The 288,358-nt window shown below is 42.3% G+C and overlaps 1 protein-coding gene across 1 annotated transcript; it reads right to left on the reverse strand.

The window, feature by feature from the left end:
• Window positions 1–438: 438 nt before the first annotated feature.
• On the reverse strand, window positions 439–110,621 carry RGMB (repulsive guidance molecule BMP co-receptor b). The gene is made up of 5 exons (XM_089679118.1): window positions 110,381–110,621; window positions 100,278–100,310; window positions 66,342–66,532; window positions 46,869–47,377; window positions 439–7,947 (listed from the first exon to the last, which is right to left on the reverse strand). Coding segments are annotated over exons 2-5 (1,374 nt in total). The 5' UTR covers window positions 100,280–100,310; window positions 110,381–110,621; the 3' UTR covers window positions 439–7,275.
• Between the last annotated feature and the right edge of the window lie 177,737 nt (window positions 110,622–288,358).

The raw sequence follows: 288,358 nt of genomic DNA on the forward strand, positions 1-288,358 counted from the left end.
TCTTGTGTAGCAACCATTTTGTTCAGTTACCGCTGTCCCCCCTATACCTTCCATCTCTTATGAAGAACCCATTCTGATCAGCTAACCCCTGTCCCTCACCTCCCTTCTCTTGCGTAGAACACATTCTGGTCAGCTAACCCTTGCTCCATACCTCCCATCTTTTATGTAGAACCCATTCCAGTCAGTTGACCCCTGCCCCATATCTCAAACCTCTTATGTAGAGCCCACGCTAATTAGTCAACCCATACCGCATGGTTATGCAGAATCCACCCCCCCCCCACCATACCTCTTACTCAAAACCCATTCTGGTCAGTTATTACCTTAAACCTTTTATGCAGAATCCATCTGGTTAACCCCATCAGCTATCTTTTTCTTCTTTGCTCACTTTTTAACAAAACACAGGAGGTTACTAGAACACCACACATGAGTCTTTATACCTTAGGGTAATCAACTTTATTCTTGTAGCATAATAAGTTAAACTATTTACACAATGCACAGTCACTTTTACACAAACAGATACTTATTGGCATAACTATGAACCACATCTAAAAGTTTCTGCAAAGACACATCATGGGGCTTATCCAAGCACGACAGGAGGAGGCCATTTTGTGCACATCCTCTCAAACGTTTTAGCTCTCCCCCGAGGGCACACGCCAAGTTTTAACTATCCTTATGTTTGGCTTCATCTAAAGCTCTCTTAGCCACAACAGCCTGCAAGAACATGTGCAAATAACATTTTCTCAATTCCCAGAGCTGGGCCAAGAGCGGAAAAACTAAGAAGTGCTAAACTACAAGAAAGATGTACGACTAATACTTAAAAGTTTTCTGGACACGTCCGTGCATTTACTCTCAGCTATAGTTAGAATACAAACTTACGTTTACAACTGCTCTTCTTAAAGGGTCAGTCTACATAAAACTGATATTTGAATTAAAACTGGGCAGTGGTGGGTTGAATTATTATTCAGTTAGTTGTATTACTTGGTTCCATCTTAGATGAGGTCTCTGAACTGGACTTGCCAGGTCGTACCATTTAATTTACCCTTTAACAACTACAAGGAGTAATCAGAGGAGAAGCAAGACTAAAACAGCAAAGAAATTATGGCAAAGCCAGGAACTCCAACAAGAAAACCTTGCTAAGAGAAGTTCACAACATAAATAAGTTAGGCCACATTTCTGTCCACCCAATTTCCTGCCCATAAGTCAAATATCAGTTTTGGGTGCCTTTTGCCTCTAGCTGAGCAGCAACAGCTTTTAGTGCTGTTTGAATAATGCACTAGGTGGTGTGGTCACTGGTTGTAAATACATATTATGCAATAAAAAGCACTGCAAAAGGTTTTCCTCAGATAACAAGGAAAATTATAGTCACTTCATTAAAAAGGGCTTTTGCCACTTATGCTTGTTTTCTGCTTACCTTTATTGAGAGGTTTGCCATATCATAGACAGATTAAATCCAGAAATGGTCTCCCAGCACATTGGAAGACCTGCTCTGAAATATGCACAAATGGCCAGCTTATTGGTTGATAAAATGACCAGTCTATGGTTAGCATGGGAGAAGGTCCACTGCAAATCCAAACCCTTGAAGCTTTAAAAATCAAAAGGTGATTTTTTTTTTTTTTCAGTAACAAAATGGATCTACTGTCAGTGGGCAGTACTCCCCCTCTCCAATTTCTTACTAAAGTAAACTGGAAGCGATGAAATAACATCCATTTAAAGCAATATTAAAAACCTATTATCCTAATAGAATGTATTACGCTTGAAAAAGAGGTTTATGTTTCATTCACAGTAACAAAATGTACAATAATTAGCATTCTTGATAGAGTTGTTTGGAAGGGTTTCTATTCTCTGTGTGCGTGCCTGTACACGATTGAGACGTTTGTGTTTTGAGACAATCATTTTTAAGAATGCACTATAATCAGCAAATTAACAATGATGTTAGATAGGCATGAGGTACACTGTGTTAATTGGCATGTGGGAGTTGTTGAATCTTGCCACGTTCATGATTGGTAGTTTGACTTGAGGGACGAAGGACCATTACCTTTTCAGGAAGAAGTTTCAAGCTGTCCATGGCAGAGACCACTCTTCAATCCCCAAGCCCATTAGTTCCATTATCCTTGAACTAGCACACACCATGGGAGTCAAGAGTGCTACTGCTATGGGAGGGTTGAAGCTGTTCATTTTACAAGTAAGTTTGTTTATAGTGAATCCCTAAAAATATTCTCCATTGTGTGTTTAAATGTGAGACCTGGATCAGTTTTGAGAAAATATATATATAAATGTAATGGTATGAGCCCCACTATCAGCAAACAAGAGAGAAACGATTAAGTGATTCCGCAAAGACAAGATTATGTATTTTGGCAACATGTTTAAAAGATAACATCTGGCTAGAAGGAAGGAAATAATAGGAGCATGTCTCCGGGAGCCAGGATCTGAGGGACAGCCAATATGACAAAATCAATGTACAAGTTCAAAATCATATCGCTGCATCAAATGTAACTGATTGGTGAGATAAGGTCAACAATGTGAATATTCAGGTGCAAAAGCATAAAGTATCAATTGGCTTTTTTTATCTTATCAAAGGAATGAGAAAAAGTTGAGCAGAATTTCAAGACAAATGAGTGACAGGAGAACTATGATTTGTTAGCTGATCAATGGCCATGGACAGTGGTAAACGGCTGCAAGTTTATTTTAAGATCTTCTCCCGCAACGTTACTGCATCTGTCAAGAAAACCTCAAACTCACTTGCAACTAATTGCAAGTAATACATAAATGTATAAATCGAGGATATACAAGATGTACAAATCATTATCTGCATTGTTATTGTAAGGACCGCAGTTTATTTGAATTCCTAGTTTAAGCAAACTTTCATGGTCACTTTAAAGACAAATTCTGGTATGACATTACCCCAAAGTATTATCTTTAACATCAAATAAACATGATTGGGAAGTCCCAAAGAGAGATTAAAGTTTTTTGTAGAGAGAGCAGACTGCAACAAAATTTCACTGCTGGAGCCCTTAAATAAGCAGCAGGGTTATTCAATCCATAGATACCCTATCCCAAAGGGCTACAGCATACTAAGTGGAAATTAGGCACACCCAATGAAAGTACCTTATGGACCAGGGCTGCTCCGAGTGACTTCTAGAACATGTTGCCATGGGGTTGTTTATATTGTTGTTTACATACACCTCCATGGGCTTGACAAAGCTAGACAATTCAGAATCCAGGCAGCAAAGGCTCCTTAAATAACTGTAGCACATGCATAGGTTTTCTGAGCCTTTTCTTTAGCTGCCAATAGAACTGGTTTCTTGGCTTTTGAAGTTTGCAATAGTTTTTCCACCACAAAGTTTAATACCTACTAGAAGGAAGACTGCAGCATGAAGTTTCAATAACTAAGTCATTTCCATTCGTTATTTAGTGCTACCAAATACCACCCAATCATAATACTTTTTTGTATATGTAAGCAAGTTGAATCACCCACCATCATCTTGTTGAGGAACTCCAGAATGCAGATCTATCAAACAGATTCTCCTTCTACTTTGGCACTAGGTCAGCAAAGATGGAAACTGGCTAAATCAACCTTCCAGTATCCACTGAAGACTAAAAGCTCCAGCAGTTCTGTGTTATTTGCATGAAGCAGTCTGCTGCTTTCACTTACATGGGATTGGCTGTATCAATTCAAATAGTAGTGGTGGGAGCCAGAAAACATGCTGAAAATAAGGAAATTGCAGGAAGTGGTGAGATTTACTACTGAGTATCCAGCAAAGGATACCACGGACATGTGAGAAGTGTAAATGACAGAAAACACATAACTTCCTAACAATGCTGTATCGTGCTTTGTGGAGTTCCCCGATTTGGTCTTGTATGTACAAGGTTCAGCTTGTATAAGAATAGTGTATAGCACAACAAAAGCATTGGCATTGCTTTAAAGCCCCATTTCAGCTTCAGTCTCAGGAAGTCAAATGTAGATCATAATGAAAGTGCTGTCAGTTTAAACAACATACAGTGTTTCCCCGAAAATAAGACACGGTCTTATTTTTTTGGGCTCAAAAAAACACACTGGGTCTCATTTTCGGGGTAGGTTTTATTTTTTAATGTCCAGGTGTGGACAGGGGGTGTAGAGGTGAGCTGCAGGCAGTTGTGGATGAAGGTTACTATAGAGAGGGCCGGTTGATGACAGTTGTGAGCTGCAGTCAGGTGTTGAAGAAGTGAATTGACAGGTGAGTTTCAGACAGGGTGAAGGGGTGAGTTGCGGACAGGGGATGCGGAGGTGAGCTGCGGCCAGGGGGTGCAAAGCTGAGCTGTGGCTGAGAGGTGGGTTGCAACTCAGCTAACCTCTGCACCCCCCCAGCTGCAGCTCACCTATGCACCGTCTGCAAATTCTCTGTCAATTTACCTCTGCAACACCTGACTGCAGCTCACCTTTGCACATCCCCCCTCCCCCTCCACTGCCCTCATATAGTTAGCTAGCTTTGCAAAAACACAGCTGTCAGCAGCCAGCCCCTCTCTATAGTAACTCCTGTTTTGGGTCCTATCTTCCCACAAAGTGCACCAAGCGCACTCACTCACAGCTACGCCTCTTCCCCACTGGCTGGCGATCACCCCTAGGTCATCGGCTTCCATGCATTAAGCCAGTGTTTCTCAAAATGTTTTCAGTCAAGGCACCCTTTAAAAATTATGGACAGTGCCGAGTCACCCTTTAAAATTATGGACAGCCTTGAGGCACCCCATTCTAAAATGGGGTGCCTCAAGGCTGTCCATAATTTTAAAAGTTCGCCCCATTCGAAAATGTGAAAAACTATTCTAATAGTTTTATATAATGCAGCAACATCCACACATGTAGAACACCCAACATTAGAGGTGATTTATTCTTCCAAAGCAAATACACTTCTGCACACTGGTACTGAGTAGTATTCCAGTGTTTCTCTTCTCCCTCAGTTTTTCTCCATGACTGAGCTATTGTGACCCCAGCACTGATGGAGAGGGGCAGGGAAGGGTCAAACTAGGATGCTGTGCAGGCAACTGACATCCTCCTTATCAACTGATGATGTCATTGGTTGTCAGGATGCTGGTGGCTAGAAAGTCATAATGGTGGACAACGAAAACCTATGGCTTTGTGTAACTAAAAGGCAGGCTTGTATATACGTTTTGGGCAATTTTTAGACATTTTGCCAGGGCAGCCCTGAAAAAACCTCAAGGCACCCTGGTTGAGAAAGGCTGCATTAGGCTGCAGGACGAGATGCCACGCTCTGCAACACACTGCCCACAGATATCAGTTCCTTCCCTGTCCCACAGTGAATACAGAGGTAGGAAGGTTCTGTGGGAAGACCTGGGGCTGTCACTTACAAGAGGGACTGTCACTTGCAAACACAAAAGCTGCACTTCTGTGTTTATAAGAGACAGTAGATATTGGTGTGCACAAGGCCAGTGCTGAAGGTGGCAAAACAGCGTTCTGCCACGTTCCGGATGAAAAGAAAAGCCCTGATCACAACTAGGTCTTATTTTTGGGGTAGGTCTTATACTTTAGCAATTCCCAAAAATAGTACTAGGTCTTTTTTTCGGGGTAGGTCTTATTTTCGGGGAAACAGGGTATTAGCAGACGTTGAGAACCATCCGTAAGCTTCAGCACTACTTCAAGCTTGCCGAGTGGCTGCAGAACCCTTTAAGCAGCATATTTAAAGGACATCATGCTCAGATCTACTTTGTGGACTGCAGTTTGCTTAAAAGGTTTCAATAAAGCTGGCTGAAAGCTCTGCAAATACTTTGTAAATGCTTGCTGAACACTCTGCTCTTTCACATACTGAAGCCCATATGCACAAGGCCTCAAATGGGAGCTCCAACAATCAAATAGTTAACTGCTCATCTTTTTATAACAAAAGTGTGAATAACGATTACCTCCTGTTTACCTTTATCAACGATGACTTAAAATTAGCAAAAGAGAAAATGTACACATGACTTCCTTCTATGGGGACGCTGGGACTGATCATGTGACTATAACAGGAAGACATTCCCACCCAGCACCTGGAAAGACAGATGTGGCTGCAAGAAGTATGAAGCTAAGTGAAATCAGGGGGGGAGCTGCAACTGAAAGGGCAGCAGATAGGAAACTGGCCACATTCCTTGCAATGTATATGATTGACTGGTGGGGGGAGGGGTTTTTTTTTTTTTTTTTTCCCTCAGCAAAAGTGGAGGTACACCTAAAACTCAATACCAGACAAACATTTTTGCGGTTTTGATATAGTTGGGAAGAGTCAGAATATCGTTCAGGTTTATTTTTCCATCTGTAACTCTATTGGGGAAATCTTCTCTCACTTCCTGTCTCTGTGACGTCAAGGAATGAAGGGTTGACTAGTCATACTGAAAAGAAAGCACAGACTTGCTTTTTGTTTGTATCCCGAGTGGAGAGATTTTTTTTTATCACGTATTGTCATGACAGGAAGCGAGGGAGGATCTTCCCAGCAGAGACGCAGACTGCAAAATTTGGAGGCTTTGACCCTTCCTGCCTCAACACAAAAAAGTCCATTTTGTCTGGAGTTGGCCTTTAAGCCTTAGTGTTCCAAATCCAGAAATACACACAATTTATAACACCATATCCCACATTTGTACTGTAAATACTTTTTTCTTTCGATGCTTTACAACCAATAACATGGGCTGAACGGCTGTCCCACATACAGATGTGAGAACAGAAGAACTGCACTTTGATGCAGTGGGCTGCATATTATAAATCTATGTTATGGGCATTGTAATACCTTTGTTTATTCCTCTCTATTGCTCTTAAGTGGTCCATTCAGAAGACATAAGAAAGTTGTTCACATTAATTCCTGTGAATAAGCCCTAAAAAAGTAAGCCTATTCCTTCATCTACCATGGCAAATCTATTGCCACCACACAACTATCCTGGCAACTGACACAATATGGAAAAAACCAAAACTTTCTTAGGTTTGAACACAATACATAAACAGAACTTGGTCTGTGTGCCTTCACACACATAATTTCTCACTGGTAGAGACACATAAATATATTATAAAAAAATAAAGTGCTTTCTAAAAGGTTCCAGCAATGGAACATACAAAACATTTCACAAGAAAAAAAAAAAAGACAAATTAAAACGTAATACTACATCCAAATGAAGTATAAACAATGACAATATTTACAATCTCATGGGCATCCCAAGACAAACATCCCTTCATATACACGGTATATACATATACGCTGTTATCCTTGATCAATATATTATAACAATATATATTTTACATGTTTTGTTTTTACACAAGAAACCCTCCTACAAAAAAGCAACAAGGACCAAGCATACAAGACCAAGAACAACAGCTGGCAAAGCTTGTGCCTCACAACTGTTTCCACTTCCACTGTTTGGGAAGATTTGCCAGAGCTCCTTCCTGGGGTGCAGACCTTCCACGTCCTCCCAAGCACTGTAAGCTGCAGCAGTAAAGTTTGCATCGCCTGTTGTCAACAGGTCAAAGACACAAGAGTGGAAGTAGATGTGTCGGACCTGGAACTTTTCAAGACATTTGTCAACTGCACTTTCCAGTGTGTATGCCGATCGAGCCTGACTAGGTGATGAGCTGGGTGGAGTATTAACAGTTGCTGGAAAACGCAGGTGTCCACCTTCATCAATGCGTTCACTTGATGGACAGCCGTTCATGCACAGCTGTAAGTCTTGGCTCTCCTCGTAAGCCATTGCCAATTCCTCCGGCATGCGAATGGCCAAAGTTAGGTAGTTTCCATGTTGCCGTACAATGACAGTTGTTCCGATGTACCTGGCATGCATCTCCACATGCTTTCCGCTGACTTTCTCTATAATCCGCAAGGTTTTAGAGTCTCCATCTCCTCCACTAGTTGTGCCATCAACAAAAGCTGCTGGCAGGTCATCAGTCACAGCCTGGTAAACCTTCTGGTCGGTGCAATCGGGATAGGATTTAAATATGATAGTTATCTAAAAGAAAAAAAAAAGGAAATGATACATTACAATATAAAAAAAAGCTGAAAATATGTCAACCCCCACCCAAAAAAAAAAAAAACATATACATTATCAAATCTCAGGGTCCAAGAAGTACATGTGCCTAAAGAGCTACATCTGCCAACCGAGTTTAATCAACATTTTCAACTGCTGTTACTTGAAAGATGTTTGTTGGCTTTTTGCCTAGATTGGCCTGGCTAAAGCAAGGTAAAACTCCTGATCCATATAATTGTTTTGGGTCAGAAACTCAGAATGCACCGGAGACACTGGACTTGCATGACAGTCAAAAATGGAGGCGGGAGGGACCTCAAGCACAGTGACAGCCTCAGCTCTATTCCTATGAAGCTCCTGTGTAAGGGGGTGTGTCCCTTCCTTCCAATCAGCTCTCCTCACTGATGTATTTTCATCTCTACGCCCCCTGCTTTTCACAGCTGAGAGATCTTATGTAATTTCTGCACTTTGAATGGATGTAGGGGAAAGACAGCTGTACATAAACAGGTACAACTTACATAGGATGATTTGTTTTATCTCTGTATAGCACCTGAATGGATGTAGGGGAAAGACAGCTGTACATAAACAGGTACAACTTACATAGGATGATTTGTTTTATCTCTGTATAGCACCTGAATGGATGTAGGGGAAAGACAGCTGTACATAAACAGGTACAACTTACATAGGATGATTTGTTTTATCTCTGTATAGCACCTGAATGGATGTAGGGGAAAGACAGCTGTACATAAACAGGTATAACTTACATTGGATGATTTGTTTTATCTCTGTATAGCACCTGAAGCCAGTCACTTTATTGGGTATATATGTGAGGGTTAACAATCACTTTAGGCTGAAATGGCAGATGCACAAGTTGTGATCGGTGGGCAGTATTGCCACCAAAACACGACCCATTCAAGTGGTGCATGAAATGTATGCGCTTGCAGCAAGAAGGGTTGACATATTGAGGGTTAAAGGATAAGTTCACCTTTTTGTTCAGCATCTGCCTGCTCTCTTCCTATCCCCCCTCCCTGTGAGAGTAGGCTGAGGATCTTCTCCCCAAACCTGCTGTCACAACTCAATAAAGAGCGCGGCCGTGCAGGGCTCCACCCACACAGCCATGGCTGACGGTTCTCAAACTACCAGGAAGCTGGTGAGCACTCTGTTAGTGAATGACTGGAAGATCAATGAACTAACTGCCTGCCCCTATTGGAGTTACAGACAGACAGCTACACAGATAGTCTGCAGGAGCCAGACAACACATCAACGATCTGCTGATCGTGGGTGCAATGCTTTACAGGTTTCAACTACAAAAAAATGTACATTTATTTTTTGTTTTTTTTAAAGGTGAGCTTATCCTTTAAAATAGATGGTGAGAAGGTGACATAAAGCCTCCTCCCTACCTGTCAAACAATCTGCTCTGCTGCTAGTAACCCAGCCTTAGACCTCAAACTTTGAGGCATTCAATGTTAACTGTGGGTGTATATATATCCACATCCAAGAGAGTCAGCAATGGTAATAAATGGCTGTAGGTGGGTAAATGTAGTGTTTGTGTAAACTTCCTAAAGTTTTTAAATCCTGCAATATGCTAAAGCAGCACTCCGGGATTTATGCCCTTGCACAAGTTTGGAAGTGCCAAGGACAGGTTTGGGAGACAATGCTATAGATATTGGTCACCAGTCCTTCCTGACAAGCAGATTTGAATCATTTCTCATTGGACACAATAGGGGATGTCTACAAAAAGCACAGGGGTTGACAGCTGGTAAAATTTTAAGGATCCATGAACACTGGCTTAAAAATACCAGAGCTCTTGGCAGGAAAAAAAATGCTAATTTTGATCGGTTTTTTTTTGTACTAGCGTTTAGGAGCATTTAGCATGAAACACTCTGAAAAATGGAAAACAGAAGGGTTTTTTTTTTCCCTGCCACTAATCCTTAGATATTTTAAAAATAGCAATTGTTTACTTTTAAATTACTTAAATTTAGTCCTCGCGCATACTGGATGTTTTTACAGCGGCTGTTTTTGGCTTCTGGCTGTTTTTTCTACAGCCAGTAAACTCCCCAGCATGTTACCCTATGTGTCCATGCACACACACAGACTGTAATCAGCGTTTTTTGGCAGGGGCGTTTTTTGGCTGGAAAAAAAAACCCAGTGGGTTTTTTGAGGATTTTTTTAGCTGTAGAAACGCTCTAATGCGGCAAACCGGTGTTTTTAGCAAAAAAAAAAAACCTGATAAAAACCGCAAACGTGGCAAAACGATAATACAAACAGTCGCTGAAATCTCAAGTTTTTACCATGTCTTTACACAGCTAACATTATCAGCATTGTTAAAACGCCAAGTGTGCATGGAGCCTAATTGACTACACATTCTAAATGTTACATGCTGAAAATGTGTAACTAATTTCTCAGAAATTTTTTTGTATATCGCTAGAACAAAACATGCCCCAATGGACACTTTGAAGGCTGAATGTTTCACAAAGGTATGAGGGCATATTTTATTCCTGATGATTTCAGAAACGGTAAAACATTTTCAATGTTGACGAATTCAGGGCAGGTAATAAATATTTTTGAGGCAGATGATTTCAGGGCAGGTAATAAATATATTCAGTGTTGATTTCAAATGGCTGCTTTGAATTGGTAAAGGTGATGTTAGGCTTTAATTATGAAAAGTACATGATCATATCCAAATGGACTCCGTCAATTTTCTTATGACTAGACAGCAGTTTACAAGACAAAAGAAAAAAAGAAAACAAGATCAGCAACATCTTCCTCAAGTTTACTCAACACCTGTGAGAGTGAAGAGAACTTGCAGAAGCAGTAATAATGAGAGACAAATGACAGGTCTCTTCATTTAATAGGTACCTTAGGCAAGCCACAATCATAACATTAGCACTGTAAATTACAGCATCAACTCTTCTCACAAAGCTAAGCAATTTGTCTACTTGACAGCCATGACTCATAAAAGTCTCTGACTTCTCCTACTGAAATCCACCTTGACGGAAAACTGCAGGACTCGTGTTTCAACTCAGGCTCTTAAGATTTTACACTTGAAAATAAAATTAGCAATCGCCTAATATTAAAGCTCTTCTCCTAACAGGAAGCAATCAGTGTGGATGAGCATACACTGCTGGCTGGTGGTTTCAATAAAAGTGTCATTTTGTTTAAAAAAAACACCTTACGTAAACAGGCAGCCATCTTAAAGGCTAAGTTCACCTTTTGCTAAAAATAAAAAAAAAAAAAAATTAAAAATGCACATTTTTTTGCATGTAAAAAATGTGCATTGATTAATTTTAGTTGCAGAAGCCTATAAACCATTGAATCAGCAATCAGAAGATCCCTGGTGCCATGCAGGTCTCCTGCAGATCTGTCAGTATATCTGCTTGCCTGTACGGGATGTACGGGCAAGCAGATATACTGACAGGAAGAATCAATCAACTACCCCGTGCTCCACAGTGCTGTGGTAGTTCATTGAGAACTAAAAGCAGACAGCTGCTAAGGCTGTCGGGGATTTGTAGTTTCTCATTCACAGAGGACTGAGTTGAATGAGTGACGCGGCTAGCGGGTGGAGCCCTGCATGGCTGCGTTTTTAAAAAAATGTTGACATAGTGGGAGGAGAAGATCCCTCGCTAGCTGTCAAAGCGGGGAAGCAGGGGCCGGTCTATTCCTAACACTTTACACCCTGAATATGGGTGTAACATGTAATGAAAGGTGAACTTATCCTTTAAAGAGAGCCCGGGACAACTGGGCTCATGCATTAAACACACGGGACCAATTATAGATTTTTTCACACAACTTTAACCCAGGAATTACACATTTTCCAAATGGAATCCAATTAGAAAGGATGTGTGAATCTTGGGTTAAACCATGATTTCATTTGAAATATCATGACTGGATTTGACAGGTACCTGCTCCCATTTCCGCTTGGATCGCTTAGGCCCACCCCTTTGCCCCTGTGACCCCTTGAAGCTTTACAGCCGGCTTCCCACTGCACATGCAGCTTACTACGCATTATGATTGAACCCACAACCTCCTGGGACCTGTGATGTGTCCCAGAAGGCTGCGGGACCAGTCACAAAGCACAGCAAGCCACAAGCATAGTGGGAAGCCAGCTGTGAACCTGCAAGGAGTCACAGACGGCTTCCTTTAGTAAACATACCGGTGCACCAAAAACTGGAGAAGAATTGGCTCAGGAGAGGACATCCCTGGATCCCTGCACAAAGTGTCCTTTTACTAAAAGTCAGCAGCTACAGTATTTGTAGCTACCAACTTAATTTTTTAGGGGGAGACTGAAGATCCTCTTTAAGCTGGCCATTCAAAGAACACTGCATCTGTTCAGCAGGCCAAACACTCTTCGACCTCATGTACACTGCTGCTCCTAAATGTGAGTTTAGGAGCTTTTGGTGTTTGCATGCCAAAGCCCCTGAACTCAACTCAACAAGAACCTACGTGCACATGTACACGTAGGCTTTTACCTGAGTTTAGGAGTAGCGGAGTTTAGGGGCAGTGAATCGTTCTTCGGAACACAGAAGAATCATGTTCAGTGCCAAAAACCACTAAACGTGGCAAAACCCGTGTAAATACGTCTAAACGCTAGCAGTGTTTAGGGCTTGCCTATTTATTCATTTCAATGGAAAATATTCTGGCCAATCAAATAAATAAATGTCCAAGCACTAAACACGGTACCACATTTACACGCGTATTTGCCACGTTTAGCGATCTACTGCCAGGAGAGGTAAACGTCTAGGGGAGTTCTTGCGTACACGAGGCCTTACGAAGCTCTTAATTTTAAAAACATTTGTTTGATTTTCCTAATCAAGGTTTGATTTAATTTGTAACTGTGAAAACATTCAAAGGAGCAGGCTGGAAAATTTCTCTTGAACGAACAAATTTCTAATAGTGTATGTGGTTTTTGTTCAGAAAATTCCATTTATTGAATAAAAAAACAAAACAAACAAAAACAAAGAAACGTGAAACACAAATGAAGTTATGAAGTACTTTTGAATGACATTCATTGAAGTTATTGAATTAACTGGGAATTTTTGTACAAATGTTCATTGATCGTTTCTTCGAAAAGCTACCAGTTTAGTATTTAGTTATTTTACAGAAGTACAGCCAAAGCTTTTGGCTGTACTTCTGTGACCTGTTTTCTGCTGATAGCTGATGCCCGCTGTCAGCTGACGCCACTCAGCCAGTCCAGGCCGGAGAAAGATCCCCAGAGTTTGAAGTGGCACCTGGCTCAGCCTCTCAGCGATCCCCTTCAAAGCCCAGCACTCCAGTGTGGGGGGGGGGGGAACCTGTGCAGAACAGACACCACTCTCTACTCAGAGCAACTGTGAGAACTCTGCAATCAGCAGTCAAGTGGACGCTGAGTTCTCACACTTGGAGCCTGCGGGGGACAGATGCAGCATCGGATGATGCATCCGCCTAAGCATGTATGATTTGAAAAAAGAAAAAAAAAAGTAATCCCACACTTCTTTCAAAGAGATTCTGTGACCAATTTACAAAATGTAGGTAAAATCACAGAAAGATCAAGTATTTTAAATGACTGCTTTCAATATTTTTCTTTCCATAAATCATTTTTAATTCTCTTGTGATGTGCCCTTAGGCTTTCTAGAGAATTCCATGACTGCTGGATGAATCGATTACCTAGCACGGGTGTCGGCAACCCGCGGCTCCAGAGCCGCATGCGGCTCTTTTTCATCTTTGCTGCGGCTCCGGAGCACACTGCCCACCAGGTGGTCGGCAAGCCGCAGATCGCGAGCCACATGCGGCTCTTCTGTGTGCCGGGCGCCCGCTCCCCTCCCTCCTCAAAAATCCGGCCCGCGGAGCGTGGAACATTGGCTGTCAGGATGTAGGTGGGGCAGCCAGGATGTAGGCGGGGCAGAGTGACGAACTCCTCTCTCAGTCCGCCCTGAAGACCAGAACGGCGCGGGAACACAGCGAGAGGAACGCGCGGAGCAAAGGTAAGTGAATTGAGACAATATGGGGTATGAATTACTATGTGGGGGATGAATTACTGTGTGGGGGATGAATTACTATGTGGGGGATGAATTACTATGTGGGGGATGAATTACTATGGGGATGAATTACTATGGGGAATGAATTACTATGTGGGGGAAGAATTACTATATGGGGGATGAATTACTATATGGGGGATGAATTACTATGGGGGAAGAATTACTATATGGGGGATGAATTACTATGGGGGATGAATTACTATGGGGGATGAATTACTATATGGGGGATGAATTACTATATGGGGGATGAATTACTATATGGGGGATGAATTACTATGGGGGAAGAATTACTATATGGGGGATGAATTACTATATGGGGGATGAATTACTATGGGGGAAGAATTACTATATGGGGGATGAATTACTATATGGGGGATGAATTACTATATGGGGGATGAATTACTATGAGGGATGAATTACTATGTGGGGGATGAATTACTATGGGGGATGAATTACTATATGGGGGATGAATTACTATATGGGGGATGAATTACTATGGGGGATGAATTACTATGGGGGATGAATTACTATATGGGGGATGTATTTTCAGTTTTAAAAATGTGGCTGTCAAAATAAATTTCAATCGTGGTTTTGGCGAGATTTGGCTCAGTTGAAAAAAAAGGTTGCCCACCACTGACCTAAGGCTATGATTGTGATTATGAAGATACACTGTGGCCCTGATTAACCCTTTGCTTACTGGGCCCTTAAACCCCCTTCATGACCAGAGTGCTTTTTGCAATATATGCAGTGTCGGATTTGTTATAAATGTTGCAATGGTTTTGCGGCTCCCAGTCTTTTTTTTCCCTTCGGAAACGGGTCCAAGTGGCTCTTTATGTCTTAAAGGTTGCAGACCCCTGACCTAGCACAACCACAGGTTCCCCTCTCTGCCATGTCCTAGTCCTCTCCTCTTCTTGTCTAATTATTCTCTGTGCTGACATCACATCCAAGATGGCAGAGCCCAGCAGTAGTCTCAGGGCTGTCAGATCTACACAAGGAAGGCTGTTATAGGTAAATATGCATAAATGCAATATACTCTTATGGTACGATTGTTGTTAAAGTGAATAGTCTGGCAACAGGGTCTCTTTAAATAAAGAAGACTTACAAATAAATTTGGTAAATTTTGTCATTGGGTTTGTCTTTCAAAAAATGTCGCCTGATATCTGCCCAGTAAAGACTGGTTCTCTTTAAAGCGGTTTTGACAACTCATTTGTATCAGAATTCTTAAAGAGTAACTCCTCCTAAACCTGATATTTTGAGCAGCATTTTGCATCATCGAAAATTAATTTCACAATATTCAACAGTGCCCACCAAATCATGGCTGTAGCAGGGTCTAGGCTTAAGCTGCAGAAATCTTACTTCTGGAGTCACCTAATGAACTAATAGGCCACTAGAAGACACAGCTCACCTGCAGGGATAACTAGGTCTGTACCGGGTGAATAAACCCATCGGATTTCTGGATTACAGTCTATACAGTTCTAGCTGGTAGTTGCTGCTATTGCTTTAGTGGAACATGCATGACATATATACAAGATTCTACAGGTTCTTAGCTCTGCATGGTCTATAGATTATAATATGTCCCTCATTGTGCTCACATTGATGAGCCAGGGGGAGACAATTATCTCATCTTCAGCTAAAACACCTAACTTGTCTTGTGTCCTTGTACATTAGACGTTCAGGAATTTGGCACGACCACCCCCACCACCAATATGTCATTTATTATTGATAAACAGAAATGCTGTGTATTTAAAACATCAATGCTTATGTTAAGCTTCTTTCCCGGATGAGCTGCTGCACTCATCCATTTTTAAACAATTTGCTCCTTGGCTTCTCACCAGCTGTGAAAACAATAACATCAAGGTAAGGATGAGCATTCCAGACCTCCCTACAATGTCAAATACTGCAACTAATGTGCATTAGAGCTCCACCAGTCATGTGACCCAAGTGGTACTAACAAGAATTATATACAGTGTACTGTATACCCAAACCTGCACCCTTATGGGGAGATCCAGCTGAAATAGAAATTCCCCATGTGTAACATGGAGGGCCCCTTCTACAAACCCTTGCAGGTCCAGTTTCTGTTTACTATGATTGAAGCAGCAAAGCCTGTCCCCACCTGATGTAATATTTCCATGGAATAGAAGTTTTATCTCACGGGACAAGCTACAAATTCCACGCAAAAAAAAATGGGTTTTGCATGGAATGTGTCAGATTGTGAAATGCAGGGGTGCCAATATTTTTGGCCATGACTATACACCTGATTCAGTTTACAAGTCATTTTTAGGAGGGGGGTGATCCTTTTTCCAACTCCGTGATTTTGTTTTTGAATTTATTAAATTTTTTTACTGACATGCTGGTGTTATATATCTTTCACTTGGATGTTGTAAGTTGCGTGTAAATACAGCTGGATAAAACAAAAACTGTATCTGTCTTCATTGATGAAATTAGGAAAACATGGATTTGTCTTTCATTTTATTGGATAATTGAAGTGAAGCTCAACTTCATTAGTAAATCAGTCTCAAGGTCTCAGAACCAGGGCATAGCACCCTTCCTAGCTCACATTGCTTTGTATGTCTAAGGCCCCATTCACATCTGAGCTGGGCATCTCTGGTCGATTTTTCGGGCGCATTCACAGGTGCTTTTGTGCATATTTCAGGTATAAGCTTGTAAGCTCGAAAGAGCAGGGCCCTCAATCCCCTCATGTTTTGCATTGTATTGGTATTGTTCTGTCACATGTTCTGTCCCCCTCTGTAATGTACAGCGCTGAGCGAACTACTGGTGCTTTATAAATACTGTAGAATAATAATAATAATAAGCGATTTGTTTTATTTAGGCAAGAAAATGCATGAAAATGCCTCAAACTGATGTACTCTGAGGCCCCTTTCACACAGGCTGGATCCAGTTTTGCTGATCTGAGTGGAGCTGCTGGATGACAGGTCTGAGTTCGCTCCACTTTTACAGAGCAGAGATGGACACAGCCCACTCTCCTCTATGAGCAGTCGGATACAAACAGACCAACTGTCCATTTACTCCCGCTGCCCTCTGATCCGCCTGGACATAGGGGAATGGATCTCCTTTCCATTTGTTTTTGCTGGATCGGAGGTAGCCGGATGGAAACAGACAGCCGGTCTGTTTACATCCGACTGACCACAGAGGAGAATGGAGGGTCTGGTCAGGTCCGCCTGAAAAACTGACAGACCTCGCCTGTGTGAAAAAGGCCTAAGTAAGCCTCTTAGATTGTAGGCTCCAAGGAGCAGGGCCCTCCTAACCCTCTTGTATTGAACTGTATTGTCTCCCATCATATTGTAAAGCGCTGAGCAAACTGTTGGCGCTATATAAATCCTGTATAATAATAATAATAAAAATCTGACACCATACTTGGGAATAAGTGGGCACCGCTGAGTATAATAGAAATCTTAGTGTCAAGCTTTAAAAGAGAAGTGTGGGATTGCTTTTTTTTTTTCTTTTTTTTTTATTAAATCATACTTACCTAGCCGGATGGTGCATCTGTCCTCTGCCAGCTCCAAGCCTGGGTTTACATATATGCGGTGCGGTATATCGCATGTGAATCACACAGGAACCGCACCACATTTCTGTGCAAATCACATGCGATTTGTGTGCGGTGCAATTGGAGGCATACATTTTGTATGGCTCTAATCACAACACACCCGCTCCAAAAAGGTGCAGGACCCTTTTTTGGGTCCGCACTAGAATCGGATCGCATGGGTATTCACGCCTATGAAATCTGATTCTTCACATCGCAGTGCATTTTGCGGACTGCTTTCGGGGTGTTGTCAACACCCGCAGTGGTTTGCATAAGCGGGGTGCGATTCTGATGCGGTGCGGAATTGGCACAGAAAACACTGTGAATTCCACACCGCATCAGTGTCAACCAGGGCATGACCACTGACTGCTGAGTTCTCACAGCTGCTCTGCTCTGCCCCCCCCCCCTCCTGCAATCACTGGAGTGCTGGGCTGTGAAGGGGGAGGGAGCAGCTCGCTCAGGCTTTCAGCGGATTGCTGAGAGGCTGAGCCAGCTACTGCTCCAGACTTTGGGGTGGATCCCAACTTTAAATTCAGGATTTTTCCCCAGCCTAGACAGGCTGAGTGACTTCAGTCTGCTGTCAGCTAAAAACGGATCACAGGAGTGCAGAATGAACTGCACTCCCATGATCCACAGACGTACAGCCAAAAGAGCTCTGTCTGTACTTCTCCTTTAAAGCTCTACTGATGAAACTTCAGACCACACTTCAAAATCGCTCAGGTGTGAACTGGGCCTTAAAAAGTAAGAAGCTACTAGTAAACGATATTATCTAAGCTCAGAAAACACAGATAACTTCCTGAAAACAAGTGTATTTTCTACATTGAAATTTTTACAAAATGAATATAAAAAATAAAAAGACCTGTGTTTAGAATTAAAATTTCTTTGGTAGGAAAACCAATGTACAATATATGCATTTCAACTGTGAATTTATTTGTTTGCTTGGAGTTTTACTTTAGGTAATAAAAAAAAAAAACCTTAAGAACAATAAATCTTGTGCAAATGTTTGCAACTTCTATGTGTGTAATTCCAGGCACAAACATATACAATATCACCGCTGATAAATGGGAAGCAGTCTGATCTCCTTTACCTATGTGGTTTCCAATAACACTGTTCTACTGGTGAGGGCGTATGACAGTGGAGTTGCTGTTAGGTGGCTATCTGGTTGTAGATAGAGAAGCTTCTGGTGGAGCACACCTTATCATGGCTGTCAGCCAAAGACTGAACCAAAGCAGGACTGAAATACTTGCCAACAACGAATACATTTATGATCCACTACTTGTTCTAAAGCAGGGGGTCTCTAAACTTTTCAAATAATGCGCCATTTTACAGTCCTTCAGACTGTATCTGGCCACATTGTGGCCAATGGGGGTAGAAACTGCCAAACGCAAAGCATCAGTGAGAATAACATGACAGCAGGGTTGGTGGTCAGGAGGAAGAGGGGTAGTGCCACATCATTGGTATTAGTGAAAAAATAGTGCTCCATAGTAGGTGTCAGTGGGAGAAATAGTGCCACAGGGGCTGGATAAAAGCTAGCGAAGTGCCACATCTGGCCCTCAGAACACAGTTTAGAGACCCCATTCTAAAAGGAGGAAAGGCCAAGATGTATGTATGTGAAGAGTACCATTCAGCAAATTCTACACTTTCTTCTGGAATTAGTACATTGTGGAAGCTGGACCAGAAGTCTTCTGTGCTCCACAAGTCTTGCCTTAACCAAAACATGGCAACTTCCATGTAGAATTAGGTGTACAATCAACTTGTTGGCAACAGTATTTCTCCTGCCTATAGGCACAGAACCATTATCCCTTTAATTCTACTCTTCAATCCTTGTGTTAATTTTCAAAACACTGGAAGACAAATACAGGCTCTTAGAACATGATACTGATAAATCCACCAGTTCCTTCTACAGCACGGCACCATAAAACACATGATGTAATTATGATCACTCAATAGCAAAGCCTTATTGGGAATCCAAAGAGTTACTGGCAATGGCTGGCCTACCTAGAACTGTTCCCTTTCCATAGGACAGTCAATATAATGCAGCATGAGCCAAGAGCAATCCCCATGGTGGTGCCAACCACAACATAGTCTGTTTAGAGGATCTTTGCCATCTTTCTAGAACTGTCAATCCTTGTTCAAGCTTAAAGCGTTGTTGCTGAAGCTACATTGCTTTCGTGTACATGGAACACAAGGAGTCACTTTCTCCCCTACCGCCATCAGTCAGTAAAATGTCTTGTATTTTTCAATGAATGCAAGCAGTTCTCCTATTGGACAAGAAGGAGAGGAGGGGAGGGGTGACATCACGATCACCACCTCATTCAATCTGAGAATGTCTTGCATTTAGCGGGGAAACAACTAATTGACAATCGATTATGAAAATAGTTGTCAACTATTTCCATAATTGATTAGTTGGTCAGCCAATTAGTTGGCCTGCATACAGAATGCATTATTTGATTACATATCAAAAACGTGCAGTACATATACAGCTCAGTACATCATTCATACATATCAGTATACACAGTGCAGCACACATACAGCTCAGTACACCGCTCACACGTCAGTATACACAGCTCAGTACACCGCTCACACATGTCAGTATACACAGTGCAGTATACCACTCACACATGTCAGTATACACAATGGAGCACACATATAGCGGAGTACGCTGTTCATACATGTCTGTGTGTGTCTCAGAACTTGTGAATGTGAGAGGAGCAATGCCTCATGGGACATGTAGTCCCTGAGTAGCAGAAGGACGTGATTTACTGTGATTCTAAAAGCAGGTTTTTTTTTTTTTTAACTTGCTATACAGGCAATCTATATCATACTTTGCGGCTTTCTATAGGGGCACTCTGAAGGCAGGAGAGGCTAGAAGCGCTTGAGGGACCCCAGAAGAGGAGAATCAGGGCTGCTCTGTGCAAAACCATTACACAGAACAGGTAAGTATGACAAGTTTGTGGTTTAAAAATCTAAGGTTTATAATCCCTTTAAGGGCTCTGTGCAGAGAAGATCAGCATCTGAACCTAGAGAAGCAGGAGGCTGATAAACTGGAGGCAATATAAGGCATCACAATTACATTTAAAGTAAATGTTTACCAGTATTGTGCATTGTATTTAAAATAATTATATCCATTATTATATCCATGCAAAAAAGTCTCAGCCTATAGTACTACTTTATTATAAAAGTTTTATATTCCCCACCCACCCTTCATGTAGTATCATGTCTGACTCCCTGTTAAAATACCCTGTATATATGACTTCTGGGCATATTTATTATTTAAAACCCCACCATGACAGGTAATTAAAAAAAAAAAAAGCATGCAAAGCATAAAATGTCTTATGCTGGCCATACACCGATTTTTGGCCGAGAATATTCGTACGTACATTCTTTGTATATACAATGAACAGACAAAAGTCATGCACAAAATTTCACTGGCTTTTCACTTTCAATTTTAAAATTTCTGAGCAAAAACCACATATACTGTCCGAATATTAGTTCAATCAAGAAAGTTTTTGTATTCTGCGCCTTCTAATTTTCCAGTCACTGTAGTCAAAAATGACCGTCAAGTTGACCCCACTAACAATTAGAAAATAGAGAGAACGTCCTTAAAACGAACATTTTTGAAGGTAAAATTTATTCGCGTATGGCCAGCATAAGTGACAGCAGGTACAGGTAGCTTGTATCTAGCAAAACTAATCGGTAAACTAATTGATTATAAAAATATTCGTTAGTTGCAGCCCTACTTGCATTCATTAAACGGAGAAGTATAGCCAAACTCCTGTTGGCTGACGTCACTTAGCTGGTCTATGTTGGGGAAAGATCCCGACTTTAAAGTCAGGATCCATCCCAGAATCTGGAGCCGCACCTGGTTTAGCCTCTCGGTGAGCCGCTGCCTCCCTCTCCGCAACCCAGCGCTCCAGTAACAGTCACTGCTCTCTGCTCAGAGACTGTGAGAACTCAGCGATCAGCGGTCATGTGATCACTGAGTTCTTACATTTAGAGCCAACGGAGGACAGATGCATCCACTTAGGTAAGTATTTGAGAATTAAAAACATGAAAGCAGGGTGGATAAAAATCAATGATTTTAAAAAAAATAAAATGATTTTTTAAACTTAAATCAGATTTTTTTGATTTTTATCATTTATTTTAATAAAAATGCTTTTGGAGTAAAAATCTATCCAAAGATAGTTTTCTATTTAAGATACATTAATGTTTATTCAGCATGAAATGGAGCTTAGTTATGTAGCATGAGGCGGTATATTCTGCAATATTTACATTTTTGGTAAACCTATTCAATGAATTCAAGCTCTGCAAGCGGAGATAACATGCACCGCATTGATGCATTCACACAATTTCACAGTAATCATGAGAAAAAACATGAAATAAAAGAAATTGAGTAGTTCTCCAGCCATGTGTGATTAACCCATCAAAATAAAATTGGTTCCGATATCCCCGTTTTACTAACCTGACAGCTTATTATTCTAAAAAGGAAACCTTCATTAAGGTTGCAAATATTAAAGATTCTAACTACCAGCAAGAATGAGTCAGATTCCTTACATTTAAAGAGCACCTGTCATTTTAAATTCATCCTGCCTGTTAGCGGACATCCACTCATCTGCTGCTGCCACATTCCTCACCTTGTTGTGTCACTGCCACATCACCAGCCGTCCCAGTAAAGTGAATGGGGCTCTCGGTGAGTCAACAGCGGGTCAGAGGAAGAGCCACTGTGGGACAGAGATGAGAGTTGCTCTTTAAAAATGATTTAAATCAAGCTTTTCACTAGTGATTTAAATCAAATCCACCTGGCACAAAAGCCACACTTAAAAAAACACAAAACTTTTCCTGAATGGCAGAGTTACGGGAGCGAGCGACTCTCTCAGTGTGCAGATGGCTAGTTGCTCCAGCAGCAGCTAGAACAGGGCAGTGGTGAAGCAAAGACTACTACAGTGAATTTCAGCATCCCTAGTGGCTCTGGATGTGACACATACATTACATGCAACCAAACTGGCCCAATGCAAGTTGAAAAAAACAAAACAAAAAACAAATAATAAAAAAAGAAATAAATACATTCCTAGAGTTCAGCTTTAATACGAAATCCAAATCAGATGAGAACAAAGCTATTTTTGCACAGCCTAGGTCAGGGGTGGGGCAACCTCTGTATTCCAGCTGTTGTAGAACTACAAGTCCCATGGGGCACTGCAAGGTTTTGACAGCCCCAGACATGACTCCCAAGTGCATGATAGGATTTGTAGTTTCAGTACAGCTGGAGTACCGAGGTTTTCTACCTTTGGTCTAGGTCAGTGGTCGGCAAGCCGCGGCTCGCGAGCCACATGCGGCTCTTTACATGCTTTAATGCAGCTCTTGTGTGCCGGGCGCCCGCTCCCCTCCCTCCTCTCGGGCGGCAGGGACTCTGCAGCGTGATCCAAAAAAAAAAAAAAAAACAGCTAGGGCAGCGCGCTCAAATGCAATGATTGGCCAGTCTCGCTGCCACTCACATCCTGATAGCCAGTGATTGGCTGTCAGGATGTGTGTAGGCGGGGCAGCGTGACGAACGTGAGAGGAGCTAGGCTCCTCTCACAGTCCGCCCTGAAGACCGGAACGGCGCGGGAACACGGCGAGAGGAACGCGCGGAGCAAAGGTAAATGAATTGACACAGGGGGGACTTGGCTTACTACTTGCTACTTACTTACTACTACTATATGGGGGATGAATTACTATATGGGGGATGAATTACTATATGGGGGATGAATTACTATGGGGGATGAATTACTATATGGGGGATGAATTACTATATGGGGGATGAATTACTATATGGGGGATGAATTACTATGGGGGATGAATTACTATATGGGGGATGAATTACTATATGGGGGATGAATTACTATATGGGGGATGAATTACTATGGGGGATGAATTACTATATGGGGGATGAATTACTATATGGGGGATGAATTACTATGGGGGATGAATTACTATAAAAACTTATTGAAACTAAAAACAGTGTACCATCCTATGTATTTTCAGTTTTAAAAATGTGGCTCTCAAAATAAATTTCAATCGTGGTTTTGGCGAGATTTGGCTCAGTTGAAAAAAAAGGTTGCCCACCACTGGTCTAGGTAATAGGTAATATATTCGCATTTATCCGCTGGAAATCCAAATGAAGATTATTATTTTTTTTTTGTAAACATGTTATTCCAATACATAATGTAAACATTTTGACAATCAGTTTAGTACAATTGTAATTGCCAGCTCTATGATAAATGATTTGTGCATTGCACACGGCTGTGAAACTAAATGACTGAAAGCCAAATACAGCGATTATGGGGAATGGAGTGGGAGAAAGTTTAATTTTAAACTTGGCACTAAGCAAGATGGAAAAGTTTATGTAAAGTTCTCGAGCACACATGAAAACGGGCTGCAATCACAGCGCTCAAGTGCGTGTAACCCAAACATACGGGCAAGCACATCTATGCATTACGATACATACAACTGATAAATATCACTACAGGCATTTAAAAAAAATAAATACAAGTAGCAGGCAGAAATCAAGCTAGAGTGGATCCTTCAAAGGGCTCATACAAGCTTTGCACAGCTTAGGAGCATACTCTGTACCACACAATGTCAAATTAAAGGAAAGGGTCAACTTTTGTAACATGTTACACCTGTATATAGAGTGTAACCTGTTACTTTGCTCCAGTCCACCCGCTTCTCAAGCCCCACCCACTATTGTGACAGACCACAAGGGATCTTCTCCCTGCACATGCTGCCACAATAAAAAAAAGATCGGATGTAAAGGGTTCCACCCACACAGCCGCATTATTCATTCACTGCCCCAAACTACATCACTGATCTGGTATCCAAATACCACCCAAAACGTACTCTCCACTCCTCACAAGACCTCCTGCTCTCTAGTTCCCTGGTCTCCTCTTCCCATACCTGTCTCCAGGACTTCCCCCATCCTCTGGAACTCCTTACCCCAATCCATCAGACTATCACCTACTCTCCTCACCTTTAGGCGCACTCTGAAAACCTACCTCCTCAGGGAAGCCTACCTCGCCCTCACCTAATTACCGATCTCCTCCACTCTTCCTACCACTCCATCCCCCACAGCTATTTCCTCCTGTACCACTATCCCCTCCCTCCTAGATTGTAAGCTCTAAGGAGCAGGGCCCTCGAACCCCTCGTGTATTGAATTGTATTGTTCCTGTACTGTCTTGTGTACGGTCTCTCATTATAATGTACAGCGCTGAGCAAACTGTTGGCGCTAAATACTGTATAATAATTCACACAGATCTGTGCATGAATGAACTACATTTCCCATCTGCCACCACAGCAGATGGCTTGTAGTTCTCAATGAACTGCGAGGGCTTTGGAGAGCGCTCAGGTAGAGAGCTAGGGGCAGACAGCTATACTGAGAGTCTGCAGGAGCTTGACATTGCACCAACCATCCACTGATTGTGAGTGCAATGCTTTACAGGCTGCAGTGTAAAAAAATATATTAAATGCACATTTTCTTTACCTGCAAAATCATTTATTTACAAAAGGTGAACGTATTCTTCAAAGTAAACAGAACATTTAACTGAATATTTAGTACTATGTATTAAACATTTGTCTGTTTGTTAGGATTTAGAATACCATTAGAACACCTTTGAGGCTGCATGTACACTAGCGGCTTTTATAGGCTCAAAAAACACTAGGGAAAAAAAAAAGCTGGATGAAAAAACGCTGACAATAGTGTTTTTGTGCTGGCTTGCAGTAGTGTTTAGGAGCGTTAGCTTTTTATTAGCATTTTTACTGTACATGGAGGAAGAAAAAAAAAAAAAAAAAAAAAGCTAGAAAAAAAGAAGCTGTTAGGTGCGTTTTAGTAGCGTTCAGCATTTTTTCTGCTGGAAAAATGCTTCCAAAGGCTCTACAAAAACATTTTTTTTCTTCTCATAAACATTGAGGCTTGATAAATGTTACTAGCCAAAAATGGTGTGTATGGACATACAGGATAACACTATTTTGCTTCTAAGAGAGAAAAAAAAAATGCTGATAGCTTCTGGGAGCTTAAAAAACACTAGTGTGCATGGAACCTAAACCTTTTTTTATTCATGTTATGCACATCAGTGCTCATGCGTCTCCTTTCTACATGAAGGTACTCCAGCAATGGCTACATGGCATTTCTCTGGATCTGCATAAAGATCAACAAAACGGCCACTTGTAACCTCCACTGAATGTCAACGTGACAAGGTGTCAACACACCACAAGTGGAAGAAAGGAGCAGAGTGTTGTCACCCTATAGCAGGAAGTGCCTTAACAAGGACCTTCTGGTAGTATTTTAATTATGGCTGCAGATTGAAGGCCCCTTCCACACGAGGCAAGCGCCACTGGCGTCCACTTGCTCAGTGGGAGATCTGCCTGCTGATCCTTGAAGAGCAAGCGGGTGGCTGGTCTGTGTCCACTCATGCAGAGCGGACACAGACACAGCCTGCTGTCCTCTATGGGAGGTCAGATGTATGTAAATGGCTAGCCTGTCCGTTTACACCCGACTGCCATCCAGTCCTATCCGTTAGACAGATGAGAAACTAATCCCCATCAGTCCATTTTTAGCGGACAGGATCGGATGTAGGCGGGTGTAAACAGACACATGTCCATTTACATTCGCCACACCTAAAAAGGAGACTGGAGGTTCCCGACTGGGTCTGCCTGAAAAACAGACAGGGCAAGCTTGTGTCCAAAGTCTAAGAATACACTGTGTCTCAGTCTCCTATTTGTATCGGAGGCTCAATGTGCAAAAACCTTTCTTTGGCAGGATACAAAACCTCAGTGTCTTATCCTACAGAGCTCAGTTAAAACAAAGCAACAAAAAGTTTGAAATGCTGGCCCTGGTCATTAAATGTCAGGAAATGTCTTCTCCATCTGGCCATGATTAGCACACTGGATAAGTGATCAACAAGTTCCAATGAATGTCTTTTCTTTCTGTAATTACTTACACATCACAATGGGGTTAGGAAGCCAGCTGTAAATCTAAGAACTGTTGTATGCCGGGCTGATTAGAAAAGCTCATTTTCTACAATTAGGATCATTAGCAAGACATCTGTTCATATGTTACCATTAGCATTCCATGTAATGTAATAAGCCCTTCCAGAAAAGACACACAGATATATTGTGAATAATGTGTATATATTACATATCTCAGTAAAATTCACTGCTGTCTTTAGGGTACAGAAATTAAATTTCTTTGTATATGACACAGTTTGTATTCTCATAAAAAAAGGACCGTCGCTTGCCTTAGCATTCTGCAGCCAATATTACTTGCAAATGAGCATCAGAGAGGGTCGTGCAATGTATATAAACCATTCAGCTTGATGTGAGTTTAATTGCTGTTGAAACGTGGTTACCATTAAATGATTTCTATGGGGTCCCCCCGGCTGGAAAATAATATTACATTAGTTACAGAATGAAAGTATCTGGCAAAAGCAAAAAAAGATAACTGTCTAAATTTATAGTAGGGATGGGAAGTACAATTATAAGGTCAGGAACAGACACCAAAACTATTAGAATTTTTCATCCATGTTATACAGCTCAGATGGATGAATCTGCAGTGCTGGCTATTGTATACGATATCTGACTGGACGCAGCCACTATGTGGTGACAATTTCCCACCCTGTTGGGCAGGAAGGTGCCAACAGGGCCACCCATGAAGCAAATTTCATCTTCTTCCTGAGAATAACTGGCACACCACAGCAACACTCCACTTGTCATCTTTCTTTTGATGTTGCTTCTACAGGCTGCATTACCCTACTGACCCCTGCACTGTGTGTTAAATACTAATGACCCCTGCACATTGTGCTACATACTACTAACCTATGCACTACTACTCACCTCTGAACCCTGTGTTACATATTACTTACACCTGATGCCTGCACTGTGTATGTTACATACTACTGACCCCTGCACACTGCATTACCTATTCCTAACCCTTACACTCTGCATTATATACTATTGACCGTGCACTCTGTATTACTTAAGCCTGAAACCTACTCTGTGCATCACGTACCCCCTGAACCCTGAAACACATACCCGTTAACACTGCACTCTGCATCACGTACCCCCTGACCCCTGCATTCTGCGTCACATACCCCCTGACCCCTGCATTCTGCGTCACATACCCCCTGACCACTGCTCTCCTTGTCTCGTGATCCCCTGACCCCTGCATTCTGCGTCACATACCTCCTGACCGCTGCATTCTGCGTCATGTACCCCCTGACCCCTGCATTCTGCGTCACATACCCCCTGACCCCTGCATTCTGCGTCACATACCCCCTGACCCCTGCATTCTGCGTCACATATCCCTCCCTGAATTTTGCGTCACATACCATCAGACTCCATCATGTACTCCTGAACCTTTCACTCTGTTACATACTCCTGACTCCTCTGCATTACTTATGACCCCTTCACTCTGCTCCAAACTACAGACTCCTGAACTTTTCAAACCTTCTTTACTATTTTAATGGCACCCTACCAAGTTATCCCTATTTAAAAAAAAATGTCAAAATCCAATTTAAATGCCTCCCTGTCCAACTATACAGAGCCAAAGTTTGGGGTGATTGTCATGCATCAGTGACTTTTCTTGTGACTCTCCGTTTGTGTGCTTCCTTTTCTATGCTCAGATAAGCCACACTGCTAGAAAGACAGGCAAGGTACAGCAGTCTCTAAAGCATACATGACCATCAGACTGATCAGGCCAGTCTAATATAAAGACATTGGTATTCCTACATACAGGGCATCTCATATAGAGAACGTAGTTCCCCATGTATGTGCTCTGGATGAAATGGCTTTGATTTTTGTGTTCAAACACAGCATGAAGGCAATGCTTGAATGCATCTTTAATTGCAGCTCGTCTATAAATTACTTTCAGACAAGAGATCAATATATTCAACTATTCTGCAATTCAATTTCCTCCATTTCAACAAAATGGATTGGCTTTTATCACAATCAACTAATTAAGAGCCTTCTTAGTCTTCTCTTCCACTATGCAAATAAAGGAAAATATACAAAAAGAACATAATGAAAACATCGCTATGCAATATAAAAAAAGGTACCTAATGCTGAACGCAGAACTCTGCAATTTTGGCATTTGTTCTGCTATATACCCAACGATCACTGGATATCTACATGAGCTATACATATAAAACATTCCCCATCTGTCTCATGAATAATCCACCTTTTCCAGGAAAGAGAAGAGATTTTATATTTACCTTACCCATTCTTCATCACCATTGTGCATAAAGACACCTTCTGTCGGGGGAAATTCTTTGAAAATCTTGCAAAAAAGACATTCAAGTCCACTGCCAAGGCTATCTTCTCACATATCTATCCCAAATATACATATAATATTCCCTGTTAAATATCAGCTACCAATAATCAGCCTATATCGGAAAGCCTTCAGGTGGACCTTGCAGCAAGGAGACTGATCCCCCTGATCCCTAATCCCTGTAAAACTTGCTATAAACAAGTGCAAAATGTACCTGCAAGAAGAAAAGATTTTAAATTTATCTTACCCATTCTTCAACACCGCCGGGCGTAAAGACACCTGCCTTCAGGGGAGATACTTTGAGAATCGTGCAAGAAGACATTCAAGTCCACTGCCAGAGCTATCTTCTCACAAGATCTGGACTGCTTTGTATTCCCCAGATTATTTCCAGAAGCAGTGTAATGTCACGCTGGGGGCGGAAGCCAATGAGAAGTATAAAATCTAATTTTTTTTTTCTTTCCTGGTGCATTTTGCTTTCAGCACGTGTTTTTTTTTTTACAGAAGAGAGCCTGGACATTATAGGCTGACTTTGCATTTTAATACAAGGTCAACTTTAAAGAGAACCGGGGAGGGTAGAACTGCATTTTTCACCTCCATCAAACATGCATACCCCAAGTATAAAAGCCGCTCCCAGGTTTCCATCCTTACAGGTCCACTTTGAGAAAAAAAAAAAATGTGAATACAAATAAAAGACATCGAAACAGCAACAAGTTTATGGTCCATGGCTGTAAAGTACAATATCCCCACACTCCCTTAAATCAACATGGTAATCATGGCATTTATTTTCAGTTGGGAATATGCACATTGTTTACATGTACGTGATAATATAGGATTAAGGTGAGCATAGCTATGGGCGGATATGAATTTGTACAAAAGTCTCAATTTTCACCGTGTTCCTAGCGGAAGCTTTCCTGCTCTGGTCTCCAGGGCATCTCAATTTTCACTTTGCTGCAAACAGTAGGCAGCTGGAATATCACGAATTAGCAGACAGCGTTATCTACAGTTTAGGGACACTGAGCTAGGCTGACCTAATGGAGCAAGAGAGTTGGGCGGCCTACTTAAAAAGATGAAGTCAAAACTGTGCTGCTTCTTCGAGGTCTTACCTCTTCCTTCAGGAAGCCCTCTATTCACCCAGTATTACCCCGTAAATTGGTGAATGTCTTCACTACCAAAATGGTGCCTTATTTCTCCATTCTTATCTAGGCCTAATCCTTTTCAATGAAGGGTCATTTTCCTTAAACCTCATCCCACCCACCTCTTTAACCACTTGCCCGCTTGAGGGTTTACCCCCCTTTCTGATAAGGCCATTTTTTGCATTACGGCGCTACGTCACTTTGACAATTGCGCGGTCAGGCAACGCTGCACCCAAATGAAAATTTACGTCTTTTTTCCCACGAATTGAGCTTTCTTTCCGTAGTATTTGATCACCTGTATGTTTTTAATATTTTGTCAATCACAGCCAGTGAGCCAATGAGGAGACAGAGGGGGTGGGGCCGAGCCACTGCTCTGTGTGAATGGATATGCGAAGCAGCAGCTTGGGAGTGAGCCTACTTGGGTCCTGCTTTCAGGAGGGAGGGGCCAGGGGTGCTGATCCTCGGGGGCAAGATGATTGGGGCTGCTCTGTGCAAAGCTACTGCACAGAGCAGGTAAGTATGACGTGTTTGTTATCTAAGAAAATAAATAATTGCCTTTATATCACTTTAAAGCTCACCCCTTCATCGCTGTACATAAGTGTTATGCGGGCAGCAAGAGGTTAAAGCATATCTAAGCCCAACACTAAACGTTATATATTGCAGCTGACCAGCCCTTACATGTGGTTACTGCATCTTCATTTTCACATGGCAATCCTGTCCCTTCATGTCTATGCTCTTTATGCACTGTATCTATGAAGCAGCCATGATTGTCACAAGGACTGGACAGTGAGTGTTAGGGACCATGCTACACAGAGGAGCCTTGACAAGGCAGTATGGCTTCCCCATACATTGGCGGGTTGATGTATGGAGGACGGGTCAAGGCACAGACTCCACTAGACGACTTATATGCTTTGGTATCTGGCATCAAGCCGCCAGTAGCAAATCCTTTAATTTGCAAGGTGGTGCCCCCCATGGATTGAACTTGTTTTTCCAGTACATGCCACAGATGCTCGATTGGATTGAGATCTGGAGAATTTTGAGGCCAAGTCAACACCTTAAATCTGATGTGTTCCTCAAACCATTCTTGAACTCACCAGACCACCTTCTTCCACTGCTCAGTGGTCCAGTTCTAATGCACCTGCGCCCATTGTAGGCGCTTTTGGCTGTGGACACGGATCAGCATGGGCACCCTAACTGGTCTGCAGCAACACAGCCCCAAACACAACAAACTGAGATGCACTGTGTGTTCTGACACCTTTCTATCGGAACCACCATTACCCTTTTCAGCAATGTGAGCTACAGTAGCTCTTCTACTGGATTGACTACCCAGGCCAGCATTAATGAGCCTTGGATGCCCATGTCACTGTCCTGATTTACCAGTTTTCCTTCCTTCGACCACTTTTGGTTGGACCTGACCACTGCAGACTGGGAACATCCCACTTTCAGGTGCCATTATAACGAGATGTTATTCACTTTACCTTTCAGTGGTCCTGATGTTATGCCTGTTTGGTGCATATTTGCAAATGTATCCAAACTTAAGATTTTTAACAAAAAAATGTTAAAGAGGCACAGACTATTTTTTAATCCTGGATTTGTACAGCGCCACTGTCGGCTGTGGGCTCTTTATATGGACAGGAGAGATTGATGAATGTGATTGAACTACAAACATCTCTATGACATGGTGGGTTGAAGGGCCTAGTAATTTACACAATACAAATAGGGTTCTTTGCGCTGCTGAAAATACTCAGCCTGAAAAGTGAGTCTATAACCCAGAGTCTATGAATACTTTGCCTCTGTCCTATGCCGTACAATTAAAATACAATACATTTTCATTTTTGGGCTTTAACCGCTTCCCCGCCGCCCTATAGCACATATACTGCTACAGGGCGGCAGGGGTGCGCAAAATCACGTATATATACACACGTGATTTTGCATTTCCGGGTAGGGGACACGTGCAGGCCGCGCACGCGCCCTACCCGCGCTGCCAATCACCGGGTCCCGACTGGTGATTGCTGAGGATCTCCGACAGGGAGGAGGGCTGCTTGGTTTACAAACAGTCCTCCTCCCTGTTGGCTCGGACACACTGCTCTGGATGGCTGTGCGCAACACAGCCATCCAGAGCAGTGTGCTTACAGTGAAGCAGCGACACACAGCACCCCAGTAAAACACTCCCAGCCCCTCATGTTAACCCCTTCCTGCCCAGCGCCATTAGTACAGTGTCCGTGCATTTTTTTTTTTTTTTAGCACTGATCACTGTATTGGTGTCACTGGGGATGTCAGCGACACCAAGTCAGTTCTCCCCAATGTCAGAATGTCCGCCGCAGTCCCGCTATAAGTCGCTGATTGCTGCCATTACTAGTAAAATACAAACAAAAAAAAAATTCCAGTATATCAGTATATATACCGCCATTTGTAAACGCTATAACTTTCACATAAACCAATTAATTTACAAGTATTGGAATTTTTCTTTAGCAAAGACATGTAGCAGAATAAATTGGATGAAATTTGTTTAAAAATTTTTTTTTACTGGACATGTTTAATAGCAAAAAGTCAAAACAATTTTTTTCTCAAAATTTTCATAGCACAAAAAATTAAAAAAAAAACCACGCACACGCAATCAAATACTACTGAAGGAAAGCTCAATTTGTTTGAAAGAAAAAAAAAAAAAAAAGATGTAAATTTCATTTGGGTACAGCGTTGCATGACCGTGCAATTGTCAGTTAGTAATGCAGCGCCGTCACGCAAAAAATGGCCTGGTCAGGAAGGGGAGTAAATCCTCAGGAGGGAAAGTGGTTAAAGTGCATATACACGTTGGCCATGTAATAATTAAGTTATTAGACAGAAAGCGGACAGCCAATCTGTGGGTAGGGCTAGAGGCAGGAATTGGCCGGAATCCGAGCCGTCTATGGGGGCCCTCAGAGGCCCAGGGAAATAAATGTCATATCTTTACAATGCGGGTTGTAGCCATTCTGGAATTTCAGTGTTGTGTCATGTGACCTTTCTGAACACAAAGACGGCTTAGTGCCCACTACATGTATACCACACTGCATGCTGGTGACAGCAGAAACTGCTTACACAGTCTATCTGGAAACCAGATAAAACTGAAACACTTGACACAAACCACACTAAAACACACAAAGGGCCACAGAATGAAACATGCTAGGAAGCACATTGTAGCAACATGCCTGTTTGCTAAACACAATGACCGAGTCAGCCAAAGCAGACAGATGCCGCAGTTTACACATAACACACACCTTGCGAAGGCTGGCTGCCCACTGACTATGAATGGCGCATTCACTTCTCACAAAGAGAGACTTGAAGAAAATGCACGTTATTAGCTGCTGCACAGTCTAACCCCTTCTCTGCCAGCTTCTTCCACGACTCCTGAGGTGAAACATCCAACTCAAACTTGTGGCATTCCTCTGCAGAAAACAGACCACTTTCCACACAGTTTTTGATGGCAACGACAGGCCTTTTAACCTTCTGGTTAGATATACTGTATATATAAAAGTTATAAAGTTGATGCAAATCTCATCTGTGAATACAACACCTACAAAGCCTCGCTGTGTACAGATTCAATGGACATGGGGGCAGCCATGCTTTCCTCTACGCAGGCTCAAATTCCTACATTTTCTTTTCTTAACCACTTGCCCACCGAGCACTTTTACCCCCTTCCTGCTCAGGCCAATTTTTAGCTTTCAGCACTTTCACACTTTAAATGACAATTGCGCGATCATGCAACACTGTACTTGTATATACAGTATATCTAACCAGAAGGTTAAAAAGCCTGTAGTTGCCCTTAAATTGTGTGGAAAGTGATCTGTATTCTGCAGAGGAACTCCACAAGTTTGAGTTGGATGTTTCACCTCAGGAGTTGTTCTGGAAGAAGGGTAACTGTGCAGCTAATAACATGCATTATTATTATACAGGATTTATATAGCGCCAACAGATTGCGTAGCGCTTTACAAAATGCGATTTTCTTCAAGTCTGTCTTTGTGAGAGCTGAATGCACCATATGAAATTTGTAGCATTTTTCTCACACAAATAGAGATTTCTTTTGGTGGTATTTAACCACCACTGGGTTTTTAATTTTTTGCACTATAAAATAAAAAATGACAGAAATTTTGAAAGAAAAAAAAAAAAAAAAAGTTTCTGTGTTTCTATTATAACATTTTGTAAACAAGTAATTTTTCTCCTTCACTGATGTGCGTTGATGAAGCTGCACTGGTGGGCATTGATGAGCAGGCACTGATGGGGCTGCACTGATATGCAGCACTGATGGGCATTTTTGGGGGCTGCACTGATAATCAGTGCCATGATTATCAGAGTAGAGGTCTCTTGACAGTTGTTGGTCCTCAGCAGTACTTTCCTCATGCGGTCACAGTCATAGTGTGGTAAAGAAGTGGTTAAAGCAAATAGTATAATTTAGGGCCTTGTTCACATGCACTGTGAAGAAAGCAGTGACAGTGTGCCAAACAGAGCTTTCTTTTGGTGGTATTTAATCACCACTGGGTTTTTAATTTTTTGCACTATAAAATAAAAAAAGGACAAAAAATAAAACAGAAAAGTTTTTCTGTGTTTCTATTATAACAATGTGTTGTAATTTGCCAATTACAACACATTATGCAATTTACTTTTTCTTTTTTTCTTTATAACTTTATTGAAATTACATTTCAGTCACCTTTATGCACCACAGCACCTTGCGATGTGGTAAAGTGTGTCGCAACATACCCAGGTGAAAAATGTTGTGCACATCCCGATTTTGTTTTTCGTTTTACACATTTTACCACTGCAGTGTGGTGGTGTGAATTGAATACAACACATGAGGCAATCGGCCTTGTCTTAACAGCAGCAAGCACCACATTATGGTGTGAAAGGGCCCTAATCTGTCCTGACTAAAGACAAGTTGTCTACCTCTAGATAACATATGTCAACAGTTCTGGAGAGGAACTCCAGGGAGAATGATTTATGTCCTAGTCCTCATGCACACTTGACGTTTTTACAGCTGCTGTTTTTGGCATTTTTTTCTACAGCTAGTAAACCCCCCAGCATGTTATCCTATGTGTTCAGGCACACATAGGCTGTAATCAACGTTTTTTGGCAGGGACGTTTTTTGTCTGGAAAAAAACCCCAGGACTAGTGGGCTTGTAGAGGAGTTTTTTAGCTGTAAAAACGCTCTAACGCGGAAAAACATGATAAAACACGGTAAACCGCCACTAACTGGCGTTCTTGGATTTTTTTTTTCTTTTTGGTAAAAAAAAACCTGCTAAAAACGCAAACGCATAAAAAGGCCGCTAAACGCTAATGCAAAAACACTAAAAGAAAAAAAGCAGAAAAACTCCCGTTTTTAATGTGACTTTACACAGGTAATGTTACCGGCGTTATCAAAACGTCAAGTGTGCATGAGGGCTTCAAGTGGAACTTTAGTCAGAAAATTAAATCCTGCTAGATCACTTCATGCTCATCCCTTTTGCAGGTACAGCTATATAAAACTGTTTACAGTCCAATAATACACTGTCTCAACCTGCTCTGCACATGCTCAGTTGCTCTCTATTTTTTGGCACTGTGCTGAATTTGTAGAGGCCGATCTGCTAACAGCCTAAAGATTAACCCCTAGACACTGAGCACACGCAAATATGCGGCCTTTCAGCGTCTGGGCCTTGACGCCGACCAGTTGCATATTTGCTTGCCATTAGAAAATACATATGTGCTGAGAGCGCACGCTCCCAGCACATATGTCCATGTCCTATCTCCCCTTACGATCGAGGCCTTTTCCGATCATGTGACTGCCATGACAGCGATTCACGGCAGTCACATGACCCTAAAACCCCGTCTGCCTCCCGGCTTCTGAAACTCTTAAAGGGCTGGAAGGTGCCAGCACAAAGGGGTTAAATTCTACGCAGGGGCTCTGGCCTTCAGCAAAATGGCAGCCTCTGGCAAACAGAGACAGGAACAATTCTGGAGGCAATTCACAGAACAGACCAATTTTGGTAGCATAAATAAATGTGGCATGTTAGGTTTCTTGCTACGGAACATTATTTTTTTATCAAGTTATGGGTAAAGATCCACTTTGATTTTATTGAAGGGACAGTTACTCTGATACTTCAGAGAATGATCCTCTCCCAAGCTGGGCTTTGTGAGCCCATAGCCACACATAGCACCAATATGCCACACCCCCGCTCTAATGAATGTAACATGCATTACTAATTAATATATCCGTCCTATCAGTGACCATATTATATATATACACACACATATATACAGTCATGGCCGAAATTGTTGGCACCCTTGATATTTTTCCTGAAAATCAAGTATTTCACACAAAAAAGGTATTGCATTAACACATGTTTTGCTATACACATGTTTATTCCCTTTGTATGTATTGGAACAAATATAAAACAGAGGCAGAAAAGCAAATATGACATAATGTCACACAAAACCCCAAAAATGGGCTGGACAAAAGTATTGGCACCCTTAACTTAATATTTGGTTGCACACCCTTTGGAAAACATAACTGAAATCAGTCGCTTCCTATAACCATCAATAAGCTTCTGACACCTCTCACCCGGAATTTTGGACCACTCTTCCTTTGCAAACAGCTCCAGGTCTCTCTTATTGGAAGGACACCTTTTCCCAACAGCAATTTTAAGATCTCTCCACAGGTGTTCAATGGGATTTAGATCTGGGCTCATTGCTGGCCACTTCAGAACTCTCCAGCGCTTCTTTGCCATCCATTTCTGAGTGCTTTTTGACGTATGTTTGGGGTCATTGTCCTGCTGGAAGACCCAGGATCTTGGACGCAAACCCAGCTTTCTGACACTGGGCCCTACAGTGCGACCCAAAATCCTTTGGTAATCCTCAGATTTCATGATGCCTTGCACACAGTCAAGGCACCCAGTGCCAGAGGCAGCAAAACAACCCCAAAACATCATTGAACCTCCACCATATTTTACCGTAGGTACTGTGTTTTGTTCTTTGTAGGCCTCATTCCGTTTTCGGTAAACAGTAGAATGATGTGCTTTACCGAAAAGCTCTATCTTGGTCTCATCTGTCCACAAGACGTTTTCCCAGAAGGCTTTTGGCTTACTCAAGTACATTTTGGCAAACTGTAGTCTTGCTTTTTTATGTCTCTGTGTCAGCAGTGGGGTCCTCCTGGGTCTCCTGCCATAGCGTTTCATTTCATTTAAATGTCGACGGATAGTTCGCGCTGACACTGATGCTCCCTGAGCCTGCAGGACAGCTTGAATGTCTTTGGAACATGTTTGGGGCTGCTTATCCACCATCCGGACTATTCTGCGTTGCAATCTTTCATCAATTTTCCTCATCCGTCCACGACCAGGGAGATTAGCTACAGTGCCATGGGTTGCAAACTTCTTGATAATGTTGCGCACTGTGGACAAAGGCAAATCTAGTTCTCTGGAGATGGACTTGTAACCTTGAGATTGTTGATATTTTGCCACAATTTTGGTTCTCAGGTCCTCAGACAGTTCTCGTCTCCTCTTTCTGTTGTCCATGCTTAGTGTGGCACAGACAGACACACAATGCAAAGGTTAAGTGAACGTCTCTCCTTTTTATCTGCTTTCAGGTGTGATTTCTATATTGCCCACACCTGTTACTTGCCCCAGGTGAGTTTACAGGAGCATCACATGCTTGTAACATTCTTATTTATCCGCAGTTGTGAAAGGGTGCCAATACTTTTGTCCAGCCCATTTTTGGAGGTTTGTGTGACATTATGTCGAATTTGCTTTCTTTCCTCCCTTTTTTTGTTTTGTCCCAATACACACAAAGGGAATAAACATGTGTATAGCAAAACATGTGTTAATGCAATACGTTTCGTGAGAAATACATGATTTCCTGGAGAAATATCAAGGGTGCCAACAATTTCGGCCATGACTGTATATATACACACACACACACACACACACACACACACATATATACATACACACACACAATATATTATGCAACCAATAAAATCACAGTAAACCTGAATGAGTACATTCATATTCCATATTTTGTTTAGAGTGCAATGTGAACCCAATCAAAAATCTATTTCCTCTTTATATTGACTATAAAGATCTAATCCTTGACTAGGCTGTAGCCTCTTATAACTGTGGCATAGTCAATATAAAATGGAAAGGTGCAATATGTAAATGTATATGCAGTTTTAATGATTTTATTGGTGGTATAATAAAGTTCATAAGGCCCCTTTTACATGGGGCAGACTCCGTTTAGATCAGCAGGGAATCTGTCCACTTATCTCCTGCTGATCAGAGCAGAGCGGGTGGATAATGTGTTCAGTTTATGTAGAGCGGACACAGACCAAGCCAGCTCTGCTCTGTGGGAGGCCAGGTATACATGGACCAGCTGTCCGTTTACACCCAACTACCTCCGATCTGATCTGCCTACAAAGAGAAGAACATATTACCTTCCATTTGTCTATAGTGAAATGGACAGGATCAGGATCAGAGGTAGGTGGGTGTAAATGGACCATCCAATCTGAGAACTGATAGGAAGACCTGATTGGAATTGTCCTGTGAAAGGGGCCTAAATATATAATCTCTGATGGGGTGTTCACAAAAACACATGTGGGCTAGGAAGCCTGTACAAAGCAATGAGACTGACAAGGGCTTTGGTTGTCCACCGCTCGTCATTGCTTTGTACAGGCTTCCCGGCTATATTAGTTCGCAATCACCTGTGATTCCCACCACAGGAATCAGCTATTCGCCAGCATGAATGAGTCCTTAGACAAGTTGATGGCATGTAGCACCAAATAGAGAAGACCTTGTCATAATTTCTGGGGTTGTCAAATTCTACACAACTCTCTTCCCATCTCTCCTCTAGGACTGCTGTAACATTCTCACACCAAGAACTCGTTTCTAGAGCAGTTGAGAAATGATGGGAAACCTCTCCAATGAGACAGACCGCACCAAGAACATTTTAATAAAGGAAAGGCCAGCATCTTGAGCTTTTTATCACTGTAAGTGCCTAGTATCAGTGACACTGTCAACCCCCCCCCCCCCCATGGAATCACATATGCCAATAAACTGGCAAAAGTAATAATCCCACTATTCAGAACTCAAATAGAAAAAATAAGTTGCCTGTTGAGCCTGGGTTCACACATGTAGTATGATTTTCAGGTCCATTTTTCAGTGCAAATTTCCAAAATTAGTTGTTCAGTGGTTCAGGTGCGATTCAGATGCAAATTGGCAAGGATCAAATCGTGATGATTGATGGGTGATTTTAGAAGCATTCCCATTTATGTCAATGAGCCTGTAATTTGCACCTAACCCACATTGCACGTACAGGTGCACTGCATATACATTCACCGACCACTTTATTGGGTACACCTTGCTAGTGCCAAGAAAATATCCCCCACACCATTACACCACCACCACCAGCCTGAACCGTTGATACAAAGCTAAATGGATCCATGCTTTCATGTTGTTTACAGCAAATTCTGACCCTACCATCTGAATATCGTAGCAACCAGTCTGCCCATTCTCCTCTGGCATCAAAAAGGCATTTTCGTCCACACAACTGCTACGCACTGGATATTTTCTCTTTTTCGGACCATTCTCTGTAAACCTTAGAGATGGTAGGGTGTGAAAATCCCAGTAGATCAGCAGTTTTTTTAAATACTCAGACCAGCCTGTCTGGCACCAACAACCATCCCCTTTCTTCACCACTGATGCTCAGTTTGAACTTCAGCAAGTCGTATTCACCACATCTAGATGCCTAAATGCATTGAGTTGCTGCCATGTGATTGGCCAATCTCTTCGCTTGTAAGCTTTAACAAGCAGGGCCCTTTGAATCCTCATGTATTAAATTGTATTGGAATTGTACTGTCTGCCCTTATGTTGTAAAGCGCTGTGTAAACGGTTGGCACTATATAAATGTATAATAATAATAAAAATAATAATTGAACAGGTGTACCTAATAAAGTGGCCGGTGAGTGTATGTGAATGGCCACAATAGAACCCAATGTTATTTTACATATCATGTGAATTAATGCATTTTAAAAACGCATCTGAATTCGTACATGTGTGAATCAGGGTAGGATAATTTTACTTTAAGCTACACTGCCTTTGCCTGTAAAAAGTCCTGGCCAGGCCATACATCCGCTGCACAGTTGTGCTGCTAAGCCCATTCTTTCCTATGGCTATGCATGGCCGTGTCCTCCAGGTATATAGCCCTATCCATAAGAATGAGCGGTACGAGTTGCATGGATGCACAGTGAATGCAGGGCCTGGCTGGGACTATTTACAAGGCTGTGTGGCTTGGGGCTGGCTCACAGTGAACATCAGAATGGGGCTGAAGGCAAGTACTTTTTCTACACTGGAGTAGAATGGGGAGTAGGTGGAGCTTTCAAGCACAACTGTCACATCTATAAGATCTACTAGTAATGGCAGTTGCTAGACTGACCGTAGGATTAAACTGTACTCATTCTATAATGTTTAGGGCTCATTCGCACTAAAGTGAACTGCTGCAGTGTGTTATGGCATACAATAATGTGCACTGGGTTATGACAGCCCTTTCACTTTAAACAGCCTGCCAATGCACCAAAATGGATGTAAAAAAAACTTGCATTACCCTTTATTCAAAACACAATGCACTGCAACGTCACTACACTATATTATACTGTGTGCTGGGGTGGCATTCACAATGAATGGCACTACCATGCAACACAAATAGAGCAGGTGTAAAGGCATGTGCTGTGGGGACTCTCATTAATGCATGTATTATAGCATGCATTGCTGCAACCTATAACTGTGAGTGAGCCCTTGAAGTCTTCTCAATGGTCCTAGCAGCCCCAATTCCTATGTTGGGACAAATGGACACTTCCTAGCAGTGCTGAAAGCCGAACTGTCCCCTTTGGCCCAGCATTCTCATGGGTGGCCCTTTCTGGCTAATACGAGGGGTAGGGACAGGCCAGCTGCTAGGGAAGTGTTGGAAACTGCATATTAGCGTGTCCTGGTGCTTTTGAACACAAAAGTATGTGCAAATGTTTTAAAACCGTATAAAACCCAAATCCAAAAAAGTTAATATATTACAGCTTACCAATCATTAGATATGGTGGTTGCATTAGTTTTCTTTTTTGCCTTTTTCCCCACTGTTTTTACCTGGTGATCTGGCCAGTAACACACCTCCTGTATTAGTGAGACACCACTCTAGAGGAATGAGCACAGGATGCGCAGCAGCATTGTCAGTCTGGGGGGAGGGTAGTATTAAATGTATTAGATTTAAATACACTAACTAATTGGAGCCAAACTCCAGCTCACACTTTACAATCAGTTACTGTAAACATTTTTTCACCCTTTTGGGATAAATATTTACATGAATAGACATTTTAGGCACCTCTGCCATGTTTAACCACTTGCCTACCAGGCACTTATACCCCCTTATTTACCAGGCCAATTTTCAGCTTTCAGCGCTGCCGCACTTTGATTGACAATTGCGCGGTCATGCAACATTGTACCCATATGAAATTTTGATCATTTTTTTCTTACAAATAGAGATTTCTTTTGGTGGTATTTAATCGCCACTGGGCGCTTTACTTTTTGCGCTATAAATAAAAAATTGCCAAAAATTTAAAAAAAAAAAAAAGTTTCTTTGTTTCTATTATAAAATTTTTCAAACAGGTAATTTTTCTCCTTCACTGATGTGCGTTGATGAGGCAGCACTGGACACTGATAGGCAGCACTAATGAGGTGGCATGGATAGGCGGCACTAATATGCAGCACTGATGATGGGTACTGATAGACGGCACTGACTGGCATCACTGCTGGGCACTGACTGGCACAACCGCTGGGCACTGACTGGTGGCACTGACTGGCAGCACTGCTGGGCTGCACTGGTGGCTGGGCACAGGTGGGTGGCACTGCTGGGCGGCACAGGTGGGTGACATTGCAGAGTGGCACAGGTGGGTGACATTGCAGAGTGGCACAGGTGGGTGCACTGCTGGGCACAGGTGGGTGCACTGCTGGGCGGAGCTTGTGGGCGCACTGCTGGGCACAGGTGGGCGGAACTTGCGGGTGGCACTGCTGGGCACCGATCATCAGGGCACTGATCATCAGTGCCCTGATGATCGGTGCCGATCCCCGCTCTGACAACTGCCGGTTCTCGGCAGTACTTTCCTCACGATCTGACAGCGTGAGGAAAGTGCAGCCGAGAACCGGCACTTGCATTTCCCTCTGATCAGCGTGTCCTTGGACACCGCTGATCAGGTGGTAAAAGGCCGCTGTGATTGGCCTTTTACCACATCACGTGATCAGCTGTGTCCGTAGGACACAGCGATCACGGAGATCGCCGGGTGCGAGAGCGCGTTCTGGGGGGACGTCATATGACGTCCACTCAGAACTGGCCGGCCGCAGTGCAGCCGTCATTCGGCTATCTGCGGTCGGCATCGAGTTAAACGGTTTGTCTCATCTATGTAAACTGATACATTCTGCTGGGGAGCTGGAGCTTCTGCTTTAAAAGAAAAAAAACCAACAGACTTGCTAGCCAGATCATCAGATGAAAACAAAAAAGCCTAAAAAAGAAAAAACGAATGCAGCCATCACATCTAAGGATTGGTAAACTGCAATATAATAAATGTTTGCTTTTGGGTTAATACTGCTGTAAGAACATCTGCACTGGAGAAATACAAACGCTGCTGTATTTTCTTGGCGGTCTCAGAATTCCATTAACTACATTTATTTTATTAAGGCCAGAACAGTGAACAACTAATTCTTGTTTTGGTTGCTGTGTGTTATCACCCACTGAGCTATCCCTTATTGAACATATTTGCTAAACTTCACAGTGCCTTAGAACATTAGGAGAAGAACACAAAAGAAATTACAAAGAAAGGTGTGTGAAATAACAAGCCATCAGTCCTCAGTGTAGCTGACAAGCCAATGCAGAGCTAATTCAAAAATAAATAGCACACCATTCTAAACCCTGCCAATGATCGGATCACTATTCAATTGGAATTCTTTTTTCTTTTAATGTGACAGAGCTCTTTCAAAGCCTGGTAACCCATTACATTTATACATACTAACAGTACAGGTTATGTATTAATGACTTCTTTCCTTCAACTCTGCCTCCAGCACAGCTTCTACAGGGGAGAACTTCCCAAATAAAAAGAACCTTCAGCGCTAAAAGAATTTAAAAATTAAAAATGATATAGCAGAGTTAAATTTCGTTTTAAAAAGCAAAGTTTTCTGGCTGTCATGCAAATGCTTCTACCTTTGATATTTTGAGTCACTGGTCTGGAATGCTTGCTGCACGGTTGTTCTAGATGTAGTATACAAAGTTATGGAAGTCAAAAAGTCAAGTATCTAGCATGTTCAGGTTAGCAACAGAATCATATTGCTCTAGTAAATGTCCTGGAATGCTAAAAACTCTCAGGCAGCTCATGGATGATTTGATTTTCTTTCCTTCTACCACACAGAGGGCAGCAAAAGGGAGCCTTCATGGCCGGCAGAAAACAATGATTACTGCCGGCGGCTAAAGCCACTGGCAGTAATCATATGTAAAAAATACAAGCTGGTTGTACCAAAAGTTGATCAATGGATCGACTTGGGTACAACCAGCCTGCCCATAGATGGAAGAAATCTTGTCATGTCCCTGCTGAACCAGCAGAATTTTGATCCATGTATGGCCGGCTTCAAGAAGTATGGATGCTACCACTGCTGGCAAGCTGATGCAATGCCTCCAGTATTTTTACTGAGGCTCTGTACACAGATTAGCAAACTTCACTTTAACTTTCCTGATTTTAATAAATTATTCCAGATTAGGGCAACAAAAAGCATTGAAGCCAGAGACAGCCATGCAATTGGCACTTCCTGTAAGGCTGGATTCACGCCTATGGCTTTTTGTTGATGTATTTCCACTGACATCAAGGGAAATGCAGCAAAAGTGCAAGTCAACGTATGCACCAAGACGCACAGCAACACATCATGACATGTGTTGACATGCGTTTCCATTGATTTCAAAAGGGAAAAGCATCAAGAGGAAAAATCCAGAGGTGTGACTAGGCTCTAAATGCCAATTGTCTGGCTGTCATTGCTGATCAAACTGCTTCAGTACTATTGAGCCAGATCATAGGTTTTGACTTCATTCTGACTTTCCAACCTACATTGATAATCCGGGTCAAAGCACTAAAGCCAGAGACAGCCAGGAAACTAGCATTTTTGCAAGGACAACAGCAATGGTGAACTATCTCCATCAATACAGGTCTACTTCAACATAGTTTTAAGAGGTGACAAAGTGACTAACATCTGCAGTTATACTGGTAGACTAATACACCCACAGAATGCTGCACGTGTTAGAAGATGAAAAAAAGAGATTTGGCATGCATTTAAAACAACTCCAGCCAAAACATTTTTCCAGTCCTGAATGTAGTAGGAAAGGACCTTTGTCAGGTTTTTATTGCTGTTTTTTACACCACTGAGCAGATGTCCTGTCATTTTTATCATTGCAAAAGCAGGACAGTAAATGAGTAGAATGAGGTCACTGGGACAAATGATAAAAAACCCCATAGATGTTCTAGTACTTTCCACATTCTACTAAAAAGCTGTATATTTGTTACAGTTTTCACCCGCACTGGGCCAAAACACAAAGAAGAAATCTGTAACAAAGACAGCATTTAAAACGTGACAGATTCCCCAACTAAAAAAAGAAAGGATTTTGGTTGGAGTGTGCCTTTAAAAACCAGCAGATACTGGACCAAATATCTGCCATCTTAACCAAACCTGCCATAATACATTTCAGAAACAAAAGACTGAAAACATGGTATTGTGTGGAAAAGTTGATTTTCCTGTTGCTGGCATAACATTTGAAGATGAAGACTTATCGTCATCAATACATTTAACTATACAAATAGCCCACATCATTTTACCTATAGGTTTACAGATGTGAACTCTATTCAAAATATGTTGCAATACTATGGTATTTGCTGTTTAGCTTTTCCAAGAATCCCATGGTTATAATTCAGTAATGTAGTGCAAAGTGCAGTGATTTGCTGCAACATATAAAGGGCAGCACAGTGGCTAAATGGTTAGCACTTCCATCTGGCAGTACTAGGGTCATTGGTTCCAATCCAAACCACGGCACCACCTGCCTGGAGTTTGCATGTTCTCCCTGTACCTGCGTGGGTTTCCTCTGGGTACTCCGGTTTCCTCCCACACTCCAAAGACATGCTGGCAGGTTAATTGGCTCCTGTTTAATTTGGTACTAGTATGTATGAATGTAAGTTAGGGACCTTAGATTGTAAGCTCCTTGAGGATAGGGACTAATGTGAATATACAAAAAAACAAAAACAAATATAATAATAAAATATACATATACATATATATATATATATATATATATATATATATATATATACACATACATATACATACATACACACACACACACATGTAAAGCACTGCGTAAATTTACGGCGCTATATAAGTATCTGTAATAAATAAAATAAACATACATCAAGCAATGAGACTCAGAGCGACTTCACACTGCTGGCTAAAGTGCAGCTAGCCCATGGTTTTCATGAAGGTTAGCTGTGCTTTGCCATAGACTATTATGTACCGCAATTCTAGGTGTGCTTTCTGAAAGCGCAACAAAACTGCTGGACATAATTAAAGTCTATGTTAAAGCCTTGCTAACCTGCAAGAAAGCCATGGGTTAGCTGCACTTTAGCCCAATAGCAGCTGGGCAGTGTGAAGCCACCCTTCTGCTAGCCACCATACGTTCAAAGGCTTCTCTTACTAAACAGAGTGGATGGCCCTGCTGTTCACTGTATACAGGCAGGCTGCTGTCTGATTACCTGAATATCTGATAGGCCAATGGTCGGTTGAGAAATTTCCACCTAGCTCCTTTGACTTTTCATTAAAAGTTTGTCATACAATCATCCATAATTCAAGCCATTTTTGGCACATTTAAAGGACAAATGCATATATAGTATAACAGGGCTCAACAAATCCCAGGCGCCAGGTGACAACAGCAACTAAAAATTGTGTCCTGGAACCTGGGCCTCTGTCAGTTTTTGCCGGGAGCTCGCACAGGGGACGGCTGCCAGGCAGAGGTGAGAGTGCAGCGGTAATGACGTCATTTTCTTGTGGTGCTTCTCTCTCGGTGTGTGAGGAGGAGGAGGTTGTGGGAGAGACAGTGGAGGAGCCGAGTTCTACTGTGTCCACCACTGCCAAATACCCATAGCAGGTGACTTCCTTAAATGACTCAGTGCTCACACATAACATTCAATCACTAGGCCCAAGCATGGCTGAGAGTGTCACATCACCACTCAGGATTTGATACTAGCAGACAGGGTATTTTGGTGGCTGCAATGGAGGAAGGAATGACAAAATAGCACCAGAGAGGAAACTATAGGTTGGTCTGGGGTGGAGGTTACATGGACAGTGTTATGGGCAAGGGTGACAGGGCCTCCTTAAGTTGAGGAAAAAGACACTGCTAAATCTCCTACCACATACACAAATATTCCCCTTCAAAACATGAAGACTTCAATTTAGATGGCATACATGATCCTACTGTTAGGAGCAACTACTAGCTTGAAAAGGCCATCAGTACTATGATAGTCAGAAATGTCTAGTGCTGAAAAGGAGACATTGCAGCCCAGAATCAGTGATTGGGGTCAACAAGTCCATAGGTTCTAAGGATGTCACCGAGCAGGTTGTGGATGTCTAACCTTTGGTATAGATGACAGGTACAGAAATATGCAATTTGTACTGAATTCTCTAAAATGGCTATAATTTTTGTATTCCAGTAGATAACAGCGTCTTAATGAAACTACAAACTTAATGAAACATACATTAATATATATTATAATAATAAAAACAGAAAGTTTCCTGCTTGCTTGGTTACATTTAAATATGTTATAGAAAGTACCTCCTATTTAATGAAAGCAGTGTGACAGTAATAGGTACCTTGTTTGTAGCAGTAGCACTGGATCCAGGGACCACGGGTACATTTGTCACTTGAACAGACAAATAATTGTTGTCTATCAGTGGCCATGCTCCCTCCACTTTACAAGTCTGAAAATGGTCTTTAAAAGTTCTTAAATGAGGGTCACCAAACAAGCCACAAAAGAGGTAATTGGGCTGCGTCTGCTCTCCTGCCCTTAGTTCTCGTGCTGCCACCCTACTATGAAAGTTACAAAGGTCATTGGAAAAGTCTGGATTGGTTGAAGAAGTGGGGCCATCCTTGGAGCAATTCCTCTGACTCATCAGATCACTTATACCCAACACGGCAGAATGGTAAACTAAGTTTCCACGGCATGCTTTTGAAGTTCTATGCGTACAGCCAGCATAGGCTCGCAAGGCCTTACAGAATTCAGAGTCAAAGCCATCACTCCCTGTGTTTAGGTGTGACGTTAATGACACAAAGTCGGTTGTACACTTCTGAATACGACACTGCGTCTGCTGATGACTGTAGCCTGCAAAAAAAAAAAAAAAGATGGTTAAAAACACTTATATCATCCAAAATCTATATAACATATGTGTTTGTAAAATGAAAGAGTAGATAGATGTAAAATATCTACTTGTTAACATAAATGGATCTTTAAAACCTTACTGTGGACCCTTTAAATAGCCCATGACGATGGTAGGCTGGGATCACTCTTACGCACTCACTGTGATGATGCAATCAGGAGCCCCTTCTACTGGCTCCCATTTATCGGCACTTGACAGTGAGGGGTGTGTGACAGTTCATCACTGGGGTCACAGAATGAGCACACCCACAAAACAACATAGCACCACATAAATGTGACAACTCTGAATTACGGCTCACCTCCGTTCTACCACATATGTGCAACACCGGGAAGAAGGTGTTTAGAACATTCACAGATAACTCTGGAAGCATTTGAGAAGCTGATCAAAATGTAAAATATTTGTGAAGGCTAGCTATTTTGTTAGGCTCACCCACTTAAATATATAAAGTTATACTACACTGCAAAGTTAAAGCCCAAATGATCGTATGGTTTATATCAGCTAAAATATATTCCAGGTGTTCAGCCACAGCCTGAACAGAGTAGCCTGTCACCTGTAAGCATGCTGCAGAGAAGGACCTTTACTAAGCAGTGTTATCCTTGTAGAGGTCCAAGACACCCTCTGTTGAGTCAGAGCTATAGCTCTCCAATCAGCAAAACTCATGCTGCCTGTTGATTAACTAGTTCTGACTCAGTCAGTGATCCATCAGACCTCTGCACAGAGGCCACTGCTTTTACACAGTCCTCTTTTGTAACAGCTGGCCGGGGACAGGCTTTTCTACTCAGGCTGTTGCTTCTTTCTAAAGGAAGCCAACTGTAAATCTCTGCACACCATTCAATGTGATGCACCTGGATGGTATTTAGGTGAACTAGGGTATTTTTCACTTGGTCCCTAAGGTGTAAAAAACGGGTATGTTTCGGAACCTTGGAGAAACAGATGGTGCGTAAAGCCCACTGCCAGCAGCCTTTCAAAATCAATGACAGGCTGAAATTCATGGCGGCTGTCGACATGTCTGAGAGGTGCTCTTGGTTTCAAGGCCATATGCATACAGGGAAGGTTAGGGTTCGGGGCACAGGTCCCTGTACAACAGGGGTAGACAACTGCACGCCTCCAGCTGTTGTGCAACTACATGTCCCATGAGGCACTGCAAGACTAAGTTACAAGCATGACTCCTAAAGGAAGAGACATGATGGGACTTGTAGTTCCACAAATGAAGGTCTGCAGTTGCCCACCCCTGCTGTACGCAAATACTGCTCAGCTGTTTTTGACAGGCTGCTAGCAGTGGGCAGTATGTACCTACCTGTGCCTCCTGGGCACTGAAATACTCCTGTTTTTTATGCTGTATGAGCCAAAGCACTCGTGTGCATGAGACTTAGCTGATTTTAAGCAAATGGAAATTCAGTTGAGCTTTAAATACTTTGCCAATGATCCCATTTACTGCAGAAGATTACTACAATAATTTCTGAATTATGATTATTATCATAATAAAGGATTTATATAGCACCAACAGTTTGCTCAGTGCTTTACAATATAACGTGAGACAATACAGCAACAATACAGTTCAATACAAGAGGGTTAGGAGGGCCTGATCCTGGAAGCTTACAATCTAAGAATGTTTCAGTAGAAATAAAACCTTCCTTTTCCAGCACATTTGCCATCCTCTGCCTACCTAGAAAATGTAAACTTTGTGAAATGGGTTGCAGATCTCACAATTACACAGCGAGACTTGCTAGGTGCAACAAGCATTCTACATTGGGGAAACCCTGCTGTGTCGGCACACAATGTCAGCGGCCTATTAAGATCGCTTCAACACTTTACAATCTTTTACCCAATAATGCTGTGTGACTCATTTTTCATCTCACAATTATGTCTCCGGAGGAATTTTAACTCTGCGTACTGACACCTCGGAACCCTGTCAGACTTTACTGTACATCCTATCCAATCCAGGAGAGCCTACAAATATAAAATTTCCCCCATCTGAATAGCTGGCACAGGCACACCCACATTCTGCCACATTTCAAATTTTAACTGGTGGTTGAAGGTGATGGGAATCTAATATAAAGAAGGATTACAGGTAATTACACTTGGCACAGATTTACAATAATATACGTGATTCACTGAATATACATACTGACTAAATATTTTTTACTTTTGCCTGGAGCTCTACAATCAACAGCACACAGAGCAAACAATTTGGAAAAAAAAAAAAAATATTCGAGCTTTACACTGGATTTTTGTGGCCATTAGGTTTGACCACCCTGATGTTTCTTTACAGCCTGGGAAAGACTGCCAGGAAAACACAGGTGGTAAGCTAATATTCCAATCCGTGTACATACAGTAAAGAGAAAAAAAATACAGCTCACATTTCAAGCTATGCAAAACAGAATTGTAGCTAAGCTCTTCCAGCAGAGAGAGAGGAACTTAGTTCAACGAGGCCTGGAGCAAATCAAATTTCAAGCTCGCTCTGCCTTTCCCAAGATGACTTGGAACAAAAACAATGCATGCTGCAATCAGACAAGATACATTTCCACAACTGTCATTTCTTCAAAGGTCAGAAAATCTAAACAAATCAAAGAGCCACACAACTGACCTCCACCGACTGAGACGAGGACTAGAACGTCTAGAAAACTGCACCTTTGGGAGATCTGTACATTCTGGTCGTGACAGGCCCTGAACTGCAAATAATCAAAGTGTGCGCTGTCATTTCTAAGCCACTGCCGCCATCGGGCATAAATCATCTTAAACTATGCATTAAAATAATGAAAGTTTTGAATGGAGTAAATGAGTTGAGTGAAAAGAGGTCAATGCCAAGGACCAGTTGACGCTACCACTGGGTCACACTGTCCTAACAGAGATGTGTGGATATATAAACTGACTCAATTCAAGTCCAGCCCATGTTACTGAGCAACAGGTTTCTAAGGGCACCTTCAGTGGTGGAGAAGGATCTGGGGGTTCTGGTAGATCACAAGCTTAATAATGGCATGCAATGCCAAGCTGCGAGGAAAATCCTCTCTTGTATTAAAAGAGGTATAGACTCCAGAGAGAGATATCATATTACCCCTGTACAAATCATTAGTAAGACCTCATCCGGAATATGCAGTTCAGTTTTGGGCACCAATTCACAAAAAGAACATTAGGGAACTGGAGAAAGTACAGAGAAGGGCAACCAAACTGATAAGAGGCATGGAGGAGATCAGCTATGAGGAGAGATTAGAGGAACTGAATTTATTCTCTCTTGAGAAGAGATTAAGGGGGGATATGATCAACATGTATAAATACATCAGTGGTTCATATAGTGAGCGCGGTGTATAGTTATTCACCCTGAGGTCATCTCAGAGGATAAGGGGGCACTCTTTATGTCTGGAGGAAAAGAAATTTAATCTCCAAACACGGAAAGGTTTATTCACAGCGAGAGCTGTGAAAATGTGGAATAGACTCCCTCAAGAGTTGGTTCTGGCCAGCTCAGTGGATTGCTTTAAAAAAGGCCTGGATTCTTTCTTAGATACACAGAATATAACTGGAAACTAACATTTATAACTGTTCCACAAGAGCCAGAAAATTGTACATAGTGCAGTATTTATTAAGTATTGTAAAGCAGAGTAACATATCCACGTAAAGTGATAAAGATAAAATCAGGTACCAAAATGGCTGCCTCTCCGTCCTTCGGCAGTGGTGGCGTGACGTCAGCAATGTGGCTCCACTCGACGTGTGGGCCATGGGCGTACCTGAGGAAGTGCATGCGCACAAAACGATTTTCTGGCTCTTGTGGTGAACTATCTTCCCTAGGACAAGGGTTTCTCTTCCACCTATGCCTATGACGGAGCAGTTTGTTTAACCCTCTGACTGCCTCTATGCCTCCAGATGTGATATACCTATATGCCTGTTATTATTAACCTTCTGGTGAGTGTACATCTGAACGAGGTGGTGGATTCCCCTGTATGATTAATTTCACATTCACGTCCTGCACTTTATGATCCTATGGACACTGATTGAATTGAGTTTCTTTTATGGACTTATAATTATGTTACAATAATTATCAATGTGCAACCACGAACATCAGTAATATTATTTGATTATTGTAGACGCACTTGCAGTGCACCTATTATCACATTTGCTCATGGACATTATTGCTTTATTGCTTGCTGATTTGCTGTTCATTTAATTCGCAAGTTTTATACACTTATGTGATGCACTTTACTGTTCCACTTGATACATTTAACCTTTTATTTTGATTTTAGCGCTGCACCTTTTCTATATAGATGAAAAATACCGCTTTTGGAGCGATTGTCTGATAATCTAATCCACGAGTGCTCAACCTGTGGCCCTCCAGCTGCTGTGGAACTACAAGTCCTGTCATGCCTCTGCCTTTAGGAATCATGCTTGTAACGGTCAGCCTTGCAATGCTGCATGAGACTTGTAGTTCTGCAACAGTTGGAGGGCTACAGGTTGAGCAGCCATGATCTAACCATCAGTACACAGCTTTCGAGCTGATAATGACAGTTCATGCAAAATTTTTCGAACGGACGGTCTCTCTATCTCTCGGAAACAAAAGAATACATTACAACACATCACATTGGGATGTTGTATTGTGTCTTACGAGAATTTTACTAAAGTGGAGTTCCAAACACAAGGGGATGCTCTGCTTGTCTGCCCCCCCCCCCTCCTCCTCCTCTGCTGCCACATTTGGCACCTTTTGGGAGGGAGGGGGAGCGGGTAATTGTTTTTGACAGATACCCACTCCCACTTCCAGCTCAATTTGCCGTGGCAAACTGACCCAGAATTTCCCCTCCCTGCAGCCTTCTGGTACATTTCACAGGTCCCAGAAGACTGCAGGAGCTTTGCGCATACACAGTAGGAAACCGGCTGTGAAGCTGCAAGGCTTCACTGCCGGTTGCCCTTAGTCAAGATGGTGGCACCAGCACCCGACAGCCGTTTGAAGAATCGTCTCGGGTGAGGACACCACTGGATGCCTGGATAGGCAAGTGCCCGAATATTAAAAGTCAGCAGCTTTTTTCTTGGGGGAGAGGGGCGGTTTAGGGGTAGGATGGATTCATTCTAGTAACCTATTCATTTTCAAGATGAAATTAGCAAGCAAAAAAAAAAAAAACATGGACGATCATTAGTCTAATATTCTCGTCATGTGTACCAGGCTTAAGTGGTTAGCACCCATCTGAGCCAGGGCTAAAGCTACTGAAATACTGTCTTCCACCCTCTTAATGAATTCTGCAATTAGCACTCACTCCAGCAGGATCATAAAGGACGGCAATACAAATGAATGAGGCAGGCAGTACTCCCAAGCACTAAAGTCTCTGCTTATCTTAAGTAAGCCTCAGCTCAATGCAATTTATTTGTTTAAAGCAACAGACAATGCAGGTTATTAGCACACACCAAACCCCCTTTTAATGCTGATCAGTACATGGCAAGGTCATTTCTTAAGATATAGGTGAAATTTTCAAAGTGGATCTGTGTCCTCATGACATTACTATGCAATTCTGCAATACAGCCTTGACATGGTTATTTTTTCTACCTAGTCAAAAGTGACATCAGAGACTCGAAAGACTAACATGGCTTTGTGTCCTCTCAGACGTGAGCTCAGCAATTTTAATTTGTGATGTCTAGTGACTCTCGCTGCAGAAGACAGGTCAGCTTTAATCCAATCCAGGTAGCCCTCAGCAGGATTCAAGCTTATTATTTATTATGGTCTTGCTGCATATAGATTTCTGATTTAGAAGCCTCATCAATTTAAGGTTTTATCTCTTTGAACATCCTGTACAGCCTACACCCAGAAATATCCATTATTCATAAATTTATAATGACAGTGCACACTTTGGTTAGACAGGGTGCCTAAAAGAAAAGAGAAAACACTACTGTCAGAATGCCAGAGCGATGCTTAGTAAAAAAACAAGCTTGGGGAGCCAGCCAAGAAAGGCCATGAAATGTATGAGTAAGCAGCCTCTGCCCCATTTCATCTTCATTCAGGAAATGCATGCATTGCTTTGTTGAAATCAGAAGCCTTTGCCTGGCATTTGGATAGGATTACAAATAGCTAATGCTTTGATTGATTTACATTTCCAATTTATTTTTTTAATATTTAGCATTAGATCTCTAGGTATCCGAAGCACAGCAATTTGATTGAATACTTATCTGCATCTTGGAGGAGAATTTAAAGTACACCTGTCATTTATGACTTACTGTTGTGAGAGCCATTTTGACATACATCAAAATTCATGAGAATGCAGCCTATCAATTATATGGAAAGAAGGAACATCATCGGCATTCATAGGACACTGCTGAAAAAGTAAAATAATTGGTTTAATCCAATGAATTTATCATCAATAAATGGCTTTCCACTTAAACAAAAAAAAAAGTGTCCCCTTATTAGTGCCCTCAATGCAGTTATCAGGGAGGGTCTAGCCCCCACGCTCAACTCTAAGGGCTCATGTACACTGCAGCTGATAAACTCACATTCAGGAGCTTCTCTGGAGGGTTTTCAGCAGCCCCTGAACGCTCCCCAACGTTTTCCTATGTGTCCATGTACACGGTCGTTTACAGGCAGTGGAGTTTACAGTCATTTTTTTTTTAAACACCAAACGTGCGTTCAGGAGTAGATTTTATCAGTGTTTCAAATGCGAAATGATTTTAAACGTGGCTAAATGGGTTTATAAGCGTTTGCATTTAGAAGCGTTTTTTTAACTGTTCCATATCCAAATGCTGTCCAGAGCCTTTTTTCATCATCAGAAATGCATGCACAGTATTTTTCATGTATTCAAATGGACCTAGTACACCAGCACAGTCAGTTCCAGGTTTTGCGTGAAGGAAAAAAAAACACTTTTAAACACAAACACTCATAAACGTGGTATGCGGCTAAACTGACTGTTTTTTAACCACTAGCCTACAGGGCACTTATACCCCGTTCCTGCCCAGGTCAATTTCCAGCGTTCAGCACTGTCACACTTTGACTGACAATTGCGCGGTCATGTTACACTGTACCCATATGAAATTTTTATAATTTTTTTGTGACAGATAGAGCTTTCTTTTGGTGGTATTTAATCACCTCTGGGGTTTTTTTTTTTTCTTAAACCAAAAACCACTGAAAATTTTGAAAAAAAAGTTTAGTCTCAGTTTTTGTTATAAAATTTTGTAAATAAGTGATTTTTCTCCTTCACTGATGTGCGCTAATGAGGCTGCAGTGATGGGCACTGATAGGCTGCACTGACGGACACTGATAGGTGGCACTGATGGGGAGGCACTGGTAGGTGGCACTGATGGGCATTGACAGGCATCACTGTTGGGCACTGAAAGGCAGCATTGATACATGGCACTGATATATGGCACTGTTAGGCAGCACCGATTGGCAGCACTGATAGGTGGCACTGACTGGCATTGATAGGTGGCACTGACTGGCACTGAAAGGCAGCTCAGATGGACACTGATATGTGGCATTGATGTGCACTGGTATGCACTGATATGTGGCATTGATAGGCACTGGCACGTGGCACTGATCGACACTGACAGCTGGCACTGATGGACTTTGACAGGTGGCACTGCTGGGGCTACACTGATCATCAGTGTACATGCCCCCTCCGCGGAAAGCCAATTACCGGCTCTCCTCTCGAGCTGTCAGCGTGACAGCTTGAGAGGAAAGAGATGCTGATAACCGGCATTTCCGTGTTTACATGTGATCAACTGTGATTGAATACAGCTGATCACATGACCGAGCCGACATCTTCGGCTCTTTCCATGATCGGTGATCCGCCGATCGCTCCCTGAGCCGCACATGCGCGGTGAGAATGGGTGGACGTCATATGACGTCCTCTCAGAACGAGAGAACCACCTTGTGCCCGTCATTGGACTATATGGCGGGCGGGAGGTGGTTAACCTACAGTGGTTTTCCAGCAGTCAGTTTCCATTGTTCAGAAGTGTTTTCCAAACTTCTCGTGTACATGGAGCCTAAAGCTGGCCATAGATGGTTTGTATCTTTACTGGTTCAGCAGGGACCAGCCGAAAGGCAGTCCATCTATGGGCAGGCTGACTGTACCCATGTCGATCCATCGATTAACTTGTGTACATCCAGCATGTCAGATTTTCAGCATGCTATTATTGCTAGTGGCTATAGCTGCTATCAGTAATCATTGTGTTCCCAGAAGGGACAGCCCTCATGCTTGTGGAAAGAGATGGTCAGCAAACAGGCAGAACTCAAAACATTAAAAGGAGATTTTTTGAGTACGTTTATATTGGATTGTTAAGAATAATATTGTTTGTATGGTTATTACAATGTTGATGATCTAAAACAAAAGTGTATGCTGTGACCACAGATTTCCTTTAAAGTGTTACTAAACCCAGGACCCTGCATTCACTATATCTGGTCTCCCACAGTACATAGAACATGGAAATGCAATTATTTTAGTAAATATAAACTGCTAAATACCTTTTCTCATCAGCAGTTAGAGCAGTCGACTTCTAGCAGTGTCCAGCAGAGCACTGGGTAAAGCTTGAAGGAGGAGCTTTCATTCTCCCCTGATTGTTTTATGAGGCTGTAGAACCCCTGACCCTCTGTCTGGACAGCACTGATTGGCCCTGTGCTGATCACATGCACCCTACCAGGATAAAAAAAAAAAAAAAAAACTCTCTAGCAACTGAGCATGTGTAGCTTTCCACAAGGCTCTGTTCTATCAGCAGATGGATTGGGGACAGTAGAAGAAGGGAAGGATCAGAGAAGACAGGATCAAACAGCCTTTTTACACAATGCAGAGGATTAACCCCTTAGGTTCCACAGTGAGTATAACAAGCATGCTTTACTGCATCTACAGACTGATTTTACTGTTGAGGGTTTAGTAACACTTTAAATAACCTATAACTGCACAACTCAGAAATTATGGAAAATGCAGTCATGTCTTTTAGATTGGCACACCTGCTCATAAGACATTGAAGATCTGCGGCAGTCTGAAGACACTTTACTGAGTCAGATCTTAAGCTCTGTAATCAGCAAAGTGTATTCAATCTATTAAATGCTCTAGCTCTGACTCAAGAAGGAGGATATTGGAACTCTGCAGAGAGACTACTGCTTCCATGCAACAGCAAGTCGTTTTCTGTAGAATGCTGGCAGGGGAAAAGCTTTTTGACACAGGGATGGCCTGCTTTTTGATTGAATAGAATGTGTCGCTTTATAAATGTTTTTCTGGTCACAAACCAGTATGCATGCTTAAATGGCACATCATTTCCAACACTTGACAGTCTCTAGGGATCTTGCTCCAAACACACAACACTTTCCTAATCTCATTCAGCGTATAGAACACATTACATTCTTATCACCTCTCTAAAAGAATAAACTCAGTAATGGCATACCCATCATAAACTGAGAACGCTTTTATAATTCACACTTTGGCCACATGAAGGAAGGTTAATGCTCTGTTTGCTAGGCATTTTCTGAGTGTCAACACAACGAATGTGAAATAAATACCACTCATTACCGACACAAAGAGCTTTTAGAGGGGTATGCGCTGACCAATAATTACATTATTTTCTCTATTTTTTCTAATCAGTATTGGGATAGTATAATTAGTTGAATCACTTCTGTGCTGGGTCTTAACCATATAGGCATTAATGAAATCTGTAAATCTTTTACTAAAAATGAAAATTAAATACTAGAAAATATCACAAATTCTGTGTGTTGAAAATTACATCATACTTGGTAAGAAATATACCATTCAGAGTTTGCCTTGCTCCAGAGTGTGGCTCAACTTGGGTTCAGAATCATTCTTTGATAAGGAAACAGTTTGACTTTTAGTTCAGTTGTCACCTATTGTGGCTGTAATCAATAGATGTTAGTCTTGGCTCCAAACATAGCAAAGTAGAAAGCCTGTCTCTTGCCAGCATGCTATAGACAGGGACCAATTGCTCTCTGTGTGGAAGTAGTGGTCTTGACCACCTTCCAGCTGAGTCAGAAATGTATCTCTGAAATCAGAAAGTAGTCACACCCCCCCCCCCTAATCAGACTTCTGCAGAAGGACCCTTGCTTGTAGAGAGGAAGGGTCCTTCTCTAAAATATCCTGGCAAGCGACATGCTTTAGACTCAGGCTGAGGCTGCATTTTGGGCAAAAACTAAAATTTTAAACCTTTTATTTTGATCCACATGAAATTTATTTAACTTTTTTTTTTCTAAACTGTTTGGACTTTTAGGCTTGGTTCACACCTGTGCAACTTTGGACAAAGTCGCAGCCCATTGTGTTGTGTTTGTTGGCACCTGTTCAGATCTATGCGACTTTGAAAATGTTCCTACTCTACTTTGATGCAACTTGAGTGCAAAGTTGCATAAAAAGTTTCACTCCACAGTCACATTGGCAATCATGTGACTTTGCAGTTGCACAAGTGTGAATGAAGCCTAATTACTGGTTAAAAACAATCAATGTTTTATCCCTGGTTCACATCTGTGGGGGTGGTGCCACTGCAGATCCACACAAAAATCCATGCAGCCGCACCACCCACACAGAGGAATGCGGACCCGCGGGCGGGTGCCATTGATTCTAATTTCACGCTGCCCGCACTGCAAATTGCAACCGTACTGGAAACCGAGGTTCCCGTGAAGGCTGCGTTTTCCGAAGAAGTGCAAGGACTTCTTCCCTGTATGTCCTGGGGCACGGGAGTCCATTCAAACAAATGGGCTCTCGTGCCCACACAAAACGAACGTGGCCCGCAGGAACGCGGAGATGTGAACCTAGCCTGAATCTTTGGGACCTTTATCAAGGTCATGTTGAGGCTCCAGTGCAGGCCAGGACATCACTTTGTTATGGATCCATTAGACCAACCATTCTTTACCAGGATTCCATGGAACCCTAGGGTTCTTCCAAAGGTTGCTAGGGGTTCCTTAAGCTGTGGATGGTTGACTTCCATTTGATGGTACCTGCATATTCCTACAGCCATTTCTACCTGAAAAAGCCAGTGGCATGACCCTAGAGACCTTTTTAGCTGTCTGGATGGGCAGCATTCTCATCACCACTTTGAAAGGGGGTATTCTTCCCACCGATCCCTGATGGACTTGTTTTGTCAGGGGTTCCCCTAGAACTGAAAATGATTTTAAGGGTTCCTTGGGGTAAAAAGGAGAAAGGCTTAATTAGACAATTAAAACAAAGCATGTAATGATGTGCTACCATCACCCAACTCCCTTCTCTATAGTATTTTATTTATTTATTTTATTTCAGGTACTTATATACCACCGTCAATTTACGCAGCGCTTTACATATATATTGTACATTCACATCAGTCCCTAACCCTCAAGGGCCATACAATCTAAGGTCCCTAACCCTCAAGGGGTGTACAATCTAAGGTCCCTAACTCCCATTCGTACATACACATACTAGGGACAATTTAGACAAGAGCCAATTAACCTACCAGCATGTCTTTGGAGTATAGTATAGCAAGGGTTCCACCATTACTTTTGTCCTTCTAGGACTCAAAAAGTAATTAACATATTTCCTACTTCTTGGTACTCTGGCTCTCTTGGAAATGTTTGATGATTTATTCTGTTACATGAATTTTTAGTCATTAACAAGGTTTGGTAAAACATGTGACAGCACCAACATAGGATGAAGCAATGAGCAGTAGTTTCAAGACTGAAGAGGAGGCTCAGAGCTGCTCATTTGCTTTATACTGTAACGGAGCTCTGGTCTTAGAAGATCAATAAAATCAATTTGCCTTAGGGGCCAGAGTTGTGCTGTGATGGAGGAAGCCCGGAGTCTGCTTCCAGCCTCTGTACTGCTCTAAGGCATCTGCTAGGCAGCCTATTCGTGAAGGTTTGAGGATGGCAACCCCTGTTGGCATAAATTCCAAGAACAAAGTGGTTGCCTTCTTCATGAAATTGGAAAAAAATGTAATACATACTTCATTTGAAGCATGTAAGTATTTTTTTTTTCAGAATTAGAATTAATGTAAATTAGCGTAAAGACTTAAACCAAGAATCTTTCAGTACTTATTGTGCACCTGGATTTTGGGAAAATCCATAAAATACATCTATGAACATGTGAAATTTTAAACACACCATGTAGGACTGCAAAATATATAAATCCTCATGAAGCCAAGTATTATTATTCGCAACAAAAATAATGAAGGTTTAAAAAAATGAGCTTCAAGATAAAATGTAAGCCCAAACTACATATAACATTCCGAAGAGAGTGTTGGACAATCTGAAACTGCCTGTGATCAGTCAATCCCAACGCCCTCCATGAACTGCTATTGTTGCTGCCAGATGAACCTGCATTGTCACCATGATCTGTGATTGATTTCCACTACAGTGCAAATCCATGAAACTGCAGCAACATACAATCATTTAATGATCACAGTAGAAATCAACGCAATGGAACTCAATCATTTGTAAGTATTCTACTCCTCGAGTAACCAAAAAAAAAAGAAGTTTTAGAAATTTACACATATAGCTTTGTTTTCAAGTGCACTAGGGTTTGTCAGACTGTAGTACACAAATTTGGGATTTATACTAAAGATAATTTATTTTTCAACGTATATATTTAAAAAAAAAAAAGAAAAATATTTTGCATTTTTGTGCATGAAAAGTCAAAAATATATTAAAGATGATCTTAAAAAAAACATATGAATGTAGATGCTGACAGTAACCTTGAACTACTGTGCTGTAAAGCCCTTGACCAGTAAATGTGGTTACTTAATAACTTGCTGATAGAAATCCAGATGTAAACATTTAATAGATAATCAGGCTTTGTTGATCAGATTTAGATTAGCCTGCCCCAACCTTTTCCCAGCTAATCGCTACAGGAATTATTCAAGGTAATGATCTTGAACAAAAGCACCTCTCAGCCATCCACCCCATACAAACTGTTCAAATTAGTCACAAGCCACAAATATTAGGACGTTATGCAAAGGTCAAATCACATATGTGGACCCTGAACGTCTCAGAAAGTCTAGCAGGCAATTCAAACCTCTGAACTTAACTGTTCCCAACCAGAGGGGAAGTACTGTAGATTCACAGATGTAATCCTATCTGCTTCTGCTGAATGGCTGCTGCAAACCACATATCGTTGCACACATCAGTTGTTACAATTACAACCATAATTAGCTTCAGAACTTTAGATATAAACAGAATGAGAAAACTCCACGTACAGGGGCCTGACTGTGCCGCTCTTCCTGCAGCATATGGAATTAAAAAATAGTAAGAGAAGAATTAGCTGTCACTTGATAAGGGAATGTCAAATTGGCTGTCAAAGGAAATCTCTAGCAGGGGTTAAATTCTTTCCGACTCCCATTCAGAGCAGAATCAGCACAAGGCTCCCCTTTCTCCTTGTAGAAGCTGGAAACCTGATCTCAGCCTGACTCTTAGCAAACACCAGGAAAGGAATTGAGGGAAAAAAAAAAAAAAAAAGACATCTGGATCATTACACACGTATACCTAAGAGGGGATACTTAACTCCTTCATGCCTGCAGTATAAAATGCAATCAGTTAAAAACCAAGGAAAAACAAATTGGTCTTCGAGCTTTAAATTCCATTAACTGATTACCCGACTCTGCAAATGACTACACAGTTACAGATCTTTGTGCAGCATCTAAACCAGCGATTCCCAAACAGGGCCCTCCAGAGGATGCTAGGGGTTCCTTTAACTGTGGCTGACTGACTCCCATTTAATGTTCTGGGGTCAATGAAACTTGGCATGGTCAGTTGCACGACACCAATGATCTTTTTGGCCGTCTGTAAAGGTGGCATTTTGACCACCACCATGAGGGGCCAATCTTCCCACCGGCCGCTAAGGCGAGGGGGCCGATCTTCGCGCCGGCCGCCGATGTGAGGGGACCAATGTTCACACTTGACACCGAATAAAATTAGTTAAGCATTCCCTAAAATCAGAATTTTTTTTTTTCTTAAGGATTCCTCTGGGGTAAAAAGTTTGCGAAAGGCTGATCTAGACCATGGATTTGTACACACAAATAAACTATATATACACTTTACAATGCCCACCGGCCGCCAAGGCGAGGGGGGCCGATCTTCCCACCGGACGCCAAGGCGAGGGGGGCCGATCTTCCCACCGGACGCCAAGGCGAGGGGGGCCGATCTTCCCACCGGACGCCAAGGCGAGGGGGGGCCGATCTTCCCACCGGACGCCAAGGCGAGGGGGGGCCGATCTTCCCACCGGACGCCAAGGCGAGGGGGGCCGATCTTCCCACCGGACGCCAAGGCGAGGGGGGCCGATCTTCCCACCGGACGCCAAGGCGAGGGGGGCCGATCTTCCCACCGGACGCCAAGGCGAGGGGGGCCGATCTTCCCACCGGACGCCAAGGCGAGGGGGGCCGATCTTCCCACCGGACGCCAAGGCGAGGGGGGCCGATCTTCCCACCGGACGCCAAGGCGAGGGGGGCCGATCTTCCCACCGGACGCCAAGGCGAGGGGGGCCGATCTTCCCACCGGACGCCAAGGCGAGGGGGGCCGATCTTCCCACCGGACGCCAAGGCGAGGGGGGCCGATCTTCCCACCGGACGCCAAGGCGAGGGGGGCCGATCTTCCCACCGGACGCCAAGGCGAGGGGGGCCGATCTTCCCACCGGACGCCAAGGCGAGGGGGGCCGATCTTCCCACCGGACGCCAAGGCGAGGGGGGCCGATCTTCCCACCGGACGCCAAGGCGAGGGGGGCCGATCTTCCCACCGGACGCCAAGGCGAGGGGGGCCGATCTTCCCACCGGACGCCAAGGCGAGGGGGGCCGATCTTCCCACCGGACGCCAAGGCGAGGGGGGCCGATCTTCCCACCGGACGCCAAGGCGAGGGGGGCCGATCTTCCCACCAGCCGCCAAGGCGAGGGGGCCGATCTTCCCACCAGCCGCCAAGGCGAGGGGGCCGATCTTCCCACTTGACAACCAATAAATTAGGGGTTCCCCAAAATCTGATTTTTTTTTTTTCCTTTGGGGTAAAAAATTTGAGAAAGGCTGATCTAGACCATGCATTTGTACACACAAACTATATATACACTTTGCAATGCCAACAAGGAATAGGAATGCAATGGTAAATGTAGGTTTTCAAAGATGAGTCTTGATGGTGGCTGCCAAGATAAGAATATTTTCATAACAAGGGTGCATCCTTTCATGACTGTGCTCATTATCCGCGCCTGCAGTGAATGCAGAGGTTGTAAGCAGTATCAATGAAAACTAGAACACACAGATACGGTAACACGATTTGATCTACATGTGAATAGGCTTTAATGCATTCAAATAAAAGCACTGGCAGGCTTCTTTGATAAATCCGTGCAGTGAGCAATATACACAAACCCATGATAATGGGATATCACTTTGTCTGAATCAAATCAGTAAATACAACATATGACTGGTTGATATGGGTTATCCAACTTTCTAAATTATTCTCTGAGCCTTCAAGAATCCTCCGGAGTATAGTCATGAAAGAGCATCCAACAGGAAAGGCAAAGCCTTGGCACCTCGGGGAAATGACAGAGCACATCCCATTAGAGAACATCCACCAGCTGCGCCAGCCAACACCCACACCTCTCCTGACATACAAAGGATATACAGGTGCTCAGACAGCACAGCCATCACTGGTGTCTTTATGTACAAAGCCCTTACCATCAAAAGGGTGATCACTGCATCTCCATACAAAGCAAGGTCTACATCCATCAACCACAAAAAAAACTACCAGTATGACAGGCAGCAGACACAGTGGAGGATGGGAACTTCTCTACACAAGGAGGATAATTCACACCTGAGCATTTTGCTGTGTGTTTTTGCACATTTCCCCATGCACGACAAACGATCAGCATCAAGAATCCAATTCTCTTCTATTGTGGTTATTTACAATCCCCACTCAGTCACTTGAAGCATAAAATGATGCATGAGATTTGTTTGGTGTTGTGCATTTTTGGTCCCAAAGACTTTGAGGCACAGCTAGACGTGCGACAGACGCGTTTATGGTGGTGGTCAGAATGCCACCTTTACAGGCGGCCATAAAGATCATTGGTTTCGTGCAACTGGCCGTGCCAAGTCTCATTGACCCCAAACGTTTTTTGCCTTCTCTCCAAATACAAAGATGCTTAAGCTTGGTTACATAGGCAAAAAAACTTCCAAAACATTTAAAAACACATCTACATGCAAAATATGCTTCCAAATCCCCTGAAAAAATGCTCACTTCTGGTGTTGGGAACTAAAACACCGCTTTGATGCCCTGCTTCTGTGGGTTCTGTGCCAATCAAATGCATTGTTAGGGTTGTACCAAGGCAGTTTTAGGACATTGTCTCCACTGGCAGTTCTTCCATCATTTGCAATCTCATAGGCCTCAGCTCATCGTACTGCAAAACTATCTGACTTCAAAAAGTAATAAAATACAGATCGTGTATAATAATAAATATAATAATACTCTTCTAAAACACAGGCAGCCTTGTAAATGGTCTTATGTAAGCCGTTCCCTGTAAAGTTGCATTAGGTGAAATTCCTCCTCGGTCACTCAGTCTACACAGCCCAGCATACTGTTCACAGCTGTGGAAGATGCTGGCGTTTTATCAATAAATAATTAGGATAAAAGGGGAAAATGTCAATAAAGGCCTGGAATAAGTGCTAGCATATGGACTCCTGGGTCCGGTATGTAACCACTGCTAAGCCCAGACGGGGTGCGGGTGAGCTGTCTCCATACTGCTGGCATGTCCTCAGCTCTGAGGGGCACAGAGAGGGCTCATGTCATCCAGGACTGAAAGTCCACAACCATACTACAGTCCTCAGAACAGATAGATAATCATAGAGCCAGCATCTGTCAGGAATTACACACACAGCTCTACACAGCTACACATATCTACTACAAAACACACAAGGGGTTAAAAACAGAAATCAGAGACACCCCATGTCAAAACCAGTGACATCTCATCACCAGAGACACCGCATCACCAAACACCCCACCACCAAACTAGTTGCATCCCATCACCAATCCAAAGACACCCCACCACCAAACCAGTTGCATCTCATCACCAAACCAAAGACACCCCACCACCAAACCAGTTGCATCCCATCACCAAACCAAAGACACCCCACCACCAAACCAAAGACACCCCACCACTCCAACCATCAAACCCAGGATGGTTTAAAATGAGCACAAATCATACAATCTAGGATCATATCTGCCATCCTTCTAAACACTTGTCACCAGTCACTTGTCACCCAAGACTCCAACCAAAAACTGTTTACACCATATAAAGCTGAGCACACACCATACAATCAGGGACTATAGCTGCCAAACCAGTGACATCTCAACGCTCCAACCAAACTAAGACAGTTATCAAACACTGACCATAGGATCGGGGAATATAGCCAGACAGCTGTCAATCTCAGGCCCCCTCAGTACAGTTTCTGGAGGGTCACCTAACTCTGATGTGACCACACACATATCAATACAATCATTTAATTGATCAATGGATGCAACTGAACTAAACAAATCGCCAACCAGAGATCACCAACGGTCTACAGAGATCTGCCATCCATATCCACTTTGCCATGTCACTGGGCTGGGGGAGGGGTGATATTGAAGAATAGATGAACAATCACAGTTTGATCATTATTTTCAATTGATCACAAAGAATGGAACATTCTCTAACATCAGCCAATCTTTCATTTGATGATGCAGCACTCTACTAGTGATCCCCTTTTATCAGTTTGGAGCTCATTTACTAGGCGTTTAGGTGATCCTGTTTATTGGGAATTCAGATCTCTGTTGCTTGGAGTTTGGGTGATCCCCTATATTTATTAGACATTTAAATGATCCCTATTAGTAGGAGTTTAGATGATCCCCTTTGTTTATTAGATATTTAGGTGATCCCTTTATTCATTTAGGTCTTTATTTGAAGTTTGGGTGATCCTCTACATTCATTAAGCATTAAAGTGATTCCCATTAAGGGGGGAGGAGGTGATCCCCTTTATTAGGCATTAAATTGACCCCCATTATTTAGAATTTATGTTCTCCCTTTATATTAGAGGTTTGGGGATCCCCTTTATGTATTAGGAGCTTGGGGGATACGCTTTAATAGTTTAGGTGATCCCTTTATCTACTAGGAATTTGGGGATCCCCTTTATTAGGCGTCTGAGGGGTCCCCTTTATGCATGAGTTTGGGGGTCCCCTTTATGTATTACAAGCTAGGGGTGTACACTTTATTAGTTTAGGTGATTCTTTATGTATCAGAAGTTTGGGGGATCCCCTTTATGTATCAGGAGTTTGGGGGATTCCCCTTTATGTATCAGGAGTTAGGGGGACCCACATTGGATATCAGGGGTTTGGGGGGACCCCTTTATGCATGAGTTTGGGGGGACCCTTTGGGCATCAGGAGTTGGTGGGTCCCCTTTATGCATGAGGGGTTTGGGGGACCCACTTTACGCATGAGGAGTTTGGGGGACCCACACTGGATATCAGGGGTTTGGGGGGTCCCCTTTGAGCATCAGGAGTTTGGGGGGTCCCCTTTGGGCATGAGGGGTTTGGGGGACCCACTTTACGCATGAGGAGTTTGGGGGACCCGCATTGGGTATCAGGGGTTTGGGGGGTCCCCTTTAGGCAGGAGTTTGGGGGGTCCCCTTTGGGCGGCAGGAGTTGGGGGGGTCCCCTTTGGGCGGCAGGAGTTGGGGGGGTCCCCTTTGGGCGGCAGGAGTTGGGGGGGTCCCCTTTGGGCGGCAGGAGTTGGGGGGTCCCCTTTGGGCGGCAGGAGTTGGGGGGTCCCCTTTGGGCGGCAGGAGTTGGGGGGTCCCCTTTGGGCAGCAGGAGTTGGGGGGTCCCCTTTGGGCGGCAGGAGTTTGGGGGGGATGTCCTAACTTCCAGAAGCCCCAGGTCGGTGGTGATAATGTCAGGCGGGGTGTATGGAGGTGATGAGAGGTGCAGGGGATGGACATGTCGGGGACACACACATACATATACGGGCTGCTCTCACCTGTGTGCCCCCAGAGGGCCAGCAGCAGCAGGAGAAGGAGGTGGAGGGGTCCCGGCGTACCGCGGCGATCAGCCCCGGGGTAGGAGAGTGCGGCCCTTCTCCCCATACCCGTCCATTCAGGTCTCGATGCCGGGTGGTGGGTCAGAGGAGCGGGAGCAGGCTGGCACGGCAAGGCTCGCTTCCTTCTCTTCCTGGCGGAGAAAGTTTTCAGGAGGCGGAAAGTCCGGGGCGGAGATCGGGGGAAGAGAGAACACAGAGACGGTTAGACGGAGCACACATCCCGGCCAGGAGCTCACATCACACTGTGTGCTGGAGGGGGACCGGGAGAGGAGGAGGGGCGGGAGGACTGCCGCTCATTGGGCGGATCCCGGAGACCCCGGACCGCTCCCTCCACCCCACTGACAGCCAGCGCCGCACAGGCCCTGCCCACTCCCCCGCCCCCCTCTACCACCCCTGTGACTGGCCGAAGCCTCGTCCGTGTGGGGTCCCGGGCTGAGCGGTGTGGAGGGGCCGGTCCCCGGACTGTGTAGTGCGGGGAGCTCGAGCAGTCTATGGAGAAATACACGAGCCGGACATTCCTGCCTCACTCCCGACATTTCTTTCACTTTTACACTCCACACTTCCAAATCACAATGCAACCTTCCCGTGATTGGCTGAGGGAGGCAGAGTGGGCGGGATATATTATGTTTAGGAAACGCCCACTACCCCGTCTAACATTCCTGGGCCTCTTGTCACTAATAATACAGAGAAGAGGGGAGCAGAGGGCGGGACTTCCACTCTGATTGGATACAAGTTGTCCTTGGCTGTCAGACTGTCTACTACACATATCACAGATCTCTACAATCTGATTGGACAATCTCCATCAGCTACGAGTGCAGCGCCCTCCTGATTGGATGCTCTATGAATGGACAGTTCAGGGTTGTGCACACTTTATACGGGTTTGGTAAGGCTGCTTTCACACTCATCCGTTTCTTTCACTTTTGCGCAAAAAAAAGCGGAAGGAAAACACGTGACCATGTAATCCTATGGAACTCTTCACACTGATCCGTTGCGTTTTTAAAAATCATGCTTGCTGCATTTTTGGAGCGGTAAAAAACGCACCTCCCCACTGAAATCAATGGAAAACAGCAAAAGCACATCAAAAATGTACTTGCTGTGCGTTTTTGGTGTGGTTTTTGAGTCGCATGTCATGTTAAAACCGCATCGCAAATGAGCTAAAACACAAGCGTTTTTTCCGCGGATCAGTGTGAAAGTAGTCTAAAACCTGTGAATCTGGTTCACACTTGTGCAAGTTGGTAACATACACAAAATTGCACGCGTTCCTGACCCGCAGGCAAAATACGCCACTCTTTAGCAGGCGTACATTCATTCTTAAAGCCACCCCAAGCACCAGAAAACATGGCGCGTTTTCATGCACAAGGGGCTGCAGAGCCATGCAACTTGGTGCAGCGCAATTAAAAAGACTCAGGGGCGTCATTCCACGCATTTCTGGGGGTACAGCAAATAAATAGACTGGTACCTGCGACATGTGCGCACAAACACACTGCACATATGTGAACCTAGGCTTAGGGCTCATTCAGATGTGTGCTGAAAAGCGATCTGTGGTGGATTGCTTTTTCAGATGCATTTGACAATATGTCGCCTCCACACCACCTGTTTTAACCATATGCATCACACCCCTATACACTTCAATGCGTCATGTTCAGCGGCGGTGCTTCCCACCGAATGCAACATGCTTTTTAATTCTTCCATTGCCCACAATGCACTGTAGCCGCAGAATGTGTACAGCCCTGAGAGGCTACATGTCCTTTAAGTGGGTGGTTAGGGGGCTATAAAACCGAGGCTCAGTTGCTTGCTTTTAACACCCCATAGTGGTACATGTGAACGAAACCTAAGGCCAGGTTCACTCCTATGCAGTTTGCGTTTGATCTGTTTCGGCAGTGCGTTTTGCATTGCGGTTTTTGCATCTGCATTTTGCTTTTTTTTTTGTTCTTGTTGCTAGGCAGATTTAAAATGCAAAACGCATCAAAAATGCACTACAATGCTTTTCTGCAGCGTTTCCATTGAAATATGTAGAACCAAAAACGGAACTTTTTACTTTCAAAAAAGTCCCTGAGCCTAGGTTCACACTGATGCAGTGCAGAATTCGCAGCGGTTTCTGTGCAAATTCCTCACCGCATCACAATCTCACCTCATTCATGCGAACCGCTGTGGGTGTGTAAGCTAAGTTAACATTCAAAATCGGTCTGCAAAACACGGTGCAATGTGCAAAATCGGATCGCATGACTGTTAGTACCCATGCGATACGATTCTAGTGTGGACCAAAGAAAGGGTCCTGCGCCTTTTTGGTGCGAATGTGGTGCGATTTGAGCCACACAAAATGTATGACTCAAATCGCACCACACAGAATTTGCATGTGATTTGCACAGGTATGCGGTGTGGTTCCTGTGCAAATCACATGCGTTATACCATACCGCACAAGTGTGAACCCAGGTTGACCCTTTCCGCACCGTGTGAAAACGTGGAGATGTGAACGTGCCCTATAGGCAATCATGTTAAATGGACTGTAGTGCGTTTATGCGGAACGCTGCAGAAAACGCTTAGGTGTGAACCTAGGGGAAAGGCGATTGTACAATCAGATTGCAGAGTGTATCTCCAGCTAATAATAGAACTAGCAGATCTCCTAGATATGCTGTGATGCTGGTCGCCCAGATCCATTGCAGTATTTACCTCATTCAGCATGCAGGCAGTGAAATACTCATTAGGGTTGCTTTACTAAAGGCAAATAGACTGTGCACTTTACAAGGGAAGTTGCCCATGAGCACAGTGAAGAGGTGGAGCTCTGCTGACTTCCTTCATCCAATCATGTGCAAGCAAAATGCTGTGTTTTGTTTCTTTGCATGTGATTGGGTATTCTTTGCAAACTGAAGCTTCACCTTATTTAATACGTTTTGATGTGCAAAGTGCACAATCTATTTGCCTTTAGTAAATCCACCCCATGTCTTTGCTATGGAGATAAGGGAACAGTTCTTTTTTTACACACGATTAAGAAACCCTGTTACCAAAAAAAAGCATGTAAAAGCACTGACAAGTCAATTATCATAAATGCTTACTAGCAGTGTTTTCTTCTCCATAGATTATCGTTCACTTACTGTTCCATTGAACGTGATAGATAATCTGAATGCTGCAGGAAGAGTCAATTCCTGGCACAGCCCCCACCGTCCATACACGTCATAGATCTCCCCTCTTCTGGGAGTGTATAGTTACTATCTGTGCTGGCCCAGCTCCTCTGCCTCTCCTTATATCATCTTTTATGTAGCTGCCAGGAGAAGGGGCATAGGGGAAAACTATACAGTGTCGCTTAAGCTGCTGGCTAAAGCTGCTATCAGTAATCATTGTGTTCTCCCAGAAGGGACAGCCCCCAACCCCCGCTTGTGGAAAGAGATGGTCAGCACATAGGCAGAACTCAAAACACGAAAGGAGATTTCTCAAGAACATTTATATTGGATTGTCAATAATAACTATTGTTTGTATGGTCATTACAATGTTGATGATCTAAAAGAAAAAAGTGTATGCTGTGACCACAGATTTCCTTCAAAGTGTTACTAAACCCAGAACTCTGCATTCACTATATCTGGTCTCCCACAGTACACAGAACATGGAAATGCAATTATTTTAGTAAATATAAACTGCTAAATACGTTTTCTCATCAGCAATTAGAGCATTCTTGTGGCTTCTATCAGTGTCCAGGCGAGCACTAGGTAAAGCTTGTAGGAGGAGTTTTCATTCTGCTCTAGGAGGATGCAGAACCCATGACCTCAGTGCTGATTGGCCCTGTGCTGATCACATGCACCCTCCAAAAAAAAAAACCTCTCTAGCAATACACACTAAACTGAGCATGTGCAGAGTGACTTCACATGAAATGTCTTATCAGGAGATAAGAGGGGGACACTGGAAGAAGGGGAGGATCAGAGAAATCAAACAGCATTTTTGCACAATGCAGAGGATTAACCCCTTAGGTTCCACAGTGAGTATAACAAGCATGCTTTACTGCATCTACCGACTGATGTTACTGTTGTGGGTTTAGTAACACTTTTAAGTGACAGTTCTGAGTCTGCTATGGTTGTTTTCATCACATCCAGGACTGTACAGGTAAATAACATGTATAAAATACACATACTGCATAATCACATGGGAAGAGTTTATTGCAATACATGGTCTGGAGATCTTCTGATGGGTCCCATGAAGTCCTCTTCTTGTCTGGCTTTGGCAGTCCTTAATGGTGTAGGAACCACATCTTGATGTAATCGCCGCTCTGTCTTGCGTGCTGTAAACCTTGGCTGGCATAAGGATGCCATAAAGCTGAACTCCAGGAAAATGAAATCTTCTCCTTTTCAGTGGATCTGCCCCTACACTACAAGGTTTAGGCAGCCCATACATTAAGCCGGTCATACATGAATCCAAATTCAGCAGGGACTCTTCCAAATTTCGATCCATGCATGGGCAGGCTGATTGTACCCAAGTCGATCCATTGATCGATTTGGGTACAACCAGCCTTTTGGATTTTTTAACATGCGATTACTGCCAGCGGCTATAGTGACTAGCAGTAATCATTGTTTTCTGAAGGGGAAGGCACCCCCTGCTGGCAGAACACAATAGTGCTGCAGGGGAGATTCCTCCATCAACACTGACATGCGATTTTTATGTTCTTTCCACCCATGGTGGAAGGAAAGAAGATCAAATCACCAATGGGCTGTATTTTTTGTTTTCATTTAACCAGAGAGTTAAAGGTAAAAAAGACCCGATTCCTCCATCCACACATTCAATGTGGACGGGGGAATCACTCCTGCTGAGCTATTGTGTTCTGACAGCAAGGTGACTTTCTGCTATTAGAAATCACTGATCAGCGTTGCAGGCTATAGCCGACGACTCTGATCATGCAGATGTTTTCCAGCAGGGTGGCTGTACAGAAATCAGCAGATTTATCTCTGTACAATCAGCCTGCCTATGCATGGATCAAAATTTGTGTGGTCCCTGCTGTACTGGCTGAATTTTGATTCATACATGGCCGGCTTTAACTGTACATTTCTGTGGGATTTCTAAGGGATTTGGAAAAGCACTTTTTACTTTCACAATCATTCATTCCTGCAGGCTCCTCTGTGCTGCTAGACTGGTTCCCATCTCCTGCACTCCGGTGACCATCAAGACCAGCGCCATAGCCCTGTGTTGGTTGTGAGGACACCTAGAGACAATCCACCAGCGGAGCATAGGGGAGCGCCGTCTGCCATAGGAGTGGAGGATCTGGTAAGTAAAGTGCTTTTACCACCCCCTAGACATAAATGATCAGTTAGTCTAGCAGTTCGGGCACAGCCTTACAGCATGGGAGTGTTTTTAGGTTTCCTGGGCTTTACACCAAGACAAAGCCTACATTACTTTCTGAATCACTGACATGGAACAAGGATGCAGATCATGAAGTCAAGGAAACATTGAAAGTCTTTATCTTTATCCATGTTCCAGGTCAATGAATCAAGGCATTGAAGAATAAGGCTCCATGCAGACTGGCTGCGCCATCCTATAGCAGAAATACTGCTACAGGGCGGCACGGGTGCGCAAAATCATGCATACTGTATATATATGATTTTGCAGTTCAGGGTAGGGGGCCGCCATTTGCAGCCTCGGCAGTCAATCACCAGGTCCTGGCCAATGATTCCCTGCTGGCACCCAGCAAACTGTGAATATTCTCAACAGGGGGGGGGAGACTCGTATGTAAACAGCACAGATCTCTCCCCTGTCAGCTCCTGCACACTGCTTTGTATGGCTCTGCATAGCAGAACCACACAAAGCAGTGTGCTTACAGTGGAAAGCACACACAGCCCACATAGTAAAACAGCACACAGTTGACCCTTTGATCACCCCAAATGTTAACCCCTTCCTGCCCAGTGCCATTACTACAGTGTCAGTGCTTTTTAATAGCACTGATCACTGTATTGGTGTCACTGGGGAGGTCAGTGACACCAAGTCAGTTCCCCCCAGTGTCAGAATGCCCACCACAGTCCCGCTATAAGTCGCTGATCACCACCATTACTAGTAAAAAAAAATAAAATAAAATTCCACTATATATACCGCCATTTGTAGACGCTATAACATTCACGTAACCCCATTAATTTACACGTATTGGGATTTTTTTTTAGCAAAGACATGTAGCAGAATACATTTTGGCCTAAATTTATGAGGAAATTAGGTTTTTTAATTTTTTTGCAGGACATGTTTAATAGAAAAATGTAAAAAATATTTTTTTTTTCAAAATTGTCAGTCTTTTTTTTTGTTTATAGTGCAAAAAATAAAAACGCACAGGTGATCAAATACCACCGAAAGAAAGTACCATTTGTGGGAAAAAAGGACGTAAATTTGGGTGCAGCGTTGCATGACCGTGCAATTGTCAGTTAAAGTAACGCAGCGCTGTAACGCAAAAAATGGCCTGGTCAGGAAGGGGGGTAAATCCTTTGGAGGGCAAGGGGTTAAAAAAAATGCTTCTCCTAGAGGAGTTTAGTGTTTTGCCTGTAGAAGCAACTAATGTTATCCCATGTGTCAATTCACATTAGGTATTCTAGAGGCGTTTTTTAAGCACAGCATTTAGAGGAAGAAAAAAAAGAGCATTTTTCTGGCAGGTCAAAAAACACTCAAAATTTGTGTTTTTTGTTTCTGCATGTTTTTTTAAGCTAGTGTGCACGGAGCCCATAGCCTAGTACATGCAATCAGAAAATCATACAAAAATACCGCTTTCAAAGCAATTGTACGATAATCTGATCGTTAATACACGGCTTCCGTCCGAAAGGGACAAGCACGAAAATGTTTCTTGTACGATAGCAGATCGTATGATTTTCATTTAATTGGTAGAATTTTCATCTGAAAATACAATACAAATACATTACAACACATGACATCACTTCCGAATTTTCTTTCTGTCGTACAAGAGTTTTCGTATCTTTAGTAATCTCTTCACTTTTCATATGAGACTAGCGTGCCAAACAAAAATGGATGATCATTCGTCCAATATTCTGATTGTATGTACCGGGCCTTAGGCTTAGCATGGCAGCCAGGCCACTAGCAGCGTAAACTTTTTCCTGTACAGTAGAAATCAGAAGTCTTTATCTGCATAGTTGTTCTGGGACAATGACTCCGAACATTGAAGCATGACAACCAAAACAACTAACATTTGCAGCAATAGCAGCCTCCATGTTGCTCTCAAGAAAGGTTTCTTTTATATTGCCCATGTTTTTTTTTGCCCATAACCTGACCATACATTATACAATCTGATTGTACAATCTCCTTTGGCTCTGCCATCAACTATGTAGTACTGCCTGATTCAATACTAATTTAATGGGTTATTTAGGTTTTTCTTCCTATTACAAAGTTTTGGTAAAGCAGAGATTGTACAATCATATTGTGTAGTGTATAGCCAGCTTTAGGATGTTGTCAGATGAATGCTTCTGCCATCAAAGACAGATCACCAGCAGCAGGATCACTAAAGACTACAGCCAGTCTGTCCTTATGAAATTGTTCACTCTGTAGCCACATGCAGCAAGGTGTCACTCCACTGCTGGTTCAAACGCTTGATTGCTAGCGATGGGTGTGACATCTTGCTGTCTCAGCTACAGAAGGAGCGATTCCATAGGGTGAGACAGGCAGCCTCTTAGAAACCTCACCACTAGCCATGTCAATCTTTAGAGACAGAGTCGCCTGTGTGACATCAGCCTAAGGGTGCTTTCACATGTTGTTTTTCCGTTTTTTTCATCAGTCCAGTCTTGTTTTTTCCAAGAAAAAAATTGATCCATTTTTCATCAGTTTACATCCATTTTTTACATTGTTTACCAATGCAAAAATGGACTGTATGTCCGTTTACATTCCAAGAAAAACAAATCAGTTTACATCCATTTTTCATCCATTTCTCATCAGTTTACATCCATTTTTCATCAGTTTACATCCATTTTTCATCTATGTTTCATCAGTTTACATCCATTTTTTACATCCTTTACCAATGCAAAAACGGACTTTACGTCCGTTTACATTCCAAGAAAAGACTAATCAGTTTAGATCCATTTTTCATTCATTTCTCATCAGTTTACATCCATTTTTCATCCGTTTACATCCATTTTTCATCAGTTTAAATCAATTTTTCATCCGTTTACATCTATGTTTCATCAGTTTACATCCATTTTTACACCCATTACCAATGCAAAAACGGACCGTATGTCCATTTACATCCATTTTCATTTGTTTTGTTTTTTGTTCTACAGAAGTAAAATAGGATTTTCTTCCGTTCAAAAAAATGGATGTTAACAGATGCGAACATTAATGGACGTAAATAGATGAACATCCGTTTACATCCACTAGTCCATAGAAATACATGGGTGTCCATTTTGTATCCGCAAACGGACATATGAAAAACGGACATACGGAACACCCGTGTGAAAGGGGCCTTATGGTGTTCAGAGTGCGGTTGATCTCTCCTCCAGAATACCAGACAGTAAGAGGTTGGCTGAGAGTGTCTTGTGAGCAAAGCCATACTCTACACATGTGTTCAATCCTTCCAATTTAAAGGCCTTTAATGTCTGGCCTTGTGGTTTGTCAACCAAATAAAAGGACAGGAAACAAGACAAGGGACATGATAATGGTGTCCGCACATTCACATATTTTATCTGTGCCAGTGATCCATTTCACTAGAACATCCATTGTGACAACCAGGTAAGCAATAGGCAACATAAATAACATGTTAGACGAGCTTGTTATTTGCCAGCATGTTGGCAAATATCTGTCCAAAGAGATCTTCTCTATGTCAACAAGGGAATAAAATGTCAGGATGTATGTTTGTGTTGCATCCCTTTATCAGCAGCCCAGAGGAGATCGCACTGGGCTCCAGCTCTACGGAGATGTGTTCAGGGATATCTCACCACTTGTCCTTCATAAACTGGCCATACATGGAGAAAATTTCAGAAGGTTCCTGATGAACTGGCCGAATTTTTAGGCTTCTGAAAATTTCAGGAAAATTCTTATCTGAACAGCTACTTCATCCAATTAGATGCAGGCTTTGTTCAGGTATTCAGACAGCCACAGGTGCCTGCTGTCGGAATTCAATAGCCATCTGAATCAATCAATCATTTTCTTCGTTTATCCCCATTCACCCTGCTCGTTTACACTTGTGGTTGGAAGGCAGTAAACCCCAATGGCTGGGCCATGCTTTTATCACCCCTCAACTGGGAAGCACAGTGGCTAAATGGTTAGCACTTCCATCTGACAGTACTAGGGTTGTCGGTTCGAATCCCAACCATGGCACCACCTGCCTGGCGTTTGCATGTTCTCCCTGTGCCTGTGTGGGTTTCCTCCCAGACTCCAAAGACATGCTGATAGGTGAATTGGTTCCTGTCTAAATTGTCCCTAGTATGTGTATGTATGAAGGTGAGTTAGGGACCTTAGATTGTACACCCCTAGAGGGTTAGGGACTGATGTGAATGTACAATATATATGTAAAGCGCGGCGTAAATTGACAGCGCTATATAAGTAACTGAAATAAATAACTGCTCTACTTTTAGATGGGAAGGCAGCAGCCGGAGAATATACACGTGCTATGGCCGTGATGCATTGCAGGAATGATACCCCTGTAGCACTCAGTGGGCCCTACATTGCACCAAATGCCACTCATTTAATTGAATAGGGCGGTGCTGCAACTGCGGTTGAAGCATTCATCACAGGGTTGCCAACCGCCAGTAAATGTACATACAGCTTGTAAAAATCAGTGATTTTTACAACTGTCTGTAAATATCAGGGGCTGATAATTTATTGTGCTGTGTTGACTTTTGTAAACCAGGCAAATTACTTGTTATAGGTAATGTCAATGTTTCCAATTGTGTTTATAATGTAATTTTTCAGGCTGTCAGTAAAAAATGTGCTCCATCAGTAAATTTGACATGCTTTGTCAGTAAAAATGCTTGGGGAAGTTGGCAACACTGATTCATCACTGCCTATCAAATGCTCTCTGAAGAGTGATCTGAACACCGATTGCTCTTCAGACAGCAAAACAAGTGTAACCCTAGGTTCACACCTAAGTGTTTTCTGTACCGTTTTGCAGAAACGCAGTACAGTCCATTTAACATGATTTCCTATGGGACATGCTCACATCTACGCGTTTTCACCCAGTGCGTTTTTTGGAAATGGTCAGGTACTTTTTTGAATGCAAAAAGTTCAGTTTTTGTTCTATAGACTTCAATGGAAATGCTGTAGAAAAGCGGTATTGCGTTTTTGCTGCATTTTTTGCTGCATTTTGCATTTTAAATCTGCCTAGCAACAAGCAAAAAGAAAAAAACGCAAAACGCAGCTGCAAAACCACAAAACGCAATACAGAAACGGCTCAAACGCAACCTGCATAGGTGTGAACCTAGCCTCACTGAGGCCTGAAGCAGGCCATAGATGAATAAAACAAAAAAAATGAGCCATTTTCAGTGGTCAGCTTTAAAGTGGTTCAAAAGGCTCAAGGTTTGAGAATGCATAGAATTGCATGAAGGTAAAAAACCTTCTGTGTGTAACAGCCCCCCAACCCTCCTTACACTTGCCTGAGCCCCCTATCAATCCAGCAATGTCCATGAGAGCCTTCAGGAACTCTCACTCCTGATTGGCTGATGACTCTCGCTGCTGTCAATCACAGCCAGTGAGCCAACCAGGAGAGGGAGGAGGCGGGGCAGAGCAGCGGCTCTTTGTATGAATGGACACTCAGAGCCGCTGCTCAGGAGCATGCCTGGTCAGGTGCTCCTTAGTAAGCTGCTTGCTGTGGGGGCACCGGACAGGAGGGAGGGGCCAGGAGCGCCAACCAGAGAAAAGGAGGGGATGGGCTGCTCTGTGTAAAACCACTGCACAGTGCAGGTAGGTATGACATGTTTGTTATTTAAAAAAAGATGCAATACTTTAGTATCACTTTAATGAGATTTCTGCTTATCTATAGCTAGCCTAAAGCTGTCAATACACTGTGTGAATTTTGGCCCTCCATCCAATCAGATGCAGCCACTATTCAGGTATTCTGACACCCTGCAATGAGGACTGTCTGATTACAATAGCACGGAGGGGGACATTTGTCCATCTGTGCTGTTAACATGGACAGAGGATCTATTAGATTTTTTTTTTGGTAGGCTAAATGAAAATCTATTAGTATATGGCCAAATACCAGATTCCTCCATCCACACAAACAAAGTAGATGGTGGAATCCTACCCCCTTCCCCCCTGGGACATTGTATTCTGACAGCAGGACTCTCTGCTGTCAGAATACACCGATCAGCAGCTGCAGCTGATGATCGAGAAAAGATTTCCTGCATGTCACTTCCACAGAAATCGATCAAACCATGACCACCACAGTTTGATCGAAGTTTGTCCAGTCCATGCTGAAGCAGCTGAATTTGGATCAGTGTATGGCCAGCTTTAAGAAAGCCCCAAGACAAATGATGTCTGTGAGAGTGTGAATTCCAGTATTTATGGGTGGTCTTCCAGCTAATTCTATGACAAATTTCTGGCATTCTCTGCTATCTTAAAGCAATGCTTCTCCATTCTATGCAGCATCCAGGAGGAAGCCACTAGCAAACCATGTGAACTGAACTATGTACTTGTTTTTTTCTGGCTCGCCCTCTTATAATAGTGGCCATTCAAAGCATCCCCAGGAATGTGTTGACAACTGCCACCTACAATCCATCCTTTTCCTTCTAATACGCTGAAGTACAGACTAATATTCTTCTGCCAAATGCATGTTTACAAACCAGGGACAAGATTTTCTTTTTTAATGGAAAAATTACTGATTGATTTGTGTTCATTTCACCTGTGCTGTGATGGAAAACAGCTAGTATACTGGATGAAAAGACGCAATTCATATTCACTTGTTTTTAAAGTGGAACTACACTACATCTGAGCACCACAAACCAAAAACATTAATTATTTTTATTATTCAAAGCAAACTTCTCCATCCATCTATGTCTCCATGCTTTAATGAAAAAAAAAAGCTGAATAAAAAGCAAAACACGGTAGAAAACGCAAAAACGAACTGCGAAAAGCGCTGCAGAACAAGCACTAAGGCTAGGTTCACATCTGTGCGGGTGGTGCTGCTACGGATCCACATGAAAATACGTGCAACTGTACCACCCACATAGAGAAATGCGGACCCGTGGAAGGGTGCCATTAGTTCTAATGGCAAGCCACCCGCACTGGAAAACGCAACCATACTGGGAACCGAGGTTCCCGTGCGGGCTGTGTTTTCGGAAGAAGTGCAGGGACTTGTTCCCTGATAGTCACGGGGCACGGGAGTCCATTCAAATGAATGGGCTCTCGTGCCCGCGCAAAACGTGGCCCACACGGCTGCATATATGTGAACCAGGTTTAAATGTTTGTTTTTTGGGTTTAGATACATACTCATGCAGCACAATTGTAGGCACTAAGCCTAATACAGTCAACAATGATAGCATGGGAGAGCCATGTCTTGTTGTCTCCATGTGCTTTCTGGCACCTAGGGAGCTGCACATGCCACGTTCAGATGCCAATGCAAGTGAAAGGCTGTATGTTTTCCCACGCATGTGTGTAATGGTGCTTCTCCCTTTTCACATTTGGGGAGCCGCACATGCATGCGTGGGTGAGCAGTAATGCAGGAGTCGTCAGTATTTACCTGAGTACGACTGTTTACGGCCATTCAGTTGTATCGTTGGCTGTACATGGCAGGTGCAGCTTCCCAGGTGGCAAAAAGCACGGGGATTTCACATAGTTACATAGTTAGTCTGCCTGAAAAAAGACAAAAGTCCATCCAGTTCAACCATTATACCTTGGCACATAGGAGCTGGTAAGCATCTGTGTGCACGAGACCTAAATGCCTCTGTGTGCCATCAAGGACTTCTAGAAAATACAACAGGGATATATCTTGCCGTTTGTAAACTAAAACATCTTTCATGTATTGGACTTGGTATATCGGTTTTATGCTTTCATACAATATTTATATTTTACTGAGATGGAGATTTTAATAATGTGAACAAAGCACAACATGCTTTTCATGATTCCAAAAGCCCTTTGCTTCTCTGCAACAATGACTTGCTCTCAGGCACAGTTGCAGAATTACATACTGTGAAGGACCTGTCAATCACATCTACCTCTTTTATGTTTTCTGGTGAGACGAGGACAATGGTTATATATCCCTGCTAGTGGGGAAGATCTTTTTCTTCGGCTGGTCTCTTCCACCTGTGTTTTGAAAGCTCTCGGACTATCAGACGTATGGGGGCTCTTTTATGTTACTTCAGTTTAAAGACGCGCTGTTGGCCGACAATATCTTTGAGCTTTATTTTATGTATGATTTTTATTACTTGTTTTATTTGAAATGCGCTAAGCACTTTTGAACCTCATTTGGCTTGTCTGATGTTTGATAGAAGATCTGTCCATTCTCTGTGATTTCTGATTTATTAGATCCACCTTGGCATTTTCTCCATTCTCAATTTTATGTAACAGCACCTCACAAAAAACACTCATTATAAGTCATTTAACCACTGTGTAGGGAGGATAGTACCTTTTGCTGAAGTTCCTCTATTTTAATGAAACTTAAATAATTATTTTCAGATGAGATGGGGAATACAGTGTCCGTTCTTCCTGCATCCCGTCTTTCATAGAATCCTTCTCTGCTTATATAGGCCTTCTTATCAAACACAATCAGATCACCCTGGAAGGACCAAAGAGGACACTATTCCTTTCTTAGATCAACACATACACGCCTAATGGTACAATTCCAATCAAGAGATGTGTTTTGCATTAAACAACTTGAAATATATGAAGTTATAAAAACCTAGACAAAATGGAGTATACAGCCATCTTATAAGATTCTATATATGTGATTAAGTAAGATCATATTTATCCCTATACACCACCAGTAAATTAAAGCTGAACTCCAGGAATTATCGCTACTGCTTAGTTACAATGGTCCAGCTTGGCACAATGTAAGTACGCATATCTCATTATTGATGGACCACTAGGGAAGCTAAAAACCACTGTAAATTAAAGCTGAACTCCAGCAGTGTTGGGCATGATGATCGAACATAAGTACGACTCAAACATTGGCTGTTCAGAGAACACATGGACGGTAAGGGCAGTGCATTGTGATTGGCCACTGGTCAGGTGCAATGCTTTGGCTAATCACAGCACATGATGATGTCACAAGGGTTTAGGGGTGATCCTGCCCCCTTGTGACATCATCAAAATATTTAAAAACTGTCAGGCTGGCGCAGCTGTCAGATGGCGGGAGCCAGCCAGAGGCATATTTACCTCAAGGCAAACAAGGCATTTGCCTAGAACGGCACTTTTCAGGGAGGTGGCACCGCCCCCACCAGAAGTGACACACATGTGGCATCTGGTGACTGAGGATGGAGAGGCTGCTGGAGGGTGTCCAACTCTCCTTCCCGGATCAGAAGGAAGACATTGGGCTTTCCTGATCATGGCTCCTGGGGTGGCTGTTGGGTGTCATTGCAAAGGAATGCTGGAAAATCTCTGTCTCTCTCTCTTTTCTCCTCTCATTGGGGGGGGGGGCACCCAATTTTACTCTTGCCTAGGGCAGCACCCAACCAAAATATACCACTGGAGCCAGCGTCGAGTGTGGAGCGTTTTTTTTTATTCACTTTTTTCAGGTCGGCGAGCATCATGATTAACGTTGAATCTACCTCTGGGGACATTTTTTTATTTTTAATAAAGGACTTGTCAAAGACTGTCTTCTGTCATTTTTACACTACACTTTTTTTGTGAATGGGTAGTGGTATCATGTACCCTATACTCATTCACATGGGGAAGGGCGGGATCTGGGAGTCCCCCCTGCCCCAAAGCACCCCCACATGTTGAAGCATGTGGCCTGGCATGGTTCAGGGGGGGGCTTGCTTGTCTCCTCCCTTCCCTGACCTGCCAGGCTGCATGCTTCGATAAGGGTCTGGTATGGTTTGGGGGGGGGGGCGTGCCATTTTTTTTAAATTTTGGTGTGGGGGTTCCCCTCAAAATCCATACCAGACCCAAAGGACTTGGTATAGATGGGTGGACGTGACCCCACGCTGTTTTAAAAAACAAAAATTTAATAGCCTGCAATTCTTTTTACATTCAGCTGTCAGCGGGGGAAACCTGCTGACAGTGAGGTGGGAAACTTCTGCATCCATGATGCTTAGCATTATGATGTGGCAAACATTATCCCTGCACTACTATCTGCAAATGTGACCTATTGAAGTGAATGGGACCACGCTGCAAATGCCCCACAACTTCATGCACAATGGTACAAGCTTTTAGGGGTTAAAACAGGGGGAGGCAACAAAAACCTCCCTAACTGCCTGTCAAACACCCTCTGAAAAGTGATCCACTATGGATCGCTAGTTTGAAGAGGGTATAAACTCAGGTACTTATATCAGGTACTTATAGTTGACCGATTGGTTTTTGGAGCATAGTCATTCTTTCAAACTTTTTAAATCTAGGCATGCCCTGCTGTGTTTTTTTTTATTTGTTGTAATAGTTGTAATATAGAACTGAGCTAGGAGCACACTGTTACAATATGTAGACTACAACATATCTAATGATACAGAGCACATTAAAATGCAGACTGAGAGCGGCTTATACAGCGTTTTCAGAAATCCCTTCTTTAGCCTCTATTATCTATGACCTGTCTTCACCTAATTAGTTCATAGTTTTAGTTGAAGCTAAAGGGAGAGGAATGTAGTGACAATTTGTATGTAATAGAGGGGGATGGGCTGCCCAGGACTAACTTCTAAGTGGACCATTCCTTTAAATGACTTGGACTTATTATATAAATGTAGAACCAGTTTATACCTTTATATCCACAAATGAAATCTTCACAAAAAGAATCCCAGCACACATTGTTAAGTAGTGGTGAATACAGATTAGAGGGGCTTGTTATCAGCAAGTGTGAAGTACCATCTAATCTACATGAGTGGCCTCAACCACTTGAATGCACATTGCCAACTCCCCTCCCCCACAGCCATGTTCACACTGCCAGAGCTGTTAACTCTCTCAATGACCTTCCTAGACTGTGAGACATGTCCCTGGGGTCTGTCCTCCTCCCTCATCTTCATTTTAAGTCATTCTGTTAGTAAATTGTTTATTATATATAGAAGCCTCAGGGCCCAGCCAGTGCACAATTGCATGGCCACTTATTTATTTTCTCACTGTTTGTCACCTGTGTGGTTTTTTTTTTCTCACTTTGATGGAGGGTGTGGATCCTCGGGCCTGCCCTGAAGTCTATGGGGAGGATGTGTGGCCATTAGGTTCCTTCCTCCCCTGTTCTGGAACAGCTTCTTGACCTAGTACTTGGTGGTCGGCTTCAGCTTTTGGAGCATAGTCATTCTTTCAAACTTTTTAAATCTAGGCACCCAATCGAATGGAGGGTGTGGATCCTCGGGCCTGCCTTGAAGTCTATGGGGAGGATGTGTGGCCATTAGGTTCCTTCCTCCCCTGAGGCCATTTGCACCACAATGTCTTCATAGGACTCCCCAGGATGGGTATGAGTGGCATCCATCCTCTCTTTCAATATAATAATGTACCCACTAAAACCTATTCTTGATGTACACACCAGATAAAGCATAAAAAAACAGATAAACAATAATATAAAAGTTCAATGTGTCTATTCAGCTCAAAAGTGCCAGTGAGCAACCAGGTCCAATACTGTGAATCCTGTGTGTTCCACCACCTGTCTCCATATGTTCTCTGGAGCACTGGATTGAGATTGGACTCAGGTAAGTATAAGGGGGAGCTAGGAGGGGGATCTTGACTGAGTTTTTCTACCTTAAAGTGGTTCTAAATCCTTATGTTTTTTCACGTTAATGCATTAAAGGGAAAAACTTTCTGTGCTGCAGGATCCTCCCCAGCCCCCCCATTATACTTACCTGAGCCCAAACCGATCCAGCAATGTGCACGAGAGCAGCTCGCCGATGTCTCCCTTTTCCCTGGGCCATTGGGTCCCACTACTGTCAATCAAATACTGTGCCGAGTAAGCAGGGGGTAGGGCAGAGCCACCTGCTCTGTGTCAATGAACGCAGACAGGACAGCTCGCTTGGGAGTGAGCCTGCACAGGTGCCCCCGTGGAATGCAGTTTTCCATGGGGGCACCCGCATAAGAAGAGGATCCTAGAGCACCAGGGGGGAACCACAGAAGAGGAGGATCTAGGCTGCATGTGCGAAACTATTGCACAGAGCAGGTAAGTAAAACATGTTTGTTAATTTACTAAAAAAAAAAAAAACACGAAGGTTTAATGTCACTTTAATAGAGTGCAGTAAGATAAAAAAAATTTGTTTTACCTTTATAACCTTTATAACCATTTGCTGTATACTCATCTCACCTGTGCTGGGATCCAACACTACATGCACTGAAACTATTCCACTGCTTTGTGTATACATTACTCTTCAGAATAGTGTTTATGAGCTGAAGTGCATGTGATCTATTTCCTAGAAAGGGGTCTATTTAGAGAACATGTGCATAGCCATTCGTCCAGAGGATCAGTAGGTCCATTCATTCTGTGCGAATTGTGCAAAAATGAATGTTCTTTTGATCTTTGGCTATTTTTTTTCTCATTGATCTTTGGGCTATTTTTCTTCGGACTGGATTTTCTTTTATTATGGACAATAGTAAAATATTGTATTATAGCCACTAAATGGAAATGAGGAGTATAGGAAATACACACAATGTTATGACAAGAGAAGCAACGTAAGAATTCTAGAGAACAGCAGAAGGAATTAGCAGCTACATTTATCCAATGGTTACATTTATTTGCTAATTTCCTCTAGCATTCTCTAGAATTGTTACATTGTATGTCCTGTTACAAAGACAATGTATTTCCTATGCTCCTCAGCTCCATCTACTGGCAATAATACAGAATTTCACTACTGCCCAATAAATGATCATTCATTCAGAAGAGATAAAAGTCTGAAGAACATTTGTTTTGCCCCAAATTGCACAGAATGAATGCACTTGCAAATTTGCGGGAATAAATTGCCGTGCAAATGTTTTATAAGTAGATCACTAAAGTTGGCCATAGATGCATCAAAATTCAGCCAATTCAGCAGGAACCGGACAACGTTTTATCTATCTATGGCTGTTCCTATTCATGAGAAGTCAATCTAACGATCAACTTCCCAGCTTGTTGGAAAGTGTTATTTTGATCAGAGCTGCAGCCAATTGGCTGCAGTGTTGATCAGTGTATTCTGGTGGTGGGGGAGTCCAGCTGTCGGAATACAATGAAATATCGGGGAGGTTTTTTTCTGACTGTACATAGTCAATTGGGTAACTAATTCAAAGCGGAACTTCCCTCAAAAAGGGAAGTTCTGCTTGTTTGCATCCTCCACTGCCACATTTGGCACTTTCTGGGGGGGGGGGGTGGCGGGTAGGTATCTAGTTTTGAAAGGTAACCGCTCCCACTTCCAGTCATATTGGCATGGCAACATTTGGCCCCTCCTCCTCCCTCCACAGCCTTCTGGGACACATCATAAAGCGTGGCGTGGCTCACGCATGTGCAGTAGGAGACTGGCTGTGAGACCGGAAGGCTTCACTGTCAGTTTCCCTTACCTGAGATGTCAGCACCTGCAACCAAAGCCAACTGAAGAATCGGCTCAGGTGAGGACATCCCTGGATCCCTTGACAGGTAAGTGTCCTTATATTAAAAGTCAGCACCTACAGTATTTGTAGCTGCTGACTTTTAATTTTTTGGGGTGAGACTGGAGCTCCACTTTAATAATAGGTCAAACATTTGTGTTGTGCAAGTAAAATGTAATCATTCTTTACTCTCTCATGAATTAGCAGACTCCAGATTTATTTTAAATAATTTTTATTTATAATTTTCTAGAATATGTGCAACTGAAACACTATATGTTTTTGTCTGCTCACTGCCTCTGCAACCAGTGTAATTTTAGCTAACAAAAGATTTGCAGCATGAAGGAATATTTGCGCTCAGCTTTTTGTCATTCCTGCACTACCCTGTTATTATAAACATAAGGCGAGCAGGCAGGCTGTGTCCATAGGATTCCAAAACTGGTTTTCCGCTGAAGCAATCTCCTGACTATAGCTGCATTCCCAACACACAGACAACAGAGGGCAGTGTTGAGTTTTCAGATTTCAAATTAAAAAAAGCAGCAAATCAGCTTTAGCTCAACTGGAAAAGAAGGCCTGACAATAATTCAACGTTTACCCATATTTTAATATTTATGATTATTATGCATTTATAGCCATGTTACAAAATATTCATTTTCATAGCTGTACTTCAAGATGCACACTTTTTTTTTTTTTTTTTTTACAATGCAATTACATTATTAACTGTTGTGACACTCTGAGCACATCATTAAAAATGTATAATTTTACAGTCCTCAGACTAACTGACTGTATAGCACCGTGCATTCTTTTTAATGTAAAGCTTAATAATCAGGCAAACAGCCTCTGCTTTGCTGTTACATAACTGGCCAGATATCCCTGTACTGGTGCCACACATGTTTTCATACATGCACAGAACAGAGAGGACAGAAAAAGACCAAGAGGAACATCAATCAAGTATCAAGTCTCCTGATTTGGAATATGAGGTTTTGAATGAATATATATATATATATATACTGTTTGCGTGTATATATATATATATATATATATAAACTGTATATACACAGTATATATTCCCCATTAGATTTTAAGTGTTTTTGGGCAGGATGCTCTTAAAGCGGAGCTCCAGGACCCCCCCAAAAATACTGTAACTGCTGACTTTTGATATAAGGACACTTACCTGTCATGGGATCCAGCAATTCTCTCACCCAAGCCAATTCTTCAATCAACTTTGGGTGCAGGCGCCGGCATCTTCAATACGGGAAAACGCTGGTTCCCTGCTGAGAATGCGTGAAGTACACTGTGCTTTGAAAATGGTTCTGCAGTCTTCTGCTACCTGTGATGTGTCCCAGAAGGCTGCAGGGGAAGGAAGGGGGGGAGGGCTCAACTTCCAGCTCAGCTTGCTGTGGCGCATCTGCCCAAAAGTGGGAGCGGGTACCCAGGACTGCTGTTAGAAACCACAGGGCCCCATACAGCCGACCCGACAGGGCCCCCTCCAAAAGAAGAAAAAAAACACTGAGTTTATGATGCTTCAGTTATGAATGAATACAGTGAGTGATCAGTACCAATCACACATTGTGTTCATTTAGGAAAGAAAGGGGCTGGTGAATGTGACATATTTACCGGACTCATCCCCCACTCTCCACTCTGAAGGATCCTATTGTGTGCTGAGGGAAGCTGGCAGCACTGCAGGGGGTGGAGGCACACAGGGGTTGCCTGGGCAACAGAGGGAAACGTATGGTGCACAGGGAGGGTGATGGGGGCATTGGGAGGGGGGGGAGTGGGAGCAATTACTGGAACCAATCCCCTGTATGACTATCTCTACAGCAGCTGGGAGGGAGAGGGGAAGAATCCAGCTTTCAGCTGTTGCAGGAAGAGCCATTCAGGGGATCGGTTCTAGTAATTTGTGCTGATCACACTCCCTGCCCACATCCAACTAAGCATCAGGTAAAGTTGATCCAGGGAATATCCGATTGCCTCTCGGGGGATCAGGAAGACATTTTTTTTCCCAGCAGGTGCAAATTGGATCGTGCTTTGCTGGTTTTTTTTTTGCCTTCCTCTGGATCAACTGTGGGTATAGGATTATACCTTTTTTTTTCTATGGTTGAACTGGATGGACTTTTGTCTTTTTTCAGCCGGACTAACTATGTAAGTATCCCAGCTGCCCAGGCCCCCCTACTGGCCTGGGCCCCGTTCAGGAGGACTGGTGGTACCCCATTTTTTTTCTATGGTTGGACTGCATGGACTTTTGTCTTTTTTCAGCCGGACTAACTATGTAACTATCCCAGTTGCCCAGGCCCCCCTACTGGCCTGGGTCCCATTCATGAGGACTGGTGGTACCCCATTATCCACGGCCCTGCGGGTACCTGTCAAAACCAGGTACCTGCTACCCCCTCCCCCCAAAAAACTGCCAAATGTATTTTATTGTATTGTAACCATACTGTCTCTTTTATATTGTAAAGTGATATATATATATGTATATATATATATATATACAGTGGGGCAAAAAAGTATTTAGTCAGCCACCAATTGTGCAAGTTCTCCCATTTAAAAAGATGAGAGAGGCCTGTAATTGGCATCATAGGTAGACCTCAACTATGAGAGACAAAATGAGAAAACAAATCCAGACAATCACATTGGCTGATTTGGAAAGAATTTATTTGCAAATTATGCTGGAAAATAAGTATTTGGTCACCTACAAACAAGCAAGATTTCTGGCTCTCACAGACCTGTACCTTCTTCTTTAAGAGGCTCCTCTGTCCTGCACTCATTACCTGTATCAATGGCACCTGTTTGTACTTGTTATCAGTATAAAAGACACCTGTCCACAACCTCAAACAGTCACACTCCAAACTCCACTATCGTGAAGACCAAAGAGCTGTCGAAGGACACCAGAAACAAAATTGTAGACCTGCACCAGGCTGGGAAGACTGAATCTGCATAGGCAAGCAGCTTGGTGTGAACAAATCAACTGTGGGAGCAATAATTAGAAAATGGAAGACATACAAGACCACTGATAATCTCCCTCGATCTGGGGCTCCACGCAAGATCTCACCCCGTGGGGTCAAAATGATCACAAGAACGGTGAGCAAAAATCCCAGGACCACACGGGGGGGACCTAGTGAATGACCTGCAGAGAGCTGGGACCAACGTAACAAAAGCTACCATCAGTAACACACTACGCCGCCAGGGACTCAGATCCTGCAGTGCCAGACGTGTCCCCCTGCTTAAGCCAGTACATGTCCGGGCCCGTCTGAAGATTGCTAGAGAGCATTTGGATGATCCAGAAGAGGATTGGGAGAATGTCATAGGGTCAGATGAAACCAAAATAGAACTATGTGGTAGAAACACAACTCGTCGTGTTTGGAGGAAAGAGAATGCTGAGTTGCATCCAAAGAACACCATACCTACTGTGAAGCATGGGGGTGGCAACATCATGCTTTGGGGCTGTTTCTCCGCAAAGTGACCAGGACGACTGATCCATGTACAGGACAGAATGAATGGGGCCATGTATCGTGAGATTTTGAGTGCAAACCTCCTTCCATCAGCAAGGGCATTGAAGATGAAACGTGGCTGGGTCTTCCAACATGACAATGATCCCAAACATACCGCCCGGGCAAAAAACATCACTGCTCTAGAGGAGATCTGCATGGAGGAATGGGCCAACATACCAGCAACAGTGTGTGCCAACCTTGTGAAGACTTACAGGAAACATTTGACCTCTGTCATTGCCAACAAAGGATATATAACAAAGTATTGTGATGAACTTTTGATATTGACCAAATACTTATTTTCCACCATAATTTGCAAATAAATTCTTTCCAAATCAGCCAATGTGATTGTCTGGATTTTTTTTTCTCATTTTGTCTCTTATAGTTGAGGTCTACCTATGATGCCAATTACAGGCCTCTCTCATCTTTTTAAGTGGGAGAACTTGCACAATTGGTGACTGACTAAATACTTTTTTGCCCCACTGTATATATATATATATATATATTTATGTGTAAAACCCTTTGGTCTGACTGTAAACTGATGTACTGAATACCACAAAAGATCCCAATCATGTTTGTTTATTAACTTCTTGGTAATTGACTCACTATTACTGCTGGAAGTCTGTTTCATTCTGAGCATTTGTTTCTGTTTTGGTAACATAATACTTTCCAAAGTTAATTTGGAACTTTTCTGTCAATGTATTAAAACATTTAAGGGCCATTTACATTGTTGCATTCTAACACACACATTGAAATGCGCTAAAATGCATGTGTCCAACCTCCCCATAATTAATATAAGAGTGCCTGTTCCCATCTCACATCCAATATTGAAAAATATTATGTGTACATATTATCTGCATTTTAGTGCATTGGGAGACTAATAAAAGTCAATGACTGCACATCAAAACACATATAACAGGTGTTTCAAAGCTTTCACAACAGTATGGATATCCCTTGGTCAATGGCCCTTAATCCTTTCCACTCTTTATACATAATTCAAATACACATTGAAACTGTGTCACTGTGCACTAAGAAAATGCACGTTGATGCAAGACAGCATACCTGCCCAACACAACAAACAAAGCACCTCTGTGCACACACATATATGGGCCTTTAATTATGTCCTGAGACGGTTTGACAAAGATTGCTATGGTGAAGAGTTGGTGACAACAGCTTACTTTCTCTGTTCTGCCTCATGACGCTCAATAGTAGACAAGAATAAATATTGAGCTGGGCTGCATTCAAACACATGCAATACACATTAATGGATATTAAAGTGAGTGCATTCTTTTCTTGAAAGTGTGTGAAGCTCTATGCTGGAAAATAACATGGAAACTGTGAAACCTGGCCAAGGAAGTGTGCAGTGTGTTGTTTCTTTGTTGTGTTTATTTGGCATTATTGTGCAACAGATCATTTATGTCTTCTCTAACCAGCTTTAAGTATGTAGTGCCCCTCAGGGTTAGCTAGGGTCAGGTTTTTAGGCAGATGATGAGTAGCAGCCTGGCATGAGTCAACTTGGGTGTGAGTCAGCCAGGTTTCTTTGGGTCAGGGCTGAGGGCTCTGCAGGTCAGTTCCCTGATACTTCCCCTGCTGTAGAAGCTTGAGAAGTTTCTAGAAGGCAGTGGGTGGAGGTGAGGAGGGGCTGATCTGCATACTAGTGGGATCTTGGCCAATCCCCAAACAGGAGGCTTGGCATGGAGCCAGGACAACCCTTAAATATGAGACAGCCTGATCATCAAGGGCAGAGTGTCGGGTGGAAGATGGAATGAGTTTGGAGCCTGGGAGGGGGCTCCAAGGAGGAGGCCCCTCTCAGGCTCCAGTTATTGGAGAAGAGGATCTCCACTGTGCCACCATGTGCTAGGGAGGACATCCTGAGCAGCAGGAAAGGAGCCAGTCTAGCGAAAAAGGCCTGAAGGCAACCACCAACCCACCAAGTTGACAGGAAAAGATAGAGTGAGTACTCTTGCACCCCCTGGGCCAGATAAGGGAAGAGGACAGTCAGGTGGAAAATCCAACTAGCTTCTTATCTGGGACTGCTGCATTAAATTGGCAGCTTCTGGTCCCTTTTGCCCAGGAAATACCCTCAGACAGCTGAGTGAAATGGAGAATTTATCTGGGCTCTGAGGAGGTACACCAAAGAGCTTTAGATGGCTTTAGAGGAGAGACTATTTTTGTCCACAATTTTTTACATAGTTACTCTAAGTTGTTCTCACATTTACAGTTTCCCTGGGCATCCCATATACCCTTAGACCCTATCCAAGTTGTTAACTCCTTAATAGAACAACAAAACGAAGCTCAAGGACTGTTTACTGACTACAGTGTGCAAAGTGTGGAAGAAAATGTGTGTTGCCTGGCTGTGCAGAGATTTAGGGGGACCAAAAACTCAGCGACTCCTAAGGGGGTAGTGCCATACTTGTACTGAAATTCGTTCGCTTCAGCAGGTACCCACCAAATTTCAATTCATGTATGGACACTGTGGTTATACAGAAGTTGATCTACCAATCGACTTCTGTATAACTGCCCTGTCGGAATTTCCCAACTCGATCAGGGCCGCATGCTATAGACTGAAGTCGCCCCACTATCAGAAAACAGTAGCTCAGAAGCAAGATTCGAATATGTGGTATCGGATGCCTTTTTCATTCAAACTGCTGGCTGTATGAAAAAACTGCATAATGTATGGGCTGCCTATGGTGTCTTTTAGGTTCCAAAAAATGGTACTACCTTCCATCATGGTTACAGCAAATCATTTCACTTTGTTACCCCAATAACCTGTCTTTTCATTCCGTTACATTAGAGTAATTGATGCTATAGATTATAGATGGATGTATATTTTCATTGAATATTTTATGAGTTTACAGGATTTCAAATTTTAGATGAAATTATAAGTAAAAGCGATGATTTGGAATATATTGTCTGCTGCTCTGTATGTGACACAAAAATCCCTTATCCTTTCAATCTCCATTCTATTAAATGAACCAGTAAATGACATTGATTTAACAGCAAGTGATCATTTTTAACTGATGGCTATAGTTGTAGAATGCTTTGATGCTGGAGAAAGTAAGATAACCTTACTACCAAGGCAAGAATTTTATTACCAAGATGGAAAACTGAACAAGGAATGTGTCAGGCAAAAAATTAGGGAGCTCCCATTACTAACTTGGCTGAACGAAAATTAATAAGCAGATTGCTCCATCCCTCTGAGACATTGTATTCTGACAGTGGAGACTCTCCACTGTCAAAAAAGGTTGACCTGCGGCTGCAACCATTGATCGAGAAAATTTTTAAAACAAACCCATTTGAAAGAAGTTGATCAAACGATTGGCTTCTGTCCAGCGGAAGCAGGCACACATGGTTTGAAATTCAGCCAGTCCCTTCTGTACAGGCTGAATTTCGATTAATCTCTTGCCAGCTTTACTTTACTAGTCACCAATCTGGGACAAGTATGTTGGCTGTTGGCATTCCTGATATGTACACTAAACAGTGACTTACTGAAGAAGAATGACTAAAACTGGTGTACATAGAGCCTTACGCAGCTGTGCATAGTAACCAATCAGCTTCTAACTTCAGCTTCTTCAGTTAATCTTTGACAATAAGCCCAGGTTCACACTGGTTCTGACTTTGAAATCGTGCAACTTCGCTTGAAGTCTGTGCGACTTCATGCACAGATATCTATGCACCTGAAATTTCAAAAAGTAGTGCAGGAACTACTTTCAAAATTGGTGCACAGCTGAAGCAGATTTTGTGCACACCAGTTTTAGTAAATCACCCCCACTAATTGGTAAAGCAAGGATAAGGATGACAGCCATTAAACCAAAGATTCCAGCATATTATTCCCAATGCACACATTCCTGTAGAAATGGCTGTGTATGTAGGCGGGTGCTGCAGCAACTGTCGACTGGAACCAGAGACAATCAGAGTAAAAGAATGTCACCAGCACACCACGGGTCTCAAACATGGGTTCAGAGCTTTAATCAGTGATCACATCATTAAGCAGAAGCAACGTCTTGGATCCTTGTAGGACCCCTTCTTCAGGCATGTCTGATGAAGAGGTTCTACGAGGCTCCAAAAAGTTGCTTTTGCTGTAATAATGTGATCACTGATTAAAATTTTGGACCCATTTAGGAAAATGTGGTGTTGACATTCTTTCACTCTAGTCATCAAACCAAATAATCAAAAGGAGCTCACTTATGTTTGTCCTGACAAATCCTAGTAAGGATGAGTTCATCATTGCATTGCAGTAAGGCACATGTTACAATGCGCAATATGGCATTTTGCACTGCATTCTGAATGACTTCCCAATGTACTAATGCAATGCACATATATTGCACCATACTAAAATGCTGGGTAACATGCTACCATGTGCTGCCATATGTTGTGTTCCCCCAAAAGAATCAGGTGTCCTTTCCTGTGTACAATAAATGGGCTGCCTTAATGCAATGCACAATAATGTGCAACATAACAGGCTTTAAGTCTGGTGCACGTGTAAAGTATTTTTTGGTTTAACCCAGCAGACTGAAAGAAAAAAATACTGACAGATTGCTGCACTAACACAATGTTAGTGCAGTGATCTTCCCCGCTGTGCCTATGTGTTGTCCCCCCTTCCCAGCCAGAACACACTGATCAGTTCTCGCTGCAATTGACTGGTTTTCCAGCTTCTTCCTTCAACAAAAGCCGGTCGTTAGACCGGCTTTGGATGGAAAGACAGCTGTACACACTGACCGAATGCAGGCCGTTTTTTGTTAAATGGGCCAATACTAGATGATATTTGGCCCGTGTATACCCAGCACTAATGTGATTGCCTTAATGCACCATCCAGCTGTAAAACCAGCTTTAAGGATAATCAGGCAGTACAAGGGGTTATAATGTTATATACATCTTACAAATGTACTTACTCTCAATGAGTCCTTTTCTAATGCCTTTCAGATGATGTGGTGTAAATGGTGGTGTCATGCTACCCTATGTATAACTGAGTGATGATGCACTTTTGGTAAGGGTTCTACCCCTTGTGCCATGATATTGTTTTACTAAAAAATTGTGCTAGAACGTGCTATGGAAGGCAGCATGGGTCTGCTTTATATATGACGATACTTTCTAACAGTGCACACCACCATACACAAGAAAGGAGATCGTTTCATGTTTCCTGATGTATAAGAAACCTTTTGACTCTTCCATGTCCCCTGCACCCCCCTACAGTTCATGTTTCCTGATGTATAAGGAACCTTTTGACTCTTCCATGTCCCCTGCACCCTCCTACAGTTCTTTTGCTGAAGTTAGCCAGAAATGTTCACAGGTGGACATTAGAGGGTGACAAAATAATGAAAAAGTTATCGGAATTTATAGATTGTGAGCTTGGTGCTACTCCCTCTGGTCTTGCTTGCCATAAGCACTGGCCCATGAGTCCCATAGTAAATACGCTTGGGAAATACTATTATATACCTTGGTACCAGGGGCGGACTGACCATTTGTAAACTCGGGCACTGCCCGAGGGTCCAGGGTCAGTAGGAGGCCCCATGAGATGCCCCTGGTACCTTTTTCATAGGCTTTTTTGAGTTTGGGCAAAGACACAGGGGCCCCATGATCCCCTATTGCCCGGGGGCCCCATGAGTTGTCAGTCCGCCCCTGCTTGGTACCCAGTGAAATAAAAGTCACTTAAAAAGATTCACTGGTGGTCTGCCCCTTCTTCTGTACTCAATTACATTGCTGGAGACTTTTCCTTTCAACTCTCATACAACTGTATGAAGCAAACCAATCTGAAATGTTTGTAGAAAAACCTCTAGATAGAAAAAAAACACCATTTATTCCATTGATGTATTCATTGCATGGGAAACAGATATAAAAACAGATAAAATATAATGATTATAATGATTTACATTGTTGTCCATTTATTACTGAGATTTACCTATTGCTTCCAGACAGCACTGCAAACCCAGAGACCTGACTTTACTGCAATTAGGTAATATAGCTTGGTCTTGTCCCTATCGCCAGTCTGCGGTTGGACACAGAAGGAGTAGCAGCAGACTGATGATCACCTCTCTCTGCCAATCTGCTCTCTCCTCCCATCAGCCTGTTTCTTATTAACACATGAGCACAACACACCATCTGGTTGGCTCCTTGTGGTGCTTCTTCCCCTCCGAGTCTGAGTTTGAGGGCAAGAGGCCCTAGCTCAGCTTAACAAACAATACTTTGAGTGGTTTGAAAATTGTGTATATATGAACCCTAACAATGAACTTCTCTTATGTATTCCCCTTTGATCTGTTAAATATGCCATCAAAAGTGTTTTTGTTATATAAAAGTAATTTAAAAGTATAAAAATAACTTTTGGCCTTTTCAGATATTCAGAGCCGCCCTGTGTATACTCTCAAGGAGTCTGCTTATCCCTCCCAGTTCTTATCTTGGACTACAGAATTATTAGAGTCTTTTTACACTGATGCCTTTTTCCTGCGTTTTTAACTTGCAAGAAAAACATAAGAAATTTTTTTCCCTTTAAATACTATGGAACTCTTCACACAACTGCACTGCAGGTACAGTGCTTATTGAAAAATCCAGCTCGCTGCCTCTTTGGTGCAGTTTTAAAAACTGCACCAAAAAAACAGCTCCCTATTGAAATGAATGGAAAATGCAGAAAAAAGCACAACAAAAACAAACTAAAAATGCACAGTGTCTTGCAACTTTACTGCGTTTTTGAGTCACATGTCCATTTTTACAGGTGCAAGCAACCGAAAAACGCACCAGAAGCACACTGGAAACACATATGAAATACAGCAAAATTGCGGCAAAAAGGCATATATACGTGTTTACTACAATTTTGCTACAGAGCAGAGTGAAAGGGCCCTTAATTTCTATAACGTGGACATGAGAAGAAGTGGTGCAGATCAATAGTTTAGTAAAAGCTTAACATGGTAGGGCTGGGTGTTGTCAGTCCAAGAAATTAAGAGCTGAGTGAATTTATGACACATCAACACATATTTTTCTGTGGGGTCTTCAAAGGGATAAAGCATGGGGAAATGTGCATATATTGTGGAGATGTACTACATATGTTTTTTGTTTCACCCTGACATACACTTTAACACAGGCCTTGAAATTTCCACTCGCCTGCTTGCCAATGGCGAGTGGAAATTATGGTGGGGGCGAGTGTGTCCCCCAGGGCCGTCTTGCTGAGCAGGCTGGATCTGTCATTGGCACTGGAAGCCGTCAGACTGCTAAATAACTGAGCGCAGTGAAAGCAAGGAAGGAGTGTGTGCTGTACTCTCTGCCTCCCCCTAGAGTGCAGTATCTGGCTCTGTGAGTGAACAACGAAGTACTGCAACTTTTTATAGGTGTGTGTGTGTACATGTGTGTGTGTCTGTGTATGCATGTACATGTGTCTGTGTGTATACACACACGTGTGTATCTGTACATGTGTCTGCGTGTATGTACATGTATGTGTGTGTGTACATGTGTCTGTGTGTGTATGCATGTACATGTGTGTTTGTGTGTATGTACGTACATGTGTCTGTGTGTACATGTGTATGTATGTACATGTGTCTGTGTGTATGTACATGTGTCTGTGCGTGTGTGTTTCTGTGTATGTACATGTATCTGTGTGTATGCATGTCTGTATGTGCCTGTGTGTGTATACATGTGTCTGTATGTGTGTGTGTGTACATGTGTCTCTGTGCGTGTGTGTACATATTTCTGTGTGTGTATGTACATGTCTGTGTGTACAGGTGTCTCTGTGTGTGTTTGTTGGTGGTGAGTAACTCTTAAGGCCTGGCTAGTAGCTCAGGACTTGAAATTTTAAGCCCTGCTTTAATACTATATTCTATCATGTGAGAGATCTGCCTGTGTGTACTGTATATATTATTGGGGAGCTATCTGAAATGATCCTAGAAAAGATGCATGAGCACCTCGCATATGTTAGCTAAACTGACCATTCAAAATTGTATACCTCTCAAAATTCTAAATCAGCCGGTAGGTAATGGTCTGAAATAACCTTTGTGTACAGAAAATCAACATATTTATGGCACCTTTTAGTCCCTCTAGTAGCTCCCTCTATAAAATAAAAGTGGATATTAGAGGTAGTGAGAAGAGATGTATAAAAAGATGAGCAATGAAAGGGTTTGTCGACTCAAAGCTGATTTTCTAGTCCATGTGGGGTTTGAGTTTATATGCCTTTTGACTTAGAGATTATCCAGTTATGATCCTAGCTTTGAACTCCTCATGGGTGGAGTCCTACTCCTCCCCTTTGCTTCAGTGAGTCTCACTACTGCTGCTTCATTTTCTATACCAAATAAATGAAAATTCCAGAATGTGAACCACTAACATTGATTGCTACATCTTATGGGTGGACCTGGGAACTCAAATATAGAGTTGTAATAAGTACAAAAGAAAAAAAAGATGCATTTTGTGATTAACATTTTCAGCATCTAAATAAGACTGAAATCAGCTAGGAGGTGACTCCACATTTATAAAGAACACAAAAAAAATCAAAGTGATGTAAAAGAAATCATAAAGACACTTGACTGTGATGCTCTTTTCTTTTCTCACCTGCTCTAGAAAAGATGAAATCTGGGATTGTATTGGTTGATATGATACATACAGACTAAATAAACTATGAAGAAACATGGGTGCACAAAGCAGAGGAGGACAAAGAAAGGAGACATGCAAAAGCACAAGAAATGGATCACAGAGCCAAGAAAGCAGAAAGGGAAAGGACAGAGAGAAGCATATAAAGAATGACATCAGGTGGGTGTAAGGGGGGCATGAATAGAGAAGAGAAGCAGGAAATAAAAGACGCTAGGGATGGAAAAGAAAAGAGACAAGCAGCAGAATAGATTATGGGGGAGGGGAGGGAAAGACAGATGAAAGTAAAATGATAAATTACAAAAAGACAAAATGGCTTATTTAAGCCTAGGTTCACACTATTGTGGGCCATGCCCCGTGTTTGCTCAGACATTTGAATGGGCTGCTATGCCCATGTTTCCCGCAGGAAAAGGTGCATTCACTTTTTGAAAAATGCGGCTTCAGGGAAACCGCTTGGTCTGTTTGACTACGGACCAAGATGCGCGGGGGTGCCATTTAAAATGAATGGCAGCCCCATGCATTTCATAGGAGCAGCACAATTTAGCTGTGAGTGGTTGTGGGTGGTGATTGCCCGCAGACTGTGGGCAGGTGTGAACCTAGCCTTATCAGGTAACACAGAAACAAAAATAATGAGCAAAGTCTACTCCTAAAATATATCAGCAGGCTTTACTTAACCACTTCCAGTCCGGACACTTTCACCCCCTTCCTGTCCAGGCCAATATTCAGCTTTCAGTGCTATCACACTTTGAATGACAATTGCGCGGTCATGTAACACTGTACCCATATGAATTTTTTAGCATTTTTTTGAGACAGATAAAACTTTATTTTGATGGTATTTATTCACCATTGGGATTTTATTTTTTGCTATATAAATTAAAAATTCCAAAAATTTAAAAAAAGTATTTTTCTTATAATATTTTGCAAATAAATCATAAATCTTGGCCAAAATGTATTCAGTTATCTTTTTAGTAAAAAAAATAAATAACCCAAATTAGTTTATAACCAAAAATTATAATTTTTCTAAAAAAATTTTTTTATATTATTATTTATGTTTTTTTTTATATATACTGTCACACTAGCAGTACAGTGTCACCATAGTAACACTGTACTACTTGTGGGGGGTAATGAAGATTTTATTCCTTTTTTTACACTGATTGCTCTTACAGCCATAAAGGCTGTAAAAGCAATCATTTCTCCTTCTCTCTGGCTGCATTCTTGCAGCCATTAAGAAATACTGTGCGAGCTGTGATTGGTCACGGCTTGTCACATGGTACAAGGCTGTTGTGAATAGCCTTGGACCAGGTGACCTCTGTGATTATTCACAGATTTCACAAGTAGTAAGCAATGATGTCAGGAAGTGACATCTTGTTTACTACTACTCATGTGATCACTGATTAGCCAATCAGTGATCACATGAATTGGGACCTCACACAGAGGTCCCGTACAGCAATCGGTGTTCTGCTGTGTCCCAGGGAGCGCACACAGGCAATGGATGCAGGGGGATGTTTAGAAACATTCCCCCGCATCGGCAGCGCTCCTGCCCAGCCGTTTATTGATATGGGCCAGACAGGAAGAGGTTGCCAGACCATTCATTTCAACAACAATCTATTTATATTATTATATATTTATAATATTTATATGTTTGTAACATTTTTAGGCATGTTATTTATCTGTACAAGTCTTTCTTTTGTAGACATCCAAATCCTCAAGATTGCTGATGGATGCCACCATCTTCGATATGATGTCAGCAGCCCCAGCAGACACAAAGCTATCACTGAAGTGACACTCCATACCAGGAGTAGGCAACTTTGGCACTCCAGCTGTTGTGGAACTACAAGTAACATGAAGCATTGTAAGACTATAACAGCCACAGGCATGACCCCCAATGGCAGAGGCATGATAGGATAAGTAGATTCATCACAGCTGGAGTTCTGATGTTGCCTACCCCTGATCTATAGTATTCTCCTCCCTTCCTCCCCTGACAGCTACAAAAAAGTTTGTGTAGAGAGAGGAGGGGCAGAGGAGCTGGGCCAGCGCAGAGAGCATTTAGACATTCACAGAAGAGGTGAGAACTACGATTTGGAAGGAGGGAGAGGGTTGAGCTAGAGAATTGACTCTTCCTGGAGTCAGATTTTCTAGAAAGTTAATTTTGCTAGAAAGTTCAAACACACATCGCAAGGGAATACAAATAAATTATGGAAAGGAGAATGCTGCAATTAAGCAATTAAAATACTTTATTTTTCTGTGTTTTTTCAAGTTGTCTTGTAAGACCACCCACCAACCCAATTACTATATGAGTTCCATGTCAGATGGAGTCGAAGCTTAGACATGGTTGATGACATTGCACTCATCCTAGATTGTAAGCTCTAAAGTGCAGGGCCCTCTGTTTCCTCTTTTACCAAATTGTATTGTAACTCTAATGTCTACCTTCATTTTCTAAAGCGCTGTGCAAACTGTTGGCGCTATATAAATCCTGTATAATAATAATAATACTCAAGTGTCAATGTTTGGGTGTGGGAAGTTGCATGCTCTTCCATATCCCAAAGGACCAGATATCAGTGACAGCTCCAGAACATCAGCAGGGGAAGAGCATAGCTAAGGTAAGTATATGTGGGTCAGGGGATGGGCTACCAAGAAACTCTTTTACCTTACCCTGTCAGAGTCCAACAGCAATAGCCTCTAAAGGAAGGAGCTTTATTCTTTCTGATCAAGTGGGCAGTATGTTGAATTTTCGCTTTCTTTTGGTGCCACTATTATCCAAAGTTTCCAAGTGTTTCAGACAGCATGTCTCCCGCTGGCTGCTGTGGTTCCTCCCGCCAATACCTGCATCACCACTGTTTCCTGGAGGGATGTAGGGGTTGATGGAAAGATCAACATAATCCAGCGGGGGACACATTATTAGACACATCAGGAAGTGTCAGATAGTAGAGTCTCTCCTGGAGCTTTTCAAAAGTGCAAAGATTCAGCTCTAGGCCAGCCGAAAACATATGTAAAAAAACTTCTTCTTATACAAGGTATTACTATTGGAAGACTTTTGACCCCCCTGACAGGCAAGATTTATGTGTACTGAGATCAGTTGTATTCTGATTGCCTCCTGCAGATTATAGCATTCAGACATCATGATTGCTCTTTACTTTGCACTTCTGAAAAGGCAATCATATGTATAAAGAAATGACATGTGGGTGGATTAAGAACGGGAAAAGGTGGCTGCACTTAGAAATAGTATTTTTTATTATAATGCACAAATAGCACTACTTACATTTCCAGTCAGTGGGTCATGTCAGTCTTCTGGCTGTAAAACATTACAAGGAGTGTTGATACCGTGATGGTTTAATGCACATAATGCCCTAAAGATTGTAAGCTTGAAGGCAGCATCCACCTCATTATCTGATTCTACATGCACATTAGCACCAGAATTTTACTTAGAATCCTATTTTCTTACTGCGTACATCTAAGGAGAGCGTTGACAGGTTATAAATAAATAATCGCGATATTAGCAATCAAAGGACTGGAAAGTTGCATCTGCAGAACAGGTCCACAGTGTTCCATGCCTTTTATTGCTATAGGTAACTTGCTAAACTGCACACGGCCTCCAGCCCTAAACCACTTTCAGCCCCCCATTAGTCAAGCACTCAGGAAAGCTTTACAGTGAAAATACTTCGTCAATAATGTCTTTTCAAGGTGAAGTAATGTAAAGTCAATTACCAACAGGACCAGATGCTTTTTGGCCCCTGTGATCTTTACTTGTCCCAATAGTGGTTCAAACACAGATGTACTTTCCCTGTGAAGTCACGCACACCAGTTTTAGAAACACTTCTATGACTTCCAGGCTTATTAGAATGTACAGGGAGCTACATTTACACACTTAATTGAGTGTTATCTATAACCAGGGCACAAAAATAATATATTTTTATTCAAATATGAATAATATACAGAAAACATGGAACTTACCTTTATCGTTGTTAGAGGGTAACTAAACCTAATAGACAGGCAGCTTTATTTAATAAAAAGTTCTCATTTTCACTCTGAAAGTGAAGATTAGCTATCTTATAGGGATCATCTGGAAGGATTCAATGTGCCTAAGCAATACCCTGAAAGTGTACCTTTGGTCTGGAATTACTCCTGAAAAAAAAAAAGTGCACTTCCTGGTTTGTGAGTGTGCCTAGGCACTCCTAGTGCCTACAACTTTATAGCTGTAGTGTGAGATCTAAAACACTGCGCTTATGAGTGACAGTCCAATGACATACAGTTGTGTTCAAAATAATAGCAGTCAGACATCACTAACCTGATCAATCACTGTTTTTGGTAAAAATGATATTTCTACATGACAAATAATTTACTAGCAGGTGTAGTAGAGTAATAGAAATCCAGCAGACCCAACAGTCATGACATGCATGCTGCTGATTCTGTGTAATTGAATCACTAATTGAAAGGGGCGTGTTCAAAATAATAGCAGAGTGGAGTTCTATTAGTGAGGTCATTCATTCTTTAAAAAACAGGTAGCAATTATTACCCTTATTTAACCATTAGCCGCCCGGCCAATGGCCATTTGGCGGCTTCAGATGTGTCTCTCCATTCCGGGTGCACGCCATTTGGCGTGCTCCCGCACATGCGCCGTTTGCGCGAATGCAGAGCGGCGCAGCAGTGCGATCTGTCACCGGCCGTGCACCTCGGACACGGCCGATGACAGATCCGAGTACCGGCTCCCGTTGCTGGTACCATGTGACCTGCTGTGACCAATCACAGCAGGTCACATGACAGTTGTATACATGGATGGCTTCATTCATGATGCCATCCATTGTATACTAGTGCCTAGCTGTGAATGGTCACAGCTAATCACATGCACATGTCATGTGATTAGCTGTGACCAAATCACAGCTAAGCACAAAAAAAAAAAAAAAAAAAAAGGAGCTGAATGAATCGATTTCATTCAGGTAAATGCTTGCTTATAGCAAAGTAATTCTTTGCTATAAGCAAATTGTGTAAAAAAAAAAAAAAATACTGATCACTTCCCCAAAGTAGTACAATGTTACTATGGTAACATTGTACTACTTTGGTCATAGTAAAATATGAAAAAAAATCTTAAAAAAAAAAAAAAAAAAATGGAATAAAAAATTAAATATAATAAAAAAATGAAAAAAATAAAAAAAAAATGTATATATATATATTTTTTTTTCATACTGTCACCAGTCAGTGTCCCTGTTCACCACCATGCCAGTTATATGATGACGCTGTACTGCACTGGTGACAGTATGTGAAAAAAAAAATAGTGAAAATAATTTTTTTAATTTTTTCATTTTCCGAAAAATTATGACAAAAAAATACAACTTCAAAAAACTCGCCATGCCTCTTATGAAGTACGTCGGACTGTCTACTCTGCAAAAAGGGGTCATTTGGGGATATCTGTACTATTCTGACATTCTTGGACCTCAAGAAATTAGATTGGCCGTCAGTACTTCAGGATTGATTAATTTTCACATCTATACCATAGTTTGTGAACTCTATAACTTTCCTACAAACTAAAAAATACATCCTAATTTGGGTTATTTTCACCAAAGACATGTAGCAGAATACATCTCGGCCTAAATTTATGAAGAACAATTATTTATTTGTAAACTTTTATAACAGAAACAAAGAAAAATGTGTTTTTTTTTCAAAATTTTTGGTCTTTTTTTGTTAATTTAGCAAAAAATAAAAACCCCAGTGGTGATTAAATACCACCAAAAGAAAGCTCTAGTTGTGTGAAGAAAATGATAAAATTTTAGTTTGGGTACAGTGTTGTATGACCGCGCAATTGTCATTCAAAGTGTGAGAGCGCTGAAACCTGAAAAATGGCCTGGGCAGGAAGGTGTAAAATTGCACGGTATTGAAACGGTTAAGGAAGGAAGGCAGCAAATGTTGTACATGCTGGTTACAGTGCATTTCTCTCTGAAATTCTGAGGAAAATGGGTTGTTCCAGACATTGTTCAGAAGAACAGCGTACCTTGAATAAAAAGTTGATTGGAGAGGGGAAAACATATAAAGAAGTGCAGAAAATGATAGGCTGCTCAGCTAAAATGATCGCAAATGCTTTAAAATGGCAACCAAAACCTGAAAGACATGGAAGAAAGCGAAAAACTACCATTCAAATGGATAGAAGAATAGCCAAAATGGCGCGGACTCAGCCAACAATCAGCTCCGGGAAGATCAAAGGAGGTCTACAGTTACCTGTGAGTACTGTTACAATTAGAAGACGCCTATGTGAAGCCAAGCTATCTGCAAGAAGCCCCCGCAAAGTCCCACTGTTGAAAAAAAGACATGTGCTGAAGAGGTTACAATTTGCCAAAGAGCACATTGACTGGCCTAAAGAGAAATGGCGCAACATTTTGTGGACTAATGAAAGTAAGATTGTTCTTTTTGGGTCTAGTGGCCGGAGGCAGTTTGTCAGACGACCCCCAAACACTGAATTCAAGCCACAGTACACTGTGAAGACAGTGAAGCATGGTTGCTCAAGCATCATGATATGGGGATGTTTCTCATACTATGGTGTTGGGCCTATTTATAGCATACCAGGGATCATGGATCAGTTTGAATACATCAGAATACTTGAAGAGGTCATGCTGCCTCATGCTGAAGAGGAAATGCCCTTGAAATGGGTGTTCCAACAAGACAACGACCCCAAACACACCAGTAAACGTGCAACATCTTGGTTCCAGACCAACAAGATTGACGTTATGGAGCGGCCAGCCCAATCCCCGGATCTTAATCCAATAGAAAACTTGTGGGGGGACATCAAAAATGCAGTTTCTGAGGCAAAACCAAGAAATAGAGAAGAACTGTGGAATGTAGTCCAATCATCCTGGTCTGGAATACCTGTTCACAGGTGCCAGAAGTTTGTTGACTCCATGCAACACAGATGTACAGCAGTTCTCAGAAACAGTGCTTATACAACTAAATATTAAGTGATTCAAAGGAAAGCAAAATCTTCAAACATTTTTCAATTTATATAGTGAATGTTTGAGTTTGTAAAAAAGAATACAAACACTGCTATTTTTTTTGAACAATCTAATATTCACTTTTCTTCAATTTTTTTAGAGGAACAACACAAATTTGATATATTATTCTTCATGTTTTGATTTGGAATAGAATGTGTAGTGTTCCCAATGCATTTGTGTGTATGGAAATAAAAGCTATTAGAAGGAGTTTGAGCTTTATTCACTTTTTTCAACACACTGCTATTATTTTGAACACAACTGTATGTTGATGTCACTACTGTGCTTCTCATTGTTATCTTTGCTGGAATGTCTTATACTTTAGGAAGCATCGTGGCTAAGTGGTTAGTGCCTCTGCCTGGCAGTACTAGAGTTATTGCTTCAAACCAGGACACCAACTGCTTGGAGTTTGTATGTTTTCCCTGTGCCCATATGGGTTTTTTCCAGGTACTATGGTTTCCTACCACACTTCAAACACATGCTTGTAGGTAAATTGGCCCTATTATGTGTATGGATTTGAGTTAGGGACCTTAGATTCTAAGTTCATTGAGGGCAGGGGCTGATGTGAATGCACATTATACAGTTGTGCTCAAAAGTTTGCAAAGCCTGGCAGAAATTGTGAAATTTTGACATTGATATTGAAAATATGACTCATCATGCCAAAAAATGTTCTTTTATTGAAGGATGATGATCAAAAGAAATAACCTCTAATTGACATTTTAACCCGTGTGTGTCATCTGTGTCTGTACCAAGGCCAAACATTCCAGGGTATGTAAACTTTTCATCATGGCCATTTGGGTGATTTCTGTTATCATTATGATCCAAAAAGGAGCCAAACAACTATTTGATTATAAATGGCTTCATATGATCATCATCCTTTAATAAAAGAGCATTTTGTGGCATGATCAGTCATATTTTCAATATCAATGACAAAATTTCACAATTTCTGCCAGGGTATGCAAACTTTTGAACACAACTGTATATGTAAAGCACTGCATAAAATGTTGGTGCTGTGTAAGCACCTGTTATAAATAATTACATAAAACCCTGCCTCTATTAAGATGGCTGACTCCACACAGAGTGTAGAACAAGGCATGGTAAGTCAATATTGGCAGAAAAGATCAGTGGCAGGGAGAGCATAGACAACACAGATGACTAATCCTTTTCCATCTGCCTGGTGCAGCTTCCAGAGTTCTGTTCCAAATGGTATGTCTTAAGCGTAGTACAACCATAAACAATCAGAATTCATGCTGCTAAATTCAAACCCGTGTGGTGGATTTTGATTGTTCACTCTGGGTTACTCTGCTTAGCAATTACAGTTGTGGCCAAAATTATTCAACCCCCACTGAAATTGAGTGTTTTGGCCAGTTTGACATTGCTTTTGATCATTCAGTCATCTTGCTTACATTTACATTAAAGAGGCACTTGTAGGTCAGACAAATATAACATAACAGTTATAATGAAATAACCACAAATGTCTTTTCTGTGCTCACAGCATTATCAGTTTTATTCAACCCCCAAGTGACATTCAATCTTAGTACTTAGTACAGCATCCTTTTACAGTTATAACAGCTTTTAAACGTGAAGCATAGCTTGACACAAGTGTCTTGCAGCGATCTACGGGTATCTTCGCCCATTCTTCATGGGCAAAGGCCTCCAGTTCAGTCACATTCTTAGGCTTGCGCACTGCAACTGCTTTCTTTAAGTCCCACCAGAGGTTCTCAATCGGATTTAAGTCTGGTGACTGCGATGGCCACTCCAAAATGTTCCAGCCTTTCCTCTGCAACCATGCTCTAGTGGACTTGGAGGTATGCTTGGGATCATTGTCCTGTTGAAAGGTCCAACGTCTCCCAAGCCTCAGGTGTGTGACGGACTGCATCACGTTTCCATCCAATATCTCCTGGTACTGAAGAGAATTCATGGTACCTTGCACACGCTGAAGCTTCCCTGTACCTGCAGAAGCAAAACAGCCCCAAAGCATGATTGACCCTCCACCATGCTTCACAGTAGGCAAGGTGTTCTTTTCATCATAGGCCTTGTTCTTCCTCCTCCAAACATAGCGTTGATCCATGGGCCCAAACAGTTCTAATTTTGTTTCATCAGTCCACAGAACACTATCCCACAACTTTTGTGGTTTGTCCACATGGCTTTTGGCATACTGCAGTCGACTCTTCTTATTCTTTGGAGACAGCAAGGGGGTACGCCTGGGAGTTCTGGCACGGAGGCCTTCATTACGCAGTGTGCGTCTTATTGTCTGGGCTGAAACTTCTGTACCCACATCTGACAAATCTTTTCTCAGTTCCTCAGCAGTCACACGGGGACTTCTCTCCACTCTACGCTTCAGGTAGCGCACAGCAGTCGAAGTCAGCATCTTCTTTCTGCCACGACCAGGTAGCGTTTCAACAGTGCCCTTTGCCTTGAATTTGCGAATGATGCTTCCTAAGGTGTCTCTTGGTATGTTTAACATCTTTGCAATCTTCTTATAGCCATTGCCCTTCCTGTGAAGAGAAATCACCTCTTCTCTTGTCTTCCTGGACCATTCTCTTGCCTTCACCATGTTTGTAACCACACCAGTAAATGTCTAGAAGGAGCTGAGTATCACAGTCATTTTAAAGCTGCCTAATTGGTGCTTATTATGCTTGATTGCTGCTCGGTGACATCCACAGGTGTTTTCAATACCTGATGGAAAGCACCTGTATGAACCTCTGTTCTTCAGAGTGGTAGTCTTTAAGGGGTTGAATAATTGTGGCAATGAAGAAACCACATAAGAACCATTTACTACTGTATTACATAAACAATTGATGTCATTTTAGTTGCATTTGGGTAGTTACAACGTCCTTGTAGGATTTGATTCTGAATACAATTCCAAATGTACACTATAGTCCCTAAACCCCTTTACAGCATTGGGGGTTGAATAATTTTGGCCACAACTGTAGCTCTTAAAACAGTCTTTCACTCCAGAAAAAAAATAAATAAAGGTCAGCAGCTACAAATCCTGTAGTTGTTAACTTTTAATATAAGGACACTTACCTGTCCAGGGATCTAGTGCTGTCCTCAACCAGGCTAGTTCTTCACTAGTCTTCTGGTACCTGGCGCCGGCATCTTTAGTGTGGGAAGCCGACTGTGAGAGCTTGTGGCTTCGCAGCCAGGTTCCTACTGCGCATGTGAAAGTCACGCTGCACTTTATGAATGGTCCCACATCCTTCTGGGACCTGTGACGTGTCCCAGAAAGCTGCAGGTGAAGAGAGGGGAGCTGAACTTCCATTCAGTTCATCTGGGTGATCCGAGTGGAAGTGGAAATGGGTACCTGTCAAAACTAGGTACCCATTCCCCTCCCAAAAATTTTTTTCCAAATATGACAGAGGAGGGGGCGGGGGAGAGTGTTTGTAAAGGCTCAAGGTTTTTTACCTTCATGCATTCTATGCATGAAGGTAAAAAACTTTCTGTGTGCAGCAGCCCCTCAGCCCCCCTAATGCTTACCTGAGTCCGCTTGCTATCCAGCGAAGTGCACAGCAGCCTTGGCTCTCCAGGAACTCTCCCTCCTCATTGGTTGAGACAGCAGTGCGGGCTATTGGCTCCCACTGCTGTCAATCACTGACAGTGAGCCAGTGAGGAGAGAGAGGGGATAGGGCCAGTCCATTTCTAGCTGGCCATACAATAGTAGATTTTTGAATTAACATTTGTACAAAAATTTGTACGTTAGATAATATAGCTGGGTGCTGGACTACAGAAGCACGGGTAAGGAGACATTTCCTTTTTTTCAGTTTGGCTTCACTTTATGCTGTTACACTCTCCCCTCCAGTCAGGAGAGGGAGAACTATAGTCAGGAAAGCCTATGGACTTCTATGCAGAATGCTGAGGATCATGGGAATTGTAGTCTGAAACATCAGTCACAGAATGGGACCTTTACAATACAATTCCCATAACACATTGAGGAGGAAGGGGAGTGGTGGAACACTTTTTACCAGCTTGCACTAGAAATCTTTTCCTCTTTGCAGCTCTGGAGCCAAGGTGCGCACATCACTCCTGGTGCCTAGGGGCGAGTGACCAGAGCCAGAGACTGATACCTGTGGGCGGAGAGACCTGGGGAAGCATAGAACAGACCACAGCGATTACATATGCACCATTAATTCAAGGAGAACAGTGCATTCTCTCACCCTCTATTTCCCACTGCTGATCACCAGAGGCATTCTGTGGAGAGAATGAGGGTCCCCCCTTTCTACAGAGAGAGGTCACTGCAGCATCCTAGAGACTAGAGAGAGGGCTTTTACTCATTGCTGATACTGCTAGCAAAGACTGAGCCACTGAAAGCAGGACACCAAATATATCCAATCCATACCGCACCCATACTGAACTCTATACCGCACTTTTTCCAAACCTAGACTGCACCTATACCAACCATATACCAGATCATACCAAACCTTTTCAGCATCTGAACCACATCTACCTTACACCTGCGCTGATATTATACCATACCTATACTGTATGCAGGACTGTCGTTAAGTGCACCAATGCTCTTAAAGGGACCCAACGTTAGCCGGCAGAAGAACATCTCAAAGGACTGCCCCTCCTGTCATATTTATTCTACAAGTCCATTTTGTTAACTGCCCCCTCCTTCTAGCATTCTCCTTTTTGTTTGGACAGTATATACCCAGTCAGTCTAGGACTAGCAACGCCGCCATCAATGTGCTGTGGCAGTATAGTTCCAGCGTTTGGTAGAATAAACTTTACTACTGTTGACCGCTGCACTCAGGGTGGTCTTGCTACTTTTTATGCTGATTTGGATGCCAAATGTCATCTTATGCTTAGTCCTTACTGTTAATCACTTTCTATACTAAATTATATTGTTACTGTGGCTAATCCATTTTATGTTTGAGTTTGAGAAAAATTTTCCATCTGCTCTTTCAAATTTTCTTGTTGAAAACTATTGTTGTTTTGACTCCACTGATGATTAGAAAATCGGATATACATTCTTAAAACTTAAATCTTCGAACAAATGTCTGCTAGTGTATGGCCAGCTTTAGCTTTTTCCTAGCCTGAAATGGCTGATAACCAAAGACAATAGAATCCACATGGCTACATAGCGAACAATATGTAGTTTGATATATCCAAGCTCTATATGACCTGGGAGAAAGACTTTCTTGGATGTTATATTTTCTTTTTAAATAACTGTATGTTTCAGTCAATAAAATGCAGTTTGAAAATATGTATATATTTCAGGAGAGAAATATGAAGATTGAGGATGAAGACTACTTATATAAAATAATAAATAATACTGACCTCTGTACTTTCTGATTCAAATAGTTGGAATTATAAGGCAGATGATGAAAATCAGAAAAAAAAGTATAAAATAAATCTATGAAATGGCTATATACGCATAGATTTTTAAAAAAATTAACAATTTCCTCTATTGACGCTAAACAGCATAGATGAATCTCCTGCTGCTGATATTGTATTCTGACAACCAGTGCCGCCAACTGTCAAAATACCCCAACAATACCTGCATCTGATTGGATGCAAGAGCTGTTCAGCCAACAATCTTCCCCCTGGCTCCTTCGATTTTTCACTAGAAGGATATCAGGCGAGAGATTGCCAACAAGGCCACCCATAGAGTTAATTTTGGTCAATTTTGTCAAGTTTATCAGTTTGATGTATATTGTTGTTTTGGGGGCGTGACTCAAAGTGTTGAAGCAAGGAGGTTAGTATGCAAGCCAAGCAGCTAGCACATTCAGAAAGAAAGGTCAGCAATGGCAGCTTGCATTTATCTTTCATGACTGCTTTCCTTTAGGACAATAGACTTCACGCAGCTACACAGCAAAGTATTTGAACTTTTCAATGTTTGTGTATTAATGACTGTTTATAAAAGTCACTTTTTTAGGATTAACGTGTCGTTAAATGAAAAGTTACTTAAATTCTACGATGAGCGGAGTACTGTGTTTACTCAGTGACAGCTTGTATCGCATGGGCAAACATACAGTACATACAAAGAAAACAAAGAACTGTCTATGGAACTCTTCACTCTGCACAGAAATGCCAAGTAAGAGAAGTGCACTGGAAGTCAATGGAACGATTCCCTGTTCTATAATAACATGGAAATGCTATGCAGTGTGTATTTAGAATATTTGTATGTTCAATATTTGCACACAGCCTAGTATGTACAGGGACCAGGCTGTACAAATATATTCCGATGGCTTTTAGTAGACAGGGCAAGTCATTGTTGCATGAATGACACTTTTGCAATTTTGGCATTTATTTCTGTGCAATGACAGGTGTACAGATTCCAGAAGAATAAATACATTTAAGTACCTCAAGCTCTCCAGTCATCATAATGTTCTACATCTGGAATAACAAATAAAGAAAAAAAAAATAAAGAAAAATGTGTGCCACTTACCTAGAGAGGAGACAGAAGGGGACTTGATGCCTGGATGTTGAGCAGACACAGGTTAGAGAGTTGCTTGCCTTGACTGGAGACTTGGATGAGCCTGCACTGGCTCTGCCTGCTCTCCTCTCCTCTCCTCTCCCTTTCTTTGTGTGTGTTTTATTTCTCAGCTGTAAGAAGAAAATTAGGGTTTTCGTCACAGCAAACAGTGACACACTTACCAGCATGAAGTGAAGACATGCTGGTTAGGCATTTTGGCATGGGTAGCAAATGCAAGCTGTGACTGAGAGAACAGGACTGAATATATAAAATAGCACTCTACATTATTTACAGACAAAGGAGCTTTTCCATGCACTGTGCTCACAGCTACTGTTTAGAAATCATGATCTGTTCTGAGGATCTAAGTTTAACAAACCTGTAGACACAACCTCTCCAATGTGGAGTCCATTACCAGAAGCGTCAACCTCCTGCGTTATTTTCAACTTTTTATTTTTGTACCATCGATAGGTTATATCAGCAAAAATGTGACCTTACTTTATCAATACAAATACATCTGGTGGTGTTTGTTGATGGATTTGACCAAATGATGTAGTGTTTGGACAATGTTAATGATGAAAATGAATTTAAAACTCAATTTACAAAATGATTGTACAGGTATCAATCATCAATGAAATATGGCCAAAAATGTTTTCCATGAAAAATTGGTTTCCTCCAATGAAGTGTGCCTCATCTCTGGCTGCTGCGGCATTTGTTAGAACTTTTACTTACTTATTCAGCCTGCATTTCTGTGTTGGCACTAAGTGTTTGCCGCTGAAAACAATGGTTCTGGCAGCAGTACAGATAATTGCAGACAGTTGCTTGCTTGGCACCTCCTTCATTCACGAAATAGAATGTACTTAGAGTGTAGAGGTCAGGAGTATGAACAAAATAACATCTAATGTGCAGGGCTCAGGAGTGCATAATTCACAGAGTGGGAATTAGTGCAGTGTTGTAGAGCTGTCTAAATCTTTCTTGTTCAAACATTTTATTAGTTTACAAAGCCAAAAGAACAAACATAAGGCATCTCAAATACATGTATATAAACAAAACAAGACAATAAAAAACAGTAAAGAAAAAAAAAAAGAGGGGGGGGGGAAATAAGGGAGAACAGGTTGCCTTTCCACAGAAAGGGATTGCAATATGATACACAGTTAACGAGCAATCCTTGAGAACAGTTGAAAGCGTTGCATAACAAGGGAAGGTGACATGACAAGCTCTGGGAGGAGAGCAATATTTCCTTGAACTACAAGAGGGTTCCGCATAAGGCAACAGGAAAAGGGTTAAGGTAGGAGAGAGAGGAGGGGAGGAGAATAGGAATAAGAAGTAGGTACTGAGAAGGAGGCGGGGAGGCGTGTGACTTCCAGGGGAGAAAGGGTATTCCCGAGACCAAACCAATGTATAATTTAAATGAAAATGGTAGTGCCTTCACAAGGAGGGCCTAGATAGCACTAAGGGAGAAGCAGTGTATCATCAAAGTTTGGCGGAAGGAACCGGTCCACCCATGGGGTCCATATCGTCAGGAATTTTGGGACCCAATCTAGGACAGTGACTTCCACTTTGGCATGGATCATTGCTTGGGTAACTTTATTCTTAACTGCAAGAATACTAAGAGATGGGGACTTCCACGCTTTGGCCATGATCTGTTCGGCTGCTGTGATGAGAGCTGTGTAAATCTTAGTACTGAATGGACAGAAATACATTAAAAAAATCTTTGGCAGATAAGATACCTCTTATATCTGTATTTATTCTGTGTATTTTGCTCTTTGCCTGGAGTTTAGCTTTAGCTACTTGTCTACTAGTGCCATTTTATAAATAAGGAGGGGGCAGTCCCACTGTCAGAACACAATGGCTCAGCTGGAAGTTCGCTGTACTAACATTCGGATAGTTAGTACAGCGAGCTCCTCCCAAGCTCTTCAGTTTTTTTGTTCAGCCGCTGGATTGAATGAAAAAAAACTGATGGTGGGGACCCAGCATTAATGAAGACAGAAGCATTATGTATTACATCACTTCTAAGTTCGGCTATCACTTTCCCTGGTTTCTATGGCTGGGGAAGGAGCTAATGGAGCATGATCTTAATTTCAGTGAAGGGCAGGTGAGATATCAGAGGTCTAATATTCCCTTGATGTCTCAGTAAAGGAACCTATCATATAGGGGGCTATTGTCTTCCTATGTGATAGCAATAAAGTTAAGTGTAAAAAAAAAAGTAAAACAAAAACATACAATAAATAAAAAAGCACAAAAACAATTTCTAAAGTCTAAAGAACATAAATGAGGGCAGTGGGTGTGCCTATGTACGAAAATAGCAATCACATGTGAGGTATTGCCCCAAATGTCCGAGCAAGAGTAACAATTCTAGGGCCATCATTCTTGGGTAGACCAAAAATGATAACCAGCAAAGGCTTTTATAACCTATGGGTATTTTTGGGTACTGAAGTTTGTCGCCTTTTCACGTGTATGCACAATTTTTGGCTTGATACATTTGGTATTGATAAAGTCTCATTTATTCTATTTACTCATCACGACCTCATCTTTTATATTTTACAAAAAAAATGGGTGATACGTTGCATTTGTGTGCACTAGAATTAACTTTAGTGTATTTATTTACTGAGAAATAGCTTTTGTGTACTATTATCATGTGACATAAAATATTACTACTACTATTTTATTCTCTAGGGTCTTTGATTCCAGAAAATATGTGATTTTTTTTTGGGGGGGGGGGGGGTTAACTAATCTTCAGGCCAAAAATGTGCATTTTAAAAAGTGTGCAAAAAACTGAACAAATTGCCATGGTAGCAAAGTGGTTAAACTATGACTAAGCTATGTGACATCTAGGGGAAAAAAAGTATAATAATACCAAACACCAAGACAAGTATCCGAAATGCCGCTTTCCCATCCAACCTGCATTAGCCAGTGCTACACCGCTGACCACGCCCCCTAACATATTTCACGCCACCCTCCTTATGATTAAGCCCCAGTGGACAGGGTGAAATGTATCAAAGGGCATGGCCAGTGGAGTAGTGCTGGCTGAAGCCATATAACACACCTCATAGGGGTAGGATGGGAGAGTGGCGCCTTGGATACTTGTCATTGTTACTTCTGGATGTGTGAGTCTAAACACCGGCGCCCCTACACCTGATGACCAAGGGGTGAGAGGCTGTACTCTTGCTTAGCGCAGTGCTGCAAGATTTTTCTGCTTAATAACCAACACTAAGATTTATCAGAATATTACAAATTATTTTTTAGATATATTGTACATTACTTTATTATTACATACAACAGATTTGGCATCAGTGTATCTTTTGGAGTCGCTATATTTGAAATAATACACTACACATTTAAAAACACAATACAAAAAACATCCATTTCATAAGGTTTTACATTCCTGTTTCTAGTCAACATCATGAGATTATAGGACCAGTAAGCCAGTCTAAACTAAAGTTTTCCTATCTATAAAATTATGATCTTCCTGTTTCATCTTGTTTCTTGGTTAAGAGAATACTACAGCCTAATTCTTTTTGGTCTGTTCCAGGTCCTCCACCCATTAAGATTGAAGGAGATGGTTAAAATATGAGCCTCATGCGTAGCATCCATATAAGCTGTCATGACTACCTCAACCAAATATTAGAAGCAAAATGTGCTATTTGATCACTACAATTCTTCTTGAATAAATAAATCAGTTTCCAGACAAAACTAATTTTTGTACTCATAGCTTGTTGTACATAATTACATAGTTAGCCAGGTTGAAAAAAAGACATAAGCCCATCTCGTTCAACCATCTAGTTCCTCTTATCCATTGTCCATAACATAGGACAATAATTTAAGAAAAGTTCATAAACCAATGTCAAATGACAAACCTCATTAAGAAACATCTTGAATGCTTTCCTGCCATAGAGTGGTACTATAGGCATAATGGGGTTGATTTACCAAAGCTGGAGAGTGCAAAATCTGATACAGCTCTGCATAGCAACCAATCAACATCCAGGTTGTCAAAGCTTATTTGAACACGTTGACGTTAGAAGCTGAGAGGCTACCATGCACAGTTGCACCAGATTTTACCAGTTTTAGTAAATCAACCCCATTGTAACAAGTTTTTGTTGAGAACTGTCATTCTTCACCCACACATCAACAGTATTGTATATTCCAACTGTCATTTTGGGGGAAAAGGTTAACAATTGATAATTTTTAATACTGACATGCTGATACCAGTCATTCTCAGCACTGCAGACACTGACCCAGTCTGATTGCCCAGTTCATGTTTTTTATAGGCAGCTACGGGACTTAGTAGCTTCACCCTGGAGGTGCTGATATAAACACTCTAAAACACAGCATTTTTCTAAATTTCAAGTGTAAAAATAAGAATAGAAATATGTCTGCAGAAACCTATATGCAGTATTCATAGACTTATTTTCAATATATTATAGTATCAATTCTCCATGTCTGCAAGGCACCTAGTAGTTATCAAGCAATCATACTCGCTGGCATATGCTATGTAAATTTTATTTTTCATGATAAAAAGGTATAAGTATGCAATGTATGTTTTTTTTTTCTAATAAAACATACATCATGGACATATTTTTCTACCTCATTGTCATTCTTCATTTTCTTCAATTGCATGCAATATCATTTCTATGTTAATTTACTTATCTACAAATTGTATGCACCGTCTCAGTTATCCTCAAAGGACATTGTTTAACTTCATCTTTTAATCATACGGCTTTAATTTTTAGGCAGGCCCTCAACATCATGGCTTCACCTGTGTTTCCTTCTGGCTATGTTTGACTTTTAATTGTCTACTTCGCCATTTGTCTCACCCACAGAAACATCCTTGAGATCAGCACATTATTTAGATAGCGTTGGTTTACATAATACACTATGTATGCTAAAATCCATCTGATCCCCACTCTTCCAGGCAATGACAGAAGAGACGTAGATGGTTCCCTGAGAGACTTCCTATAATGTCCTCATCACAGCCCGGCAAAACAGCTGATGTCATGTCAATGGATTGAAAGGGAATAGCAGTCCCCTGAGTATGAAAAGGAGGATGTGTGAATTGTCAGCAGCATAATTATACTTTTAGTTTTTATTAGTACCAAACTGCATAGTGGCTTATGAGAAATGATGATATACAGAGGACATTGGTGGTCATTCATTAAGCTGTATGAGTTATTTTATATGTGCCCATTATATTATCTCCTGTGTCCATCATTTTCTTATCAAACTATTTATTTCACATACATAACTTTCACATTAGTGTGCATTTATTAATTTTTTATTTTAAATCGTTTATTTTGCAAGCCCTCATTTCTAATGAATCGTTATTTCATCTCTTTAAGTGTTATTTTATCACTACCTCTAATGGCTGCATTCTCTACTTCTCGCAGTACACACCTCATGGAAATCCATAGTAAACATCAGTCACAAGTTACTAATATCTAAAAAAGTGAAAATCTGTAATTATGTTAGTGAATTTTCTTTTACATACAAATTACTGCACATATTGGGCATGTAATGTATATGCTGTAAATTCAGTTGACCTGTTCAATAAAACATGTGAACTGACTTCAGAGACTCATTATTTCATTTGATTTCAGTCTACAGTCTGATTAAAATCAGAAAATGTTGGCTGGTTACAATTATATCACCTTGCTATAATAAATAGACTAGGTAGTATAACTCATGGGCACATTCTTAAGTATAGAAATGTAATGCTCCAAAACCGGAAGGAAAGTACACGTTTGGGCTTTCCACAGCAATCACGTGGATTTCAACCATCATTCTTCTTCTGAAGTTTTGAAAGTAAAAGGACATATTTGACATAAGCAACAGATTCTTTTTTTCAGTGTCAGCACTTTGTGCTTGATCCCTGAGGTCCTATTCACATCAGGATGTTGCGATATCCCACAGTAATACACCAAACATTCATCAGCACCTCAACTGCCTCCATTCTGCATTGCTGTCTACATTTGTATATGTTGAAGTGCATTGTAGCCCATTAATTTGAAATGGACTACCTAGTGCAGCATGCCACAATGATTCTCAAAACATACAATGCTTCAGCACACAACTTGTGTCAACCAGCCTTATAGTTAACCAGCCGTTTTATTTTAAAGCAGGTTCCCTTTAATACATTAGCAGCGCTTAATGTGAAATGTTTTATTTTATAATGTGGAATTATGGCATTAGTGGGTGGTTTAGAAAATAAATGCAGGTATTTAACTCAGCGGTCTACTCATCCAGCTGAAACAGTTAAAGGCACCCAAATATAGATTATGAAATCATAAAAGTTGACTTGCAAGCACCTATAAAGTAGGATGTTTATATGAGTTTATTGTTTTTAAGCTACTCTGTCAAAATTAAGCCATTAATTGTACAGATTTCTTTGTACTTCTGCAAATTATTGCTTAACTGCCTAACCTTTGGGCGGTGTCCTCATAGGTGCTAGATACAAGGTGCCTGTCTTATTTCTGCCAGTATTCAGGCAATCTACCTATGAGTGTCCCAAACAGGACCAGGCTCGGGAAAAGCCACTGCAGTAAACACCTTTCAGAACTGGAATCCCCTTTCTTCTATTTGGGGGTGGTGGGGGCTTTTTACACTTGTTTAATGTACAATGGGTTGCATGTTACACACCTCGGTACTACATTCATTAAAAATGATGGTGGTACACACTACTACCAGTTGGACTTCAATTATCATATTTTCTGTGCATATTACGAAATGAATGCAAACAGTTGACTGGCAGCAATGAACAGTATGCATGGCAGTATGTGATTATAGGAAACCACAAAAGCAAGCTAGAAGTAGACGCAAGTTAAATTACCCGCAGACACATCACATGGTCTTGCTTATTTTGGCTACGATGTGAGACATTCGCCTATCTGTTTATACTATGTGACCTGTACAGAAACCCCAGACTAATCAGGTTAGTAGAGAATCTATTGAACAGATTGAGTTTTCTTGGATGATTACTACTCTTTTCATGGGATTAGGTTTGTGTCAGCCAGGCATGTCTGGACAGTGCATAAAGATGCATGCTCAGCCAGTAGCATTGTGCATGTTTATGAAACAACTGTTATACCAGTACTACAATCTATTCTTTCCTAATGATGGAAAGGTTTTATGACAATGTTTTGTCGCATGATTTCATGACTAAATGCTGGAACTGCATGCTAAAATAAAGTAATCTGAAGCAGTGTGCCAGGCATCTGGGAGTATCCAGTTATTAGTAATTAGCATGCAAAACTGGGTACAGTGACTAGAGTATGATCCTGGAATTAGGATCTGCTCTTTTGTTTGCTAGTGTTACTGTGTGAAAGGCTTTCTGCATGAAATTTACTCTGTTATTGTAAATCAGCAGTATAACAATAATAATAATAGTAATAATAATCCATGACAATGTTAACCATCCATGTGGTTGTGGGTTGGGTGTAAGCCCTTCTTAACCTCTAGAACAGTGTTTCTCAACCTTTTTTTCAGTCAAGGTACCCTGTAAAAACTAAATGTACAAAAATGGTGTGGCGCTAAATCATAAATAACAATAATGTGATAAATAGAGTGCAAAATATAAATTGCTAAATATAAATGCAAAATAAAACACATACAACATTTATAAATACTGTTAGATCCTACAGGATCTATAAAGTGTCTAATACGTAATATTTTTATCAAACTGTGCAATAATAATAGGGTCCTATCCAGAGACCTAATAGGTGACAACAACCTGTCCCAAATGGGACCAACCCCAAAACAATACTATGTGATATATATAAAAGTGAATCCCTATACAGGGATATATAACAAGTAATGCAAGTGACCAGTGTATTAATTCACACAAACTATTATAGTATGTATATCAATAACCAAGTGTCCAAACAATGAAAGATAACCAATAACAATTGATGTGTAGTAGTGCCTTTTCTTTATTAAAGTGCTCCAGTGCTGGTGCAAACGGTGAGTATGAATCCTAGATGGCAGGCATGCCCTCTCACCTCCTTGATACGACCCCCAGGGGGTCAACACGCCTTTTTGATCTCCCCAGATCCTGTAACCAATCTCCAGGCCACTCAGGTTCCACTGCCCCTTACTGGTAATCTCCTTCAATGTAAATCACTCCTCCATACACAGGTGACCGTATGTGTGCCCACACGTTAGCACCATATGAGGACCATAAAATGATAAAAAACAGATCTCCCATAGTACAACACTGTATTTTATTGAAACAACCATGTAACACACCTGGATTAAAGTTACTGCATCCAGTTCTGGAGTTACTGTGTCTAGTTCTGGAGACCTCACTTACAAAAAGATACTGATAAGATAGAATGAGTCCAGAGACGGGTAACAAAAATGGTAAAAGGTCTTGGGGATAAAACATCAAGAGCGACTTCAGGAACTTAACATGTACAGTCTGGAGGAAAGATGGGAAAGGGGAGACATGACTGAAACCTTTAAATACATCCAGGGGGTGAATAAGGTTCAGGAGGGCAGTATTTTCAACATGAAACCAAAATCAAGAACACGGGGACGTTACCTTAAACTAACTGAAGGAAAGTTCAAAACTAATCTCAGAAAGTATTATTTTACTGAAAGAGTAGTTGATGCTTGGAATAAACTTCCATCAGAAGTAGTGAGCAAGTCAACAGTAAGTACGGGCAGACTCAATGGACCACTTGGTCTTTTTCTGCCGTCACTTTTCTATGTTTCTATGTTACTTATAAGAACATGAGTATAGATAACTCTAACTTGACTGTAAATTAATACCAGGAAATAGACACAAGACTGTTTAGTGAAAAAACAATTCTAAAGTATTGGTAAGGGTTAGAGTAAATGGTGGTTTAAGCATAAATGAGCACACAGAAGGTAGGTTCAGATGCAGTCATCTAAACAGTATAATAACTATGCCAAGTTAACTTAGAATAGAGTTCTGTATAACTAGACTGGGATTAACTCATGAATCAGCAAAGTCAGCAATAAACAGTGTATATATGCATTAACTGCAATGTGAATAATAATGCTATGGGGTTGATTTACTAAAGCTGTAGGGTGCTAAATCTGGTGCAGCTGTGCATGGTATCCAGTCAGCATCCAACTTCAGCTTGTTCAATTAGGTGTTGAGAAAAAAAATGGAAACTCGGTTTCTATGCAGAGCTGCACCAGATTTTGTAATCTCCAGTTTTAGTAAATCAACCCCTTTAACTAGTCTAGCATGCACTCTAGGAGAACAGTTAGGATATGGTGCAATGTCCCCTGACAGATACATCTTAGCATAAGCAATAGGCAAATGCTTCTGTGTAGCAACTGGAAAGGGGCAGTCTTTAGTCTTAACTTTTCAGCCAGCTAGCATTGGGGTCCAGTTGTACTATTGGTGCACATGAGAATAGATGAAGTGAAGCCTGCAAGCTGCAGTAAGGCTGCTAGATGGCTGTATGGTCAGTTCCCAAAGTGCTCAGTCTCTCTAGCAGCAGAGAGTAAATCCCCACAGCAGCAGCTCCCCAGTCACAGCGATATTGCAACTCACCATCTGGTTACACACTCTCTGCTCCGCACCCAGGTGACTCTGACTGTTGGCGCCCAGAAAATCGAATCCTGCTCAGCCAGTTAAAGTGAAGCAGTGGTGGTGCAGACTGGAACGAGATGGGCACTCCCTGGTTTCCCTCACGGCAAGAGGAAGGTATTCAATCTGCAGTCAGAGAAATACAGCTCTTTTCTCCACCTATCACTGTCTTCCTCTGGAAATTGTAGTCTAGTGGTTCATAAGAGTCCATAGCAGGTTTCCTTCCTGAACTTCAATTCCTACATTCCATTATGGCCAGCATAGAGGTCTCTTGAATTCCTTAGGATAGTTTGCTCCCCCTACTGACTGGGGGCAGGCAATGTTGCTAGGTCCAGCATGAACAGTTTAGCGAGCGCATACAGAGCAGCCACAGCACAGTGTTTCTCTCATTTTCATTCTAAGCCAAACACCTGGCTACACCCCATCCATAGTGCTGTTGAATACAAGGAACAAGACCACAGATCTTTATTTGCAAACTTTTCTGTACCTTAAGAAAAGGTATTTAAAGAGGGCAAAGGATGAGTCACTAGTATTGCCTAAGGTCTCCCTACAGCTGATCATGCCCTGTTACTGATTTCCCATGCCTTGTTCTGCACTGTGTGAAGGCAACCATATTGGTAGAGGCATATTGGTAGATACAGAGTTGTACTTCCTCATGACAGAGCCCCCAACAAGGAGAACAGTAAGCAGCACAGTAGTGACATCACCAAATCTCACTTCATATCTCCTGAGAGACAGTCAGAGGCAGTAGGGCCCTAAATCTCTCTACAGATATACTATAAGGCTGTAGGCACAGGAGTGCGTAGGAACCCTCACATACCAGAACATGCACTGCTATTTTTCACCATTCACAGAAGACAAGAAATTCTATAAATGGACACGAGAAAAGGAGCAGCATACAAATGAATCCACAGCTTCTCATAGCTGTGGTGCTGGTAGTACAGCACTAGCTGTACTTTCCAGCATTAATGAAAGTACACTGCTCAAAAAAATTAAAGGAACACTTTGAAAACACATCAGATCTCAATGGGGAAGAAAAATCATGCTGGATATCTATACTGATATGGGCTGGGTAATGTGTTAGGAAAGTAAGGATGCCCCATCATTTAATGGAAATGAAAATTATCAACCTACAGAGGACTGAATTCAAAGACACCCTGAAGATCAAAGTGAAAAAATGATGCAGCAGGCTAGTTCATTTTGATGAAATTTCATTGCAGTAACTCAAAATGGTAATCAATAGTTTGTATGGCCCCCACGTGCTTGTATGCATGCCTGACAATGTTGGGGCATGCTCCTAATGAGACGACAGATGGTGTCCTGGGGTATTTCCTCCCAGATCTGGACCAGGGCATAACTGAGCTCCAGGACAGTCTGAGGTGCAACATGGCTTTGTCAGATGGATCAAAACATGATAGCCCAGAGGTGTTATTTTGGAACAAGCGTGGGGGCCATTCAATGGTATCAATTCCTTCATTCCCCAGGAACTGCCTGAATACTCTCGCCACATGAGGCCGGGCATTGTCATGCACCAGGAGGAACCCAGGACCCACTGCACCAGCATAGGGTCTGACAATGGGTCCAAGGATTTCATCCCAATACCTAATGGCAGTCAGGGTTCCATTGTCTAGCCTGCAGAGGTCTGTGTGTCCCTCCATGGATATGCTTCTCCAGACCAAAGGGTCTGGCTTCTCCAGACCCTTTCACGTCTGTCACATGTGCTCAGGGTGAACCTGCCTCATCTGTGAAAAGCACAGGGCGCCAATGGCAGACCTGCCAATTCTGGTGTTCAATGGCAAATGCCAATTGATCTCAATGGTGCCAGGTAGTAAGCGCAGGGCCCACTAGAGGATGTGAGGTCGTCAGGCCACCCTCGTGAAGTCTGTTTTTGATTGTTTTGTCAGAGACATTCACACCAGCTGGTCTGCTGGAGGTCATTTTGTAGGGCTCTTGCAGTGCTCATACTGTTCATCCTTGCACAAAGGAGCAGATACTAGTCCTGTTGATGGGTTAAGGACCTTCTACAGCCCTGTCCAGGTCACTTAGAGTAACTTTCTGTCTCCTGGAATCTCCTCTATGCTCTTGAGACTGTGATGGGAGACACAGCAAACCTTCTGGCAACGGTATGTATTGATGTGCCACCCTGGAGGAGTTGAACTGCCTGTGCAACCTCTGTAGGGTCCAGGTATCGCCTCAGGCTACCAGCAGTGACACTGACCCTAGCCAGATGCGAAACTAGTGAAAAACAGTCAGAAAAGATGAGTAGGGGGAAAAAAATGTCAGTGGCCCCCTGGGGATTGTCTCTAATGCACTTGTTGTTAATTTCATTAACAACAAAGCAGATGAAACTGATTAACAACCCCCCCCCCGCTACTTAACTGATCAGATCAATATCCGAGGAGTTTAACTGACTTGATGCTATACTCTGATTAAAAAGTGTTCCTTTAATTTTTTTGAACAGTGTATGATTTATCCACTATACAGTGGCAATCCAGACATGGGATAAACATAATTAGAGGTCATTTTTGTTTTTGCCAGTTCAAGTCACAAAAACCTCTGTGCCTGGAGTTCCACTTCAAGTTCTGTGGAACCTAAAAATAAAATCTGGATAATTTCTGTTGAAAAATATTCACATATTACTAAGGAACATGTTTATAAAGCAGTTAATCTGACATTCACCAAACATTCGCTGCAGGTGAATCTTCCAGGTGATTGATTCACCAACAGTAAATAGTAATAAGGCCTCATTCACACGGGGTGATTACATCCATGCCCAGTGAAGGACAATGTTTTACCTGCACAGGAATGCACAGTTGTTCAGTGCATCCCTGTGTGGGCAGTCCGATTCATGTCTATTGGGACACAGCAGCTACTCTCAATGTGATATCCGTGTGGGTGCAGATGCACAGCTCTGAATGCACCCAGGGTGAGTTCATGCACATGCACCTACAAGCATCCAAAACCCACATGGATGTCATACTGGGATACAACATCTGTATTGGTGCAGCTGCCGTGTCTTAGTAGACATGAATGGGACTGTCTGCATGGGGATACATGGAACACCTGTGCATCACTAAAGATGGGTCAAATTCTGAAAACATCATTCGTTCTGTAATCCGATGGTGCCACCAATGATTTCGAAAACTGGTCGATTTTCACGAATTTTCCAGCATGCCCGATAAACAAAATGGGGAGGAACCACGAAAATCGGCCAGTGCCATTGCCCCACTAACAGAGTGAAAATCGGCTGATTATTCTTAGATCCGATTTTCAAATGAAAAATCATACGAAAATCAACCCATGTATGACCGACCCAACAGTCCAAAAACCAGGCTCCCCCTCCGAAGCCAGGCATGAGGTAGGTGTAGAGGTCGGTGCTGCAGCCCAGAGTGCTGTTTCCCAACAAGCGGTACTAATCCAAGATAGCAAGTCGAGTGTCCTCACTAAAACATAGCTTTTTATTGACACAACCAATAAAATTGCAGCAAGAGAAGCTTACATGTTTTGGAAAACAGTCTGAACCGTGGCATAGTTTTATAACACAGTCTGATCCAAACCTATAGGAGCACATGAAAAAAAAATAAGGAACAGGTGTTTCTAACAAGTAAAACTAAATGCAGACATGGAGCACAGAAACATTGGTGGATGTGGGATCACCTACAATAATAATAATTGTTATAAAATGTTATAAAAAAAACATTCCTGCGGCGGTAAAACACGACCCTGCACGGGGCACAGATGTCACCCGGTGTGAATGAGGCCCAACACTCGCTATTTTATAAATATTCCCCTTAGTGTGTCATTTTTCTATATTGTCTTTTTATTAAAAAGTGTTACATAGGAAAAAGACAGAGTAAAGAGAAAAGATTTACAAGAATACATTGTATTTTCTAAAAAATATAATGCTGTAAACAGAATGATAAATTAGATGAGTAATATTATTATTATTTAATATTTAGACCGAGAAATAAATAAAAACACAAGTAATAAAAGGAAATGGATTTGTTTATGAAGCTCAAACACTGTTTCTACTGAAATAAATATTTGAAGACATATATGCATTGCAATATAAAATCATAAGCAAAGTCCACAAATTTCAACACAATACAACATGTTGAGCTAATACTGGCAATTGACACTACTGAGTATGTCATTTTTAAGCTGTGTTGGCTTAATGCATGCATAATGTTGATTAAAAAAAAGGCAAAACTTAAAGTGATATTAAATGATACTCCACAGATCAGCCCTGATCCTCCTCTTCTCATGTCCAATGGCTCCTGCTGCTGTCTCAGCCAATGAAGAGGGAAAGTCTCTGGAGAGTCAAGGCTCTTGTGCACATTGCTGGATTGTAATGGGGCTTAGGTAAGTATTAGGGGGGCTGCTGCACACAGAGGGCTTTTTACCTTCATGCATAGAATGCCTGAAAGTAAAAAACCTTGACCCTTTACAACCGCTTTAAAACAATGCCATACTCATCATTCAGTGGGGTTGATTTACTAAAGGGATAGAGACTGTCCACTTTGCTACGATAAATGTTGATGAATAAGGTGGAACTCTGTCCACTTTGAAAGTCTAATCATGTGCTAGAGAAGGTAAAAACAGAAAAACAAAAAAACCCCAACAGGATCTTTCTAGAATGTAATTGGGTTTTCAAAGCTCCACCCCTTTTACTAACATTCACTTTGCAAGGTGACTGTCCACTTTACAAAATGAACATTCACTTTATTAAGTGAACAGTCTCTACTCCTTAAGGGAAATTTCACACATATTTCTAGGCACTTCGGTTTCCATTGAAATCAATATAAGCACATTAAAGTGCAGGTCAACACATATTGTGGGACTGTTAAAGCACACATTGACGCACATTAATGCACATATGATGAGGAATTCTATTCAAATGGAAAGTAGCACACCACAGGTAAACCTGCACTACAGCATTGGCTGTGGTTAAAAAAGATGCCCCCTTATTCTATGTAAAATAAACTATTTTTTTCATACTTGCCCTTTAATTCAATGCAAACAAGTCGTGTCTAAAAAAGTGAACTCCTATTCCTTACAAAGCAGGTTCATTACATCAATTTGTGTTGTTTTATGTTCTTGACATACTAATCTAATGTAAATTGTCAATGAAAATAATTGATGTTTTGTACAAGCACAGCTGCCATATAGCAGACAGTATGATAAATGCGAAATACAGATATGATACAGTATTGAATTCCACAGCTTTGGCACCTTCTAAATATCAATAAATTCCAAGAAACAAAAATGAACAGTGTTTTTCTTCCATTTAGCAAACAAGAAACAGCTTTTGTTATATATACAGTGGGTATAGAAAAGAATCACTCCCTTTTAAAATAATCACATTTTGTTGCTTTACAGCTTGAAATGAAGACAGACAGATTTTGTTTTATCTAGCTGTAGCTACTCAGTGCAGCTTATAACATCCAAGTGAAAGATATATTGTATGTCAGAAAAAAAATTCAAAAACAGAATCACTGAATAGGAAAAAGGATCCCCCTTGTGTCAGTATTTTGTTGAATCACCTTTTGCTTTAATTACAGCCAGGGCTGTTGTTAGAAACCACAGGGCCCCATACAGCCAGCCTGACAGCCCCCCCCCCCTAAAAAAAAACCCAAAACACAGTTTCAGTTATGAATGAACACGGTGAGTGATCAGTACGGATCACTCATTGTGTTCATTCGGGAAAGGAATGGGCTGGTAAATGTAACTCATTTACCAAACTGTTCCCCCACTCTCTATCCTGCAGGATCTTACTGTGCGCTTGCAGCTGCTGGTGGGAAGGAAAGGAGGGAAGACATCAGCACTGTTGGGTACGCAGGGGGTCCTGGGCAGCAGGAGGAAACATATGGTGCACAGGGAGGGTGATGGGTGCTGGGGGGGGACAATTACCTGAACTGATCTCCTGTATGACTCTTTCTGCACTACAGCAGCTGAAAGCCAGCTGAAGGGAGAGGAGAAGAAGCCAGTTTTCAACTGCTGCAGAGAGAGCCATACAGGGGATTGGTTCCAATACTTGCCCCCCCCACTGTGCAAATCACCCTCCCTAACCATATTCAATTCACCCAGCTGCCTGGGCCCCCCTGCTGGCCTGGGCCCCGCACAGGAGGACTTGTGGTGCCTCCTTATCCACAGCCCTGATTACAGCCTTTAGACTGTTGGGATATGTCTCCACCAGGGCTTTTTTTCAGCTGGAACTTGGTGGAATTCAGTTCTACCACCTATGGCACAGTGCACCCCTGAACTCTGTACTCTGTTTTACTGTACTCCTGAACTGTGCACCCTGTACATAGCACACGCCTGAACTCTGTATGTAGTGCACCTCTGAACTCTGCACTCTGTACGCAGCATACTCCTGAACTCTGCACTCTGTATGCAATGCATTCTTGAACTCTGCACTCTGTACGTAGCACACTCCTGAACTCTGCACTCTGTATGTAGTGCACTCCTGAACGCCATACTGAAGCAGCACACTCCTGAACTTGGCATACTGTAAGCAGCACACTCCTGAACTCAACACTCTGTGTGTAATTCACTCCTGAATTCTGCACTCTGGACGTAATGCACTCCTGGTATTTATTGCCCGCTATTAGTGAAATCTGGCTACACCTATTGTTTTATGGGTGTGCGTGTGGGTGGGAGGGGGATTGTTTTGTGGGAACATGGTTGAGTTCCTGTACCTATTCTCTGAGAAAAAAGCCCTGGTCTCTACTAACTTTCAAATCTAGACAAGTTAAGTTAAATTTGATGGGGACTGTTTGTGGACTGCAGTCTTCAAGTCATTCCACAGATTTTCAATGGGGTTTAAGTCTGGGCTCTGACTAGGCCATGCAAAGATATTCACCTTTTTCTCTTCTAACCACTGTGTGGTCATGTTTGATGTGTGCTTTGGGTCATTGTCATGTTGGAAGGTAAACTTTCTTTCCATTGATAACTTTCTGGTAGAGGGCAGCAGATTTTTCCTTCTATCCTGACAAGTTCTCTAGTCCCTGCTACAGAGAAACACACCCGTTACAGGATATTACCACCCCCATGCTTTACTGTAGGAATGGTGTTATCTGGATGGTGAGCTGTACTGGATTTTCGCCAGATATATCGTTTAGTGTTTTAGACTTATCTGACCATAACACCCTTTTTTCCTGTGACCTCAGAATCTCCAAGGTGTGTTTTGGCAAAGCTCAGTCATGACTTCATGTGGCCTTTCTTGAGGAGTGGCTTTTTTGCAACCCTCCTATACAAGCTACATTTGTGAAGAATTTGTGATATTGTTGTCATATGCACACAATGACCACTCTCTGTCATAAATTCCTACAACTGCTTCAGAGTTACAGTAGGTCTCTTGGTAGCCTCTCTGACTAGTCTCCTCCTGGCTCTTTCATCCAATTTAGAATGACGTCCTGATCCAGGGAGGGTCTGTGTTGTACCAAATACCTTCCACTTCTTAGTAATAGATTTCACTGTGCTTCTAGGAATTGACAAAGCCTTTGAATTTTTTTTGTATTAATTTCCTGACTTGTGCCTGTCCACAACTTTATCCCAGAGACCTTTTGACAGTGCCTTTCCACCCATAGTTCATTGTTTGCTTCAGCTGCACTACCAGGGACTGAAATGCTCCAGAAAAGCTCTTTTCATGCTGAGCTAATCAAAATGACCACAGCTGACCACAGTTAAAAGTCAAATGGCTTTGTGAGTCATTGAGAAGGTGATTAGCTACACCTGATTGAGATATTAAGTAATTTTTAGGGGGTGATCCTTTTTCCAACACATTGATTCTCTTTTTGAATTTTGTTCTGACATGTTGATATTATATCTTTTACTTCGATGTTTAAATACAGCCGGATAAAACAAAATCTGTGTCTATCTTAATTTCAGGCTGATTATTTTAAAGGGGGGTAATTCTTTTCTATACCCATTGTATGTATGTATATATATGTTTACTTATTTATTTTCCTACTGTGTTTACAACACACTGGTCAGATGTGTAAGAAGAATTCATGGGTACTGTCATGTGGATTTCATGGAGGTCTTGGGCATAGATGTGAGGTCATGGGATGGCATCATCCCAGCCAGTCTATAAAGCCAGAGCCCTGTGCCCTGTAAAGTATATGACCAGCATAAAAACAACATGTGGAAGACCCTAGATCTCACTTAGTAGTGCACCTCTAGTTGCCTTTCAGTTTTGCCATTATTATAATGTCATTGCCTATTAACCATTGTTTTTTATGGCCCATTAGCCACTTCTGGACACTTTCACCCCCTTCCAGTCCAGGCCAATTTTCAGCTTTCAGCACTATCGCACTTTGAGTGACAATTGCACAGTTGAGCAACACTGTACCCATATAAAATTTTAAAAACATTTTTAAGCAGATAGAACTTTCTTTTGGTGGTATTTGATCACCACTGGGTTTGTTCTTTTTTTGCTATATAAATGAAAAAATACCAAAATGTTTTGCTTAGTGTTTGTTATAAACCTTTGCAAATCAATAACCTTTCTTCATAAATTTGGCCGGCGGTCATCTTTGATTCTCTATTCACACTGTGAGTGCTTTATGTCTTACTGGATCTGCTTTTACATGGCAACTTTATTATAGGACACTAATATGGCATGTGGCAGTGATCAGGACGCTGGTACGGCATATGGTGGTGATCAGGACACTGGTTTGGCAGCGATTAGGACATTGGTATGGTGTATGGCTATGTTATTGTGTACACTGGGACAGGTGACGGGACTGGCTGTATTGTTTACTATAGACTACAATGGGCAGTGATCAGGGACACAGGGGTGGCTGGCACAGTAGCCTGTGAGTGTACATGCGGCCTGACAGGCTGCTGTACACTCAGAAACTGTAGCATCACTTCTCTCTGTTCTCACACTGAGAGCAGAGAGAAGCGAACCTTACTTTCACTTTTATTGTTTATTATGTGAGTGCTGTGATTGGCCACAGCAGTCATATGGTAACACACCATGTGATTGTCTGGACACAGCGGTAATGTGATCCACTGTGTCCGGACAACATTCAGATTGCTGGGCTCCCGGGTAGGCGCTCTGTGAGCAGCGCAGGAGCTATCAATGCGGACTGACGTACAGGTACGTTAGCCCACATAGGCAAAGCTTCCTGTCCGCTGTCTATGTGCAATGGGCAGACAGGAAGAGGTTAAAGAAAAGGGAAACAATTCTGTCAATGGTATCTTTGACACCATGAACCATAGATCTGTGTCTGGTTCAAGCAGCTTATTTGAAGTCCCTGACCTATAACATTTCTTGATAGGCATGTGGGCCCATGGGCTGTGTTAAGACTTAGGCTGTGTTTAAATGTGCTGTTGGGGGACAGTAAAAGTAAATATGTGTGTTTGAGCCTCATTTTTACGGTGTCCCAACTGCCCCCCCCTTAAGCTGCAATAGGCAGAAGTGTTTACATGCAAAGTTATGATGCTTTGCTCCTACCACTGATTGCAACACATTCAGGCAAACAGGAAAGTTCTGCAAAAATGGGGTTAAAATAGGCAGTGAGCAGTTGTCACATCGCCTCCTCATCACCTGTCAATTACCTCTGAAGAGTGTTCTGAAAGTGACATGCGATCTTGTACAGTGCGCTTGCAGTGTTGCATTGTGAATGGGACACATAGGAAACATTTTTTTTCTGGTTGCCCTTGCGTTGACTAGAATTTTCACATCGTCCCTTTAAAAGTGAACACATATTAATTACCCAGGTCCTGTGGCTGATTAAGGTGGTAATTAAACTCACTTAGTGCCTTATATGCATTATATTAGCCTTAGAACCTGTGTAATTAATATGGTTCCGTTTTAAAGGGATGAGGTGGCAACCCTAGTGGTGACCGGCATTTCGCAATGCAGTAAAACATATATCTCACTGCACAATGTGTGAATACAGCCCTAGTGAGTCCATATAAAAAAGCCCATTCTATAAAGTATGTGGGAAAGCAGAACATTTTAAAACTGAGGAGGGGTGCTTCAGTGATCAAGCAGTTGTGGTTTAATAACCTGTGATGAGTTAAGCTCAGGTTTACTTTGAAGTCATTCAATATCCTGGTGAACAATGTTCTTACCCGCTTGCACAGTGCTGATTAAAGCAGCAGAACATGACCTGCAATGGATTGTACTGTACATACCAATGTCTTTCCATAAATGACATACATATTAGTGCTCAGACATGGTTCCTAGATGAAAATACTGACTTGATATATGCAAATAGCACAGTGTTATTTTGCTGCAATAAACCCTGACAGTATGGCTGTGATTGGATACACTAATCTTCCCGTTGAACAAAACTATTTTCATTGCTTAACGAAAGCAGCCCTTGGTTTATTTATCCTCTTAACGATGCCACTGTTAAATTAGCAAGTGCATTGGATATAATAGGCTGGCTTCCTTGCTTAGGCAGACTTGGAATTGATGGGCTTGAGACACACAATTGAATATGTTCTTCTCATTAAGGAGGATTTAGAAATCCCTTCTTGCAGCTTGTATTAACATGGGGTGGTAATTTACTCAGAGCTTTCATTTATGAAATGCAGCTCTGCTGTAATCAGGAAAGCAAGACATTAGCTTTGATAATAAAACTCTGTGAGTTTATCCAGTCTCTCCCCCATCATATTCAAAGCACAACGAAGGGCTGTGCATGAACTAATGATTGGGAAATTGAAGGCTGTAGCAGGAGAAATCCATAGTAAAGGGTTTTTTGTAACAATGTTCTCGAACAAAGGCACTTGGCTAAGGTTCCGGAACCAAGATTTGTGAACCATAATAATACTAAATAGAATATTGGATATAGATGAACTGTTTGAATACCATGCATGGGGAGGCCTTAAAGCTACACATGGTGGTACAGAACAGTATGATGTAGTCCTTTAAAAGTGATGGGATAAAGGAGACATGGGGTTCCCCCCAAAAATTACACACAGACCCTTATCCAGACCAGGCCATGTGCCTTTCAGCATGGGGGTGTACCTTGCAAGGGGGACACCGCAAAGCCTCCCCCCTTGCATTGAAACTTGTCTAAATGTTGAAGGACAAGGGCCTTTTTCCCACATTTGGTCCTCCAAAAAGTATGTGGGGATTATTGCGAATGAATTTCTATGGATTCCGGAAACCCCAAATGTAATAAAGAGGCTCCCAGATATCTGGCCCCTCCCAAGGGCATGAGTACAGGGGTACTCCTTATTACTCATCCCCACAAAGAGTTACATTGAAATAAACACACCTACTTCATGAAAAAGTCCTTTAATGCCATTATATAAAAAAAAATATATTAAAGAAAAGGATAAATAAAGGCCCTTGACATGATCCAGCTTCATTTACGTCTTAAAAAAAAACAAATTTAGTGTAGCGCTTACCCCTTAGTAAGCCGCTGTAGTAATGTCTTCCCTAACTCTTCCCTGCTGCCAGTCACAAAGTAGTTTCACAGCAAGGTGCACACATACTTTCACTCGCCTTCAATAATCAGCCTAGGGGGTTGTTGTTTTTGTTGGTTTTTTTATTGGAGAACTTGGATGGGGAATTTAGTAGGATACTCCAGGAACAGAGCTGATTACAGTTGAGGACAGAACTTCCTTAAATATAGCCTTGAGCAAAGTCCCAATGTCAGAAAAGGGTTAAATGGACAGTGCTCTTCAGGACACCAGCCAGTGTCCTCTTGTTTCAGACACACATTGACTATAAAGCAACAGAGGGGTAGCAAAGCACACAGAGTTCCCAAGATCCTGTAGTGTCTGTGCTCACAAGGCCCAAGGACAGAATGATAACCTCCTTCTAATCTTCCAAACGATACCCTCCAGTGATACCAGACAAATCTTTAACAGACAGCTGCCCTCAGTCAGCTTACTAGAGAACCAGGGTCACCACATGGTAGCAGGTGCCTGGAGAGGCTACGTGCCTCCCCCCAGGCTGGTGTAATTCTCTCCAGGAAAGACCCAGGGCTCAGTGTGCCCAAAGAATAAATACATTGTCCCAGCATTCCTCAGGGCTGCACTCCCTGGAATTGGCTGGATCGGTATTAATAATCATACTGTGCTCTGCATAATGTCTACCTATACATCCGGAACCTTCCTAGGTTACTTAGATACAGAGGAAGCCAGGGGCAGAACTAGCAGCACATGAACATACTGAGCAGGCACTACTAAACAATTGCAGCTCTCTGTTAAGCAGAAAGCCTAATTAGATTTTCCTAACAGTTCTCCTGAGAGGAGACCAACTACAACCTACTTATCCTAGCACCTATCTAGGAGGGTGCTACAGTAGCAATAATAATGACCATAACATTATTTTTAATATGATACTATGGAGTAATTGTCAGTACTTCTGCCCATAATTCCTCTATCACCCCAATACAAGCTTCTATAAACCGTTACTTTTTTGCAGGGCTGCAAACAGATATTTAGTACATATTTACCTTAGGAGACACTCTAGGATTTTTTAACGCCTGAGGTAAACTGCATTAGGCATACAGAGGAAATTTCAGGGCTGACCAGATTGACCAGAAGCTCTGAGAGCAATAACTCTACACTGCTAAGACAGATAAACAATATCTCCCTACTACACAGCCTGCCAAGGGGATCTGTGACTAGCAACAATAGTACAATAGTATTTTTTCTCCTGTGCGTCTGACCAGGGGTGGACTGACCATTTGAAAACTCGGGCACTGCCCGAGGGCCCTGGGTCAGTAGGGGGCCCCGTGAGATGCCCCTGGTACCTTTTTCATAGGCTTTTTTGAGTTTGGGCAAGGACACAGGGGCCCCATAATCCCCTATTGCTCAGGGGGCCCTATGAGTTGTCAGTCCTCCCCGGTGTCTGACATTGGTTGTTTTTGATTGGTAATTTCATAGTGGGTACAGGTTCAGTGTCAACAGCAAAGCCTACAATCCTTAATAATACAGTGGTGGATATGTGCCATCTTCATATGTGCATGTAGGCAGGTGTAGGTTGACCTCCCTACACAGGTGGCACTGTTGCAACCACCATGCAGGGAGAATGGAGGACAAGGGAAATTTACATTCCTCTGGGCCTCTGTACATGTCATCAGGTGGGCTGCTGTCCCAGATGACCCCTTTGTGTATGAGTAAGTCAGGAACAGTAATCTGCTGGACAGGGAGAGTTCGCTTAGCGTGAGGAAGAAGTTCCAGAGGAGGAGGGACAGCATAGGGACTGCTTGCCAATGCTGTTGTGGGGAACTTTTCTGCTACTAGTTCTTCTCTGCTTACTGCCTACTAGCCTCCTCCTGTGCCAAGTGCTGTCGGTCTTCGTACATCACTTCCTGCAAGTGCTGTATAATCACCTTTGAGTGAGCTTTAAGTTGCTGCATAGACTCTGTTGCAGCATGTTGGAAAATTCTTAACAATACATGTTCTGCAACTTCAACCACTGTGTGTGCCATTCCTTCCACTTGAGGTGCTTACCACCTGGCCTCCTTCCCACCTACATGTACATTGGGTCCCCTTTCCATCCCTAGGCTCTATTGCAGCCTCATGGGATACTATGGATATTGTTACACCACCGGTCTACAGAATAGTAACTGAATGGAAATCTCTTGATTTGTAGACAGATGGCAAAATATCTCTATCCAAAATTTAAAAAAAAAGTTTGGGCCCTTTTCATTATATCTTCATCATTAAAAAGAAAACCTGCATCAACCTGATTGATAAATAAGATTTTTAGAAAGAATAGGTTTTTAGACTAAGGGCCGATTTTGGAAAAATGACACCATTTTTATTTGCATTAGATAACATTAAACATACAATCTAGAGATTGGTGGTATATTATAGTGAATGAAAAGAACAGAAGAAAATAGCACTAACCTGTACAGTTAGAACGAAGCCAGAAAGTTCTCATAAAACCCGTTCAATATTTCAAACTTTACTATTATAAATTCTTGACAAGCTTGTATAAAGAAATAACATTTCCTAAGCCAGTATTGATTTAATAAAGTTGCTAGACTTCACGGGTAGCATGATAAATGGTTTTCAGGTACAGTAGTACATTTGATTGGAGTCTTGCTTTTCATGTCAAACACAGACACAGACTATTGCCCATATGCACATTTACAAAAGCATTTTTGTTCAATGCTGTTTTCAAAACTGCTTGGCTACATTTCTAACACTTTCTTAATGTTCACAATATTGTGTTTTTGTCTGGAACTCGATAACATTTTTTTTATTAACAAATACATTTTTAGAAGCAATGTAGGATGAAATTATTGATAGCTAATATGCAAAATAACTGAACATGAACAACACTATACAAAAGCGAATATTAAAAGTAAGAGGATAGAGTGCGCATGTGCGCGGTGCCGGGAACGCACATGCTCTGACTGCGCTCCGCACGCCTCTACCTTCTCTGCTATAATTAGCATTTTGGGGTGCAGGATGAAGCCCATTGCACGCACGGACAGCTGGGGGAAGCCAAGATGAACCACAGGACGGCAGGAACAGCTAACAAGAAGCCTCCACACCCGCCACAGCAGCTCCTCTCAGCGTGCCAGTCTCCCTCACATATACAGAAATCTCTGGCGGCCAAGATGATGCCAGTACAGCAGCCTGTGCCAAGAGGCAGCCCGCCACCACAGCAAACTCCACTCCATCCGGAGCTAACAAATCCAGGGGAAGATGTTGTGCGGGACCCTTTTTCTTCCCAGTCCCAGAAGGAGCAATTACCATCATCCCCAGGTGAGATGCTGCAATTCTCTCCCTCCTCTGCTTCTCCGGGGGGGAGACATAGATGGGGATGTCCCTTCACCTGTCTCCTCTATGGGCAAGAACATGTCTGAGCTGGCCGAGAAAGCCTTAAGCCAAACTAACTCCGTGACTGACCACCTGCCTATACCTCCTGTGTCTTATTCTGGAGATTCTGTACCCACTGCGAGATTTTCTGCCCTTCTGAAATGAGAATTATCAAAGGCCTGCACAATCATTACAACAGATATCAAGAGTGACTTTCAGTTTATAGGTGAACGCCTTGATTCCATTGAGTCTAAGATGGATGGTACAGCGAAGAGGGTGAACCAAAACACCAGAATGATTTCTTCTATTCAGGAGCAGCTAGACCTGGCAAACTGCAAAATTGAGGACCCGGAGAACAGATCTCGTCGCTATAAATTTAGAATCAGAGGTCTACCTGAAACCATTATAGATCTTGAATCAGCTATACATACATTGATGCGAGATCTCGTCCCAGATCTTTCCCTGCATCAATTGGAATTGGATTGTTTTATTCGAACCCTGATGGCTCCCAGGCCTGACGGTTCGTTAAACTACACTTTTATAGGATCAAGGAGAAAATTATGATGGCTGCTTGATCAGAGAAGATATTGTCTTACTAGGACATGCCATCCAAATATTTGCTGACATATCCCAACTGACCATCCAAAAGAGACGTTCCCTAAAACCTCCACTCTCCTATCTGGCAAAACGTCAAATGAAATACCTCTGGGATTTCCTGTTTCGCCTATCCTTTATGTACAAAGGGAAGGAGCACTCCTTTACTAGGCTCCAGGATGGCAAAGAAGTGTTACTAGGACTTGGCCTACTTTCATGTGGATCCCCATACAGTTAGATCGTTGTGGTCTCGACCTCAATGACCAACATCGAGAAAGTCTCTATCGAACACTTGAAAATTTCCCAGGTTGCCATTTCTATGCCCCGTCTCCTGGTGACATGCCCAGCATGACAGCCTTTGGCTTCCTCACATCACCTTATTGGAAAACCCGTTAGTTACCTAGTTACTTAGTTCAGTCCATAGTTCATTGATGCAAATATTATTATAATAGTGGATTTTCCTGGTTTCATGGGACTGTCCTCCACACCCCAACCTCTTTTTTTTTTTTATCAATGGCGGGGTCGGGGCGGAACCACATGCCACTCTGGGTGACTTTGCCACACTCTCTAGGGAGGGTGTCAAATTCACATAGGATAATGGGGCACTGGCCCCCTCAACCAGTTACTGGTCTATTTGGATTATTATGTTTTGCATGAGTTATTTGTCTTGCGCTTAAGCATAAGCAGGCGTAGACTGTATTTTTTTTTTTTCTGTTTGTTACTCCTATTCCTTCTTTTTTTTTAGTTGCTTTTCTGTACAGGTACGCTCTCCTCTCTCTGACAACTGCATCCGGGAGGTGGTCGGATCCCTCAGTCAGAGTTCAGCGTAATCCTTCAACAGGCAAGTGCGATCAGCCGAACCATTATGCCTTCCACAACACCCTCTAAATTTAGAATTTTGACCCATAACGTGCAGGGCCTCAAGTCCCAGACGAAGCAAACCATTGCCTTTCAATATTACCACAAAGTGGGAATTGATTTCCTGTTACTTCAGGAGACACACTTTTCTTGAGCTTCCCACCCGAAGTATCTCCATGCTAGATATCCCCACTTCTATCTTTCAAACAGTCCGGACAAAAGAGAGGCATGGCCATATGCTTGGCTAAATGGGTGCCGTTTACTCCCCAGACGGTCATACAGGATAAGGAGGGGAGATACCTTATGGTGGGAGGGAAAATTAATTAACATGAAGTTACCTTTATATCCTATTATGCTCCTAACGTTGGTCAGATTGCATTCTTTAGAGATATGCTTGTGGTCCTGATGCCTCATGTGGTGGGTCATGTAATTTTGGGAGGAGACAGTAATGTTTCCCTAGACCAAATATTGGACAAATCCAATTCCCTTAAGATGATACTGAAACATACTCATAGACAAAGCACAAAATTGACTCACTTACTTCACATCTATGACTTAGTGGATGTCTGGAGAGATGCCCATCCCACAGCAAGGGACTACACTTTCTATTCTCATGTACACAAAACCTATTCTAGAATTGATCACCTGCTCACCTGGTCTCCGCTGCTCCCTTTTATCAAGTCCACACAAATTTTAACTACCCCATAGTCTGATCATTCCCTAGTCCAAATGACAGTAGATGAGTTGTGGACTAGACCTAGACCCTCCTCTTGGCACCTTAACGCCTCTTTGCTTAATGATCCCATCATATTTCATGAAGTCAAAACCCCCCATAAGGCTACCATTCAGGACAAGTTCATTCAAATTGCATCGTGAACCAAGTGGAATCGCAAACTACTCATTAGTGAACAAGAGACTGCTCTTAGGAATCTTTTACTGGAACAGAGATCTCCCCCCCACTTGGATCTTAGGTCTAGGATAGATGCAGCATGTAAAGCTTTGAATTTAAGCTTGACTACTAAGACAGAGATATCAACGCGCTGGTCTAGGAACCGCTATTATACGATGGGAGACAAACCCAATACATTTCTGGCCGGGAAATTGGTTCCACGCACATATGTTCCCACCTTGCTGAAATTGCGTCTATGCTCTGGACATTTGATCCAAAATCCTCAGTTGATCTTAGTTGAGTTTATTTTACTTGTGCTCGAAACTTTATGCGCCCTCGACACAACCTTCCGAATCCCAGACCGAAAGTTTTTTTTTCAGGGCCTTCCTCTTCCATGGGTCTCTTAAGAATGCATGGAACTCATGGAGGAGGAATTTACGGAGGCAGAGGTGGCTGGAGCGATAAAATCTATTAATCTCTTCAAGGCCCAGATGGTTTTACGGGCCATTACTATGGAAAATATATGGAGATCCTGACTCCTCACCTATGCTTGTTTTTCAATTATATCAGATGGGGTAAGCCCTTGCCTAACCATAAAAGCAACGCCTTTATTCATGTGATTCCCAAACTGAGAAAAGACTGTGGTGACTGTGCGAATTACCGCCCATTATCACTTATCAATGTAGACCTTAAAATATTGACTAAAATATTGGCGAACAAGTTGAACTCATTTCTCTCTACATACATCCACCCTGACCAGGTGGGATTTGTACCTGGTAGGCAGGCCCCCGACCAAACCAGATGCATTATAGATGTAATTTCAGCAGTGCGATCAAATTGGGACAACAACGGTATGACATTGTCCCTTGACCTGCACAAGGCCTTTGGCTCTCTGTCTTGGGATTATCTCTTTCAAGCTTTGCAATAGTATGGTTTTGGACAGAACTTTCTTAACACACTTCATGCTTTATACAGTTCACCAAGGGCTTGCTTGTCCGTTAAGGGCTATAGTTCAGACTTTATCACCATCTGCAGGGGCACCCTACAAGGATGTCCATTATCTTCCATTCTGTTTATATTGGCCCTTGAATTGTTAGCTATTAGGCTTTGAAATACTCTGGATATTCAGGGCATTCCTTGTGAGGATAGGATACATAAATGCGCTCTATTTGCAGATGACTTTTTGCTGCTACTCACATCGCCTATGACATCAATCCCCAATTTGTTCACGGACCTACGCACTTTCACCCTTATATCAGGTCTCAGAGTCAACCATACAAAATAGTTAGCACTTAACCTGACCCTAGACGACTGCACAGTTAATACCTTGCAACAGGCTTTTCCTTTTAAATGGCAATCTGATTCTTAACCCTACTTGGGTATTCTGCTGACCCCTACTATAGAGACCCTGTACAGGAAAAATTACTATCCATTGTACAAGAAATTGTCAGGAGACCTGGATAGATAGACATCCAGTCCCCCCTCTTGGTTCGGCAGGTTGCACTTTGTTAAAATGAACATTCTAGTCAAGGTGTTGTATTTGTTTAGAGCCTTACCGATAACGATAAACCTATCTGATTTGACCCTTTTCCAAAGGAAATTTTTAAAGCTTCTGTGGGAAGATAAAATGCCAAGAGTGAAAAGGCGCACATTATATACCCCCAAAATTAAAGGAGGTTTGGGACTGCCAGATCTGGCAAAATATTTTTACGCAGCCCAATTGGTGCAACTGATTAATTTCCACTCAAGGCTGCCCCTTCCCCAGTGGATGAGGTTGGAGTCCTCTTCCTTCCTTACAAAACAGATCAGTCATTTGATGTGGTTGTGAGCACGAGATAGACTGGCCATACTCTGCCCAATGCTATCATTTTCCCTTAGCCTCTGGGATAGATTAGCAGCCCAACACAGTTTAAAATCCCCATACACACCCTTGGCACTGATACTGGGCAATCCCACCTTCATCCCGTCTCTCAACCCACTCCGCATTGCGGATCTATGTGACCATAAGGCTGCTCTGTTAAAATAATCCTTAATGAATCAACAGCAGCTCCTGTCCACGGAAATGTACCGATACATTCAAATATTACACTATTTAGCAACCCTAACGTGTACAGGAGATCTGACCACCTCCACACCAATGAAATGCCTATGCAAGAACTATGATAAGCATAAGGTATGTATATCTAAAATCCATGTCTTATTAAATTCCAACTCCTCTAAACTTTCTTACATGGACAGATGGGAGCAAGATCTGGGTGAGTAGACGGATAAAGCAGATTTGGGTAAACTAGCTCAATATGCCTCTCAGTCTCCTGTCAACACATCATTGATAGAAGCAAATTCTAAGGTCCTCCTGAGATGGTACATGGTACCTGTGTAGGTGGAGTCTTGTGTTCCGGATGCCTCTCCCCTTTGCCTTAGAAGCTGTGGCCAAGCGGGGACAGTGTCTCATGTTTGGTGGACATGCCCGAAAGTCAGGCGGTTCTGGATACACACATATAACTTTGTCTATTGAGATGAGTCTCAGGAAAAGCCCTCAACAGGCCCTACTGGGAAACCCAGTGGATGGGGCGCCGAGACCAGTGCGACGGTTGATAACATTTATTTTCACGGCAGCTAGAATTTCCATTGCACAGTCTTGGAAGTCTCCTGTGAGTCTGTTCTATCTTTTGAGGGCCAAGTTGACATGGATCATGACAAATGAAAGGCTGTCAGCGGTCCTACAAGATAAGATGGCCCTCTTTGAAAGGACTTGGGATCAGTGGAATAGATACCTGTTGGACTACCTGTGAATCAGACAGTCTACCTGTCCAAGATGAGATGAGAGCATACTTCTATTACCCTCCCTTTTTTTTTCTCTTTCTAATCTTTGGTTGAGTTTATTGGCGGCATATCACTGTGTGGCGGGCCTTTTCTGCAATGTCAGGACTTTATTGATGTGCCTTTTCCTCTGCATGTTACACTGGTGTGTGCCCAGATGCCTCTGTTGTTGGAATTGTTATATGATTTTTTTTTCCTTTCTCCTCCCTTATGTTTTGGGGAGGTATTTGTACTTTACTGTATAATCAATAAAAACCTATTGAAGGTTAAAGTAATGAGCACATAGCTAATACAGCAACAGAAAAATGGAAAACGTAAGTGTCATAGTTTGGAAGAACTGTGTTCATCACAGCACTGTCTTAAAAGATTTACAAAGATTCTGGAACAGTTCACATGCATATGCATTCCAACTCTGTATATGATATCCTGGAGCTCATTATAATGAACATGCATAATGTTACACTGACCCATTGGTTACACACTTATTGGTAAATTTGGTAGATTGGCCAATCAAAATCTAAGGGCACCCATAGACATGACATGAGAGGACAGTGGCTCAATCCAACTGTTTATAGTCAAATCAGGAAACAATCTCATATTTGAGGGAAACACCTGAGCTGGCTGGCCAGCTGCTGCCTGGGAAACTGCGGATTGGGTTGGTAAGAAAATGTTTCTTGATCACTTGTTGCCTATACTGCCTTCCTGCTAACCTGTATATGCCTATACTCTTCATAAAAGTTACATGCCAACCATAGGAATGTATGTTGAAGCAATATACAGTACTAAGCAAAAGTTTTAGGCAGGTGTGAAAAAATGTTGTAAAGTAAGAATGCTTTAAAAATATATATATTTTATTGTTTATTTTTATCAATTTACAAAATGCGAAGTGAGCGAACAGAAGAAAAATCAAAATAAAATCAATTTTTGGTGTGACCACCCTTTGACTTCAAACCAGCATCAATTCTTCTAAGTACACTTGCAAACAGCTTTTGAAGGAACGCTGCAGATAGGTTGTTCCAAACATCTTCTGTGGATGCTGGCTGCCTCAAATCCTTCTCTCTCTTCATACAATCTTAGAAAGACTCTATGATGTTGAGATCAGAGCTCTGTGGGGGCCAAACTATCACTTCCAGGACTCCTTGTTCTTCTTTATGCTGAAGATAGTCTTTAATTACATTGGCTGTATGTTTAGGGTTATCCAGAGCACAGGGCTGGAAGATTCAAATGATCTGATGAATATTTATCATGCCCCAGTCAATCCCTGGAAGGAGACACCCACAAGGTGACTGGGAAGATGATACATGTGCAGGAGGCCTAAGCAGAATGTTCTTTCCTTGTCATAGAGGGTTCCAGTTCTCCTAGAGGGTTGTTGTCCCTAAGAGATAGCCAGAGAGATAAGAAGCTGCAGTCTGGGCTACAGCGGCTAAGAGCCTGGGGTAGATTACTTGATGATTACTCTTGTTGGAGGGCACTGCATTGAAGTTCTGGGTCTGGAGAAGGTTCTTATTATCTCCATCACTAAGGATCTACCTGTGGATGCTGGGTGGCAGACAGCTCCTGGGACACTGTGATTGTATGTGCTGCAAGGAAAACAAGCCATTTGCCTTGGGTGGCATTTTTCATGGGGGCAGTGCTGCCCCTGGAAGAAGGGATGCTGGTTGTCCTGAGCCTGTGTAGTGATGTCGCACTGAGGAGGTTCCGAGGGGCACAGGGGCTGGTCGATGATGAGTCTCTCTCCTTCTTTCCTGGGGAAGGGGGGTGGTGTGCAGCAGTGGGGGAGGGGGGGGGGGGCGATGATGGGGCACAAAAGCTAAGTACACCACTGATTGTGAGTGAAGAGCTCATTGGAACTAAAAGCTGTGCAAGTGCTATAAGGGAACTAAATGCCAGAAGTGACTTTGCGGACTGCTGCTGTAGGGTCCTAGACATACTGACCATTCCCTGCTACCACCAGAAAGCTACTGTTGAGAAAATAGATTTTTCATCCAATTGTCATCCAGTTGTTATTGCTGATTATATTGGAGCATCATGTGCCCCTAATACCCTGTCCTGGTTAAGTTCATCAGCAATAAATACTAAAAAGACATCCCCTAGACTGAGACTTGATTGTCGGTGTGCCTGGCAGTCTCTGTACTATTTGGCAGGACCAGGGTAAGTGCTACATACGCATGCCATAACAGAATACAAGCTAAGCATGCGGACATGGGTGAACAAAATGAGTAAGGTTTAAAAATAATTTCATTTTATTAAGAGTTGGCTTTAATCAACACTGTAGCCAGAAAACAAACTGCTGTTAGGTATAAAGATACCTACAGAAGCTTTACAAATCCTGCCACTACATCCAAATCCCAAGCCAAACTAACAGACAAAGCTCCAGCCTAATCATGCACAGTTTCCCATTGCTAATGTCTGTAGGTACCATTAAGAGGTTAAAAGTATTTCCCCTTTTTAATTTGTGAACTGCCTGTTCTACAATCACTATTTCAGATTGGATCACTATTTAATTAACTATTGCTGCTGAAGAACTAAAACTATTTAATTACAAATTAATTCATTATCTCACACATTGAATTTATGGTAAGCGATCATGAAAAGAAACCTATTAGACAATATTTATTGTCTAGAGGATCATAGAAATCTTACCTTGGAAAAAGAAAGACACTCTGTAGAACAATTTTGAGCTAACATATTACATTTTAGTAGTACAATAAATGCTATCAGGTATTTTTTTTAGGAGAGTATAAAGAGCTGTGATGGTGAGTAAAGCTTGTTGATGTGGGTAGACAAAATAACAGAAACAGCTAATGATATGTCAATGACCTTGTATGGAGTAGGGTCACCATTTGCTGTCAGAACAGCCTCAGTCTTTCTGGGAAGGCTGTCACATAAATCCTGAACTCTCTATATGGAAATATTGAATTTTGTCACTGAAGGCTCCTACTGCGTATTTTTTCCATCATATGCTTAGTTTAAATAGCCTAGATTTCAGGCAGGTTTACTGTTTCTGTAAAGTAGTGTTTTTTTTAAAGGATAAGTTCACCTTTGGAACATGTAACATGTTCCCATAGCTGAAACTGCGCCGACAGATAGTATGGGGAGAAGTTTCCCCGTACTATGTGTCAGATTTGAAAACAGCGCAGCCATACAGGGCTCCGCCCACACGGCTGCGTCACTCATTTACAGTGTTCTGTGAATTAGTGCCTTCAAGTCCCGGCAGCCTTAGTGGCTGTCGGCTTGTAATTTTCAGTGAACTACCAAGGCACTGTGGAGTGAAGGAATTAGCCTTTCAGCATTACCATACCGCCATATTGTCTCTTGACCTGAGATCTGCCATTTTAAGATAAGAATCCATTTTGAGATTTATGTCAGTACTTAAAGATGAATTTGTGTTTTAAGACTGTTTCTTACTTTCGATAAGAGTCTGAGGTTCCTCTTTTCCCTTCAGATGTAACTTCCTTTTTTTCCTCTACCGAGCACAAGACTGAAAGTCTGCGGTGGGCTTTTTCCTGTTGCAAGAGTATTAATAAACTATAGCCAGCGCTAAAAGGGAAGTTGTCTACTTTCTATATTAATGTTTGACGCATATAATAATAATTAACATAAATGCTAAATGATTGGGCATTACTGACGTATATAATATTCTGATTGGTCAATGCATACCTGTCAATTGATTGGTTCTTATATTTCTATGTATTGTTTTAAGTTTCATATATAAGTTTGAACACGGAAGAATAAATTCAGTTCCTTCTGAGATACCACCTTGTGTCTGTGTGCAATTTCCTGTATCTCAAAGGGGACTCCAGGCCTGTAGACAGACATTGATCAGGGCCAGGGGACTGACGGGAGTCGGTAGCTACAGGAAGGAACGAGAGGAGCCAATTCCTTTCAATTGGGGGCTCGTGTCCGGGATGAGATAATCATCCTTTTCGGTAGGTAAGATTTTTTGTCATTCTGTCAATTAGTCTGTCTTGCCGGAAGGGCTCTGATTAAAATCTCATGCCCTTAGGTAGCACTGGGCTTCGCGTCTAAAGACGCCAGTGGCCAGGCGCAAAGTGCTGTGGGAAGCACAAGGTCTTTTGGAAAAGACCAGGAGCAGTTTTGGGAACTGCACAGTCTCTTATGAGAAGGGGCTGAAAAGAGTTTCTCTGAGAAGAAACCAGGAAAAGTCCGGGGCTGATCAATTCTGTCTTGCAACTCTTTGCTTTTCTTCCTATCGCATAGAAGTATAAGATAATTTGTTTGTGTGACACAAGTGCCCAGTTGGTAAGTGTATGGGCCAGAGGTCACTGAAGGTATTGTCAACTTCCGTTGTAAGACGCACCACCCCTTTAGCTAGGCCTTATTGGCTGATGACCTAGAGAAGGTGATAGCATGGTGACACGGAGTTGGGTGCCTATGTAAATGTCTTGTTCAAATTGTGTTGTAGGCTTATTGTTAGAAAAGTGGGAGTTAGTCAGAGTCAGGATATTATTAGAAGTATTGTATATCCAGGTTATAATCTCCACTTTTGGTCAACCACTAGAGAAAGACCCAATAAATATCTTAAGTCCAGACATTTTTATAAAGTAAATTGTCATTTGGAAGTTGACCCCTGTTTTTTGGGACAGCCTATAGGACAGATTTGTAACACAGACCTTTGTAAGTGTAAAAATGGGAAGTGGTCAAAGTAAGGATAAACTCCCTCCCCCAAATGTTGGTGAGACATGTAAAGATTATGTAGCCCGTATCTGTGGGACAGATTACTATCTAGTTAACCCCTGGGTGGATAAATTAGCAGACTGGAGTGAATTCATGGGAAGTGTTGACCCGTTCCCCCGTGATGGGAGCAATAATATTTTTCATATGGATATGATTAGGGGTCTCTGTCTGGGGGATAAACAGGCTTTCCCATGGTATAAGGGAGATCCTGTGTGGGATCAGAAATACATGACCAAAGGTGGACAAAATTGGTTAGAATTTGCCCCTCTCTGGTTTCATAGACAAACTGGGAAACAAAATAAAGCCAAAGCTAGAAATGTAGATGCCACTAAAATACATGCATTAGAGTCAGAAATAGACAGACCCACACACCCTCTCATGCCATTCCCTCCCCCATATGTCCCATCTGTCCCACAGCCCACAAAACTTTATCCATCTCTTACTGAAGAAGATATTGATTTTTTAGCCGGACATTATGCAGTCCAACACCCCACTGCACCTCCAGCACCAACACTTCCACAGACCCCTCAAATACCTAGTGCTGTTCACATTTCTACCACACAGCCTAGTACAGTTCAAACTCCCGCGCCCTCCCAGGGTGTGGTTCAAAGTCCTACCACACAGGGAGCGACAGGGGGAATAGCTGTTTCTTCAACTACTGAAGCAGATGACTCACTTGTTGATGAATCCGCTAGTTCAGGCTCTCTGCTGTTCAGAGCAGCTAATAGTCTAGGTATAGTGGACATGCTAAGTCCATCACACACACGCCATAATACCCAATATGGTATTGATTCCAATACACAACAGATGCCCTTCATGACAATAGGAGACAATCTATTAAAGAAACCCATTGAGATAGAAGACATAAATAGGATTGTCAAACATTGTCCAAGACCCACTGTTTCTTCAACGGCTACTGTGAGCTATTTGAAGAAAGCATGTAAAGGTAGAAATTACACACAAGAGGATATGCGCCTTATCCTCGATGGAATATTGGGACAAACTTCCCCCTGGAATTGGGGTAATGTTGGGACCATATCCATCCTAGAAGCAGGCAACATTACTGCCACAAATTATAAATTAAACACAGAAGATGGTAGGGACAATATGTGGAGAGAGGTCTCAGAAGAAATGGAACGAGCTTTCCAATCTAGATCCTCCCTCCCTACCGCAGTAGCCTGCAAGCAAAAGTCAGGAGAAACTGTGTTAGATTTTTGGAAAAGATTTAATGAGACATGGACACAAGAGGCAGGACTGACATTGCAAGACACCATGCATAGTCTACTGATTCAGACTTTCCTGTCCAATCTAAAACCCAGTGTCATGTTAACTGTAAAACAGATGATTTCTGAATGGCCCACTTGTACCAGAGAACAATTTCAATTGAAATTGACTGAGAAAGATGCTGCCGGATGTCTAGAGATACCCAAGGCGGTGGCCACTCATTTTCAGGAAGATCCCTTTCCCCACACAAACCCACCGTACAAGAGAAGGGGGGGTTTCAATAACCGAGGCAGAGGCCGGTTTAGGGGAAGAGGGAGGAATAATAGGGGACGGGACACGGGTTGTTTTAACTGTGGGGCTGAGGATCATTGGAGAAATCAATGTCCATATGAAACTCAGGACCACGCCCAGCATAGCCCCTCCCCAGGCCAACCACAAAGGGACCTCCCACAGCAGAATGTGAGGTTTCCTATCTCTTGGCAGACACAATCACAAAATAAATGAAGGTGCCCAGAAGGTGGTATCCCAGCATTCCCGCTTGTCTCTCACTCTTATAAGGAACAACCCCTTGTATCCTTGCATATACAGGGCAAATTAACCCCATTCTTGTTGGACTCAGGCGCGACTCGTTCGAGTCTGAGTGAGGATTATTATAAGGGAGAGGTAATGAATGCTGAACCTTCCATGGGAATAAATGGGATACTGACCAAGACTTATAAAACACCGCCTCTTCCAATTTTTGACCCCATACAGGGAATCACTCTGCTAGATCACTCATTCAGAATCATACCCAATTGTCCAGTTAATTTGTTAGGGAGAGACCTCATGGGAGAGTTGAACATCAACTTGAAATCCACAAGGAGAGGTGGTATAGTGGCTCATTCTGCCAAAATGCCAATCATCCCTGCCATGACAATGATTACTAAAGAAGACCCCTCATTTCCTGCTGGAACAATTAATGACAAAGTTTGGGCAAAAAGTGCCTTGGATGTGGGATTCATTTCCTGCACTCCATATAAGGCCACACTGAAACCATGGGCTCAACCTGTGTTTCACAAACAATACCCTTTGTCAAAAGAAAAGGAGGAAGGAATAGCGCCCATGGTGGAACACTTTCTCAAGGAAGGAGTCCTTGAAGAGGTGATTTCACCATACAACAGCCCAATAAATCCAGTTAAGAAGCCGGACGGCTCTTACAGATTTGTGCAGGACCTGAGGGCCATTAATGATCTTGTGATTCCCATTGCCCCAATAGTGCCTGATGTACCAACACTCATTTCCTCCATCCCAGCTGATGCTGAGTTTTTCACAGTGATTGATCTGACAAATGCATTTTTTTCAATCCCTGTTGCCAAGGAGACACGCCCAATTTTTGCGTTTCATTACAGGAGGAAGACCCTTACTTGGTGTAAATTACCGCAAGGGTATGTAGATTCGCCTGTGGTCTACTCTGTTGTCCTCCAGGCTACCTTAAAGCCATGGACTCCTTGCCATGGTTCAGTATTGGTTCAATACGCAGATGATTTGCTTCTCTGTAGTGTTAATCGGGCAGCCAGCCAAGGGGATAGTGTAGATCTCATGAACTGGTTATGTGAATGTGGTCATAAAGTGTCTAAGAAAAAGCTACAATGGTGTCAGAAAACTGTTGAATACCTTGGTTTTGTTCTCACAAAAGGTGAAAGGAAAGTCAGCCACAAAAGAGCTGCGGCTCTTATGGGTCTGCCCCGCCCATTGACCAAGAAAGACATGCTCACCTTTCTTGGTATGATTGGTTACTGCCGCCAATGGATACCTGACTGTTCCTACTATGACAACATTTTGAGACAAGCCACAGGTTCAGAAATGTCAGATCTTGTGAAATGGTCAGATGATATGTGCAATGCTTTTGTGTATCTGAAAAATGCTATGGTAATAGCCCCTGGTCTTGGTCTGCCCGCATATAATCAAATGTTTCATCTGTATGCTAGGGAAAATTGTAAAACTATGGCAGGGGTCCTGGCCCAGGAGCATGGAGGAAAACTCCGCCCTGTTGCTTTTTTCTCAAAAATGGTTCCAGTACAGGTCCAAGGCATGCCTGCGTGTCTCAGAGCACTAGCATCAAGCGCTATGGTGGTCCAAATGGCTACGTCACTCACTCTGGGACATGAGACCACCTTACATACCACCCACAATGTGTCTATTCTACTCAAGAATATACATACCCAACACATGTCAGCCCAGAGACTTAGTGGATATGAGGTTATACTGTTGTCAAACCCTAAGTTGAGAATAAAATATACCTCTCCCACTTCAGGTCCAGCTCCAATTTTAAATGCCTTATTAGGCTTAAAGGGAGAGCAGGATGAAGTTGTTCCACAGCATGATTGCCTGGAATTGATTCATCAGGACACCTCCCCAAGACAGGATATGTCTTCTGTGGCTCTTCCAGAGGCACAGAATGTTTTTGTAGATGGCTCTTGCTCGAGACCCACTGACACTGTTTACCATGCAGGATATGCGGTGGTGCAGTTGCCAGATAAAGTACTTGAAGCAAAACCCATCCCATACCAGTCAGCTCAGGCCGCTGAACTGATAGCCCTTACAAGAGCATGTCAGCTTTTTGAGGGTCAGGATGTAAATATTTACACAGATTCCAGATATGCGTTTGGCGTGTGCCACGATTTTGGAATAATTTGGGAAAAGAGAGGATTTATTGCAGCAGATGGAAAATCCATCTCACATTCATCTCTGGTGAAGGCTTTACTCAAAGCCATACAACTGCCAAGATCCCTTGCTATCCTACACTGTAGGGCACACACAAATGAACAAACTGATATTGCAAAGGGAAATGCTTTAGCTGACAAAGTAGCAAAAGAGGCGGCCCTTACCCAGCCTGCCATGATCCAAATGCCAATGCTCACCCCTGAAATGCCACTGTTGGATCAAACATTGCAGGATTTACAGACATATGCTACCTCAGAAGATATTGAGCAGTGGAATGCAGCTGGTGTGACAAAGAGTCCACAAACTGGACTTTGTGTCACAGAGGGGAGACCATGCATTCCAAAGGCCAGTGCACCTCTGTTCATCTCACAGTATCATGGAGTAGGTCACAGGGGATGGCAGGTTACATGTGAACTGCTGGATAATGATTTTTTCATTCCTGGCCTTCCCTCTTTGGTAAAATCATATGTGTCTAGATGCATTACATGCATAAGGAATAACCCAAACAATCCTCACAAGGCAAGACATGAACACCTGACATACCCATCAACACCTTTTACTCACCTACAGGTAGACTTTACACACATGCCAAAGGAAGGAAAAAGACAAGAATATCTTTTGGTAATTGTGGACATGTTTAGCCGCTGGGTAGAAAGCTTTGTAACCACAAAAGAAGATGCCCAAACTGTAGTGAGGATCCTTACACGGGAAATTATTCCCAGGTGGGGATGTCCACTCCAGATTAATTCTGACAACGGTCCAGCATTTGTGGCCAAGGTATGTCAGGATTTGGTGAAAACACTCAAAATTGAGTGGAAGTTTCACATTCCTTACCACCCTCAGAGCTCAGGTATAGTGGAAAGGATGAATAGGACCCTCAAGGATAAAATTAGGAAGGCTACTGGAGGTACCTTTGCAAACTGGAAGAAAATACTGCCTGCAGTCTTGGCAGAGGTAAGGATGACTCCTTCTAAAAAGACAGGTTACTCCCCCTTTGAGGTTCTAATGGGTAGGCCCTTTCCCACTCCCTGGGCTAGACAGCCACTCATGGTAGAAAGAGGGGATTTGGAATTGATTCAGGAGGAATATGTGAGAAAACTTATTGAAACTTTGGACAAGGTTGAAAGAAATGTTGCTCGCACCTTTCCTCTTTCTTCACAGGAACCAACTCACTCTTTCCAAGTCGGGGACCGTGTGGTGATACAAGCCCTCCATAGGAATCGGAAGCAAGAGTATCCCTTTGGGCCCCCCACTTCTGTGATCGCTGTCACCAGGACCGCTGTCCTGACTGAGGATTCCAAGGCCTGGATCCATGCCAGCCGTGTAAAAAGGGTGAACCAAGCCCCTAAGAAGCAAGACAAAGGCAAAGACACAGATACAGAAGAAGAAAAAGGAAGTGAAGCCGGTGTAAAAGTCTTTGAAGAAGATGACCTTTCTGATGCTCTCACAGAACTCTGGGCAGACATTTTGCTTCCTCATACTAGCAGCCCTGACTGTGTTCCTCCCAGTATGGACAATAACTAACTGTATTTATCACCCAGATGATTATGGAGTGATTAAGAGTATATGTAATACCTCCATACAAGCTAGTGACCCAGATAATGCAGAACCAGTGCACACACAAAACCATAGTACACAACATTCTAGTGTCAGAAAGAAACGAAGTCTAACCCGCACTAAGAGAAGGATGAGAAGAATGTCCTTTGTACAAGATAAGGGATGGGGGTTACAGGAAACACCAGTCTTGACTACTGAGGATGTAAATCAGACCATAGTGTTTACTCTGACTAAAAACCAGGTGTTTGACCCGACTAAAGTTACTTATGATATTGGACCTTATAATGTGTACATGTGTGGGAGGAATAAGCCCTGTGGTTACTGGGAGAATATATGGTGGACAACAGACCCTCATAAATGGGAGACCCAATCAGCTAGAATTCCCCTAGAGGACATAGGCACCTATCAAAGAATCTCTATAGCAAAAGGCCAAGGGAATATCATTTTCACAATAAGGAACCCACAGGTCAGAGATAGTGGGGAATATAGGTTGGGAATAACTGTGTCAGGAACAGACCCCTGGGCCAACCTCATATTACAGGTAAAACCCTCCCCAAGAGTCCATGTCAATACCATAGACAATTCATTCCCCAAAGTTAGGAATCGACTGGATAATGAGGTGACAGGAGTAGTGATGCAATCAGAAGACAGATTAAGCATTGAAACTGGTTACTCTGACAAAAATGAATGGATTGAATGGGTGAGATGGACCACTAAAAGTAAGGGACAGGGAGACTGTGTTTCATGTGCCAATCCCCGCCCCCTACTTGCCACAGTTCCTTTGTTAGAAGAAGAAACTAATATGTCCTGCCTAATTAGAATGTATAAAGATAACATCACTGAGAAGGAATGTTCTGATTTTGTTAAGAAGTTCCCTGTTACCGGATTACGAAATTTACCTTTGGCCTCTAAACCGGTACCAGGAAATTTTACCTGCTTTGAACATGATGATGCTAAGGGTAAAGATTTAGGTACATTCCCACCTAATTACTGTGTTAAGACCATCCGCACCTCCGCAGAAGGCTACCGGAAGGAATGGTTTCAGGACCACCGGCAGCAACTGTCAGATGTGTGGTGGCTGTGTGGAGATATGAGACTCAGAGCCAGACTCCCCAGCAGATGGAAGGGAAGCTGCGCTCTGACCCATCTTCTCATGCCTTTCTTTATGATCAAGGTAGAAGATGGGATAAGAAGCTTGCCCATCTTGGAAAAATCCAGATCTAGAAGGTATAAAAGAAATGCACCCCGTGGTTCCTTTGATAATAGAGTTTACATAGATGCTATAGGTGTACCAAGAGGAGTCCCTGATGAGTTTAAAGCTCAGGACCAGATTGCTGCAGGGTTTGCCTCTATTGCTATATGGGTACAGCCTAACAAAAATGTGGATTGGATTAATTACATTTATTATAATCAACAAAGGTTTGTTAACTATACTAGAGATGCTCTAAAGGGGGTCTCTGCCCAACTTGATGCAACATCCCTTACTGCTTGGCAAAACCGCATTGCTCTTGATATGTTATTAGCTGAGAAAGGAGGAGTATGTAAAATGTTTGGTTCCTACTGCTGTACTTTTATCCCCAATAACACCGCTCCTGATGGAAGCATTACTAGAGCCCTTCAAGGCCTCCAAATGTTGTCTGAAGAATTGGCTGAAAACTCAGGAGTAGAAAATCCACTAGCTGGTTTTTTTGAAAATTGGTTTGGTAGATGGGGAACTCTGATGAAAACTATGCTGATTTCTATAGTAATGGCTGCTGCAGTATTAACTCTGTGTGGTTGCTGTTGTATCCCCTGCATCCGAGGTTTAATGCAGAAACTTATTGACGCCACCATTACTAGAACCATGTGGAATCAGTATCTTGATAAAGGACCTACTAAGGGCCCCAGGTACCAACCTGTAAAAAAGGTGTAAGGTCACGTGCGTGACCTAAGAGGGGGTTTGAAGGAATTAGCCTTTCAGCATTACCATACCGCCATATTGTCTCTTGACCTGAGATCTGCCATTTTAAGATAAGAATCCATTTTGAGATTTATGTCAGTACTTAAAGATGAATTTGTGTTTTAAGACTGTTTCTTACTTTCGATAAGAGTCTGAGGTTCCTCTTTTCCCTTCAGATGTAACTTCCTTTTTTTCCTCTACCGAGCACAAGACTGAAAGTCTGCGGTGGGCTTTTTCCTGTTGCAAGAGTATTAATAAACTATAGCCAGCGCTAAAAGGGAAGTTGTCTACTTTCTATATTAATGTTTGACGCATATAATAATAATTAACATAAATGCTAAATGATTGGGCATTACTGACGTATATAATATTCTGATTGGTCAATGCATACCTGTCAATTGATTGGTTCTTATATTTCTATGTATTGTTTTAAGTTTCATATATAAGTTTGAACACGGAAGAATAAATTCAGTTCCTTCTGAGATACCACCTTGTGTCTGTGTGCAATTTCCTGTATCTCAAAGGGGACTCCAGGCCTGTAGACAGACATTGATCAGGGCCAGGGGACTGACGGGAGTCGGTAGCTACAGGAAGGAACGAGAGGAGCCAATTCCTTTCATGGAGCGCTGTGGTAAATCATTGAAGCTTCTTGTCAGTATATCTGCTTGCTTGTACATCCCGTCGGCAAGAAGAAATCCTTACAGGTCTGCAGGTCGCTAGTGCAATGCTTTACAGGCTCCTTTGGACAAAAATAATAAATGCACATTTTCTTATCTGCAAAAAAAATGTGCATTTATTATTTTTGTCTAAAAAGGTGAACGTATCCTTTAACCACTTGCCTACCAGGCACTTATACCCCCTTATTTACCAGGCCAATTTTCAGCTTTCAGCGCTGCCGCACTTTGATTGACAATTGCACGGTCATGCAACATTGTATCCATATAAAATTTTGATCATTTTTTTCTCACAAGTAGAGCTTTCTTTTGTTGGCATTTAATCGCCACTGGGCACTTTACTTTTTGCGCTATAAATAAAAAAGTGCAAAAAATTTGAAAAAAAAAAAGTTTCTTTGTTTCTATTATAAAATTTTTCAAACAGGCATTTTTTCTCCTTCACTGATGTGCGTTGATGAGGCAGCACTGATGGGCACTGATAGGCGGCACTGATGGGCACTGATAGGCAGCACTAAAGGGCACTGATAGGCAGTACTAATGAGGTGGCACGGATAGGCGGCACTGATAGACAGCACTAATGAGGTGTCACGGATAGGCGGCACTAATATGCAGCACTGATAGGCGGCACTGATAGGTGACACTGATGATGGGTACTGATAGACGGCACTGACTGGCATCACTGCTGGGCACTGACTGGCGGCACTGACTGGCACAACCCCTGGGCACTGACTGGTGGCACTGACTGGCAGCACTGCTGGGCTGCACTGGTGGGTGGCACTGGTGGGCAGCACTGGTGGGTGGGCACAGGTGGGTGGCACAGGTGGGTGGCACTGGTGGGCACAGGTGGGTGGGCACAGGTGGGTGGCACTGCTGGGCACATGTAGGTGGCACTTCTGGGCACAGGTAGGTGGCACTGCAGAGTGGCACAGGTGGGTGCACTGCTGGGCACAGGTGGGTGCACTGCTGGGCACAGGTGGGTGATCTGCTGGGCACAGGTGGGCGGAGCTAGTGGGCGCACTGCTGGGCACAGGTGGGCGGAACTTGCAGGTGGCACTGCTGGGCACCGATCATCAGGGAACTGATCATCAGTGCCCTGATGATCGGTGCCGATCCCCGCTCTGACAACTGCCGGTTCTCGGCAGTACTTTCCTCACGATCTGACAGCGTGAGGAAAGTGCAGTCGAGAACCGGTACTTGCATTTCCCTCTGATCAGCGTGTCATTGGACACCGCTGATCAGGTGGTAAAAGGCCGCTGTGATTGGCCTTTTACCACATCACGTGATCAGCTGTGTCCGTAGGACACAGCGATCACGGAGATCGCCGGGTGCGCGCCCCCTGGGGCGCGCAGGAGAGCGCGTTCTGGGGGGACGTCATATGACGTCCACTCAGAACTGGCCGGCCGCAGTGAAGCCGTCATTCGGCTATCTGCGGTTGGCAGGTAGTTAAACTATGACTTGGGATCCAAATTGGGTTGTGAATGTGTTTTTGATGGGTCGCCATATTATTGTCTAGTAAATATAGCCGTGTTTACCTGTGTGCAAAATTAATTGTGAGGACTTTCAAAAATTATGATGAGCATCCCCAATGTTTGCCTTTGTTATTAGTCTTTGTATGGCATTGCTGACATTTTGGTATTCATTTTACTGTTATTTTATTGACATAGCCCCAAAAGAACCCCAATGGCTTAAGAATAATTTGTTCCAGAAACAAAATAAAGGGGAAGAGAAAACCTGGACCAAATGCCTTACATACATGTGTCCTCAAAGTGTTGAGCTCTGTTATTTCAAAGCCATTGGGGTTGATTTACTAAAACTGGAGAGTGCAAAATCTGGAACAGCTGTGTATGATGGCCAATCAGTTTCTAACTTCAGCTTGTTCAATTTAGCTTTGACAATTAAACCTGGAGGCTGATTGCTTTCTAATGCATATATTCACCACATTTTGCACGTTCCAGTTTTAGTAAATCAGCCCCATTGCTTCTAATTTTGGAGACTCTTTAATGACTGCCTAAGCACAGTAAATTGGTGCAAGGCCAATGTGGTTCCTTTATTTAAAAAAGAATCAAAGTCTTTACCAAGTATCTACAGACCAGTTAGTTTAACTTCTATAGTCTGGAAGATACTTGAGAGTTTGATAAAATACCGCATAGAAGAATTTTTGCTAGAAAACAATATTTTAAGCAATAGACAGCATGAATTCATGAAACACTGAAGTTGTCAAACAAATCTACTTTCTTTAAAAGTTCAAAGGAAGGCGACATTACGCCAAGCTCTGTATATGATTCTCAGGTCCATCACTGGACCAGATGCCGACTTCTGAGAACTTGTCCCACTCGTTATAAATTGCAAAGCGGAAAATGAAGCCACACTCTGTAAATGTGACTATGTTGGATTCATTCAATGTATCAGGCTTCCAACATGGTCCGCACCCTAAGCCACAGCTCCACTGATGCATTTCACTCTAACTGGACTTATTTGATCAGGTTTTCTGCCTTGTTAAATTTGCTTTCTTTGTATGAGAAAGAAAACAATAACTTAGACAAACGTGTGACTGTGGACGTAGTATACTTGTTTGACCCAGTTCCCCACATATGGCTAATGTGTTAAATGAGTCCGTGAGTAAGAGTCTAAAATACCATATTTAGAGAGTAGTAATTCATGATTCATACTTTGAATGACCTAATGTTAGTAGTTTACTCCAAGGTTCAGTGTCGGGATCCTTACTTTTTAACCTGTTTATAAATTATGAAAAGAGTTTAAAAGTACCATTTCTGTTTACTGATAACACCAATCTATGTAGTGGAGTAACATCATTACAGGGTGTCTCCAACTCAAATTCTGACCTTAATGCACTGTTTAATTGGGCAATATAGATGTTGCCCAAAATACTGTATTTTGAACAAAAAAATATCAGCAGTGTTGATACTTTTTTTAAAATAGTGCTTATAATCCATCTGTATGAAATCATTTAACTGCTTCCCGACCACCCTATAGCAGAAATACTGCTACAGGGCAGCACGGGTGCGCAAAATCACGTATATATATATATATATATATATATATACGTGATTTTGCATTTCCGGGTAGGCATTCGCAGTCGCGGCTGTTAATCACAGGGTCACAGCTGGTGATTACCCGCTGGTGCCTGGTGATTACCGATGATAACCAGCGGGGAGGAGGGCTGCTTTGTTTACTAACAGTCCTCCTCCCTGTCAGCTCGGGCACACTGCTCTGGATGGCTGTGCACAGCTATCCAAAGCAGTGTGCATACAGTGAAGCACATACCCCCCACCCCCTAATACAGCACACAGTTAACCCTTTGATCGCCCTCATGTTAACCCCTTCCTGCCCAGTGCCATTAGTACAGTGTCAGTGCCTTTTTTTTAGCACTGATCACTGTATTAGTGTCACTGGGAATGTTAGTGACACCAACTCAGTTCCCCCCATTTTCAGAATGCCTGCCGCAGTCCCGCAATCCCGCTATAAGTCGCTGATCACTGCCATTATTAGTAAGAAAAAAAAATTAAAATGACAGTATCTATACCGCTATTTGTAAACTCTATAACTTTCATGTAAACCAATTAATTTACACATATTGGGATTTTTTTTTAGCAAGGACATGTCGCAGAATATATTTTGGCCTAAATTTATGACAAAATTAGATTTTTAAAATGTTTTTTACTGTACATGTTTAACCGCTTCCGCGCCGCCCTATAGTAGAAATACTGCTACAGGGCCGCACGGGTGAGCAAAATCATGTATATATATGGGGTCCCGCAGTTTCCGCACCCCTCCCAGATAGCGTCAGATTGCCCATTAGTACACCAGTAATCACATTTAACCTCTTGATTGCCAGGAACATGCTCACATACACAATAAACCTCCATTGCTAGTATAGTGTCTGAACACATCAATATCTTTGATCAGATCAGCACTAGACCACATTAGTCTAGTGTCCCCAAAAATGCAGCGTTAGCGGGATCAGCCCACGGCACCTGCCAGCACCGGAGTTTAACCCCTGCGCTTAACCTCCCCCTTCTCCCCCAGCTAGTGCAGTGTCAGTAGGTCACCGTCACTTGATACACTGCACACAAAATCGCAGTGTTTGCAGAATCAAGACTTGCCGGTAAATTTTTTTGTAGTGGTTCAAGCAGTCCCTGACAGAAATGTGCTCTTTTTCCCATGAGTCGCACTAGGTACCTATAAATTTAGTGGCCAAAATGTCAATGGAAAGGTACTCTAGTGAAGAGGCCTACAGGATTCTGAGCATGTCAGATAAGAGCGAAGGGGAAGACTCACTGACAGAATCCAGCTCAGAATATGAACCTGTAGACAGCAGCGGCACCCTGACAGATAGCTCAGACAATAGAGAAGAGGTCCCTGCTAAGATCAGGCATACCCGACCCCATTCCCAGGTTGCTGAGATGTTACAATTGCATGATGACTCTCATATGCTGCAGAGTGCCAGTACTAGTGCCGCTCTACCTTTTGGTGAACTTGCGAGCCTACTACATCCTGGTCTTTCACATACCAGCACTGCAGTAGCACTTGGTGAGTTCCATAAGTGCAGTACAAGCTGGTGCAGTGGCGAGCACAAGTAGTGTCCTGCAGCCACCAAGATTTTGCACACAGGCCCATAGACCTTACATTTCATGTCTGCCCACTATTAGAAGTGGGTGGATGCACGGTGGTATATTCTAATGGTGGGCATACCACACACTTTTTCTAGCAGAAATTTCTTCTCTTTTTTTCATTCAGCCCACAGGCTGCATAAAAAAAAGAACATAGCATATACACCCAACAAGGACCAATGACGTACTTGTACATCACTGGACTTTGAGTGGTTATACCAGGATGATGCCTGCAGTTGCAGGCATCATAATGGTATCTTTTTTTTCAGCCGGCAATCGGCTTTCATGTAAAAGCAATCCTAGTGGCTAATTAGCTGCAGGATTGCTTTTACAAGCAGCAGGAGAAGATACCCCCTCCCCCGCTGCCTTCCACGGCCTTCTCGGGCAGTCCTGTGCCATCGGGGGAACCTGAGAATGCAGCTAGTGTTTCTGCCAGCTGACCATAGAGCTGATTGGAGACCAGAATGGTGCCAATCATCTCTATAGCCTAAGAAATCGGAAGCTACGAGCATTTCATCACTTCAGTTTTGCAAGATATAAACAGCGCCATTTGTAAATTGGGAAAGCATCTGATAACACCAATCTTAGTGAGATTAGATAATGTAAGGGCAGAGGAGATATCTAGATTCTGATAGACCCCAGATCTCTCAAAAAAGAATATATGAAAATGCCCATTGAAGTTATAGGGGATATTTGCATTTGAGCGTTGACCCTGTGCCAGTATGTAAACAGTGGTTGCACCATGTATGTGAGGTGTCGCCGTGAATGTCAGATCAAGAACAGTAATTCTAGCACTAGACCTCCTCTGTAAATCTAATATGGTATCCTGTAAAGGCTTTTAAAGCATTGCGTATAAATATTAAAAATGTATGCAGTTTGTCGCCATTGCATGGGGAATGCACAGTTTTAAAGCATGTCATGTTTTGTAACTATTTACTCGGTATACCATCATCTTTTATATATTATCAAATAATTGGTCAATATATTGTGTTTTTGTGCATTAAAAGTAAAAAAGTGCATTTTTTTTCAAACATTTTGCGTTCGAAAAATCGCTACACAAGTACATTTTAAAAATTACAGAACCCACCATTTTATTCAAAGTAATTTCCTAGCGAAAAATACTGATTTATTTCGTGTGAACAAAAAGTGTCAGAAAAGGCTTGGTCTTCAGGTGGTTAGAAGAGTAAGTGATGTGTGGCATAAACTTCTAATGCTGGGCATAAATTGCCCCCACCCCCCAAAATGACACCTTTTTGGAAAGCAGACACCCCAAACTATTTGCTGAGAGGCATGTTGAGTCAATAGAAGAATTACATTTTTTTACCACAAGTTTTTGGAAAATGACAAAAAAAATATTTTTTTTTACACAAAATTGTCACTTAAATTATTTATTGCTCACACATGCCATGGGTATATGTGAATTACTTCCCAAAATATATTCTGCTACTTCTCCCAAGTGTGGGGATACCACATGTGAGAGACTTTTTGGCAGTCTAGCAAAGTACAGGACCCCAGAATCCAATAAGCACCTTCAAGCTTTCTTTTAAAGGGCTTTATTTCCTCATTATACTTCCTGACTACCTATCACAGTTTCAGAGGCCATGAAATGCCAGGATAGCACCAACCCCCCCCCCCCCAAAAAAAATGACCCCTTTTTGGAAACTGGACACCCCAAGGAATTTGATAAGAAGCATGTTGAGTATTTTGCAGATCTCATTTGTTGCCACAAGTTTTTGGAAAATGAAGAAAGAAAACAAAAACATATTTTTTTCTTTTCTTTTTTTTATATTTCAAAACCTTGTGAGAAAAAATGAGATCTGAAAAATACTCACCATGCCTCTTTTTAAATTCCTTTGGGTGTCTACTTTCAAAAAAGGGGTCATTTGGGGGGGGGGTATGGTGCTATCCTGGCATTTCAGCGCCTCCGAAACTGTGATAGGTAGTGAGGAAGTGAAATGAGGAAGTTACGCACCTTTGGGCTTTCAAAGTGTTCATTGGATTTCAGGCTCCTGTATGTAGCCAAGCTCCCAAAAAGTATCACGCATATGGTATCTCCATACTTGGTAGAAGTAGCAGAATGTATTTTGAGGTGTAATTCCACATATACCCATGGCTTGTGTGAGCAATGTATCATTTAAGTGATAACTTTGTGTTAAAAAAAATGTTTTTGTCATTTTCCAAAAACTTGTGGAAAAAAATAAATCTTCCATGGACTCAAGATGCCTCTCAGCAGCTAGCTTAGGGTGTCTACTTTCCGAAAAAGAGTCATTTTGGGGTGTTTGTACTGTCCTGGTATTTTAGCACCTAAAGAAATGTGATAGGCAGTCAGAAAGTAAAAGCTGTGCAAATTCTATTTTCTATACCATAGTTTGTAGATGCTATAACTTTCACACAAAGCAATCAATGTACACTTATTGGGATTTTTTTTACCAAAATCATGCAGCAGAATACATTTTGGTCTAAATTTATGACAAAATTTTAGTTTTTTGGATATTTTTTATGACAGAAATGAGAAAATATATATTTTTTTCAAAATGTTCGGTATTTTTTTGTTTATAGTGTGAAAAATAAAAAGCGCATAAGTGATCAAATACCACCAAAAGAAAGCTATATTTGTGTGAAAAAAAGGAAGTAAATTTTGTTTGGGTACAGTCGACCACCCCCTCCTCCTCAAAAAACTACACTCCCTCGGCCTCAGAGATTCTGCTCTCTCCTGGCTCTCATCCTACCTGTCACAACGCTCTTTCAGCGTTACCTATAATGCTACCACCTCCCCCTCACTCCCCCTCTCTGTTGGGGACCCTCAAGGCTCCGTCCTCAGGCCCCTTCTCTTCTCCATCTACACCTCCTCCCTTGGCCAACTCATACACTCTCACGGCTTCAACTACCACCTATATGCCGATGACACACAAATCTATCTCTCAACCCCCCACCTCACCCCCTCAGTCTCTGCCCGAATCACACACCTACTGAGCGACATATCTGACTGGATGTCGCTCCACTTCCTTAAACTTAACCTCTCCAAGACCGAGTTTCTTGTCTTCCCCCCAGCCCAGACACCACCCCCCATTGACTTCTCCATCATGTCCAACAACGCCGCCATCAAACCCGCCGCGCAGGCCAGAGTACTTGGTGTCATTCTGGACTCCAACCTATCCTTCCAGCCCCAAGTCCAATCTTTAACAAGCTCGTGCATACTCCACCTCCGCAACATCGCCAAAATACGCACGTTCCTAACCCCAAAAACCACTAAACAGCTCATCCACTCCCTCATCATATCACGACTCGATTACTGCAACTCCCTCCTTACTGGCCTGCCTCGCCACAGGCTATCCCTGCTTCAGTCGATCCTGAATACAGCAGCCAGACTCATTCACCTTTCCAACCGCTCCATCTCCGCCACCCCCCTCTGCCAATCCCTCCACTGGCTTCCGATTGCGCAACGGATCAAATTCAAAATCCTAACACTGACGTACAAAGCCGTCCACCACACTTCTCTGAACTACATCACTGACCTAATATCCAAGTATCACCCAGCACACACACTCCGCTCCTCACAAGACCTCCTTCTCTCTAGTTCCCTGGTCTCCTCCTCCCATGCCCGCCCCCAGGACTTCTCCAGGGTGTCACCCATCCTCTGGAACTCCCTGCCCCAACCCATCAGATTATCACCTACTCTCCTCTCCTTTAGGCACACCATGAAAACCCATCTCTTCAGGGAAGCCTACCCCACCCCCTGCTAACTTGCCGACCTCCTCCACTCTTCCTACCACTCCATCCCCCACAGCTATCTCCTCCTGTGCCACCATCCCCTCCCTTCTAGATTGTAAGCTCGAAAGAGCAGGGCCATCAATCCCCTCATGTTTTGCATTGTATTTTTATTGTTCTGTCACATGTTCTGTCCCCCTTTGTAATGTACAGCGCTGAGCGAACTATCGGCACTTTATAAATACTGTATAATAATAATAATTATTGCATGACCGCGCTATTGTCAGTTAAACTAGTGCAGCGCTGTATAGCAAAAAATGGTGTAAATTGCAGTATCTATATCAAAGTTCGTAGATGCTATAACATTCACACAAAGCAATCAATATACACTTATTGGGATTTTTTTTTTTTTACCAAAGACATGTAGCACAATACATTTTGGCCTAAATTTATGACTAACTTTGAGTTTACCATATATTTTTTTTGTTTATAGCTCAAAAAATAAAAAGCAAACAGGTGATCAAATACCTCAGAAAGAAAGCTCTATATGTGTGAAAAAAAGATGTAAATTTTGTTTGGGAACAGCATTGCATGATCGCGCAATTACCAGTTGAAATAGTGCAGCGCCGAATAGTAAGGCCTGGTCATGAAGGGAGTAAATTCTCAGGAGGGCAAGTGGTGAAATTACACAAAAAGAAAATACACAAAAAATATACATGTAATAATCTTGTAGCATAGTATTTTGTGTAAGACTTTCTTGGCTCTCAGACAAAGCTTGTACTAGGATAACCAAGATTTCCAGTGACAATAATGCAACATGTTTCTGGCTTCGTAAGATACTTGTTAAAATCATCTAAACTTGTTTTATAGTCTCTCAGTAGAGAGGCATGGGACCAAGTGGCATGTAATATGATTAACATACTGACGTCTCCATATAGCTTCAGGGTCCCTGGGCTCCGTTTCAGTAGCGGCTCCTGATATACTTATTGCTGTCCCCCTTTTCCTGTGATTTTAAAGCTGTCGCCGTATCTTCAAAATTATGTGTAACAAATAATGTAAGTGTTCTCTTTTGGCCACTTAAAATTTCTCAGTGGAAAACATATGGGGATTTCAGTTTACATATTCATGATATTAGGTGCCTTTAATCCCTGTGCTTGCTCGGAATACACTCACCATACAAATCCCCTTCCTGAAAAAAAGCTGCTCTTCGGTCCAATCAACACAACTAATTGGCATCTAACCATCTTTATACTGCAACATTTCAGCTTTGGTTGGTTTGTTTTAATTCTCATGTCAACAGCGCAACATCAAGACAGACTACCAGCCCAGCACTGTTCAACAAGCTTTACAATGTGAATAAATTAAATTTAGGAGAGGCATCATGGAGCTATTGTTTGACAGTGGATGAAATATGGAATGAAACATTATGTGCCATTAAATGACTGTTCTGTTCTCATACTGTGTTTTCACAAAGACTAACTCTACTTTTCTGATCAATTAGATATTGCAAGGCAAAACAGAGAAATAATTCCAAATAGTGTGCTTATGTATCTTAGTACCTTATGCTTGTAAAAGTCTTAAATATTAGATTCCTTTAATACCCAGTTAAAAGCAAATGCCAGGAAAAATAATTAATGTGGTTATTAATGTATTGAAGACCTCCCCTATTAAACGTGACTACTCAAATATCTTCTATCAACTAAAACTAATAAAAATAGAGAAGGATCTGGGAGTTCTGGTAGATCACAAGCTTAATAATGGCATGCAATGCCAAGCTGTGGTTTCTAAAGCGAGCAAAATCCTCTCTTGTATTAAAAGAGATATAGACTCCAGAGAGAGAGAGATATCATATTACCCCTGTACAAATCATTAGTAAGACCTCATCTGGAATATGCAGTCCAGTTTTGGGCACCAATTCACAAAAAGAACATTGGGGAACTGGATAAAGTACAGAGAAGGGCAGCCAAACTGATACGAGGCATGGAGGAGATCAGCTATGAGGAAAGATTAGAGGAACTGAATTTATTCTCTTGAGAAGAGAAGATTAAGGGGGGATATGATCAACATGTATAAATACATCAGTGGTTCATATAGTGAACTCGGTGTAGAGCTATTCACCCTGAGGTCATCACAAAGGACAAGGGGGCACTCTTTACGTCTGGAGGAAAAGAAATTTATTCTCCAAACACAGAAAGGTTTCTTCACAGTGAAAATGTGGAATAGACTCCCGCAAGATTTGGTTCTGGCCAGCTCAGTGGATTGCTTTAAAAAAGGCCTGGATTCTTTCTTAGATACACAGAATATAATTGGATACTAACATTTATAGGTAAAGTTGATCCAGGGAATATCCAATTGACTCTCGGGGGATCAGGAAGGATTTTTTTTCCCTGCAGGAGCAAATTGGATCATGCTTTGCTGGATTTTTTTGCCTTCCTCTGGATCAACTGTGGGTATAGGATTATAACTTTTTTTTTATTTAATGGTTGAACTGGATAGACTTTTGTCTTTTTTCAGCAAGACTAACTATGTAATTTAGGAGTACTTGTCTGCTTCCTCCTTGCAGTTTGCTCAGTTTTAGCATTCTGTGTCTCCCACTGGTTCTACTGGCCGTTTTTTTTACCTCTCCTCTGCCAGTCCACCAATCATGTCATGACACTTAAGCCGGCCATACACGGGTCGAATTTCAAAAGAATTTTCTTTAGAAAATCTTTTCTAAGAATTTTCGTTTTCATTTCGCCCCATTAATGGGTCACACAAACCCCCCGATTTCCGTGTGACCATTAAATTTGAGTGATCAGGCATGTTGGAAATATTTTGAAAAATGAACGATTTTCTAAAAGATGATGGAAGAATCGGGAGAGAAATGTAATGGAAAAAAGAAATGAGCATGAGCTGTGACTTGAGAAGAAAAGAAAATTCTTGGCCATAAAAATTATTTTCTGTAGCAACACGAGGTGAGATTGAAGGCTTGGTTGGTTGAATTTCAAAATCAATGGTGGCACCATCGGATTACAAAATACAATATTTCCAATGTTCTAAAGAAAATTTGTTCAGAATTCAACCCATGCATGGCCTGCATGAGGGTGTGATTTACTGAAACTGAAGACTGCAAAATTAGGTGCAGCTGTGCATGATGACCAATCAGCTTCTAACTTCTAACTTCAGCTTGTTCAATTAAACTTTAACAAAAAATCCTGGAAGCTGATTGGTTTGTATGCAGAACTGCACCAGATATTACACTCTCCAGTTTTATGAAATCAACCCCTTAGTGCTCTGGATTAAGACAAGTACACACTATAGAAGCATATGCTTTGTTCATATTTCATGTCTGAAGTTTACAACTAATTTGCGAAACATGATCTCCTTGGAAGCCACTGGTGAAGTAGCCTTCCCGGGCACATTTGTGGAGCCCTTAAAACTTCACCAGTGCCTCTGAAGACCAGGAAGTGGGAAACCTTTAATGGTAAGTAATAGCCAATAATGGTCTTTTTAAAAATTACTATAAAATAATTTCACATCCACATTCCCTGTTAGCTTGTTATGCCCTGTAGAGCAATGCTTAGACTGGGAGAGGGAGGGGCAGCAGTATGGCCCATTAAGGCTGTGCTGCAGTGCACAAGTTCTGACAGTAGAAATGTTGACAGGATAAGAGAGCACAATGAGCAGAATGATGACTCATTGTCCAATGAACCAGCTGCTCATTGTGCAATGGAGGTCAAGAACTTCACTGTGTGGCAGAGGCGAATGTATCATTTATTTATTACTGGTACTTACAGTTGCAAGAAAAAGTATGTGAACCCCTTGGGATTACGTGGAGTTTTTCATGAATTGGGCATAAAATGTGCTCTGAACGTCATCTAAGTCACAACAATAGAAGAACACAGTCTGCTGAACATAATACTACACAAACATTAGATGTTGCCATGGTTTAATTGCACATAACATGTAAACATTCACAATGCAGGGAGGAAAAAGTATGTGAGGCCCTAGCTTAATGACTTCTCCCAGAGCTAATTGGAGCCAGAAGTGAGCCAACCTTGACTCCAAACAGTGTGATGATATTGGATGTGTTGCTGACAGCTGTCCTGCCCTTAAAAAACACACACCTGTTTTGGGTTTACTGGTTTCAAGAAGCACTGTCTGATGTGAACCATGCCTCGCAGAAAGAGCTCTCAGAAGACCTACCATCAAGAATTGTTGACTTGCATGAAGCTGGAAAGGGTTACAAAAGTATCTCCAAAAGCCTTGATGTTCATGTGTCCACGGTAAGACAGACTGTCTACAAATGGAGAAAGTTTAGCACTGTTGCTACTCTCCCTAGGCATGGTCGTCCTGTAAAAATGACTGCAAGAGCACAGCGCAGAATGCTGCATGAGGTAAAGAAGAATCCCAGAGTGTCAGCTAAAGACCTACAGAAATCTCTGGCACATGCTAACATTTTTGTTGACACATCTACAATAAGGAAAACATTAAACAAGAATGGAGTACATGGGAGGACACCACGGAGGAAGCCATTGCTGTCCAAAAAGAATATTGAAGCACGTTTGAAGTTTGCAAAAGAGCACCTGGATGTTCCACAGCACTACTGGCAAAATATATGAAACAGATGAAAGCAAGATTGAGTTGTTTGGGAAGAACACACAACACTATGTGTGGAGAAAAAAAGGCACAGCACAAAAATATCAAAACCTCATCCCCACTGTGAAACATGGCGGAGGGAGCATCATGGTTTGGGGCTGCTTTGCTGCCTCAGGGCCTGGACGGATTGTTGTCATTGATGGGAAAATGAATTCCAGACTTTATCAAGACATTTTGCATGAAAACGTACGACCATCTGTCCACAAACTGAAGCTCCGCAGAGGATGGGTGATGCAACAGGACAATGACCCAAAGCATACAAGTAATTCAACAAAACAATGGCTGCAACAGCACAGAATATGCCTTCTGGAGTGGCCCAGTCAGAGTCCTGACCTCAACCCCATTGAAATGCTGTGGCATGACCTTAAGAGAGCGATTCACACCAGACATCCCAAGAATATTGCTACACTGAAACAGTTTTGTGAAGAGGAGTGGTCCAAAATGACTCCAGATCGTTGTGCAGGTCTGATCTGCAACTACAGGAAATGTTTGGTTGAGGTTATTGCTGCCAAAGGAGGGTCAACCAGTTATTAAGTCCAAAGGTTCACATACTTTTTCCTCCCTGCACTGTGAATGTTTACATGTTATGTGCAATTAAACCATGGCAACATCTAATGTTTGTGTAGTATTATGTTCAGCAGACTGTGTTCTTCTATTGTTGTGACTTAGATGACATTCAGAGCACATTTTATGCCCAATTCATGCAAAACTCCATGTAATCCCAAGGGGTTCACATACTTTTTCTTGCAACTGTATATAGTGCTGACAATTTACTCAGTGCTTTACATATATATATATGTATATATATATATTGTACACAGCAGTCCTTGCCGTCAAGGAGACTATTGTCTAAAGTCCTTGGCTCACATACATACATACACAAACTCCAGGCAGGTAGACATCCAACATTAGAGGTGATTTATTCTTCCAAAGCACATACACTTTTGCACACTGGCACTGACTAGTATTCCAGTGTTTCTCTTCTCCCTCAGTTTTTCTCCATGACTGAGCTAATGTGACCCCAGCACTGATGGAGAGGGGCAGAGGAGGGTCAAACCAGGATGCTGTGCAGGGATCCGACATCCTCCTTATCAGCTGATGATGTCATTGGTTGTCAGGCTAGAAGGTTGTAATGGTGGACAATGAAAACCTGTGACTTTGTGTAACTAAAAGGTAGGCTTGTTCCACCGGCTGGCTCATATACAAGTTTTGGGCAATTTTTAGACATTTTGCCAGGGCACCCATGAAGAAACCCTAAGGCACCTCAGGGTGCCTGGGCACCCTGGTTGAGAAAGGCTGCACTAGGGGATTGTTGACAGGTAAAATGATCCAGCTTGGGTGGTAATTACATCATGTGTACAGGTACCTTTATGTTTTTCTTTCATTGTTTTGCTTAATCACTGGAGTTTGAGCCGTTTTACCAGTTTGATGCTTGCAGCTGCAAGCATCATCCCAGTACCATTTTTTAGAGCTGACAGTTGACTCTCTTGTAATAGCAATGGGAGAGGCTAAGTAGCTGCTTGATTGCTATTACAAACAACCAGAAGGGATGTCCCCCCTCCTGCTGCCTTCCATGGTTTTAACGGGGGCCCCTGTCTTGCTGGTCACAGAGCCAAAAAAAGACCAGATAGGCTTCGTTTGGCTCTCTAATATAGTAACCTGGAAGCAAAACCTGAAATCACTCCCAGTTTACTCGGAACTAAACATTGCCATTTTTAAAAAACAAAGGGCAGAGGAGGGATTTGGGGTTTTAATGATCCCAGATCCCTTCACAGAGAGTACCTGTCACAAGCCCATTGCTGTCACAAGGGATGTTTACATTACAAAAAAAATACATTACAAAAAAAATAAAAAAGTGATTAAAAAAAATTTAAAGCGACTCTAAAAATAAAATAAATAAATATTTTTAAAAAGTGCCCCGTCTTTTGTGCTTGTGCACAAAGGTGAATGCAAGTGTTAGTCCTGAACACATGCAAACAGTGATTGTCCACACATGTGAGGTATTGCCATGAACGTCAGATGATGGGCAGTAATTCTAGCACTAGACCTCCCCTGTAATTCTAAAGTGGTAAGCTATAAAGGTTTTTAAAGCATCTTCTATGGATAGTAACGTTTACGTCGTTTGTCACCGTTGCATGGGCAGGCGCAATTTTAAAGTGTGCTGTGTTTGGTATCTATTAACTTTATATCTTGCAAAAAAATGGGAATATATTGTGGTGTTTACTGCATAAACATTTTTAAAAGTGTTTTTCCCCCCAAAAAAATTGCATTTGAAAAACTGCTGTGCAAATACCATGGGACATAAAAAAATAGCAAAACCCACCAATTTATTCTCTAGGGCCTCTGCTTTAAATAAAATGTAATGTTTTGGGGTTCTAAGTAATTTTCTAGCAAAAAATACCAATTGTTACATGTAAACCAAGAGTGCCAGAAAAGGCTTGGTCTTAAATTGGATATGGCTGGTAACACTATTGCTATCTATATCTATAGTATCTCATTTGATGCATTCCCACATTTATCCGTGTCAAATGTATTTGATTAGTTAACAGTTTATATTTTATCCATACCAGTTATGTGTAACCAGGGTTTTTTTCTCTCAGAGAATAGGTGCAGGAACTCCCCTCATCCAAGTCACTCCTTGGCTCCGCCCCTTACCCACCTCTGAGCACTGTCACTTGTTCCCATCCCCTACCTCCCTACCAATACTGATCCACCCAGCAACATTAGACCTCCGAGAAACAAGAGGCCCTCCCAGCAACAATAGATCCCCCAGCAACAATAGATCCCCAGTAACAAAATACTACCCCAGCAACAATAGATCTTCCAGCACCCAGCATCAATAGAACTTCTAATAGCCAGCAACAATAGATCATCCCCTCAACAGTAGATCCTTCCCAGCAACAATTGACCCCACGCCCAGCAATATAAGACTCCCCAGCAACAATGGATCCCCCAGCAACTAGCATCATTAGACCCTCCAGCACCCCTTGCCATTACATACATTCAATGCTGGAGGTGCCAGAAAGGCGTTCCCCCACATTACTGCTGAAAAAAAAGCATTGTGTGTAACAATATTTTAAACACCTATAAATTCACAATAAAGATTTATTAGGATTTCTCATTAGTCCTATTAAACTACTGATACCAGTAATGCTTCCTTCCTTCACTTCGTGGTACTAAAACAGCAGGTGAACTATGCTTCTTCCAATGCCTTCTTGTTATTCCTTAGCATTCAGTTAGTTACCTCCTGCCGATGAGAAATCAGCTGGTTTCTGTCATCTTACCAACCCATTAGTGACAAATTAACACTATATTGGGTCTTAGATGATACCCAGACCACAGCCTTTATCTTCACTTTGTGACAGATCGATCACAGAAAACACATTTCTGATATTCTCCCAGCACAATTTCCCTTCAATTTTTCATGAGAACACACAGCAAGTCTCCAGTACAAAAGACTGCCCATACTTTGAAGTAAACCAATACAAACATAAAGTTTGGAATTTGTTGTTTTCACAGTTCTGTTATTGCTCAAGCCAAGTCTAGCTTCTTGAATTGAACGTTATAGCAGGGAAGTTTGAGTCTAAGGGTTGATTTACTAGGCTGTTCACTTTGCAAGGAAAGTTCCATTTTGCTGCTAGTGGTCACCTTTTGTTCAACTGTAGTAATGAGGGCTGCTATTAGAAACCACTAGACCCCATTCAGCCAACCCAACAGGCCCCACCCAAAAAAAAAACCACAGTTCACTAAGCTTCATTTATGAATGAACACAGGGAGTGATTGGTAGCGATTATTCATTGTGTTCATTCAGGAAAGAGCTGGTAAATGTGACATATTTACTTGACTCTTCCCCCACTCTCCATCATGAAAGATCCTATTGTGTGTTTGCAGCTGCTGGTGGGAAGGGGAGGAGGGAAGCTGGCAGCACTGTGGGGTGCAGGCGCACAGGGGGGCCTGAGTAGCAGAGGGAAACATATGGTGCACAGGAAGGGTGATGGGTTTGGGGGGGGGTTGGGTCAATTACTGGGACCGATCCCCTGTATGGCTTTCTCTGCAGCAGCTGAAAGTCAGAGGGAGGGAGAGGAGAAGAAGCCAGCTTTCACCTGCTGCAGAGAGAGCCATTCAGGTAATTCCAGTAATTGCCCCCCCCCCCAACTGTGTCGATCACCCTCCCTGCCCACATCAGATTCACCCAGCTGCCTGGGCCCCTCTGCTAGCTTGGGCCCCATACAGGAGGACTGGTGGTACCCCCTTATCCATGGCCCTGGTAGTAACCACACATGAATTGAAATTTTGCTGGTCCCAGCACAACTAGCCAAATTTTGATCTACCTATGGCCACCTTAACAATGACCGGTCTTTATTACAGGAAGCTCCTGCGCAGAGGAATTACTCTGAATTACTGCACAGATCTGGAAGAAATACACAAAGGAAACCAGAATTTGAGTAAGATTACAAATGCAGCCTGTATTTATCAATATTGTTTAGCCTGGACTTCAATTCACAATTTTTTGAAATACTACAATGTAAATATTATTCATAATTACTAGAGATGAGCGAAGTATTCAAAAATTCGATTCGGCTGATTCGGAGAATTCGAGGAATAAATTCGATTCGATGCGAATATATTCGCTACGAATTTAACTTATAAAAAAGGGTGTTTCTAGGCTTCAGAGAGCCTTTATATTAGTGCAGAACACTGTAACCTTAATTTAAATGCCCTTGGAGTCTGCTGGGGAAGAGAAATAATAATGTCAGTCAGTATGACATGCAGATGAGTGCCGTCGATCTTAGAATCACCGCACACTTCACTCATTTGGGCAGTCACGGGGCCAAAACCAGAGTGTGGAGCCACAGTGTGGCGGTGGAGGCAGCAGCAATGGGAGGCCATACAGCACCCTATGACAAAATGGAACCCACCAGCAGTGTGAGGAGACCTGAAAGTGGCACATGGCAGAGTGTGGCGATGGAGACAGCAGCAATGGGAGGCCGTACAGGGACCCAAGAGACACTCTGGACCTGGCAGCAGCATGAGGAGGCGGTACAGGGGCCCATGACAGATTACGGGCCTGGCAGCAGCATGAGGAGTCGGTACGGGGGCCCATGGCAGATTACGGGCCTGGCAGCAGCAATGGGAGGCCCGTAATCTGCCAGCACCCTATGACAAAATGGAACCCACCATCAGTGTGAGGAGACCTGAAAGTGGCACATGGCAGAGTGTGGCGATGGAGACAGCAGCAATGGGAGGCCGTACAGGGACCCATGAGACACTCTGGACCTGGCAGCAGCATGAGGAGTCGGTACGGGGGCCCATGGCAGATTACGGGCCTGGCAGCAGCAATGGGAGGCCCGTAATCTGCCAGCACCCTATGACAAAATGGAACCCACCAGCAGTGTGAGGAGACCTGAAAGTGGCACATGGCAGAGTGTGGCGATGGAGACAGCAGCAATGGGAGGCCGTACAGGGACCCATGAGACACTCTGGACCTGGCAGCAGCATGAGGAGGCGGTACAGGGGCCCATGACAGATTACGGGCCTGGCAGCAGCATGAGGAGTCGGTACGGGGGCCCATGGCAGATTACGGGCCTGGCAGCAGCAATGGGAGGCCCGTAATCTGCCAGCACCCTATGACAAAATGGAACCCACCAGCAGTGTGAGGAGACCTGAAAGTGGCACATGGCAGAGTGTGGCGATGGAGACAGCAGCAATGGGAGGCCGTACAGGGACCCATGAGAGACTCTGGACCTGGCAGCAGCATGAGGAGGCGGTACAGGGGCCCATGGCAGATTACGGGCCTGGCAGCAGCAATGGGAGGCCCGTAATCTGCCAGCACCCTATGACAAAATGGAACCCACCAGCAGTGTGAGGAGACCTGAAAGTGGCACATGGCAGAGTGTGGCGATGGAGACAGCAGCAATGGGAGGCCGTACAAAGACCCATGAGAGACTCTGGACCTGGCAGCAGCATGAGGAGGCGGTACGGGGGCCCATGGCAGATTACAGGCCTGGCAGCAGCAATGGGAGGCCCGTAATCTGCCAGCACCCTATGACAAAATGAAACCCACCAGCAGTGTGAGGAGACCTGAAAGTGGCACATGGCAGAGTGTGGCGATGGAGACAGCAGCAATGGGAGGCCGTACAGGGACCCATGACACACTCTGGACCTGGCAGCAGCATGAGGAGGCGGTACAGGGGCCCATGACAGATTACGGGCCTGGCAGCAGCATGAGGAGTCGGTACGGGGGCCCATGGCAGATTACGGGCCTGGCAGCAGCAATGGCAGGCCCGTAATCTGCCAGCACCCTATGACAAAATGGAACCCACCAGCAGTGTGAGGAGACCTGAAAGTGGCACATGGCAGAGTGTGGCGATGGAGACAGCAGCAATGGGAGGCCATACAGGGACCCATGAGAGACTCTGGACCTGGCAGCAGCATGAGGAGGTGGTACGGGGGCCCATGACAGATTACGGGCCTGGCAGCAGCAATGGGAGGCCCGTAATCTGCCAGCACCCTATGAAAAAATGGAACCCACCAGCAGTGTGAGGAGACCTGAAAGTGTCACATGGCAGAGTGTGGCGATGGAGACAGCAGCAATGGGAGGCCGTACAGGGACCCATGAGAGACTCTGGACCTGGCAGCAGCATGAGGAGGCGGTACAGGGGCCCATGACAGATTACGGGCCTGGCAGCAGCAATGGGAGGCCCGTAATCTGCCAGCACCCTATGACAAAATGGAACCCACCAGCAGTGTGAGGAGACCTGAAAGTGGCACATGGCAGAGTGTGGCGATGGAGACAGCAGCAATGGGAGGCCGTACAGGGACCCATGAGAGACTCTGGACCTGGCAGCAGCATGAGGAGGCGGTACAGGGGCCCATGACAGATTACGGGCCTGGCAGCAGCAATGGGAGGCCCGTAATCTGCCAGCACCCTATGACAAAATGGAACCCACCAGTAGTGTGAGGAGACCTGAAAGTGGCACATGGCAGAGTGTGGCGATGGAGACAGCAGCAATGGGAGGCCGTACAGGGACCCATGAGAGACTCTGGACCTGGCAGCAGCATGAGGAGGCGGTACGGGGGCCCATGGCAGATTACGGGCCTGGCAGCAGCAATGGGAGGCCCGTAATCTGCCAGCACCCTATGACAAAATGGAACCCACCAGCAGTGTGAGGAGACCTGAAAGTGGCACATGGCAGAGTGTGGCGATGGAGACAGCAGCAATGGGAGGCCGTACAGGGACCCATGAGAGACTCTGGACCTGGCAGCAGCATGAGGAGGCGGTACAGGGGCCCATGACAGATTACGGGCCTGGCAGCAGCAATGGGAGGCCCGTAATCTGCAAGCACCCTATGACAAAATGGAACCCACCAGCAGTGTGAGGAGACCTGAAAGTGGCACATGGCAGAGTGTGGCGATGGAGACAGCAGCAATGGGAGGCCGTACAGGGACCCATGAGAGACTCTGGACCTGGCAGCAGCATGAGGAGGCGGTACAGGGGCCCATGACAGATTACGGGCCTGGCAGCAGCAATGGGAGGCCCGTAATCTGCCAGCACCCTATGACAAAATGGAACCCACCAGTAGTGTGAGGAGACCTGAAAGTGGCACATGGCAGAGTGTGGCGATGGAGACAGCAGCAATGGGAGGCCGTACAGGGACCCATGAGAGACTCTGGACCTGGCAGCAGCATGAGGAGGCGGTACGGGGGCCCATGGCAGATTACGGGCCTGGCAGCAGCAATGGGAGGCCCGTAATCTGCCAGCACCCTATGACAAAATGGAACCCACCAGCAGTGTGAGGAGACCTGAAAGTGGCACATGGCAGAGTGTGGCGATGGAGACAGCAGCAATGGGAGGCCGTACAGGGACCCATGAGAGACTCTGGACCTGGCAGCAGCATGAGGAGGCGGTACAGGAGCCCATGACAGATTACGGGCCTGGCAGCAGCAATGGGAGGCCCGTAATCTGCCAGCACCCTATGACAAAATGGAACCCACCAGCAGTGTGAGGAGACCCGAAAGTGGCACATGGCAGAGTGTGGCGATGCAGACAGCAGCAATGGGAGGCCGTACAGGGACCCATGAGAGACTCTGGACCTGGCAGCAGCATGAGGAGGCGGTACTGGGGCCCATGACAGATTACGGGCCTGGCAGCAGCAATGGGAGGCCCGTAATCTGCCAGCACCCTATGACAAAATGGAACCCACCAGCAGTGTGAGGAGACCTGAAAGTGGCACATGGCAGAGTGTGGCGATGGAGACAGCAGCAATGGGAGGCCGTACAGGGACCCATGAGACACTCTGGACCTGGCAGCAGCATGAGGAGGCGGTACGGGGGCCCATGGCAGATTACGGGCCTGGCAGCAGCAATGGGAGGCCCGTAATCTGCCAGCACCCTATGACAAAATGGAACCCACCAGCAGTGTGAGGAGACCTGAAAGTGGCACATGGCAGAGTGTGGCGATGGAGACAGCAGCAATGGGAGGCCGTACAGGGACCCATGAGACACTCTGGACCTGGCAGCAGCATGAGGAGGCGGTACAGGGGCCCATGACAGATTACGGGCCTGGCAGCAGCATGAGGAGTCGGTACGGGGGCCCATGGCAGATTACGGGCCTGGCAGCAGCAATGGGAGGCCCGTAATCTGCCAGCACCCTATGACAAAATGGAACCCACCAGCAGTGTGAGGAGACCTGAAAGTGGCACATGGCAGAGTGTGGCGATGGAGACAGCAGCAATGGGAGGCCGTACAGGGACCCATGAGACACTCTGGACCTGGCAGCAGCATGAGGAGGTGGTACAGGGGCCCATGGCAGATTACGAGCCTGGCAGCAGCAATGGGAGGCCCGTAATCTGCCAGCACCCTATGACAAAATGGAACCCACCAGCAGTGTGAGGAGACCTGAAAGTGGCACATGGCAGAGTGTGGCGATGGAGACAGCAGCAATGGGAGGCCGTACAGGGACCCATGAGAGACTCTGGACCTGGCAGCAGCATGAGGAGGCGGTACAGGGGCCCATGACAGATTACGGGCCTGGCAGCAGCAATGGGAGGCCCGTAATCTGCCAGCACCCTATGACAAAATGGAACCCACCAGCAGTGTGAGGAGACCTGAAAGTGGCACATGGCAGAGTGTGGCGATGGAGACAGCAGCAATGGGAGGCCATACAGGGACCCATGAGAGACTCTGGACCTGGCAGCAGCATGAGGAGGTGGTACAGGGGCCCATGACAGATTACGGGCCTGGCAGCAGCAATGGGAGGCCCGTAATCTGCCAGCACCCTATGACAAAATGTAACCCACCAGCAGTGTGAGGAGACCTGAAAGTGTCACATGGCAGAGTGTGGCGATGGAGACAGCAGCAATGGGAGGCCATACAGGGACCCATGAGAGACTCTGGACCTGGCAGCAGCATGAGGAGGCGGTACAGGGGCCCATGACAGATTACGGGCCTGGCAGCAGCAATGGGAGGCCCGTAATCTGCCAGCACCCTATGACAAAATGGAACCCACCAGCAGTGTGAGGAGACCTGAAAGTGGCACATGGCAGAGTGTGGCGATGGAGACAGCAGCAATGGGAGGCCGTACAGGGACCCATGAGAGACTCTGGACCTGGCAGCAGCATGAGGAGGCGGTACGGGGGCCCATGGCAGATTACGGGCCTGGCAGCAGCAATGGGAGGCCCGTAATCTGCCAGCACCCTATGACAAAATGGAACCCACCAGCAGTGTGAGGAGACCTGAAAGTGGCACATGGCAGAGTGTGGCGATGGAGACAGCAGCAATGGGAGGCCGTACAGGGACCCATGAGAGACTCTGGACCTGGCAGCAGCATGAGGAGGCGGTACAGGGGCCCATGACAGATTACGGGCCTGGCAGCAGCAATGGAAGGCCCGTAATCTGCCAGCACCCTATGACAAAATGGAACCCACCAGCAGTGTGAGGAGACCTGAAAGTGGCACATGGCAGAGTGTGGCGATGCAGACAGCAGCAATGGGAGGCCGTACAGGGACCCATGAGAGACTCTGGACCTGGCAGCAGCATGAGGAGGCGGTACAGGGGCCCATGACAGATTACGGGCCTGGCAGCAGCAATGGGAGGCCCGTAATCTGCCAGCACCCTATGACAAAATGAAACCCACCAGCAGTGTGAGGAGACCTGAAAGTGGCACATGGCAGAGTGTGGCGATGGAGACAGCAGCAATGGGAGGCCGTACAGGGACCCATGAGACACTCTGGACCTGGCAGCAGCATGAGGAGGCGGTACGGGGGCCCATGGCAGATTACGGGCCTGGCAGCAGCAATGGGAGGCCCGTAATCTGCCAGCACCCTTTGACAAAATGGAACCCACCAGCAGTGTGAGGAGACCTGAAAGTGGCACATGGCAGAGTGTGGCGATGGAGACAGCAGCAATGGGAGGCCGTACAGGGACCCATGAGACACTCTGGACCTGGCAGCAGCATGAGGAGGCGGTACAGGGGCCCATGACAGATTACGGGCCTGGCAGCAGCATGAGGAGTCGGTACGGGGGCCCATGGCAGAATACGGGCCTGGCAGCAGCAATGGGAGGCCCGTAATCTGCCAGCACCCTATGACAAAATGGAACCCACCAGCAGTGTGAGGAGACCTGAAAGTGGCACATGGCAGAGTGTGGCGATGGAGACAGCAGCAATGGGAGGCCGTACAGGGACCCATGAGACACTCTGGACCTGGCAGCAGCATGAGGAGGCGGTACAGGGGCCCATGGCAGATTACGGGCCTGGCAGCAGCAATGGGAGGCCCGTAGTCTGCCAGCACCCTATGACAAAATGGAAACCAACGGCAGTGTGAGGAGACCTGAAAGTGGCACATGGCAGAGTGTGGCGATGGAGACAGCAGCAATGGGAGGCCTTACAGGGACCCATGACAGATTACGGGCCTGGCAGCAGCATGAGGAGGCGGTACAGGGGCCCATGACAGATTACGGGCCTGGCAGCAGCAATGGGAGGCCCGTAATCTGCCAGCACCCTATGACAAAATGGAACCCACCAGCAGTGTGAGGAGACCTGAAAGTGGCACATGGCAGAGTGTGGCGATGGAGACATGGGCCCCCTGGCCACGCTTGACTTTCTGGCCACATAGTCGACATACGGCTACGTTTACTTCCTCGGGCGGCTTGACGAAAAATTGCCACGCCGCCGAGTAGGAAACTTTGCCCCCGCTACTCCTCACTGGCTGACTGCTACTTCCTCCGTGCACACCGGCACCACTAATGGCCGTGGTGGTAGGCTGCAGTGGAGCTGGTGCTCTACTCCGTGGCCGTTTGCCTCCACTGACACTGCTGCGACCCTGCTGCCTCCTGGGCAACCCACCGACTGTTTTGCTCGCTGCCAAGCTGGCACCCTCTTCTCCTGATGATACGGAAGCAATAGCCTGATGACGACGAGGCTGCCAAGTGCGATCAGCCTCATCATCATCAATTAGGGTCTCCGCCTCACTACTAGCCCCCTCGGCTGCGTGTGGGTCAGGAGACAGACCTGTCTCTAGACCGGCTACCGAGCCACTCTGCTCGCCAGTACTTCTTCGCCTGGCTGCTGAAGAGGCGGATGTCTCCCCCCGTTCCTGACCGCCCTCTGTTAGCTCTTCCTCACTGTACAGTGGGGCTGAGCCCACAGCATGCGATACTTCGCTTGGTGAGGGAACACCAAAGGACAGGGGCAGGTAGAGGACACATGATTTCAGTGGGCTTGCTCCCGGGCCATGCCAACTAACGGTTGTGTCTGACGTACCCACCGACCGTTGGCTGTAGGTGTCAGAGGTGACCTGGGAAGAGGAAGACGACCGAGCCAACCAATCGATGACGGCAGGGTTGTCGGTGGAGACACGACCGCTGGATGACACCGGGAGCACTGGCCTCTGGCTGCGACTAGTGCTGCCTCGACCCCTTCCTCTGCTGCCACGTCTGCTCGCTTCTGAAACATTGCCTCCTCTGCCACTCCTCTGCGTGTTGTCTGACATACTCTTTAATTCAACGATTCTGTGTCCCTGAGTAACGATTCTGTGTCCATGAGTAACAATTCTGTGTCCCTCAGTAACAATTCTGTGTCCCTCAGTAACAATTCTGTGTCTGTCCCTCAGTAACAATTCTGTGTCCCTCAGTAACAATTCTGTGTCCCTCAGTAACAATTCTGTGTCTGTCCCTGAGTAACAATTCTGTGTCCCTGAGTAACAGTTCTGTGTCCCTGAGTAACAATTATGTGTCCCTGAGTAACAGTTCTGTGTCCCTGAGTAACAATTCTGTGTCCCTGAGTAACAGTTCTGTGTCCCTGAGTAACAATTCTGTGTCCCTGAGTAACAATTCTGTGTCCCTGAGTAACAATTCTGTGTCCCTCAGTAACAATTCTGTGTCCCTCAGTAACAATTCTGTGTCTGTCCCTGAGTAACAATTCTGTGTCCCTCAGTAACAATTCTGTGTCTGTCCGTGAGTAACAATTCTGTGTCCCTCAGTAACAATTCTGTGTCTGTCCCTGAGTAACAATTCTGTGTCCCTGAGTAACAGTTCTGTGTCCCTGAGTAACAGTTCTGTGTCCCTGCGTAACATTTCTGTGTCCCTCAGTAACAATTCTGTGTCCCTCAGTAACAATTCTGTGTCTGTCCCTTAGTAACAATTCTGTGTCCCTGAGTAACAGTTCTGTGTCCCTGAGTAACAATTCTGTGTCCCTGAGTAACAGTTCTGTGTCCCTGAGTAACAATTCTGTGTCCCTCAGTAACAATTCTGTGTCCCTCAGTAACAATTCTGTGTCTGTCCCTGAGTAACAATTCTGTGTCCCTCAGTAACAATTCTGTGTCTGTCCCTTAGTAACAATTCTGTGTCCCTGAGTAACAGTTCTGTGTCCCTGAGTAACAATTCTGTGTCCCTGAGTAACAATTCTGTGTCCCTCAGTAACAATTCTGTGTCCCTCAGTAACAATTCTGTGTCTGTCCCTGAGTAACAATTCTGTGTCCCTCAGTAACAATTCTGTGTCTGTCCCTGAGTAACAATTCTGTGTCCCTCAGTAACAATTCTGTGTCTGTCCCTGAGTAACAATTCTGTGTCCCTGAGTAACAGTTCTGTGTCCCTGAGTAACAATTCTGTGTCCCTGAGTAACAGTTCTGTGTCCCTGAGTAACAATTCTGTGTCCCTGAGTAACAATTCTGTGTCCCTCAGTAACAATTCTGTGTCCCTCAGTAACAATTCTGTGTCTGTCCCTGAGTAACAATTCTGTGTCCCTCAGTAACAATTCTGTGTCCCTCAGTAACAATTCTGTGTCTGTCCCTGAGTAACAATTCTGTGTCCCTGAGTAACAGTTCTGTGTCCCTGAGTAACAATTCTGTGTCCCTGAGTAACAATTCTGTGTCCCTGAGTAACAATTCTGTGTCCCTCAGTAACAATTCTGTGTATGTCCCTGAGTAACAATTCTGTGTCCCTGAGTAACAGTTCTGTGTCCCTGAGTAACAATTCTGTGTCCCTGAGTAACAGTTCTGTGTCCCTGAGTAACAATTCTGTGTCCCTGAGTAACAATTCTGTGTCCCTCAGTAACAATTCTGTGTCCCTCAGTAACAATTCTGTGTCCCTCAGTAACAATTCTGTGTCTGTCCCTGAGTAACAATTCTGTGTCCCTCAGTAACAATTCTGTGTCCCTCAGTAACAATTCTGTGTCCCTCAGTAACAATTCTGTGTCTGTCCCTGAGTAACAATTCTGTGTCCCTGAGTAACAGTTCTGTGTCCCTGAGTAACAATTCTGTGTCCCTGAGTAACAGTTCTGTGTCACTGAGTAACAGTTCTGTGTCCCTGAGTAACAATTCTGTGTCCCTGAGTAACAATTCGGTGTCCCTCAGTAACAATTCTGTGTCCCTCAGTAACAATTCTGTGTCTGTCCCTGAGTAACAATTCTGTGTCCCTGAGTAACAGTTCTGTGTCCCTGAGTAACAGTTCTGTGTCCCTGAGTAACAATTCTGTGTCCCTGAGTAACAATTCTGTGTCCCTCAGTAACAATTCTGTGTCTGTCCCTGAGTAACAATTCTGTGTCCCTCAGTAACAATTCTGTGTCCCTAAGTAACAATTCTGTGTCTGTCCCTGAGTAACAATTCTGTGTCTGTCCCTGAGTAACAATTCTGTGTCCCTGAGTAACAGTTCTGTGTCCCTGAGTAACAATTCTGTGTCCCTGAGTAACAGTTCTGTGTCCCTGAGTAACAATTATGTGTCCCTCAGTAACAATTCTGTGTCCCTCAGTAACAATTCTGTGTCACTCAGTAACAATTCTGTGTCCCTCAGTAACAATTCTGTGTCTGTCCCTGAGTAACAATTCTGTGTCCCTCAGTAACAATTCTGTGTATGTCCCTGAGTAACAATTCTGTGTCCCTCAGTAACAATTCTGTGTCCCTCAGTAACAATTCTGTGTCTGTCCCTGAGTAACAATTCTGTGTCCCTGAGTAACAGTTCTGTGTCCCTGAGTAACAATTCTGTGTCCCTGAGTAACAGTTCTGTGTCCCTGAGTAACAATTCTGTGTCCCTGAGTAACAATTCTGTGTCCCTCAGTAACAATTCTGTGTCCCTCAGTAACAATTCTGTGTCCCTCAGTAACAATTCTGTTTCTGTCCCTGAGTAACAATTCTGTGTCCCTGAGTAACAGTTCTGTGTCCCTGAGTAACAATTCTGTGTCCCTGAGTAACAGTTCTGTGTCCCTGAGTAACAATTCTGTGTCCCTGAGTAACAATTCTGTATCCCTCAGTAACAATTCTGTGTCCCTCAGTAACAATTCTGTGTCCCTCAGTAACAATTCTGTGTCTGTCCCTGAGTAACAAATCTGTGTCCCTCAGTAACAATTCTGTGTCCCTCAGTAACAATTCTGTGTCCCTCAGTAACAATTCTTTGTCTGTCCCTGAGTAACAATTCTGTGTCCCTGAGTAACAGTTCTGTGTCCCTGAGTAACAATTCTGTGTCCCTCAGTAACAATTCTGTGTGCCTCAGTAACAATTCTGTGTCCCTCAGTAACAATTCTGTGTCCCTCAGTAACAATTCTGTGTCTGTCCCTGAGTAACAATTCTGTGTCCCTCAGTAACAATTCTGTGTCCCTCAGTAACAATTCTGTGTCTGTCCCTGAGTAACAGTTCTGTGTCTCTGAGTAACAGTTCTGTGTCCCTGAGTAACAGTTCTGTGTCCCTGAATAACAATTATGTGTCCCTCAGTAACAATTCTGTGTCCCTCAGTAACAATTCTGTGTCCCTCAGTAACAATTCTGTGTCTGTCCCTGAGTAACATTTCTGTGTCCCTGAGTAACAGTTCTGTGTCCCTGAGTAACAATTCTGTGTCCCTGAGTAACAATTCTGTGTCCCTAAGTAACGATTCTGTGTCCCTAAAGTATCTGTGGCCCTAACTCTGTCCCTAATACAGAGAGGTCTGTCTCTCTTGAATGACCGGAGGCAAATGGAGAATTGTAAGATGGCCGCAATTTATAGCTCCACCATTTCACAGTGCTGGCTGGCTGGCTGCTGATTGGCTAATGCGATCACATGTCATGAATGAATGCATTATGGGTCAGCGCGCCTTGTCTGCGCGCCTTCCCAGAGATCCCCGCTCCGTCGCCACACATGTCGCCGCCATTTTTGGAAAAATTTCGATTCGCGCATCCGAAGTATGCTAATTTTCCTAATCAAATTTTTCCTAATATTCGAAACGAATTCCACTTCGCCAAGTTCGATTCGCTCATCTCTAATAATTACCTACTGATTGATTATCATAAATATAATCATTATTAACCCCTTAATGACAGAGAGTAAAACAAATGTTAATGCCTGAGCACACTTTTCCATCTTTGACATGTGTTAGTTAAACAGTACATATCATCGTGTATCCAGGTGGATTATACCTTGTTTTTACAAGACAAATTTGGCTTTCTTTGGTGGTAAATAGTAATTGGTATCTCCTGATTTCATTTTATTATCAAAGAGAAACCCAAAATGGTAAAAGCAAAGATTTCGAACGCAGTGATACCAGTATGGGTATTTTATTTGCTGTTTGTACCCAGAAACAACTGTGCACATTTTGCTTTTTTATCCTACATAAAACACACTGACACTGTCACTGATACTAAATGTTTTAAGAAAAAAAAAAACTACCCAAAAATATACCGACACTTGACCCTAACCTTGACCCTAACACTAACCCTGACACTGACCTAGACCAAAACCTTGATCTAGATATTTTTTTCTTTATTATAATTTTTTACACACTTTTGTTTATTTGCATCTTTCTTTCCTGCTGCGTGGCACATTCCTAGCACACAGACACAGATATGCAACCTCACTTCTAAAGACCCATTTCAGTGAGTCCATATATCTCTGTACCATCACAGGAAGGGGTTAATAACCAGCCTTAAAGCTGATAAAAAATAAATGAACATGAATGAATGGCTGCTGCTGCATTGTGTAATACTGTTACTTTCATTCCCCCCGTACAGTACAGTCAGCACTGGACTTCTGGCACTGAAAATTACAGTTCCAGATCACAGAGGACCATTTGCTCTGCAGGTCACCTATTCCAAAACCATCCAGCATTCTTTTTAATGATGCACTCTGTGATTGGGGGTTGTGCAAATGAAAATCCCAATCTCCCTTTCTCCAGAAGGAACGTTGCATTGTTGAAAAGAAAGCAAGACATTTTCAGGATAGATGAGCTGCAGGGTGAGCAACCTGCTGTGATCTTCATACCTTAGCCGGAACTGTAAGTTTCATCATGGGATGTTTGGTGCTGACTCTACTGTATGGGGGATGAGAGAGTATTGCATAATGCAGCAGCGGGCACACATTGCACACACTTCATTAGTGTTTATTATTACAGTGCAATGGGCAAAAATTGTTTTTGGCTAGAGTTTGGCTTTAAAAGAGTCTGGCATAAGCTATCATGGTCAGTTACCAACATTTTCAAATCTGAATAGGAGGATCGTCACCCATTTTGTAGTACCTTTTGCAAAAGGGTCAACTGCCAATTAAGACAGTTCTTTGCAAAGTTTTATTGAGCTTGAGTTTATTGCTTTTTTTCAAGAATTCATTAGACTTTAGTACTGCTTGAAAACCCAGGATTGCAAGATTGTAATTTGAAATTCATACTCACACAATGTGTTTGGTATGTGCATGCTTTTAGATTTCAGTGAAAACAGCAGTAATCATAGGCTCACTTAGCATCTTGCTCTGTATTTTATGATGGTGCTGCATCAGCGCTGCCTTTTGTATCTACTCAGACTACTGTCAAAATAAAAAGAATGTAGAGGCAGGCAACCTTCACAGGGCACTCTCACGGGAACTCATGGGAAAAAGGCACTAGAACAAACATTTTTCAAGTTCACAGAATACCACAAGCATCTGTCAGTTCAGACACATCAGTGTTATCTTTACTCATGTATGTCAGAAGCTCACTAGAGCTATATAATGTTTTTATAGAAAGACATAGTAGGAAGCCTGGCCTACATCCCTACATTTCATTTAGGTCATGGAAATTAGCATTTTAATTATTTATAGGAATCACACTTGCTAAAGAACCTACATCTTGGGAATGCTATTAATATTTTAATGCCTTATTACTCATATGTTGTTTTTTTCTGGGTATATTACTGTGTTAAAGAGACACTCCAGTCACAACTAGTAATAGTTTTTCTTTTTCTATGTAGCTGTCCTCAATTTATACCAAAGCTAGATTTACAGAAACCCTGTTTTTGGACAAGTCACTTCAACAAAATTATTTCTATAAAAATATACAGTATCTCACAGAAGTGAGTACACTCCTCACATTTTTGCAAATATTTTATTATATTTTTTCATGTGACAACACTGAAGAAATGACACTTTGCTACAATGTAAAGTAGCGAGTGTACAGCTTGTATAACAGTGTAAATTTGCTGTCCCCTCAAAATAATTCAACACACAGCCATTAATGTCTAAACCGCTGTCAACAAAAGTGAGTACACCCCTAAGTGAAAATGTCCAAATTGGGCCCAAAGTGGCAATATTTTGTGTGGCCGCTATTATTTTGCAGCACTGCCTTAACCCTCTTGGGCATGGAGTTCACCAGATCTTCACAGGTTGCCACTGGAGTCCTCTTCCCCTCCTCCATGACGACATCACAGAGCTGGTGGATGTTAGAGGCATTGCGCTCCTCCACCTTCCATTTGAGGATGCCCCATAGATGCTCAATAGAGTTTAGGTCTGGAGACATGCTTGGCCAGTCCATGACCTTTACCCTCAGCTTCTTTAGCAAGGCAGTGGTCGTCTTGGAGGTGTGTTTGGGGTTGTTATCATGTTGGAATACTGCCCTGCGGGCCAGTCTCTGAAGGGAGGGGATCATGCTCTGCTTCAGTATGTCACAGTACATGTTTGCATTCATGGTTCCCTCAATGAACTGTAGCTCCCCAGTGCTAGCAGCACTCATGCAGCCCCAGACCATGACACTCACACCACCATGCTTGACTGTAGGCAAGACACACTTGTCTTTGTACTCCTCACCTAGTTGCCGCCACACACGCTTGACACCATCTGAACCAAATAAGTATATCTTGGTCTCATCAGACCACAGGACATGGTTCCAGTAATCCTTGTCCTTAGTCTGCTTGTCTTCAGCAAACTGTTTGCAGGCTTTCTTGTGCATCCTATTTAGAAGAGGCTTCCTTCTGGGATGACTGTCATGCAGACCAATTTGATGCAGTGTGTGGCATATGGTCTGAGCACTGACAGGCTGTTCCCTCACCCCTTCAACCTCTGCAGAAAGCTGGCAGTACTCATATGTCTATTTCCCAAAGACAACCTCTGGATATGACGCTGAGCAAGTGCACTCAACTTCTTTGATCAACCATGGCGAGGCCTGTTCTGAGTGGAACCTGTCCTGTTAAACCGCTGTATGGTCTTGGCCACCATGCTGCAACTCAGTTTCAGGGTCTTGGCAATCTCCTTTTAGCCTAGGCCATCTTTATGTAGAGTAACAATTCTTTTTTTCAGATCTTCAGAGAGTTCATGTTAAACTTCCAGTGGCCAGTATGAGAGAGTGAGAGCGATAACACCAAATTTAGCACACCTGCTCCCCATTCACACCTGAGACCTTGGAACACTAACCAGTCACATGATACTGGGGAGGGAAAATGGCTAATTGGGCCCAATTTTGACATCACCACTTAGGGATGTACTCACTTTTGTTGCCAGCTGTGTGTTGAGTTATTTTGAGGGGACAGCAAATTTACACTGTTATACAAGCTGTGCACTCACTACTTTACATTGTAGTAAAGTGTAATTTCTTCAGTGTTGTCACATGAAAAGATAGAATAAAATATTTACAAAAATGTGAGGGGTGTACTCACTTCTGTGAGATACTGTATATTTGTTTAACATATTTTTTGCCTGCTATTTACACCTAAAGCAACCCTTGTGTAGATATCCAAAGCCAATCCAAAGCCCTAAGACTGCTGCTGGGCATCTTCATCTTGTGATGACAGCATTCCTTGCAGACTTTCTAGCAGACTTAAAGTACTCATATCCTCTACTGGAAGTCACATAAAAGGTAATGTACGGAGGTGAAGCAAGGGATTGAGAAACTGGGGCAACACCAAGATTAATGGAAGGAGGTAAGTGGTTTATTAGGAGATTGATGTTTATTTGTAAGCATTTAAAATACAATTTTTTTTATTTTACTCGAAGCCACCACAGTTTTGTAAGAAACAATTAGCCAAACTGCTTGTGCAAAATATGTACAGTTTATTTAATACAATGAAAATATAAAATATGTAACACCCTAACCCTTAAATAATCCCAGCTCATCAAGGAATCCCTTAGAATGTAAATACCAATAGTAGGGTAATAAAACCTAATAAAAATAATTTATTAAAAAAGGGGTATAAACCAAGAACTGTATGTAAATAAATAAAGATTTTCACACTTGCAGTAACAATGTAAACTAAGTATCAGAAAGAGCCCTCCCACAGGCTTAGTCTTAAAGCTGTGTGCTCTATGAGTAAGCCCATGAGGGAAAGGGGGGGGGGGGGGTGAAATGTGTCATTTTGGCTTGGGAGAGGACAAGCTGAAGCCAGTCCTCCATATATGGTGAATGAGTTGATTGCTGGTGTGCTGCTCCCTACCTTTTCTGACAGTCAGTTCCAGGAGGTTGAGCAAGTCCTGTTGGATACCGGCAATATTGGAGTCACTGGGTTGTTACATGTTCACACATGAAGTGGTACTCTTAACTTTTCCTAGGATAACAATAAAAACTAATTGCACTTTTACGCTCCAATAGGAATTCTCTAAATATAACACAAGATATCTCAAAAGATATCTCAAAATGCCCGTGACCACAAGATAACCAAACATGTTTATAAATTGCAATAACCACCTATATACCAAGCATAACTATGAACATCCTAATTAATATAGTGTGAACATGCAAAAAAGAATAACTGATGGCAAAATGTGGTTGCACACCATGATAGAAAGCTATTCTATGGATGCCCTTGATACCTTTTTACAGCTTCATATGGGTATGAACTTACTGGGATCTTACTAGTTTTCCAATCCTTATTTCTTTTGTTATGCCAGAATCTATAGCCTTTGTGTTAGTTTTGTATGTTAGCACTATATTGTGTAGCACCCTCCTAGGTAGGTTGCTAGGGTGTGTATAGTCTAGTTTAGTATAGTGTGGTCTCTTGCTTGACAGAGGCCAGATAGGTAAACCATAGCAGCTTTTCTGCTTAACAGGAAGCTACAATTTCACAGTGAGAGATCCCATGTGGCTCATTGTGCAGCTGTGATTGGCTTCTCTGTATCAAGGAGACCATGGAAGGTTCTGGGTGAACAGGAGTGGTGCCCCTGGGAATGCTGGGTACTAGTATTTATCTTCAGTAAGCACATGTGATCTGCGTTCTTCCTCTTTCTCTCCCTGGGAGAAGGGAGCTTCAGACAGGTGGAGGCAGCTGCCTCCCTGGCTCATGCTGCCAGGAGGCCTCGGGTGGGCGACCAGAAGGCCAGAATGCTGAAACCCATCGTGCTTCTGAGAGATGACTGAGGAGGGATGTCTACAGATCATGTCTGGTATCACGAAGAAAGGTGACTTGCAGTAAAGGCTGTGTGAGTCCAGACTGTACTTCAGGAATGCTGGGACTTGTGCTGTTTAACCCCCCCATTCTGGACCTATATAGGCAGCTGCTGGGTGTAAGCCAGAGAGGACACCAGCTGGTGTCCAGAAGAGCAACTGTCCACTATGGCTGCATATCTATAGAGGGACTTTGCTCCATTCTTGTACATAGATCCGCTTAAAGAAAGCAGTCCTCAATTGTGCATAGTTTGATCCAGAGTATCCTACTATATCCCTTCCTTATCCCAGTTCCAAAAACAAATAAAACAACAAATAAACTGCAACCCCTAGACTGATCATTGGAGTAATGAGCAGAAGTTGTGTGCACCTCAATAAGGAAATGTGGTGTGCTTTGCTGCGGGAGTAAATCTAGGGAGAAGCCTGGGCAAGTTACCAGCGGCTCCTGCGGGGATAATTGCTTAGGATGTTTACAGTTATTTTTGGTATAGTAGGTGGTTAGTACACCTCTTTTTAAAAGTACTCTCCCACATATTGAGGGCATGAGGCTTGGTATAATTTAACAGAGGAAGAGGATGCATGCTTTTCACCCATCCTTTTTGGGCCAGCCAGGTTGCATTCTTGGATAAGGGTCTGGTGTGATTTTTGGAGGGGACCCCCTGACAAAGAACCTTGTCTCAATGTTGATGAGAACAAGGGCCTCTTCCCCACAACCCTGGTCTGGTGGTAGAGGGGGTCTACGGCCATTCTCCAGATACCAGGCCCCTCTATGTGAATGAGTAGTTTGTACGGAGTACCCCTACTTCACAAAAAAAAGAAAAGTACATAAAAACACAGACAGTTTCTGGCCTTTAATAAACAAAAAGGATGTTATTTAAAGGAGTTTTGCACTTTAAATGTTGTCTTTTAAGAATTATTAAAGTGTTACTCGCCACCAACTAGCATTTAAAAATGCTATTTGGCAGCTGAGGCTGCAGAGAAGGAGATTGAGGGCTGTGTTTTCCATCTCCTTTATCTGTATCAAAGGTGAAATATCAGAGGGTACTTTAGACATCTAAAATTTGGCCAAAGCCCCACCCAAACAGGGATCCTAAAAAAATTGTAAAAAAAATACAAGATAATATTGTAAAAAATATAAAAATAAAATAAAATAGTAAAAAATAATAAAGAAAATAAAACAAAAATAAAAAAAACTACTGACCCCAGTAGTGGAACTACCAGAGGCTGCAAAGGCCGCAAATGTGATTGGGCCCTGGCATTCCACCACCAGGCTTGAAGAGATGGGGGTCAGGGGGTCCCTTCATGGTTTCTTGCATTGGGGCTCTGAAGTTTCTAGTTACGCTTTTGTGGTGCCCACTTCTTTTAACCTGCTAGCTAGGCATTGGCTAATGAGATACAGTAAGTGTATCTTGTATTGCGTTGGAATCACAGGAAGGGGTAATCTTTTCAGGATATTTGATTAGAGAAAGGAGTACACAAATGAATGTATACTATCTTCTCAGACTAATAACCTTTTGCAAATAAATTAGACACAAATACATATTTAATAAAGGATAAATAGATCTCAAAGGAGAAGCAGCAGGAATTGCACTTATAATGAGTACAACACATTTTCTAGGCTGATATCCAGATATGAGTGGAGAATTCCGAACAGCTCTTCAGCTGATATAATTATTGAAATGTGCACAGAGGTTTAGGCTGGGTGAGAATTTGATATAAATCTTAATTGCTTGTATCTGACAGCACGATAAAGTTAATTGATCAAAGCTGTTCCAGCCATCCTCTAAATCTGAAAGGAGAATAGAGATGGGAAAATGTACGGTATGGTGTTAGTATTTTTCCAGATAACAAATCAGATTTTATGTCTGTCTTTTTTAAATGTTTATTTGTGTACCGTTTAGTTCTTGGAGGTTTATCAGAACCAATATAAGTGAATAAAAACTGGAATAAACAACTGTCTGGTGATGTCTCTTTCTAAAAAATGTTTATTGAAGAATTCTGTTTGAGAAATTTGTCACAAAGCAAATTATTTGTGCAAAAGCTCTTCTGTGGAAGCTTTCTTTTTTTGCATCTTAAATCACGTCCAATTCTAGGACAGTGAAGTTGAATCTGCTTACAGTGTAAAATCTTCTCTGGGTGATCTATTTACATTGCAAAGGTTTTAATGAACTTTATAGCAGATTCTTACTTTTGTCTGTTTTTCAAAATGAAATTAACCCTTATGGAGCATTCCTCCAAAAATGAAATTCCCAATGCAGAGCATGCCTAAATTTTTGGTATACAAGATAGTGAGCGCTCTCTAACAATGTCAGCAGCTAGAACACTATAGGCAACCACAGTGCCTCAGAAATATATCAATATGACCTTAAAACAATAAAGTGCAGCGCTTAACCAGGTGAGGAAGACAATAAGTAGGTAACCACAGTGAGTGCTTAACCAAGTAAAAAAGTCAATGTGTAGGTATCCGCAGTAAATCACTGCATGGATGCGAATTCCCACGGCCTCCACTCTGTCAAAATAGTAGAAATGCGCACTCACCGGAAACGCATAGGATATGCGCATGTGTGATTATGCATCACAGGCAATGGGAACATCAGAGGTTAGGCAGCCAGGCATCTCCCTCATGGTGGGTCATCACAGACTCTTTGATAAGGTCCAGGGGTCCCCTTAAGGTCAGCCAGGTGTTGTAAAGGAATCTCCTCTCAGGATGGCAAAAGTGTTTTCACTGTGGGAATGAAAGCTCCAATAGGAGCCTTGTCGGAGCCCGGTGTGGTCAGTCCGGGTCGCATTGCGATTGGCCAATTCGAAGGCCCGAAGTCAGGAAGGACCAATCGGACTCACAAGAGAGTTTGGAGCTGGGTAGGCGGGTTGTCCGAACTGTGGGGCTGTGGTGGAAGTGAGGGGACCGTGATTAGGGGACAGTGATTAGGAGACAACGCTGTGCCTGGGACTGGATGAGTATTACTGAGCTCTGGGAGCACACCACCCGGACTGACCACACCGGGCTCCGACAAGGCTCCTATTGGAGCTTTCATTCCCACAGTGAAAACACTTTTGCCATCCTGAGAGGAGATTCCTTTACAACACCTGGCTGACCTTAAGGGGACCCCTGGACCTTATCAAAGAGTCTGTGATGACCCACCATGAGGGAGATGCCTGGCTGCCTAACCTCTGATGTTCCCATTGCCTGTGATGCATAATCACACATGCGCATATCCTATGCGTTTCCGGTGAGTGCGCATTTCTACTATTTTGACAGAGTGGAGGCCGTGGGAATTCGCATCCATGCAGTGATTTACTGCGGATACCTACACATTGACTTTTTTACTTGGTTAAGCACTCACTGTGGTTACCTACTTATTGTCTTCCTCACCTGCCTAAATTTTTACTTGTATCTTAGTGCAGATATCTAAAAAAAACAGTATGCCACGCACACACGCACGCAAGAAATAACTTTTCTGGGGGCTTTCTGTACACCTACTGTGTACAGAACACCTCCAGGTTTCCATTTTGCATTGATTTTTTTTTTAATCAGATTTAGAAAATTACATCAGTTTAAGATTGAAATGGAATGGTAATTTTTAATAACATTAAATTACAAAATTGTTTGTGTGGAAGTTTTATATGCTATATTATTTTTTTTTAACAAAAGTAAAATTTGCTCTTTAAGGTCTGAATAAAGCCCAACCATATACACTCTTAAAAAGTTTGGACACATGACCCTGCAGCTCCAGATCCACTGTGTCAGTGAGTGGCTGTTGCACAGTAGATATCACGTACCTGGTGAACACTGGAATGTTATGAAGGCCTCTCTTGCACCTCCTGCCCAACACTCTTGAAGGTGGAGACAGAGAGTGTGAGGGCAAAGAGTGGCACGAGTGCCGGAGTAACTGGCTGGTGGTGCCACTCTGTAGGTGGTACAGCTGGAAGTTACCATCTCTGGAATGGAACGCAGGAGCAGCTTGGCACCAGAAGATGAAGCAGGACCAGGAGACAGGCGGCATACAGCAGTCAGCAGTGACCAGGCAGCGAGGAACCGAATTGGCAGGCAGAGCAAGTCCAGGAGGCAGGCCAAGTACAGTAACAGCCGGGCAAAGTGGTACTGAAACAGTAGGCAAAGGCAAGTCTAGTAAACAGGCCGAGGTCAAAGTAATCAGGTGAACAGAGTTTAAGCAGGAGCCGAAGCGAAGTCCAAAGGCAAGCTGGGTCATACACAGGTAAGCAGGTACAGCGGATCAGGTCACAGGAACAAGCTGAAGACTATTCGACAACTGCTCATAATGTTAGACCAGTTTAAATAGGCCATTGGGTGCTAAGTGTGCATGCTAATTGGAATGCGTGTGAGCCCGTTTGCATGTGCACACATGCTCACAAATGTGCACGTGATGAAATGGAACACCACATCTTTGGCTTCTTCGCTCATAAGTATGAGCACGTGAGCAATGCATACGAATATGAGCATAAATCTGTAATGGTTTTCTGGTGCTAGGAATTCAGTTTCTCTTACAGCAGAGGAGGGAGTGCCAACAACGACTGATCTCTGGGAGCTTATGGGTGACTTCATGGCTCCCAGAATTCAGAGCTGTTGTATAAAGTTCTTTTTATATACAAGTTAGGCATGATAAGTAGGAGGTATTTTCTTCATGTCAATACTGAGACATAAAAAACAGTGGACTAATTATAATCATACATACATTCATCATTCAATGGGGTTTGCATTCTGCAGCTGAACCAGCATCTGAAAGTCACCGGAATTTTATACCTATTCCTCTTATTTATAGCTGTTTCCCAAAATCTTTTTCTTTAGAAAACTTTCTTATTTATTGTACTGCTGCCTTAGTGTTGAGGGTCCTTATAGCACTGACAAGGGGTCAATTTGCTACATTTTGTGATTGATTTTAGCTGTGCTCTTTACCTTAAGATAATACAGATTAAATGTCTTGTTTACAAGCCTTAACATCCTATACTCATTGCATAGATCATTATCATTGCCTAAAGGCATGAAAAAAAAAGTAAAAATTAAAATGATAAATGCATTTTAGGATAACCATGGCCGATGTTCCTCCTTTCTACTCTTCGCTAGTGGTGAGAAGGTGATTTTGGCAAAATTTGTTTTGTCATGAAGAAAGGAAATTTGCCTTTGCCAAAATTATTTAAAAACGAGTCTTTTAGTCCATGTGACATTGCTAGACAAAATTAGTTAAAACAAACTCTCTGCAACTCTTGGGTCTATTTATACAATTTGCTGTGTGAATGTGACAACCATTTGGACAGCCCCCCCAAAAATGCTACATTTTGTCTAGTATGATTATTTCCTGTGGCTCTAAACAGCATCTAGTCACCCTTATGTGGTATTTTCCCTGAAATACCTCAATCAGGAAAATACTGCATTAAGGCCACTAGATGGCACTGACAATCACAGGAAATAATCATATTTGTGTTTTGTTTTGTTTTTTGTGGCTGTGTGAAAGTTTGTCACATTTTTACAGTAATTTTTTTTAAGTAGACCCCTATGAGTCTATGTACATTTAAGCTGTAAAAAAATGATTTTAAAATATTTGACAAATAAAAAAAGTAAAAATATATAGCTGAGATCCAGGAGGCTGTATTATTTTTTTATTTTGAGCAAAAACATTTTTTAAATCCTGTTACTTTTTGTTTCCTCAGTGCTGGTGTCATGTTTCTTCTCACGTGAGTACTTTGCTGATTAGCAAACCACAGCATGTGATGACTCTGCAGCTGCCATCATTTTGAAGAACATTTCCCCGTTTCACTGGTTCTACTTTGACTCGTATAAAGGATTCATAATGGAGATATCCATACCCCTTGAGAATATGAGAACCAATGATGGTGGTAAATGACTGGATCTTTGAATAATTTTTGAGAAGTTGAAACATAATTCTCAGCATTTTTTAATTTAAAATCAAAGTAGAAATATCAACTTGATATGTCAGATGTCAATAACAATTGTGAGTTACTGTTGCCTCTTCAAGTAACCTGGCTCTGGTCCCCTACAAACTATTGTTGTTACATTGAAGATTTAGAATCCCTTCTTGGAACTACAGATATTTCTTTTTGGAAGTCTCAGATCTTATCTGAATACTGCATATTGTAAAAAATCTTCTGCCCTACCCAACTTCACTGTAAATGACAGGATAGCTATAGACAAAAGAGACTGCTTTAAAAAGAATGTACCCATATATTTTCCTTTATTAGTGTATTGTGCTCATGAATAACAAAATAACACTTGTATATAAAAAGCCATTGTTAAAGTCTCGTAAATGTGAAATATTGTATATTTTTTGTAAATACTGTATATTTTTCACATATAGTATTTAAGTTTCCACCCAGCAGATTGCATATGTGGTGTTGGGCAGCCAATCATATACTTCAAACACAAAAACATGGAATCACCCTGAATAAACATCAAAAAAGTGGTGTGTACATAATATATATATATATATATATATATACAGTCATGGCCAAAAATATTGGCACCCCTTTTCATGTTCATTTCTTTTGTTTGTATTGGTGTGACACAAAAGAGTGGAGAAACAAAAAGCCAAATCTGACACATTCCATGCAAACCCCAATAATGGACTGGATAAAATTATTGGTACCCTCAATTTAATATTTGGCAGCACACCCATTGGAAAAAATAACTGAAATAATTTGCTTCCTGTAACCATCAATCGGTTTTTTACACTTCTGTACTGGAATTTTGGAACTGTTCTTTTGGAAACTGCTCCAGATTGGAAGGGTTCCTTTTTCCAAATGCTGTTTTGAGATCTCTCCACAGGTGTTCTGTGGGATTGAGAGCTGGACTCATTACTGGCCAGTTCAGTCCTCTCCAGCACTTTGTCTGAAACAATTTCTGGGTGCTTTTTGTCATGTGCTTTGTGTCATTGTCCTTTTGTAAGACCCATGACCTCTGACAGAGACCCAACTTTCTTACACTGGCCCTACATTGCACCCCAGAATTCTTTTGTAGTCTTCAGATTTCATAATGCCATGTCCAGACATCCAGTACCGAAAGCAGCAAAGCAACCCCAAAACATCAGTGAACCTCTACCATGTTTGACTATAGAGACTGTATTCTTTTCTTTAAAGGCCTCATTTATTTTTCTGAAAACAGTAGAATGATGGGCTTTACCAAAAAGCTGTAATTTTGTTTTGTCTGTCCACAGTACATTCTTTCAAAGGGATTTTGGCTTCCTCAGGTACGTTTTGGCAAACTCCAATCTGGATTTTTTATATTTCTTTGTCAGCAGTGGGGTCCTCCTGGGTCTCTTACCATAGTATCCCTTTTCATTCAGATTGTGAAGTATAGTGTGAACTATGGTGAGCAGGTGCCTCTCATTTCTCCTGATCATTGCTGAGATGTTTTTACACCTTGATTACAGTACACCTGTGGTAAATTAAATTGATTGGACATGATTTGGAAAGCTACACACCTCTCTATAAAAGACCTCACAGCTGACAGTGCATACTGTATCGGAGCAAAAGCTATGAGTTCAAAGGAACTGCCTGCAGAGCTCAGAGACAGGATTATAGCAAGGAACAGATCTGGGGAAGGCTACAAAAAACATTTCTGCTGCACTGAAGGATCCCAAGAGCACAGTAGCTTCCATAATTCACAAATGGAAGAAGTTTGGCACAACCAGTACTCTTCAAAGAGCTGGACACCTAGCCAAACTGAGCAATCTTAGTAGGAGAGGTGACCAAGAACCCAATGGTCACTCTGACTGAGCTCCAGAGATACTGGAGATGGGATAACATTCCAGAGGGACAACCATCACTGCAGCCCTCCTCCGATCTGGGCTTTTTGACAGAGTGGCTAGATAGAAACCTCTCCTCAGTGCAAAATACATGGAAGACTACTTGGAGTTTGAAAAAAAAGCACCTCAGGACTCTCAGACTGTGAGGAACACGATTCTCTGGTCTGAGAAAACCAATATTGAACTGTTTGGCCTCAATTCTAAACGCTATGACTAGAGGAAACCAAGCACTGCTCATCACCTGCCCAATGCCATCCCAACAGTGAAGCATAGTGGAAGCAGCATCATACTGTGGATGTGTTTTAGCAGCCAGAACTGAGAGACTGGTCAGGGTTGAGGGAAAGCTGAATGGAGCAAAGTACAGAGATACCCTCAATGAAAACCTGTTCCACAGTGCTCAGGACTTCAGACTGGACTAGAGGTTCACCTTTCAATGTGACAACAATCCTAAGGAACCAGCCAAGACAACACAGGAGTGGCTTAGGAACAACTCTCTGAATGTTCAGAGCCAAGACTTGGACCCTATTGAACATCTCTAGAGAAACCTGAAAATGGTTGCCCACCGATGGTTCCCATTCAACCGGACTGAGCTTGAGAGAATTTGCAAAGAAGAATGGCAGAACATTCCTCAATCCAGGTGTGCAAAGCATGTTGCGTCATAGCCAAAGAGATTTGAGGCTATAATTGCTGCCAAAGGTGCTTCAACAAGGAACAGAGTAAAGGGTCTGAATACTTAAGAACATGTGATATTTTTTTCTCATTAATAAATTCACAGACGTATATACTGTATATATATTTAATTATTAAAACTTATCTTCATACAAAACTTGCATTCCCTCCAAACCTTAACCTCCCTGGCGGTATTTCCGAGTGTAGCTTGGGGTGAAATTTCAGTACCAAAAGCGGTATCCCCGAGCTACACTCGGGCTTACCATGCGGCGTTGCTCAGGGATTCCCTGCAGCGCTTACCTTGTCCTTCGCTACCGCGATGTCCCTCCTGCAGCGTCCCTGGCCATCTCCTCCGGCCAATGCTGGCATCCGGCTTCTGTGTTCCGGTCCCTGTGATGTCGGGACGTATGGGGGCTGGAACCGGCGTCAAATTTTAAAATTTTAAAAACTGTCATTTTTTTGTAAACGAATACTACATAGCAAAACATTGCTGTTTCAAAGCATTTCATATACATTTTGTCCCGAGTGCTTTGTCCTGTGCCCTGCCTGCATTTTTACTGTTCTTTCTGCCTGTAAACTTAGAAAAGTCCATGACGTCCAAAAAGCGTCCTTTTAGATCAAAAGCGGTTTTAGACCGGCTAGAGATCAGCGATAGTAAATCAGAACCACTTGCAGAATTGAGTGATAATGATTTGTGGGGAAATTCGTCATCAGACACTGAAAACGATTTTGTGTTTTTGCTCAGCGATGTGCGAACTTGGCGCTATATTTCAAATTTCAGTATTTTTTGGTTTGATTATATTATTGAATTAAATTTATTATTATTATATTATTATTTTTTAGGATTATTTATTAAATTATAATTTATGATTTCGTGTTTCAAGTTATATCCTACCCAGGATGTTTACTAGACTCTTGTTCGGACAGAGTTATTCCTAAAAATTACAGACCTACAATAAAAAAACTACGTATTTCCATGCAAAATAGTGGTACCACTGTCAGCACCAAAAATCTGAAATAATCATTCCGCCAGGGAGGTTAATATAGTGTTATTTAAAAAAAAAGAAATTTACATTTAGGTTAAACTGTTTTGTTTACCTTTTGGTGGCTTTTTTTAATTTAACGTGTAGCTATGGACATTTTTTGCTTCTGGATAAAGTTGCAAAAATTTATTAACCTTCTTTATTTTATTGCCCATGGGGAGATTCACCCTCTCTGGTTTGTCCCAGTGACCATTGCCACCAGAATTAAAGTAGAAGTAGAGGCAAAACTTTTTCTTTTTATTTTATATAAAGCAAGGGAGGGTTATTAACATGTTTATATGCGTTTTTGCGTTTTCCCATGGCTGCGGTAGGCTAGTGTACATGTAAATATAAATAAACAGCGCAAATTTAGATAATTAATCAATATAATAAATCATTAAAATAAGTGCATAAATTATTCGTGTTTCCCCTTAATAATAAACAAAAACACCCAAAAGTCCATGTGCTGAAGACATAATTAAATTGTAGAAATAAAAAAATAATATAATGAAAGTGCCAACTTCTTTTCTTCAAAAAATATTTTCACCTTCCACCAGTGCACACACCAACATTGAATACACTCACCAGAACTTGGTGAGTAAAAGACCTTTTAAGGAATTTTAGGGATCCTAAACCCTCTTTGGTGCCATGCTAGGGAAAATCTTCACCCTCCGAATAGACTCCACCATCCAACCAAAAGAAAAAAACTCACATAGCATAATATTGTCACACCATAGTAACTTATTCCAAATAGAGATTAAGGCCACTCACATGTTAATCACTTGCTAAAGGCATGTTTATTATGTATAACAGGCTTCAGTTCCAGCAGATATACAACCTTTTCCTTCCAGAACTCTCACATCCACAATGGAAAGAAGGACAAAACTCCTCTTAGACCAAACAATGAACCAAGATGGCCGCTGGAACGCACCGCTCCGCGTGCGTTCCACTCACCGGAAATGACGTCAGGCGCATAGAGTGTGGACCGGAAATGCGTCAACGCGTTTCGCCCCTCCCATAGGGCGTTATCAAGACACCCATCTCCCGTCCTCACTCACTTAAATATCAATGTAATGCCCTCCCCTCCAATTTAATTGGTCAGACCACCTCCCAGGATAATTACAGAGGCTGCTCCTCCCACTACAAGACGTGAGAGACCTTTACAAGATGCCAATCCACATAACAACAACATGAATTTTAACAATTGATGTAAACAATTCAAATAAAAACAATATCTTTATAATTTAATATAATTCATATTAACAAATGTGTATCTATCTAAAAACAGATTACAAAATCAAATGAAATAAATTAAAATAAAATAAAATAAAATAAAAAATGAAAATAAAAATAAAAAAAATAATAAATAAAAATAAAAATAAACATAAAAATAAATAAAAAATAAATAAAAATAAAAATAAAATAAAAATAAAAATAAATATAAAAATAAAAATAAAATGAAATAAAATAAAAATAAAAATAAAAATAAAAATAAAAATGAAAATAAAAATAAATATAAATAAAAATAAAAATGAAAATGAAAATGAAAATAAAAATAAATATAAATACATAAAATAAAATAAAAATAAAAACTAGTCTTTAAACACTAAATCCTCTACTCTTACCAATCTGACAGGAAACAGTTGATATCTATATCTGAGTTCAACCCCCTGGGCAACAAAGACCCCAATTTTAGGATCCATCTCGTTTCATTCTGTGAGATGGACTTGACCCTATCTCCTCCCCTCCAATGGCTGAAACTCGATCGATCCCACAGAATTTCAAACAAGATGGATCCCTATTGTGATAAATTCTAAAATGGTGGGAAAGACTATGATACTTATAACCTTTTTTAATATTTCTATTATGTTCCCCTAGTCTCACTGACAATTTTCTAGATGTTCTCCCTACGTATTGAAGATGACATGGACATTCTAACAAATAGGTGACAAACGAGCTATCACATGATATAAAGTTTTTTATCTTGTAAGAGGAACCATTTGAACAAGAATGAAACGTATCATACCTTCTGATATTATCTCCTTTCATTGTTTTGCATGCCAAACATCTTTTACATTTAAAAAACCCCACACTATCAAGAAAAGTCGCCTTTTTCTTTGGAATATCTGGAACATTTTTAGCTAATTTTAATCTAAGTGTGGGTGGTTTTCTATAAACAAATGAAGGTTTCTTAGGTAATAGGTCATGAAGAACCTCATCCCTTTTTAAAACCTGCCAATGTTTTCGCATTATATTTTCAAAAGCCTTATGCTGATTAGAATACCCCGTTATAAAGGATAGTTCCCCTCTTCTATTTTCTTTCTTAATTTTATTTAACAAATCTTCTCTTCTGATTTTATTTACCTCATTAACTGCACCTGTTAATATCTCCTCTTTATAACCTTTCTCCCTAAATCTCTCTAACAGAGTATCTGCTTGCTTATGAAAGATCTCCTTATCATCACAATTGCGCTTCAGTCTTATCAATTGGCTTTTAGGGATGGATCTTAGCCAATTCCTGTGGTGGCAACTATGTGTGGGGATATATGCATTTCTATCGACTTCTTTGAAATGAGTCTTGGTATAAAACGAAACTCCTTGTTTGTAAATAGTTAAGTCCAAGAAGTTAATTGCTTCTGTACTAATATAGTTTGTAAAGGATATATTATAAGGATTACACCCCATTTCATGAATGTAATCTTCTAGTTCCTCCTTAGTACCCTTCCAGATTATCACTATATCGTCTATAAATCTTTTATAGAGCAATAACTTATGATTCTTCTTTTCAAAAATTGCTTTATCTTCCCACATACTCATAAAAAGATTAGCTACTGATGGAGCGTACTTCGCTCCCATTGCCACCCCCGTACATTGTCTATAATAACTGTTCAAATGCAAAAAATAGTTATTCGACATTTCTAAATCCAAACATTCAAGAAGATATTTAATTTGTTCAGCTTTTAACCCTGATTTTTCCTTTAAGGACCATTTTACCGCTCTCAAAGCATCAGCATGTCTAATATTTGTATATAATGCATTAACATCTACACTTGCCATGACACAATTACCTTCCATTCCTACTTGTTTTAAAACTGAAATTAAATCACCACTGTCCTTCAAATACGATGGAAAGACTGAGACTATAGGCTGTAGGAATTTATCCACATACTCCCCCAGCCTAGAAAAAAGCGAATCAATCCCATTTATTATGGGTCTTCCGGGTGGTTTCATTAAATTCTTATGAATCTTAGGCAATTGGTATATGACTGGAGTAACAGGTGCTTTCGGTACTAAATATTTTGCCTCTCTCTTATTCAAAAAACCTTCTTTTTCACCTTTTTTCACTAATTTCACAAGTTTGTTTTTATAGCTTTTTATAGGGTTACCCTTAAGTAATTCATAAGTACTCCTATCATCCACCAATCTATTAAGTTCCTCATAGTAATCCTTCTTATTCAATACTACAACACCTCCCCCTTTGTCTGCTGCTCTTATTACAATATCATTATTTTTCTCTAGTTGCTGAATACCTCTTACTAAATCATGCTTAGTTCTCTTATTCGGTAGGGATAATAACTCCAAATCATGTTCCACCATCTTCTTAAATGCATCTATGCAACAATTATTCCCCACCCTAGGGTTGAACACAGATTTATTTCTTAAATCAGTATGCCTATACGGACCTTCATTCTTCTCGTCAATTTCTTTCCTATCAATTTTCTTCTTTTCTTTCTGGAAATCTTTTCCCATCTGATCCTTATTTTTACTCCAATATTTTTTTAAATTTAATTTTCTAATAAACTTTTGCAGGTCTATATAGGTCTCAACTTTATTCAATTTCCTATCTGGTGCAAATTTCAAGCCTAGTGCTAAAACTTTTAATTCCTCCTCATTTAAAACATAATCACTAAGATTGAAAATCCCTATATTCACATTGACCTTTTCCTTTTTCCTTTTGCCTCCTCTACATTCTCTCTTTCTCTTTGTCCCCAATAAGGGTCCTGGTAGTTTGGGTTTTGAAAATTTTGAAAATTTTGAAAATTTTGAAAATTTGGAGGTGGTCCCCATCCCCCCCTCCCCCCTCTGGGTGGGTAATAAGGGCCCCCTCTTCCTCTCCAATTGGAATTTCCCCTTGAATTTCCCCCTCTCCATGGGGGACCTCCAAATCCCCCCCGTGGGACAAACATACCCTCATTCTGGTGACCATAAGGGGACCCCCCAAGTGGTCCAAATCTATTTTGAGTTGGTACTCTGTAGTTTAATGGGGCACTTACATCGTTCTTTTTATTAGGTGATGAATTTATATGATTGTTTTTAGAATATCTCACAACCGGGGTTTTAACCTTTAATACAGGAGTTTCCAAATCTAGATCCTGAACCTTAATATCCCCCTCATTAGAGGAGTTTCTAGAAACATCAGTCCCTTTACTGGTATCTTCTTGCCATTTATATACAATTTGGGTTTTATAATCTTGCATATCTCTCCCAAATTTTTTAATTTTTTTCTTTTTGGTATCTTCATCTATTTTGTTGATGTTATCCTGTACCTGTTTTGCCTTCTCTTTAAAATCACTAGACTCACTAAAAGGGGCCATTTTCTCTCTTAGATTACAGATAACATTTTCTAGAATGTTCAATTTTCTCTTCCTTCTCTGTACAATCAATTCCATGAGTTTTTTCTCAACATGGTTAAAAAATGCAAACCACTCTTCATCTAAATCTTTTCCCACAAGCCCATCACTAGGGGCCACTTCCCATCTTAGTCTTCTTGGAGTGATACCTTCTTTAATATACTTTTCCAGTGTCACTACATCCCACCACGCCCTTACTTGTTTATCCAGGGAATTTTTTAATAATTTAAAATCCTTGGACAAATCTGTGCTATCTATGTTATGTGAAAAAATATCATCAACATTCACCTTTCTTTGAGAGACAAAATTAAATAATTCCATGGCTGCAGAATCACTATACAAGGATTAAACTGGAATATACCAACCCTGTATACAAAAATGTTTAAACAAAAAAACTTATTCCTGCGCCAAAGCTTTCCAAATAACACTCTAAAAATGCTGCTGTGCCAATCGTGAAAACACAAACAATATAAATATAAATAAACAGCGCAAATTTAGATAATTAATCAATATAATAAATCATTAAAATAAGTGCATAAATTATTCGTGTTTCCCCTTAATAATAAACAAAAACACCCAAAAGTCCATGTGCTGAAGACATAATTAAATTGTAGAAATAAAAAAATAATATAATGAAAGTGCCAACTTCTTTTCTTCAAAAAATATTTTCACCTTCCACCAGTGCACACACCAACATTGAATACACTCACCAGAACTTGGTGAGTAAAAGACCTTTTAAGGAATTTTAGGGATCCTAAACCCTCTTTGGTGCCACTCTAGGGAAAATCTTCACCCTCCGAATAGACTCCACCATCCAACCAAAAGAAAAAAACTCACATAGCATAATATTGTCACACCATAGTAACTTATTCCAAATAGAGATTAAGGCCACTCACATGTTAATCACTTGCTAAAGGCATGTTTATTATGTATAACAGGCTTCAGTTCAGTAGTGTACATGTAGCCTTAGAATGAGGGATGAATCTAAAATTTTGAGTTTTCATGGAAACTGGCAAAATGGTAACATCTGCTGGGATGACAAGTGTCTGAGAGAGAATGCCCCTCCTTTCCTTTAATTTCCTGATGCATCTATGGGAAGAAAAACGGATGTAAATGATCACAATAGGGCACAGATGGCAGAAAGAAACCCTCATAGGAATTTAACCTATTCTCCACTTTATACAAAACAAAAAAGATTTTGGCTTTTAAGGAAAAACATGGTATATACCATGCTCACTATTACACTCCATTGCATAGATTATATTCTTTTTAACTAAAAGAAAAACAAAACTCCACGCATGACCTGCATGTCAAACTATACAATGGACTCCAGATTCAGATCACCTATGCATATTTTTCTAGGTGTTCTAGGTGCAGAACCAATACTATTTCGTGTTATTATAAATCACCATCCCATCAATCATCTCCAGGCTTTGACTATCTGGTCTCTTTAAACTTTTCTTTTAGTAAAAACGTTCTCAAAAAAGTAAACTATGCTTCCTGTGAATTTTACTGTTTTATTTCTCAGCAGGCCTGTTTCGGCCAAACTTTGGCTTCCCACCTAGAAATGTTCTCTTTGCTCGTGTTTAGTCTTTTAATACCAGTCACATGCTGGTCATCCTATATAAGAGTGTATATCTTGGATAATTTATTTATAGCACATTTTAAGCTACAGTAATGCAGACTTAAAATACATCTCTAATTATCTGTAAACAACCGTTCTTGTGCTTCACATGACTCATATCCCAGTTGTTCATCTTTTGAAGAATTTTAGTGACTGTTTCCTCAGGCAGATGTGATAATGCACCCAAAGAAATGATTGGTAATAACTAATACATGTTTTAACATAATATATTAAGAATAAGCACACTTTATTAAATCTAGATATACAAAGATTTGGGCCAGTCCTTGATAAGTGAATGTTTGTTGTTGATTAGTAACTCATTTTGCCAGATAACCTGATTTGCTTTGTGGTCTGGTCAAGGTGTCTCTTTTTCAGTAGAGTAGAACAAGTCTTTAGTATTGTGAATTAATTAGAAGAATTGTGATACTCATCAAAAATAAAATATCATAGAACATGCTCCATGAAAATTTGGTGAGCATTTTGAAAGACAAACAAGCTAAATTTGATAGGGTGTGGAATCCCTGGATTAAATATCGGCATTCGCCTATTTAGCGGGGGAATTCTGAGGGATCTGGATGGGGACAGGGTTGCTGTCAGGGGTGCATTTTTTCTTCCCCCCCCCTCCTTCCTTTTCTCTTTATGGTACAAATCCAGATGGTTACACATGGTTTTCATTGTGCATATCCTTATGAGCATTCTGGTCCCTGCCACACGTGCTGGGCCTATATTTCTCCTTTAGAGTCCGATTTGGTTCTTCATGGAAAGATTTGGAAAAATTAGAGTTTATTAATTCACAGACAATAACCACAAATATTGTACGTTCATTGGAGAGTATCTGAACAGCTTAGCGCTGCATACCCCATTTACAATATATATTTTAAGGTATTGAGGATTACCCTGTATGTTAGCTGCTTACCTCATCTGTTTGCGCTCACTTACCCACCCCCTACATTTATGTAAACAGCTTGTTTGGGCCACAGGGTAAGAGTGAAATATGAGGCAGTTTTTATCTTGAAATATACATTAGATTAAATCATTTCAGAGAAACGATAGCTGCAAATAATTTTCAGTGCCGAAACATTGGACTAGGCTGTAACCTAGGAGACATAGAACATAATTCACCCTGCAGCAAATGTGTAATATTTTGCAACTGTGGTCCAGCTGCAGAAACAATATGTGTGGCACCTTTATAGTACTGGAGCACCAGAATAGGCCAAAAGAGGCCACAGGAGCTGGTAACAGTGGCAGACCAGTGAAGGTGGCCTGAGCTGGTAATTGTGGAAATCCAGGAGTAGTAGAAGGAGCTGGAAACTCATTTCAAACATTGTTTGTGTCAGCCCTGTACCCAAAGTCATCTGCACTCATATAGTTTAGGTGCTGCATGTGACTGCTTCTAGCAGCTGGACCAGTCCATTGTGGCTGACAGAATGACATAGAAGTATCCTTGAGGCAACTGCCACCATCTATCCTCCTTTCAGCGATCTGAGGATGAGAAGAATGCTGGACATGGGAGGGGACCCTGTCACTATCTGGAAAGGTGGTCTTCTGTGGCCCCCTTTTTATATGGTACATTTTGTACTCTCCTTGGGATGGTAGCATAGTATCTTCTATTTTTCTTTTGTATCTCAAATCCAAAGAGGTGACCTCTGAGTAATAGTCTCTTTTCATGGCATAAATCCTGGGGTTCTCGCACAAGCAATTCAGCATGAATAAGCCTATTCACCACAAATTGCCTGCAGCAGAGGACCCAGGCTCATCAATGATCTCATGCCAACCACATACAGTTCCCAGGGTTTGGGGTGAATGAAAATCTTCCCCATTTCCTCCTCCTGACTGCCAGCACATGCAGAACCTCTGCGTCTTCCTTTAGGCCTCCCAGACATTGTGAATACAAGGTATTGCCTAACTGTATCATAAGCTATGGCAATAGGACGATTGAGAGTATGGTGGTTTGGTGCACTTAAAAACGTAGTTATTGGGGGTGCTAAACTGCCACAAACATATACAAAAATTACAACTGTAGCACCCTCCTAGATTAGGTGCTAGAGGTGAGGCAAATTTAGCTTTTTGGCTCTGCTGTTAGAAGTAGAGACATAATTGTGTTTTGCCTACTCTGAGTTCTGCAGCTGCAGGCTTACCTATCTCCCCCTGTCTTTCCAGAATCTTCTGGAAACATAGTAAAGGAGAGGGTAGAGTCTGAGCTGGCTCTTGTATACACACTCAGCAATCCCTGGTCAAGACAAGTGACCACTAGAGGGCAAGAATGGTATATAAGGGTGAGAGCAGAGAGTAGCAGGGTCCGTCACCGACAGGAGATTGGCCCAGCTTGGAAATGCTGTCAAACTTTCCTAGGCTTAAGAGAGGCCTAAAGAAACCCCAGCTGTCTCTAGCTCACCAAGGTGCAGACGATTCATCCTTTTGAACTCATAGGAATGGCTGGAGTGGATACCTTGTGACTCGGATCACAGTGAGTAGGCTGAAGGCAATCCTGAGAGAGTGACTGTTGCTGTCGCACCCCTTCTGGGTAGAAGGGCCGTTCCAGACCTAGCTGCTAGGGCTGCACTGTAGAGGAAGCCCCCCTGTGCTGAAAGCTGTTGCTACCCTTTTGGGGAGGAAAACTTTGCTTTGTGTTGTTCTTTTATTTCAAAATAGTATCCTCAGCAAGTTCCCTAGTTCCAGCCATCCAAAAGCTTTTTCCAATCCCAATCCCTATCTCCGTTGTACCAAAAAAAATAAACAAAATGAACAACCACTGCCTAATTACTGTCTGAAGACTGAGTGAGATTTGATATCCCTAGATGGAAATACCTTGTGACTGGCTACTTATACACTGGAGGGATCAGAAACTGGTGTCAAATATAGTGGGACTAATCTGGTAGGTCTGCTACACCTAAAAAATAAACCCCAGACCTAAACCCTAAAATATAGGCCAGCACATTGCAATTTACTGTAATGAAGAGCACTGTATATAACACTGTATCTAGCACTGTACAACAGCAACCATTTGTCCCTCAGAAAAAAAAACTCTCCCTATCTACACCAAGTTTCCAACATACACTGACAAAGGTTTAAGCCCCACATCGGGTGCGACTTGGCATGAGATTTCCATGCCCTGCAACTTGCAAATCGTATGCCAAGTCGCACCCCTTTGGTCCACTATTAGATCGGTCATATCGGTGCGACTCCAACTTGGTCAGAGCCGCACTGATTTCTAAAGTAGTGCATGCACTACTTTTGTTGCGATTTGCATAGACATCTGTGCCAGATGTCTTTCAAATCACAACTGAAATCGGCAGGTCACCCAATTTTGTTTTGAAATCATGCAACATCACTGTAAGTCGCACAATTTCAAAATCAGCTTTGATGTGACCGGGACCTTACAGCATGGAGCCTGGCACAGAAGAAACCCCCCATTATTGGTCCCTCCAATCCACCTGATCACAGTACAAAGGCCAGGAAGTGCATTATTGATCATTGGTTGCAGAGGCGGACTGACCATTTGGAAACTCGGGCACTGCCCGAGGGCCCGGGGTCAGTAGGGGGGCCCCGTGAGATGCCCCTGGTACCTTTTTCATAGGCTTTTTTGAGTTTGGCCAAGGACATAGGGGCCCCATGATCCCCTATTGCCCGGGGCCCCATGAGTTGTCAGTCCGCCACTGATTGGTTGCTTTAGTGGCAAATGGTTGCATTCATTTGCTGCATTCCTGAATTGCAAACATCTTGGGTTTGTCATGATCCAATGCTAAACCTAAACCCAAAGCTAACCGATAGTTTTGGGGATGCAGGGTTTAAAATTATTCATAAGACAGAGAGCAAGGTTAACCATAGTTTCTTAAATTGATTGCTTTCATTATCAGCTATACACAAGAAAAATAAAAGCCTGATCGACCTTTATGGATAACAGCCCCTTTTCCTTTCCTTCAGTGTGTATACCATCCTCAGCATTATGTGTCCACCTATCAACAAAAAGAAATCAGTACATAAAGTACAATAAATGCATTAAATACAAAGAAGAGGAAAAATAGTACCGCTCATTTTCATACAAGTGTTTTTCAGGTTCTACAGCCATCTCTGAAGGGATACTGTATATTTAACCCCAATTGATTTAACATATTTCTGCACTTTAACCTGGATCCCGATCGACCTGTCAAGCAGGTATTCTACTTTATCATTCATTAATAGGCTTAATGGAATTACCACACATTTTACTCCAGTTAATCCCAGTTGTCTGTTAGATTCAAATAACAGAAACACATAGAAGGAAAAACGAGTATGAATCCTTTCCTGACATTGCTGCCAAAGGTTTTATGAGGCAGATAGTTTATCACAATGCAGTAAGCATTTCACACACAGGAATATACACATCCATGTGTAGAAAGATGCTTTGCTGGCTTTTATCTACTGTCAGCTTTTTGTCTTCCAAGATCTAGAAACCCGTGAATGCAAATGTAAATAAATGTGATACTCTGCAGAAGCCAAGTTTATTGTTGTCAAAAAATCATGAATATGATGCACAGAGTGATTTCAACTGCATTGCTTTTGCTGTACAATGACTGTTTTCCATATCTGCAAATTTTCTCTGAAACAGGAACTTTCAATTTCACTCATTGAAATAGCTTGGAAAAATATTGTGTGAAATTTGTGTGAAAAAAGTGTAAACTTCTTTTATTTAGAGGGAGTATGTTTTTCTTGGAGGAGGGGTATATTTGGGTTAGTTTAGGCTAGTTTATTTAGTACTGTTTGTATTTGTTTTTCCCTTTTTTGTGTAATTCGTGGTATTATATCTTTTTATTTTACCTTTTCCCACAGTATTTTTCTTACTATAAAATAAGTTATAAATGGGCTAATGAGTCTCCTTTTTTGCCACAGGAGTCAGGTCCATTATAGTTAAAAATAACCTCTGTAACACTCTGGAGCTATTTAAAGCCCATTGCAAAAAAAAAAAAAAAAAGAAAACACAAAAGCCCAACTTAATTTTGCATTCCTTATTGATTTTTGCCAAAATAGCAAATTTTCATTGAAACCTCCAACATTATAGGGAAATCAAGACTCTCAAATTTGCTCAGCCCCAATTTCAAACACTATATTATATATGTCATTCATTATGACTATATGCAGTACATCCCAAACAATTTATTATTGTTGTAGATCTTTATATAGCACTACCCTCTTAGGAGTTGCAGAAGTGTTGGGTCCCCCTATAGTCCTGCACAGCCAGGCAACACACATTTCTAACAGACTTGCATCCAGGAGTCAGTAGCCAGTCCTTGAGCTTGGGTTTTTTGGATTTTATTAGGGGAATTACAACTTGGATGGGGTAAGGGGTGTATGTGATGCCCAATGGAACCGATGCACCAAGGACAACTTCCTGGAACTATTTACAAGTCTCCACAGCAAAACAGTCTCTTTTGGAGACTAGCCAGCATCTCCTGTAGTACTGCCCCAGATAAATCCTCTTCTTTAGCCAGCTGTCTGGAGGAATCCCTCAGCAGAGAATCCGGTGTCTGCCACTTTAAGAAATAACAGTCCCAGGAGGTGGCTAATCTGGTTTCCCACCAGAGTGCTCCTTCCCCTATCTGGCCCAGGGGGTACAGGCTTACTCATTCAGTCCTTCTCCTTTGCGGCTGGTGGGTTGGTGGTTGCTACCAGGCCTTCTAGCTGGGGCGCTCCTTCCCTGCTACACAGGTGGTCCTTGCTCTGGGTGCCAGTGAGGGTCTGAGATTTCTTCCTTCCAAGCTCCACTTCCTGTAGGTGAGCTGCTCTACATCTGAGCCCCCTCCCAGGCTCCTGCCTTCAGCCTCACATCCTCTCTGTCTTCCACCTGAACTCTCCTGCTGCTGTACAAGCTCTCTCACTTTAAAGGGTGTCCTGGCCACTTGCCAGGCCTCCTGTTGGGGATTGGCCAGGGTCCCTCAAAAATGCAGATCAGACACTCCTCAGATCCACTCACTTCTTCTAGACCTATGCACAGTTTTCTAAAAGTGGAATTCAACCCGTTCTATCTTTTACAACTAAAGACAGTGCCATTTTAGCCTCTGCAGTTGCCATGTTGCTGCTCATGTGATCAGCTATTACTAATGGGGGGGGGGTGGTCTTGGTAGGGGGATCTGTGCTGGCTGGGTGGGCTGAAAGGGAGGGTCTTTACTGGGGGCTCCATGCTGGGGGGGCCTCTGTACTGGGGTGATTTGGGATATAGGCTTGGGATAATTAGTACTGGCAGGAGGGATTCATTTTTGGTTGGACTTTATACACTGGCCTGTGAATTACTGTACATCCTCCTACTCCTGCACTCTGTGTATTGTACACTCACATGCTCTCTACTCTGTGACTCATGCGTTACATATTCCAACCCTGGACATTCTGCATATTACTTATTCTTAACTCCTGCACTGTCTGTGTTATGTACTCTTGACCCCTACACTCTCTGTGTTAGGCACTCCTGACCCCTACATTCCCTGTGATAACCACTCATGACCCCTGTACTGTGTTATACCTATTCCTGACCCCAGTACTCTATGTTATATGCACTCCTTACCTTTGCACTCTTTGCTCTACTCCCTGCTCTTTGTGTGATGCCCGCTCTTGATTCCTGTGCTCTCTGCAATTAGAATTCCTGATTACTGCATTCTCTGTGATAACCATTTCTGACCCCTACACTTTGTGTTATATGTGCTCCTAACCCCTAATCCCTGTACTTTGTGTAATACTTTGTGTAATACATACTCCTGACCCATGCACTTTTTGCATTATGCACTTCTGACCTCTCTATGCTCTGTGTTATGCACTCCTGATCCCTGCAATCTCTGTGACACCCACTTCTGACCCCTGTACTCTGTGCGATATGCACCTCTGACCCCTGTACTTTGTGCACTGTGCACTTCTGAGCCCTGCACAATGATGTACATTTCATACTTCCGACCACTGATCTGAATCTGAAAGAAACAAATTGCTATATGGAAGAGATTTTGTATATCTCCTCTACCAGAAATGACTTTACCTGTGTTTTAGCAAGTTGCTTTAATGTACACTGCCGGCTCAGTGCAGTGTGCACTCTTGGCATTTGTAAAATGCCGATAAGTTGATCTGAATGCAATGATAATGCAACTCCTTTGCAAATGCATGAAAGCTACACCATCATTGGCTAGCCCAATAGCCAAAGAAGGAAGATTCTCAGTGAGGAAGAATTGGATGACAGTTGTGGTGATTGAGCTCATAAAACTATCATCTATAGACTAGGGAAACTCAGAGGTAAGTTTACCATAATGTACAGATATATGCATAATAGAAATTACTCCTGTGCCCAAGTCTTCCACTAGCTAAGATTTAGCTTTAAGGATTTGAAATTGCATAATAATTCACTGGCAGAATTATATTTACTTGCCAGGTTTTAAAATAATGGAATATGTTTGCAATCTTTAGTAAAAGATGTTGCCCTTGTTATATATCAGCAAGAACTATTTGGTGATCACTCATTAGAAGAACTATTATACATAAGTGTTTTTTTAGTGTTTCCCAAGGGTATGCTGTATATACTGAGCAATAAAAGAAACTCATTTCTTATGACTGTAACTCTACAACACTAATTAATTGGATAGCACTTGTCATATAACATAACCCGTGCACTGTGACAAATTATAAAATGAATAATTATTATGTGACATGATTAGTGATTTCATATGAATGAGATGACATGCAACATAAAGAACATCTACTAATAAGGTTGTACAAAATAAAATGTAAATGTAAAACATTATTACTACCATCCTGTATGTTTAGTATATATCACAGGAACTTAACAAAATCAGAAACACATTTTCCTGAGTATATGTTTTGCAGTCTTGCTGTAATTTGCTATCAGTCTTGATATTAGGCTTGATACAAGAGCCACTAAATGTAAGTTCAATGCATCCATTGAACTTTTTTACATTAAAAAAAGCCATGTAGTACATCGTAGCAAAAAAAAAAAAAATGTGATAAGTAGTCAGGAAATTAGATATGTAATTTGTGCCTCTTGATATCCTAAAGGTGTTCCTTGGATTTTGGGCCCCTCTGTGTGACTATGTGGCACAAATGTTGCACACATGTGGTGATCCAAACTCTTATTAATTTGTTTAAAAACATTTATTTTAATTTTATTTTTGCATTTTCCAAACACTTGTGGCAAAAACTAAAATCTTTAAAAGATTCACTATGTTTCCTAAAATATAGCTTAGGGTGCCTGCAGTCCAAAACTTGGTCATTCGTGGCAGTTTCTAATGTGAAAGGTGGTCAGAAAATTAAGATGTGCAAGTTAAGCCCCTTGAAAATCTCAAGGGGAATAAATTGGATTTTGGGCCCCTCTTTGTAACTAGGCTGCAAAAAAGTCTTACATGTAGAATACAAACATTCATGTGGAGTAGCAGAGTGTATACTTGGGTGTAATTCTAAGTATGACAATGCTGTGTGTTAGGAATATCTTTTTTGATGACTTTGTGTAAAAATAAAATGTTTTCATTTTTTTTCTTCATTTTCCAAAACTTGTGGCTAAAATGTGATCTTCAAAAGAAACCATGCCTCCTAGTAAATATGTTGGAGGGTCTGCTTTCCAAAATGTGGTATTTTTGTGAGTTTGTTCTTTTTCAGGCACTTTAGGACCTCCACAAACATGATAGAAATCCATGTAAGTTATATGTGGGGGAATGGTATTAAACCTCTTGAGCCCTAGGTGGTATCATCCCTATTAAATAAGTACAAAACAGGAAAATGCAAATTGAAGAGGCAGTCCAACAGGCACAGGCAGTCCAACTCCTCCAGGATGGCACATCAGTACGTGCCATTGCCAGAAGGTTTTCTGTTTCTCCCAGCACAGTCTCAAGAGCATGGAGGAGATTCCAGGAGACAGGAAGTTACTCTAGGAGAGCTGGACAGGGACGTAGAAGGTCCTTAACCCATCAGCAGGACCGTTATCTGCTCTATTGCAAGGAGGAACAGGATGAGCAGTACCAGAGCTCTACAAAATAACCTCCAGCAGACCACTGGTGTGAATGTCTCTGACCAAACAATCAGAAACAGACTTCATGAGGGTGGCCTGAGGGCCTGATGTCCTCTAGTGGGCGATGTGCTCACTGCCCGGCAACATAGAGCTTAACTGGCTTTTGCCATTGAACAGACACAGGTCTGCCATTGGCACCACACATTTCACAGATGAGAGCAGGTTCACCTTGAGCACATTTGACAGACGTGAAAGGGTCTGGAGAAGCTGTGGAGAAAGTTATGCTGCTTGTAAAATTGTTCACCATGACCAATTTGGTGGTGGGTCAGTGATGGTCTGAGAAGGCATATCCATGGAGGGACACACAGACATCTGCAGGCTAGACAAGGAAACCCTGACTGCCATTAGGTATTGGGATGAAATCCTTGGACCCATTGGCAGACCCTATGCTAGTGCAGTGGGTCCTGTGTTCCTCCTGGGGCACCACAATGCCTGGCCTCATGTGGCAAGAGTATGCAGGCAGTTCCTGGATGATGAAGGAATTGATACCATTGAATGGTCCCCTCACTCGCCTGACCTAGGTCCAATAGAAACACCTCTGGGATATCATGTTTCAGTTCATACGACGCCGCCAGGTTGCACCTCAGACTGTCCAGGAGCTCAGTGATGCCCTGGTCTAGATCTGGGAGCAAATACCCCAGGACACCATCCATTGTCTCATTAGGAGCATATCCCAATGTTGTCAGGCATGCATACAAGCATGTGGGGGCCATAAAAACTACTGAGTACCATTTTGAGTTGCTGCAATGAAATTTCAGCAAAATGAACTAGCCTGCTGCATAATTTTTTCACTTTTACTTTTGGGGTGTCTTTTAATTCAGTCCTCTGTAGGTTGATCATTTTAATTTCCATCAAACGATGGGGCATCCTTACGTTCCTAACACATTACCCAGTCCATATCTGTATTGATATCCATCATGATATTTTTCCCCATTGAGATCTGATGTGTTTTCAAAGTGTTCCTTCAATTTTTTTGAGCAGTGTACAAAGTCCCAATGTGATAGGTAGTCGGGAAATCAGATGTGTAATACAGTCAGGTCCATAAATATTGGGACATCGACACAATTCTAACATTTTTGGCTCTATACACCACCACAATGGATTTGAAATGAAACGAACAAGATGTGCTTTAACTGCAGACTGTCAGCTTTAATTTGAGGGTATTTACATCCAAATCAGGTGAACGGTGTAGGAATTACAACAGTTTGCATATGTGCCTCCCACTTGTTAAGGGACCAAAAGTAATGGGACAGAATAATAATCATAAATCAAACTTTCACTTTTTAATACTTGGTTGCAAATATTTTGCAGTCAATTACAGCCTGAAGTCTGGCACGCCTAGACATTACCAGACGCTGGGTTTCAACCCTGGTGATGCTCTGCCAGGCCTCTGCTGCAACTGTCTTCAGTTCCTGCTTGTTCTTGGGGCATTTTCCCTTCAGTTTTGTCTTCAGCAAGTGAAATGCATGCTCAATTGGATTCAGGTCTGGTGATTGACATGGCCATTGCATAACATTCCACTTCTTTCCCTTAAAAAACTCTTTGGTTGCTTTTGCAGTATGCTTTGGGTCATTGTCCATCTGCACTGTGAAGCGGCGTCCAATGAGTTCTGAAGCATTTGGCTGAATATGAGCAGATAATATTGCCCAAAACACTTCAGAATTCATCCTGCTGCTTTTGTCAGCAGTCACATTATCAATAAATACAAGAGAACCAGTTCCATTGGCAGCCATACATGCCCACGCCATGACACTACCACCACCACCATGCTTCACTGATGAGGTGGTATGCTTAGGATCATGAGCAGTTCCTTTCCTTCTCCATACTCTTCTCTTGCCATCACTCTGGTACAAGTTGATCTTGGTCTCATCTGTTCATAGGATGTTGTTCCAGAACTGTGAAGGCTTTTTTAGATGTCATTTGGCAAACTCTAATCTGGCCTTCCTGTTTTTGAGGCTTACCAATGGTTTACATCTTGTGGTGAACCGTCTGTATTCACTCTGGTGAAGTCTTCTCTTGATTTTTGACTTTGACACACATACATCTACCTTCTGGAGAGTGTTCTTGATCTGGCCAACTGTTGTGAAGGGTGTTTTCTTCACCAGGGAAAGAATTCTTCGGTCATCCACTACAGTTGTTTTCCGTGGTCTTCCGGGTCTTTTGGTGTTGCTGAGCTCACCGGTGCGTTCCTTCTTTTTAAGAATGTTCCAAACAGTTGTTTGGCCACACCTAATGTTTTTGCTATCTCTCTGATGGGTTTGTTTTGTTTTGTCAGCCTAATGATGGCTTGCTTCACTGATAGTGACAGCTCTTTGGATCTCATTTTGAGAGTTGACAGCAACAGATTCCAAATGCAAATAGCACACTTGAAATGAACTCTGGACCTTTTATCTGCTCATTGTAATTGTGATAATGAGGGAATAACACACACCTGGCCATGGAACAGCTGAGAAGCCAATTGTCCCATTACTTTTGGTCCCTTAACAAGTGGGAGGCACATATGCAAACTGTTGTAATTCCTACACCGTTCACCTGATTTGGATGTAAATACCCTCAAATTAAAGCTGACAGTCTGCAGTTAAAGCACATCTTGTTCGTTTCATTTCAAATCCATTGTGGTGGTGTATAGAGCCAAAAATGTTAGAATTGTGCCGATGTCCCAATATTTATGGACCTGACTGTATATGCCACTTGAAAGCCTGAATGTGCTCCTTGAATTTTGGGCCCCTCGGTGCATCTAGACTGTGAAAAATTCTCACACATTTGTTTCCTCCATACTTAGCAGGAGAAGAATAATGTGTTTTTGGGTGTAAGTATGCATATGCTGTGTGCGAGGAAAAAAAACGTGTTAAAATGATCTGGTGCTTGTTTAGACTGTTATACAGAAGCATTTAGTTGTACTTTAAAGGCCAAATTTAACCAAAAGAAATATTACTAATAAAATCTGTAGTCCTGTTTGTGCAACGGTAGGATGAATCAGCCATTGTTCTTCTATAGTTCTCTGATACTCCAGCAATAACATTTTCCTACAAGTATCTCCTCTTATTTGGCAAAAATAAGGTGCATTCTTTCATAGCTGATCATTGTGGAGAATTACATCATAATTGTCTTTGTAATAGTTACTAACCTTTGCGAAAGTAAAAAGTTTGATGATAATATCTCTGTCCCCAAGAGATAAAATAATAAAAGCATATTGTCTAATTTGCCAAACACTATGCAAACCTGTACTATCAGTTTTGGTTGAAGATGGCCTTCACCACTGTTGTTGAATAATTCACTGACGAGTCACCTTGGTTCCTTTCTTATACATACACTTTCCATTTCTGTTTAGTAGCTCTAGGCTATGAATATATTATAAGACATCACTTTTTTCTTTTTAACATCTATGTCTGAAAGCTTGCATGAGATTGACAAGGCGTTCTTATCATCAGACCTGTCAGCACAATAGGATTTTTACAAAGTACCTAGGAGGTAAGAAGCATGATAGCATGACTGGGATTATATTCAGCAGGGGGCCAGTAACAGCACACTTTATTTTACATAGCTGAACATCAGGAAAGGTAGCAAAATGATCTCTTGTAAAGGAACATGTTTTCTATTAGTCTCTATTTTTTATTAGCTTACATTATTTCAAAGACCTCATAGTAAAATGATATGGATCGCAGTTCACTAAAGAAAGTCTTTGATAGTTGCCCTGTTCTTCACACTTGGCTTTTACTAGGTAAAAATAAACGTAATGACTTCTTCAGTAAAGCAGTGCAAAGAGCAAGGATGATATGCAAAAAGCAGACTACTTCCCAATATCCAATCATATATTAGAATATTGTAATTGTATAAAAAAAATGGGGGCTTGCTACAGGCCACTGCACTTTGCTCTTATTCACATAGTCAGGTAAAAACATATTGCACCTTAAAGCCACAGTTGATCCTGAAGAAGGCAAAAAAAAATCCCTTATGAATCATAGTCCAATTTGTTGTTACAGAGAAACAATAACTTCCTTATCCTCAAAAAGTAATCAAATTCTCCCCAGATCGAACATCTGCATTGAAACAATGGTTTGTTGCATGGCATTTCTCACAGCTGAAGTTTAATCTGCATATATTTTGTATTCTCTGATTCCTCCTTTCATTCTTCATCAACATGCTAATGGGATTTTCAAATAACGTTTTTCTGTTTTCATTATATATATGAGATGGTGTCTGTGTTTCTCTATGCAATGCAGGCAGATAATGGCTGGTGAGAGGGGCTGTATATAGCTTCCTGAAAACATCAGGCCACCCTAGGTGATGCCCACATGTGTTGCTAAGCCTCCATGATTGAAAGAACTGAAATCCATTGAATGAAAGGGGTGGGCCAGGAATAGATAGTCCTCATGTACACATGAACTCCCCTAGCCATTTAGTTCTTCTGGCAGCAGAAAAACGGAAAAATGCGTGTAAATGCGGTACTGCGCTTAGCCTCGTTTAGCACTTGGACGTTTATTCGTTTGATTGGTCAGAGTACTTTCCATTGGCATGAGTAAACATCCAAGCGCTAAACAAAGCTAGCATTTAGATACGTTTGGACACATTTAGACACGTTTTGCCAAGTTTAGCCATTTTTGCAAAACGTTCCTTCCTGACCTGTCTGTGTTCAGGAGAGGAACATTTAACTGCCCCTGAACTCTGCTGCTCCTATACTTTGATAAAAGTCTATGTATGAGGGTTAGGGATTGATGTGAATGTACAATATATATATCTAAAGCGCCGCATAAACTGATGGCGCTATATAAGTACCTGAAATAAATAAATATATATGGACACATAGGCTTTATTTTGTTGTGTTCAGGGGCTTTGGGAAAAAAATGTCAAGAGCTCCTAAACTCACTTTTAGGAGCAGTAGTGTACATAAGGCCTAAAGCAGTGGTTCTCAACCTTTCTAATGCCGCGACCCCTTAATACAGTTCCTCATGTTGTGGTGACCCCCAACCATAAAATTATTTTCGTTGCTACTTCATAACTGTAATTTTGCAGTGGGAGGAGTAGTGCCACATCATTGGTGTCAGTGGAAGGAGTAGTGCCCCATCACTGATGTCAGTGGGATGAATAGTGCCCCATCATTGGTATCAGTGGGAGGAATAGTGCCCCATCATCGGTGTCAGTGGGAGGAATAGTGCCACATCATTGGTGTCAGTGGAAGGAGTAGTGCCACATCACTGATGTCAGTGGGAGGAATAGTGCCCCATCACTGATGTCAGTGGGATGAATAGTGCCCCATCATTGGTATCAGTGGGAGGAATAGTGCCCCATCGTTGGTATCAGTGGGAGGAATAGTGTCCCATCATTGGTGTCAGTGGGAGGAATAGTGCCCCATCATTGGTGTCAGTGGGAGGAATAGTGCCCCATCACTGATGTCAGTGGGAGGAATAGTGCCCCATCGTTGGTATCAGTGGGAGGAATAGTGCCCCATCATTGGTGTCAGTGGGAGGAATAGTGCCCCATCACTGATGTCAGTGGGATGCATAGTGCCCCATCGTTGGTATCAGTGGGAGGAATAGTGCCCCATCACTGATGTCAGTGGGAGGAATAGTGCCCCATCACTGGTGTCAGTGGGAGGAATAGTGCCCCATCACTGGTGTCAGTGGGAGGAATAGTGCCCCATCACTGGTGTCAGTGGGAGGAATAGTGCCCCATCACTGGTGTCAGTGGGAGGAATAGTGCCCCATCGTTGGTGTCAGTGGGAGGAATAGTGCCCCATCGTTGGTGTCAGTGGGAGGAATAGTGCCCCATCGTTGGTGTCAGTGGGAGGAATAGTGCCCCATCGTTGGTATCAGTGGGAGGAATAGTGCCCCATCGTTGGTATCAGTGGGAGGAATAGTGCCCCATCACTGGTGTCAGTGGGAGGAATAGTGCCACATCATTGGTGTCAGTGGGAGGAATAGTGCCCCATCATTGGTGTCAGTGGGAGGAATAGTGCCCCATCATTGATGTCAGTGTGGTGGAGGGGAGAATAGTGCCCCATCATTGGGGTCGGGGGGGGGGGGAAATAGTGTTCCATCGTTGGTGTCAGCGGGGGGAGGAATAGTGCCCCATCATTGGTGTCAGTGGGAGGAATAGTGCCCCATCATTGATGTCAGTGTGGTGGAGGGGAGAATAGTGCCCCATCATTGGGGTCAGGGGGGGGGGAAATAGTGCCCCATCGTTGGTGTCAGTGGGGGGAGGAATAGTGCCCCATCGTTGGTGTCAGTGGGGGGAGGAATAGTGCCCCATCGTTGGTGTCAGTGGGGGGAGGAATAGTGCCCCATCGTTGGTGTCAGTGGGGGGAGGAATAGTGCCCCATCGTTGGTGTCAGTGGGGGGAGGAATAGTGCCCCATCGTTGGTGTCAGTGGGGGGAGGAATAGTGCCCCATCGTTGGTGTCAGTGGGGGGAGGAATAGTGCCCCATCGTTGGTGACAGTGGGGGGAGGAATAGTGCCCCATCGTTGGTGTCAGTGGGGGGAGGAATACTGCCCCATCATTGGTGTCAGTGGGGGGAGGAATAGTGCCCCATCGTTGGTGTCAGTGGGGGGAGGAATAGTGCCCCATCGTTGGGGCACGGGGGGAGGAATAGTGCCCCATCGTTGGTGTCAGTGGGGGGAGGAATAGTGCCCCATCGTTGGTGTCAGTGGGGGGAGGAATAGTGCCCCATCGTTGGTGTCAGTGGGGGGAGGAATAGTGCCCCATCGTTGGTGTCAGTGGGGGGAGGAATAGTGCCCCATCGTTGGTGTCAGTGGGGGGAGGAATAGTGCCCCATCATTGGTGTCAGTGGGGGGAGGAATAGTGCCCCATCTTTGGTGTCAGTGGGGGGAGGAATAGTGCCCCATCGTTGGTGTCAGTGGGGGGAGGAATAGTGCCCCATCGTTGGTGTCAGTGGGGGGAGGAATAGTGCCCCATCGTTGGTGTCAGTGGGGGGAGGAATAGTGCCCCATCGTTGGTGTCAGTGGGGGGAGGAATAGTGCCCCATCGTTGGTGTCAGTGGGGGGAGGAATAGTGCCCCATCGTTGGTATTAGTGACACAAATGATGGGGCACTATTCCTCCCACTGACACCAATGATACTTACCTTGCTGACCCCTGCTCCAGCCTGGGCTCGCTCTCTCACTTACCTGTCAGCTGTCTTCCTTCTCTGGCCGCTCTCCTCTTCACTCGCTCCGGCAGCTCCCTCGATCTTCTTAGATCTCCGCGCGCTGCCGCTCGGCTCCTCCTCTCCAAGCTCCACCTCCTCGCCGGTGATTGGCCGCCTGGGTGCCTCTCCTGAGCTACAGTTCCGGTGGCCAATCAGCGGCGAGGAGGCGGAGCTGCTGAGCGATCCCGGAGGTGTGGCCAGGTGACAGGAGCAGCGTATCATCCCGCCCACACATCGCCTGAGACGGAGGAGCGGTGTCTCGGTTCCTAAGACCATCGGAAATATGTGTTTTCCGATGGTCTTAGGCGACCCCTGGGAAATGGTCGTTCGACCCCCAAAGGGGTCGCGACCCCCAGGTTGAGAACCGCTGGCCTAAAGGCTCATGTACACAGGGCGTTTGAAAAACTTTTCTGAATGCTGGAAACTGACTGCTAGAAAATGTAGGTTAAAAACATCAGTTCAGCTGAGTTTACCTACCGCGTTTATGCGCGTTTAGCCATGTTTATGCACATTTGCGTTTAGAAGTGTTTTTAAAAGATAACCTCAGGTGACCCTCCTAAATGCCCTGAATGCACTGAAAAATAGTAAATAATTAACTATTTCAGACATTTTGTGAGAAATAGAGAGAGCAGAACCAGAGAAAGCACTACTTTCTGATGGGTGTTGCAACTGTAGCAAAAGTGGCTCGTGAAACATGCTTGGCACTGTGGGAGGTGCTACATAGTGCTGTAATGCCTGTAATGCCTCCGGATGCATTTTGGAGTGCCAACAACACTCCTTGTGTTTTTTGCTGTGTTTTTGATGTGTTCCAGTACAGTTCTGTGCAGAAATAATGCAGCACATTCTACCATTTTTTCCTGCACGCGAAACCTGGAACTGACTGCACTGGTGTGCTATGTCCATTTGAATACATGGAAAATGCTGTGCATGAATTTTTGATGAAGAAAAAAGTCACTGGACAGCATCTGGATATGGACCAGCCCAAAAAAAAAGTCTAACCACAAACACGCATAAATGCGTTTACACGTGTTTACAAGCGTTTGGCATTTGAAACGTCGGTAAACTCTACTCCTGAATGCAATTTTTGTGCTTTCAAAAAAAATGCCTGTAACCTCAACTGCCTGTAAACTACTGTAATCGACTATGTGGACACATAGGAAACCATAAAGGAGAGTTCAGGGGCTGCTGAAAAAAACACACAACTTCTCCTAAACTTCAGTTTATCAGCTGCAGTGTACATGAGTCCTTAGACTGAGGAGGAAAGTGCTGCCTGATGCAGGACATTCTCCGGCCAAGAAACAAGGTGGGCTCTATTTCACTTTATTTGCTTCTCATGCACGTCGTGTGAAGCTCACAGCGTGCAGTGAAATTGTAGTAAGTAATTTTAGGACAGCAGAGAAGCCAGTGTGATTGTGCAGGACTGAAGTTAAGGCTGGAGTTCAGCTTTAAATAAACCCAGCAGAGTCACAATGCTATACAGTTTGAGGAATCCCAATTGTTTGACTGTGTAAGAAGTGAAAATGATTCAATTTGATCATTGCTGAGGACTTGAAGTCATATAGGTGTTGTGATTGTCATGTTTAGCAACTCCATGGTTCTCTACTAAGAAAGTAAGCCAGTTCTGTGCATTTTAGACTGTAGAGTTCCTCAAGCATGCACTAAACATTATGTCCATTGGTAGAGAGACTGCACAATCAGAATGTGTACAGTGAAGTTTAACCACTTGCCCTCCAGAGGATTTACCCCCCTTCCTGACCAGGCCATTTTTTGCATTACGGTGCTGCATTACTTTAGCTGAAAATTTGCACAGTCATGCATTACTGCACCCAAATTAAATTTACGTCCTTTTTTTCCCACAAATAGAGCTTTCTTTTGGTGGTATTTGATTGCTTGTGCGTTTATTTTTTGCGCTATAAACAAAAAAAAATCGACAAATTTGAGAAAAAAACAATATTTTTGACTTTTTGCTATTAAACATGTCCAATAAAAAAATTTAAAAAATCAAATTTCGTCATAAATTTAGTGCAAAATGTATTCTGCTACATGTCTTTACTAAAAATAATCTAAAAACATGTAAATTAATTGATTTATTCGAAAGTTAATAAGTTTACAATTGACGGTATAGATACTGGATTTTTGTTTTCACTAGTAATGGCGGCGATCAGTGATTTATAGCAGGATTACAGGGCGGGCATTCTGAAACTAGGGGGGAACTGACTTGGCGATCAAAGGGTTGACTGTGTGCTGTGTGTTTTACTGTGGGGCTGTTTCTGTGCTTTCCACTGTAAGCACACTGCTTTGTATGCAATGTGCTGAAGCTGACAGGGGAGAGAACTGTATTGTTTACATACAGTTCTCTCCCCCCATCTCGGCGATCACTGGGTGCCAGCGAGTAATCACCAGCTGGGACCCGGTGATTGACAGCCAAGGTCACAAATGGCGGCGCTGATAGGGCAAGCACGCGGTTCACGCGTGCTCCCTACCCGGAAATGCAGAATCACGTACCTTAGATTGTACGCTGCTTGAGGGTTAGGGACTGATGTGAATGCGCAATATATATGTAAAGCGCTGCGTAAATTGACGGCGCTATATAAGTACCTATAATAAATAAATAAATCACGTATATATACGTGATTTTGCTCACCCCTGCCGCCCTGTGACTGTATTTCTACTATAGGGCAGCGGTAAAACGGTTGACTCTTACTTTATTCTCTTTGCAGTCTTCGTTTGAAGGCATATAGTAGTTAGTATGTTGCCATCCTCCCATTATCGTATACCAGCATGATTGAATGTCAGCTGAATTTTTCTTGAAGCAGACATCAAATTCTTAAAAGTAAGAGGCAGCAGTGAAAGGACGTTTCTGGATCTACATCTAAGCAATGGGCAATATGAAAGTATAATTTTACACTCATTCTCCCCCCAAACCATAATTTAAATCTAAAAATGTTGCTAGGAAAGTTTTGTTGTTAATTGTAAACATATAAAATGTATAAATATATAATATTACACTTTCACAGTCAGCAGTTGCCAAGCACATGTCTTGTGCATCACAATTTCAGATAGCTGGTGTACAGTTGTGCTATAAAAACCTGAATAATAGGATTTCAGTTTGCACACACACACACAAACACATATATCTATATAAGTGAACTAAATCACTCAAAGGAGAAGAGGACTCCTCTTCTTTTCTCCAATAAAAGAGCTCCCTTTTTAATATGCATTAGCAGTCAATATGTTACATACTGAAAAAAAGACAAAAGTCCATCCAGTTCAACCTTAAAAAAAAAAAGTTATAATGCTACACCCACAGTTGATCCAGAGGAAGGCAAAAAACCCAGCAAAAGCATGATCCAATTTGCTCCTTTCTGATCCCCCCTCTGATTTTCTTCCTGATCCCCCGAGAGGCAATCGGATATTCCCTGGATCAACTTTACCTATAAATGTTAGTATCCAGTTATATTCTGTGTATCTAAGAAAGAATCCAGGCCTTTTTTAAAGCAATCCATTGAGCTGGCCAGAACCAACTCTTGAGGGAATCTATTCCACATTTTCACAGCTCTTACTGTGAAGAAACCTTTCCGTATTTGGAGATTACATTTCATTCCTCCAGACGTAAAGAGTGCCCCCTTGTCCTACACCAAGTTCACTATATGAACCACTGATATATTTATACAGGTTGATCATATCCCCCCTTAATCTCCTCTTCTCAAGAGAGAATAAATTCAGTTCCTCTAACCTTTCCTCATAGCTGATCTCCTCCCAGCCTCTTATCAGTTTGGTTGCCCTTCTCTGCACTTTCTCCAGTTCCCCAATGTTCTTTTTGTGAATTGGTGCCCAAAACTGAACTGCATATTCCAGATGAGGTCTTACTAATGATTTGTACAGTGGTAAAATGATCTCTCTCTCTGGAGTCCAAGAGAGGATTTTGCTTGCTTTAGGAACCGCACAATACGTGCAAGATTAGTGTTGGGATTTATAATTAGACAGCCCAGCATGCACTTCAGACACTGGGGGTTGAGTTACCAAAACTGGAGATTGCAAAATGCAGCTCTTCACAGAAACCAATCAGCCTCCAGTTGTTTTTTTTTTTTTTTCTTCAAATTGAACAACCTGAAGTTAGAAACTGATTGGCTACCATGCACAGCTGCACCAGATTTTGCACACACAAGTTTTAGTGAATCAACCCCATGGAATCTCTTGAATGAAGAGTTTATTCTTAAAATAACAATTTAATACAAAAATAAAAATAATAAAACAAAATAAATTATAAACTTACAAAATAACTAAAAAAAACAATCAAATTGGTAAAAAAACCCCTAAATTTTCCCTTTTAAGAAACATTTTGCTAACAAATAAATGACGCTGTAGGTAAGAGCAGCAGTATTAGAATTTCATCATTTCCCGTAAGAACCAGAGAGCATTGTACAATAACACATGATGTCTAATCGCAGATGGGGCCAGAATGACTTCATCTAAGAAGCTGGAACCATTTCATTAGTTATTTTCATACGAACACCATCAGTTATTTGCAGGCTTGCTGTTGCTTTCTATTCTACAAACCAATGTTAAATATCTTAGTGACAGAAAATTTCTTTGAAAAGACAAAGGAAATACATATTAAGCCAGATGTTACTCAACAATATTGTTCATTTGTCGACTCAGATAGCTGAAATAGAAATAAAACAGCAACTAAAAGATTGCAAATGTTACAGATGTGGCATCTGTTCTTTACTTTTCCCAGAGGCATAATCACTCTCTGCTCTGCAGCTAGGAAAGAACTCTTGTCTTCCCCCCACACACCCCACAATTACTGGTCAAAGATAAACTGGTTCCAATTAGGTGCACATGGTTAGAGGCAGGTGTGCACAGTGACCCTTTGAGTATGAAATGACTAGGCTGTGCATTCTGCTTTGTAACATGTACAGCTGCAGACCCCCTCTCCAGAGATTGCAGCGCACAGAATAAAGATGACGATTGTCTGATATGTCCTCAGATGCTTCACAAGATTACCCATTCTGACATGCCTAACAAATGTATGAAAGACAGGATTTCTACTGCTGTATTTCATATGATACTTCCAACTTGACTTGAAACAACAACTGGGGACTTAATAAAAAGTCCACAGCGTTAGTTTTCTATAATGTTAGTGTTTAGATGACATGCATTATAAATCAACATAGAATGGGGGGGTTTGAAGTTTGAGGAAATGACATCATTTGGCTTCCCAGTAGTAGTCTGAACAATATGTTGGGAAACAATCATTTTTAACAAGAGTATAAAAGAATGACACGTAGCAACATTTGAAACATCTAAGGCTTCATGTACACGAGCCTACCCTGCTGCGGAAATATGCAAATCACAGCAAAAATGCTTGACCACGGTTGCCGCAGCTGAGTTTTTGACCCATGGTCAAAATATTCCTATCCTTAACGCGATTCTTCCGCGTTCAGGAGAAGGAGGCTTAACCTCACCTAAATGTGGCAGCTCCTAAACGCTTCTAAAAGCCTACATGTACATGAACACACAGGCTTTTATGGAGTTGAGTTTAGGAGCTATGGCAAAAAATGCCAAAAGCTCCTAAACTCAAGTTTAGGAGCTGCTCGTATACATGAAGCCGCTACGGTTATCACCAACTTTCATGCTGGACACACTGGAGTTGATTTACTAAAAGCAAATTGACTGTGCACCTTGCAAGTGCAATTTACAAGGGCATTTGCTCCAGAGTTTAGTAAATATGGTGAAACTTCACTTTGCGAAGAATATTTATTTCAGGTACTTATATAGCGCTGTCACATGACATTCACATGAGTCCCTAATCCTCAAGGGCAGGGGTCCCCAAGCTATGGCCCTCCAAGTGTTGCGGAACTGCAAGTCCCATGAGAGCTTGCAAGACTCTGACAGCAACAGGCAAGACTCCCAGAGGTAGAGGCAGAGGCAGAGGCATGGGACTTGCAGTACTTCATCAGCTGGAGGGCCATAGTTTGTACATCCTTTAGCAGGGGTCTCCAATCTACAGTCCCTAACTTACATTCATACATACACATACTAGGGCCAATTTAGGCAGGATTCAATTAACCTACCAGCATGTGGGCACAGGGAGAACATGTAAACTCCAGGAAGGTGGTGCTGTGGTAGAAGTGCTAACCACTGTGCTGCCCAATAACATGCAAGGAAAATAAAAAACAACAAATGATTGGAGGATATAAGTCAGCAGACCTTCCCTTCATTTACTATTTTTTTTTTAATTATTTCAGGTACTTATATAGCACCATCACTTTGTGTAGTGCTTTACATATATATTGTACATTCACATCAGTCCCTAACCCTCAAGGAGCATACAATCTAAGGTCCCTAACTCCCATTCATACATACACATACTGGGGGCAATTTAGACAGGATTCAATTAACCTACCAGCATGTCTTTGGAGTGTGGGAGGAAACTGGAAAACCTGGATAAAACCCACTCAGGCACAGGAAGAACATGCAAACTCCAGGTAGGTGGTGCTGTGGTTGGGATTTGAACCAATGACCCTAGTACTGCCAGGTGGAAGTGCTAACCATTTAGCCAGTGTGCTGCCCACACTAAAGTGCTTTATTAGCTGAACTACACTTGAGTGTAGTTCAGCCACATCTAAAGGTGAGTGTTATCAGTGCACCAGTGATATCCGCTGCAATCTACTGTTAGATGCTTCTTCCTTTTTTATTTTAGAGACTCTAAAGCACACTAATTTATGAGTATTTTGCTTATTTTATTTTATGACACACTGTGTGTACCACATATAATAATAATAATAATAATAAACTTTATTTTATATAGTGCCTTTAAAGTTAGCTTCTCAAAGTGCTATACAAAGACAAGTGAAACAAAAATACAAGAAACACACAGGATAAAACAAAAGAAAAAAGGGACAATTACGTGAAAGCTTGTCTAAAGAGAAGAGTTTAGATTTGAATGAGTTTAGGGAAGATGACTCTCTGATGTTCTTTGAAAGTGAATTCCAGAGTTTTGGTTCAAAGCAGCAGAAGACTCTGTCTCCCATCCCATCCCACAGAAGACCAGAATTTGAGGGCCTGAGGTTACAAGGGGAGGAGAAAGTTGATAAAAGTTCAGAGAGACAATGGGGTGCCAAGCCATGAAAAGCCTTATAGTTGAGTGTTATGGAAGATTTCTTGTGCTTAAATGAACAATACAGTGAATGTCCATGTCAGTGAGCAAGAGGATCTTAATGTCTATGCGAAACCTGATGGGTAGCCAGTGCAAGGACACCAGCATAGGAGCAGCACTCCTTTTATCTCAATTTCTAAAGTTGGAGATATGTAATTGAACTTCAACTGAGGTGTTTAACCCCTTGACGCCGACGTAACACAAATATGTGGCATCACTGAACTGGCTTTTTTCCATGGGGCCGCATATTTGTGTACCTTACTTTGTGCTGGGAGCACACCGCACAGCGCGCTCCCAGCACAAAGACCGGGGTGTCACTGAGAGCCCCTGGTCCCATTCTAATGATTGTGACTAGGGACTCCCAAATCTGGGTCACATGATCATTGTGATAGCCTCTGATTGGCTATCACAGTGATCAGTCACTGTGAAGCCCGCCCCCCTTGTTTTTTTTTCTCTCTGAATGGAGGAGAGTTTTCCTTTGATTATAAAAAAAAACAGGAGATATCCATTACCATTTACCACCAAATGAAAGCCCAATTTGTCCTGAAAAAAACCAAGGTATAATTCACCTGGATGTACAAAGTAGTTGTGATGATATGTACAGTTTTGAATAAGTAATAAAGTGCAGCGCTAAATTGAGTGAAAATAAAGTCACAATATAACTCAATATGAGATCAGTTTGTATGAGTACAATGAATAGTGCCAATATTCATCTCTCTATCGGTGCTCCGAAGAAATGATAAAATTATGTGCTTACCAGAAGCGCATAGATTATGCGCATTAATATATCCGTTACAGAAACTCTAGAGTTGTGATGTATGTATCTGAGACATCCGTCTCCTATTGGGCAGCTCTGCAGTGAATGGGTGAAGTCTGCTCCAGAGGTCTCCTTAACTACATGCCGCCCAGCCACTGTACATATACGGCGGCGGGGCGGCACTCACAGGCAAAACCACGTTTTAAGACGGGTGTTTTGTAAACAAATAGGGGGCGCGCGTGAGGCGCGCTGCCGCCCTATCTGTCCTGCGGATCACCACCGCAGATGTCAGTCGCCAAGTCACAGCCGCTCATTAGCGGCTATGTTCTGGCGATCGGCGGCAAACAGTGACAGACAGCACAGCTGCAGTGCTTTCGGTCACTTCCCTGTCAGCTCGAGGATGAGCTGATCGAGAAAGAAGAGTTGCTCTTTCTCGATCAGCCTTGTCCTGCCCAGTACACACCCCGCCCCCTAGTAAAACACTCCCCTCACTCCTAAAACCCTTCCCTGCAAAATAAAGTTAACCCCTTCCTCCCCATTGCCATTAGTACAGTGTCAGTTTTTTTTTTTTTGCGCTGATCAGTGTATTAGTGTTTTTGGGGATGTCAGTGACCCCAAGTCAGTACCCCCCAATGTCAGAATGTCCGCCGCAGTCCCGCCATAAGTCGCTGGTCGCTGCCATAAGTCCCTGATCGCCGCCATAATTCGCTGATCGCCGCCATTATTAGTATAAAAAAAAACTAAAAATCCCAGTATCTTTCCCGCCATTTGTAAACGCTATAACTTTCACGTAAACCAATTAATTTACACGTATTGTTTTTTTTTTTTAGCAAAGACATGTCGCAGAATGCATTTTGGCAGAAATTTATGACTAAATTTGATTTTTGCATTTTTTTTTACTGGACAGGTTTTATAGCAAAAAGTCCAAAATATAGTTTTTTTTCCCTCAAAATTGTCAGCCTTTTTTTTTCAATAGCGCAAAAAATAAAAACCGCACATGCGATCAAATACCACCAAAATAAAGCTCAATTTGTGGGGAAAAAGAGGATGTAAATTTCATTTATGTACCGTATTGCATGACCGCACAATTGTCCGTTAAACTAGCGCAGCACTGTATAGCAGAAAAATGGCGTAAGTTGCCATTTGTAAACGCTATAACTTCCACACAAAGCATTCAATATACACTCATTGGGATTTTTTTTTACCAAAAACATGTAGCAGAATACATTTTGGCCTAAATTTATAACTAACTTTGAGTTTACTATATATTTTTTATAGCTGAAAGTAAAAAATATTGTTTTTCTTCAAAATGTTTGGCCTTTTTATGTTTATAGCGTGAAAAATAAAAAGTGCACAGATGATCAAATACCACAAAAAGAAATCTCTATTTGTGTGAAAAAAAGGACGTAAATTTCCTTTGGGTGCAGCATTGCATGACTGCGCAATTATCAGTTGAATTAGTGCAGCGCCGAGTAGCAAAAAGAGGCCTGGTCATTAAGGGGGGTAAATCCTCTGGAGCTCAAGTGGTTAAGGATCAGCAGGGTCGGCCACCTGATTAAAGTTGACAATAAAATAAGGTACACTGACCAGTAGTTAAGATGGCCGCCGGACCAGCACGTGGCTCCGGCGGCTAAACGTCACAGCGTGTTGATTCCTTAGGCCTTTCGTGCAACAGCACGTCTTCAGAGGAATATCAACACATCTTAACTACTGGTCAGTGTACCTTATTTTACTGTCAACTTTCTGGATTTAATAAATTTACACTTTTTGGCAATCTTTTCTTATGACTCCTTTACAGAGCCTTTACGTATGCAGAACCTGGGAAGTTCATCAGTATCCAGAGAAGGGGAATTCCTGTAATCAGGTGGCAGACCCTGCTGATCCTTAAGGAGACTTCACCCATTCACTGCAGAGCTGCCCAATAGGAGACGGATGTCTCAGATACATACATCACAACTCTGGAGTTTCTGTAATGGATATATTAATGCACATAATCTATGCGCTTCTGGTAAGCGCATAATTTTATCATTTCTTCGGAGCACCGATAGAGATAGATGAATATTGGGGCACTATTCATTGTACTCATACAAACTGATCTCATATTGAGTTATATTGTGACTTTATTTTCACTCAATTTAGTGCTGCACTTTATTACTTATTCCATACTGGAGGTTTTTATTTGGTTACCTGAGCGTATCAGCTGCTATAACGGAGAAAGCTCGCTACCACTATATTTTACTGGATATGTACAGTTTTACTAACACATGTCAAAGTTGTAAAATTTTACTTAGGCTTTAAGATTTGTTTTACCTTTAGGCGTCAAGGGGTTAATAAAAAGCCTTCTACAACTGAAAGGGACAGTTCTGGTTCCACTTTCCTGTACTGGTAGCTGAAAACTCTAACGACCAGATTTTGGTAATGGGAAATAGCCGTGTTGGCTGGTTCATTTTAAAATTTTTACCAAAGTGCACAACTTCTGAGGCAAACAGAGGTGAAGGATATCAAAAAGACATGATCTTGGCCCTTCACTTTCTTAACTGAAACAACTGTATACAATATGAAAGCACCTGGGGTTTCTCTGATGTTTATGTTAGATGAAGACATTTTTATTACATCTCCCAGAGACATTTATAAATCATCACAAAGAGAGCTGTTTTTATACAATAAAAGCTTGTGTTTTATTTCTCAGTTAAGACAAATTCATCTTAATTATATGTTGTCTTTTTGTTCCTCAAGTGAAGATGCTTTATTGTGACGACAGAAAACTTTGCTGCCTTTCCAATGATATTGACAAACAGTAGACAAGCCTGACAGAAATACATTTATTCCTCTGCTATGACCACACAGTTCAAGTTTACTGTGAAAGCAATGTCAAAAAGAATATTCCCTTTGATAAGATATGAATTATCCTGTTGAAAGTTCCTCACATTGTAGAAGAAACATACAAAATGTTGGTTACGCTTACTGGAGAGTTGAAACTTTGGCTTATAAAATAAGGCAGTCTTCAATATTTTATCTATGGAAGGAAACATTGCGGAAAGTAATTAGAAAGATGGATAATAAAGCCATTCTAAGAGTAGCAATTAAGTTATACTGAAATTAAAACATCCTTAGTAATATAATTATTATGAAAACCCAACTCTGGTTCAATAAATAAATACATAAATAAATAAATAACATCTCCCTACAGATTTAAAGAACAAAAAAGCAGAACAGACTGCAATACTCACCTCCGTTCTGGTGCTGTCACTTGCAGTCAAATATTTCCTCTACAAGATGTCATTGGTCTTCTGGATTGTATAGGTTGAATGGGGGGCCAACCTAATACGACATGTGTCAGTTTCTAGTAAATATATAAACCAAGAGCAGAAAACACGGGGACTCTAAAGATACCATTATAGACAACAATTTTATAATCAAATAAATATTTACTGACAACAAGATTAAGAATATATATCGATCCACCATGGATCCTAAAATACCACACAGTTTCTCATCATAGACACATGTCAAATGGTGGAATGTACATTCCCATAGGGAGATGTGTTCTATGACACCCTATTGTGGTTCCATGATTTTTTCAGATAGTGTATTACTCAAGTATAATTGGAAATCATAACCACTGGCAGAGCATCTTCCTACTGAACAAAAAAAATTACTGTTCTGTGCCCCCTCTTTTATAATTAGGGAGCCTAAATAAAAGCTCCCTTATTGGCACCTGTAAGCTTGCTGGCCATAGTTCAAAGGCGAATCTGGACATAAATTTGCTGGTATCACAAATCTTGAGTGGACAGGATTCACCTTAAAACCCATGGTAGCAGTGAACCCAAACCTTGCGGTTTATTTACTAAATAAAATAAATTGTTCACTCAGAATCTTGTGCACTTCTGCATGGAAACCAATCAGCTTCCAGGTTTAACTGCTAAAGCTTAATTGAACAAGCTGATTGGCTACCATGCAGAGGCTGCATGAGTGGTGAAGGGGTTAAGGTAAACACCACAATAATTGCTCAAAACACATGTTCAATTAAAATTCACCATACTTTCCCTTAAAAAGATTTAAATTGCATGGATTATTTTTCTACGTCCACATGGTGAATTTGCTTTATTATTAGAAAAAACTCTGTATAAGATTTCATGCTAGTAATTGCAAGCAGTGGACCAGACAAGGTCATTTTCTTGGGGCATACAGCTGTTTGTAGGGCCACCCCTAAGCAGTCTATTGGGACTAGTTAACAAGTCATAGAAAACTATAACTCATGCTCATTAGTACTGTTTTGAACAGTTACTGTGTAGAACATTGTACAATCAACATTTAATTAGTAGATTTGCTCTTGTATGCACTCTGTTATAATCTAATCTACATGTCTGCATTAAACGCCTAATAAGAATATGAGGTGAAAATTGCATTCATATGTTAAACAAAAAAATAAATTGTTGTCGCAGAATTTCAAAACATATTATCACTGTCTAATAGCCAAACTATATGTATTTTTTATTGTCTAGAACAGAAGTGTATACAATAGAAAACTGGTTTTATGACCCAGATACCATGAAAAACATACTTGGATTGGCATGTTCTTCTATTAACATTGGAAGTGCATTATGGAAGAAAACATACAGTAGAACCTCTGCCTTAAAAGCCTATCCTGTGCTAGGAGACCTATAAAAAGTGTTACCTCTACATAACTAAACAGCAATCGATGCTGTAGTACACAAAGTACTGATCCTGTACTAAATGGAACATGTCTAAAGCCATCACACAAGGATCGAAATTCAGCTAGTTCAGCAGGGACTGGCCGAATTGCGATCCATGTATGAGCAGGCTGGTTGTATAGAAGTCAATCTACCGATCAACTTCTGTACAACCAGCTTTTCAGGTTTTCCCCCTCGATTAGTGCCATTAGCTATAGCTGGCAGCTCTGACCAGTGTGTTCTGAAGGTGGGGAAGTCTCCCTACTGTCAGAATACAATATCTGAGCTGGGAGCATTTCCCCATCCACATGAACTGAGAATGGGATAACTGAGTCACTTTTTTATGCTCAACCTGCTGGTTGAATGAAAAAAAGACTTATCAATTGACCGCTTTAGGCTGGGCATATATGGAACAGTGTTTTCAGTCAGCCAAAATGGATTCCCCTATTTACACAAACAAGGTGGATGGAGTAATCCTCTCTACCGTGTTATTGTATCCTGACTGCAGTTGGAAGGAAAATTTTCCAACAAGCTGGTTTGAAAATGTCAATCATTAGATCATCTCCTAGTTTGTAAGCTCAAAAGGGTAGGGCCCTCGATCCCCTCATGTTTTGCATTGTATTGGTATTGTCCTCTCTTTTAGGCGCACCCTGAAAATCCATCTCTTCAGGGAAGCCTACCCCACCCCTTGCTAACTTGCCGACCTCCTCCACTCTTCCTACCACTCCATCCCCCACAGCTATCTCCTCCTGTGCCACCATCCCCTCCCTTCTAGATTGTAAGCTCCAAAGAGCAGGGCCATCAATCCCCTCATGTTTTGCATTGTATTTTTATTGTTCTGTCACATGTTCTGTCCCCCTTTGTAATATACAGCGCTGAGCGAACTATTGGCGCTTTATAAATACTGTATAATAATAATAATCTTCTCTAGAAAGGGAACAGGGAAATTTGGCTGATCCCTCCTGTACTGCCCTGCCCTGGGCAAGGGGTCCCAAGTGTTTACAATGAAGTAGTCCCTGGTGAGAACTAGTTGAGTCTTGCACCTTCCTGCCCTCACCCCTTATCTGGCCCACGGGGTGTAGGAGTACTCACACCCTCCTGTCAGCTTGGTGGGTTGGTGGCTGCCTTCAGGCTTTACACTGGGCTGGCTCCTTCCCTGGCATAAAGGTTGTCCTCCCCAGGAGACGGTGGTACAGTGGAGATTTTTTGAGGGTTGTCCCGGCCACCATGACCATCCTCCTGCCAGGGGATTGGCCAAGGTCCCTCAAACATGCAGATCTGGGCCTCCTCCCCTCTTCCACCCCTCTTTCAGAAAGTTCTGCAAGTTTATGGAAGGTTGGGAGGGCTACAGAAACCCTGACCTGTAGAACCTCCCAGCCTGTTCTGAGGTGAACTCCTGTCTCACTCCCAGGCTGACTCATCCCAGGCTGCTACTCAGCCTCTCTTTAATAAAAAAGACAAAAACCTATCTAGCTAAACATGGTGGTTTTAGAGAATGGCCCTCTATGTATACTGTATATTTCTACAAATCAGGGCCTCTGAAAGTCAGGGACCTTTACCCCCTAAAAATGTCCTAGTGCTTATGGGATTCCCTGGGGTCTAATTTGAGTATATTCCATTATGCATATATATGGCATTTGTATCTGGGGCTTTTATACAACGTATGGTCATAAATACACTTGGTTACAACTGTCACAGGAATGTCTTGATATAAGTAAAAACACATATATTTATAAATAGTGCTTCTCCAATAGGTCTTTTATTAAAGTACATTTTATTTTTATTATTGTTATTTTGTTCTTTTTCTTTTCATTGTGATCTGTATTTGAGCCCACGATCTTGTGAAATCATGGGCACAGATCAAATGTCTCCTCACTGTCAACACTAATGGTGGGCATTCACTCTGTATTGCATTCACTTGTCAGTCAGAGAAGTACAAATGATAATAAACATGTTCTTTTCTGAGAGATTTATATGCAGTTAATAGCTGCAATGTGTAAAGGTGTTTTAAATTGTGCCTTTTTAAATGGACGCTTCTATCTCTGCACTCTCCTTACCTTGCCTATTTGGTTGATCACTAGGCGCATACATTATAAAGACTAAACAAAAAAGTTATTTCAGCATATTGGCTAAATGGTTAGCACTTCCACCTGGCAGTACTAGGGTCATTGGTTCAAATCCCAGCCACAGCACCACCTGTCTAGAGTTTGCATGTTCTCCCTGTGCCTGCATGGGTTTCTTCCAGGTACCCCAGTTTCCTCCCACACTCCAAAGACATGCTGGTAGGTGAATTGGTTCCTGTGTAAATTGGCCTGTGTATGTATGAATGTGAGTTAGGGGCTTTAAATTAGATGCTCCTTGAGGGTTAGGGACTGATATGAATGTACAATATATATGCTGCATAAATTGACGGCGCTATATAAAAGTACCTGAAATAAATATTGTATTCTTTCTTTCAATGCACGTTTTTTTTCTTATTGCAGTGCATTTTGCTTACAATATACAGCTGTAGTTTAAATTTGCCATTGGGCTCCTATGTAGTGCCCCAGGAACTGGATCTACACTCATCATTTCTTCTTGATACCTGTACAATCTGGACATCAACAGTTAAAATATATCTAAACCCAAGATAAAAAAATATATATGTTTTAGCTTACCATACATTAGATGTGGCGTCTGAATTCCTTTTTTCCAGTATTTTACCTTTTATTTTCACCTTGTGATTATGTAAAACACTTTATGCCAGTGCTCACTCACCATACTGTGCCAATGGAGAATTTGAGACTTTGTGGGTCTGCTTGAATGGCTGGCCAATGTGAGTTATGCACTTATGCACAATGTGAGTTATGCACACGTGCAACAGTGTGAATGGGCCCATAGACATTTCATGCAGCACAGGTGTACTGGGTGTAACAGATAATTGCTGTTGACACATTTTCAAATAACCCTTTCTAAAGGTCTGCGAGTATAAGATAGGCCGCAAATCTAGAGGTTCTGATGTAGGTTTTTCTTCTTTTTTAATGCATAGTATATTATCAGAAGAACATGCTAATCCAGGTATGTTATCTATGCCACTTATGTCTTAAAACTGACAAAGAAACAGCGAGCACTCAGAGATCCAATTAAATCAGCCGCAATTGCACTAAAAAAGGAACCCTAGGCCTTACATATAACACAAAAAGGAACCAGTGCAGCATTAAAAAAATTACACAGTGTAAAACTGAAAAAATATATTAAATAATGAATAATTGTTGGTGATGATAATAGTAAATCAATAATTGATATTAATGATAGCAAATATAGGTGGATGAAATACTATGATTGGCACAATAAAGTTAGTGCAACTGTGAAAGTCTTAAAGCAATGTGGCTTTATCCATGCAGGAGATTGATAAAAATGCGAACTCACCAGATGCGCATAATTAAAGCTCAATATGTTGAACATGAATCTGCAGGAAGCCCCCTTTAAATGGACCAGACAGACAGCGTGGGAAAGGATCCCTCCTCTGGATATGAGATTCCTCTGCAACCGCAATTCCACTGGGGTTGTGGGAATCATTAGCTCAAAATAGAGCCAAAAAAAAGGTGCTCATTGAAGGCCTTAAATAGCCCACAAGGAGCACGCACAGAGGTGGGAGCTATTTTGTTGAAGACCAATTGATACCTAGTAGATCTGCTCGCCTCATTGATTTTATGCTGAAATTTTTGCTGTATTCCACTTAGAAGATTTATATAACACTTTTTTACCTAATAAATTGGAAATATCACTACACTATGAGCACATTCTTTTTTGGTTCTATTTTGAGCTAATGATTCCCACGACCCCAGTGGAATTGCGGTTGCAGAGAGTCTCATATCCAGAGGAGCTGTCTGCCTGGTCCATTTAAAGGGGGCTTCCTGCAGATTCTTGTTCAACATATTGCGCTTTAATTATGTGCATCTGGTGAGTGCACATTTTTATCAATCTCCCGAACGGATAAGGCCACATAGAATAATTTGATACCACCTGTGCAACAAGACCTATTTACAACACTGTATGTTGACCCGATTGTGTCATGCCTTCACTACCTTATGAAAACTCTTTGCTTTAAGACTTTCACAGTTGCACTTACTTTATTGTGCCAATCGTAGCGCTTCATCCACCAATATTATGTCTTAAAACTGTTTTCCTATTGTCCAATTCCAAAAATGTTGGCAACAGGTAAATTCAAAAATCTTCTTTATTGCATAAAGGAGTAAAAATAGTGCATGGCAAACTTACGCTAATGCATTTCAGTCTAAAAACAGACCTTATTTACAGCTAGTTATATCAAAAATAACAAAACCAGTATATAGAGAGGAACAAGGCTGCCCAACCCACCATCCGTAATTGGATCAAATGACTACATTTGTAGATGCAGGAGATGGGGTGAGCTAGTAATAATAACATCTGCATTGGTTTGGTCCAGAGGCGGACTGACCATTTGGAAACTCGGGCACTGTCCGAGGGCCCAGGGTCAGTAGGGGGCCCCATGAGATGCCCCTGGTACCTTTTTCATAGGCTTTTTTGAGTTTGGGCAAGGACACAGGGGCCCCATGATCCCCTATTGCCCGGGGGCCCCATGAGTTGGTTTGGTCACTGTATAGATGATGTCCTGGTTATATGGGATGGTGACATTCCAATATTAACTGATTTTGTGGCCCATTTAAATAATAATTAATTTAATCTTGAGTTTTCTTATCATTTTCATGCCACATCTATAGATTTTTTTGGATATCACTCTACAGAGTGATCATATCACTAGCTCTGTTGCCACGGCAACTTTCAGGCAGTCCTGTGCAGATAATTCCACTTTGTTTGCCACAAGTTGTCATCTGTTTCATACAATTAAGGCTATGCCAGTTGGATGGTTTGTTTGGGCATGAAGGAACTGATCAGATTGTGTACTTTTTGATAAGGAATCAGAAATTATTAAGAATAGACTGTTAGCTAGGGGTTTCCCCAACTGGTGCATAGAACAAGGCAGGAGGATTGCTGAAGCTAGAGATCGGGCACATCTTTTGGAAGAATGTAACATACAGAACAAGAGTGTTTGACTTATCTAGACAAGAGAATCGGGGAAGTAGACTGACTACTTTTTCAAAAGAATATCAGTCTATTGTTAATATTATTAAGAAGAATTTACCGATTCTATATGCAAATAAGGACATACATGCTGTATTACAGCATGGTTACAGATTTTCAAGTCGGAGAGCTCCTACACTTGATACGCTTCATTACCCAAGTTATTTTAGTTCTAAAACTAAATCTTCTACCTGGCTTTCCTGCACGGGCTATTATGCCTGTGGTGTTAAAACATGCAGATATTGCTTGTCGAATCTTTGTGCCAAAAGTTTTGAGTCCCTTAATACCAGTGAAACTTTTATGATTAGAAATTTTATAAATTGTGGGATCACCTATGTGGTGTACCTCATATGCTGCACATCTTGTTGACTGCAGTATGTGGGATGCACTATACCAGGGGTGGACTGACAACTCATGGAGCCCCTGGGCAATAGGGGATCATGGGGCCCCTGTGTCCTTGCCCAAACTCAAAAAAGCCTATGAAAAAGGTACCAGGGGCATCTCATGGGGCCCCCTACTGACCCCGGGCCCTCGGGCAGTGCCCGAGTTTCCAATGGTCAGTCCGCTCCTGCACCATACGCTGTCTTAGAACCCACATTGGAGAACATTTTTGTGATTCCATTAACCCACAAGCAAAACAGATTTCTAATATCTCACAACATTTTCAAGTTCATGGAGGAGATGTTATTTTTTTCATTTTTGTGGCATTGAGAGAGTTTATGTATCCGCAAGAGGGGGGGATAGGCATCGTAAATTATTACAGAGAAAAGCATGGTGGATCCACAGGTTACAGACCAGATCACCTTTGGGGTTAAGCCTCAGGTGGTATGTTGATCTGCATCTGGGTTGATCTTGCACTTTATTCACTCTAGCAGTCTTCAGACATATATGCAAAGTATTACTTTTATAACTTCCAAATGTCAGATTTGATTTGATACATTTGTGTATGTTTTTCCCTGTGGTTATAAAAGTGTTTATTGTGAGTTATGATATTCACTGGGTGTATTATATGGATAGTGGTGCACGTTAGCAAATATAGGTGGATGAAGCGCTATGATTGGCGTAATAAAATAAGTGCAACTGTGAAAGTGTTAAAGCAAAGAGCGTTCATAAGGTAGTGAAGGCATGACACAATCGGGTCAGCATACAGTGTTGCAAACAGGTCCTATTGCACAGGAGGTATCAAATTATTCCATGTGGCTTTATCCGTGCAGGAGATTGATAAAAATGCGAACTCACCAGATGCGCATAATTAAAGCGCAATATGTTGAACAAGAATCTGTAGGAAGCCCCCTTTAAATGGACCAGACAGAAAGCGTGGGAAAGGATCCCTCCTCTGGATATGAGACTCCTCTGCAACCGCAATTCCACTTGGGTTGTGGGAATCATTAGCTCAAAATAGAGCCAAAAAAGAAGGTGCTCATTGAAGGCCTTAAATAGCCCACGAGGCGCACGCACAGAGGCGGGAGCTATTTTGTTGAAGACCAATTGATACCTAGTGGATCTGCTTGCCTCATGGGTTATTTAAAACCTTCAATTGACTTCCGGCGTGTAGGCACACCCTTTTTGATAACATGTCTGCGCACGAAATGCGTCAAGAAGGAGCAGTACGCCGTGACGTCATGTCGCCTCACGAAGGTCCGACGGCCATCTTAGTGAGTGGCTGTTCAGCCACATTTATTGTGAGTTATGCTGTTTACTGGGTGTGTTATATGGATAGTGGTGCACGTTAGCTCAGCCCGTCCCCTGCATCTACAGATGTAGTTATTTGATCTGATTACAGATGGTGAATTGGGCAGCCATGTTCCACTCTATGTATTGGTTTTGTTATTCTTTTATATAACTAGCTTTGAATAAGGTCTGTGTTTAGATTGAAACGCGTTAGCGTACGTTTGCCATGGAATATTTTTACTCCTTTATGCAATAAAGAAGATTTTTGTATTTACCTGTTGCCAGCATTTTTGGAATTAGACTTGTACTTATAAGCAGATGGAGACTGCTAGCTGGGCACGGTGAGCTTATATACTTAAGCCTAATACATTTGACAGGTAGTAGCAACCCACTTCTGTTTGGACCAAAGCAGACAACAGTGTGTACTCTCCAGCGCTCCAGGAATCAATTGCCAAAGGAAGGCTAGGGGATCAGAGCAAATGATGGCCTATGGATGATGTGTTGGGGATGCATTTTGAATAAACTGTGGATAATGCACTAGGTGTTTGCGCCACCTGTTTGCTCTTTTCCACTTCTGTTTGGAGTTGCAAGTGTTTTTCTATTGTATAAGTTTCTGTTGTAAATTTAAAAAAAAAGGGAGAGAGATAATATACAGATGCTGGCTAATAGGTTATAGGCCGGGAAGATATAAAGGCAAAGTCATAGGCATCATAGAAGGGCATGCATATACAAGGAGAGAGGGTACCGGATCTGATACATAGAGGGTCATTACACAAGGACGCACTGTGCTGAAACACATGCATTTTGTGAATTGAGATGTATTTTTGCATGCTTCAGTAGGCAGCCCTTTCAAAATGAAATGGCATTGTGGTGAACAGCAGTGCATTTTAGCACAGGTACATTCTGCCCATGCTTTGATGTGCCATTGCGAATAAAGGACACTGAAATGTACTAACACATGGATATCCACATTTACCCTGTGTTACTGTAATGTGGGTGGTGGGAATGGACCCTAAGTCTCAGGGACAGAAGTTCAGCAGTAGTATTTTTCAACACTGAGAGCTGAGAGCAATGGCTAACCTGAAGTCATTCCTTATAATATCTCCCCATGTAACTCCAGCTATCACAATGACCCATCTCATAACCGTCACACTAATTTAACCCTCAAGTTAACACTCCCTTATACAAACATATTGCATACTCTCCCCTTGTGTGCCAGGTTCTCTTGTGCCAAAGACTAATCATCCTGCTCTAAAAGATAGCTTCGACATCTCAGCACCACAAGTTTCATTCCCACCATCATTCACTACAATCCTAGTGCATTGCTAGCTGAGCGAGTTTGTTTGGTATGGAACCTAAAGCTTGTTAGCTTGACCTCTAAGCACATTGGTTAGCACTTCTGCCTGGCAGTACTAGGGTCATTGGTTTGTATCCTAACTACTGCACCACCTGCCTGCAGTTTGCATGTACTCTCTGTGCCTGCGTGGGTTTCCTCCGGGTACTTCGGTTTCCTTCCAAACTCCAAAGACATGCTGGTAGATTAATTGGCTCCTGTCTAAATTACTCCTAGTGTGTGTATGTATGAATGTGAGTTAGGGACCTTAGATTGTATGCTCACTGAGGGTTAGGAACTGATGCGAATGTACAATATATGTAAAGCACTGTGTAAATTGACGGCGCTATATAACTACTTGTAATAAATAAAAATAAAAAAGTCACGTATGGAAATGGCTGAACTGAACATTGATACAACTACATGCAGGAGCCCTATGTTACTACATCTGGTAAAAGAAGATAAAAATAACATCTAAGGCTCTATTTATTCTTAACTCCTAGGAGAGAATATTAGCAAGTTTTATCAACAGAATTATTCATTTGGACACTTTTCTCTTTTTTTCCCAAGTACCAAAATGCTTTTCTGCCTTGAGCCATAAATGTAGAATGTAACAATTACCTTCCCAGATATATTTTATATCCATCTAGTAATTGTGCTCATTTTTCAATCAAGCATCTCTGACATATACAAGCCATTTTGATACAGGTGAATTATGCCTCATCTCCATTCTTTTATTACATCTTCTTACCACTTAAGATTTACACTCACATCTACCTAGATAATAGCTTATTAAATTGCTTTCCTTTATAGACTTTCAGTGTGGGTTGATTTTTTGTTTTATTTTCCTGATAGAAAAGTGTTACTTTACACCTACGATGAGATTTTATTTAGAGCTATTACAGTAATGTGTGGTGGATAAAAGCAAATGCGGCCTGCATATTGTCAAAACGAAATGTGTGAAACACATCTATTACGGAAAGTTTAAAAATTATTGGTCACTATTGGAATTAACACTCTCCCAAACTGTTTTTGCTACACCCCAAATTCAGGTTACACATGGAGTCATTTCTGGTAAACACTGTTGTAACTGTTGCAGGCAGAGATTGATGTACTTAACTATGTTTGCATAATGGCTGTGCCAGCGGGATGTTGAAGGACCAAAAAGGTAAAGGTGAACTGTTTCCCAAAAATATATATTAACGATAATTTTTTATACCAATACTAGAGAATAAAAAAATTGTGCGCAGAGCACACATATGGGCCTGTGTCAATCAACAAATTCTGTATGCATTAAGATACAATAAGCTTGCATTTTAGGCCAGTTTATGATGCTTCTGAGATCATTCAGAGGTGCATTTGGTCTGAATTTGACCTCCTACGGACCTGAATTTTACCTTCTTCAGACCTGCATTTGACCTCCTTCTATTTCTGCTTCATTGATCTGCTTCAAGCTTCTTTTCGGTCTAATCAACTAATTCCTATGCAAACAAAAAACTGTTAAAAAATAAAAAAAGATAATCAGCTCCACTCCAATGGACACCTTTACCAGTTCTCTGTGGGGGAATAGCAACTTGCTGTAGGTTGCAAATAGAACCCTCAATTTCTTTCCAAGATTCTGGGGCACCTGCATTGTTCTATTTAGGTTTCGTACTGCCCTAGGCAACAAAAAAATCGGCTACCTTTCATCTACACCACCTTGGCCCCCACCAAGAGAGGCTGACACCGACTAACACCACAGCACCCCCCCCGCCGAAAGAGCCTTACACTTACCAACTCCCCATTACCCATCCCCCCCTGCTAAGGGAGCCTGCCACCGACCAACTCCACAGTTCCCCCCCCCCGCCAAAAGAGCCTGTCACCAACCAATACAACAGCAACCCCCACCAAAAGAGCCTGACATCAACCAACACCATAAGACCCCCCCCCCCAGCTGAGAGAGCTTCTAACTAACAAACACCAAACCCCCCACAGCCCCCTGTGAGAGGCTTCCACTAAAATCCACACCCCTGTGGGCCGAGACAGCCTTACACTAACACTTACCCTGGCCAAGAGAGCCTTCTACTAACACCGCCCCTCATACACCCGAAACCACCCCCCCTCCGCCATGCAAGAAAATGACAATCACCTTCACAGCTTCGAACATCCTCGAGAATGAGAGTTGAGCTCTGCATACACTGTCAAGCAGCCTTCAGCCTCTCTCAGATCCCACTTGGTCCTCATGTCGCATGTGTTCCTACTTCTGGGGGGCAACACATTGTTTGCCTTGCAATGAATACACCCCTGGGCACCTGTGGTAGTAAAAAGTCAAGTCCAGACAGGTCTTTTCCAGGTAACTTTTAGGGACATACAGTTATTCTATAATTCATTACAAAAAAATTGCTGGTGGATTAAATACCAAAGGATCACCTTAATCCAGGTCTAACTTCAAAGTTGGCACAACAATTCATTTTTCTATATTTTACATTTATTCTGTTGGCATTTCCAGTTGGGAGGACATAGTAACTCTTTTGTCCAATGTGGAGCTAAGATGTTAGGGGAGAAATCTGAATGTTATAGGAAGCTGACAGAAAACCGGACCCAAAAGCATCAACCCAAAACATGTGATTTCTTATGCTGTGTTATTTATGGGAAGTAATTTAGTGAACTGACACAAGATACATTTAGCAACATCTGTAGCTTTGTTTCCTTAGACAGAATTTCAGCTACAAATCAGTAACAAAGTGATATCAGGCTTAGTTCATATGTTCTTGATGTTTCTAGATCCAACACACATAAACAAAACTTCACATTAGATGCATACCTACTACAAATCTCAGCCACATTCATCACTATCTCCGGTAAACAGAGAATTGGTGATTTCAATAGCAAACACTTTTGTTTTCTATTCTATTTCCCACTAGAAATGCAGAGCCCTTTGTTTCAGCTGCTATAATAAATACATTTTGCTTTGTGTGTCCCATTACTCAAATAGAATGTTGTACTCTCTACAATTATACCAACTGGTCCCCGTCACCTTACAACATCTGTGCTCACAGTAGGGTGCATGTGAGCCCCATCTTTCCTGTATGAGAACACATTACTCAATATGTACTCAGAGCCCTATGATTACTAAACACACCCTGAGCACTGCATGCATCTTTTTATGCACATCCAGCAAAGGGAATAGTAACAGACCTAAAATTTAGGCTGAATTAATATCTATGCACTTACATTACACCACATTTCAGAGATGTGTGTATAACATGATTCATATGGCATTGCCATTTCTATCTACATTCTTATAACATGCATCACCTTTTTTGGCCAATGGATGCCAACACGTTGCATACAGTAAATGTGAACTAACACCACTAAAAACAATAGCAAGACTCTGCACATTCATTAAAGGATACGTTCAGTAATAGGAAAATATCCCACAAGCACCCCTTCCCTAGCCCCCTCAATTCACTCATGGTCACAGATACAGTCAGTAAAAATGTAGTGCCAGGCTGACCACATCTGTGCACTGACATGCCATAGACTTGAAAAGCACATTCCCGTTCTGCAGGAGCAGCATCCCATTCAAATGGGACGTTATGGGGAAGACTCAGGCATCCAACACTTAATTATTAATGGCTGGGCTCTAGTCAGCTGTTGGAGGAGGTACAGACTATCAGGGGTTGTTTAGGGTGGCACAGTTGAATGTATTGAGATGGCTATGTATATATTCATGAACTTGTCCTTTGACATGAGTTAAAATGTACTTGCAAAAATGCATAGGTGTGAATGGGACCTTAAAGTGGTTCTAAAGGCTCCAGATTTTTTACCTTCATGCATTCTGTGCATGAAGGTAAAAAACCTGTGTGCAGCAGCACCCCCCCCCCCCCCCACACACACTTACCTGAGATGCATCCCGATCCAGCGATGTCCACGAGAGCCTCAGTACTCTGGGGATTCTCACTCCTGATTGTCTGAGGCAATTGCTCCTCCTGTTGTCAATCACAGCTAGTGAGCCAACCAGAAGAGGGATGGGGTGGGGCCAAGTCATGACTCTGAGTGTGCATGAACATGCAGAGCCATGACTCGGGAACGAGCCTGCTTGGGTGTCCCCATAGCAAGCTGGTTGCTGTGGAGGCACCCAACAGGATGGAGGGGCCAGGAGACCCAGCGGGGGACCTGAGAAGAGGAGGATCGTGGCTGCTCTGGTAAGTATGACATGTTTGTTATTTAAGAAAAAAAATAATTTAGTATCACTTTAAGTATAACTAAACCCATTATTGTAATATATCGCAGTTTATCAGTTCTTAGGTATACATTCGTTTTCATCAAGTACATCAAGAACATTTTCATCAAGTACAGGAAATACCCATTAATCTTACCAGAAATGCCATGTCCTTGTAACTTCCTGTGAATTGAACTGGAAGTTTTATCTTCCTTCTCTAAAACTGCTCCTATCCCCATGTAGTGAAGATGAAGAGAGGAAGACATGTTTGAAGTCCAGCCTGTGTAACAACCATGGATCCCTTCATAGATACAAAGGAGGAGTGAGTGTAGCCACCTAGGGACAGAAAGTTTCTTTTTCACAGCATTACAAGTTGAAAATGAAGGAAAAAAAACTGAAACAGAAAACTAATACAGCCACTACATCTAAGGATAAGTAATCACACACCATGATACTCAGCTGCAAATTACTTTCCTAAAAGTTGCTGCCACTGGCTTCATATGGGCACTTCAGCTGTAATATTTAAGCAGAACCAGCCAATCGATGCCTCTGTCTGGACACAGATCTTGCTTCTGCAGATGCACTCTGGTGCTGGTGCTTGAAGGAGCTTAAAGAAATAATTCATAGTTTTGCAGGTTAGATTTTTAGATGCAGCATGAGAACTGTAAAATAACAGGGTGAGAATTTATGTCTGCTTTAGGTGGCAGGAGTAGTTCTTCTCCACCCAGCAAGTGGTGCCTTGCCGCTCAGGAATGGATTGGAGACCTAGGGGTTGATGTTCCTCTGCAGCCTCCATAAGTGTCACAGGGGAAGTAGCTGTCTGATTGGATGCTGCAACTCTCAGTGACCTTCCGTGGTCATCTTGGTTGAGGGCAGAGCTAATAAATAGCAGTGCATTGCTTGTTTGGCACGCATTTGTGAGTGGACAGTGTAGGGAAAAGATCCATACTTATCATGCATTTTGATGCATTTTCTGGTTGCCTGTCAAACTTGGACATGTGACTCAAAAAGCGTGCCAAAAATGCAACTGAAGTGTGTTTTTTAATGCATTTTCCATTTATTTAAATAGGGAGGTACGTATTAGGTGTGCTTTCTAAACATGCAACAAAAATACAGCATGCAGAACTTTTAAAAACATGCCATGCCCACAGCACATTGTTGTGAAGCATTCTATAGGATTTAAAAGGATACATTTTTCATTTTTTTCATTTTTTGCATCAAAAACTGGTAAGTGTAGAAAGGCACTTAAGGAAAGGTTCCTGTGTGAGTAGGGAAATATTACGGACACCGATGTATGCCTTACTACTTACTGGTCTCCAGGACTACTGAATAGAACCTGAACAGCTTCCTCAGGTGCCGCTTGTACCTTCACCCCGCCAGCCAGCACCCCTCTTGGAGATGCTGCCCCGGTAAAGTAGGCCATGCTTGTGTGATACCTTGTTGTGCTGAAGATATATCACCACATATCAATGTTACTGTCGCTGTTACTTCCAGCATTACCATGCCTGTTACTACCACCAGTTCTGAGCCTGTTACTACCAGTACTGCCAGTACTGCTGCACCTGTTACTATCAGTGTTATTGTGTTTGTTACTACAAGAGTGCCTGGAACTGTTACTTCAAGTGTTCTCCCGCAGTTGCTACAGCTATATTACTAGAGCTAGTGATTGTTACCTTGTTATCCTTTTTACCTGCAACTCATAAATACAATAACTGTTCAGCCTGTTCTGGACTTTCTGGCCTTACCTGCATGATGTTGCTTGGAACAAGGGTTCTATTGATAAATATCCTTGCATACGATATGCTGCATTTCTGCTCTGACAGCACTGTGTATGGGTTTTTGACCTACTGTACATGCACATTTCATTGCTTAACAAGCCGTTTGTAACTTTAAAAAATATTTTGTACATCACACTAACACCACTCTACAGTATATGTGATCTATTAATCATTTGCAAGCATACAACATTTTTTTTCAAGATGCACTTTAAAGTACTTTTTGCTATCTATGTGAAGTAAAACATTGTGTTTTGGACAAAATACCATATTAGTGCTATATTTGCAGCTACAACAGCGGTTCATCACTAGCACTGATATATTTAGCATTCTGTATCATTATGGAATAAGACAATTTCAGTACAAAACTTCAATAAAGCAGTGTAGTAGCACAATGAAACCAATCAAAAATGATCGAACATATCGGACTACAGTATCATGAATTCTAATTGGTTCTTATGGGTTAATGCAGTTTGCACTTCATTGCTCTTTGCATTGTGATTTGTTATCAGTGCCTGTTTGTTGTACTGTCAAGTGTGGAATAATTTTGTCAGATCGAATCCCTCCCCTCCACAAAAATTTATTTATTTTTTTCTTGAAATAACGAGAAACTCCTTTAGCATAACGTAATTGAACATAACATTACATATCAGAAGAAAAGGTTCAATTCAATGTATTTGTCTGCTCTGAAATCAATGCTTCAAAGTCCACTAATACAATTCACCAATTCTACAAATTGCATTACAAAATTGATACGGTCCCCTCCTTTAACCTGTAATCTCTGAGATTTGGTGGCTGTCTATTTTGTTCTTTCAGAGCTTGAAAATAACACTGTATAATGGAAATTATTACGAATTATAGGGTCCATCACGACTCCAGCATTATGAGATTACTGCCAAATCTGAAAGGTCGTCCTTTCTTAGACCCAGGGGAAATTTGTAGCAATCATCATTTCTCTCTATAGTAGTTATCCCCTACTTCAAACTTCACCTGTTTATGAAGGATTTCCACAAAAAGCTTAACACATTCAAGAGATCCACTTTGGTTCTCATTGATGTGCATGTCCTACGAGAAGTCTATTTCCTTAGCACAGCTTTCTATTAGTAGGATAGAGACAGCTTATAGAGGCATATTGCACAATCAGGCTACTAATTCTTTGAGAATGGAACCAGTCACAGCATTCATCTTGCTGTTGCATTGTGATGATGGTACTAATAGCTTATTGACTAGCACTGGCTGAGTGGCCCATGAAGCATCATTAAATCTGTACAGAATGGCAAATCAAGATGGTAAACAAAGGTCAATGGCTAATTTATAATACAGCTTGTTATCTACACATTGAAAGCTTTAAAGTAGAAATGTAATGTAAACATGATCCAAGAACAGCAACATATGGTATTTCCATTTCGGAAGCATTTTAAATTTAAGATATAAGTTGAGTTTAAATATAAGTAGTGTCCAACTACTGGACATTCTGTGAAATTTGAAATGTTTGAAAATTTTGTAATAGAGATACATGACAATTTGAATTGTGGAACCATGCCAGTCATGGAATGGATCAAGCGTAGTATTTTTGTGGGTCAAACTATCAAAAGAAACTGAGGGTAATATATTTAATGTATATTTATAATTAAATTCTTAGCAGGCTTTAAAGGCAGATTGTTTAACATGAGTTGAAAGTATCTTACAGCAAACACTGATCACGTGACCCAGCTTTTCCATATCCAAGTAATTTCTCCCACTTACATGGTATATTTTTTGGCAGAATATAATAAGGTCTAATGTCCATAATCAACTCTGTGTATAGGTAGCTTTCGCTAACACAGTTGTGTACTCATAGCTTATAGCTCCCAATTAACAGGGGCAATATGGGCAAAATGCTAAGTTTATCTAACCAGACAATATGAAGGGTTGAATCATTTGCTTGCTTATTTATTCTTTGTTGAACTGTCGATCTTTTAGATCTTTTTTGACCAGCTGTCGATAGCAGCCAGGAAGTGATGATAGAACAGATGCAGGGTGGACTAACCCTTTATTGGAGAAGTATACAGGCAGTCCCCGGGTAACAAACAAGATGGGTTCTGTAAGTTTGCCCTTAAGTTGAATTTGTATGTAAGTTGGAACATGTACATATCTTAAGAGTAATTCCAGACAAAAAAATAATTTTTACATTTTTTTTTCTGTAATGTTTGTTTTGCTGTCTGTGCCCCTGTTCAGAAGATTTCGCCTCACTATCTGTCCCTGTGATAATTGTATTTTGAAAATTTTGGGTTGTCGTGGAAACAAGAATTGGTGATAAAGCTTCATTGGAGACACCTTTTTCCCATGATAACTCTTACAGGAGTGAATTTCCCTTTCTAGTGGTAGATTTCCTCTCACTTGCTGTCGTCTCCCTCCATTTTTCAGTATAAGTCATATATAAGTCTGATGTATGTAACTCGGGGACTGCCTTTACGCTTAGTGAGAAAAGCTTGAAGCAAAGTGTGTGTGCGTGTTTGTGTGTCAAGTGTGCCTGCTGATGCCTTCCAAAATTTGGTCAGGGGTACAGTAGCACTACCCACTACTACAGTACTTGCTGCAGTTGATGTTTTATAGATTGGTGTAGACAAACTAAGTTTAAACAACACATTACTCCAACATTTCGTATACAGATCATGTCTGTTGGATCATGTATTTGTGTTAAAATGTATCCATTTCTTCCTTTGTGTGAAATACCTGATGATCCTGCCAGTCCCTCTGCTTTCCTATTTCAAACTGACCATGCTAGGCATGGGAGCACATCCATCCCAGCATGGTCAGTTTTCTGTCTGTGCTAGGAGAACAGCCTGCCTGTCCTTCACTCAGACTTGTGCCTACACCCCCCCTACACATCCATTCACTGGGAAGATCAGTGTGCTGCTGTTTCTCCACCCCCAACTCTCCAAGCCCCTTGTGCAGATAAGGACATAGGTCATGTAATCACTTGAAAAAAAAGGTATTTGTATGTGTATACATATATATATATATATATATATATATACACATATACATACAGTACATATAGAATTTTATACATATACACTAAACATGTTGCCTTTCATTTCTGTTTTAAACTGAATGGGTTGTTTTACAAGATAAGGGTTCACATATATTTGAAACAATAACCCATGCATTTTGGGTCCATAGAGTAGAAATAAAGAAACTATTGTAGATCATTTCTTAATCTAAGCACAGATAAGTAGGTACCTCCCTTAGAATTATGGGCTGGGATATGTCTCCCCCGTTTTCTGTAATTCTGTGTCTATCCAACAGATAAAATTGGTGCATTCACAGTATAAGATCTACCTGTCCTATTTTAACTGAAATGAGAGAAGATTTGGCCATGTCACATGGAAATTTGTGTGTAATAATGAGCATTTCTAATGTTAAAATTGCTCGTTACAACTGCCCGGGGGACCCTGGAATGGCCTGATTTCATCCTGCGCATTATTTGTTGCTGTCAGAATGGGGAGGTAGGCCATTTAAGGCTAATCTTGGTTGTTTTTGTTTTTTAAACACCACCTTGACAGTTTACACTTGCATTTGGCAGCTTTTCAACAAACCAGAAAATTATCTTACCACAGAAGGAAAGAATAGATTATTTGAACTATTTTGTAAGTCGCTCTGAACAGTTCATTAACACAGCACACTTCTTTTGCAAATTAACAGGTTTACACTCAGGTCCTTTTTTGTCACAATACATTTCATGTTTTCTTTGAATTGGATTAGCAGTTATTTCACAGAAACTGATCAAGCACAACAATTTGCTCAGCTGTAGAATGTAAATCAACTGTTTTGCACTAAAACTATCTTCTAATTTTGTCAATTTCACAATTTATGACCATCACAATTTTATCTTTATTAACCAATCTAGCAACAATATACAGTAACTATTTAAAAAGAAATGTAGTACAGACAGGGGCGGACTGACAACTCATGGGGTCCCTGGGCAATAGGGGATCATGGGGCCCCTGTGTCCTTGCCCAAACTCAAAAAAACCTATGAAAAAGGTACCAGGGGCATCTCATGGGGCCCCCTACTGACCCCAGGCCCTTGGACAGTGCTCGAGTTTCCAAATGGTCAGTCCACCCCTGAGTACAGAATACTTAAACCTTGACACCTTGGCACCAGCACCTCCCTGACCTTTAAGGGGTTTGTGATGCTGGGAGGTGGGACAGAGCTTAAGGTAATGTGACCACCGTGATCCGCTGTCACAGTGGTCACAATCGGAAAGCTGCCAATCGCAAGTAGCGAGGTGCATGCTCTGGGCACATATTTGTTTACATTGGGTACATATATATGCGCCCTCTCAGAATCAAGGTCCAGCGGCCAAGAGGTTGCATATTTGCATACCATCAGCACCAAGGGTTGTTTATGGTACCCCCTTCTTCCAAATTAGTTATTCTTCCTCTTTTATGCATTTTTCCTGTAGTTCCCCCTTTGATCCTGCCAGTTACAGTCCCTATTGGAACTTTGTGAGCTCTTTGACAATGATGTTTGAATGCTTCCTAAGCGAGAGTAGAGTTGTCTCCCTTGGAATCTGTACTTTTACTGAGTATGTCAAGCTGACGTGCCAATAAACAGTTTATCAGCATGATAAAGTGAGCCTTGCACCTAAAGGTCTGCTTATTTAGTGTGCCCCCCCTTCTAAAATGCTGCATTCAATGTAAGATAAAAATCTTAGATAAAATACTTACCTTTCCCCTGGAACCCACCTGTGGGCTGATATCATCATCCTTCTGGTGAGATCCCAAGGAGTGTTGAGTATCTGAAATCTCACAAGAAGACAGTCCCATACTGTGCTGCAATGTCTGCAGGATAATGACGTTACCCCCTGCTCCATGAAAGCCTAGAAAGAAAGGTGAATATATTAGCTAACTTTTTTCACCTACATATTTTTTTAAAGATATCTGCTGCACATCATTTTACCAAACCCATAGTGCTTTGAGAATCCCTTTTTGTTAAACAAAAATTGTGTATTTGGTAAAAAAAAACCTAAAACATTTTAAAAATACAAACTTAAAAAATGGAACCAGTACCATTATATTGTATCCGCATCTCACCATTTGACTACCTAGTTGCTACCTTGTGTTTGAACACCACCAAAAGAGCATGCCTGCTTTATTTGCTTAGTTTCTATATTGGTAGGATAACCAGGATCAATGGTAGGTAGATTGTGGTGCTTGGTGTAGTTGGAGACAGATGTTAAATGCAGCTTAAGACAAAGGACTTTATAGGAAAAACCCAATGTAAGAGTATAGAACCCTTTCAGCTATACTATGATAACCCAAATTCCTGTGGCTTTTACTTAAAGTGTATGTCAGGCAAAAAAAAAAACATACGCCAGTACATACAGTATGTGCAATACATGAACATTTCTCCATGTTTTATCTTTTTAAAAAGCCTACAAGTACAGAAAATTACCTGTTGCTCGGCTAGTAATGCATTAAGTACTGTTTTGGGCTGACAACACACAGCATATTTACGAACTGAATGGTGTCAGTCCTGCCCAGTTGTCCCTTGTAAATTACACTTACCACCTCCCCCACATATTATTCTGCACAAAACTAAAACTAGAACAGATAATTAGACTCCTCGAGATAATACCAGATAAATCAAAATGCTTTCAACTGTATATATAAAGCAGGATTAAACTCCAAAACAACAAAAAAAATAACGTACTGTAGGTTACCAATCATTAAATGTAATGGCTTCATATATGTTATTTTTTGGGTCTTTTTTTGCTTTTTTACCTTGATGGTGTTGAGAACAAGGTTGAAAAGGTCGCAATGCGTTAACATCTGCTGTAAAAATCTTCAAAGTTTATTGATGCTCCATAAAAGGCACAATCTATAGTGATATGATCCAATATGGATCTAATTAGTGCCAAAAACTGCGTAGTGCAAAACAATGTGAAAACTGGTCCTCAACCAAGACCTCATATAGTGAAAAAACAAACCAATCAAAAAAATCCCCAGAATTATCCCTACCAGGGATTTTAAAATGAAAACCCCACACAAACTAGTGCAGAACATCCGTGACTCCCCAAATTGGGAGAATATTCTCCTAAGACAAAGTGACACGTGTTTACATATAAATACAATCAAAAAAACTTCAGTGACAAATTTTAGCAAAAAAATTCCCTAAATGGCCACAAAAATCTTAGATATAAACCGTGCTCCAAAAAAGACATAAATATAAATATTCCATGCAGGTGATGAGGTGAATGTGCATTCACACCAACAGTGAAATCCTTAATGGCCAAAATGCCCCCTCACCTCCTTACTATGATCCACTGGGCCAGCGCGCTTTCAGGATCACCCCAGGATCCTTCACAGACAGTATCTGGTTACTGGATGGTATCCAACAGTAATCCCCCTCACTGGCGGCACTTACGCTTCTCCAGTCCACTCCAGATAAAAGTATCCGCTACACAGCACAATCTCCCATCCGGATCATAATTGAAGAGAAAAGATCCTCCATAGTGTAATAGGTTTTTTTATTTAAATGTATTAAAACCAAGCAAAATGCCCACTTACTTGTTTTTAGCAATATACAGGCCTTTAAACCTCATGCTATGGTGTACTGCATGGGTTTCAGGTTTTAGGTGTGCCAAGATGGCGTCCACGCCTGAAGTACATCACTATGTATACAATTTGTCACTGAAGTTTTTTTTATTGTATTTATATGTAAACACGTGTCACTTTTTTTTAGGAAAATATTCCCCCAATTTAGGGAGTCACGGATGTTCTGCACTAGTTTGTGTGCGGTTTTCATTTTAAAATCCCTGGTAGGGATAATTCTGAGGATTTGTCATTGTGCCTTTTATGGAGAATCAATAAACTTTGAAGATTTTTAAGAGCAAGTAAGGAGATTGCTTTTCTTTAAGCAATGGAAACATCTTTGAACATCAGCATTGTCAGTTTGGGGAGAGGGATGTGTTAGATACACTGGAAGATGGACAAATTAGAGCTGAATTCTAGCAGTTACAGCAACAGTTTTTTCCCTTTGAGATAAAGGCTTTACATTTACAAAATAAAACAAAAAAATTCTAAAAAATGAAACAAATGCAGCCACCACATCTAAGAATTGGTAAGCTTCAATATATTAAAATTTTTATTTTCAGGTTTTATACCAAAAGGTAGCATATTAGGAATGTTCACTGTAAGTGTTTACACTTTTATTTTCTGCTTTATATTGGATTGTACTTTGTCTATTGAGGTTTGCCTATTATTTTCTAGTATAACAGTACTGCATTTTACAATGTACGTAACACAAGGCTTGTTTACTTATGAGCCGATATGTTACAGTATTCTTTGTTTCTGGTTTGGAAGGTTATTCCTTTAGACGGCTCACCATAAATTCCCTGAAATCAATATTTTGACTGTTGAAACACCATTAAAAATCTGTTGGTTGATGTACAGATCAATAAGATCATGAACTACAAGTAATCTACTGTTGTGCATGCCTCAAAGAATAATCAAACATGCGTGAATTTTAGTGGTGAATTTGACTGAATGACATTCCCATGTTATATTTATAATCTACTGTATGCAGACAGCTAAATGATATCAGCAAATGTCAGACAGAAAGCAAATGATTCTACACAAAATTTATTATGGTTTAATTTTAAAAATATTCAATGAATGATGCATGGCAGCAAAATTGTATTTTTTCTACAAATATTATTCCTGTACTGCTAGTCAATTTACCTTGAATAAAATAAAACATTATTACTTTTGAAAGTTAAAATTACTATAAAGCTTTGGCCCTTTAGCAATTACCTTACAGAGTAAATTGATATTAAAGCAAAAATAAAATATATTAAAGCTTGCCATTCCTTGGATGTGGTGGCTGCATACATTTTTTTATACAGGCTATTTTTTACCTGGTGATCCTGTCAGTAACACACTTACTGTCCAAGGGCAGGGTCGCAGTTAGAAATCATGGGCCCCGTACAGCCTACCTGACGGGACTCCCTTTGACCCCACCCCTGGCCCCTCCCGTGGACTCGTCTGGAAACAAAATACAGCATTGTTTTGTATGCAGTAGATGGGGGAGCAGTTACAAATACAGGTATAAATGAGGCCTAACGCTACAGGTCTTTTTTCTCAGAAAATAGGTGCAGGAACTCTATCATGCCCCCATTGCATCACTGGCCATCAACATCATCCACAATACCCCCCACCAGTGTATTACATACAGAATGCAGAATTCAGGATTGGGCTATGTACAGACTGCAGGGTTCAGGATTGGGCTACGTACAGACTGCAGAGTTCAGGATTGGGCTACGTACAGACTGCAGGGTTCAGGATTGGGCTACGTATAGACTGCAGGGTTCAGGATTGGGCTACGCACAGGGTGCGCGGTTCAGGATTGACTACGTACAGAGTGCAGGTTTCAGGATTGCGCTACATACAGGGTGCGCGGTTCAGGATTGGGCTACGTACAGACTGCAGAGTTCAGGATTGGGCTACGTACAGACTGCAGGGTTCAGGATTGGGCTACGTATAGACTGCAGGGTTCAGGATTGGGCTACGCACAGGGTGCGCGGTTCAGGATTGGGCTACGTTCAGAGTGCAGGGTTCAGGATTGGGCTACGTGCAGACTGCAGGGTTCAGGATTGGGCTACGTACAGGGTGTGGGGTTCAGGATTTGGCTACGTACAGAGTGCAGGTTTCAGGATTGCGCTACATACAGGGTGCGGAGCTCTTGATTTTGCTGCGTACAGAGAACAAGGCTCAGGATTGGGCTGCATACAGAGTGCAAGGCTCAGGATTGGGCTGCATACAGAGTGCAAGGCTCAGGATTGGGCTATGTACACAGAGTGCAGGGCTCAGGAGTGCGCTACGTACAGAGTGTGGGGTTCAACAGTGCACTAAATTCATAGTGCAGGATTCAGAAGTGTGTTCAGATTGCAGAGTTAAAGATTGTGTTATGTACAGAGTACAAGTGTGCATATCTCACAGGCCAGTTTACAACTTCCCTACAGGAGGCCCGGAGGTACCCCCTTATCAGTGTCCAAGGGTGAAAACGCTCACTCACTGCACTGCATCTATTGAGAGGCAGCATACTCACCCTAGGTCGCTAGCTTTCTTTGGATTACGAACATCTATCCCTCTACTCATCTCAATTACATAGGAAGGAGGTCTTCAGGAGTTCACAGAAGACAGCTGGGAATTTGTTTGGACATCAGTCCAGCTCACAGGATGTTGCATGGACACAGGATTTTTGGCAAGACCAACAAGTATTTTATGTACTTGCAGAAAATGTGCTCAGATTGAAAAAAATAATGGAGCCATCACAAGGACTTTTAAGCCGCAGTATATATACACTTTTGTTCTTGGCTTTAGATTTTCTTTTATTAGGCTTGTAATAACAATGACAGTTTGTAGGTAAAAAAAAAACTATACAAAAATGGCAACCACCCAAATTTATAGCTAGCATTAAAGGATAAGTTCACCTTTTGGACAAAAATAATAAATGCACATTTTTTTGCAGGTAAAAAAATGTGTGTTTATTATTTTTGTCCAAAGAAGCCTGTAAAGCATTGCACCAGCGATCAGTAAATTGCTGATGACATGCAGGTCACCTGCAGACCCGTCAGAATATCTACTTGCCGTACGGGATGTACAAGCAAGCAGATATTCTGACAGGAAGCTTCAGTGAACTACCACGACGCTCCACGTTCATTGAAAACTACAACCTGACAGCCACTAAGACAGAACTCTGTGAATGAGTGATGCGGCCGCGTGGGCGGAGACCTGCACTGCCGTGCTGTTTTCAAATCTTACAGGTAGAACGGGAACAGTCCTCCCCGTACTATCTGTCAGAGGGAGGGGGGCGGCTGTGGGAACATGTTACATGTTCCACCCTAAAAACGGATGGAACATGTAATATGTTCCAAAGGTGAACTCATCCTTTAAATGTAAGGTGCACATGGAAGGACTTTGCACAACACAAGCAAACATAAGCTCTCCCAGCACAGTTACCAAATTACTTTACATTCTCTAAGGCAAATTGTGAGATAGTATAATTTTTTTTTTCAGACTACAAAAAAAATATATATACAATTCTAAACTAAATCCCAACTTCTTGCCTACTGGATCATTTCTCACACTTCTCACATACAGTGGATATAAAAAGTCTACACACCCCTGTTAAATTGTCAGGTTTCTGTGATGTAAAAAAATGAGGCAAAGATAAATCATTTCAGAACTTTTAGTTGAACAACAAACTGAAATCTTTTAGGTGGAGGGAAGTAAAAATAAAAAACTAAAATAATATGGTTACATAAGTGTGCACACCCTTACACTAATACTTTGTTGAAGCACCTTTTAATTTTATTCCAGCACTCAGTCTTTTTGGGTATGAGTCTATTAGCATGGCAAATCTTGACTTGGCAAAATTTGCCCACTCTGCCTTGCAAAAACACTCTAAATCTACAAGATTGTGAGGGCATCTCCTGTGCACAGCCCTCTTCACTGCACAGATTGTTGATCGGATTCAGGTCTGGGCTCTGGCTTGGCGATTCCAAAACTTTCATCTTCTTCTGGTGAAGCCATTCCTGTGTTGATTTGGATGTATGCTTTGGGTCGCTGTCATGCTGAAAGATGAAGTTCCTCTTCATGTTCAGCTTTCTAAAAGAAGCCTGAAGGTTTTGTGCCAATATTGACTGGTATTTGGAACTGTTTATAATTCCCTTTATCTTGACTAAGGCCCCAGTCCCAGCTGAAGAAAAACAACCCCAAAGCATGATGCTGCCACCATCATATTTCACTGTGGGTATGGTGTTCTTTTGGTGATGTGCAGTGTTGTGTTTGCACCAAACATATCTTTGGGAATTATGGCCAAAAAGTTCAACCTTGGTTTCCTCAGACCACAACACATTTTCCCACATGCTTTTGGGAGACTTCAGATGTGTTTTTGCAAAATTTAGCTGGGCATGGATGTTTTTCTTCATAAGAAAAGGCTTCCGTCTTGCCACTCTACCCCATAGCCCAGACATATGAAGAATACGGGAGATTGTTGTCACATGTACCACTCAGCCAGTACTTGCCAGATATTCCTGCAGCTCCTTTAATGTTGATGTAGGCCTCTTTGCAGCCTCCCAGACCAGTTTTCTTCTCGTCTTTTCATCAATTTTGGAGGGACGTCCAGTTCTTGGTAATGTCACATTTATATTGTGGAAAAAGTTCTGAAATGATTTATCTTTGTCTCATTTTTTTTATATCACAGAAACCTAACATTTTAACATGGGTGTGTAGACTTTTTATATCCACTGTACATGTACATGTAAAAATCAGCTAGAAAACTACTTAGAACTCCAAAACAGAGGTCCTACAAAATAAAATGGTGGGTGTTGAAATTTGTTTTATATCACACAGGAATTGCACAGCAGTTCAAATGCTAATTTTTTGAAAATAATACACTTTAATGAATTTTAGTGACTATAAACACAATATAATACTCAATTTTTGGTCAAATACGATTATGTTATGCTGAGTAAATAGATACCAAACATGTCATGTTGTTAAATTGGGTAAGCCCGTGGAATGGCACCAAACTACGGTACCTAAAAGTCTCCATAGGTGATGCTTTATAAGCCTTTACAGGTTACATATTAAAAGTTACACAGGAGATCTGGTGCTAGAATGATTGCTCGCACTGTGACGTTCATGACGGTACCTCACATGTGTGGTAGATCACCGTTTACATATGCATGCGGAACGTCCATATGAATTTGCATTGTGTGTCAACACGGGGAACAGGGGATGTTTTAAATTGTTATACAATTTATTTTATTTAAAACTTTTTTTACACAGTGCCTTTAATTTGTTTCAACTTTATTGCTATCACAAGGGATGTTGTTCATTCCTTCTGATAGCTATAAGCATGAAAGGTCCTCTATATGAAAATAGCTGGGATCTATTAGACACCAGATCTCTTCTCTGGCCTCTAAAGCAGCTGATCAGACAAGATCGGTCTGATCAGCTGCTTCACTGGTCGGTAATCGGCCAATAAACATAGAACCCTAAACAAGAAGTGATTAAATATCCATCACTTACGGTTTCTGACCTCACAGAGAAGGAGGAACAACATCAGATCTTCCCTCTGTGTAATGCAGCTGATGCTACCAGTCGGATTGGTCCTGTGCTACCTGGTGGGACGCAAAAGCCTGGGAAAGGTGTCGGTGGGGCACACCCCCTTCTATACAGCCAGTCAAACACTACTGCAAGAAACAGCATCTGCTGCTGAAAGTTTTTATTCTTGGATGATGCCTGAAGCTGCAGTTAAACCCTGTGACATCAGATGATGTTCACCCAGAGGATAGTGGTTAAAGTAGAACTCTGGCTAGGCTATGAACATTCAAAGATGTACATTCTTTTAACAGGCAATTAAAATGATTTTAAATAAGCTCTCTGCAGCAGAAGAGACTGTGGAGTAATTCATCCTCAAAGTTCACAGCAAAACCACTTTCACCTTAATTTCTGCAGTTTAGCTCCCCCTGCTCCCCCTCACAGTAGTGAATTGCCATTCTGCCAGACTGCAATCCCTACTTTAAAGCACTAAGCACTGACTTTCTGCAACTTATGGCAAATGCTGTTCTGTGATCTCCACCTTAAACTGTCTCCCTTCTAAGCACTTACTTTCTGCAACTTAGGGTAAATGCTGTTCTATGATCTCCACCTTAAACTGTCTCCCTGCTAAGCACTGACTTTCTGCAAAACTCAGGATAATTAGTCCTATATCTTTTTGTCTGTTTGTGGTGATTGAGTCTCACCTCCTTTGCCTTTCTGTGATCAGAGAATCAATCATCTTTTATGACCCTGGCCTGTGTGCGCGACTGATCTTGTTTTGACCAACCTCCCCCCAAATTCATGTGATCCTTATCAGTTCTTAATTGGGGCGGAGAAAAGTTGCTCATTTGATCATCTCCCTATACATTTAGACCAGCTTATGGGGGAGATCACAGATGGGGGGGGTCAGTCGCAGACGGGGGCATTGTCCTGCGTGAGTGCATTTTCTGCTGGAGTGCAAAACAGCAGTTGAACAGAGCAGTTAAACTAAATCAGGATAACTCAAGCAGCAGGAAGATGCAACAAAGAACTCTACTGCATACTGGATGGACTGCAAGCAAACACCCTGGGAAACATCTCCTACAAGTTTGATTCCTACTCCATGTACCTTTTATTATGCCCCCTGTACTCCTCCTTTTCATATTGCTAGCCTCCATTCTCAAAATGTAATTTCTTTAACCCTCTGCTCCACCCAAAGCTTATACATATCACTCTCACTTCTACCATCTCCCTACTACTGCTCTCATCACCTCCTGCTAATACTTTACTTACCTGCTAACCTCATGTGCGGTCATATTATTATTATACAGGATTTATATAGCACCAACAGTTTTCACAGCGCTTTACAAAATGAAGGTAGACATTACAGTTACAATACAATTTGGTACAAGAGGAAACAGAGGGCCCTGCTTGTTAGAGCTTACAATCTAGGAGATACATCCCGCTCCCATCTTACTTTCCTCACGCTCCTTCTCCTAACCTCTGGAGATATCTCCCCAAACCCTGGTCCTCCAATATCTTACCCCCACACCAGGCATCCTCCTTCCTCCAGGAATAGCTGGAATTCAAACAATTTAATCTCAATCCCTATGCTCCTAAAAACCACCCTCCCTTTTTCATGTGCACTCTGGAATAACACATCCCCATTAATGTGAACAACCCAGCTACATTCCAACTCTTCAACCTAACCTCATCTTTTGCCTTAACACAATGGATACATTTCTCCACTCACTCTGGTGGGAATACATTAGACCTTGTTTTCTCCCATCTTTGAACTCCCTACAACCTCACAAACACCCCCTTTCCTCTCTCTGATCACAATCTCATCACCTTCACAGTGTCCTAGTCTTCAAACACTTTTCCCTCCAAGCAGCAAACAATTACTCACAGAAACCTTCACAACTTTAACCCAGCTCCTTTCCACTCTGCAGCTGATCGCATCTATGACAGAATCTCTCCCCTGTCCTGCCCTGACTTGGCCAATTCTGTCTACAACAGTTCGCTCTCATCCACACTAGACTCAATTGCTCCTCTAACTACACAAAGTATCAGGCCCCAACCATTACAACCGTGGCAGACTGACAACACCAGAAATCTTAAGCGACATAGTCGTGCACTGGAAACCAAACCAAACCAAATCTCACATAGCATTCATTCTATATAAATCTTCTTTCTTAACATACAATTCCTCCCTCCATGCTTCCAAATAAGCCTACTTTGTCACTCTTATTAATATCTTGTCTCTTCTCTACTTTTAACTCTACTTTCTCTATCTCCACCTCCACCCATTAACTCACTCACTGCTTATGAGATTGCAGATCATTTCAAAAACAAGATTGATGCAATTCGTAGGGGCATCTCTGCTACGCAGACATCTATCCCACTTAGCATACCTTGTACTAAACCTCCCTCAACACTTACCTCTTTTGACCTTGCTACTACTGAAGTGGTCACTAAAGTTTTCTCAGAAGCCCGTCTCACCACTTGCCCCCTGGATCCTGTCCCCTCTCAACTTCTACGGTCACCCTTTTCTTCTGTCCTATGCCCCCTCACTCACATCTTCAATCTCTCCCTCTCCAATGGTGCCTTCCCCACCCCTTTAAAGCATGCACAGATCACTCCCATACTTAAAAAGTCCTCCTTGGACCCCACCAACCTGAACAACCTAAGACCCATCTCCCTGCTCCCGTTTACCTCTAAACTCTTAGAATGCTTAGTCTACATATGCCTGAGCTCCCACCTCACTGACAACAACCTTCGTGACCCTTTACAGTCTGGCTTTCACTCACTACACTCCACTGAAACTGCCCTACTAAAACTCAGTAATGATTTACTAACTGCTAAAACTAATGGCCACTACTCTATACTCTTACTACTTGACTGCCTTTGATACTGTGACCATCCCCTCCTCCTCAAAAAACTCCACTCTCTTGGCCTCTGAGACTCTGCTCTCTCCTGGTTCTCCTCCTACCTATCGCAGTGCTCCTTCAGCGTTACCTATAACTCTGTCTCCTCCTCTCCACTTCCTCTTTCTGTCGGGATCACTCAATGTTCTGTCCTTGGACCCCTTCTCATCTCCATCTACACCTCCTCCCTTGGTCACTTGATAAACTCCCATGGCTTTAAGTACCATCTCTATGCTAATGACACACAAATTTATCTTTCTACTCCTCACCTCGCCCCTTCAGTCTCCTCTGGCATTACTAACCTACTAAGTGACATATCAGCATGGATGTCACTCCACTTCCACAAACTAAATCTTTCCAAAACGGAGCTCATACTATTCCCTCCAGCCTGTGCCCCCTCCCCTGATTTCTCCATCAAGATCAATAATACAACCATCAGTCCCTCCCCTCATGCCAGGGTACTAGGTGTAATCCTAGACTCTCATCTGTCCTTTCAGCCCCAAATCCAATCATTGTCCAAATCTTGTAGACTTCACCTCCGCTACATCTCCAAGATATGCCCATTCTTAACCTCTGAAACCACTAAGCAACTTATTCACTCCCTTGTTATCTCTTGCCTTGACTATTATAACTCTCCTCATTGGCTATCCCCTCTTCAGTCTATCATGAATGCTGCTGCCAGACTCATCCACCTTACTAACCATTCCATATCTGCCTTCACCCTCTCTGCCAGTCCCTCCACTGGCTTCCCATTGCCCAATGAATAAAATTCAAAACATTAACAATAACATGTAAAGCCATTTGTATCTCTGCCCCAAATTACTTCACCAATCTTGTCTCCAAATATCACCCAAACCATCGTCTCCGCTCCTCGCACGACCTCCAGCTCTCTACCTCCCTTGTCTCCTCCTCCCATGCTCATCTCCAGGATTTCTCCAGAGCCTCCCCCATCCTCTGGAACTCTCTACCCCAATCTATTCGACTATCGCCTACTCTACGCACTTTTAGGCGAACTGTGAAAACCTATCTCTTCAGGGAAGCCTATCCCTTATTCAGCTAATACTGGAATCTTCTATTCCTCCTATTAGTTCATCCCCCACAGTTATTACCTTTTGTACCACCAGCCCCTCCCTCTTAGACTGTAAGCTCCAAGGAGCAGGGCCTTCCTAACCCTCTTGTATTTAACTGTATCATTGCTGTATTATCTCCCTTTATATTATAAAGTGCTGAGCAAACTGTTGGCGCTATATAAATCCTGTATAATAATTAGAGATGAGCGAATCGAACTCGGCGAAGTGGAATTCGTTTCGAATATTAGGAAAATTTCGATTCGCGCCGAATCCGAAAATTAGCAGACTTCGGATGCGCGAATCGAAATTTTTCCAAAAATGGCGGCGACATGTGCGGCGACGGAGCAGGGATCTCTGGGAAGGCGCGCAGACAAGGCGCGCTGACCCATAATGCATTCATTCATGACATGTGATCGCATTAGCCAATCAGCAGCCAGCCAGCCAGCACTGTGTAATGGTGGAGCTATAAATTGCTGCCATCTTACAATTCTCCATTTGCCTCTGGTCATTCAAGAGAGACAGATCTCTCTGTATTAGGGACACAGAATCGTTACTTAGGGACACAGAAACGTTACTTAGGGACACACAATCGTTTCTTAGGGACACAGAACCGTTACTTAGGGACACAGAACCGTTACTTAGGGACACACAATCGTTACTTAGGGACACAGAACCGTTACTTAGGGACACAGAACCGTTACTTAGGGACACAGAATTGTTACTCAGGGACAGACACAGAATTGTTACTGAGGGACACAGAATTGTTACTGGAGGGACACAGAATTGTTACTGAGGGACACAGAATTGTTACTCAGGGACAGACACAGAATTGTTACTCAGGGACAGACACAGAATTGTTACTCAGGGACAGACACAGAATTGTTACTCAGGGACAGACACAGAATTGTTACTCAGGGACAGACACAGAATTGTTACTGAGGGACACAGAATTGTTACTGAGGGACACAGAATTGTTACTCAGGGACAGACACAGAATTGTTACTCAGGGACAGACACAGAATTGTTGCTCAGGGACAGACACAGAATTGTTACTGAGGGACACAGAATTGTTACTGAGGGACACAGAATTGTTACTGAGGGACAGACACAGAATTGTTACTGAGGGACACAGAATTGTTACTGAGGGACACAGAATTGTTACTGAGGGACACAGAATTGTTACTCAGGGACAGACACAGAATTGTTACTCAGGGACAGACACAGAATTTTTACTCAGGGACAGACACAGAATTGTTACTCAGGGACAGACACAGAATTGTTACTGAGGGACACAGAATTGTTACTGAGGGACACAGAATTGTTACTGAGGGACACAGAATTGTTACTCAGGGACACAGAATTGTTACTCAGGGACAGACACAGAATTGTTACTCAGGGACACAGAATTGTTACTGAGGGAAACAGAATTGTTACTGAGGGACACAGAATTGTTACTCAGGGACAGACACAGAATTGTTACTGAGGGACACAGAATTGTTACTGAGGGACACAGAATCGTTACTCAGGGACACAGAATTGTTACTCAGGGACACAGAATTGTTACTGAGGGACACAGAATTGTTACTGAGGGACACAGAATTGATACTCAGGGACACAGAATTGATACTCAGGGACACAGAATTGTTACTCAAGGACAGACACAGAATTGTTACTGAGGGACACAGAATTGTTACTGAGGGACACAGAATTGTTACTCAGGGACACAGAATTGTTACTCAGAGACACAGAATTGTTACTCAGGGACAGACACAGAATTGTTACTGAGGGACACAGAATTGTTACTGAGGGACACAGAATTGTTACTCAGGGACAGACACAGAATTGTTACTGAGGGACACAGAATTGTTACTGAGGGACACAGAATTGTTACTGAGGGACACAGAATTGTTACTCAGGGACACAGAATTGTTACTCAGAGACACAGAATTGTTACTCAGGGACAGACACAGAATTGTTACTGAGGGACACAGAATTGTTACTGAGGGACACAGAATTGTTACTCAGGGACAGACACAGAATTGTTACTGAGGGACACAGAATTGTTACTGAGGGACACAGAATTGTTACTGAGGGACACAGAATTGTTACTCAGGGTCACAGAATTGTTACTCAGGGACACAGAATTGTTACTCGGGGACAGACACAGAATTGTTACTGAGGGACACAGAATTGTTACTGAGGGACACAGAATTGTTACTCAGGGACAGACACAGAATTGTTACTGAGGGACACAGAATTGTTACTGAGGGAAACAGAATTGTTACTGAGGGACACAGAATTGTTACTCAGGGACACAGAATTGTTACTCAGGGACAGACACAGAATTGTTACTGAGGGACACAGAATTGTTACTGAGGGACACAGAATTGTTACTGAGGGACACAGATTTGTTACTCAGGGACACAGAATTGTTACTCAGGGACACAGAATTGTTACTCAGGGACAGACACAGAATTGTTACTCAGGGACACAGAATTGTTACTGAGGGACACAGAATTGTTACTGAGGGACACAGAATTGTTACTCAGGGACAGACACAGAGTTGTTACTGAGGGACACAGAATTGTTACTGAGGGACACAGAATCGTTACTCAGGGACACAGAATTGTTACTCAGGGACACAGAATTGTTACTGAGGGACACAGAATTGTTACTGAGGGACACAGAATTGATACTCAGGGACACAGAATTGATACTCAGGGACACAGAATTGTTACTCAGGGACAGACACAGAATTGTTACTGAGGGACACAGAATTGTTACTGAGGGACACAGAATTGTTACTCAGGGACACAGAATTGTTACTCAGAGACACAGAATTGTTACTCAGGGACAGACACAGAATTGTTACTGAGGGACACAGAATTGTTACTGAGGGACACAGAATTGTTACTCAGGGACAGACACAGAATTGTTACTGAGGGACACAGAATTGTTACTGAGGGACACAGAATTGTTACTCAGGGTCACAGAATTGTTACTCAGGGACACAGAATTGTTACTCAGGGACAGACACAGAATTGTTACTGAGGGACACAGAATTGTTACTGAGGGACACAGAATTGTTACTCAGGGACAGACACAGAATTGTTACTGAGGGACACAGAATTGTTACTGAGGGACACAGAATTGTTACTCAGGGACACAGAATTGTTACTCAGGGACACAGAATTGTTACTCAGAGACACAGAATTGTTACTCAGGGACAGACACAGAATTGTTACTGAGGGACACAGAATTGTTACTGAGGGACACAGAATTGTTACTCAGGGACAGACACAGAATTGTTACTGAGGGACACAGAATTGTTACTGAGGGACACAGAATTGTTACTGAGGGACACAGAATTGTTACTCAGGGACAGACACAGAATTGTTACTGAGGGACACAGAATTGTTACTGAGGGACACAGAATCGTTACTCAGGGACACAGAATTGTTACTCAGGGACACAGAATTGTTACTGAGGGACACAGAATTGTTACTGAGGGACACAGAATTGATACTCAGGGACACAGAATTGTTACTCAGGGACAGACACAGAATTGTTACTGAGGGACACAGAATTGTTACTGAGGGACACAGAATTGTTACTCAGGGACACAGAATTGTTACTCAGAGACACAGAATTGTTACTCAGGGACAGACACAGAATTGTTACTGAGGGACACAGAATTGTTACTGAGGGACACAGAATTGTTACTCAGGGACAGACACAGAATTGTTACTGAGGGACACAGAATTGTTACTGAGGGACACAGAATTGTTACTCAGGGTCACAGAATTGTTACTCAGGGACACAGAATTGTTACTCAGGGACAGACACATAATTGTTACTGAGGGACACAGAATTGTTACTGAGGGACACAGAATTGTTACTCAGGGACAGACACAGAATTGTTACTGAGGGACACAGAATTGTTACTGAGGGACACAGAATTGTTACTCAGGGACACAGAATTGTTACTCAGAGACACAGAATTGTTACTCAGGGACAGACACAGAATTGTTACTGAGGGACACAGAATTGTTACTGAGGGACACAGAATTGTTACTCAGGGACAGACACAGAATTGTTACTGAGGGACACAGAATTGTTACTGAGGGACACAGAATTGTTACTGAGGGACACAGAATTGTTACTCAGGGTCACAGAATTGTTACTCAGGGACACAGAATTGTTACTCGGGGACAGACACAGAATTGTTACTGAGTGACACAGAATTGTTACTCAGGGACAGACACAGAATTGTTACTGAGGGACACAGAATTGTTACTGAGGGAAACAGAATTGTTACTGAGGGACACAGAATTGTTACTCAGGGACACAGAATTGTTACTCAGGGACAGACACAGAATTGTTACTGAGGGACACAGAATTGTTACTGAGGGACACAGAATTGTTACTCAGGGACACAGAATTGTTACTCAGGGACAGACACAGAATTGTTACTCAGGGACACAGAATTGTTACTGAGGGACACAGAATTGTTACTGAGGGACACAGAATTGTTACTCAGGGACAGACACAGAATTGTTACTGAGGGACACAGAATTGTTACTGAGGGACACAGAATCGTTACTCAGGGACACAGAATTGTTACTCAGGGACACAGAATTGTTACTGAGGGACACAGAATTGTTACTGAGGGACACAGAATTGATACTCAGGGACACAGAATTGATACTCAGGGACACAGAATTGTTACTCAGGGACAGACACAGAATTGTTACTGAGGGACACAGAATTGTTACTCAGGGACACAGAATTGTTACTCAGAGACACAGAATTGTTACTCAGGGACAGACACAGAATTGTTACTGAGGGACACAGAATTGTTACTGAGGGACACAGAATTGTTACTCAGGGACAGACACAGAATTGTTACTGAGGGACACAGAATTGTTACTGAGGGACACAGAATTGTTACTCAGGGTCACAGAATTGTTACTCAGGGACACAGAATTGTTACTCAGGGACAGACACAGAATTGTTACTGAGGGACACAGAATTGTTACTGAGGGACACAGAATTGTTACTCAGGGACAGACACAGAATTGTTACTGAGGGACACAGAATTGTTACTGAGGGACACAGAATTGTTACTCAGGGACACAGAATTGTTACTCAGGGACACAGAATTGTTACTCAGAGACACAGAATTGTTACTCAGGGACAGACACAGAATTGTTACTGAGGGACACAGAATTGTTACTGAGGGACACAGAATTGTTACTCAGGGACAGACACAGAATTGTTACTGAGGGACACAGAATTGTTACTGAGGGACACAGAATTGTTACTGAGGGACACAGAATTGTTACTCAGGGTCACAGAATTGTTACTCAGGGTCACAGAATTGTTACTCAGGGTCACAGAATTGTTACTCAGGGACACAGAATTGTTACTCGGGGACAGACACAGAATTGTTACTGAGGGACACAGAATTGTTACTGAGGGACACAGAATTGTTACTCAGGGACAGACACAGAATTGTTACTGAGGGACACAGAATTGTTACTGAGGGAAACAGAATTGTTACTGAGGGACACAGAATTGTTACTCAGGGACACAGAATTGTTACTCAGGGACAGACACAGAATTGTTACTGAGGGACACAGAATTGTTACTGAGGGACACAGAATTGTTACTGAGGGACACAGAATTGTTACTCAGGGACACAGAATTGTTACTCAGGGACAGACACAGAATTGTTACTGAGGGACACAGAATTGTTACTGAGGGACACAGAATTGTTACTCAGGGACAGACACAGAATTGTTACTGAGGGACACAGAATTGTTACTGAGGGACACAGAATTGTTACTGAGGGACACAGAATTGTTACTCGGGGACACAGAATTGTTACTCAGGGACAGACACAGAATTGTTACTGAGGGACACAGAATTGTTACTGAGGGACACAGAATTTTTACTGAGGGACACAGAATTGTTACTCAGGGACACAGAATTGTTACTCAGGGACAGACACAGAATTGTTACTGAGGGACACAGAATTGTTACTCAGGGACAGACACAGAATTGTTACTGAGGGACACAGAATTGTTACTGAGGGACACAGAATTGTTACTGAGGGACAGACACAGAATTGTTACTGAGGGACACAGAATTGTTACTGAGGGACAGACACAGAATTGTTACTGAGGGACACAGAATTGTTACTCAGGGACACAGAATTGTTACTCAGGGACACAGAATTGTTACTCAGGGACAGACACAGAATTGTTACTGAGGGACACAGAATTGTTACTGAAGGACACAGAATTGTTACTGAGGGTCACAAAATTGTTACTCAGGGACACAGAATCGTTACTCAGGGACAGACACAGAATTGTTACTGAGGGACACAGAATTGTTACTCAGGGACAGACACAGAATTGTTACTGAGGGACACAGAATTGTTACTGAGGGACACAGAATTGTTACTGAGGGACACACAATTGTTACTCAGGGACACAGAATTGTTACTCAGGGACACAGAATTGTTACTGAGGGACACAGAATTGTTACTCAGGGACACAGAATTGTTACTCAGGGACACAGAATCGTTGAATTAAAGAGTATGTCAGACAACATGCAGAGGAGTGGCAGAGGAGGCAATGTTTTAGGAGCGAGCAGACGTGGCAGCAGAGGAAGGGGTCGAGGCAGCACTAGTCGCAGCCAGAGGCCAGTGCTCCCGGTGTCATCCAGCGGTCGTGTCTCCACCGACAACCTTCCGTCATCGATTGGTTGGCTCGGTCGTCTTCCTCTTCCCAGGTCACCTCTGACACCTACAGCCAACGGTCGGTGGGTACGTCAGACACAACCGTTAGTTGGCATGGCCCGGGAGCAAGCCCACTGAAATCACGTGTCCTCTACCTGCCCCTGTCCTTTGGTGTTCCCTCACCAAGCGAAGTATCGCATGCTGTGGGCTCAGCCCCACTGTACAGTGAGGAAGAGCTAACAGAGGGCGGTCAGGAACGGGGGGAGACATCCGCCTCTTCAGCAGCCAGGCGAAGAAGTACTGGCGAGGAGAGTGGCTTGGTAGCCGGTCTAGAGACAGGTCTGTCTCCTGACCCACACGCAGCCGAGGGGGCTAATAGTGAGGCGGAGACCCTAATTGATGATGATGAGGCTGATCGCACTTGGCAGCCTCGTCGTCATCAGGCTATTGCTTCCGCATCATCAGGAGAAGAGGGTGGCAGCTTGGCAGCGAGCAAAACAGTCGGTGGGTTGCCCAGGAGGCAGCAGGGTCGCAGCAGTGTCAGTGGAGGCAAACGGCCACGGAGTAGAGCACCAGCTCCACTGCAGCCTACCACCACGGCCAGTAGTGGTGCCGGTGTGCACGGAGGAAGTAGCAGTCAGCCAGTGAGGAGTAGCGGGGGCAAAGTTTCCTACTCGGCGGTGTGACAATTTTTCGTCAAGCCGCCCGAGGAAGTAAACGTAGCCGTATGTCGACTATGTGGCCAGAAAGTCAAGCGTGGCCAGGGGGCCCATGTTGGGACTACAGCGTTGCGGCAGCATATGCAGCGTCGCCATTTGGTGGCCTGGGAAAACCGTGATAAAAATACGGCGGTTCTGCCTGCCCCAGCCCCCGCTCCATCACCCGCTCCGTTACTTGCTCCGTCACCCGACGTCAATCGCCTTCTATCAGCCAGTCAAGGCTCCAACACCTCTGCTGAGGGGAGTTGTCGCTCGTTGGCATCTTCCGCTCGTTCAGATGCTCCTTCTCCTGCTACTCCTCTTCACGGATTCCGTCAGCAGTCTTTCTTGGAATCCGTTTCCAAGAGACAACAGTTTGCGAGCACACACCCGACGGTGCAGAAGCTGAATGTCCTCCTGTCCAAGTTGCTGGTGCTGCAGTCCCTCCCTTTCCAAGTGGTGGACTCAGCACCTTTCCGAGAAATGATGGCTTGTGCCGCGCCGCGGTGGAGAGTGCCAAGCCGGCATTTCTTCGCCAAAAAGGCAGTGCCAGCCCTGCATTCACATGTAGAAGAGATGGTGGGCCAGTCTTTGAGCATGTCGGTCTCTGCCAAAGTGCACGGCAGTGCCGACGTGTGGAGCTGTAACTACGGTCAGGGACAGTACATGTCATTTACGGCCCACTGGGTGAACGTGGTGCCGGCACAGCCGCACCAGCAACTTGGACAGGTCACGCCGCTTTTGCCTCCACGTTTGCACGTCCTTGGTCCGGCAAAGATGTCCGCCTCTACCACCTCTTCTTCCGCCGTGTCCTCAGCCGCCACCCCCGTGCCAAGTCCCATTACCCGACCGGCATATCACATGTGCAGGGCGCAACGGTGTCAAGCTGTGCTGCACCTGGTATGCCTTGGCGAACGTAGTCACACAGGGGAGGAACTTCTGAGTGTAATGAACAGAGAAATCGACAGATGGCTGTCTCCGCGCAAACTCAAAATCGGAACCATGTTGACCGACAACGGAAAGAACATGGTGTCTGCTCTGCGTCAAGGAAGGTTGTGCCATGCGCCATGCATGGCTCACGTGTTCAATCTGGTTGTCAAGCGGTTCCTAAAATCCACCATCCCACTGCAAGACATCCTTAAAATGTCACGTAAACTTTGCATGCATTTCAGCCATTCCTACACCGCAAAGCACACCCTCCTTGAGCTGCAGCGGCAGAACGGAATTCCACAGCATCGCCTGATCTGCGACGTTGCAACAAGGTGGAATTCAACCCTACACATGTTAGACCGCCTTTACGAACAGCGAAAGGCCATCACCGATTTCCTGATGTTACAAGCGGATAAAGGTACTCCCCTGTGTAACTTAGATGTCAGCCATTGGCAGCTCATGCGTGACACCTGCCGCTTGCTCAGGCCCTTTGAGGAGGCCACGCTATTCGTGAGTCGGCAGGACTATGGGATGAACGACGTCATTCCTCTGTTGCACGTCCTGGAACAAATGCTGTTAACAATGGCTGGCCAGGGTGCGGTAGACGTGGCGCACAGATCTCAACGCCACATGACCCCTGTGGGGGCAGGACAGGAAGAAGAGGAGGAGGTAGAGGAGGAAATTGGTGCTCAGGAATTATTGAGTGAAATGGGTGGTTTTTCCACTCAGCGGACAGGAGTGGAGGAGCAGGAGCATCTGGTAGAGGAGGAGGAGGAGGAGACAGAGGACCCAGACGCACCGTGGCAGTATGCTGTGGAGATGGAGGCAGGGAGTCCCTCGCATTCCTTGGCACAAATGGCCCATAGCATGCTCGGTTGCTTGCGTAGCGACAGTCGAATGAGAACCATCAGACAGAGGGATGACTTTTGGCTGTCCACCTTGTTGGACCCTCGCTACCGTTCAAAAATGGTGGCCTTTTTCACACCTGCTGAGAGGGAGGCCAAAATAAAGTACTATAAAAACCACCTATGTAGTCAGTTGGTCTCTGCCTTTCTGCGCCAACGTCCATCCTCAGACACTGTGGGCCCTGTGCGCTCGCGTTCCACTGCCATGGCAGCAGGGGAGGGGTGGGGTGGTAGGAGCAGTGGCAGCTCCACCAGCAGCGGCTGCCTCAGTCTGCAGTCGATGATGAGTAGCTTTCTTCACCAGCGCAGTGAGGAAACTACTAACCAGCCGCAGCAGCAGCAGCATCAGGTGGACCTGGAGCAGGACCTCAAACAACAGGCTTGGGCCTACTTGGACAGCACCCTGCCAACCGAGGTAGACAATCCCCTTGACTACTGGGCAACGAAACTTGACCTTTGGCCCCAACTAGCTGAATTTGCCCTTGAAAGGCTGTCATGCCCGGCCAGTAGCGTGGCATCGGAGCGCGTGTTTAGTGCGGCAGGAGGTATTGTAACTCCGCGGAGGACACGACTGTCCACCCAAAGTGTGGAGAGACTCACGTTTGTGAAAATGAATCAGGCGTGGATTAGTCTGGATTTCAAACCACCAGTTCCTGACACAACTGACTAAATCCGCCATGAATCATGCCCCAAACATGTGCCACTTTCAGGTCTCCTCACACTGCTGGTGTGTTCCATTTTGTCATAGGGTGCTGGCAGATTACGGGCCTCCCATTGCTGCTGCCTGGCCCGTAATCTGCCATGGGCCCCTGTACCGCCTCCTCATGCTGCTGCCAGGTCCAGAGTGTGTCATGGGTCCCTGTACGGCCTCCCATTGCTGCTGTCTCCATCGCCACACTCTGCCATGTGCCACTTTCAGGTCTCCTCACACTGCTGGTGGGTTCCATTTTGTCATAGGGTGCTGGCAGATTACGGGCCTCCCATTGCTGCTGCCAGGCCCGTAATCTGCCATGGGCCCCCGTACCGCCTCCTCATGCTGCTGCCAGGTCCAGAGTGTCTCATGGGTCCCTGTACGGCCTCCCATTGCTGCTGTCTCCATCGCCACACTCTGCCATGTGCCACTTTCAGGTCTCCTCACACTGCTGGTGGGTTCCATTTTGTCATAGGGTGCTGGCAGATTACGGGCCTCCCATTGCTGCTGCCAGGCCCGTAATCTGCCATGGGCCCCCGTAACGCCTCCTCATGCTGCTGCCAGGTCCAGAGTGTGTCATGGGTCCCTGTACGGCCTCCCATTGTTGCTGTCTCCATCGCCACACTCTGCCATGTGCCACTTTCAGGTCTCCTCACACTGCTGGTGGGTTCCATTTTGTCATAGGGTGCTGTATGGCCTCCCATTGCTGCTGCCAGGCCCGTAATCTGCCATGGGCCCCCGTACCGACTCCTCATGCTGCTGCCAGGCCCGTAATCTGTCATGGGCCCCTGTACCGCCTCCTCATGCTGCTGCCAGGTCCAGAGTCTCTCATGGGTCCCTGTACGGCCTCCCATTGCTGCTGTCTCCATCGCCACACTCTGCCATGTGCCACTTTCAGGTCTCCTCACACTGCTGGTGGGTTCCATTTTTGTCATAGGGTGCTGTATGGCCTCCCATTGCTGCTGCCTCCACCGCCACACTGTGGCTCCACACTCTGGTTTTGGCCCCGTGACTGCCCAAATGAGTGAAGTGTGCGGTGATTCTAAGATCGACGGCACTCATCTGCATGTCATACTGACTGTCAGTATTATTTCTCTTCCCCAGCAGACTCCAAGGGCATTTAAATTAAAGGTACAGTGTTCTGCACTAATATAAAGGCTCTCTGAAGCCTAGAAACACCCTTTTATAAGTTAAATTCGCAGCAAATATATTCGCCTCGAATCGAATTTATTCCTTGAATTCGCCGAATCAGCCAAATCAAATTTTTGAATACTTCGCTCATCTCTAATAATAATAATAACTAGAAAAGCTACAATTTCTGGGGAAATTGTGTGAAGTGTTCTTGTCTCCACCAGTAGTCTACAACTGGAGTGGGCGGAGTAACTGGGTGGAGTGGCTTGAGTAACTATTGTGTGGTTGGAGTGGCTGGAGTAACTGTGAAAAGGTTGGACTGGGCAGAGTAACTTTATAGAGTGGGCAGAGTAACTGTGTGGAGTGTTTGGAGTGAGTAAAGATAGTAAACATTACACTAACCAATTGATTGATCAAATTTAAAAAGTGCACATGGCAAGCTTGATAGAGTGAGAAATGCATTTCAACTTTTATTTTTCAGCTCACACTCTAGCTTTTGTCACTCTGCTGCCTGCTCACACACCTGGGTTCCTGTGGCAACTCACTCTACAGCAAGGGCAGAGAAGAGCGGTTAAAAACAAACTGCTCCAACTTGCTCACTTCACTGGTGGTTGCCATCTTCAAACAGTTGTAGTTTACAAATTATAAATCCTACACTGAAGAGCTTTATATTGTGGGAATCACAAGACCCAGACCTACATTTTGATGCATAGTATGTCTTTGAAATATTAAAAATGAAGGCACAGTTGCAGTTTAGAAATTGCCCTTCAAATTTGAGGTGGCTAGAGTGGAGTTTCAATGAATGTCAATGGGCTGCGTGAGTTGCAAACAAATCATCATATTGTAAAAACTATCAGGACTATGGCTTAGCCATGGACATTTTTAGTGGCAGCAGGGATAGCTGAACGTTTTGATATAAGATTTGTGTAGGTGGGCTTGAAAATGAGGGAGTGATGGCAGTTTAGTAATCGTGTCCTGATTTTTCAGCTCCCACCCTAGTTTTGAACATTCCGCCATTCATTCCTATGGGACCAATTTCACCACAAAAACGCCGATATTTCGTGAACCATTCGGCGAAGCGTTCCACAAAGTAATAGCACACCAATTGGGAACAATCCACACGTTTCGGTATATTACTGTCTATGTAGTGTAAAAACTGTGGGAGGAGTTAGGGTGGTAAATTTGGCTATAATAATAAGAATATATATGTGAGATAACAGTAAGTGGTCTTGCCATGCAAGAACACTTAATAATAGAGCAAGTGCACAGAGAGAGGAAGAGATCAGAGTGCTTAGACCTGCATGAATTGCCTCTCTTGTACATTTTGGAGATGACCTTCTTCACAGTTTCTGCAGTTAGAGAGGTCAGTGAGGGCTTGTTTTAAAACTCATTTACTTCTTGTCAAAAATATTTAACAATGTAGCCTGCAGGCCTTGCATCCAAATACAAGGTATCACTGTTCACTTACATGTCAAAATGCTTGGGCTGCTTTAAAGAATAAATGCACTTACAGTCATTATGAAACCCCACGACTCGCAAACTTGAATATTTCAACTTCGCTAGGAAAGTTTTATAGAAATTAATGGACAGTCTACATATTTTGTCCTCTGTGCATCACAAATATTTATTCCATTTGGCTATACTCCCAGCTATGAGAGAAATAAGATTTCTTGCCAATCCGAAAGCAATCAAATGGCTAATTTATATTTTACAATAACACCATTATTGTTAATAATTAGTACCAAAAAAAACTATTAGATGCAATAAGCCAAACTAGACTAAACTAACTTCTTCCAGTGCTTGCTGAGGCTCACAGGACCTACTGCAGCACTAAAACATTTGAGCGCTAATCATTTATTTACAGTACACATTTATTCAACCAAAACCCAAAGCCATAACTATGGTCTGACACCTATTATATCATGGCAGGCTGCCTAAAAGAGGTCCTGATTTCAGAGACTAATAAAGCATTCAATGTTTTACATACATAAGGCACTATTTGTTTACTTCTGATTTTTCATTTAGCTATGTCTGTAAATCTTCACACATTTTATTATGTGAAATTTATTTGAAATTTTCCCAAAGTAAGCCTTGAAAAAGTATCACAGTGAAATATTGTGTTTTTTGACAAAAAATATCCCTGCAGAAGATATATTGTAAGAAGTTTAGCAACCCTTATTTGCATATTCTTACCTGCTATGCAGAAATTGATGTAACCCTACTGACTACTAAGTGGGAGGGATCTGTCTTTATTAACATCACCTGAGCAATCTCATTGTTTTAACTGCTTGCCATCCACCCTATAGCAGAAGTACTGCTACAGGGCAGCACGGCTGCAAAAAATCACGTATATATACACGTGATTTGCATCTCAGCTATTGGTGGCTGGGGATGTCAATCACTGGGTCCCGCGATTCCTGGCCGGCACTTGGTGATCGTTGGCAAAGCTGACAGGAGAGACCTGTGTGTAAACAACACAGGTCTCTCTCCTGTCAGCATGGACATGCTGCTTTGTATTTCTTTGCACAGCGAAGAGATACAAAGCAGCACGTCTCCAAGTAAAACAGTACACAATGTAAAACACACATGGTTAACCCTTTGAGCACCCCACATGTTAACCCCTTCCTGCCCAGTGTCATTAGTACAGTGTCAGTGCTTTTTATTAGTGTCAGAATGCCCACCACAGTCGCTGATTGACGCCATTACTAGTATAAAAAAAAAATTAAATTCCAGTATATATACCACAATTTGTAGATACTATAACTTTAACGTAAACCAATTAATATACAATTATTGGGATTTTTTTTAGCAAAGACGTAGCAGAATACATTTTGGCCTAAATTTATGAAGAAATTAGATTTTGAAAATTTTTTTTACTGGATATGTTTTATATCAAAAAGTAACAAATATTGTTTTTTTTTTTTCAAAACTGTAGGTCTTTTTTTGTTTATAGCGCAAAGAATAAAAAATGCAAAAGTAATCAAATACCATCAAAAGAAAGCTCTATTTGTGGGAAAAAAATTACATAAATGTAATTTATGTACAGCGTTGCATGACCTCGCAATTGTCAGTTAAAGTAACGCAGCGCCGTATCGCGAAAAGTAGCCTGGTCATGAAGGGAGGTGAATCCTCTGGAGGGCAAGTGGTTAATAAGAAAAGCAGCAGCCACAATATCCACTTCACACGACTCAGGGAGTCATTAACAATTTAACCAAAAATAAAACTCTATTGAAAGGGATGCCTACTGGCTTCTTGTAGAGACTGTGGGGAAAAGCAGAAGAAAGTTTTTTGTTCAGAGAAGAAGCAGAAAGTTTGGAGTTTTAGTAACATAAGTGTTTAATGATGCATGCTTTTGGAATTCCTTAGATCCCTTCGGCTAGGTTCACATCTTTATAGATTGCAGAATGTGCGATTTCACAGTGTGTTTTGTGTTTTTGAACATTAGGTTTTTTTGCCAATACGAAAGTATTGACTTTGATGCAACTTTGATGTGACTTGAATGCATGTGACTTTGATGCAACTTGGATGTGACTTGGATGCAACTTTTTTATTTCCTAATAGGAAAGTAGTACTACTTTGATGCTACTTTGATGCTACTTTGATGCGACTTTACACTTTCTGGTACTCAAGTAGCATCAAAGTTGCATGAAAGTTGCACCCATCCAAACTCGCATCAAAGTGGCTTCAAAGTCAATACTTTCCTATTGGCAAAAAAGCCTGCAAAATGCATCAAAAACATTTGCATTTTTGGTGCGCGTCCATTGAAGTCTGTTGCAGGGAAAAAAAATCCCTGACCTTTCCCAAAAAACACGCAGAACAAAAGCCTTAGCAAATCATGTTAAATGGACTGTAGTGGGTTTCTGCCAACTGGAACACGCACTGAAATCTGCATAAGTGTGCACCTAGGGTTCATCAGGATTCAGTACAAGAAAATCGTAGCAGCTGCAGGTTGAATTGAATTGTTTCCTAATTATATCAAATAAAAATGGCCTGTATAGAAACGACATATGTTCTGTATTTTTATACAAAAGTGGAGTTGAAACTTTAAAGGTACCCTGTCTCTGTTGGGTATAAATAGTGGCTAAAGATTGGAAGAAGAACAAAGACCTAACACTAGAAAAGTAAGTATTGATCTGATTTTTTTTTCTTTTGTGTGTGTGTGTGGGGGGGGGGGGGGGGGCGGCTGAATTTCAATCAGGGAATTGCTGTCCCTGCTCAACAGGACTCACTTGTTTGATTGACAAGTTGGAACATTTTTCTAGATCAGCAGCTGATCAGTGTATTCTGACAGAGGCAGGTCCTGATGTCAGAATACAACATTCTGGTAAGGGGGGTGTCATGTACCTGGTCGAGGCAGAGCTGACAAGAGGGCTTTCCCTTACATTTCCTATCCTGTTTCTCCTGGAGGTGATGACAGGATATAACAGGGCACAGAATGGCTTGTAGGAGATGCTGTTTGGGCTGAAGACAGTGCTGGCCTGACTAGATCAGTCACTGGTAGTAGGTGGGTGGTGGCGTGGTGGGTAGGGAGATGTCCTTCAGTCAGTTGTATCCAATGGTGGATATTGGCGGTAAACCCTCTTAGGGTTTGGGCTGTTGCCTTTCTGGTAAGGCCTTAAGGTCGCTTCCACACATATACTTGGAATAATAGAAAAGAAGGAGCGCCCAATGTCCAAAAGAATGCACTTCTGATGGTAGATTAAAAGGCATTTATTGAAAGTAACGACAAGTACATCCACATGCTTTGGGAGAAAAGACTCTCCCTTCTTCAGGGCTTTTTTCCTCTGAAACCTGGAAAATATATAACCAACATGGGAATTTTTCCCATTTATTAGCATGCAGCGACAGTCCTGAAGAGTCTTTTCTCCCGAAGCGCGTTGGCTTGATGTACTTGTTTTTACTCTCAATAACTGCCTCTTAATCTACCATCAAAAGTGCATTCTTTTGGACATTGGGCGCTCAATATTTTCTATTATTCCTTATAGGAGATCCTGGTCAGAATAAACTTGCGGCAGGTACTGAACAGGCAGACTGATGAGCTGGCCGATGCGAAGATACAGTACCAGGTGAAGGACAGCAGGCAGCGAGCAGGCTGGCAAGCAGGCAGATGTAAGATACTCTGGCAGAGGCGGAGGCACTGTAGCAGGTGCAGAACAGCAGGCAGATGCAGGATCTCAGGTGGTCAGGCAGGCAAGAGTCAGTATCAGCCGAATTGCTAAGGTACACCTCACCATCTTGGTAGCTTTTCTGGTCTGCATGGGCATGGGTGGCATAAGGCACAATCCATAGGATGTTTCATGTGATTCCATCACACACTTACAGAGTATAGCCCCACAGTCTTCCTATAGACCAGGCCAGGAGTGGAAATCCCCAACTTACTGTCCCACGCAGATCACCGGTAAGACACCATCTATTCTAGCCTTCGCTAGTAGCATACTCCATAGGGGTGTACACACCCTTAACATGAAATAGTTCACTCACTCTTCATCCCAGCTTCACACGCAATTACGGAATGCCTAGTCATGTCAGCTTCTCGTACATTTTATTTGCAGAAAAGATTATTTACAAAGTTCAAATGATTGGTAATAGTAATGGCATTTTCTTGAAGGTAGAATAAATAATTTATCTTGAATAGTTTTACATACTTTGGGTAAAAATGCTCATCACTGTTCAGGTGTTTGCCAAAGTCCTATAATAGTGCCAATGTCCCAAAAGTACTTTTCTCATCTGTGCCACAACAGGTGGATTTACTTTTGTCATTCCTAAACGGGGGCTATTATGGAGAAAAAAGTCTTTAAGCACTGTCCCTACATGTTGCTGCTGCCTTGTGAGTCTTCCTATTATTATTATTATACAGGATTTACATAGTGCCAACAGTTTACACAGTGCTTTACAACATAAGGGTAGATAGTAAAAAACAAATTAATATAGGAGGGATCAGAGGGCCCTGCTCATTAGAGCTTACAATCTAAGAGGGAGGGTCAATTTGTACAAAAGGTAATAACTGTGGGGGATCGGCTTATGGAGAAAATACACGTACAGTTGCTAGGTGGGGGCAGGATAGGTCTCTCTGAAGAGATGAGTTTTTAGGTATCGTCTAAAAATGTACACAGTAAGAGATAGCTGGACACACTGGGGAAGGGAGTTCGATAGGGTGAGAGAAGTCCTGGAGGCGAGCCTGGGAGGAGACGAGAGGCGACAAGGGTGCTAGAGAGCAGGAGGTCTTGGGCGGAACAAAGAGAATGATTTGGTCAATATTTTGAGACATTGTTAGTGATGTAGCTGGGGGCTGAGTTGTGATTAGCTTTATAAGTTGTAAGTGTCTTGAATTTAATTTGTTGGGTAAGGGAAAGCCAGGGGAGGGATTGGCAGAAAGGGGTGGCAGACACTGAACAGTTGGTAAGGTGGATGAGTCTGGCAGCAGCATTCCTGATGGACTGGAGGGGGGATAGCCTATGTAAAGGTAAGCCACTGAGGAAGGAGTTGTAGTAGTCAAGGTGGGAGTATTATTTAGAAAGGGGCATATTTTGGAGATGTTGCGGAGGTTGAGGCAGCAAGCTTTGGACAGTGATTGCATGTGGGGCAGAAAGGATAGTTCAGAGTCCAGGATTAAACCTAGAACCTTGACATGCGGAGACGGGTGTGATGGTTGAGCCACTTATTTTGACAGAGAAGTCATGGGAAGGGGCACGTAGGGGTGGAAATATTACGAGCTCAGTTTTGGATTGACTGATTTTCAGGAAGTGGTGTGGCATCCAGGTTGATATGTCTGTTAGTAGATTAGTGATGCATTAGGAGACTGATGGATTGAGCTGAGAGGTTCTAAGACAGCCTAGCTGTCATGCAGGACATGATATAAATATCAGGGTATCTCAAAAGTGACCATTGAAATCTTGTTGGAATTCAGTGCTAACAATAGGCACTGGCTTCTCCAGGGCTGCCAGAGTTCAGTGTATAGGACAAGTCAGACTTTCATTAGATTACACAACAGCGAATACAGCATCGGCCATGTGACAATTCTGTACTGTGTGTACTAAGCAGTGAGTGGGGCACAGTCCTACCTGGCTTCACTCTGTGGTGCGATCAGGGGGCATAGGCTGCACCAAGGTACCAGCACTCATCCTGCCCTATGTAAAATCCAGTTACCTGAATTCAATTCAAATGACCAAGTTTCTAAAAGCAATATCTGTCAAACTTATTGATTCTGCTTTTTTTAATGTGTTTACAGGTATACATTTAGTTCTGACTTTTCTGCTAGTTTATGTGCAATTTTCACAAATGCATGAAGTGTACTATTTTGGCAAAATTCCTTAATCAACTCAAGAGATATTCATAAAGATTTTAGCAAAATAGCTTTAAGACTGTGGCTTTGTGCGTTCTCATTTAAGATTGCTGATGATGTACTCTATGTGTGTACAAAATTAAGGTTATTTTTGTTTACAGCCGAACTTAAGAAAAATAGAAAATACACATATTAATGCTACTATGTATTTATTAAAAAGTCATTTTTTAAATGCAATTAAAGTAAGTACCTACATTTTGCTTGATTTAAGCCTTTTTGATTTCCCAATACAGAAGAACTGGAATGTGGAATGGCAGCAATGGGAGCCCAATCGGTGAGCTTGATGCAAATATACTGTACTTAAAATGAACATACTGAGAAGCAAATAGACTGCAGAGTAAGCAAAGATATGGCATCATTAGTCTTGTTCTGCTCCTCCACTGTCTAATCAACACACTGGGAGCAAGGTACTGCCAGCAGTGCTTCTCTTTATTTGTAATCCATAAAATAGTGTCATACAACTGGCATTGCTGTGTAAATCCTAGGACTACAGGGATAGAAATGCACATCCTTGGCAGGTAGTACAACTCCTTTATTATATGTTTTTCAACACTGTAGATGAAAGCTTGGTGGGAGGGAAGATACAGCTCCTACACTTCACTTTTGTGTGATATGTAAGCAGCTACCCAAAAAAAAATCTCTCAAGGGCATTTGTTGGCACAGATTCTGTAAGGTAATAAGAATGATTAAGAGAGAAAGTACTAGGACTTGCAGTCTGTATTCAGAGATGGGCAGTACTGGATGAATCTGGTGGTTCTGTAAGATTCAAAGCTGCAATGTTACAGCAGCAACAGTGGTAGGATGTCATAATGCAATGTTCATTGAGATCTTGACAGTTGTCAGCTCTATGCATTTTTTTATGGGTGTATTACATTGTAGGTACATTTGCATTTACCCATGGTTGCTGTTTAACACGTGTTTTGCTGAAAAACACAAAAGATGCAGCAAATGGGACCTTTTTTAGTACAATGCACCTGAAACATGCAGATAGGAACAGGGCCTTAAGGAATATCCCTTGGCCATATTATTGTGTTGTCAACCATGCACAGTCAGGCTGCATATAGAGTACAGACACTCCTCACGTACTAATAATAAAATAAAAATATTTAATGACCTTTCTTTCTCTACATATGTAATAACCTCAATCTGACAAATTTAAAAACCAAAAATATGAAAATGCTATATGTACTTATGATATCATTTACTGTTTTCTTTACAGCATGGCTTTGCTGATATCACTTGTTTGGGAACTCAGCTGAGCCACAATGTGCGCTGGCATGTTATGACTGGATAATACTTGTGGAAATGTTGTGGTTTTTTTCTAACATTCCTGTATTTGGTGCTATGTTTCAAGAAGTGTTATGCTATGTTTATTTGTGCATATGGCAATAAAATCTCTTAAAAAAAATGTAATCACCATACAGACATAGGACCAGCTCATCATCAAGCAGACCAGGTCTCCAGTCAGCAGCTTGGCATCTCAAGCAGACCAGTTCCCAGCTCTCCAACTGGCAACGCGGTGTCTCAAGCAGACCAGCTGTCCAACTGACAGTGTGGAATTTCAGGGTTGAGCAGACGAACTCTTTAATCAGCAGCATGGCATTTCAAAGTCATGAATATCACCTTCTCACAGCACCCTATTGGTAAGGAGCAGCTCCTAACTTATTGACCAATTTGCTTAACAACCTAGTAGTAGGAATATAAGTTGGTTATTAAATTGAGGAGTGTCTTTAATAATTAAGCTGGCTCTTTTACATTTTTGTTAGCTGCTGAAGCATGCCCCCCTACAGACTTCTGTATTCAAGAGAGCTCCTGATCTCTGAGCAACACTATTGTTAGAAGCAGTATCTGGAGGGGGGGATGCATATTGGGCCAGCTCAGAGCCAAGTCTGACTCTCCTACATGCTGTCACCATTGGGTATTTTAACCCTTTCAGCAGCAGCTAAAAGAACAGTATACTTATTACTGTATATGCAGCCCGAGGGCTCACAATTGTGCTTTAACCCTTTGAGGACCAAGGGACGTATTTGTCCCATGTTTTTAATTGCGTGTATCATCTGATTAAGAACTTAAAACTCTTTTTTTTTTTTTTGGTTTGAGTCAAAATATTAGTTCTTATCAACAAACAACAAATGGATCTAGCTTTTTGCCAATTATTTCATGAAATGGCTTAGTTATAGCAACTGAAGTGTACGAACTTTAAAAACAAAACAATTGATTCTTTTGGCGTTCCAAAATCTTACGGTCCTCAAAGGGTTACTGTTCTGCATACACAATCTAAGCACTGAATATGTGATCTCTTCAACTGATCTAAGTGTGGTGAGATAGCTTAACTTACAGTTTCAGTAGCTTGGCAGACAGTGACTCAATCCAAATGATATCTTGCAAATTGTAGAAAGCTTTAACCTAAAACTTGTGCAAATCATAACAGCTGAGCATTAGATAGGTCAAAAAATAATAATAATTATAATAATGTGTCTAGCACCAGCAGAATGCAGTACATGGAATGAATGGAGACTAAGGCATGAAGTAGAAGGATATATCTAACTACATTGAGCATTCCCTAACTATGGAGTGAAGTAGGGACAAAATTATTAATGGCAAACAAACAGACAATGCATATATAATATGATATTCATCTTTACATCTTTTAAGCATTTTTACTTTTCGTTTAATTATGTGTCTATGCATATAAAAAAATATAGGCAATAATGTGAACAACAACCTACAGAACAAAGATAATTAAATTTTACTTTGGAAATAAAGAACATACAACAACCATCATCAACCTTTCATTCCATAAGATTTGGATGAGTGGACAACATATATGTGTCATTTCCCATTTATAATATAAATCAATGATTCTTTTGTGTTTATGAACAATATACTACAGTTTGTATTGTAACTCTTTTTTTCCTGAAAACAGGAGCTTGAAATATTCTCCTTTAGTGAGTGGTATAATGTTACACCAGTTCGTTGCCTACATGTTTCAATTTGTACGGAAATGCTCTACATGTGTCAAAACCATGTCAAGTTTTCAAGGTCTACTGCACTAGATTAAATCTGTACATGCTGCTTAACGTTACAGGAGCAGAACGTACAGTATTCGCTCCGGTATTTCATGCCTATTTTATGCAGTCTCTGCATTTAATGAGTCATCTTAAAAGACCAAATTTCACATGTTTCATGACGGAAACAAGGTCATTGGCTGACCACTGCTAAAATGAGCTATGTTTTTCTTCGAGAACCGATTGTGTTTTTAAGCATTCAGGAAATAATTGGCAGCTCCCGGCATTATGTTTAAAATATTAATGAGAGCATCTGAAAATGAAAAGGGATGGAGTGATGGAAGCCCCAGAGGGTACCATTCATGTGATCTAATCACACATTTCCAACACAGGTCTCCTTTACATTGTAACAGGTCCTAGGTAATTTGAGAAGAGCTAAAGTCATGTTAAGCTTCATCAGTTTTTCATTTGTCTTTATAAATTGCATTTAACATATTTTAATATAATTTTTCATGCAATCTCTACAAGCATTTTACCTCCTCTAACCTTGAACATAAGACAGACTTCAAAGGCAGAGTATTTTAAATAGGGCATAACCTTCAGTTCCTAAAACTCCCAATAAATTGGCACTTGTGGGACATGATACACATTCTCACGTGTGGTACGTCAGGTCTCAGGATTTATATTCAAGAACCAAGTGAAAAAATATAAAAAGAAAAAAGTGAATAATGATGGAAAACAACTAGAGAGAATAGCTAAAAAGACCCTGAAATACATTGCCAGAATGTGCCCAAGACAGCAATGTAATACATGCAGGACATGTAATAAATCCATAATAAAAACAGAAAAAAGAGCAGTCAAAAAAGAAGAATGAAATTAATTGACAATCAGGTGATAGATGTTCAAATATCTATTGAGTGGCAGATTCTCCATCTTTGACTTCTAACCAATGCTTAAAAGTTTTCTTCCAAACTCTGATTGTCCATTGCAAGTGAGGACTGGGAACTGGCAAACACAACCAACTAGGCCTTTTACAAAAAGCTCAGCCTAGCAGCATAATGAATGAGGAATGTACAGCAGAGTGTACAAGGTGAGGCTGTGTGGAATAGGGAATGAATATGCATTGTAAACTCTTAGCTTACAAGTTGAGGTGGTGTGGCATGGAGAATGTACAGCTCAGTGTACAGAATGAGGTGGTGTGGAAAAGGGGAATTACAGAGCAGCATACAGACTGAGGTGGTTGGAGTGTGGAAAGTACAGTGCAGCATACAGGGTGAGTCGTTGTGGAATGAAGAAATTACAGCCTAGTGTACAGCATGAGGTGGTGTGGAATGTGGAATGTACAACACAGTGTACAGAATTAGCTGTGTGAAACAGGGAATGTACAGCACAACATTCAGAAAGAGTTGATGCCAAATAGGAAAAATACAACAAAGCGTGCATAACGAGGCCCTCTGGAATATAAGATGTACAGTCCAGCATACAGAATATGGTGGCAAGGAAATAGGTAATAAACAGTGTACAAAATGGGATGTTGAGGAAAAAGAAATGTACAACACAAAGCACAATGAGTGTAGAGGTACAGAATATTGAAATCTGTACAGCGTATAGACTGAGGTGGTGTGGAATAGAGAACATACAGTGCAGCGTACAGAATGAGGGTGTGTGGAATAGAGAACATACAGAGCAGCGTACAGACTGAGGGTGTGTGGAATAGAGAACATACAGTGCAGCGTACAGAATGAGGGTGTGTGGAATAGAGAACATACAGAGCAGCGTACAGACTGAGGGTGTGTGGAATATAGAACATACAGTGCAGCGTACAGAATGAGGGTGTGTGGAATAGAGAACATACAGTGCAGCGTACAGAATGAGGGTGTGTGGAATAGAGAACATACAGTGCAGCGTGCAAAATGAGGGTGCGTCGAATAGAGAACATACAGTGCAGTGTACAGAATGAGGGTGCGTGGAATAGAGCACATACAGTGCAGCGTACAGAATGAGGGTGCGTGGAATAGAGAACATACAGTGCAGCGTACAGAATGAGGGTGCGTGGAATAGAGAACATACAGTGCAGCGTACAGAATGAGGGTGTGTGGAATAGAGAACATACAGCGCAGCGTACAGAATGAGGGTGTGTGGAATAGAGAACATACAGTGCAGCATACAGAATGAGGGTGTGTGGAATAGAGAACATACAACGCAGCGTACAGAATGAGGGTGTGTGGAATAGAGAACATACAGTGCAGCGTACAGAATGAGGGTGTGTGGAATAGAGAACATACAGCGCAGCGTACAGAATGAGGGTGTGTGGAATAGAGAACATACAGTGCAGCGTACAGAATGAGGGTGTGTGGAATAGAGAACATACAGCGCAGCGTACAGAATGAGGGTGTGTGGAATAGAGAACATACAGTGCAGCATACAGAATGAGGGTGTGTGGAATAGAGAACATACAGTGCAGCGTACAGAATGAGGGTGTGTGGAATAGAGAACATACAGTGCAGCGTACAGAATGAGGGTGTGTGGAATAGAGAACATACAGTGCAGCATAGCAATGACATAAGGCAAACACAAACCCACTTAGATTCCATAGGAATGTACAGTACTATGTATAGTACACCACAATATACATATGCAAATGCTCTGCATTTTTTAATTAAATGCATGACTGCATAGAGTTGTGTTGACAGCCCATTCTTAAAAAGGCTGCCTAACTCAATGTGTTCTAATGTATGAAAACATGATAAAATGTATGAGTTTTGTTTTACATTAGTCCTTTTTTATGGCTCATCTATACCAGTACCTTGTGGCACCCTGATGTACTTTCCAATTATACCCACTTTGCAATACACTGCAACACGCGATAACACTCTCGTTCATTGTTCTAGTGAAATACAGCTTTTCAGACTTACATTTTCAAAGCAGTAAAAATACATTTTTCTTGGAAACTGTACTCCAAGCAAATTCCCAGACCTATAGGGCTGCTCTTGATCACTGCTTGATGAGCCCCGAGAATGAATCGAGTGCCAGGGCAGGAAGTGACATCATCCAAGGAGAAGGTTAACTTAGGCTACTTGCTACAGCTGCTTGATAATTGTCTTTCTCCTTAAAACCTGTGACAGGTAACTATAGAGGAAGAGGCAGGAGACAGCTCTACTGCTGTTTAAATGATATCCGAAGTCTGAAAACCCAGGGTACATGAAGACCTTGGTGGCCACAAATGTAATTTTAAACAGGAATTACAGGTTATAAAGGTCTCTATATTAAGTATATCACACTTATTTCCATCCCTTTGATACAAAGATCTTAAAGTAGAACTGTGGCCAAACTATGGATATTGAAATATAACATATTAAGTACAAAATGAGCCTAAAATAAGCCCCCTCTGACCTCTGTAGTTACAGGCCCTGTGGAGCAATTCATCCTTAAATTTCGTATTAGATACAGTGGACTCAAGGTTGTCCAAGTATCAAGAATTTTTCAAGGTTCATAGCCTGAGTTCAGTTCTATTTTAATAAATAAAATTCAGGGAACAGCTTACTTCCTCTCTGTGACTTGCAGCATAGAACTCTGGAAATTTTGCTGACATAAATAAAGATAATCATTATACAACAGTTGATTTGTTACATACGGTACAGCAACCACAGTCAACAGATATTTTGTAAAATTTATATTTTCTTTAATAAATTATATCATAATAAAAAAACTCTCAGTACTGAATCAAAAACGTTAAAACTTTAAACAGGTTCACAAAGATACAAGGTCCATTTTGATGTCCTTAACATGTATTCTCATTTTACTGCCTATGTAGTTATTGTATCCATCCAACGTGTTTCTCATTTCCACCCTATCAAGGATGCATATGCAGATTAGAAAAACATCTTATAGGATATGGTAATTTCTCCTGATTTGTTATTTTGCTGACAAATTACTGCCTGCTAAAAGGCACCAAGAGAGTTCCAACTCACAAATTTTACACATGGATATGTAATGAACATAATTATACTTATGTCACCTAATCTAGTTTCCAAGCGCTCTTTATACTGATTTAATAAATATTTGTTCATAAGGCTCATTCACACGGGTGCAGAGAGTTGTACACTGGAAAAAACAAGCTTATCTCTGTGCCTAAGAGTGACAGTCGTTTGCATACAGTCTCCTGTACAAATCAATGGCAGGCTGGAAATATATGCTGGTAGGGCATTTACTTACATATAGGGATGGATGTGAAGTCTGTGCATGGTGTGTAGCTCTCTGTGCCCATGTGAATGAGCACTTAGAAATGATATATTCATTTTTTAAGCAGTTGATTGATCATTTATTCAGACAATGAACCCAAGGATAAACCCGACAACATCTGTTATTTAATCAGCCAGTAGTTTGACAGATTTCCATTACACAATTCATATAAAAGGACATTGAGGCTCACTTATATTTGAAATAATTCCAATTATAAGGGCAAAAAAAAAAATCGAATCTTTTTTTTACTTTTTTTAAAGCTGATTACAATTAGAAATTAATCAATCAATCTGCTATGTTCGAGAGTCAATGCAGAACTAACATTTAACACTTTTAAACCTGGCAGAAATTCTGTTAGATACAATTATGACAACTTTTTCCCATTTTCTAGTAATAAAAAAAATTAACAATAACCGAGTCGGAATTGTTCTATGGAAAGCTGATAGAATCTAACAGTCTAGTTGAAACTACTGTCATTGGGAAACATGTTCTGGCAGCCTGGAACTGAAAACTGTAAAAACGTAAGGAACTTTTCCTTTACAACTTGGATGGGTTTCTGAAAAAACATAATGTTTGATGTGGGATACATAAAACAAGAAGGTTCCCTTGTGATATTTTTTGTATTAAAATAATGAATGAGGAACCCTATTTTAAAATTAATGTAGATGGTTTCTAACACTTTGTGCATCGAATGTAGGATCAATATTGTACCCAAAAACAAACAAACAAACACAAACAAGGGCTTTAAATTCTGGCTTTTTTTGGAGGGATGTTAGGTATTTGGAAATTCTAAATTGAAGTAGGTAGCTTTAAAATTGCTATGGTTGCAAAGAAAAATTTCTATTGTAAGTCTTCTGTAGCCAGGGGCAGACTGACCATTCCGAAACTCGGGCACTGCCCGAGGGCCCGGGGTCAGTAGGGGGCCCCATGAGATGCCCCTGGTACCTTTTTCATAGGCTTTTTTGAGTTTGGGCAAAGACACAGGGGCCCCATGATCCCCTATTGCCCGGGGGCCCCATGAGTTGTCAGTCCACCCCTGTCTGTAGCAATACCATTGATGTTGGGATTGCTGTGCAGACAGTTTCCAATGTGATTTATTACTAATATACAGTGAAGGAAATAAGTATTTGATCCCCTGCTGATTTTGAATGTTTGCCCACTCACAAAGAAATGATCAGTCTAAAAATCGAATGGTAGGTGTATTGTAACACTGAGAGACAGAATAGCAACAAAAAATTAATTCATTAATGGCTGGCTTGTTGACATGCAGCAG

The sequence above is a fragment of the Staurois parvus genome, unplaced genomic scaffold (genome assembly GCF_062004578.1).
Source record: "Staurois parvus isolate SC_StPar_1 unplaced genomic scaffold, SC_StPar_1.0 ptg000218l, whole genome shotgun sequence".
Classification (NCBI taxonomy): Eukaryota; Metazoa; Chordata; class Amphibia; order Anura; family Ranidae; genus Staurois; species Staurois parvus.

Coding starts and splice junctions, on each gene's coding strand:
- RGMB (XM_089679118.1), bottom strand. Junction 47,378..66,341: donor GGCCCTCTGGGGGCACACAG/GTGAGAGCAGCC, acceptor TTTTTTTTGCAG/GCTACAGTCATCAGCAGACG. Junction 7,948..46,868: donor GTGCTACTGCTACAAACAAG/GTACCTATTACT, acceptor TTTTTCTTTTAG/ATAACTATCATATTTAAATC.